Source organism: Natator depressus, chromosome 12 (genome assembly GCF_965152275.1).
Source record: "Natator depressus isolate rNatDep1 chromosome 12, rNatDep2.hap1, whole genome shotgun sequence".
Taxonomy (NCBI): Eukaryota; Metazoa; Chordata; order Testudines; family Cheloniidae; genus Natator; species Natator depressus.
The window spans coordinates 38,982,712-39,186,971 of NC_134245.1; the positions used below are offsets into that span (position 1 = coordinate 38,982,712).

At 56.7% G+C, this 204,260-nt stretch overlaps 5 protein-coding genes and 1 non-coding gene across 10 annotated transcripts; 2 read left to right on the top strand and 4 right to left on the bottom strand.

Annotated features, from left to right (window-relative positions):
• Positions 1 to 2,876: 2,876 nt before the first annotated feature.
• TRNAR-UCU (transfer RNA arginine (anticodon UCU)) lies at positions 2,877 to 2,969 on the bottom strand. Its single transcript has 2 exons — positions 2,933 to 2,969; positions 2,877 to 2,912 (listed from the first exon to the last, which is right to left on the bottom strand). It is a non-coding gene; the product is annotated as a tRNA-Arg (tRNA).
• A 16,367-nt stretch (positions 2,970 to 19,336) lies between these two features.
• SNAI3 (snail family transcriptional repressor 3) lies at positions 19,337 to 25,778 on the bottom strand. 2 transcript variants are annotated; one of them, XM_074969212.1, is made up of 3 exons: positions 25,646 to 25,778; positions 23,575 to 24,192; positions 19,337 to 20,225 (listed from the first exon to the last, which is right to left on the bottom strand). In XM_074969212.1, the coding sequence occupies exons 1-3, from the start codon at positions 25,719 to 25,721 to the stop codon at positions 20,044 to 20,046; spliced, it is 876 nt and encodes a 291-aa protein (XP_074825313.1). In that variant the 5' UTR covers positions 25,722 to 25,778; the 3' UTR covers positions 19,337 to 20,043. The 2 variants fall into 2 exon arrangements, with proteins under 2 accessions (XP_074825313.1, XP_074825314.1); XM_074969213.1 differs by lacking the exon at positions 25,646 to 25,778 and adding an exon at positions 24,657 to 24,996.
• An 8,822-nt stretch (positions 25,779 to 34,600) lies between these two features.
• RNF166 (ring finger protein 166) lies at positions 34,601 to 62,009 on the bottom strand. Its single transcript, XM_074968907.1, has 6 exons — positions 61,813 to 62,009; positions 50,023 to 50,179; positions 47,403 to 47,515; positions 45,463 to 45,577; positions 44,387 to 44,494; positions 34,601 to 42,353 (listed from the first exon to the last, which is right to left on the bottom strand). The coding sequence occupies exons 1-6, from the start codon at positions 62,007 to 62,009 to the stop codon at positions 42,288 to 42,290; spliced, it is 756 nt and encodes a 251-aa protein (XP_074825008.1). The 3' UTR covers positions 34,601 to 42,287.
• A 134-nt stretch (positions 62,010 to 62,143) lies between these two features.
• Positions 62,144 to 74,916, top strand: CTU2 (cytosolic thiouridylase subunit 2). 3 transcript variants are annotated; one of them, XM_074968903.1, is made up of 15 exons: positions 62,144 to 62,262; positions 63,158 to 63,232; positions 64,375 to 64,453; positions 64,549 to 64,608; positions 65,267 to 65,327; positions 67,489 to 67,598; positions 68,099 to 68,385; positions 69,005 to 69,140; positions 71,455 to 71,586; positions 72,047 to 72,138; positions 72,538 to 72,644; positions 73,186 to 73,327; positions 73,555 to 73,621; positions 73,968 to 74,026; positions 74,318 to 74,916. In XM_074968903.1, the coding sequence occupies exons 1-15, from the start codon at positions 62,201 to 62,203 to the stop codon at positions 74,385 to 74,387; spliced, it is 1,539 nt and encodes a 512-aa protein (XP_074825004.1). In that variant the 5' UTR covers positions 62,144 to 62,200; the 3' UTR covers positions 74,388 to 74,916. The 3 variants fall into 3 exon arrangements, with proteins under 3 accessions (XP_074825004.1, XP_074825005.1, XP_074825007.1); XM_074968904.1 differs by lacking the exon at positions 62,144 to 62,262 and adding an exon at positions 62,474 to 62,615; XM_074968906.1 differs by lacking the exons at positions 62,144 to 62,262; positions 63,158 to 63,232 and adding an exon at positions 62,481 to 62,615.
• An 808-nt stretch (positions 74,917 to 75,724) lies between these two features.
• PIEZO1 (piezo type mechanosensitive ion channel component 1 (Er blood group)) lies at positions 75,725 to 184,085 on the bottom strand. Its single transcript, XM_074968908.1, has 51 exons — positions 183,953 to 184,085; positions 137,662 to 137,757; positions 127,891 to 128,013; positions 123,028 to 123,070; positions 122,198 to 122,360; positions 110,589 to 110,757; positions 110,055 to 110,268; positions 108,030 to 108,201; positions 107,268 to 107,369; positions 106,656 to 106,728; positions 105,463 to 105,563; positions 104,677 to 104,937; positions 104,483 to 104,594; positions 103,695 to 103,873; positions 102,983 to 103,131; positions 102,048 to 102,227; positions 100,705 to 100,787; positions 100,101 to 100,261; positions 99,609 to 99,785; positions 99,227 to 99,352; positions 98,617 to 98,817; positions 98,054 to 98,258; positions 97,457 to 97,561; positions 96,729 to 96,882; positions 96,086 to 96,329; positions 95,436 to 95,532; positions 94,394 to 94,562; positions 93,810 to 93,899; positions 93,412 to 93,500; positions 92,578 to 92,649; positions 89,598 to 89,698; positions 89,021 to 89,108; positions 88,455 to 88,532; positions 87,801 to 87,973; positions 87,611 to 87,723; positions 87,100 to 87,294; positions 86,081 to 86,339; positions 85,677 to 85,865; positions 84,566 to 84,911; positions 84,172 to 84,271; positions 83,766 to 83,913; positions 83,357 to 83,571; positions 82,726 to 82,884; positions 82,250 to 82,397; positions 79,949 to 80,137; positions 79,293 to 79,385; positions 78,363 to 78,535; positions 78,149 to 78,271; positions 77,445 to 77,524; positions 76,800 to 76,998; positions 75,725 to 76,065 (listed from the first exon to the last, which is right to left on the bottom strand). Exons 1-51 carry the CDS (start codon positions 184,014 to 184,016, stop codon positions 75,816 to 75,818), a joined length of 7,593 nt encoding a protein of 2,530 aa, XP_074825009.1. The 5' UTR covers positions 184,017 to 184,085; the 3' UTR covers positions 75,725 to 75,815.
• Positions 184,086 to 194,995: 10,910 nt separating this feature from the next.
• On the top strand, positions 194,996 to 203,805 carry CDT1 (chromatin licensing and DNA replication factor 1). 2 transcript variants are annotated; one of them, XM_074969215.1, is made up of 10 exons: positions 194,996 to 195,579; positions 196,501 to 196,659; positions 197,149 to 197,369; positions 198,362 to 198,556; positions 199,428 to 199,573; positions 200,198 to 200,301; positions 200,914 to 201,102; positions 201,406 to 201,540; positions 201,636 to 201,795; positions 202,669 to 203,805. In XM_074969215.1, the coding sequence occupies exons 1-10, from the start codon at positions 195,049 to 195,051 to the stop codon at positions 202,830 to 202,832; spliced, it is 2,004 nt and encodes a 667-aa protein (XP_074825316.1). In that variant the 5' UTR covers positions 194,996 to 195,048; the 3' UTR covers positions 202,833 to 203,805. The 2 variants fall into 2 exon arrangements, with proteins under 2 accessions (XP_074825316.1, XP_074825315.1); XM_074969214.1 differs by having other exon boundaries at positions 194,999 to 195,579; positions 201,636 to 201,837; positions 202,669 to 203,802.
• The last annotated feature ends 455 nt before the right edge of the window (positions 203,806 to 204,260 follow it).

The following is a 204,260-nucleotide window of genomic DNA, read 5'->3' on the forward strand; positions in this document are numbered from 1 at the left end:
GCTCAGACACCAGCAGGCAAATAAAAAGAACCAGGCATTTGTTATTTTTATAACTCTTGTGATTTTTAAGCCAATCTTCTGATTTTGGGAAGGCCTTTTTAACATTTGAGGTTGGCAGCGCCCCATTCGTGTGTAGCCAACCAGGGTGTCACTCCTGATTTACACCAATGAAAGAGGAGATTCAGCCCTGGTTCCCTATGTTTTCCTGCAAAGTACTACACACCCCTCAGGGGCTGTGTAACTGCCTGTAATGGGGCCCTTCCAGCAATGTCAGCCAGTGGCATGACGTGGACAGTTCAAAGAGATTTGAGGAAGCAGCCTGTGTGTAAGTTGGGTCACAAGAGTTTAGACACTAGGGGACTTGTAACCAGAGTTCCTTGAAGTAACATTCAGCCTGGCTTTTTAGTTCCTCTTCTTTCTCCTGCCAAGCATGGGTCAGCCCTGGTGGCCAGGCAGATCCTGTGAACATGGCTGCCTGGCTCTGGTGCTGGTTCTGAGCCTCATACACATGGATGCATTTGTTCTACAGGCAGCTGTGGCAAGAAGGGTGGACTTGGGCAGGTCCATGTGTCATCCTCATTGTGTATTAAAGCCAGCTGATTTCCACCCCTTCTTTGGACCAGGCTCTTTAACCCTTCATTGCATTGCTGCTTGCTGACTCTGGAGACGTTAGGACACTGTCGATGGCCCTTTGCACTCTGACCCAGATCCTTTGCCTCCAGTGGGAGTTAGGCAACTTAATACCTTCGAGGATCTGGGCCTCTGCTCATGCAGCATGGGCGGCAGCAGGGTGAGCTTCCCACATAGGCCAGCGTCTCCCATTCACTTCTTGGCCGCTTTGCTGCAACTCATAGACATTAAGATCAGAAGGAACCATTATGATCATCTAGTCTGACCTCCTGCACAAAGCAGGCCACAGAATCTCACCCACCCACTCCTGCCAGCAAAGGGACAGATTGGTGCCTTGTGGAATGGTCTGTCTGCTACAGAGGCCTGTGAACTGGGCAGGGATCCAGGCCTCATTTCATTAGGGTGACCTGGTGTCCAGTTTTCGACTGGAACACCTGGTTGGAAAAGCGCAGCTGACTGGGACGTTAAAAGTCCAGTTGGCGGTGCTGCGGAGCTAAGGCAGGTTAGTCCCAAACTGTCCTGGCTCCGTGCTGCGCCCCGGAAGCGGCCAACAAGTCCAGCTCCTTGGCGGGGGACAGGGGGCCCACGGGGCACCGCGTGCTGCCCCCGCCCTGAGCACCAGCTCCGCACTCCCACTGGCAAGGAACCACGGCCAATGGGAGTTGTGGGGGTGGTGTCAGCGGGCAAGAGCAGTAAGTGGAGCCTCCTGCTACACCTCTGCCTAGGAGCTGGACCTCTGTCTGCTTCTGGGGCACAGCGCAGAGCCAGGACAGGTGGGAAGCCTGCCTTAGTAACCCCTCTGCTGACAGGGAGCCACTGGAGATAAGCCTGTGCCACAACCCCCAGCCCTGAGCACCTCCCCAACCCAAAGCCCCCTCCTGCACCTCATATCCCTCATCCCCATCCCCACTCCAGAGCCAGCACCCCCAGATGGAGCCCTTACCCACCCTGCACCCCAACCCTCTGCCCCAGCCCAGAGCCCCCTTCCACACCCTGAACTCCTCTGCCCCAACCCCTAGCTGGAGCCCTCGCCCTCACCCTCACCCACTCCCGCACCCCAACCCCCTGCCCCAGCCCACAGCCCCTTCCAGCACCGCAACCCCTGGCCCCACCCTGGAGCCCACACCCCCAGTTAGAGCCCTCCTGCACCATAACCCCCTGGCCCTAGCCCAGTGAAAGTGAGTGAGGGTGGGGGAGAGCAAGCCACTGAGGGAGGGGGAAATGTAGTGAGCAGGGGGTAGGGCCTCGGGAAGGAGCAGGGCAGGGGCATGGCCTCAGGGAAGGGGCAGGGCTAGGGTGTTCTGTTGGCAACCCTACGTTGCATAGAGGCAGCCAAATGGTCACCAGATGAAAAGGTTTTACGTTAGTACCAGCTTGGTTTGAATGGGTCATCGAGAGACAAGAGGGTCTGCAGCCCATTGCCAAGGCCCTGAACCAGCCAGTGCCCTGCTGGTTCGTTCTCATGGTTTGCAGTAATTACCTAAATTTCAGAAGGCGGCTCTTGATTCCACTGGCCAGTATCCTCCAAGCAGGCAGCCTGGAGCTGCTTTGCAGGATTCCAGCCCCAGAGCCTGGGGATCCGGCTGGGACCCTCAAATGGGGTGAGCTGAGATTTACGGCTCGCTCCTGCTCCATCAAAGTCAATTGCAAAACATTCCGTGGGCGCGTTGGAAATTAACAGGGTGTAAAACTGAGCAAAGGGAGGTTGAGGCTGGCGAGCAGGGAGTGTTCCTGCCACGCGCAATGGATTTGTCTGTCTACTGTTCCAATCTGATCATCTCCCAAGGGAAACGGGGAAAATCCGGTCACCGGCCTGTCTGCAGAGACTGATCAGCAGCCGGACAATTAGTGCCGCTGTAATTTCTGTGTGTGGAGTCTGCCAGGAACTGGACTTGATGTGCCAATCCATGGCACGGGGGCCACTGACCAACCCTCAGATGGTAACAGCTTCACTCACCTCTGACCAGTGGCCTAGGCAGGAATGAACAATGACCAGTTCCTCCCGTGAACTGTTTTTAAAGATAGAGAGAGCTCCTGATTGTTTTTGATGTTACATAGCTTCGGCTTTGAGCAAGTGACAGGCCTTATGTTTTCCTTGGCTAGAGGAATCATTCTGCCAGATACAGGAGGCCTTTCTTTTCTCTTGAATTAACGCTAGAATTGCCTTGTTGTTTTCATCAAACCAGTCTTGGTGCCGATGAGTGGAATATCCTTTGCTTTCAGCACATTCATTGTGAGGGGTAAAACAGCTCTGGTGGGACTTGAACCCACAACCTTTGAATGACTCCATCTGTCATCAATCTAGAAGTCCAATGCACTATCCATTGTGCCACAGAGCCCTTGTCACATGTAGGGAAAATCTGCAGCACATGAATTGGGCTCCTCAGGCACCTAAACCCCCTTGGCAGATATGATCTTCGCATGGAGGTACAGCCGAAGTAAAAGAAGAAAGAGATCCTGGTGGAGGTTTGGACTCTGCCAACCTTGATGTATTTCTTCAGCAGGACTCATTTGGCAGGAGGCTGAGCGAAGGAAGTCAGGGACACCCCGTTTCTTAGACGCATGCTTTGCACCTGTCTAGCACCTGCCATTGCAGGGTCTCAAAGGGCTTTACAGACATTAAGGAGCTCAGTGGGAGGCAGGTGCCCCTGGGAGGCAGGTCACTAGCATTATCCTCATTTTACAGATGGGGAAACTGAGGCACAGAGCTGTGATCCTGCTCACGCAATGAGCTGGAAATACAACCCAGATCTCCCGGCTCCTGTTAACCACAGGAAAGCTCTGAGCTGCCGGTTCCCTTCCTTACAGTCGTGGCGTAACATGCCTCAGAGGGCCCTGGTGCAAGACTAGGCTATGGGCCCCCTTCCTGATTCTGAAATGAATCTAAAATGTTGCTTACTCTCGACATCACGGCTCCCCCGGCCTACCCCACCATCCCCAACCCCTCAGCCTGCAGCCCCCGCAATACACTCCACTCACTCCATAGCCCACTAGCAACTTGCCCACAGGCCTGGGACCTTCCTGGCCAGTCCCCAGCACTGCCTCCGCTCCCCGCCCTCCCGCTCAGCGTGCCGTTCACCTCCCTGCCTATGGGGACTCCTCCCAATCCCGGCTACTCAGCAGCTCCGCTTGCTCCCATCACCCGCCCCACGCTCACACAACACAAGCCAAATCTGAGAGATGGTGCCAGGGTCGCGCCGCTGGTCAGGTTTGGCCCGCCATCCCCTCCCCCCCTTCCATCAAGACAGAGGTGCGATGGAGCCAAATGAGAGCGAGTGGCGTCGTGACCCCACGGGCCAGGAGACATGCCGGAGCATTGCTCTAGGTGGTGGGGACCCCGTAACCTCGTGGGCCCTGGTACACCTGCACCACTTGCCCCGTTGCAGCTACACCACTGCCTTACAGGTCCCCGCTGCCCTCCATTGCAGCACCTCTGGGGAGGTGGCTGCGCTCAGGAGGGCTGTTTCTGATGGCGCTTTGAATATCAAACGCTGCCTTGTATCAAATACACGGTCACCACTGGGGCCAAGGCAGCTTGGTACTGGGGGCAGCATGAAGGGGATTGCCCAGCAGGTGGCGGCGTGGGCCCGGCTTTCGCTGTGAACCAGGGATGTTTTCCCTGGGCACATGGCGACTGAGCAAGGTGCAAAGTGGAAGGGAGACGGCCGAGAGCGGGCCAAGAATCCTCCCTTCCATCCCCCAGCCTCTAATCTCCACAGCGTCACCCCTCTGGTTCCTTCCCGCCAGCCAAGTGGGCATGGCCCCTCCAGCCCCCCCGGGACACGGGGAGCGCTCATGTCGGGCAGGGGCCCGGAGGAAGAGAGGTGCTAAGCAGAATTCTCCTGGGTGGTTTGCTGGGGGATGTCCCTGCCTTGGGCTGGGCCGGCCCAGATCATGGCCTCGGGCCGGGGCTGGAAGTCAGAGCAGCGACGGGGCTGGCTCTCCGCTCCTAATGGCGATCCCAGGGAATCATAGAATATCAGGGTTGGAAGGGACCTCAGGAGGTCATCTAGTCCCACCCCCTGCTCAAAGCAGGACCAATCCCCAACTAAATCATCCCAGCCAGGGCTTGGTCAAGCCTGACCTTAAAAACCTCTAAGGATGGAGATTCCACCACCTCCCTAGGTAACCCATTCCAGCGCTTCACCACCCTCCTAGTAAAAAGAAGAGGAGGTGAAGGGGAAGAGTTGGAGAGGCCAGAACGACAGTACAGGAGGTCACAGGGTTTGCAAGGAGCAGGGCCCGACCCACTCAGTTTGCCCCTCCTTTGTGCCCTGCCCCTCCAAAAGATCAACCACCCTTCCTTGCACTGCCCGGCCTCCCTGCTGACTGTACCGGGCACAGAGGCAGGCGGGAGCTCGGCGAGGGTCTCCCAGCCTCATCAACAGCCCCCAGCAGGGCTCTAAAGAGCTGCCATTCTCCGCGCAGCCGAGCCCTGTCCACGGCCGCCCATCGCCCCTGAACAGCCCTGCTCGTCTCACCAGCACCACAAAGATCTGGGGAGGGGCATGAATGGGCACGGCAGCCAGGCCCTGTTTTCCGGGCCTCAAGCTCCTGCCAGCCAGGCCGCCTGGGGGCAGGGGCTGAGCGAGGAGCAGAGCGAATGCACAGCTGCCCCCAGAACGGACGCAATGGTCCCCCTCCAGCACCACCGTAGGGGGCCCGCTAACATCACTGGGGCTGCCCGTTGCCTGGAGAGCTTAGAGTCAGTTCCTCTCCCTTGTCTGAGGGCCCTGGTGTGGGTAACACAGTATGCAGGGGGTCCCAGCCCAGTGCTCCCGGCATTCTTGGAGCCCTGGTGCCTGCAGCCGGCCCCCCGGCTCCCTCCCCGGCAGGCTCAGCATTGCACCTACACAGCCAGGCCAGGACCTCGTTCATGTCTGCCCAGGGGCGGGTTCTGCACAGCCGAGCCCCAGCGCCCGCCGGCGAGATGCGAAGGTGGAACCCGGACCCCTGGGGATGGCGCCCAGATGAGCAATCGCTCCTGCGGGCAAAGAAACCCAGTGAAGCCCCCCAAAAAACCGTCCCTGGGCGGATGGAAACGGAGCCAGATGCAAGGGATGGCAGGGCTGGGGGAGGGACCCTCGCGAGCCAGCCCAGGGACAGACCCGCGGACAGCGGACACCCTATTCCCCACCTTTCAGGACGAAACCGACCAGGGTGATTTCGGAGATTCCCCCCTTTCCGTCTCCCGGGGAGGGGGGACTGTGTGGAACAGGCTTTCCCCAGCAGGGCCCAACAGCCGACATCTCACGTCCCCCGCAGCCCCAGCAGGGTGGAGCAAATCTGCAGCGGAAGTGGCACAGCTCGGGCCTATTGCAGCCTCCGGCCCTGGGCAGTCGGCAGCCAAGGCACTTCCAGGCAGTGTCCCCTCCTCCCTGGCCTGGCACCAGCCCCTCCATTCCCCCTTCGTGGGCAGCTTTGCGGCGGGGCATCTCCTTCCTTCATTTGCTGAACTCTGCAGGAGCCCCAAACTTACCTACCCCTTTTGCATCAGGCTACTCTGTTGCCATTTATACCCACGCACCAGAATGCACCTACTCTGTTCAGAGCCTCCCCGACCCTGCTGCTGGAAGTGCCCAGCCACAGCTAGAGAGGAGACACCAGCCATGCCGCTGGCCGCACGCCGTGCACGAGACACTGGCCATGCCGCTGGCTGCACGCCGTGCATGTGACACCAGCCATGCCGCTGGCCGCATGCCGTGCACGAGACACTGGCCATGCCGCTGGCTGCACGCCGTGCATGTGACACCAGCCATGCCGCTGGCCGCATGCTGTGCACGAGACACTGGCCATGCTGCTGGCTGCGAGCCATGCACAAGACACTGGCCATGTGGTTGCACATGGTGCATAAGACACTGGCCATGCTGCTGGCCACGAGCCGTGCATGTGACACTGGCCATGCCGCTAGCCGTGAGCCATGCAGGAGACACTGGCCATGCGGCTGCACATGGTGCACAAGACACTGGCCACGCCACTAGCTGCGAGCCGTGCACGAGCCACCGGCCATGCGGCTGCACACGGTGCACAAGACACTGGCCATGCCGCTGGCTGCAAGCCATGCACGAGACACTGGCCACGCCGCTGGCTGCGAGCTGTGCACGAGACACTGGCCATGCGGCTGGCTGCACACAGTGCACGAGACACCGGCCATGCCGCTGGCCGCACGCCGTGCACGAGACACGGGCCATGCAGCTGGCTGCACACGGTGCACGAGACACCGGCCACGCCGCTAGACGACCCAGGCATACCCAGGGAGGTGACGCCTGCTGCACTGCCAGTACCGGGCCCACCTGACATGCCATGGATGGGAGGGGAATGCTGAGAGACGCGAGCCGCCCAGGTGGGGAAGCAGCAGCAGCAAAGACGTTAAGCGTTTCTCCAACAGCATTGCAGGCAGCAATGTCCAATGGTTAGAGCGCCTCCGCTTTGCGGGGAATTGTTCTTTGCTGGGTCTGCCCACATACTCTGCTGCGCCCCTAGAAGGAGCACAGCTCGCCCCTCAGGGGGCCAGAGCAGGGCACAGGCTGCTAAGCTCTCTGGGGGGGCCGCTGCTCCTTGACAAACCAGCTGCCGTATTTATTTATGCACTTTAAATACCTACCCAGCTCTCTGGATTCCGGGCATAGTTCTCACCCGATCACGCCACCGACAAAGGGAATCACACTCCAATGGGGTGTGGAGGATGGGGGTGAGCGCTGGGGGTCCCGAGGCGCGTCCTTACCCTCACGCCCACTGCGTGCGCACGCACACACACACACACTCACAGTCACACACACACATACATACACAGTCCTCTCCTCAGCTTTGTCACCTCTCCAGGAAGCAGGTGCCTGCCCATTAGCCCCAGACACCTACTAAGTCCAGGGCTTCCTTGATAACAAATGCTCCCTCTTCTCTCAGTCCTCCAGCCCGAAAGGTCCCATCTCACTCTCCTTCCTGGGGCAGGGGGGCGGGTTCTTCCTTCCCAGCACAGAATCTTGACCCCATCAGCTCAGCTACACGAGTGAGCTTTGCCCCTCCTGAATTCCGGCCTGCTGCAGGGGTTGCCCTGGCCCCTGGGGCAAATTAGAGCAGCCCAGGGCCAGGAGCTGCTCTAACTTGTGATGGCCTCCCATAGGTGCAGCAGGGCCAAGCTGCAGACCAGAACAGAAGCAGCACAGACCCACCTTTCCTTTCCTCCACCCTCTCTCATCCCTGGCCCCATCCCTGGACTGGGAGCTGCTGGAGGGGGACAGCTTAGAACCTTTTCTGGGTAACACCGGGGACTTCCCCTGACACTGGGGTAATTCCCGGTGAGACGATCCATTGGCTTGATAGTCTCTATATGAACAGACCCAATGTTCAGAGTCCACAGCAAAGCACAGACCCGAGCCCCTGCCTCCCCTCCATCTGCTGGGGGTGCTAATAATTATCCATAAATCATTTTGGGGGCGGGGGGACGGATCCCGGCCGCTCTAGCCCTTGTTCCCTGCTGTCTGATCTCTAAGGCTCTGTCCAAGCCTGTGGGGAGAGTCCTGAGTGATGGTGAATATTACTATCATATTTTCCTTTTCTCCAATGTCCCATCACAGCCGGCTACCCGTAGGCCTGGGCTGACGTGAGTAGTGGGACACGGCACGGCCTCATTTCTTGGGAGACCGAACGAGGGAGGTCAATGGAAGTGGAACGTCTGCATGAGCTAAGAAAGGGGGGACACCCAGGGACCCCCTTACAGAGGATCCCATAAGCTTGGCATGTGAGATGAGGCGCAGAGTAAGGCGTGCGCGGCCCGCGCAGGAATGGAGCATGCCGCCCCGGGGCTGGTTCCTACAAGGGACCGCGCCAATCCCGACACGTGGGATGCAGTGTACAGCAGATGCAATGTGACGTGTACGTGCATATGAAGGAAGAGGTTTGCTGTGTAACTCTGGCTGCGTGGGGTAGCCTGTACTCACCGTACACTGAGTCTGATCAACTCAGCGTAGCATTGCTGTATGCCAGATCCAGGGACCCGAGCACGGGCGGTGGGTATCGTAGGCCGGGGAAGCTAAGACTCCCTAACCCAGGCCTGTGGCCCTGCCCACCCTCCGCCCACCCTCGCTCCCCCTCTCCCCTGAAGCTGGCACGGGCTCTGCTCCAGCTGGTGGCCTGGTACTCGGGCCGGTTGGTGTGGGCCGGCTGGGGCTCCTCTGGCTTGGGGCTCCTCCGGCTGCAGGGAGGGAGGCTCGGGGCTCCTCCAGCCATGGGGGCAGGGCCTCAGGGTTCCAGGGGGCAGGGCTCAGGTGGAAGGGGTGGGGCCAGGGGCTAGCCTCCCTAAAGCAGGGGTTCACCGCCAGCCATGGACCAGAGTGAGGAGACTGATGTCAGACTGACTTCTTGGGGAACTGATGGCTCGGAGGAATCCCCAGCAGCCTGTCCCTTAGACCAAGCTAGCCCTGCTCTGCCCCTGCAGCTCCCAGGGTTATCTCACGCCCCTCGCAGTCACCAGCTGGCCAAGCCACACAGGATCATTTGATTCTGCTTCATCTCTTCGGCATCTTTTAGTTGCTTTCTGAAGTCCCTTGACTTTTGCAACATCTTCCTGGCAGTGAGGAACACGGGATTCCAGCTGCCGTCTGATCAGAGCTAGATGGAAGATTAATAGGGGACTAGCTCCAAATTTCCCCCTCCCCGCCCCCCAGAAAGAGCAGATGCCCCATCCCCTGGGCAACAGCTGAAATTCAGTCCTTGCGCCTCCTTTAACGAAGACAGCTCCCTCGTCATGCGGGGGGGGGAGGGGGGAGATTGCCCCTGCCACCTTCTGAGGAGCCCGGCTCACTCTGCATCCTTAACGAATTTCCAAAACAAGCAGCTACAAACTTTTGCCCCTGTATTTACATGAACCTAGCAGAGAAATGCAGGTAACAAGTGCATGTAAAGCCTCATTCACCCAGCCAGCCCCCGGGGGGGGAGCGGGGGGGTATTTTTATCCTCCAGTCCTTCACAGTGGAAAGTATTCAGCAAATCCCAGCCCTAGGAGAGACACACACACATGCACCCAACCTCCAGGATAAATATATCCCAGCCTTGATTCACTGGGTCTGGCTAAAAATAGCAGCCTTGCTTAGCGCACACCTGCTTGGTGGGTTAATAGCTGGAGCACGTTAGAGTTGATCCCCCTCAGGCAGAATGGGAAACCCTGGCATAGGTGGTAAAACAACCACTGAAGAAGCAAAGCTGGTCCCAGCAGAGCCCTGCAGTTAGCTTCACATCCCTCCAGACTGATGCCCTGTTGTCCTGCAGTTTAGGCAGAGCCGGGCGTGCCAAGGAAACCTGCGGGTCTGCCCCTTGAGTGCCTCGAGGGTGACTCATTCACAGGGTTCTCCGCCGCCCTTCTTATCAGAACGTATGGAACTTAGGAACCGCCAGAGCGGATCAGAGCCAAGGTGCATCTGATCCAGTGTCTTGTCCCCAACAGCAGCCAGCACCAGAGGCAGATGACGCAGCCGCAGACGTGGGATAATCTGGTCTCTGATAGTTAGAAATCGGCTCAAGCCCTGGAACGGGAGATGTAATCTCCCTGCCAGCATTATCATCACTCATCATAACAACTCTGGCTAGTCTATTCCCGAGAGCTGTACACATGGCCAGGCTAAATTCTTGGCCTCAGCTCCCTGTGGCGGTGAGTTCCGCAGCCTAATTCCGTGTCGTGTGAAAAAGCATTCCCTGGGGCGGGTTCGGAATCTGCCACCTTGGCCGTTCATTTCCTGTCCTTGCCTGGACCCCATTACCTTTGGTCACCACAACTCCGGATTCGCAGTTAAGGGTGGACCCACCAACCTCTCACTGGCCTGGGCACAGGAGCTATGACAGTCACTGTGCGCTGAGTTACGGCTGGGCTCGGCCTCAGCTCCGTCCCGAAAGTACAAGCCCATCACCATGGCATCTGGGCACCGAAGAGTTCCAGAAAAGTGGGCTCAGTTCTGGTGCTGAACTAAGCCTTCTCCCCAGCCAGTGAGTCCAAAGCGACAGAACTGTGTGTGCTCACTAGGATTCAAGGGGCTATCAGTGTCCCATCTCAGCCTGCCCCCTTCGAGAGCCATGGGCAGATGTAAATCACCATAGCTTTCAGTGGAGCCACGCAATTTACCCCAGCTGGGGAGCTGGCCCCGTGCCTCTCTGAAAGGCTGCTCCTCCCCAAACAGGCTGGGTGGGGGCTTGAGTGGAGAACCCCCAGCCCTTGCCCTGTGCTCTCCCAGCTAACCCATCAGCTTTGCAGCAGCCTCAGTCACGCTCCAGCTGCAACCCGCCCGGCAGATGCTGCTGATCCGTGCAATGGGGGAGAGGGATTTCTATGTCTTGGGGAGGGGGTGAAGGGCTGCCTTTCCGTGCAGGCACTAGGGCTGGCCCAGCCTGACACCCCGTGGCTTTGCTGAGGGGCGTTCTAGGCTCAGCCCTGACTCACAGAATAAAAGCCACCCGTGGCACCCAGCTAGCGAGGTCAGTTTCTCTATTAGGCTCAAATTCAGCCCCAGTGTCAGCAATGTAGACACCCCCTGCCCCCGCCCCCCACACACACACGCACGCACACACACACTGAAATCAGTGACAGTTGTGGCTTGTCCCATATGCCCTTGTTGCCTTAGGCTTTCGGGGTTAGCTTTTGGAGAAGCCGCAGGTGGGCAATGGGAAGCAGGCCTGACTCAGACCTGGGCACCTGGTACCCATCCAGATTGATCCTGATGAAGAACTGCTGACAGACTGGGCCAGTCCGTGATCCAGCCCTCCCTGCCACCACGTGGGCTCTGGCCCCGGGAAGCTCCGACCCAATTGCCCCGGGAACGATCCCAGATCGAACACGCGCAACTTGCAAACCAAGAGGCTGTGCCTCTACCTGCCCCGGGCTCTGGGAATCCAGCCGGCTCCCTGCTGCCTCGCTGCCCGTCACACTAGACAGCAGCAGGAGTTGTCGATTGGGCTGACAGGGCAGGAGAGAGCCCAGATCCCTGCACCGGCTCCAGGAACAGCTGTTTGTTTGAGTCAGTAAAGCTGGCCGCACAGGGTGGATGATGCTCAGGGCTAAGCCCAGCACTGACCCTGACCACCCAGGAGAGGAGCTGGTGTTCCCAGCGGCGGGGACGCCTGCTGCCCTGCACAGAGTGGGGGTGTGGAGCCCGCCGCTGTGATCCAGCTCGAACCACCCAGCACCAGCCGGCGATTGCCTCACCAGCTCCCAGGTGCTCTCCCTGGCATCTGACCCGCTTCCACTAACGTGCTAACAGAGCCTTGGAAACTTGTGTGGTTCCAGTGGGGCCTGCCAGCTGCTTATAGATAGTAAGTGGAGGGCAGGGCCAGCCCAGGGCAGCTGGCAATAGCTAGGAACCGTGCGGCTATTTTCAGACAGGCCGTCACACTCACCAGAGGGGCCCCTCCCTCCCCCCGCCAGGCTCCACTGCAGGGGATATTGATCGAGGGGCTGGTGCTTTGGGGAGCATCGGAGCGAACCGTGCTGCATCTCCAACCGTCACAGCCCTGTGCCAGTCCCTCCCCGGCCCACACCCTGATTCGATCATTTCCAGCTTGCCCAGAGCTGGCGAGCGAGGACGTGACTTTGGCCTTCCCCTCATAGATTGGGTTTAAGGGCTGAAGGGACCATGAGCTCCACCCCGCCGCCCTCCTGGGTAACCACCGAGCTCCCCGCAGTTACCCTGGTCCTGGTCCTGATCCCGGCAACCTGGGCTTGGCTGCAGCATCTTGTCCCAGAAGGCAGCCAGGCTTAAAGCCAGCAAGTGATGGAGGAGGATCCATCCGACCCTCTGAAAGAGTTTGGCAGGTGTTTGCGGATCTGCCTCTCCCACCCCTGCTCTCACAGTCCCCATTTCACAGACCCCGCGTGCCAGAGCCAAGGAGAGCCGTGGGCTCCCAGTCCCAGGCTTTAGCCACTATCCCGCTCCCCCACCCATATGTGTATAGAGGGGCAGGAGGTACGGCCAGGGAATGGCGTGAAAGGCAAGGGGGAAGGGTCGCTGGGGTCTGGCGCCCTCAGCTAGGGCCTGGGCTGTGCTGGAGACCGAACACCCCGCTTCCCCACTGCTTTGCCCCTTCCAGCTCACCAGGGCTCTCCAGCCGGCATTTCCGCCAACCCGAGACTCTCGTCAAATAACACCAGCACCTTAGATCGCAAGGCACCTGGGAGAGGCAATTTAAACAGACACGCGCCAATCCGCTGGTGCAGAGCCAGGAGGGAGATGCTATTCTCACCTCCTAGAGCCATGAACCCTTCCCTCTAGATCCCAAACACTCAGTCTGAACCCATGGCAGTTCAGCGCCGTGCCAATGGGGCAGCGTCACCATCACTGGAACACCCAGAAAACTAGCCACCCCCTTAATGGGACAGTAATAGGATTGTTTCTCATGTGTAAATTAAATACCAGCTCCTACGGGCAGATTGACTGAACTCTGACAAGAGTGAGGCAGACAGACGGGTGCGGTTCCCCAGACACTCCCCCCCAGGAGAGAGGTTCTGCACAAGCAATTAGTGCATAATTTACAGGCAGCAGTTGTAATTGTGCACTCTGGTGCAAGACGCCAGGGGCCAGACTTCCCCTGAGACACAACGCACTCCCGTTTGGTTATTTCAAGACAAGTTGCTGCAGTTTGGGCCACACCCTCCCTGGGGAGAGTCTGCCAGAGTGGGAGAAATCTGTTTTCACCCCCTGTTGCAAGACAGCTCTGTGGATGATGAGCAGAAGCCTGATTTGCAAACACGGCCCTCAGTCTGGATGTGACGTTGTTCACTGGGCCGTAGCGAGCAACTGTACTGTGAGGACCTCGAAAGTGTCAGGGGGTCGGGTAGCAAGGCGCATTACGCTTCATTCTTCTGGTAAGAAAGTTTCACTCCTCTGCTAAGGGACCTCCTGTGCCCAAGCCCCAGAGATCCACACAGGCTGCTCCTCACGGAGCACATGGGCTGTCCGTTATTCTCAAACACCGAACATTCCTGGGTTGTTTGAATCAGAATCCTTCCCGCACCGTCAGATGTCACCGGAGGCACAAACAGGGCTCACCTTTCCTGCCTATCCCAGGCTGCTCTTTGTACGTTCTCTGTGTTAAGTCCCACAAGTTCTCCCTCTGAGCACCGTTTGGCAGCTGGATTCTTTCGGCCACCCCTTTTGCACATTCCTCCGGATGCCCCTGGCACAACTGCTCTGGCTTGATTCTTTAGAGATAAGGAGCCGTTGAACTCTGACCAATCTTGGCATTTGCTATAAAGTCATTCCATTTGATAGCGAGTGTTTTCCTAAGACGTTTGCCGCTGAAGGCATTCCGAGATTTGTCTGGATCTTTGGTGGATTTCCGGCTTTCACCTCCATAGGGTAAGGTGGAGATAAACCCTGGACTGGAAGGTTTGTAGCTTGGTCTTAAAAGTGTAGCTTGTTAACGACCAAATCTTGTTTAAGCTGGTGAGTGCAGCTGCCACCTTGCCAGTTTGTGACTTTGATTCCTTCTGGGCAGCCCCACTGGTTTGCCTGTTCCTGCCACGACGCATAAATTAACTCCCTTCTTGTATTCCTTTGCTTCCTAAAGCAGTGCGGCCGTGGGCAACTGCTTTGAGAAGCTGCAGAAATCTGTAAACGTGCTGAACATCCACCACCAGTTAAAACCCTGAGCGGGACGGGCGCCTGGTGTGTTGGGGGCGTGAAATGGGCCAGGCAGGTTGTCCGACTATAAAACGCAGAGAAATGGCTCCATGCTATCAGTGACCAGTGCTCCCAGCCCCCCGAACAATGGGCTCTGCTCCTGATTAACGTGCACATGCCAGATCCGGCTCTGACGAGTCGTGCATGCATCCATAGGTGCACCAGCTCATGGGGAGGTCACTCCTTGCACTGGACGAGCCAGCCCTGGTTCATTCCCCTTCCCTCCCGTATCATGAGACGGTCGCCGCTGTGGGGAAGGGAGAAGACCCGGGCCAGACACATGCAGCGCCCTGGAAAGCAGAACTATGTTCCTGGTGACCTCACTCAGGAAATGTCTCAGAGCTGCTGGCTTTCTGTCTGCAGGCCGCAAGCTGCTTCTCTCTCCTCTCGCGCACGCACAAGCTGCGAGCCCAGCAGCCTCCCCCTAGCAATCAGCCAGTGGCCTGTACTGAAGGGGAGATCAGCTTGGTTTGGGAGTGATGGAAAGGAGAACCCCTGCCGCGCTAGCGCCCCGGCCCAAAGACCACCCCATCCACTGGCTCCATGCAGCACAGCCACGACACTGCTAGCACATCAGTGCAAGGCATCGCTTTTCTAACGGGGATTGTGGGGCTTGGAAATGGGCTGGGCAGGGAAGGAGATTCCTGGCTCCTAGCTCCAGCCCAGCTGCTGTGCCCCTTCTGAGGCTAGGCTGTGCCTCAGTTTCCCCAGCTGTCAGATGGGGAAAGTAGGGGCCGCGTGGGCGCACCGATGAGGAAGCAGGTATAAAGTGCTGAGCGCTGGCACTACGGCTCCTGCAGCAATGGGCTCTGGTAAATTTTGGTCCATGGGCTCTGTGGCTCCCATGGGTTGGTGGTCCCAGGCTCTGCTGGGCCAGCTGGCACAGGCCCAGCATCTCCCACCCAGCCTCTGTACAAGGAGAGGGAACCCCCAGGAGGGTGGATTTTGTCCTCTCAGAGGGAAGTGCAGAGGCGCTGACCCGCATGGCCCAGCTAGGCACTGCCCTTCCAAGCCCCGAGGAAGGTAAAGGGGCCCAGCTGCCTGGGGTGGAGGGCAGTTAGCCCAGAGGGAAGAGGCAATAGAGGGGAACAGAGAAGGTGGCGTGGGGCCCTGTAGGCCCCGTGCGGAGGATGGGCTGGGGGTGCAGGAGACCCAGAGATGGTGGGGGGAGAAGGCCCCACATGCTGTTTACAGCTTCAGCCTAACCACCGCAGAGTGGAAAATCTCATTCATTCATTCCGATCCCGCTCTCCCTTGTTGCACCCAGGGCTGGCTGGCTGCCAGGGTCCCCGTCTGCTCCTCTCCCCCCAGCCCGGGGATATATTTATACGTATTTTCCATGGACCGTTAGGAGAAGGGAAAACATTCGGGTTTATTTTAGAGCCTGTAAGATTCTTTCCCCCACTGCCCCGCTTGGCGACAGGTGCAATGGACATATTTAGACATGGGGCGCTAGGAATAGAACGCAATTCACAATATAGCTTCCTTTAGGCCTCTGGGCTCTATTTATAACCCCCCACTCAAGCCGCCTGGTGCCCAAAATATACATATTAGCTCTGCTTTGCCTTTCTGCTGGGCCAGGAAAGTGACATCAGCAGCCCCCGCACCGCCGCTCACCCAAACACACTGCCATCTCCACTAAGGAAACACACGCGGGCTCTTTCATACGGAGCTATCCATAGCCGCTAAAGGGGGGGCGCGGGGTTCTGCACTGAGAAGCATCCCATGACGACATGGCCCCGAACTGAGCTGTTTCACGGCTCCCTGCGTTGCTTCCCCTCCCCGCAGCCCTGAGTTCCCTTTGTCATGGCGCTTGTTGGCTCCTCAGGGCAGGGTTTGCCCTTTGGAGAGTCCGTACAGCGCCTAGCGCACAGGCCCTGGCTGTACAACAGAAAAGGCCCCTGGAGACAAGCTGCCCGCTCTACAGCTGGTACTGGGCAGGTCTCATACCTATTCTCTGCCACCAGCAAACGGGTCAGGGAACAGCCCAGACCCATGAAAATACAGAAGCAGCTTCCCCCCTGTGCCAAAGTCTTGTCTCTCCACACATGCAGCTAGGGATGAGTAGCTGAGATCTCTGATGTGTGCAGGGTGGGGGGAAGACACCTCTCTGGCACGACATGCCCTTTGGGGCAGGGACTTCCACTGCACATTGTATGCGGTGCCCAGCCCATTGCTCTCTGTGCTGAACCAACATAACCCGGCCCCCTGTTCTTCCCAGCGCTTGGGGTGGTGGCTTGCCTGGCTCAGATCGTCCACCCACAGCATCTTGAAGGGGCTGTCCACATCACATTGCCAGGCCACCACTGGTTCACCCAGCTGCAAAATGGAGACCTGATCCCTCAGGTGAGGGCAGGCAGAGGTGGGTGGACGTGATGCCGGCCTCATGACTGGCTTGTGGGCCGTTGGCTATGAAACTGACATGCCTTAACTGCATCAGCCCCATGAGCCGTTGTCTTGGGGGAACTTTGACTAGGATCACCACGGGTCTGGAAGTTTAACCAGCTGCACAGGGCTCCGAAACCACCAGCAATCAGCACGGACACAGTCAGCTGTGTCCAACACAAGCAGAGTCCTGCCCCGCAGAGCTTAGAGCTACACCAGGGAAGAGGAGGTGCAGGCAGACAAGCTAGGAACAGGGATACAGAGAGATTCGCCCTCCCTAGCCCCCGGGGAGAAGGGGGGGAAGCTTGCCCTGACCTGCTCAAGAGGTAGATAGGTAACTTCCAGAGCCAAATGCTCGCTCATCTCTAAGACCCCAGAAGGGAAGGGGGCATTCCCACAGCCCCCCCGAAATCCGACAGGGCTGCAGCCCTGCCTCATGCTGCCCTGACTGAGCAGGATGCGAGGAGGAGCTGAAGGCCACAAAACACATGAGGCCACAAATGGGGCCGGGGCCCAATGCACACAATGTAGGGCCCCATCACTGCCCTTGCCCCACAGCCCTACCCTGACTTGGAATGGCCGTGGCAGGAGTCACCGCTCCCTTTGCTCCCAGACAGACTGGGCCAGTAGCACGTGGCCCCCTTGTCCCACAGAAGTAGCAGCAGGGGGTCCCCTGCCCATCGTCAGAGAGGCAAGAGGGACAGCAGGGGAGCCCCAGTACATCCCCCAGCAGTCAAGGTGTATCTGCTAGAGGGTGGGTGGAGCCTGCTGTAACCATCTGCTGCCACATGGAGAGGACTTGGTGTGAACACCCATCCAGATGCACAGGGCAGGCAGCAGCTCTCAGAGCTATCGGTTCAGGCTCTCGGCAGACACAGACAGACATCACTGCTTTGGTTACCCCCAGGCTTCCGTTTCAAGTGTTTCTTTGCAACCACAAGACAGAGACTCTTTAAAAAAAAAAAAAAAAATGAAATCCCAAGCTGCAATCCTGACTCCAGGAGCTGGGGCCCCGAGTAGCAATCTAGGGCCTCGGCCTTCATCCAGCCCAGGAACGTGAGCAGCAACTGTGACAGCACCCTGTTTGGGGCAGGGCAGAGGGGCACATGCAGTTTGGGAGGAAAGAAAGCCAGGCCAGGAATCTGATATGTGAGAGCCCTGCCCACTGAAGTTACATTCAGTGATCAGCAAAAATGAATTACCCCTGCTTCTATTTATACTGCCTGCGTGGAAGCAGCCTCAGGTCCAGGCCCTCTGCTTCCTGTTTAAAAAATTAAGAGATGAAGACATAACACTGAATAGGGCAAAACAAGATAATGCATTCAAATTCCACGTGCCATCCCTGGTGCAGAGCTGCAGCAAATTCCTCCCTGCCTAGGATCCATTCCCTCCTCCCCAATCGGTAAAATTTTATACCAAATTATACTCACATGATGGCTGACCCCTGACAGCCCCTCTGGAAATGCAGAGAGTTTAGCTGAAGAATTTACACCTGATCATTCATTCCCTCGCTCGCTCCTCCCTGAGGGAAGGGCTCAAGTGCTCAAGTCAGAGGGAGAGACAGGAAAATTGATCCAAAAGATAGAGCCCCAGCCCCTTTGAGGGGTTCCTCCAGCACTCCTGGCTTTAGGATTTCTTTCCAAGAAAAGATCAGAGAACACTGAAGGTTAAGGGCAGATTTTTCAAGATAGCTCTGGGTGCAGAAGCTCTCAGACAGATCTGGCTATAAAAGCATCGCAACAAGAGTGGAGCAGCATGGAAAGATAGGGCCGGTTGTGGGCACCGAGCCCTTGGAAATCTGGCCCTATAGGCACAAAAAGAGGTAAAAGGGAGCGAGCCCCTCCCTCATCATGGTAGTAGCGGCGTGGTGCCCGGTTGGCTGTGGCTGGGACCAGAGCACACCCAGATAGGCAACGAGGAGCTGTGGGGGCCTGGTCCCATAGGTCTTCCGCTACCTCCGAGCACAGCTGTGAATGCAGCACGACTGCCAGTGAAGCAACAGCAGGGGTGCATGACACACTGGCCGGAGGGCCTACGTAAACAAGGTCCTTAAAGAAAAAAGCCTACACAAACAGCAGAGATTTCAGACCTGGGAGCTGTCCTTCCAGCAGCTGCTAACAACGCAAGACACGGTATGTTTTGGGGCTGGAGGACATGTCTGTGTCCAAGTGGTGAAGGGGGGTGAAACTGTGCCACGAATGGGGAGAAGCAGATGCCTGGGAGAGAGGTAAGGGAGTGTCTGAAAGCCAAACAGCACAGAAGCAGTTCCTCTGCTATGACTACGCACAGCCCTGGAGACTTCTGCCAACCAATGTTGTCTCATTGTTTCTTCTATTCTGTCTCTATCCTCCATTGCCCCTTGTCTGATACTTAAGACTGTAAGCTCCTTGGGGCAGGGACCATTTTCTGTTCTGTGTTTGTACAGCGGCTAGCACACTGGGATCCTGGCCCATGGCTAGGGTTCTGGGTGCTACTGCATATACAAATAACCCCTGATCAGATAAGTACTGAGGCTGGAGGGGAGCACTGCATCGTGAAACAAGGCTAGGAGGGTGTGTCACCAAGATGGGGCAGGAAGCAACCTGCGCCCTTGCAGTGAGAAGTCGCTGGGCCCATCCTCTCTTGGGCAATAAGACAAGTTCACTTTGCAGACTGTCAGTTTTATTTTTTATTAGACACCAGGCAATCAAACTGAACCCATGTGCAACAACAGATCCCACACTGGCAGCCACGGAGCAGTGGCAGCATGCAGGTGGGGAACGGACAGCTCCCACTGGCTGCAGGTAACATGACGTCCCAGCCCCTACTCAGGGAGGTGGAGACTCTTGGATGCAAAGGATGGGAGAGGGGCAGAAATGACTAGAGGCTATTCCTCCAGCGCGGCTGTGCTTGAAGCACCGTTCGGGCAGCCCAGCTGAATGGGTGCAGACAAACGTACTTCCAAGGCAGGTGAGCAGAGTGGATGCAGCTTGGGGCTTTGGGGGCGATCCAGTTCACCCCTAGAGAGCCAGAGCTCAAGGCAAGGAGCTCAAAGCTAGCCTGGAACGCAGTCTCCACTCCCCTTCCTCACACGCAAACTGAAGGGCATTGCCTGCATGGAGACAGAACCAAGCCATTCCTGCAATGCGTTTGCCAGGCCTCCAGCACTGCCCTCTGCAAAGCTGGTGCCATTCAGCTGAAGACACAAAGCTGGAAGATGGGTATAGATCTCCACCACCACCAGGAACCGGAGCCTTCTCCCATGGTAGCACACATCCACCCGCACCCTCCACAGCGTGGCAGGATGCCGGAAGCTCCCACGGAGATGCCCAGGTCTATAGTGGGTTTCCTTGTTCTGACCGCTTGGTGCAGCCATGGGCGGCGGGCGTCAGGATGCAGGGCAGCAGCCAGCCTCCTCATGCCGGGAGAGCAGAGACACCCGGGAGAAGGTTTTGGAGCAGCCCCGGCACTGGTACTTCTTGACATCCGAGTGCGTCTGCAGGTGGGCGCGGAGGTTGGAGCGGTCGGCGAAGGCGCGGCTGCAGTGCGAGCAGCTGTAAGGCTTCTCACCTGGGGGGGAGCAAAGGCAACTCTGTCAGAGAGAACCGCCCCCACGCAAGCAGCTCCAGCTGGACAAGGCCCCGGGCCCGGGGCACCAGCCTGGCTTGGCCGGGTCTGGGGGAGGGACCAGTCCCCCCTCTGGTCTGGTTTGTACGGTTCTCCTTTGAGATCCGAGCAGCCTGGGGTCCCAGAAATAGCAGTAAATTCCACACAACTCTCCTATCCTGGCTCCCCCTTGCAATCAGTGGGGTGCAGCGGCCAGGCCGAATGGCAGGCAATCGCCATGGGTTGCTAGGCGCTCAGGTGGGTTAGGGGGTTTCCAGGGAGTAGGAGGGAGGGAGCGTTGTGAGCATCCCAGTGGCTGCCCAGCCCGCCACACGTTGTAACCAGGGGAATGCTCCGCTTCCCTGCCATGCGGAAGGGGGCTGTACAGCAGGAAGAAAGAGCGGAGACTGGAGCCAGGTGGACAGACAGCCCAAGACACCTGGAATCTCATTTCCAGCAGCTGACTGCACAAGTAAATGTCAGAAGCGTTCCACCATGGGGGGAGTGGGGGGAGCAGGGGGAGCGGGGGGAGCAGGGGGAGCATGGACTCGCCAGCTGGAAGCCTTTCACCTGAGCATATCGTAGCAGCAGGGGTGGGACACAGCACCCAGGGGAGTCAGGATCTTGTATTCCCTCCAAGCCAAGCCAGGTGACTCTTCCCAGCCACCCCCCTAGCCTCTGCTGCAGAAGCCAGCACAGGCCAGACAGTTTGGCTTGAAATTCACAATCTAAGGACTCCCTTTCGACGTAGAAGTTGGAGATGGAAAAGCCCCATCAGACCCTCTCCCCAGGGCGAGGCCCAGATCATTCCCCTCCCAGCACCATTTGCCAGCCATGGGGCATAAAACACTCGCCTGGGGAGAATATTCCACACCCCAAGGCAGCTCACTGCCAGGTTTGCCCTGCTTCAACCTAATCACCCCACTACCACCCTTTGTTATCCCTCTATATACCACACTGAGTAGCCCCTCACTTCCTCTGCTCCCACCCTTAGGTGCTGCTTAGCCAGGCTAGGTGCATGCAGCTTTTTCAGTCTTTCCTTGTAAATCAATCCTGCCAGGCTGCTGATCGGTCACTCTTCTCAGAACTCCCTGCAATTTGTCCATATCTTCCTGCGATCCTGGTGCCCAGAACCAGGGGCAATATTCCAGGTGCCGTGCCCAGAGCCCGTTACAAAGGAACCAGGACTGGCCCTGCTCCGGAGCCCAAGAGTCACACAGTCACACACGTTAACCTTTGCTTTGCAACCGGATCCTATTACCCGCTCATGTCCGATGGGCTGTCTGCTTAAAGGGACACTGACGAGTCAGCTTCCAGCCCGCCCCCAGCCTCTCTTGCGGGGAGACAAACATCAGCTTATTGTGTATCCTCTGCAGGAGCACTGTTGCTCGTGCACAGCTCTGGGCTAGGTTCGTACATGGGATAGGGAGGGGGATATGTGCATTGGGCACTTGTATTGTGTTTCCTGTTTACCACCTCTATTTTAGGCATGCAGGGAAGGGGGAAATCGCAAGTCTCCCACTTCGGAACAACCAGCTTTGTAACTGGATTTCTCGGCCTACATGGCATGAGCACTTCCTATTACAAGAGGAACTTTCCCACAACAGCAAATCTGGCAAGAGACTGTTTAGGCAGAAAAAATGTACTCGACCAGTGCTCCTCTGCCACTTTCTTTGCTGACAGCACTTAAATCTTCAAAGCACTTTATCAGCACTAACCAACCCTCACAACCCACCTGGAGATAGGTAAGTATTACCCATGTTTCACAATGGGGAAACTGAGGCAACATGCCCAAGGCCATAGTACATGAGCCAAGAGGGGGCAAACCAAGACTGTAAAGGCACCACAACAATCTTACAATAAACACACCATGAGTAAATAGAATTAGGGCTAATCTGGATGGATTAGAGAACATCTTTTTAAAAGGAGAGGGGAATTTCCCCTCCCTTCCCCCAATCTGTAATAGCTAAGATTATTAAAACCAGAAGAATTCTCTTTTAAATCATTTACTTCTCACTAGTTGCATTTGCTCTGGATGTTGTTCTCATCTGGCATAACGGAACAAGGCTAGTCAGTCTGATTTTTGGTTACTTCGCTGCTAGTCAATTTGACTTGAGTTATCCAATTTCTAAGGGAATAGGTAGGAAATACTGCAAATATTTCTACTAAAGGGACACAATCAAGGTAAATGGTGACAAAAATATTAGTTTTGCTAAAACAAGCTTTTATGAAACCTAAACCCAACAGGGCAAGATTTCCATACTTTAAAAAAATTCATTCCCATGAAAACAGTTGTTTTTAAACATTCATCTGCAGTGTCTGTAACCCAGACATTACAGCACCAAGAGTCATAAATTGAAACTCACAGGGGGAAAACTAAGTTCATTGAGTTTGCATTGTCCAAACAAATAGAAATGCAAAGGGCAAACAAAGAGCAAAACAGGGCCGAGCAAATGGGATTCTGAAGATCTACTCACTTACTCTAAGGGGTTAGATTCTTCTTCCAAGATCCTGGCATGATTTATGCACTTGTTTAACTTCCTGCATGCAGGTAGAGCCATTGAAGCCAATGGGATTATTTGGGTGCATACAGGTAAAGTCTCTGCAGGATGCCTTAGGGCTGGTCATCTTTGCACTGTTGGCTGGAGCTAGAACTCAAATGTTGCCCCTACCCTGACTCCCGTCCACACTTTAAACTCCACCTAGCTGGCGCACCACCAAGGGGGAGTTGAAGCTCCAGGGGGGATGCAGCTGCTCAGATTACAACAACTCATCAACTGTGGCCCCTGGAGCGAGCAGTGAGAGGAGCTCCAGTGTACTAAAACAAGCCCTTGGCCTGTGAACTCCTCAAGGCAGGGACCGCGGTATCCTGGGTCTCTGTACAGCGCCTAATGCCAAAGGCTCACCCTGATCTAAATGGAGCCTTTAGGTGCTACTGGGATATAGATACAGAGTATTAGTGTCCCAGGTACAGAGGTTGGTCTGCAGCGTTTGATCTTTTACTCTTGGGATCTGCAAAAAATCTCCATACAAAATACAAGCATTTTGAACCCAACTGGGCCTGGCAGGCTGTTTTGTGAGTGCCACATTAAAAGGCCGATCCACCAGTCAAGCCTGGGGACAACAACAGATTAGCCATTTTCTCCCAACCCGCCCTCCACTACCGCCCGCTATGCACCTGCGAGCCAACTAGACCAGCTTGCTGTGCAAAGTTACTGGCCAAGCGGAGCCCTGTAAGCACAGGAAAGGCGCTTCCCACCCTGTGCAGCCCTGCACTGTTACCCCGAGGACTCGCCCCGGCACCGCACCCCACCTGTGTGCGTTCGGATATGTCCCTGGAGCAGCCAAGGCCTGGAGAAGGCTTTGCCGCAGATCTTGCAGACGCACGGTAGCGTGTGGGTGCGGATGTGCATCTTGAGCGCTCCCAGGCTCCCGTACTCCTTGTCACAGTACTTGCAGGTGAAATACTTCCTGGCCTGCAGCACGCAGCGCTGCTGGCGGTGTTTGGCCAGCCCGGAGAAGGTGTGGTAGGACTTGTGGCAGTCAAAGCACTCAAATCTCTCCAGGGGCTCAGCTGCCCTGCCCCGTGCCCCTTGCAGTTTGTCCTGGGCTCCCCTGTGCCCCTCTGCTGGGCTCCCCGGGTCGGGTGGCCTCCTTTGGGGCAGGCTGAGGACAGGGGGCAGGTTGAGGTTGTTCTGGTTGTCTCTGAGAGGGGAGCCCTGGGCTCGGCCCGTTAACGTGTCCACCAGGCTGATCTCCAGGTTGTGGGGGCTTGTGCTGGGAGTCCTTTTGGTATCCCCATCCAGTGGGAGAGGCAAGGAGAAGCGGGCGAGGATGGAGCTGCCGGCCCAGGGCATGGAAGGGGCGCCGTCACTCGGGATGAGGATGGGGATGACCAGCCCCCCGCAGGCGTGGCACGCGCCATTGATTTCTGGGGAGAAGCAAGAGGCAGGTGAACCCGGAGCCGTGGACATTGTCTAGTGGCTCCCACCCGCATGCCCTGCGGGCGCGCCTAGCCAGGAGCTGTGCACTGGGGAGAGCAGCACGGCAGAGCTGAAGGCCAGTTCCCGTGTCTCCCGTGTGTCCATTAACCAAAGTCCGCTCAGCCTACACACTGTGTACACACCAGGCCCTGCTTCACGGTCACCCCAACTCCCCCACCCCCTGCGGGTTTGTTCTGCTCGGCCCTTACACACTGTGTGGAGAGAAGCTGGGGACCGCTTTGGGGGCAGGGGCTGCTATTGGGGAGTGCTATTTACAGTCTGGGCACCAGGATGTTGGGCTGGCCCCAGCACTCCCTGCTAGCTCCAACGTTCACCCATCTAACTCCCCCCAATGATTCCCCTTCTCTAGGGAAGGGAAGCCTCAGTGCAGAAAGTCAGAGCCTTGTTCTACCTGATGGAATTGGCCACCTTTCCTGCTGCTGCTGCCCCAGTCTCCTAGGTCCTGGACCTGTGAACGGAGCTGGCTCCAGCAGTTGCTAAGGCTCCCATCCGGTGGCATCCTGCCCCAGCCAAGGGGCCCGTGCTGGGAGGACGGCCCAGGCCATCTATCCATGGGTGAATCGGGCCGACCGTGGTGCTCAGTGGAGCGCGCTGGACTTTCCAGGAGGTCCAAGAGGGAAGTTAATCGCAACACGGCCAGTGTCAGCCCTTGTGCCTCCATCCTGGGGAGATTTCTGACCTCCCCCGCCGGAGCAGATTGGAAATATTCCCTCCCCCCCTCCTGCTGGACTCGGATGAGACGACAGCAGTGGGTCTATCGGGAGGGTCCCCCTGTCTGAAGGGGGGCCCCCCCACTGGGACCGCCTGTTTGAACGGCTTGGGAGCCCCTCTCCGCAGCTCCCCCGGCCCGAAGACCCCCCCTGCAGAAGGAAGCGAGGTTACTTTGCAGTCGCACCCCCGCGCTGCTTTGCTCCAGCCCGCCCCCAGCCGCCAGGGCAGCCCCACGGCAGGGCCGGGCCACCGCTTCCCCTGCCCGCGGGCCGCCGCGCTGCGCGGCGCGGGGCGCAGGGGGGAGCCGACCCCTGCCTGGAGTGAGGCTCGTTCCTCCCCGCGGTGCAGAGCCGGGCCGTCAGCCCCAGAGCCCGGGAAGCGGTGGGGCTGGCTCGCTGGGGCGGGGAGACCCTCGCCGTCACCCCCAGGAGGCGCCCCGCTGCCGGAGGGGAGGCACAGAGCAACCTGCCCGCCGCGGGAGCCTGAGCCCCGGGACAGCGCCCGCGGGAAGCCGGGAGACCGGGCGGGGTGGGAAGGGGAGCAGCCCGGGGGCGCAGGGAGTCGCGGTCCGGCTGCAGGGTGACCCCCGGCAGGACCCGCACCCCGCGACGGGTCCCCGAGCCGGGGGTCCCCCTGGGTGCCCTGCCCCGGGGCGCGGCGCACCCTCACCTTGCCGCGACTCCAGCTGCCCGTAGTTGGGGACGCGGGTGCTGGAGGGTTTCTTCACCAGGAAGGAGCGCGGCATGGCCGGGCGGGCAGCGGCTCTGCGCCGGGAGCCCGCCGGCAGGAGCCCTAAGACGCCCGGCTCATTAGCATGGGCCGCCCGCCGGGCCAACCGCAGGGCGAGGGGCGGGGCGGGGCCGCCCCCCCGGGGCCGCCCCCCCTACAGGTGCTGGGGGGGGGAGACGCGACGGGACGTGCTGCGCGGCCGCCCCCACACACCCCGCCCGAGCACCCCCAAACCGCCCCCCGGTATCCCCCTAACCAGCCCTAACCACCCCCACCCCCCTGCACTGCCCCCGCTCCTCCAGCACCCCTTTCCACCACTCTGCTCCCCCCAACACCCCCATAAACCGCCCCCCAGTATCCCCCTACCCAGCCCCAACCAGCCCCACCCCCTGCACTACCCCCGCTCCTCCAGCACCCCTCTCCACCACTCTGCTCCCCCCAACACCCCCATAAACCGCCCCCCAGTATCCCCCTACCCAGCCCCAACCAGCCCCACCCCCTGCACTACCCCCGCTCCTCCAGCACCCCTCTCCACCACTCTGCTCCCCCCAGCACCCCCATAAACCAGCCCTAGTATCCCCCTACCCAGCCCATACCACCCCCACCCTCCTGCACTGCCCCTGCTCCTCCCCACACCACCTCTGCTCCCCCAGTATCCACACCCACCACCCAGCATGTCCCGATTCACACACCCTATCTCCCCCAGTACCCCCATACACAGCCCTGACCCCCCCAGGGCACCCAGAGCACTCCCCAGCACTCCCTAAACTGCTCCTGCTCTCCCTCAGTGTCCTCCTACACATCCCTAACCATCCCCCACTCCCCCTCTACACTGATCCTGCTTCCCCCAGCACTCCTCTACACCACCTCTGCTCCCCCAGTATCCACACACACCCCTACTTCCCTGCAGCACCCCGACCCCCCCAGGACGCACCCTACACTACTCCTACTCCCCCCCAGCACTTCTCTACACCACCCGGCTCCCACCTACACAGCACTGACCCCCCAGGGCACCCAGAGTACCCCCCTACACTACACCTGATCCCCCATACACAGCCCTGACCCTCACCATCACCCAGAGTAACCTGCTACACAACCGCTACTCTCCCCTTGCCCCCAGACACCACCCAAAACCCCACCGTACACATCCCCTGCTCCGCTCACCATTTACCCCACACCTTCCAGCATACCCCCATACACCACCAGACTATCCCCAGCCACCACCCACAACCCCCCTGTACACAGCCCTCCCCCTTCTATGAACACATACCCAACCCCACTTGCTCCCCCAACACACTCCACCCTCCACAGTCCCTCCTCAGCACCCTCCTGCTCACCCACACCTGAGCCACAAGCCACACCCATCCTTGCCCCAGCACCCTCACCTCTTCCCATCACACAACCCCCTCCCCCTCCGCAGCCCTGCCTCAAACACACAGGCCTCCCCGGCACCCTGCCAAAGTAATCCAGCAGCTGCCCCCGCAAAATACAGCCCCCCACATAATCCTCCTGCACTTCTCCCTTGGCACTGCCAGCCCAGCAAGGTTTGCACCCACCCTACACACTGCACCACATGGGGGTGGAGGATTAGGAATAATGCAAGTGCAGACTGTCCGTGCCTCAGTTTCCCCCACTGCAAAATCGGGATCAGACTTCTCCACTTTCCCAGGGTGGTTTAGGACACACCCCTTAATGTAAGGACCCAGAGAGGGAGTTAGATGTACTGATAGGCATGCACGCCCATGCGAAGAGGGGGTGGTCTGAGCATCTTGGGAGCCAAGAACTGGAGTCTAATCCCAGCCAGCTCTGCCCCTCACTCACTTAGCGAGCCTCTCTCAATTTCCTCATCTGTCTAACCAGGATAGCCACCATTACCTCACCGGGAGATCTGAGGCTAAGGGGATGTTTGGAGAATACTTTGAAGCAACAGGGTGCTAGATAAGAGTTATTCTTCAGTGTTGTCAGAGCCCCAGACAGTATGCCCACTCACCTGGCAATTGTTTCTCAGAATTCTTACTGCCACACTTGTGAATAGCTGGAGATAATTTATGTTCTAACAGGGTCTTTGCACCTTCCTGGCCTGTCTCCTCTTACACACGATCCTCTTGTGAAATCTGAAAGCTGAATTTGACACACCCGTGATGGCTGCAGTTGCAGATCGGCATCACAGTCTCCGAGGTTATAGGACAGCAGGCAGCAAGAGAAGCCAGGGCTGGGACAGAGCTCATTGCTTTTATTCAGGCATCATTTCTATTTTATAGAGGGTCTTACACCACCTTCCTCCCCGTAGCGGCTGGGCACCTTTCGCTAATGCATTAAGCAACAGCATTCACATCTGGCTTGGGTTATGCAGGAGGTCAGACTAGATGATCACCACAGTGTCTTCTGGCCTTGGCCTCGAGGAATCTGTCACGGGTGGTTCATTCTCGGTTTGACGCTGGGTACAGCGTTTAATTAGGGCAGGGGGTTGATTTTTTGAGCAAGCACGCTGCGCTGCGTTTGTCAGAGAAGGTGGGTAGAAGCAGCATGCCTGGCACCTACGGTGGAAGGTGAGCAAGAGTCTGTCTTAGCCCTTGAGAAAATGGTTTGTTACGTTTATAGTGGCTCAGATTTTCCCTACCCCTCACTGCACCTAAGACACAGGATGAGCGCCCAAAGGAACTGCTTTGCCACCACTACAGAAGTGCCCCATCAAGCTGAAGGCAGAGACTGCCCATTGTCTCCGCCTTGGCAGTGCCCATGTTTAACCACACACAGTTAGACACACCACCCTCGGGCCTCTCCTGCCCAGCACGTCTTTGACAACCAGGACTTGCAGGTCTGGAGTGAAATCGGAGCCTGGAATTTGGAGTTGGACGAGCCCTCCTGGGTCAGCCTGCCCTTCGCTCAGGGCAGGATTTCAGAGACATTAGCCACTAACTCAAAAGCCCCGCTGCGTGTGTGAAAACCCTTGTGTCATGAATCTAGGCTAGAAACTCTTCAGCAAGCCCATGGCTGGTTCTGAACCAACAAAGACCCCCAAACCCATCGGATTAGCAGGAAATGAGTGTTTATGACAATGACACACAGCAAATATTGGCCAAGGCTGAAGGGACGGGAACTGCCCAGGCACTAATCCCTGTTCTCCGAAGGTGCATTGTCCACAGAGACAGGTGTACAGTGCGTGGGGAGGAAGGAGTCCCTCCCTCGCAGTCAGTGGAGGCAGCATCGGAGACGGGGGAGCACTGGAAGACAGGGTGGGAATCACAAGGGGGGGGGAGGGCTGGCTAGCAGAGACCAGTAAGGGCCTGGGGTTTGGGCCAAGCGGTCAGGGGCAGCAGCAAAGTGAAGAAAAAGAGGGGGAACTTCAGGCATCAGAGCACTGGCACGGGCTCAGAGCATGCTGGAGAGGAGAGCAAGGCTGGAGAAAACCGTGGTTAAGCCCAGGCAGTAACCAAGCAGTTAATAGCTTTGCTCAAGAAAGTAGTGGGTGCCGAACATGCCTAGCTCCTTTCTTAGCCCCTAGGCTCTCCAGGGGATCTGCACTTGGCCTTCCACACCTCAGGAGTGCCAGCAGAACTGTGCGCTGCAAGGCACCCAGCCAGCGGGATCAAATAGTGCTGTTCAGAGGCACCACACTGTGGTACTAAAGCAGGAGGATCCAAATGCACCAGCAGCCACTTGCTCGGTGTCAGACAGCTAGCGGACACTCCCTGATAGTTCCAGACTGGGCACGCCAATACCAGAGGAGTGTTTAGGCTAATAAGCCAATTGTCCTTCAACAGCATTTTCTATCAGACTCTCCAAGCCCTTTGCAAACACTAGTGAATAAAAGCTCACAAACCACCTGTAGGTTAGGAAATAGTCTCCCTTTTATAGTTAGGGGAAACTGAGGCAGCGCTGTTAAATGGTTTACCCAACATCTCACAGCAAGTCTGTAGCAGAACAGAGCCCCCAGATTTCAAGTTCTGGTCCTGTATTTTAAACCCCAAGAACCTTGCTCTCCACAGGATAGCCAAGCCAGGTCCTGTAATGTTCAGGAAAGAACCCCTCCTGGAGCTTTGGAAAGGCTAAAGCCAAGATAGCCCTCCAAAGACCCCATCCCACCATTAGAACTGGTTTAGTCAGTGCTACTTACCCCTCTAGAGTAGCTTGCTGCATTTAAACAACGCTGCTGGTTCTGAGACTGTAGGCTAAACTCAGTTAGTGCAAGCTAGGCTGCTTCACACACAACCCCTTGCACACAACATCTGCCCATGTGCAAGGGGTGCTGGGCTGGTACAACCCTCATGCTGAGGAACCAAGGGACAGTATAAAAGTTAAGCACAGATATCGCCTCTAAAGTGGCGCACAGCAGCACCCTGGCCAAAAAGCAGCTGGGGCTCCTGGAAACTGTGTCAGGAAATGGTGTTTACTGCTTGCACATTGCCTCCCAATGCCCCAGTTCTGTGAAGAAGGCCCTGTCAATACTCCAGAGAGAGGCTATGCTATTGTTAAAGATGGCTCAGCGGGCATGGCTTTGCCCCATAGCTGATCACAGCAGGCCACGGGAAGTATTTAAATCAAGTTATGTCCCATCCACGTAGGGGCAAAGTCATGCCTGCTGAAATAGTTCTTCCCACCACGCTCCGAAGCATAGACTGGGCCAGTCCATTGCAAAGGCATCTGCTGATTCTCTACCCAGTGGGAAGCCGTGAGACACTGAGGAAGCAGCCGCAAAGGAACTGATCATGCTTATCCTCCACTCACCAGACTGGGAAGGGGAAAACCCAGGTTCCTTGCAGCCTAGACAGTAGGTGGGGGAGGCCCCACATGACAGACTGAATTAGCCCAGGATCCATCCTAGACAAAGGAGGGGGCAGCCCGAGAACAATGACAGTACGAAGCACCTTGACACCCCTGTTTAATGCTGCTTAATATCATCAGGCATTTAAATGGGCTGAGAGATTAATGCTTCCTCAGCGCAGGGAGTATGCTCCGGGCATCCCCAGGACTCTCCATTCCCACCCCTGCAGGCAGATTTCATCCTGCTTGCGTAGTTCTTCCCCAGTTGGGGCACAGGTGCTGCTCCCACTCACCTGAGCCTGCCAGGGAAGCAGGGTCCCCCACTCTGAGAAGCAGAGAGAGTCGGGCTACAGGGGAGAATGCCGCAGAAGTCTCTCAGCACCTGCCTTGCTCAGGACAATGTTCAGAGTATCATGTTCTACAAAGGATTTTTCCAAGAAGTGGGATTTTTTAAATCCTGAGAAATTGGAATGGGAGCAAACAGAGATACCCCCCCCCCCGCCCTCTGGTGCTTACAATTAAGATGATTTATAGGTGCTTTTCAAGTCCCATCTGGTATGTGCTCCGGAGAACAGGGGCTCCGCAGTAACCTTGGAAAGAGGCTGTTACTTCCCACCCACAAGGCCTAGCAACTAAGGCAGCAAAAATCTAGCCGCTTTGTAAGTGACTCTAGAAACCCAGCCCCACGTGTGTGCATGCCCTGGAAAATGATCTGGGCATCTCATCATCCAGGCAGTAGTGCTAGATAACTCTGGTCTCCAGCAATGCTCGTCACCAAAAACCTACAAGCACTTTATAAAACGGTGAGGAGCTATTACCATCCTCATTTTATCAACTTAAGGGCTGATCTACACTTAAAACTTAGATGGACCTATCTATGTTGCTCTGGGTTGCGAGAAATTTCATGCCTCGAGTAGGTCAACTGAATCCCTGGTATAGCTGAGGCACGAATTCCTCCATCGACATAGCTACAGTCTCTTGGAGAGGTGGATTAACTATATTGATGGAAAACCCAATTCTGCTGATGTAGGAAGCATCTATGCTATGGTGCTGCAGCTGTGCCCCTGCAGTGTAGACGTGGCCTGAGACACTGAGGCCTGAGAGGTTAAGTGACTTGACTGAGGTTACACAGGAAGTCAGTGGCAGAGCAGGAAACACAACTCAACTTACCAACTCCCAATCTCATCTCTCACCCAGCGAGCATCCCCAATCGTCTGTCTCCATAGCAATTCCCCCAGTTTCAGAGCAGCATCTTAGCAGTTGACAGCGTAAGACGGCATTGGGGGCACTGATACACACACGGCCTGCATCTGGAAGGGTGCGCTAGTGTACATACAGTGCCTACCACCCTGGGGTCCAGGTCCGTGACTAGGCTCTTAGGTGTCACAGCAATATATATATAAAAAAATCAAATCAATAATGGCCAATATCAATGCCCGCATTGTGGCCTCCTTTGTGGGAGCAGCCCAGCGAGCTCACCTTGGATAACAATACAGTGCTTAGGCAAACTCACCTTTCTGGCTTGGCACCAGTTTCCTGGCTTCATACCAGACGACCCTTCGCGGGTCAGCACAAAAGCCGCTCCTGTCCTCAGTTCTGCAGCAGATTTTGGACCTGAGAGCAAGAATTATTCCACATAAGCCTGCTGAGCACCACCCTTTGGACTTGGCCCAGTCGAGAGGCCACTGGGCAACTGCTATGTGCAATTCATGCAACAAGCCACTTTGCTCTGGTAGATGGGTATTGCAAGGTGCTCTGCAGCTTCTGAACTGGATTCACGCTCAGTGACTATTCCTTAGTGCAGCTGCAAGGAGAGGGGGACAGGTGCTGGGCTCAGATTACCCATGAGCCCCAGCTTCCTTGTTGACTTGCCCCTCTGTGGCAAGATCTCCAGTGATTATAGTGAACTTAGTGTCATTTAGTGAACACTACCCAACAAAGGCTAGGGCCTTTGCGTGCGCAGAAAATTTGGTGTATTTTGTATGATTTATTATACTTATATTTCAATATAAATGCACTTTAAAAATATTCTCCCTCTGGCATCTAAAAGGCATAAACGAGCCATGAAATCATGTAACCCTTTGCAGTCAAAGGCAGACACAATCATTCATACAGGATGGGGAGGTGAGATTGGACTGTAGCCAGAGTGGGTCACAGAAATCTCCTGGCATTGCCTGGCATTTGGAACTTGTCCCATAATGCAAGGAAGGGACCAAGAGAACCATATTCTCCTTAATAACCCTTGGGGGTATGTCAGTCACACAGAAGGGTAGATGAGGGGTCCTGGAGCCGTGGGCAGCCATTGCTACTAAAGCAGCTCCCAGATCATCCATGGAGGGACCTGTGAGCTCTGCCAAGTACAACAGGGAATACAGACATGCAACCCTTGCTATGGGGTTCAGTCTTTTTATAGCTGCCCGCCTCTGGTCCTGTAGAAATAATCAAAGGCTGCTATTCAGTCTGACATTCAAATCAAGTGCCAGCCCATGGCACTTCAGCAGCCAGGGTCGTTACCTGCTGCCCAGTTAATGCAGCACGAGAGCAGTTACACACCCACGCTCCAACCTGGACCCCCACACAGGCAGGACTGGGGAGAAGTCAGCACACCGCTAAAGCACTATGGAATGTTCAACCCAGGCACGGCTGTGGGAGGGAAAAAAAATCCACATCCCCACCCCAATTTCTAGGGTTTTAGAGTACCCAGGATTCCCAAAGCTAGGAGCTTCCCTGTCCTCATCTTCCAAGGCACAGCCACACCCTTGCTTACACTATCCAGTCACAACAGCACAGAGAAGCTAATCCCAGAGTAAGAGACTTCCTAGAGCTATGGAAGAGGGATACAGAGCTCCATCAACCTATGCCATGCATTAGGCTCCTGCTCTCGAGAGCGAAGCAGTGCCGTTAACCTGTAAAAAAGCATCCCCTTTGCTTTCAGCAATGGATTGCTGAGACCAGATGGGAGCAGTCGACTCAGAAAGTGCATAGCTTTATGCAAGATTTCGGGTTGCTAGGAGTAGGGGGCACTTTTTGCCCTGACCGCCAACTGCTCAGTGTGTTTGCAGAAGATGCTGTCTGAGCTCACTGTAACTGTATTCCCTGTACAGAATTTTGTCACTGGACTTTTCCTTCAGCTCAGCAATCCTTGTGCAAGCATGAGGCATGGGGGAATTCACCGACGAAAAGTGCAGCTAAATTAGGCCACTTGAGGAGCATAAGGCAGGCTCTGAAGAAAGACAGTAGTTATGATCACCCTTCTTTGGGTTTTTGTTTTAAATCCACACTTAAATCCACTGTTGACAGAGATAAGGTTTTAACTACTCTGCGTCAGCCAGATAAGCAGCAGTCAGTGCATTGTTGGAGACTTGATACAGCCGTCTATCTAGCAGAGGGCACTGGAAATACAAGATTGAGGATGATGAAACCTAGTCTGCCAGATACTTGACAGGCACCACAGTGCTCAGCAGTAGTTAATGAGTCAGTGGACGAGGTCATAAAGATCAGCTCAGCGTCTCCCTTTCCAAACAAAGAGGCTGATTCCATTCAGCACTTGTTGCCCTATCTCAGTGAGCTTTGCCTCGGTATACCTGCTTCTGCTCTAGGCTCAGGGTGCTTCCGAGCAGAGACAGGTTAGACACCTGTAGTTATGTCTTGGAGGGGATCAGCAACGCTTGTCCAATGCAACGGGCAGGCTCAAAGCGTCTGGAATGACCATAAAAAAAAGACAAGTTAATATGCTACTAAAATTCATTCAGCACTCTACTCCCCTCCTCCTAGCTGCTAATTGCTACTCAGGAGTCCCATCACCGGGCAGAAAGGAAGAGCCAAGAATATCTCTAAAGGACCGAACTGCAGAGTTAGCAGCAAGGTATCAGAGCGAAGCATTTACATACCTTGAGATTTAGACTGGAGGGTGCTCATCTCCCTTTGACATGCACATAACCGTGTTAATAAGAGATTCAAACACGGTAAGTGGGAGTATGAGGAGTGTGGGAGGGGAAACAGACCCACCAAAGGTCTGAGTGGGATGGGGGGGGTGTTTTCTGTTCCCTTGAGCTGACACTGTCTGTTACCCCAACTTGTCCCAAGCTCTCAAGAGATTTCAGCCCGACACCAATGGATGAAACTGCGTTTATTGAGAAAAATGGTTTGCTACAAATACATCATTGATTTTTTTCTTCAAAAAACAGTATGTCTCGTTAAAAGTTCTATTCATATGCAAAATAGTCACAACACCACACTGAACAGCATGACCGTCACCAATGCCAAACCTGACAGAGAACACGCAACATGGGGGACTCCTCTGCCTACACCCAGAACCGTGGGCCCGACATTCCCAAACCTTGAGCAGAATCAGGAGTTCAAGGGGAAGAAGTCTGATGATTCGCTGTGACACGTGGAATTCTGAGTGTAAACCCCTTTAGTTTACGTTATTACACATAACTGATGCAAAGGGAGCATAGTAAATATCCACTTAGCACATATATGGGGCTTTTCATCCATAGGCCTTAAAGTGCTTTACAAAAGCACGTATCATTGCCCCTGCTACAGAGCTGGGGAAACTGAGGCACAGAGAAGTGGCTTGTTGAAGATCATACAGGAGGAGCTAGGGATGGAACTCAGGTCTCGACTCCCAGCCCCACAAGTCTATCCACAGAGCCATGCTGCCTTGCTAGCATCTGTTGCACCTTCCCCTTCCCCACCTCCAGTGCAAATCTTGGGCCAATAAATGCTGCCATTCATAATTTATACCACAGAAAGGGGTCCTCGCCAGCAACCCGCTCAGGGTGCCACCACTTGCCCCCCTTCCGGGCAAAGTCCCCTTCAGAAGGAGCTAAGAAGTGGCACAGACTTGCCCACAAAGCAGCATGAGCTCTTTATACATGGGACCCAACAGTACAGGCCAGGGGCAGTGATCCGGATACTGGACGGGCATAAACAGGAAACCCAGACGCTTCCCAGGTTGTATATCAACTCCTTTCTTCCTGGAGAGAGCATATATTGCAAGGAGGTACCATAATCTTCAGGAAATCCGGTTAGCTGTCCCCAGGGGAAAAGTGCAGACACAGGCTAGGAAGAAATCCGCAGTGAGCCAGGGGGCCTATGGTTTTATTCATGTCTCCCAAGCAGCCCCACATGGCTAACTCCCAACTCAGGAAACTCTTCAGAGCAGCCTCTGCTAAGTGTTTGCCCTTTGCTCATGTGTTGTACAGATGACTGCAGGTTCCTCCGGGTGAAAGGGTGGGGGAGGGACAGCTAGTCACTCGGGAGCAAACATGCATTGCAATATTTTCTGTTACTATTTAGACTGAGGTGGAAAAAAACCTGTATTACAAGAGTGTGAGCCTAAAACTCGGATAACAGGGTGCAGGGAAGTACCTTGGTTAAGCCCCAAAATTGCGCTCTTCAACCTAGGAATGTAGAGCAAAATTTTCAAGAGAGCCTGAGTCCCATCAAAAGCCAATGCTGAAAGTTCTCTCAGGCCCCAGTTGGACACGAAGCAATCCTGGGAGAGGATGGCTTCTGGACTAGAAGGCAGCCACCTCCTACATCAGTGTGGTTGATGAACGCTAACCCACTCCCTCCCCTGCCTGGATTTTGGGTGAGCAGGGTGAGAAGCGAAGACATTCACAACAAACCGATCAGTACGGATCAGTGTTTAAAGGTTAAGATGGACCCAGAATGGGAATGAGTGAACTTAAACATAGGCCTTTTAAGGGCTGGGCTCCTGAGCGTTGTGCTGATCCACCGAGTACGAGCTGACACACGCTGTCCTTGCACAGGGAGTTCCTCACAGTCACCCACCCTGGATATTCTCCCAAGCGGCAGCTGCTCTTTCAGCTGAACACGACATGGCGACTTGATGTGCCCCGTTAGCAACCTTTGGCTGAGACATTCCATCAAGGGCCTTTCTGCCCATATCTGACGGCTGCTCCCCATCTGCTTCAAAGAGTTTTTCCACAACACCAGAACCCTGGTCAGCATTCTCCCTCCACATTTGGGCAACTGCAGAGGGCAGAACAGCTGCTGCACCTGCCGATGTTTCACTCACTCCAGTGGAAAGAGCTTCAGGACACCTGGAGTATGAAGGTGCCACATAAACCCAAAGTCACCCATGGAGATGCTGCTAGAGCTGTATCGTATGAAAAAACTCTTTTCTCTTGCAGGCCGCGGTACGTTGCAGGTCTGAGAGCGATATGCCATTGACATTCGTGTACTCGATAGCATCTCTGTGTATTTGCACTGAAAATATAGATAGAGTATATTGCACACCAGCAATATACCAGCATGCACTGAAAGACAGCCTTGCTCCAGCACAGTTCCCTCATTTAGCAAGTCCAGATTAGCCAGCTGGAAATGAACAGCCATTTTGAGCACAGAGTGAATGATTTACAAACATCACCAAATTGCTTAGGTAAAGAGATCTGAACAATTATACAGCTGAAAAATGAACTGTGCTCACTGACACTCAGCTGATTTTGAAAGGTGACATTTCCCATTTCTATAGCACCGTTCATACGAGGATCCCCTAGCACTTTACCGAGGAGGGCATCACCCCCAAATAATCCCTAAGGTGGGTATTGCTCAGGTAGGGAAACTGAGGCACAAAGATTAAGTGACTTGCCCCAGGTCACCCAGCTAGTGAGTGGAGTAGTAGAGACAGACTCGAGTGTCTTGGCTTTCAGCTCCCTGCTCCAACCACTAATCCTTGCTGCCTCACAAGTGCAATTGAACCTATGGCAAACAAGACTTCTACGGTAGCACATGAATATTTCTTGCATGACAGCACACATTCCAGAGACATTTACACATTGCATTGTAAGATGCGCATGGCTTCACCAAAGCACAGGGCTTTTTCCAACGGCATCTCAAGGGTAATGACAAAATGCAGCACTTGAGATATACACTAGACAGGCTTCCCCTAGCAAGTGTGTAATTGTTGCTCCCCCTAGAGGATTCTGCTTGTTATAACAAGACAGCGAACAATACAAAGATAGGAACAAACTCCATGCTAGGAACAAAAGTTAAGGCAATTTGTCAGCTGGCAGGTTGGGGTGAGACAGGGCTAGAGAAAGTTAACAAGGTTTATGGGTTCTGATTCTTCCTCATCACACTGGCCAACTCATTGCCATTCCTGTTCCCAGCACGAGGTTTGCGTTTCACAGTCCTGCGCCACCACTTTGAACAGAGATCAAGCACATCCAGCCTCAAGCCATAAGTAAAAAATTCTCCTGCCAAAACTCCCATTTTCTGTTAGACACAATTTACATTAAGACAAGACTCAGACACCCTCCCCACTCCCCATGCCTTGAAAGCCAGTGCAAAACTGGACCCCATTCTATATAGTACATTAAGAGTAGAAAAGTTAGGTAGGTTTATTAAAGCTTACATACTTTAAAGGTACGTAAGCTCTGCAGCTTAATGCTGCTGGAAGAGAAATGGGAACAGATGAGATCTGACGTCTGCGAAAGGTAGAAGGCGCTCATTTGAGAAGAAAAGCCCTCTGGATTATATTTCCGCTGCCCTCTTTACGTTGCCCCTGCAGCAGTACAGATTCAAACCCAGGACAAACAGCCTGCTGGCAGATGGCTGGGTTTTAAGGCTAGATCGACAAAACCTCCTTCCCTAACCCATCCCAACTAAGTGAAGCAAAACAAGCAAGGTTAACAGCACCGTACTGGGGAGTTTCCCAGTCCGATCTCATCTTACATTCAAAGGCAGTGATTTGGGGGCAGTTTCCATCAGTCCCTGGGTTTGCAGTAGGCAGTTGCATTCAGCTATGTTGGTAGGTAACCCACTTACAAACTAAGCTTCCAGCCTGGAATGAAGTGGCTACTGAGATGTTTAAACTATCACCCCCAAGACAATTTGGCACGGCCGTGGAACTGCTCGCAGCGACAGTGTGGTGCCAGATGGCGAGTATCACGCAGCCAGAGCAATGCTGAAAGGAAGGCCTGCACAAGCCAGCTCCCAAATGCCAGGAGATTGGCTAGCTGCCATGCACACCCTGAGAGTCCACAGGCGCCAGTGCGAAGTAGTGCTTTCACTCAGCAGAGCACCCCATCCCCCAGAGGGAACGTACCAATGCTACTGCCTGCCAATTGGTCCCAGACTATCAAAGCGCAGTGCAAAGTAGGTGGTGTTCTAGCATGTTGGGAAGGTGGCAGCTGCTTTGCAACAAAAGGAAAAGGAGACAGTGGGCAAACCAGAGGCAAGCAGAGACCCTCAGCTATTCTGGAGAAAGGGTTAACTGTGTGTGCTAGGGCAAAGGTCCAAGGGTGATAAATAAGGGTTTGGAGCTGGAGATCCCACCTAAGAAAACGAGGAGATCCCTCCACAAGGTCCCACAGCACCAGGTGGCCTTCAGCCAGCGTGCTTGAGATTAGACCACCATAAGCCAAGAACTTTAGTAGCACAATGTGTCCATATTGGGAGACCAAGAGCAGGAAGGTTAGCAAGGTGCAAGGCTCCTTCCCTGGGGTGGGGTTATAGGATAGCCTCCTGCACTGCTGCAGATGGAAGGATTCAAGGTAGGTCAGGAGACAAATAACAAAGGTCACAGGATAAAAGAGCAAATAGAGAACAAAAAAGTGATCCAGTGACGAGGCTGATTTTAACTGTGATGGGAAGGGACAGGAACCAGGCACAGAGCCAGAAAACAAAACAGCTAAAGCAGGAACAGATGGATGGAGGAAAGGTCCCCTTCCAAGAGGCCAACACATGGCCACTAGCCACACAACATCTCATGCTTGGACAACTTTAATGGCCTGTGTTACATAGATCAGACTAGAGGTTCTAATGGCCTCTTCTGGCTTTAAACACCCTGAACGTGAAAGTACAGCGTCACCCAAACACCCATGGGATGAGAGAATCACAGAACCTGATGAATCCTGCCCCTTCACATTTCACAGCAGGTTGTGAGTGGACAAGTTATCTATTGCTGGGTTGTGTTCCTAACCGTGACTTCCCCTCCCGGGGCACTGGAGCAGAAAAGCTCCCAGGTCCCTGGAAGTGGCAGGTGCTGGGTTCCAGCTCGCTAAGCAGGACTGTACGTGATTTACCCGTTTTGTGTTTATAGCTAGGGAGGCTACAGTATGTCTCTTAGCAGATGGGAAATGAAATGGTCCTAGATGGACTTTGCCCTGCCTCCCACAGGGCTCTTCCCCAGAACTCATCAACAGAGGGGCTTGTGGATACCAACCAGGAACTTTGTTTTGTGCTGCAGAGTAGGATGTCCAGTCCCTATAGAAAGGAGGACCCAGCAATGGGGATCCCAGAGACCAGTTAAGGATGGGAACTGGCCAGTGACAAGCGGCCAGTTCTCCTTGGCTGGGAAGAAAGGGGCTGTGTGCAGCATTGGTCTGAGGCTTGGCATCTAAGGTGGGGAACGTCAGGCCTCAAGTCAGTACAAGGATTAAACCAGTGTTACACAGGCCCATTGAACGACAGTCAACGCAACATCACCAATGACCTTTAAGTCACAGACCTGAGCAGAAACTAGACAGGGAATGCACTGTCAAAACTCCCAGCACTTCCTTCCGAACCACGCTGGCTGGACAAGTTAAATGAATACACACGTCTCCCTGGAGCAGGGTGCCCTCTCCATGGCAGTCATTCCGTTTCCCAGCATTGCTAGCCATACTATTCCAAAATGAATTTCAACTCCCTTAAAAACAGGATCAGCCCAAACCTTTGGTCAAATCCTCCCTATTCCCAGAGAGGTGCCTGCACCCTCCGAGGAGCAAACGAGGAAGTGATCTTCACAGTGCTGGAGGACTAAGCAGGTCTGATTCTACACTACAGCAAGAGCGTGGACCTGAGCACGCCCAGACAGCCTCCTGGCCCCCAGGAAGAATGCATGCAGCTAGGCCTAAGTTTCAGCCACCCCACAGTACGTAATGGTCGGTTACAAACAGATCTCGCTCTATCTGATTTCAGGACCTGCCATGCCCTCAGACCAAGGGCCTGTTGAGTCATGTGTCCCGTCTCAGACAGGGCCAGCACCAGATGCTGGGTTTAACTCCACACCAACGGAGAGTTTTGCAGTCACCTCCTTATAAAGTTTAATGCTGTAAAATTACAGTTGTAACAGAAAAAATAATCTGGGGCATGACATTTATTATAAATTATCCTACTGGTATCACTCCAGGTGAGCTCCTGAATCTTTGCCTCGGGATCACGGAGACTCAATCTCTGGATGGCTGCTGAAGAGCATTGGTTTCCCTCTCCATAGGTGACTAGAATCTAAGTGAGTCCCTAACTACAGTTTACATGCCACAGCCCAAGGCTGGATTTGCACACTATAAGTGCCATACTCACACACATTAGAACTCATAGATTAATCAAAAGCTTTAAGAGACCTAAAGTTAGTAGTAATAGTGGAAGGCAGCCTGCTTGTCATGCTGTACTGCATGTACTTTTAAACACCAGACCACTGCTGAACTGAGCTCTGCCAAGCTAGGACCAGATCAGCCCCCTCACAATCCTAGCCAAACAGCCCATCCATGCCAACAGAAGCGAATGAACAGCCTGGAGTTGAGACACTAACTGGCCTGCACCTTGATAATGCTAATGGGACTGTTGCCCCAGAGAACACTGCCTCTGCTGAACCACTCACAGGGCTTTGCATCTTGGAGACACACAGCTTGTAGCTAATTCACAGTTTTTATTTTCTTTCAGAAGTGGATTTGATCCATTGACCAATACCCCGGTTAATGCCTGGTGAGTAACTCCGAGTACCGCCCTCCCATGCTGCACATCAGCATCATGGGGGGGGGCAGGGGGGAGGGAGAAGCAAAAGCAAAAAAACCGTAAACACAAAAAATAAATACAAAACAATGCAACCTTTCTGTTGCTCGGGCGCGAATGGAAAAGAGCCCCCTCTCAATTCCAGGTTCCAGCAGTTCCCCACCCTACCCCCCAGTTCTTGAATCCACAGCATGTGTTTAAAAAATATAATATTTTTCTTAATAAGGTTCCATAAAAATACTATTGTTCCTAGTCAAACACAAATATTGCAATATGAAGAGTAACTGTTTTGATTTTTGCTCTATAAAACGTGAAAAGGTCTCACACCGATTAATGTAGAAAAAATGCAAGAACTCTAGTATCACAAAAGCCAGTACAAAATGAGCAAGGGGAAAGAATGCCAGTGGCAGGACAGTTCAGGATTCCTTCCCATTTCTACCTAGCTCTTTTTAATAGACCTGTCATCACGGTCTCTGAGCGCAGCAGGTTCGTGCCCAGATTTAGCCCAATGCACTTCGTTGCCTCTGGCCTTCCCTGAGCAGTGGCAACAGAGCTGAGCAACAGACTGCTCATCCCTCGGGAGGGTGGAGGGCCAACATCTCAATAAATACTCTTACGAGGTTAAAAAACGCTCAATGCTTTAAAAAAACAAAAACAAAACCCCATTGCTGAGAAGAAGTGAAAACTAGGGCATTTTACATAAAATGCATCATTGTTTTACGTACCCATTAACTGCAACAAATATGAGCAACGGTGCCAAAAAGCATCTAATAATAAATAGATATAGATATATACTCCGTATATGGATATGAAATGCCCAATTGGAAAAAACAAACATTTGGTAAGGTCACCTTTGCCTCTTCCCATCCAGCAGGGGTCACTCTCACCAGATCATGCTCGCTCACCGTTTCATTGTGCAACAAAAGATTCCACCTTATTAAACAAGGTGTGATTTAAACAGAGATGGGCGGCCTAATCTCTAGGGGATGCAGCGGGATGAACAAGTGTCACACCTCTCCTAGCGGAAAGGCGACCTGTGCAAAGGATCCACACCGCTGCTCAGCAGTCGCCGTCAGTTCTCCGAGAGGGAGAGCGCCAATGCAGCCTGCAATGCAGCTTCTTCATCAATATTATAGTCCTGGAAACAAGAAGAGTGAACAGGTCAGAGGGGCTGACGAGGAGTCAACGCGTCTCTCCCTGCATCAGTGAGCTGTCTGCCCGGGTGCTCGTACCTCCTGTGACATTCCCAAGAAAGGACCAGAATGCCAAGCGGAAAGAATCTTCACATTGACCTTCCTTTCGGATCATGGACACTGTCAAAACAGCCACATGATTACAAGAAACCTCTCCTGTGCAATTACTGCCACCTCAGACAGGCCAGGCTGGGAAGAACAGGAGATTAATTTACTTTTCTAAGCTTATTTCTTGCATTTTAAAAGGACAGTGAAGATAAACTGGTCAGTTCTACCCTCAGTTTCACTCTCTGTTTTGCCTACACGCAGCAGGAAGATGCTGCCACTTGAAAAGGTTTCATTTACAAAGTCAAAAAAGGTTTCTATCACCACCACCGTTTTTTTTTTCAATACCCAAATTTGGGCACAAGCTACATGACCATGAGGATCCTTTGAAAGATGAGACGTGCAAATATTTCAAAGCTTAGTATCTGTCCTCTGAGGTTAACAGTCACTCTGGAATCTAATCTACCAAACGATAATGGCAGATACAAACAGGAGTTTATCTACAAGGTCCCTGGAGCAGAACTGCCCTGGCTGCAGCCTTCGAGGGGAGAGTACCACCCCACACCCACACAAAAGATTAACAGTGAGGGAGATCTGCCAGAGTTCTCATTTGCGCACCACACCAGAGAAGGACATGGCACACATGCACGCTGTGCATGTTCTGTATTTCTGAATGGTCTCTGGAGCTCAAATTCCAACGCCGCTGTGCAAGAGCCGGTCTCAGAGTGAGGGGCTGGACTCAGCCAGTCCAGTGTTGTACAACGCTCCTTTTGGCCACAAGCCCCATAGCTGTTTGTACAACACAGGTATTTGCTTATGGCCACATCTTGGATCTTTACTTCTGGTGAGATGCCAGGCCTGGCCAGCCTCTCACGGATGGAGATCTTCCTGAAGCTGTCTGGAACAGTGACTACTCCTACAGAATTACCACCGGCTCACTTCTCTCAAGTCCCCAGTGCAGACTGCGAAGGGAGCTCGCGCTGCGTGCCAAAAGGCAGCATGGAGCCTGCCAAATGCAGCCCAGCTCCTGAATTAGTGGCTTTACCTCTCTCAAAAACCTTCTTCATTAAAATGTGTCACGCTCAGGTGAGATTCAGCCTGCACATAGAGGCGGATATGAACTTGACAGCACATTTGGCTGGAATTTTGTAGCCCTAGCAGGTTTTCAGTGACACTTCTCTTGCTCATTTCCCAGTGTGTTTAAATGGGACACAGGAGATGATAGAAAGCTTAAATACTCTTCCTTTCCGAACTCCCCTGCTTGGCCTCACTGATCACAACCTGGCGAAGTTCACCACTCGGACTGTCAGATCTTGGGGGCAGGGATCTCTTTCATGGCATGCATCTCCAGGTCCTAGCTCCGTGGCCCCAGATCCCTCCCAACGGCCTCAAGGTACTACCGCAATGACGATAATACTAAAGTGGATGACCCGGAGATGGCAGCACAAGCAACATACAGCTGTCTCCCAGAAGTGCAGGCCACAGAAACAAAGCTCAGCCTTCAGACAGGACCCCTCCCCCCAACCCTCCTGTGTCCTGCTAGGAGGGGAACTTCCTACTATTCAGCACAGGTTCTTGCCACAGCCTATTGCAGAGTCTTGCTTCACCATTCCGACATGCTATTTTGTCTCAGTATAGATGTGATTTTATCTAAAACGGCAGAAGTTATTTCAAGGCCACTTAGCTGGTTGGGACAGATACCTGCAATACAGAAGAAAACCTTTCCCCTTCTGTTCCCCCACTAAAAGATGCCAGTAACTGATAGCTCAGCATGAAAACTGTGCAATAATTGCACACAAAAGTGGCGCTCTCATTTCTCATATGGGCCAGCCACATGTGAAGCCAACGCCAGCTGATTAAGGGCTGGAATGTCGTCAGTGGGAACAGGCCAGGGCCCTAAGCGACTTGAACTTTGATTTGCAGCAGTACCCACCACAAAGGTGTCATAGGAGAACTTGTGCCTGTGTAGGAGATGCTGCAGGAAGTTGGCGCTCTTGTAGCTGGGATCCCCCCAGGGCATCGCTGAACAGACTGGGCACACCTAGAACATACAGGGGAGGAAAGGGAAGTCATGAGACCAGCAATGTGGTGCAGTTCTTGAAACTGCTGCCTGCCACCCACAGCCCAAACACTAGCAGGACTACTTTTCCCTTTTAACTTCTATCAGTCAGAGGCAATTTCTGCAAACACCCTCTTCAGGAAACACCGTGCATCTACCCAAGCTGGAGAGCTAGGCATGTTGGTTAGTGCTGGAAGCCTCCAGACTCAAATGGCAGATTTTTGAGACTGCTTAGACATTATGCATGCTCACACATTTCCCACAACTGTGGGAATATGCAACTGTGGGAATGGTGCATGAAAGCGACAGACAGAATGCTGAGCACCCTCGGGGATGCTCTAGTGGGTTAAAGAGGTATTTTCAATCTGGAGATGGTCCCTTTTAGCATTGATGGGTGTTGAGCGCAATAGGCTCAGGACCAGAATGGGACACAGGAAATATAATCAATTAAATGCAGAGGGTTCCCTGCCAAAAAGCTGTGATCCCTCTGTGAGCTTAAAGGCACAATGCATTTAGGGACACAGAAGAAGCTCCCGTCTCAGAAGCACAAGAGGCCTTAAAAGTCACAGCCTATTGTAGTGGAAAGTGAGTGGCAAAGCAAAACCATTAGAGTTAGGGAGACAGCACTGAAATCTAGGCTTAACCCAGTTCTTGCTCTGCAATGCACCTCGAGCAAAGCTAATAGATCCAGCCCTGTGTCTGCCTGTCAAAGAGATTTAACAAAGATTAAATGAGTTAGAAATGCGGATAGTACTTTATGCCCAGAAGCAGATGTGTGCGCCTGTTGACTTTGAACAAGGGATTAATTAAAATACGCAGAGACTTCCAATTCACTGGAGGTTACCCTGCTCCCATTCTCTGCCCAGTAAGAAGTTCATGAGCAAAGAGCCAGACATGGAAATCAGAGCCACGGTGCCAAATACTCGCCAGTCTGCCCGAGGAAAGCTCACCACTTTGTTGGGGTCATTGCGGTGGTTCTCCATGCAGTGCTTGACCAGCTCTTGCTGGTCCAGGTTCCGGGCTCCACAATAAGGGCAGACAAAAGTGGAACGGTTCGGAATATTGCTAAAAAGAAACAGCAGTCAAGAATTCAACACAACAGAGGCCAACAGGGAAGAGGACAGGTGAAAACAGAACTGGCTTCACAGAGACAAGCTGACCCCAGCAGACTCCAAAGGATCTGATACACCATGAGTCACTTCCTCACCACTGGCACCAAACACCACCTTAGACTGAAGGCAAAGATTTTGATCACATGCTGATGCACCTCCAGTGGCTTCAGTGGACTTACTCCATATTTACACCACAGTCAGTGTACCCACAGGATTATTTTGCTAGCTATTATATCCTACTAATTCAGCCACCCGAATCAAATAATATGTTTCTCTTTCTGAATTAATCCATTTCATTCTTATATTTTATCAGTATTAATTCCTATGAAATTAGGATGTGTTGAGGCATATGATATGTGTTTCCTAATAATTATACATAGAATAAGTTTTGCTGAAATGCAAGAAGCCTACTGGCCTGTATCCGGTAAGATCCGCTAAAAGTATAATCAGTTAAGAGTAAGTCAGCATAAAAGCTGGCAACCTTTGGTACAGACAGCAATGGTCCATGAACTTTGGGGAACCAAAGGGAGGAACTACACACAACACTGAATGGGTTTATCCAGTGTCTGCAACCGGTTGGTAACTGCAGGGTACACCACAGGGTCGCCAAGAGAGCCTAGGTTGGCAGTTTTTGGAGTGAGATAATATGTAGAGAGTAAGTGTCTTACCCTATAGGTTAGTGGATTATGAGTACCCATTAATTTCTTAGGGTACAGAAATAAGATTTGGGTATAGTAGGTTGGGCCTGAATTGCAAAGTGTCAGGATCCTAGAAGATACCTTGTAAGGATATCATAGGGAGCTCTTTTAGGCTTTAGCTCTTTCTTTTCTTTGTTCTCCTATATTCTACAGACTATATTTTTATCTACCTTGTCATTCTATCTTTTATCATGCTATCAGCTCAGCTTGTGTAGTATAGTATACTACTCAGCACTCCTAACTATTGGGGAAGCCAGAACCATCGTGTTATCAGGCATGCCAGGAGGAAGGCTGGTCCTTCACCTCCTATTACCGGGTCCTCAAGGAAGGGTGAGATTACGTTAGGTTAAGATACATATAATAGGAATGGAGTTTTGGAATTCTTTTACTGTTTTGCAGTCATAAATTTCATAGCATTTATTATTCTTTTGTTAATCTCAATAAAGTTTTTATCAATTTGGTATTGTCCTCAGTGTAAGGGTTTGTGCCAAGCACCCGAGAGTCCTCTCCAGATATAGAACTCTCTGAGTTCTCAGACCCTGCAGTCTGAATTGGACAAGAACCTATAAATCTTCTGGTCAGATGCGATCAGTGGTGAGCCATAACAAATAACCCATAAAATTCAGGTCAACATCAGTGATAGCAGAATCAAGTTCAAAGAGTTTTTGAAGTCTAGCTTACCTATTTTACCAGCTATGCAGTTTACTTTCTGCATCTCTCCCAGCTGGCAAAACAACAGATTAGTCAATTTCCTTTTTGCTTTCAGGCAGTTTCTAGTCTTTTCCCGCAGGTTCTCATGCACTAGAGCAATGCTGCACAATGTTAGAGCTGCAAATGGTGCAGGGGAGTCTTATTTGTTTAAGAAAAAGCTTTTCCACTGGATTTTTTTTTTAAATCACGTAGACATTTGTGTTGGATCAGGTTTTGGAAAAGCCTATTTGGAAATCCCTCTAAAATTCAAGGCCAGATTTGACCTGACAGTTTCTGGTTCATCTTGTGGCACTGTTTAAATAGCAATTTGTTACAAAAACGAAATGGGAGGATTCTCATGTGAAGTAGCTGAATTTGGTATTTTAATACCTAGGAATGGGCTGAGAAGTTGGAACCACTGGAACGAACTTTGGGCAGTTGGCCATCTGCTCTTGAACCTTAGCGCAGGATGAAACGTGGGATCTCATCTTCGCTAGGGTCACCTAGAAAGACAAATAGAGGGAGGGAAAAAGAAAAAAAAAGACTATTGAAGAACCAGGAAAATCTCTGAAAACTCCATGGAGCAAGGGATGCATTTCTCTAGAAAGAAGAAATCAAGGCAGGTGCCACACTCGCAAGCAAACCAGTATGTTCGAGAAAGCAGCCTCCCCAAACCCTTTCTGACAGGCGTCGGAATACAGGAGACAACTAGGATTATTGCACATCAATCTGCACCAATGTGGAATTCTTGGGCCAAAGCATGTCTCATTATAGCCAACTAAAACAATCAGCCAACCAGCTACAGTGAGGAGATGCAGGATTTTGGGGGAGTGGGGTGGATTAGTCTAGCTGATCCCAGATACTGCTAAGAAAGCCCATTTCCTTTTCATAAGACCAAAGCAAGTCATGGTAGAGCTCTTGCCCTTCAAGGCAACCCAAACCTTAGAGTCAAGTTCTCAACAAGGAACAGAAATGCCAGGCTCAAAGGTACACAGAGAGTTATGGAGTTATTCACTTGACAGCAAGTGAGGTGTTGGAGCAGCAGAGGGAAAGGGTCTCAGTCCCCTAGGTGACAGGTATCCACATCACAAAGCCACCACAAATGAACAACTTTACTGCCAGTCTCAGAGGCACCCAGGTCTGGATTACCCCACAGGTGGTCCCTTCAAGGCAGGGCTGAGGCATGATGGCAGGACAATGCCCTAGTCAGACCTACTCTCTGCTGTGATCTTGAGGGCGGTCAATCAAACTTCTTTCACCAGCTCTAAAGGGAAGAGCATCCCACTCTGTAAGGCTGCTAATACACAAGAGATGAAACACCGGCTGTACCACTTGAGGTCTGTCCCCCTCTGTTCTTATGTCGTCCCAAGTCTCTCTGGAAGGCTCCACCGTTTTAATAATGGCACTAGTCGTCTGCCAAAGGGTGTTAGGACACAGAGATGTTTCATCTGAGCACAGCACCACCTCGCACAAGGCAGCCATGTCAGCATAGCTCAGATATCTCACAGCCCTTCCTGCAGCGGCCCTGTGGGTTCATAAGCACCAACAGCGTAGGATTTCGCAAAAGGCCACGTACCTAAGCTCTCAAGTTGAGCAGCACTGCATGTGAAACTCAGCCAGCCAACCAGGAGATCCCTCGGGTGTAACCACCAGCTGGAGCTTTACCAAGCATGGTAGCAAGTATTTTGGGTTCCAGAATTTGATCTGCTTCGTGAGGAGTGTTCTCTAGAGTCTAAACATCTATGTTAAATTCAGTGGCAAAAAACTATGGTAACACAGAGTTAAGGTTGCTTGGTACGTCGTCCCCTTGCAGAACATTGTGTTGAGCAAATCTCAAATTTAGAAAAGCAGGAAATCCACAGTCAAGGTGGCCCACGCAATCTTAACTCTGCCCTCTTTCAGCAATGGCCCAGTACACACAATGGCCCCATTACTCTGCCAACCCCAGTGTTACTGAAATGTACAAGCTCTTCACCTCCTTCTACAACCCATTCACTCTCCCCCACAGGATTCCATCGAACACCATCAAAGAACAAAAGGAAACATTGGGGTCATTCGCCACACCTGCACACTCCTGAGGCACAGCAAATTTCAAAGGCGCCCAACTGAGCATGTCCATTTCAGAGGACTTAGGAAGTTCAACCTTTAAACAGAAGTCTTGACACAACCTTAACTACAGCGGCGCAACCTTGCCACTGTAATATGCACTGGTGCTGAGGAATTAACACTCCCACGTCAGGTGTGCACCGTTGCTCAGCCAGCAGTAAACTCCCTAACAAGAACTAGGCATGGAACGGTGCTGATTCCAAATACAGGGAGTGGGGAGATGATCATTACAGGGAAAGGATGCATTTTAGTAGAAAACAGACAACGTTTGTCTTGTAGAAAGGGTTAAGTAACAGAGGGAGAAAAGGGCCCAGGTTCCCTTTTTAAAAGATGCATCCACGTAATAAAATATTGACTTTGGCCTGCAAGAGAGCATCGCTAATACTTCATAAACATTCCCAAGTTAAGCCTCAGCACCTCTGATGTAGGAAGCATTATCCCCATTGTCCAGATGGGAAACCGAGGCAGAGAGAGGGTAAGTGACTGACTCAAGGAGACACCATGACTCTGTAACAGAGCTAGGAACAGAACCCAGCTCTCCTGACTCCCACTCTCATGCTTAGAGTACAAGGCCGCCCTTCCTGCTATTTGACTGCCTCCCCAACTGGAGCAAAGGTCAGGTTTTCTTATAGTGGTCGGGCACCCCGTTTGTTGTGCTGCCCTGAGGTTCCAAGCCACATGCCTGGTAGTGGAGCATCCCACTTGCCTCCCATTCACAATCTTTGGGGACGCAGGAAGTAACTCCCGAAAGAGACACTGAGCTCAGACATAAACCAACATTCATCTGAGCACAGACAAAACCTTGACTAGCACAATGGGCCACACGGGGTGTCATCCATACCTGTCCTGCCCCCACAATACCAGTTATGGGGGAGTCACAACTGGACCCGCTCAGATGGATTACCTTCTTACTGCACCCTCTGCAGGGAGCCTTGTAGGAGGACAACTGCTTTTCCACATTGGAGGCCTTCTCCACCTTTTTGGGGTCAAAGGGCATGCGGCAGAGTGGACACAGAGGAGACGGCACTTGGAGACATGGTTGCAAACATTCCCCGCAAAATCTGGAGGAGAAACAAAACCATTAAGTTGTTCAGAGGAGAACCGTTATTTATCACAGCCCAGACAGCTGCATCAGCACAGGAGCCAGCAAACAGAGCTGTAAACAGGGGAGTTTGAGAGGGAGTTCCGTTGGAGGAGAAGATATTTTGTTGGCGGAGAAGACTAACAGGACTTAGGTGGGAAGGCGAGGACAGACACAGAGGCAGCAGTGGTAGTGACCCAGGCAGTGGAAGACACAATGAAGATGACTGGATGTGGAAGCTGTGGCATGTACATGATCCTGGAGGGGGTACCTGAAAAGAGTTTTGTCTGTGTGAAGTGCCACCTGATAGAGCTGATGGAAGAAAAGATCCGAGGATTGGAGATGCAGGTGGAAACTCTGGTCGAGTTTAGAAGGGGATTCGAGCAGATGATGGAGCAAAGAGATGAGGAGGCTGAAGAGAAAAGCTCAGACTTGCAGGTGGAAGCAAGACCAAAGAACTCTGAGGGGATACTGCTGGGTGAGGAAAGTGGACAGTGGAAGCATGTGACTAAGAGAACCAGGCAGAGGAAAAGAGACTAGTGAAGGAGAAACAGAGCTCAACAACAGGTTTGCGGAGTTAGAAAATGAAGAAGGGTCACAGCAGATGGTCACTGAAGGTGAGAGGGCAATGAAGAAGAGAAGAGCAGCTAGTCCTATAGGAAGAGGGCAAGAGTCAATGGAGATAACACCACCAAATATGAGCCCCAGGAGGATTTGGGATGGGTTGCAGAGGATTGCAAGGGACAATAGGAATCGAGAGGACTTGCAGCCAGAGGGAACAGGGGATAGACTGGAGAATCGCACCATCGCCAGGAAAAGGCAGGTCTACGTGATTGGGGACTCCTTACTGAGAAGGATAGGCAGGCCTGTAACCAGAGCTGATCCAGAGAACAGAAGGGTGTGCTGTCTGCTAAGATACGGGATGTGAACCTGAGGCTGAAGAGGATCCTAACGGGAGCAGGAAAGAATCCACTGACTGTCCTTCATGTGGGAACAAATGATATGGCTAGATTCTCGCTGGAACGTATCAGGGGAGACTATGCCAGGCTGGGGAAGACGCTTAAGGAAATCGAGGCTCAGGTGATCTTCAGTGGGATTCTGCCTGTTCCTAGAGAAGGGCAACAAAGATGTGACAAGATTATGATGCTCAACAGATGGCTCAGGCAGTGGTGCTACAAGGAGTGCTTTGGGATGTATGGCCACTGGGAGGCATTCATGGACAGAGGACTGTTCTCCTGGGACAGACTTCACCTGAGTAAGGAGGGAAATAGACTTCTAGGATGGCACAACTGATCAAGAGAGCTTTAAACTAGGAATCTAGGGGAGATGGTTGGGAGATGTCCAGGTAATCTCCACACCGGATTTTAACATCGAGAGGGAAGAAAACGAAGTAAGAAAGGATACGGTCGTGGGTAGGAGAATGGACATCAGGAGGAAGGCGTAGTGTTCATACCAGTCTAATAGGTGATACTGGTGGTAGAATGTCTGTGCCTAATTGGGTAAAGAATGTGAGGGAGGCCAAACAGCAAAAATTAAGATGTTTGTACACTAATGTGAGGAGACTAGGTAACAAAATGGAGGAACTAGAGCTACTGGTGCAGGAAGTGAAATCAGATATTCTAGGGATAACAGAAACATGGTGGAACAGTAGTCATGACTGGACTACAGGTATTGAAGGGTATGTGCTGTTTAGGGAAGACAGAAATAAAGGCAAAGGTGGTGGAGTAGCATTGTATATCAATGATGAGGTAGACTGTAAAGAAATAAGAAGCGATGGAATAGATAAGACAGAGTCTATCTGGGCAAAAATCACACTGGGGAAGAAAGCTACTAGAGCCCGCCCTGGGATAGTACTTGGGGTGTGCTATAGACCGCCGGGGTCCAATCTGGATATGGATAGAGACCTCTTTAATGTTTTTAATGAAGTAAATACTAATGGGAATTGTGTGATCATGGGAGACTAACTTCCCAGATATAGACTAGAGGACAAGTGCTAGTAATACTAATAGGGCTCAGATTTTCCTGGATGCGATAGCTGATGGATTCCTTCATTAAGTTGTTGCTGAACCAACAAGAGGGGATGCCATTTTAGATTTGGTTTTGATGAGTAGTGAGGACCTTATAGAAGAAATGGTTATAGAGGACAAGCTTGGTTCAAGCGATCATGAGCTAATTCAGTTCAAACTAAATGGAAGGATAAACAAAAATAGATCTGTGACTAGGGTTTTTGATTTCAAAAGAGCTAACTTTAAAAAATGAAAGAAATTAGTTAGGGAAGTGGATTGGACTGAAGAACTTGTGGACCTAAAGGCGGAGGAGGCCTGGAATTACTTCAAGTCAAAGTTTCAGAAACTATCAGAAGCCTGCATCCCAAGAAAGGGGAAAAAATTCATAAGCAGGAGTTGTAGACCAAGCTGGATGAGCAAGCACCTTAGAGAGGTGATAAAGCAGAAAGCCTACAAGGAGTGGAAGATGGGAGGGATCAGCAAGGAAAGCTACCTTATTGAGGACAGAACATGTAGGAATAAAGTGAGAAAGGCCAAACGCCATGTAGAGTTGGACCTTGCAAAGGGAATTAAAACCAATAGTAAAAGGTTCTATAGCCATATAAATAAGAAGAAAACAAAGAAAGAAGAAGTGGGACTGCTAAACACTGAGGATGGAGTGGAGGTTAACGATAATCTAGGCATGGCCCAATATCTAAACAAATACTTTGCCTCAGTCTTTAATGAGGCTAATGAGGAGCTTAGGGATAATGGTAGGACGACAAATGGGAAGGAGGATATGGAAGTAGCTATTACCACATCCGAGGTAGAAGCCAAACTTGAACATCTTAATGGGACTAAATCGGGGGGCCCAGATAATCTTCATCCAAGAACATTAAAGGAACTGACAGATGAAATTGCACGCCCATTAGCAAAAAATTTTAATGAATCTCAGGGGTTGTACCGTATGACTGGAGAATTGCTAACATAGTTCCTAGTCTTAAGAAAGGAAAAAAAAGTGATCCGGGTAACTACAGGCCTGTTAGTTTGACATCTGTAGCATGCAAGGTCTTGGAAAAAAATTTTGAAGGAGAAAGTAATTAAGGACATTGAGGTCAATGGTAATTGGGACAAAATACAACATGGTTTTACAAAAGGTTGATCGTGTCAAACCAACCTGATCTGTTACCTTCTCAAAGAAGGAGATTTTTTAAACAAAGGAAACGCAGTGGATCTAATTTACCTCGATTTCAGTAAGGCATCTGATACGGTTCCACATGCGGAACTCTTAGCTAAATTGGAAAAGACGGGGATCAATGTGAGAAGTGAAAGGTGGATAAGGAACTGGTTAAAGGGGAGACTACAGCGGGTCACACTGAAAGGTGAACTGTCAGGCTGGAAGGAGGTTACTAGTGGAGTTCCTAAGGGATCAGTTTTGGGACCAATCTTATTTAATCTTTTTATTACTGACCTTGGCACAAAAAGTGGGAATATGCTAATAAAGTCTGCGGATGACACGAAGCTGGGACGTATTGCCAATACAGAGACGACCGGGCTATCATACAGGAAGATCTGGATGACCTTGTAAACTGGAGTAATAGTAATAGGATGAAAGTTAATAGTGAAAAGTGTGAGGTCATGCATTTAAGGATTAATAAGAATTTTTGTTATAAACTGGGAACGCATCACTTGGAAGTAACAGAGGGGGACAAGGATCCTGGAGTATTGGTTGATCACAGGATGACTAGAAGCTGCCAATGTGATATGGCTGTGAAAAAAGCTAATGCGGTCTTGGGATGCATCAGGCGAGGTATTTCCAGTAGAGATAAGGAGGTGTTAGTTCCGTTATACAAGGCACTGGTGAGACCTCATCTGGAACACTGTGTGCAGTTCTGGTCTCCCATGTTTAAGAAAGATGAATTCAAACTGGAACAGGTACAGAGAAGGGTTACTAGGATGATCCGAGGAATGGAAAACCTGTCTCATGAAAGGAGACTCAAGGAGCTTGGCTTGTTTAGCCTAACCATAAGAAGGCTAAGGGGAGATATGATTGCTCTCTATAAATATATCAGAGGGATAAATACCACAGAGGGAGAAGAATTATTTAAGCTCAGTATCAATGTTGATACAAGAACAACTGGATATAAACTGGCCATCAGGAAGTTTAAACTTGAAATTAGATGAAGGTTTCAAACCATCAGAGGAGTGAAGTTCTGAAACAACCTTCCAAGGGAAGCAGTGGGGGCAAAAGACATATCTGGCTTCAAGACTAAGCTTGATAAGTTTATGGAAGGGATAATATGATGGGATAGCCTAATTTTGGCAATTAATTGATCTTCAACTATTAGCGGTAGATATGCCCAATGGCCTGTGATGGGATGTTAGATGGGGTGGGATCTGAGTCACTACAGAGAATTCTTTCCTGGGTGTCTGGCTGGTGAGTCTTGCCCACATGCTCATAGTTTAGCTGATCACCATATTTGGGGTCAGGAAGCAATTTTCCTCCAGGGCAGATTGGCAGAGGCCCTGGGGATTTTTCACCTTCCTCTGCAGCGTGGGGCATGAGTCACTTGCTGAAGGATTCTCTGCACCTCGAAGTCTTTAAACCACAATTTGAGGACTTCAATAGCTCAGATATAGGTTAGAGGTTTGTTACAGGAGTGGGTGGGTGAGATTCTGTGGCCTGCATTGTGCAGGTCAGACTGGACGATCATAATGGTCCCTTCTGACCTTAAAGTCTATGAAAGGGCCCCGTGGCATTTTGGTTTCCCCCCACATGCCCCCTCACATACCTACTCATAGGAAGCCCTGCCTACTGCCTGCTTGGGGGTCCCTCAGTATAGTAACGCAGGAATTGATCCCACACAGATCAACTGAACTGGTTTCTCCTCAGACTTTAGGAAGCTGGTAGGAGCTTTTTGTTAGCCACCAAGGATCTAGTAACATCTATGAGATCTAGGGGCATGGAAACGATTCCTCCAAGTAGATCCAGCACATAGGTCCAATAGGCTGAACTTCTCCCGTGCACATCAATGCACTACTAATACACAGAAATCAGCAACTCCGGACTCCTGTTTCAAAAGCAACACACTGTGCATCTGAGTTGCAGGCCTCATGTAGCCACCCCACTCTGCTTTATGGGGGCATGTGGGGGGCTCATAGGCCAGCTGGAGCAGAGACGTGAGACTTTCACCTACTTGTTCCTCCTGGCCACTACTCTCCTGTTCTAGTTTGCCACCTCCCTCCTGCACAGTCTAGACACTTTCCTGAATTCCCCAAACTAGTCACAGGGCTACTGAACCTACTGACCAATCTGCCTTCTCCAGCAGCTTCTCCCTACCATCTGAAAATGGATGCTCTATACATACAGAGACTTCTACAAGTACCTCCAGAGACAGAGCTACCAGAGCACCCAGCCAGGCTGCAATGGCTAAGGGTCCAAAGAGAAGGATCTGGATGTGTCCAGAACAGATAGCTTGCGGGCGGGGTTTCCAAGTGAGGGACTTATACAGAGCGGAACGTGCCCATTGCATGCATGACCACAACAGAACAAACACGCTCAGGTTTCCTCCCCAACAGGAAGGCAGATTTCCTCCCCAGTAGCCAGTGATCACGTGTCAGGCTGCAGCCAACGTAGCACCTACAGGGGCCAACCCAATGTGGTTAAGAAGTTCAGGCTGTGCAACAAGGTCTGGCTTTGCATTTTCCCCCCCATGGCCTCTCACAGAAAGATATCTTATGCTAGCTCTCCGGCTACAGCCTCACTGGGAAGCATCGCTGAGAATTAACGCGGTTTCAGATCACATGCACAGGCTGGTGCCGAGAGCTAGTGATGCTGTCTGGGGCAAAGTCAGCTCCTGATCCTTGGTTCCCAAGCCTGCAGGAATTAGGAGTGTGACAGTCAATGGACTTGGCCCTTGGGGAAGGGGACACCCTTCTACCATCTGGTCCTTCATTAAGGAAAACATCTCCTTCATTGACACAGTAAGTGAGGTTGGTTTGTTCCAGGCTGTTTGTACAACTGAGCTGCCAGCTGACATACTGTGGTGATACGAGCCATAGAGGTAAACAGAGGTGTTCAGCTAACCAGACAACAGAAGGCGTGCAAGTGACATTCTTGTCACACTGCTCCTTTAAACCAACAGAGTACCTGGACACTAACAGAGGCCAAAGTTAGGTCTGCTTCTGCTCATGATACTGTCCATCCAGGAATTCACCTGTGCCCCAGGGTTACACTTACAAGTGCAAGTGAGGACCTACCAATGTGACTGCCTTTCCATGGTAGCTGCAGGGTTAAATCTCCACATACCAATTTAGAAATGTCCAGACTTCAAATGCTGGAGAGGAGTGACCACTCTCTGGGGCTGAGCAACACTATTAGAACCTATCGCAGCCAGCCACACCTTGCTGGCAGGGCAGCCAGCCTGGGACAGGCCGAAGGGATGTTGGGAATATCCCCAACAACATTTCTTCAGTGAGAGTGAACGACGGTTGCACCACCTCTAATGTCAGGCCTGTCTGTAGACATGTAGTGATGAGGAAGAGCGTTCGGGGAGTACGTGCCAGAAAGCAGACAGGAGCCTGTTGCCCTTTGCAGACTCCATGCTGCACTACACAGCGTCACATGAATAAGATCTAATTGATCTCCATGCGTACCCATGCACAAAATGCAAGCTGGGAAAAAGTGCTCTGCTATGAACCCCAGATGAAGGGCAGGAAGCATTAGACCAGTGATCCAGAGACCCACGCGAGGCAGCAAGACCAAGTAATGTGCTTTCACTGTAGATGCTCATGCAATGATTTTCAAAAACAAGCCATTTAGGGCTTCATGGGAGGGAAGTAATAGGCCAGGACACATTGAGATTAGGCTGGGGATCACCGTTCAAAGTTATTATGGCTGCAGAAACAGGGACCTTAAATCAAGTGCTGGAGAGGAAATTCTAGGAAATAAACTTTTCTACTGGAAACAGGGCTATGGGTGAGTGGGGGAGACAAAAAGGGCAAACGGCAAATCTCTCTTGGTAGTGCACCAGTCTTTCCACCGTGAACTGATTTGTCCAGAGCGGAACTGCTAGTTGGCCGTAACTTTTTATCTTGAGCAAAGGGAAAAGTGTAGACATCTGTAAAGATGAGCTGGGATCCCTGCTGAAAATAAACTGGAAGCTATAGTTTCAGCATGGAAAGTTTCCAGACAGCTATATTAAGAACCCGCTCCCTCCCTCGCTCACCCAAGACATGCTCAACAGCTCTGAAATAGACAAACAGAATCCGCAATTAATCCATAATTCTTTAAGGTCAACATGCAATTGGTTCATTGTCTGCTCCCCAACAACGCAGAGTGGAGTTTACCCAACACCGTCTTGCCGCCCACGACTAACTCTTGGAGTGGTGTTGGATGTTTCAATTTAGAGCTAGGTGGGAAAATGTTTTATTGGTCCCATGAATACCTGAGAGTTGGAAATCCCCCCCCCCCCCCATCTCAAACTTCTGCACTAAAACATGGATTTTGTCGTCGTTTCAGGTCATTAGAACATCTTGTTTTGACTTTACCTTTCTTCTCTATCCTGTCCTACTTTAATTAGTTGAAATTTCTAATCAAAATGTCATATTGAACCAGACAACCAGAATTTTTCATTTTGAAAATGTCAAAACAAAATGTGGCTCCATCATGTGCTCCCTGTGCAACTCCAGGCAAGTTGCTTCATCTCCTTGTCGCAGTTCCCTATTAAGAAATACTATCGGCCCCATTTTGCATTCTCCTAGACTTTGCCTGTCTTGACTACTTCGCTAAGCTCTTCATGGCAGGGACTGTGTCTCACTACATGTTTACACAGCACACTAAGGCCTTGCCTCAGTTGAGGCCTGCAAGCATGATGGTAACACAAGCAAATGATAATGCAGAGCACTGTGGTACATGCCAGTTCCCACACCCACCTCATGCCACTTGCTTAGTTTCCTGTCACTGGCATGAGAGTCCTCAACGACACCCCCCAGCTTGGTGCAAAGATGGACTCTCTCACACATTAAAGGCAGACGGTGTCCCCAAAAGCTGCACTTCCTGCCAGTCTCTCTGGATCAGTGGCATGAGGACAGGGTAATAGATATGTACAAGCAGCTCCTGCTGGGAGGCAGAGTTCACATGGTCACTACCCTGCTCCTGAACAAAAGCAGGGAGCCACCAGCGAACCTGCCTTCCACCCAGACTCCTCTCCTCAGCAGCTTCCAATGCAGCATATTGCACAGAAGGAAGGACCACAGGATCCTCTTAGGGTCTGTTAGCACAGGCAGCTCACCAAGAGTCCAGCCTATTGGACAGGCAGGGTGAGGTATCAGGTTAAACAGTTTGGTCACCGACTCAAAGGCACTTTGGTCAAATAAACCCACAGCTTCTCCACATCCCTCCCCAACGCTGCCTTGGCCATCACTACTGACAGCTCTGTCTCTCAGGCTCAAGTTTTAGCTCCCACAACTTTTTCCTAGTGAAGACAAGATCTAAAGCCCTCCACCTCTCCTTAACTCCTGTAATCTGCTCTCAGGTCTCCCTGCTTCTCCCTCCAGATGCTGCTAGCAATCTTCATCATGTCTCCAACCACCTGTGCAGACTCTCTACCACCTTTCCTCTACCATTCCCCACCAAGTGTAAGCATAGGACCTTCAAAGCTCTGCTCACCCGCAGCCTCATTCCCGCCTACTCCTTCATGGGGACCTAGCCCCCACCCATTCCTTCCTTCCATTTTGACCCCGATGCAGGGATGACATCCCTCTCCTCTTCACAGCAAAGCTTTCCAACATTGTCCCCTGCAAGATTCCTACCTGTAGTTGGTGCATACACCACTGTGTCTACAGGAGGGATAGGCACAGTGACAGACATGGCTGCCCTCCATATCATGCTCAATCATTACCGAGACAGTACTGCAGGCAGGCCAAATCCACCCCAGTGACCCAAAGATGACCAGAACAAAAGGAGCAGGACTCCAGCAGGAGTCACCATTGCAAGGCTAGGTACCAGAACAGCTTTGTTTCCAGTAGATGGCAAGCTTGTTGGGTCCGGTGTTGTCTACTTATCCATTGGCACAGTGCTGACCACTGAAGCTCAATCAATAAAAGGAATGCTACTGGGACAGAGGGAGGCCTAAAATTGGACTGGCCAGCTTGTTTTGATGTAGGAGCATGAACTGCACGGTCCCTCCACTCTGCTCTGTTGAGAAAGCTACGTTCTGAACTGATTCTTGGAATTGCTGATCCTGTCTGGCTCATCAACAGCAAAGGTGAACAATGGCTGGAGGCCGAGGCCTGCAGACCAACCCAGAACCTGCCATGGTTGTCATTGGTCCAACACAGAAGGGGCGATTTTAAACTGCAGTCCGTGATTTGGAGAAACTGGACATTTTTCAGGCTCTGAAGGAAGTTCAAGAAGAGCTTTGGGCCCCATCAGCCTGCTGAGGAGTCTGGCACTTGGCGGCAGCGCTCCCCTCCCCCGTGGGATGCGCAGCCCCGACCCCGACTCTTGCTGTTTACTACTCCAGGGGAACATGGCTTAGATTTAAGAATTTGGAAATAGTCAAAGGTGCCTGTCTTCCCTGTTTGATTTAACAGTCTTTCACACACCACCACTATACAGAATTCTCTCTCCTATGGTGTGAGTTGTCAGCTGGTCTGGCCCTGCCATTTGCAGTCCCCCAAACAGTTAGCCTCCCATCCACCCTCAAGGGATGCTCAGTCTGAAAATGCAGCACCAGACACGGCACTCCCTGAAACTGCAGGGCAAAGCTCATCAGCTGCAAGTTTTTCCACTGCTGGTGAACTCAAACCACCAAGCTACATTCATCTACCAGCAGGAGTGTATTTTACATGAACAGAACCACCTAGTCATCTGTCTGCTACTCTGAGTGACCCTGTAACCGGGGGTTTGTACCCCATCTCCTCCAGCAGTCCTCCCTTTCCCGATGAGTGTAATGTTCTTGATCAACAAGTGAGGCTCTCTCTTAACTTGTTTTGCCAAGGAGGGACCTGTCCTTTGTGGGGTTTCCCTATTAGCCTCTTAGATTCACAGATAACTATACAAGCACAGGTTTCAGAGTAGCAGCCGTGTTCGTCTGTATCCACACACAAAAAAAAGAAGTACTTGTGGCACCTTAGAGACTAACAAATTTATCTGAGCATAAGCTTTCGAGACGGATGCAAGCACAGGGCACTACAAGACTCCACAGTTTCTGCTGGTGTTGTCATTAGCAGACATTCCTTTCACTCCAGCTGCCATTTTACTATGCAGTGCTCTGTTCTGCCCTCACACACATTGCTGAAGTGCCCATCAGTGTCACACCTGGGTGGCAGCTTATGGAATACCCATACCATCAGGGTGGGCCCCACTCCCTGGCATAGCTATTTACATCGAGGAGGTGATATGGGGAGATTGAGGTAAAGTCCAAGATGGTGAAGGAGGCAGTAAGTTTCGCTGTTTCATTCAGCATTGCCAGTATTTAAATTGGAGATCTTCAAGATATCCTGGAAACTACTTCTGGTTGTAAAGAGAAGGGAAAATCAAGGGACGGTCTACGAAATGCTTCCTTCCAGGTGCCCTTTAAACCTTGCTGCTCCACCTGTACCCTAAATCAAAACAAAACCCATGGAATAGGACATTTGCTAGCACTGAACATAAGACCAATCATACTGGGTCAGACCAAAGGTCCATCTAGCCCAGTATCCTGTCTTCCGACAGTGGCCAATGCCAGGTGCTTCAGAGGGAATGAACAGAACAGGTCATCATCAAGTGATCCTTTCCCTGTCACCTATTCCCAGCTTCTGGCAAACAGAGGCTAGGGACACCTGCCCCTCAAGCTGCCTCCTGTCACTTCCCATCCCACCTCCTTCACCTCTTGCCCAATTAGACTGTAAGCTTGTCAGGGCAGAGCTCTTCGGCAAAGCACTTTGCATGCTGCCGATACCACACAAGCAAGCCACCACCGTCGTCGGTATACGTATTGTTTGCTCCGGAGTTAAAATCAATCAAAACAAGTAGTGCATGTTCTGACATTTACAACTGCCTCTGGCTCCGGGGAGAATCTAGTCATAAGACCTGTGCACAGAAAGGCGGTTTTAGGGAACCGGGTGACTCAGCCCTTAGATGATCGGATACCACAACACAAGGAGCTGCCAATCACCCCGCGCCCAAACAGACTCCAGGCAAAGCTGAGAATTCAGTGGCTCCGCTCCAGACAAAGCGCCCCATGGCGCGCGAGCCCCTGGGGCGAACCCGGCCCCCGGGAGAGTCCCGCCCGGGCAGGGCCGGGGAGTGCGGATCACACCCCCACCCACGGCCAGGACCCGCCGACTGGAAGCCGCGCGGGGCGGGGCCGGTGGGGGCGGGGCTCCAGGCCCCGGCTTGGGGGGCTGGAAGGGGGCAGGGAGGGGATGTAGCCACAGGCCTGCGGTGCAGCACGGGGGCCTGAGGGGTCCCGGGGTACCCCAGAGACGGGGTGTGGGGGGGGCAGGCGCTGAGCCGTGGGGGGGGGCGGGTTATGGGCTCCAGGGGGGTTTCTTCCCTAACCCCCGCCCCGCTACTCGGATGCGCATGTCCGGCCCCAAGGCGCCCCCCGCCGCCGCCCCCCCGGGACCCCCCCGCGCTCACGTGTGGCCGCAGCCCCCGATGCACACGGCCCGGTGATACACCTCGAGGCAGATGGGGCAGCTGAACTGCGCCTCCAGCGCGTCGGGGGCGGGGGCGCCGGGCGGCGGCTGCTCCCGGGGGGCCCCGCCGGGGCCGGGGGCCTGAGGCCGCTGCTGGGCCGCGGAGACCAACAGGCTCCGGAACATCGCGGCCGCCATGAGCGCGGGGCGGGGGGACGCGCACGCGCGCGTGAGGGCGGCGCGGGGCGGTGACGCAGAAGGGGCGCGCCGGAAGCGCTGGGGGTAGGGCTGCGCCTCGCGCGGCGGTGACGCAGCAGGGGCGCGCCGGAAGCGCTGGGGTCGGGGATGCGCGTCGCGCGGGGGAGGGGAGCGCCGCCGCCGCCGTCGCCATGTGTCAGGCGCAGGAGCACTACGGGGGCTGCGGCCGGCCCCAAGGGCGGCCCCGCGTCGGGTGAGAGCCCGGCCCCCCGCGCGGGGAGCGACCAGGGTCCCCCGGGGATCGGCCGCAGAGACAGCGGGCGGGCGGCCGGAGCCTGGGCCAGGCCAGCTCTGGCCTCAGCGCCCGCGGCCTGCCCGGCTCGCTTGAGCCGCGGGGGGGCCGTTGCTGCGTCTGCCCTGGGGGCTCGGCCGGCCTCGCCCCGGAGCTCAGCGATGTGGAGTTCTCGCCTCCCTGAGCGAGGCAGCCGTGCCCGCCGACATCCTGCGGACAGGCCGGGCCTGGGGTGTCGATCGGTGGGCGGGCTTGTAGTGCCCCGCCCAATGGGGCCTTTGGGTGCTTCAGCACATCGGTAAAGAGCCACAAAGGTGACCGCTGCCTTGTACTGGGAGTATTCCACCCACCCCTTGGTGCTTGGGCCCTTCAGAGGCGAGAGAAGTTGCAGGGTGCCCCTGGACCTGCATCTGGCCAGATTTGCATATGGCCGCACTTGTGCATGGCACAACTGCAGCTGTGTGTGTGCAAATACCAGCTTGAAGGCGTTCCTCCGGAGTTGTGCTTTGAAAACTGGGCCTGACATAATTGACATGTGGACAGAGATTTGTATAGTTGGAGGTGGTAACTGGTCAGCTCAGGGACTAATAGTATAATGTAGCCTTTTACTGCTAGAGCACGGGCTGTGCTATCACCTCCCATGCATACCTCACCACAGCATTTCAAGCTCTATAGTTCCCACATCGACCCCAAATTCATTTCACAATTGTACTACACCCATCTTTCAACTCCGTACTTACAAAGCACCTGGTATCTTCAAAGTGTTTAAACAAGCTGATGGTGGTTTGCAATGCTCTTTGCTTGAAGGTGGTCCCTAGGGTGGTAATCGGTTCGCTCTGATTGTCTCTTTCCTCAGCTGTGTGCAGAAGTGCATGAAGTGCAAGGAGGCGTCTCCCGTGTTAGTCATTCGTGTTGGAGATGCCTTTTGCAAGTAAGAAAGAAACAGTCATAGTGATTTGCAAGAGGAAACCCTGTTCAGAAGGCCAGAACGTTCCCATCTTTAGAACCTCATTTACTGATCTTTATAAATCTGTTTGAAATAGGGCTGTTTATGATGAGGGCTGCAAGAGAGATTCAAACCAACTAGATAATAAAGAGCACAACAGTACAGCAGATTGAACTAATTCAGGAATGTGGGGAGTTGCCCTGTAAGACCCTTGCTTTGGATTTGCATCTTTTTGTTTCTGCAAAGACCCAATCACTACCATTGCATGCGAGAGATACTGTGATGCATGGCCCTAGTTATGGAGAAATGGGGTATGAGCATAGGGAAAGGCGGGGGTGGTTCACCCTTTTTTTTTAATTTGGAAAACAAACACATCTAATCTGCCCCATATTGTTTTTATATGAATCTCGGAAGTTGATTGGTTTGAGCTCTGCAGGCCAGATTTTTGAAAGCCTGGGATTGCAGTTGCGTAAGCAGTTTGTACTGGTACTGCTGTGACTGAGATACAACCCAAGCAATGGCACGCAGGCGAGTTATCAGAGCTGTAGTTGCAGTTACTAGCGTGCATGCACCTACCTGCATGCCTACGTTCTTTGCAAACATGGCCTTCTTTCGCCTTGCGCTCGTTTTTACCCTGACAGCTCTGAACTGAGGCTGGGGAACTAAATGACCTCTCCTTGTGTCTGGCTTAACTTGACCATTTAAAAAAGCAGCAAACCCTTTAAAATTGATACCTGTCATTGTACAACGGAACTTTTTCCTCTTGGGCTTTTTATTTTGTTTAAGTGTTTTGGCTCAGAGAGCTAGAGAGGGATCCAGTCCAGCAAGCCTGGTTTCTCAGACTGGCTTTAAAATGGATCTCCACAGATTTCTGGGTCCCCAAACTGGAGCTGTCTTGCTGTCAGACAGAAGCTAATTGATGAAATCTTAAGGGGGACTCATTGACTGACTTTGCTGTCGGGCAGGGTAGCAGGCAGTTCACTGTGCCTCCCAATTGTCCTGTGCTGGAATCAAAGCTTTATTAGCAGTGAGATGTGGGTGCTTGAGGTGCTGCCTGCCAAGGCTGGGATCTCGCGTAAGGTTGGGATTGTCGTTTCTAATTACTTACGTGCATGTTTGTTTCCAAGGGCCTGTTTTAGGGAGTATTTTGTTCACAAGTTCCGTGCGATGCTTGGGAAGAATCGTGCCATTTACCCAGGAGAGAAGGTAGAGTCGCTTTTTGTGTAAGGGAGGGACGGATGTGGGAAGACGAGGAGGAAGCAGAGATGGATGGTTAAGTGTCTCTCATATCTCCCTTACAGGTTCTTCTTGCGTTATCGGGCGGACCTGCATCCAGCTCAATGCTTCGACAAGTCCAAGAGGTATCCGCTCTGCAGCGCAACGTGGAAACTTGTTAGCTGTTAGGAATAGTGAGAGCAGTTAGCCAGAGGAAGGAACAGCCACCTGGACCGTAGCTGGGGTATTAGAGATGGTTAAGAGGAGGCTGATGAACTAGCAGAGAGGAAAGCATTGCTTTGTGGGGTGATGGACTGGATCTCCCAGAGGGCTGTCTGCTTCTGTATGCCCCCATGTCTAAACCCGTAGTAGTGCAGTCACTGAATGTGGCTCCTTAGAAGTTCTCACAATTCCTGTCCAGTGCACCTGCAGCTCTCTGTTCCCAAAAGGTGGGAAGCTCACAGCCCCCCAGGGAAATCCGAGCGAGGGGAGCATCTAAGCTACGCCAACAGTTACTGCGACTATGCGTGTAAGTGGCCAGGTCAATGTTTGAGCCTAATCAGGTGGCGATTACAATCACTTGGTCTAGGCTGGGGCCTTCAGCCCACGAGATCTAGGTGTGTTGTTAACTAGAAACATTCGCCATCTCTCCTGGGGCTGTGGGAATGCCTCTCTAACAGCCAAGGTCAGAAGAGTCAGACCTGCCCTCTCTGCTAGATCCAGGGGATGTTGCTAAGACACGCAACCATTCATTACCTTTCCCAGCGCTTGGGGCGAGCGGCTCATTCCCATTTCTCTTCTCAGGGGCTGAGTCGGGAGACAGCCAAGAAACTGCGCTTTATACCAGGCATCATCTACATCGACGGTAATCCAGCAACCTGTCCTGCTCCCAGCCCATTCTGTGCACGTGGTCTTGGGCCAGCCTACAGGCTGATGCTGTCCAGCATTAGGAGAGCCTGGTTTCGGATAGTGCCCCTCTCACTGTTAAGGCCTGTCTAGTTTCTCTGCTCTCCTGTTGCTGGTAGCGTCCCTTCAGGCCTGGAGTGGCAGGATCCCCAAGAGAGCAGTGAGACGGCCAGTGGACAGAGTAAACACATTGGAAATGGGGGGTTAAGCTAGTTGGTTCACTGACTGGAACCCAGGGGAGGCACACTTCAGACACACAGGGCATGCAGGTGGATGGTGTCCCCTTCCCAGGAAGGGTCCGACCACTCAAACGCTCCCACACCCCTCCAGCCAGAGCTCCTGGCAAGGCAGGCCAAGGCATGGGCTCAGGAGTAGGGCTCTTAGCCTGATCCACCACTCACAGTATCCCCTCCTCAGGCAGCAGCTTCCCCACCTGTCCTGGTTCTCTGGTCCCCCTGGGCAGGAAGCAGGGGGAGATCCCTTCCCCTGTGGGGGACTCAGAGCCTCCCACTGCCCCATCTACTTTCCTTGCCCTCATGAGTTGGGGGGAGGAGGGGAAGTTTCCTCTGTCGTTGCCCTGACAGACTATTAACCCTTACCCCACCCTCAGCTGGGCAGGGGATGTGTGGCTCCATCGCAGATAGGCTTAGGCTTATCGGCAGCTGCTAGCTGCTCTCTTTAAATCCTAAGAGACAAGAGGCTGGGTAGCTACACTAGCCCCCATTATGGGGTGGGATGGACCCGGGGGTTAGTGCACCAATTGTGCTTCCATCTCCAGAGACTGCAGAGCAATCCCAGTCTGGACCCTACCAGAGCACGAGTTAGCGGGTCTCTTCCCAGACCCCAGCGGGTGCATGGGCTGAGCCCAGCACTTTGTTGCCCGACCAGCTGGGCGCTCTCCACATGGTCGTGCCAGCAAGCTGCGTAGGAGTAGAGAGACTCTAAATAGGATGGGTGGAGCTGCTCTGCTTGTTTCAGGATGGAGGGGGGGATCCTCCTACCCCTCCCGCCGTCCCTGCGGGGTGCTGAAAGGGAGTGGGGCCTGGCTGGAGGATCAGTGTGTTTCTTCTGGGTTCTTTCGCTGGGTGCTGCTGCTGACTCAGTGGCGTAGCCTGTTGTTTGATGACACTCACACTTCAGTCTTAAAAACGTTGGAGACCAGCCAGCTGAACTTAGCCAAATGCATAGTCTAAAGAGAAACCAGCACAACACGCAGAGAGACGCGCACCTTCCGGCCGGGAAGCAAACTCGCGCGGTGGGTTCGCCACGCACGGAATGGGTGTTTCAAAGATCCGCATTTCAACTAGCGGCATTTATAGGATGATTTTACAAGTTACAAAGCTCTTTATACGTCACTGCAGTCCAATCCCTCCGCGTGTACCGGTTCCTTCACTTGTTGGCCTGTTCGTTCCTTATCTTTGTTTGGTTACTAGCACTCCAGGGATATGAAGGTACCTCCCCACTGTGCTGGGGCAGAACGTTCATGGATTTTGCCTTTGACAAGTTTCTTATTTTCTAATGCCAAAGCTGACTTCAGCTTTGCAGAGAGTGTTATGGGATATTTGACGCGGATGAACAGAATTTTGGGAAGGGCATAATTCATTCAGTTAACATAACTTCCCAACACCTAGATCTATAAACCCATGCCCAGAATACCTACTCGTATGCGGTGTACTACACCTAACGTGTATTGGCGAATAGTGTATATGGAGATGAGGAAGGGAGGGCATACGCATCTAAAGTCCTGCAGCATGGCTCCAGGCTGCCCCTGGAGAATCCAGGTCCCACCTGGAGATGGTCGGGTCTGGCTACTTGTAGGAAGATGGAGCATTGCTGGGGACTGCTCCCCAGGCTGCACTCCTGTCTTAAAGAGAAGGGTGGCTGCAGTTTGCGCCACTGCATGCAGCCCTCAAGGCCTGCAAGCCAATATCCCCCCTGCCCAAGCCTTGGAGAGCCCCATCTCCCCGCTTCCTGCCGTGTTAGTTGGTGAGGAGAATAGATGTGGCTGCATGCCTTCTGGGTTGGCTGGAGTGTCCTAGGTCACCCCCTCCCCGCAGACAGAGAAGTCTCTCCTGCAAGGCAGCTAACTCTCCTCATCTGGCATCTCGTTTGCTACTCAGAGGGAGCTGTGTGCGGACAAAGCCTGGCTGAGAGAGCGGAGACGCTGCTCCAGATGGAGACCATCCTGCAAGCCTCAGGGTTCCCATATCACCTGGCCCACCTAGAAGAGGTAGGGTGGGATCACAGCCCTGGGGAGCGCTGGGGCGGAGTCACATTGCAGGGAACTGGGGGCTCCCATGCTGGGACAGTCACTGGGCAAGAGATCAGAGCTTCGCTGCAATTCCAGGTGCTGGGAGAAGAGCCTCTGGATGAGATGTCCGAGGCCCCTGCTCAAGGTAGCCACCCAGTGCCCTAGAAATGAGGGAAACAGATCCGTCCAATAGGAGCCGACGAGGCTGGGATGGAGGAGGCCTATGGCCAGGTGTCGTTAGCCATGATAGGGCCTGAATGAGACAAGTGTATTAGAGAGGCAGCCTGGTGTGAGTGGGGAGCTGGAGCTGGGACCTGACCTCTAATCCTGTCTCTGGCACAAGCTCCCTGGGGCTCCTCCAATGTCTGGGTTTTGCCAGCTCCCGAGGCTCCGATCTCACTGCCAGCAGGTGTGGGTCTCGGAAGCACCATGCAGGCGCTCGCTGTGGCTAACAGGATCCATCTGCTTGCTCTGTGCAGGTGTTTGACTTGCCCAGCTCCATCCTGCAGCGTGTGCCGCACAATCCCGCAGGCCCCAAGAACAGCTACAAGGAGGCGGTGGAGGGCTTCATCCGCCAGCAGAGGCAGGAGGAGGGCGGAGGCCCCTCTCTGCCTGAGAGGCAGATCCAAGAGAAGCTTGCTGAGTTCTGCATGCAAGATATGCCCAGAATGGAGGGGCTGGCCACAGTCCAGACCGAGCAGCTGATCCAGCTCTTTGGGTCTGTGAAGACGTTGACGGCTAAAGAAGAGCTGCTGCAGACCCTGCGGTGAGCCCCCTCCAGAGTGCTGTGGGGGATGGACAGGGCCTTCCCCTTCCCTGTGAGCAGGGCTGCATGCTTTGCCCTCTCTGACCCTGCCACCGGGGGGCTGCCCAGGTGGGGAGGGGCTGAGGAGCTTTTTCCTCTGCCTTTCCTGTCCTCCAATCCATCCCAGCATGCACTGCTTCCCAGCCATGATGCTGCAGCTCCCGTCCACGGGAGTGTCTGTCTGTCCCATCGCCCTCGGGCCAGGCCCCCCAGCGAGCTCTGGGGATCTCAGGATAAGCTCCCTAGGCCGCTTCCCCGCGCGCGCTGGGTTTTGCAACGCACCCAGCTGCCTTTGGAATTCAGTGGGGATTGGAGGCCAGTCTCCCTTCAGGGCCTTGGGAAAGCCCAGCCCTGCTCATCTCCCCCCCTCTTGAGATCTCATCTCCCTCCTGTGAAGCCCCCATGAAGGAGTGGGCTCTGCTGCCCCACATGGCCCCTCTGCCTCGCCCTGGGTACAGCAATGGGTGGGAGGCTTGCTGTGTGAGCTGGCGTTCGTGAGGAGCTGCCCAGGGCTGATGGGCTCAGCGTCTCTGCCTGGGTCTGGGCTGCAGCCCTCACTCCCTTCTGGCTTCTTCTTCAGCAACCACCTGATCCTGCACACAGCCAGGGCCCAAGGGTACTCCAAGGTCATGATGGGAGACAGCTGCACCCGCCTGGCTGTCAAACTGTTGACCAACCTCTCTCTGGGGCGGGGAGCCTCCCTTGCCATGGACACGGTAAGTGCTGGCCGCAGTTGGGTCGGAGTCACTGGTTACCCAGACTGCACCGTTAGCCCCTTGGTCCTAGCGCTGCCAGGCTGCTGTGCTAGGGGGAAGGGTGGCTGGGGGAAGGCCCCAGGCCCAGCCTTACCTGCACTGTGGCCTCTCTGCTCTGCCCGGGCCGTGGCGGCACTAATGCGCTGTGGTTTAGTGGGACCTTGGGGAGAAGCTGGCAGTGCGGTGGCTGCTCCATTGTCTTCGTCGCTGAACGCGCCCAGGGCCCACGGCTTCATGCTGGGTGAATCTGTAGCCCTCGTGGGGGCCTGGAACAACGAGTTGCTATTTCCCTGATCTTCTCCAGCTGCCTTAGTGCCTCTGACAGGCTCCCCGCCAGTACATGGGCATCGGAGCAGAGCAGTGTGCAAGCTGCCGTACGCGTCAGCATGGGGATTCTGATCCAATCAGTTTCTGCTCCCTGCGCTCCAGGAAGGGGAAGTTTTCTTGCCCCTGAAATTGACATTTCTCAGCTGCAGTAGCGAACACTGGAGCTGGGACAGATGTCACTGCACTGACAGCTCGAGCCAGGGCTTTCAGTCAGGCAAGCCGAGCCACGTCCTTCTGCTTCCCTTCACAAGCTGGAGTGAATGCCTTGCAGCCCCGTATCCTGCCGGGTTGGGTTAACCCTTAGACTGCGGCTCCCAGGCACTTGGGGACTGATTTAACAGAGAGATACTTGGGACTGTATATCTTCACCCACGCCTCCCCATGGGGCAGGTGCCAGGACCGACAGGAAGTGACTGCTCCAAGGCCAGAGAACCCAAGAGTTCTTGGCTCCCCTGTCCGTGCTCAGAGCAGGAGACCAACCACTGAGTTATTAGTTACTGATGGGAGGCCAAGGAAGAGAAAGTTAAAGCTACAATAAAAACTAAAGTCTGATTCTCCCACCCTGAAAGTCTAAAGGGGGGAGTTGGAGTTAGGGAAACTCCCAGCCACAGGGAACGGTCTGATCTATATTCTTTAGTCCCCATTTTAAGAAGGACAGCAGCCGTAGGCACTGTGCGTCCTGAGGAAATTGCTCTTTAATCCCTTCCCAGCAGCAGAGAGCAAGGGGAATGGGCTGGCCGGGGTTCCCGCGTGTGCGCAGCGGAGGGGTTTAGTGAAATTCAGGGGGAAGCAAAGGTAGCTCCCGTAAAAAGCAGCCCCACCTCCTGTAGTGTAGGCAGCTGCTCCCAGCACTGGGAGGCCGGCCAGAGAGAACCGGGGCCTGACTTTTTCCCCGCAAGGGACCAATAACGTTACATCTGCTGACACTGCTTGTCTGGCAACTGGAGATCAGGGGACGGCATTCCCCATAGCACGGAGCAGGCTAGGTGCATTGGGGTCTCTCCCTCCCACCGAAGCCCATGCTGGAGGCCAGGTACTGGCCTTGACAGATGGTAGATCTGATCCAGGGTGGCGATCCCTATCTCCCCAGCCTCTGCTTGCCCTTCAAGGGGGATCCCAGGTGCTGCTTTGCACATACTCTGCAGACAGCAGCTGTTCCGGGGTTAGCCCTGGGTCCTGCCTCACAGCTGCTTTGAACACAGAGCCCCCTCAGCAGCGACCTGTGCCACAAGCCCCGACCTGTGCTGGAGCCCCGCAAGAGGCCTGTGAATGCCAACTCAGTGAGAGAACCTCTGTCCCTTTGCTGGAGGCCGGCTAGGTTACCAGGGAGCAGGACACACCCTCGCCCCGCTGGGATCTGCGTCTTGGACTAGGCTGCATGTCCAGCCTGAGAACTCCCCACACTCCCTCATGGGCAGCAGCTGGCAGGGAACATTGCCTAGTGGTTTGAGCAAGAGGCTGGAAATCGGGACTCCTGGGTTCTAGTCCCTGCTCCGGCACTGACTCCCTGTGTGGCCTCAGGCATGTCCCTTCCCCTTAGTGCCTCGGGTCCCCCTGTGAGATGGGGGTAGCAGCTGGGCGGAGGGGTTTGTAGAGAACCCTGACGTGGGCGCTGCCTGCCCCAGAATCATTCCTACGACTGCCCTCGGAGAGCAGCATAGCTCTGAGCACGCTGCAATCCAGCTCCATGGGGAAGCTAGTCTGGAGGGCGGGGGGCATGCTCCTGCCTGGCAGTTCACCCCCAGCACTTGGCGCTGCCACTGGTGTGCTCCTGGCGTGGGGCCGGTGCTCACCCAGCCGTGCTCAGACCCGAGTGCTCCGGGCAGACGTGCAGGACGGCTGGGTGCATCCATGGCCCCAGGGGGCTGGGCTGGGGGGCATCCCGGCTCTGCGCTGGTGTTGGGCCCTGAGGGCAGGCTGGTCCTTCACCCAGTCTCTCTCCACGCAGGGCTTCTCGGACGATCGCCATGGCGACGTGGTGGTGGTGCGGCCCATGAGGGAGTACGCGGCCAAGGAAATAGCCTTCTACAACCACCTGTTTGGCGTTCCCACGGTCTTCACTCCTGCCTTGGACACCAAGGTAGGGGGTGCGCGGATCTGAGCCTGCTGGGCACTGGGCTCTTCCGGCAGGGCAGTGGCACCCCCTCTTGGGCACCCCCGTCTCTCACATCCCAGCCCAACCCACAGGATCTGCAGCCATTCCCGGCGGTCAGTGCCACAGAGTGGCTGTGCCATGCAGGGACTCCGGTGCCCCTGGCACCAAGGGGCACTTTCTAAAGTGCCTGCCTGCAGTGATCCCTGACAGGGATGGGCAGCGAGGCCAGGGCCCCATGCCCAGGGGCCTGGCCGATGCGACTGGGGGAAGGCTCTGGCAGATTAGGCTAACGCCCTCTCCCCCGGGCATGGTGCCAATTCCATCACGCCAGGGCCCCTGAACGTCTGTGCAGGTGACCCAGCTGCTTTGCTGTCGTCACAGGGGAGTCCTGGAGTGGGCGTGGGGGTTGGAGCTACGAGACGCCCTGTGGCTTTCTCCCCCGCAGGCCCTGGAGAAGGCCAGCATCCACCGGGTGATCGAGCGCTTCCTCTACGGGCTGCAGGCAGAGTTCCCCTCGACCGTCAGCACCGTGTACCGGTAAGGGCTGGCCCCTGCGCGGGGACGGGACTGAGATCAGTCCCGTCCCTGTGACACCTCTGCAGACCTATGCTCTGCTCAGCTGGGAAATGTGGGGTTGGCTTCACCCTGGAGGCCATTCGCCCTCATCAGACCAGAGCCCTGGTGGGAATGGCTGGAAGCTTCTGCTTATGGGAGGGTCAGAACTCTGCAGCGCCCCGGAACCCTGACCCACAGTACCTCCTGCTGCGCAGGGTGCCCAGGACTGCAATGGCATGGGTGGGGCTACAGGGCACTGATTGAACTGCGTGGGGGAGCCTGGGACGGGAGTAGTGGGACCTGCGGGTCAGGACTGAGGGGCACTGGCAGATGCCGGCATCGCCTGGCACTAACCTCTGTGTGTCCCCCTCTGGGCTGCAGGACGGGCGAGAAGCTGAGTGCGACCCCTGGAGATGCCGGCCTTGCCCCTGGTGCCGCTGAGCCTGAGCGCTGCCTCCTCTGTTCGTGCGCCCTGGACACTAATGTGGGTAAGTGCGAACGCCGCCCACCCGCCTCTCCCGGCTGAGCCCAGCCAGTGCAGGCTCTTTTCGCTCGGCCCCTTTCCCTGGGGGGCAGCCTCCCTCACCCACAGGATCCCCCCTGGCTGATCTAGGGCAGGGCACCAACAGCTACCCTCCCAGGTCAGAGCCCATTGGGGTCTGGCCCCTCACCACCCCTACAGGAGCAAAGCAGGGGAACCTTGCCATGGGTGGGGTGCCAGGGGCCTAGAGATGCAGCCTGGCTAAGGGCAGGCCAGGGTGAGGATTTAACTAGCCCCTTTTCCTATCTGCCCAGCTGAACTAGGGGCCTGGATGTTCCCAGGGCGCCTCGTGCAGGGGAACCTGCCTCTGGCTGTGCCTGGCCTGGAAGGGGCCGTCTGAAGGCCAGGGCTGTGGGGTTTGCCACCCTGGCTCTGGTCACTGGCCGGCCCTGTCTGCTCCGCCAGAGAGAGGCAGATGCAGATGCCTGGCCTGCTGGACGGGGAACGAAAGCCCGAGGGGCTCTGACTACCATCTCTCTTTGGTGCAGAGGACGGCTCTGCTTTGCAAGCAGTCCTGGTCTCGGAGCAGCTCTCCCAGCAGAGGCTGCCAGCTGCGTCGCCTGCCGGGCGAGGGTGCTGCCAGAGGGCAGAGGAGCAGAGAGGGTGCTGCATGAACACGACCGCTCCAGGGTAAGGCACTCCTAGCCCAGGATCCATTGCGGGGTAGGTGCTCTGCTTGGATCGGCACTGGCCTTGTGGCCCTGCGTGTGCTTCCTGTCTGGGCCGACACTCCCCTAGCCACCGCGGCACCTCCCCGCCACATTCCTCCTTGAGCTGCCCCCAACCAGCTCCTCGCAGGGTATCCCTGGAGAGAACCGGCCCCCAGCCCTCACCTCACTTCTGCCTTCTCCCCTCAGGGCCGACGCCCGGGCCGACTTCCTGCCCCTGCTCTGCTATGGCTGCAGACTGACCATCAAGGACACGGTGAGCCCCTCTGCCCCTCCGGGGCTCTGCTGCAGCCCAAGCCGGGCTGGCGGGACCGGTCTCAGCCCTGCTTTATGCCCCCGGCAGACCTGGCTGTCTAGAGGGGTGGGTCTCCTTTGTTTGCAGGACTGTGGTCCCGGTGGAGTCTCCTTAGGATCCCAGCTTTGCCCATCAGCTCCCTGCATCCTCCCCTGCCCCCAGCCCAGGGCTGAGGCACAGTGCCAGGGGCCGGGGCGGGTGGGGGACACACCCTGGCGCTGCATGTGCTGTGCCTGCAGGGACACCAGCAGCTCAGGAATGGGGGGTGCTGGGGGCAGCCCGTCACCACCACTCTGTTCTGTTACAGACCTGCCTGGAGAGCCTCCCGCTCTACGTCCGCTCAGAGGCAGAGCGCAGGAAACGCAGGTACGGGGAGGGTGGGCGGGTCGGCGCCATCAGTCACCGCACTCCTGTGGCCTGCGTCACAGCTCGAGCCCTGGAAGGGCCGGGACTTGGCTCTTGCACGGATCCCAATCCCTTGCGGCTCTAGGCCGGGGAGGAGCCGCTGACTCAGGGGACAAGTTATAAGCAAATCAGAGGCAGACTCTCCTCCTTTACCGTAACATCCAGAACGTGACCTGAGCCAGTGGGACCAGGCCCGCGTTGGGAGCTCACAACCCGGCGTGGCGGGGGGCTGAGATGTTGGTTGTCTTCCAGGGCCGCGATGAAGCTGGAAATCCAGGAGTTCTTGCTGGAAGATGAAGCTGTGAATCCGGGTGAGAGCTGACAGGTGGGCAGGGCTCCCTCCTCTGGACCACGCTCCCAAAGAGCTCTACACTGTCCTGGCTGTCGGGGCCCCAGGAGAAGCACACCTGCCAGAGAGCAAATGGGGCTGGGCCCAGCCCCCTCCAGCCTGGGCTTGAGGTCACCAGGGCCCTGCTGCAGGGCATTGGGCCTGCCTTTGTTTCCAAGGTGCAGGGCCCAGCTCTTGTTCACTGCCTGCCCCTGGGAGGCGCCTGCTACCTGCCGCGGGGTAGAGGAGAGGAGAGAAGACACCGCCCTCCTTTTAATGACTGTTTTGAAGAGGAATATGTTATTTTGCACCCCTGGCCGCACAGCTGGATCGAGGCCCTGGGCCGACTCCCCACTCTTGAGCGGGTGAGGCCAGGCTGAGTCAGGCCCTCGGACTGTGCCAGCCCCCAGTGGAGCACCCAGCCAGGAGGAGGCAGCTTCACGCCCCGCCTGGGCAGGAAGATGGAGTCAGTCAGTCACACTAGCAGGCCTTGGCTTGGCTTTTATTAGAGATCTATATAAATAAACCATTTGAATTTTTTAAAAAAAATCTACAGTCCAGCTGGAGGGAGCCCAGCCCTCGCCCCCGGGAGTGGCTGGGGGGGGTGGGGGGCCAAACCAGTCCTAGGGCAAGCGGAGCTCCGCTGAGCTGCCTGCACGGGGCTAGCACGGGGAGCAGTGGCTGCAGTAGCACGTCCCACACCCTCTGCAGGCAGGGCAAGAGGGGCGGCAAGCCCAGCACCGCCTGCAGGGGTGTCAGGCCAGTGGGACCCTCTGCTTGCACCCATGGGTGCTGGCCAGTGCTGTGCTGGGGGAGTAAGGTATTGCTTTGGAGAGTTAGTGCAGCCGACTTCAGGAGCAGGCCAAGGGGGTGACTGGGCCAGGCTTTGCCTGCAACGGGGTTGGTTGCGGCCGGCTGGCTTGGATTCTCCTGCTGCAGGAGGGGGAGGCCCTCTCCCTCACAGGCAGGCACAGCTGCTGAATGGGCTCCAGAGTGCACCCCCCCTTCTCTCTGGGGTGCTAACAGCCTGGCAGCAGCAGGGCTGGAAGGCACTGAGGTGGGGCCAGGGCAGGAGCGTGTCCCCCACCCAGCTGATGTGGAGGGGGGTCTTCACCCAGCTACCTTCGAAGGACTCGCTAGTTGTAAAGCAGTTAAACTTCCTTTTAAAAAGCACAAGTCCAGCCTTCCCAAGGTGCCCCCTCTCCCCCATGGGTGGCGCTGGGCACAGCTCAGACCCCCAGGCAGGGTGGGACCCCCTGCAGTCACTGGGGCTGGCGTGGAGCGCTCAGGGTGCACTCGGCCCAGCCCCCCCCCCCCCCCCCAACGGGGCTCTCCAGCTGGGCTGGTTTAAGGCCTCAGTTGTGACATTCCAGGGGTCAGAGGAGGCCCGCAGCCGCAGCGCTGGTCACCGGTGGCTCCCTGCTACTCCTTCTCCCGTGTCCACTTGATCATGGTCTCAGGCGAGCGGTAGAGGAAGATGAGCTTGGCGTAAAGCTCCTCCTCCAGCTCCAGCTCGCCCGTCTCGCGCACCAGGAAGATGTCCTGGCACAGCTTGAGGATGCGGTCCACGCACGGCAGCTCCTCGAACATGATGGAGTGCGAGATCTCGCTGAAGAAGCCCCGCACGAACTTCCCGATCACCAGCACGATAGATACATAGAGGCCCATGATCCTGCAATGGGGTGAGGGCAACAGGGTCAGCCCTTCTCCCTGCCCCCCAGCAGCGCCCTTCCCTACAGCCGCTGGGTCCTGCACTGAGAGCAGGGTCAGGTCCTGCTGCCTCTCGCCTGGCTCCAAGCAATGGGACCGGCTGGGACTCCCATGGGGAAGCTAGCAAGGGACAGGAGGCCGCCCCAAGCGCGCTTGTGTGCTCCTTGGGGTGAGGAATGGGGGGCGCCGGGAGCAGGAGGCCCTGAGCTCTGCTGCTGGTATGGTCGTTTGGATGGGCTCAGGGTTTGTACCACAGCACTGCGGAGCACAGGCCAGGGAGTCCCCCCAGAAAGGCCTCCAGGCCACAGGGAGTAATGCCCCACTGAGCCTAGGGGCTTCCTCAGGCCAGATGCCCCCTGATACTGCAGGGGGGCACCCTCCCTGCCTTGTACCAGCGAGCCCAGGTGTGCCCTCACTGCAATGGGGGGGGCACCCTGCCCATCTCTTCCCCTGCCCCCCTGGTAGCCCAGAGCCCTGGGCTGGCATCCTTCCACCCCCTCGTACTAAATAGCCACTGGGCCGCCCTGGCTGATATCCCTCCATACCCCTGAATGGCCAACTCCCCCCCCCCGTGCAGCACCCCAAGGCTGCTATCTCTCCCCTCCCCACACTAGAGCCCTGGGCTGCCCCAGCCTGGTGCCTTTCCTCCAGCAATGGCCAATGGGGGGTGGTTGTGGAAGGGGCCCTGGCACTCACCCGTAGCCGGCCAGGAAGCCCAGGCTGGGCGGGCTGACCTTGTCGTTGAAGATCACCATGGGCAGGATGTTGCAGTCCTGCCGCTGGCACTTGGTCAGCCGCACCACCCACCACTCCAGGAAGCTGTCGGTGCCGCCCCCTGCGCCCACGGGCTCCCGCTTCAGCTGCACCTCCACGCCCAGGTAGCTCTCCTCCTCCTCTGCGGGGATGGGGAGAGACGGGGTCAGGGCTGGGGGCTCGCCCCCCTCCAGCCAGGCGGGACGCCTCCCCCAGCACCCCCATGGCTGGCTTCCCAGGCACTTAGCCCAGCCACCCCCCAAAGCGGCTCCTGCTGGGCCATGCCCCCGGGCAACCCCCTCCCACAGTTCCTCTGCCAACCACTACAAGGCCCAGCCCTGCAGCAGCACCCCCGTGGCCTGCCAGCTGGAGAGGCAAAGGGGGCCATCTTCCCCTCAGCTGCCCCCCCTCCAAGGAAGCAAGGCCCCGACACTGCCAGCAGCATGGAGACTGGGGACACCCGTCACCCTAGAAACCAGGGACTGAGCCCCTCCTCCCTGGCACCCTGGGGCAAGTTCCGCCCCACACCAGGCAGCCCCAGCCCCCCAGCTCAGCATGCCGGGGGCAGACCCCAGCCGGCCGGCTCACCTGGCAGCAGCTGCTTGACGGGGTTGGCCTCTGGGCCGTTGGGCGCGCGGATGTACGTGGGGAAGAGGTGGGGGACTTGCCTGCAACACAAAGGGGGGTGAGGGGAGCCAGGCCGAGCCCTCCTGCTCCTCCTGGGGCGGCCAGGCTCCGTGGGGAGCTGGGCACAGGGTGACGGCTGGGGGGCTGTCAGACTGCTTGCACCGTGCCGTTCCCCGCTCCCTGACACGCCAGCCCCTCAGCACGGCACAGGCTGGTTTCCTCCCGGCCGCGCTGTGGGGACGGGCCCCCAGGCCTCGCTGTTCACCAGCGTGCTGGACCCAGGCAGAACCCCCCGTCCCATGGTAGTCACCCTTGAGTCACCCGTGGCTCCACCCCACCCCTAGTCACTCCACTCGTAGCCCTGACCCGCGGCCATCCACCCACCCTGCCCCGCCTGCTGTAGCTGACTGACCTGCCCCCCATTATCCCCTCCTCCCAGGGCCAACTCCCCACTTCCTGTTGTGCTCTCCCCAGCGCCCTGCAGGGAGAAGCTAGTCCTCCCCCGACCCCCATGCCATGGGGCCCCGACGCCCCCGCTGGGAGGCCATGTGACGCCCTGGGAGCCGATGCTTCATTGCAGGACGGGAGGGGTTTAACTGGAGGCTTCCAGCCCCTCCTCCGCTCCCCCGGCTCCGTCCCTGGGGCGGCGCGGTGCCCGCACTCACACGGGGGCGTCCCTGGTTCCCTGCAGCAGGTTGGCGAGCTCGGTGCGGACGGGGGTGCCCGGCTGCAGGTCGGTGGTGTGCTTATCGAAGGTGTGCTCCACGGTGCCCCCCTTGCCCAGGTCCCTGCCGGGAGAGAGAGGGGAGGCAGGGTGAGTGTGGAGCAGGGCACAGGCCCTGGGGGCGGCACAGCCCCCAGCCCGGTCCCGGCCGGTACCTCTGGAAGGTCCAGGTGAGCCGCAGCGTGATGTCCGACGAGCCGTTCAGCAGCTCCCTCCGCATCTGCTCGCGGCTGGGGGGGCTGATGCTCCAGAGCGAGCCCGAGCTGCCCTCGATGCGCGCTGTCACGATGTCCTCGTAGCCGTACAGCGTGATGAACTGCATGGCCACCTGCCAGCGCGGGAGACATCAGGGCGGGAGTGTTGGGCAGGAACCCCGTCTGACAGCCCTGCCCCAGCCACGGCCCCCGCCCATCACTGACACCGGGGGCGAGGAGAGACCATCAGGGCAGGAGTGCGGGGCAGGGACCCTGCCCGTCAGCCCCACCCCAGATGGCTGCCACCCCAGCCATGGCCCCCACCCATCACTGACACCAGGGGTGGGGAGAGACCCTCAGGGCAGGAATGAGGGGCGTGGACTCTGCCCGTCAGCCCCGCCCCAGATGGCTGCCACGGCCCCCACCCATCACCGACACCAGGGGCAGGGAGAGACCGTCAGGGCGGGAATGCAGGGCAGGGACCCCCCAGTCCAGACAGGGCCCCCGACCCAAGTGAACAGGCCCCTGGGCTGGAGCAGTCGCTGCCTTTGCACACATTAGGGACAGGCAGGAGTGGGTGCGACTCCCGCTGGGTGCAAAGGCGGCAGGCTCCGGCCTGGCAGCAGTCCCGCTCCCGACTGGGAGGAGAGGGGGACGCTCAGTCCAGCCCACGCCCATGGGTGCCTCCCAGCATAGCCCCTCTGTGGGAGTGGATGGGTGAGTGTGAGCACCACCAGCCTCTCCACAGCCCCCCACGCTGACCCCCCCTTTCCCAGCCCCCCCAGCACACTCCCTGGGAGCCAGGATCTGCCCCTCCTCCTGCACCCCTCACCCGCACACCGTGGCTCCGCCCGGCCATGCCCCCCATGGCTGGGGGGGTGGGCCCCTTACCGGCTGCCTTTCAAACTGGCTGGTGAGCACCTCGTAGTCCTGGGGCGTGAAGGGCTGGATGGACTGCTGCTGGGCGCTCATGGTGAAGAGCGGCTGCGAGGCAGCAAGGAAGGGGAGCAGGTGTTAGGGCCAGGGAGCGGGCGGGGACAGCCCCAGCAATGCCCCCCAGGGCAGCAGCACCAACCTCCTCCTGCCGCGCTGCACCCGCTGGGAAGCCCTGGGGCAAGGCTGAGCAGGAGGTCGGGGCAACAGGAGCTGCAGCCCCATCCGGCCGAGGGTCTCAGCATCCTGCGGACCCTGCGTGCCCAGGGTCACGTGAGGAGGCAGGCACAGCCAGGGAACCCAAGAGTCCGGGCCCTTACCCTGCTTCTAGACCAGCCTGCCTGCCTCTCTGCAGCCAAGCGCAGGCCAGGCATCCCCAGCCAGTGGCCTGATTCCCTATTCCACCAAGGGGAAATCTGAGCCCAAAGCCAGGAAGGTCCCCAGGCCCCCTTCCTCTCCCCAGCCAGCAGCCGGGCCATTGGGCAGCCAGAGCTGAGCGTGGCTGAGCAGAACCCCGCTGAGCAGAGCCCCGGAGCTGCCCTGGTGGTGATCAGAGCCATGGGGGTCTGAGCCCCCCCCCGCAGTGGGATGCCTGGGGCCTGGCCCGGCCATACCTCGTAGCCCCCCAGCTGGAGAGTGACGGTGACGTCAATGGGGTGGTTGACCACGCCCACCACGGAGCGCACCAGCGACATGAAGAGCAGCGGGAACCAGATGATGCAGATGAGGAAGAGGATGATAAGGCCGCCCATGCCGTACTTGACAATCTTCTTCTTCTTCTGGCCCTTGGGCTGGGGGTATTTCTGCGGGGACAGGGCGGGCTCAGCTCGGGGCCAGCGGGGCTCCCTGCAGGCACCGGCCCGGCCTGGAAAAGGACAGACCCCCGCCCTGGCGAGACAGCTGTGCTAATGGCTCCCAAGGCTCATCTCAAGGCCTTTCCCACCCCACAGGGGGCAGAGGAGGAATATGGGGGGACGAGGATCACGCTCAGTTAAAACCTGAGTGACTTGGAGCACATGGTCTCCCCACACACCCCTGCGGATACCCTCAATCCCAGCCCCCGTGTTATTCTACCCTGGGCTCCTTGCAACGCAACTCAGCTGATGCCCCTGAGCCCCAACCCACGGCCTCCTGCTCTGCCAGTCCCGGGTTCCCCCGAGCAGGGTCTGCCAGCTGAATCAGACGTAGCCACATTCTGTGGCTGAAGAAATGCCAGGCACCTAGCTGAGATCCTCAAACTCGTTTCACTTGTCCTGGAACTCAGCTCTGCAGAAAGTGCCTGCTACACCACCCAGCCCCCGTCCCTACCCAGCTCACCCACCCCGCCCTGCCCCCTCGCACTCCCCACCCCACCCTGTCCCTAATGCCCTTTCAGCTTCAAGTCCCCAGGCCTGGGCATAAGAACAGCGACACTGGGTCAGAACAAAGGTCCACCTAGCCCAGTATCCTGTCTTCTGACATTGGCCAATGGCAGGTGCCCCAGAGGGAGAGGCCCAAGGACACCCAGAGCATGGGATTGTATCTCTGACCATCTTGGCTAATAGCCATAGATAGACCTATCCTCCATGAGCTTTTTTTTTTTTTTTAACCCTGTTATAGTCCTGGTCTTCACAACATCCCCTGGCAAGGAGTTCCACAGGTTGACTGTGCATTGAGTGAAGAAATACTTCCTTTTGTTTGTTTTAAACCTGCTGCCTGTAAATTTCATTGAGTGACCCCTGGTTCTTGTGTTATGAGAAGGAGTAAACAACACTTCCTGACGGACTTTCTCCACACCCGTCATGATTTTACAGACCTCTGTCATATCCCCCCCGAGTTGTCTCTTTTCCAAGCTGAACAGCCCCAGTTTTACTAATCTCTCCTCGCACGGAAGCCGTTCCATCCCCCTCATCATTTTCGTTGCCCTTCTCTGCACCTCTTCCGGTTCTAACATAGCTTGTTTGACGGTTGCAGCACATTGAGCAGATGTTTTCGGGGAACTAGCCACAGTGACTCCAAGATCCCTTCCTTGAGTAGCAACAGCTCATTTATGTACAGTTGGGATTATTTGCCCAGTGAGCATGACTTTGTCCATAACATGTGGCGACACGGTCCCAGTCAATACAGGGGTAGTTGAAATCCCCCATGATCACTGTTTTCGTAGCCTCTCCAATCCCCCTGAGCATGTCACAATCACCATGGCCATCCTGGCCAGGTGTCGGCAGCACCTTCCCATGGCCATGATCTTATCATGCAGGCATGGAATTCCTTTCCTCGGAGAGTCTAAGGGGTGCTTTCATTCATTACAGATGTTTACTGTATGGACTCTGCTTTCGCACACAGCACCACTCCCCCACGAGGGCGACTTAGTCGGTCATTCCACTATTGCTGTGCCCTATTGATTAGCACCGTTCCACCAAGTTTCCGGCATTCCTACCCTCATTTCATGTCAGCTGTTCTAGGTCACCCGTCTTCATAGTTCAACGGCCTGTATTTGTAGAGAAGCACTTGTACATTTTGTCAATATTCAGCTGCTTGCCTTCCTGTGTTAGATTTACATGAGACTCTTGTACGTTTGACTGTTCCTCACTAGCTCCTCCCTGGACTTTACCCATTTCTTTCCTGTCCTCTTTCCCAGGATATAGAGTTCTCCCTTCAATCATTTCACCCCTACGGGATGCGTCTGCCTGAACTGTGCGTTCCTCCACCCGGCTTCGTTTAGAAAACCCTCTCTGACCTTTGTAGCTACACACGCCAGCAGTTTGGCTCCACCTGGGTTCAGCGGGAGCCCATCCTTCCTGCCTAGGTTCCTTCCTTTCCAAAAGGCTGGGGGGTGAGCAAGCCAGGTCTCCATTTCCAGCGCAGCATGGCACGGGGCTGGCTGCTAGCACCGTACCCGTGGACAGTGGGGGGGCAGCAGGGATGGGGAACCCTACCTTCTCAGTCTCCCGGCTGCACTTGATGATGAAGATGTTGGCGTAGATGTCCTCTACGCACATCCAGTTGGAGAGGGACAGGGTGGTGTCAGTCCAGACCCAGTCCATCACGGCCCGCAGCTCCACCAGGAAGGGCACCAGGCGAAACCTGCCATGGGCGAGGGGAGAGCAAGCAGTCACTGGCTGCACCCTGGGGGGAGCCAGCTGTCCTCTGTCCACCCTGAGTGTCCCCCTCCCCCAGGATCCCCTGCTCAGGGGCAGCCCTGGGGCCCTGGCTAGATGCCAGACTGAGCCATCCCATTCTGCCTCCCCAGGGTCCTGGGAAGCACCGCTTGGATACAGGATCCTTCTTCACACCTGTCCCTGGTGTTGGTGCTATACAGTCCCTGCACACACTCCTGGGGAGCGAGGCTCAGAGACAAGGGGGCCAGGGTGGAGCTCACCCCCGTGAAGATCAGAGGGCAGGTCCCCGTTACCCTTGGAAGAGGAAGAGGTTGAGGTGGTTGTATTTCTTGGTCAGGAAGTTGCCCAGGATGCGAGTCGGGTAGCCACAGCGGATCTGATAGGCCGAGAGAGCAAAATAGATGCACTTCACGAAGTACCACAGCTGGGCTACTGTGTTCAGACTGAACATCCTGCAGGGGCAGAGACGGGGGGAGAGAAGTCAGAGAGACGGGGAGGCCGGCAGGCGTCTGGGCAATTTGTGCATCACTACAGTTCTCGGCTCCCACCTGGCCGGGCCAGACCCCACGCAGCCTGCGCATGAAGGGGCTGTGTAATTAACAATTCGTACCGAGCGTGCACTTCCTGTCTGCAGACGCTCACTGATCTATCTGCACCCCCAGGGGAAGCGCAAGGTTATCCCTGCAGGAAATGACCTACCCACAAAAACCAATGGCAAGATGGGAACAGAACCCAGGTGTCCTGACTCCCTAGAACCTGGACTTGGACCATAGGGCCACCCTTCCATCTGGAACGACGAGGGGCTGGGCTGGGATACTCTGGGAGCAGAGCGCTGCGCAGTGCCCTCGTCTGCCGTTCCACTGGACCTGGGCTGGAGCGAATGAGGTGCCCGACGGCGGCCCCAGCTCCCTGAGGCCGCAGTACCTTTCGGTGACCGCGGGCAGGATGAAGAACATCCAGAGGTGGATGCCGAAGACCAGGATGACCTGGAAGATGAGCTTGCCCAGCACGGTCTTGCGGAGGTAGAGGGCGCGGTCGATGACCATGGTGGAGAACTGGATGAGCAGCATGACCAGGAAGGCCTCCGGCACCTGGTCGTCCGACAGCGAGGAGGTGATGTCGGCAGCGGCCGAGTGTTTCTGGGGGAAGCCAGAGAGACAGGCCATTACGGGGCACAACGCCTGGCCCTGGGCCCGGCTAGGTAGCCCGGGCTCCAGCCCTGCAAGGAGGCTGGAGCAGGTTAGCAGGGCGGGTGTCTGGCCCGGAGCAGTGGGCGCTGCGGGTCCCCAGGGGAGTGGCCAGCCCAGCAGCCCAGCCCTGGGGCCCGGCTTACCCCAAAGGCCCAGAAGCCGAAGATGATGATGATGAAGTCGACCACGTCTGCCAGGAACATGAAGGCGTAGACATCAGTAGCAGCCTGATACTTGGTGTTCAGGATGGCGCAGAAAAAGCCCCTCAGTGGTTGATACATGTTCTGTGCCCTGAAAGTAGGCGAGGAACTCAGGCCAGGGCACCCCCGGGCAGCCAAGGGGCAGGGCCCCCCCCAGGGCCCACCAACCGCCATCAAGCAAATCAAATGTTTGGTTGATAGAAATGGGCATTTCTTCCCCTCCCGCACCTGACAAATCTGATGGGGATGGGGGGTAGCAGGGGTGGAGGGTCAGGGTGTGCGGTGGTGGTGGGCTCAGAGGCTGGCCTGACCTCGCTGACCCTCCAGGCTGAGGGTTGGGGTCACTTACACAGCTAGGAAGAAGAGCTTGACTCTGAGCCCAGCAGCCTTCAGCTTCTCCCGGGCTGGGCTCTGCTTCTTCTCTTCCTTCTCCTTCTCTTCTTCCTCCTCTGACATTCAAAGATCAAGGGTTAGCCCCCAGCATGCCCAGCCCGGGTGGGCTGGGGGCAGCGAGCACGTGGGCTTCTGCCTGTCGGATGGGTGGGGCGGGAGAGCACCCTGCTCTGCATGGCCCCAGAGTGGCACAGACGGGCACCCCCCAGCCCTCTCTGGCAGCGGGTCCCCACAGTGCCAGGGTTTCTAAGGGAGATCCCAGCAGAATGGCCCAGCAACCCTGCCAGGGTCCTTAGCGCCCCCCCAGTGGGGAATGTGTTCACACCACCAGGAATCCCCCGCCCACGTACCTGCCACTGCTGCCGTTGCCTTCCACTTCTTGGTCCACCTCCTCTTCTCCTTCTTCTTCCGGAAGCGCAGGTGGCTCCCCTTCTCCCCCTCCCCAGCCCCCTTCTCCTGGAGCTGGGGCTCCAGCTCTGCTGACACCACCTCTGCCTCTGCACCGTCCCCCGAGTCCAGCTCGCACTGCTTCTCCTCCTCCGCCCGCTCGGCCTCGCGCTTCTCCTCCTCCGCCCGCTCGGCCTCGCGCTTCTCCTCCTCCGCCCGCTCGGCCTCGCGCTTCTCCTCCTCCGCCCGCTCGGCCTCGCGCTTCCACTTGGCGAAGGCATCCTCCTTGTGATCCCACAGGCCATAACACTGCCGGGGAGAGGGGCACCCAGGATCAGTGCCAGCTGTCTGGGGATGGGTGACTGGGGGTCGGGATCAGGGCACTGCGGTGTCCAGCCTGAAGCGTGGCATGGCATGTTCGGCTGTGCTATCCCACACACCACAGCGCCTCCCAGGCTTTGAAAGCTGAGCCCCACTCCAGTGAAACAAGACCCGCTGCAACTCCTGTGTGTTGTCAGAGGCCCGGGCACCAGGATGTACACACCTTTCCCAGCTAGCGCTGGGCCCCCACTTGCCCCTATCACTCTGCAGAGCCTGACCCTCCCCCTTCCTTCCCAAATCACTAACCACTTACGGTACCACCGCTGACACCTATTGAAACCCGGGGGGGTGACACCCCCATCCAAGCAACTGTCTCCAGCACCCTGACTTCAGGCAGACTTGCTGTACTGGTTACACTGGCCAGAACCACGAGTGACTGATTTCTGTGCCGAGACGCCGGGGAGCCATTCAGTGGCTATCTGTGCCCCCAGCTGGTCCTACGCCCTCAGGGGTGTACCTCTAGCTTTGGGAAAGGCTGCCACCCCAAATTCCAGCACCCCACCTCTGCTACCATACTTCCTGGAGCTTCCAAGGTAACAGCACTGCTGGCACATGGTGGACCCAGGGCTTGGGCCATCTCCCTGCCTGGGGCAGTGAGCCCCAAGGCCTGGCTCCCAAGAATTCAGGCAGGTCGCCCCATGGCATCTCAGTCACAAGTCGCATACACAGGCTGCAACGTCCCCCGGCTCTTACCAGCAGGAGGGAGCGGTGGAAAAACAGAGCCATGAGCTGGACAAGGTCAAACTTGAGGTAGTGGTCGGTCTTCTCCAGGCCCAGGATGCGCGGCGGGAAGAAGGGCTTGGCCTCGTTCCGCACCAGTGAGGAGTAGCTGTTCCAAGGGAAGAACCCAAACTGGAAGAGGTATTTCACCACCACCACCACCTGCGGAGGGGAGAGGGAGTCAGCGGGGAGCCCAGGCAGGAGTGCTCCAACCCCAGAGCTCAGCCAAATGCCTCACCCCGCCGTGCAGCCAGGCAGGACCTGGGGCCCAGCACGCCCCACCCCAGCCCGCCGGGAGGCAGAGTGAAGGCTGGCTTCCTTGCTGGCACATGGCAGCGTTTCCGTCGCACAGGAGCCAGCCTGGAGAGGGCACCCACCTCGGTGAAGATGATGGCCGCCATCCAGAAGCGCTTGCTGGGCCGCGGGATGGAGAGCATGGCCCACAGGAAGACCAGGATGGGCAGGAAGAGGGAGATGACGGAAGCCGTCACCATGTTGTTGAGGATGATGATGAAGTAGCAGAGTAGCTCGGAATGGGCAGCCACGAAGTGGTACAAGGCCAGCAGCAGCTTGAGGAAGCGGTTCTGGGACAGGTAGAACTGCTCCGACTCCTCCAGCTCCTGGAAGGTCACCTGCCTGGGAAGCACAGAGCCAAACGTGGGCTGATCCTCCTGCCGGCGGGATCAGGGGATACGCTTGGTACGCCCAGTGTCGCCCTCTAGTGGCTGAGCCCTGGGACAGATAAGGGACCTGCTCTGCTACCAGCTAAGGGAAACCCTCTCTAGCTCCAATGGTAGAGGCCTGCGTTTGGGGTGCTGCGCTCCCCGGTTTGTGTCCTGCCTCCCTGGAGGGAGCGTCATTTACACAGGAGCTGGGTCTTCTACGTGCACAGGCCTGCTCTGCCTGCCGAGGGAAAAAGACAGGCTGGGAGCCTAGCAACGCCTTCCACAGGGATCCCCCCGCTCCCCAGCGCCTGCCGCCCTTTCTCTGCCCGTCTTTTGGCTCAGGCAAGCTGCACGGGACTCCAGGAAGCCAGAGCAGTCCAAGGGCTCCCCTTCTCCCGGGGCTGCACACACAGCCACTCGCCCGTGGCCTGGCTGAGTCACTGGGAGATCAACGCACAGATTGAACCGGGTCTCTCACCTCCGTGTGCGGAGCACCGAGCCCCAGGGCTACGGCCCGGAGCTGCTGCCCGTGGGGGCTGGCTGAGCAGCCATGGAGCAGAGATGCAGACACACATCTGTGACTAGAGGCCACCATGCACATCGTGAAACTAACGAGCACATCCCAGTGGCTGCTGCAGGCTTCAGAGGCCAGGTCCTTCCTAGCCAGAGCCATGCTAATTTGCACGGCTTTCCCACAATGCTTTGCCTCTCACTTTGCCTTTCTCCACTACCTGTTGGAGAGCAGCTCACTGGCCGTCCGGGTCCGGTTTCTGGGGTACACCAGGAGCTCCTGAGACCCCTGGATCCGCTCCACATCCTCCTGGGAGCCCATCTGCTCCTCGCTGTGGTAGCCGGTTGTCAGGGGGGAGGTGGTGTCGTTGGTGCCCTCAGCCCCACTGCTGAGAAGGTCTCTTCCTACGCACCCACTGGGAGGGCAACGAGCACAGGGTCAGGCTCTCCCTGAGCAGCCAGGGCTTACATCGGGGGAAGCACCGCTGCCCCCCGGCCTGGGCGATGCTGGGGTTCAGAGCTGGGCATGGCAGGGTTGGCATGGCGTGGCTGGGGGGAGAGCACAGGTGGCAGGAGAGGAGGAGCAACAGTCCTGGCTGCCACAGGGAGGGATCACTTGGGGGGCAGAGAGGTGGCAGAAGAGGGCACCAGACTGCAGAGAAGGAAGCAGAGTAACCCGGCTCCGGGCCGAGCTGCCCCTGCCCAGGCCCCCTAGGCCATCTATGCACCTGCCTTGAAGCCATGCTGTTGGGAGAGCCCACGGCGACGGCCGCCTGCAGGCCCGTCTCGTCGCCCAGCGCCGGCTGGTACAGGTCGTCCAGGACCCCGCTGTGCACCTCGTCTCCCTGCCAGGGGAACCGCAGCGTCACCCAGCGCCCCTCAGCCTGGCGCCTGCAGCGCTCCTCCCCCCGCCCACACCTACCTGGCACAGCTTCTGGGTGAGGACGTATCTCTCCACCCACAGGACGGTGGACATGTCCCTGTGCTCCTTGGTGAAGGTGTGGAGCCACTGGGTGAGCCCGTCCACCGTGGCCTGGCACAGCACCCACAGGAAACGCACCATGTTCAGCGCCCGCTGCACCGTGTTGCTCCTCTCTGCAGGGACGGGGAGGGGGAAGCTGCTTTCTGGAACCGCGGCACCCAGCTCGGGGAGGGGCCCCCCTCCACCCAGAGGTCAGGGAGGGTCCGGGCTGGTCTCCCCCATGGCTCACGCAGCGCCTGGCTGCTCTCACAAGGGCCTGGCAGCACCTGGTGCCTGACTGAGCCCCCTGCGCCCAGGCCAGAGTGGGGCTGGAGGCACACAGGGCCCTGGCCTTACCGCACTGCCCCCCCACCCCCCGCCTCCTGTCAACCCCCTTGGGGCGTGGCTGCACTGCCCTGCTGGCTGTGGGCATGTCCCCTCCCCGGGCCCTGCGGGGAGCAGGGCAGGTCATCCCCAGGGGGAGCGATCTCCAGCAGATCCCACGCTCGGTGTGCGGGGGAGGGAGTGGGGCCTGGCACAGGGCTGGAGGCAGTCAGGGCTATGGGGGGCCTGTACCATGGGGGACGCGAACCCCCAGATCTCCCCATCTCCCACCTGTGTCCTCTTCCTCCTCTTGGTCCTCAGGCTCTTCAGGTGCGTCGGCCTCACAGACGTCTCCGTCTCCGCCGTCCCCTGCACGGCAGGGCGAGTTACGCCCCCGAAACCAGCCGCCCTCCCAGCCTGCCGCTTCCAGACGCTCACGCGCAGCCTCTGTGGGGCTGGCTGTCATCACCCCCTCGGGCTGGCCCGCGACAAGGCTCCTATGGGGCCTGTGGGCACTGGGCGGGGAGCTGGGCCCCTCTCCAGCAAGGATAGCCACATCCCTCCTGGGGCGGGGAATGGGGCCACAGAGAGGAGGGGGAAGGGACAGGGAGGGGAATGGAGCCATTGGGATCAGGGGGAAGGACACCCCTTCTCCACATGGGGCCGGGATGCTGCTGGCCTCCCCAGGTGTGACGCCGCCTCTGTCACGCTCTCCCCTCCAAGGGACAGGACACGCCCAGCCAGGGCTCCTCCCAGCTTGGGCAGGGACATGCTGCGAGCCCAGGGGGCTCCCTGCCCCCATCTATCTCAGCCAGGGCGAGCCAGGCAAGGGGCAGAGGAAGGCAAGCCAGTCCCACCTGCTGGCAACTCGGCGTCCTCCGGGTCCTGCTGCTGCCGCTCCTTCAGCACAGACTTGGCATTGGTCACCCAGGCCTGATACGCCAGCTGGAGCCGAGAGACAAGGTGCAGAGCTCAGTGTCCGGCAGCTGCCAGCCCCACCGCGCCAGCCCTGCCCAGGACCAACCTGCCCTGCTGCCCCTCCTTGTGAGCAGAGGGCAGGCGGGCAGCTGGGGGGTGGTTCCTGCCCAGAGGTTTGTGCCAAAGTATCACCGGGCTCCACAAGCTATCCAGGGTACCCTCCTGGCACTGGAGTCTGGTCCCGTCTATCCCCTGGGATGGCACCAAGGGAGCCCAGGGGCCATCACTGCAGCCTGGCCGAGGAGGGTGAAAGAGGACGCGGGATGGAGACGGACGGGCACGGCGGGGAGAGCTGGGGGCAGGGGCAGGGGATGGGGTTGGACAGAGGAGAGACAGATGGCTAAGGACAGGGATAGGTGGCCAGAATGCGGATGGATGGACGGACAGATGGGCAGAGCAGACAGACGGACACGTAGCTGCCCGGCTTCAGCAGGGCCGGCTGGGGGCTGCCCTTACCTGGAATGCACTCTGCTTGGCTGGCTTCTGCTCCTCCAAGCTGGCCTCCTCCTCCTCCTCGCTGTCCGACTCGAAGAGGAAATACTCACCTGAGTGCAGGACTGCGGGGAGCCGGGGGGAGACAACACACAACAGCCGGTGTCATGGAGGGACCTGCAGAGGACGCAGCCCAGGAGGGAAGGTCCCTGCCCCCACCCCCCTGACTCCTGGCGGAGGGGAATGGCACTCAGGCTAGGCCCCGCAGCACTGACGGGTCTGTGGGGTTTGACCAGCACAGCTCAGGATAAGGTGAAGTCAGGCCTACAGCCCCGGGAGCAGAGCCAACCTGGAGGCTGCCCTGAGTGCGGCGAATCTCAGGGCTCCATTAGTTCAACCCAGCGAGCAGTCGCTTACCCTCCAGTCATGGTGCTCCTCCCGGCGGGCTCCCCACGGACTCCACTCTCGCTGCGCGTGTGAGACCTGCGCCTGGCCGTGGGGCCCTGCCTGCGCCCTACATGTCCTCACACCCCCACCCGAGGGCACTAAGGGAGCCCAATCCCCCAGTTCCTTCCCCGGGACCCCAGAGGAGCAGCGGGGAAAGCGGGCAGGGCGAGGAAGCCACATGGACAACCCAGCTCGAGGAACCACCCTTGCTGCAGGGTCAGGAACCGTCCTCTCTGGGTGGCTGGCCAGCCGGCTCCCACTCCTGATGGCTCCCAAGCATGGAGGTGGGTAGGAATTCACCAGCAGGACGGCCCTGCCAAAATGGGCCTCCCATCCGGACGCCTCTGCTAACGAGCAGTGTCTTGGAGGGGGGAAGCCTGAGGTCTGCGGGGCTGCCCTGCCTTTGAGAAATGGGGACATTCTTCAGGCAGGCCCCAGAGGCTGCCTCAGTTCCAGAGGAACGAGCGCTACTGTGGCATGTAGGATCCAACATGGCTAGCTCCTACCATGTCTTCACCGGTGGAGAATGCCTGGGAGGTGTCTATGGCCCCTGGTCTCTATCGGCAAAGGCCAAGCGCAGCGTGGGGGTATCCCGGAACCATTCTGTTCTGCTGGCATGACGCGCCAAGCTCCCTGTGAGGTCTCTTCCTGCTACCTCTCATGGACTCCTCTTCCACCGCGCCACCGAGGGAGGGGTGGGGGAGGGTGGGAGCTGAGCCCTGCTCTGCCCAGCACAGGAGGAGGAAGAGGACTTTACTTCCTCCTAGGGAGGGACCCGTCTATCAGGCCCTGGTGGAGGAGAGGACAGTACAAGGGACACCTCCCTTACCCTGGTGTACCGACATCTCTGACACTGACAGTTTGGATAGGCAGCCTTGGAGGGAGAGGTGACAGCTACTTGGCCCACAGATAAAGCACTCAGCATCAGCTAGGTGCCAGGAGAGCTGGTGCCATGGTGCCAGGTCCCAGAGATGGTTCCCAGGCAATCAAGACGGGGCTGGATGGCACGGTGGTCTGAGTACTGATGTCCGTGGGGCCGGGGGCTGGTAGCAAGAGTGACAGGGACTGCTGTGCTCTTGGAGGTCAGTCCTAGGCACCAGGCGCAGGGTTTCCAGCCTCTGGCCCTTTACACGCAGAGCCTGAGACGAGTCACAGGTCTGTCGTCTTGCGGCTCGACCTGCTGGCCCTGGAGATGGCTTGGCTCTGCCCTGGAGCAACGCTGCTTCCAGCCCCGGTCACACGATGTCGACCCTGGGGTGGTGGCGGGCAAACAGGGCTTTGAGCAAACGCGGCCTGGGAGCTGGGTGTGGACTCCGGGGCACTGACCGAGAGACGGTGCCCTGGATGAGCCCCTCCTGGAGCTGGGGGAGGCTGGATCCAATCTCTCGAGGAGGGACAGCTCCAGGCAGGCGTCCCTCGCGCCATGAGCACTTGGAGAAAGAGCAATGGGCGGCACGTCCCTCTGGGCCGCGTCCCTCTCGTACGTGGGCCAGGCGCTGCGCGGGGCCAGCACGAACAGGCTTGGGAGTGTGCCACAGGGCAGCAGCCTCAACCCCCCGAGATTTCGCTTGTGCCATGTGACTAGTGCCACGTTCCGAGCCTACCTGAACCTTGGCGAAGACATAAATATACACACAGCTACTCTGCCGAGAGGCGATCAACTAATGGCCTACACAGCACCGCACGGTGCGCAGAGGGACGGTGGACACTGCGCTGGTCTGTCCTGCGGCCCCGGGGGGTCAGAAGGAACTGAGGGGCGGTTGGGTCGGCTCTGTGCACTTTATGCCCTTGGGCGGAGGGTTGGGGTAGGACACCTAGGGCATAGGCACAGGCCCTGTACACACTGACGGCCAAAGAATCTGATCTCACGCACCCACGCACCAAGAGAGGAGTCCCCAAAGAGCCGCCGAGGGCTCCAACAGCTGCATCCCAATCAGCCCTGGAGCCCGCAGGTAGCCCCTGGGGCGCAGTGCTCACAGAGCACGCTGGCACCTCTACGGCCAGGCACTCGGGGATTTTCTGGGGCCATGTGTCAGCTTGCACCAGTGACTTGCCCCAGGAGGAACTGGTGCACACAAGCAGCTGAATGGCACACGCCCCTGTAGGCAGGGCCCATGTGAGTGCTCCGGGGAAGCCATTCTGCTCACGTAACTGAGCCCTGCCTCGGTTTAAGCCTGAAGCCTGGAGTTTGTCCCGGGACTTGCCTACAAACAGGCTCCAATGGGCACCGAGGATTTGTCCCTGAGCCCCTCACTGGATTAGTACCGACAAGCACAGAAACACCAGGTTAGCGCCCCAGGGTGGGGTGGGAAGCAGAGGGGAAGGGAGCCGGGCTCGGGGCCATGCAGGACAGGACAGACCGTCAGCACCGGTGCCAGCCACGAGGAAGGCACCACTGGAGCTGCTGCCCCAGGCTGCAGAGGGGACGGGCAGCCGGCTGGAGATCGGCCCTGCCCCTGCTGCAGCCCCCCACAGACGTCAGTGACTCGCCATCAGAAGGGTTAGAGCCGAGGGCAGTCGCCCGTGTTAGTGCTCCATGCTGGGGCGGGGGGAGTACCTGCGGCATGGTCTAACCAGGGCCGCCACCAACTCTTCCTCTGCCGGGAAGGGTCCTTCTCGCCACTTGGCTCTGCGGAACGGGCACATCGGAGGGTGAGGACCCCGTCAGCCGGGGCAGGACGCCGGTTGGCCACACCAGCTTGCACCCAGCCACCCTGCCCCACGGCAGCCAAGGCCGCCTCAAAGATCTCGGCCTGGGGCAGGGCACATGAGGCGAGGTGACGGGCCACACCCAAAGCACCGGGTGGAAATGAACACGCCCAGTCTGCCCGAGCCAGCCCCTGAGGCTACTTGGGGCGAGTGAGGCAGGGAGGGAGGATCCCTAGCTTGCTCACACTCTTCACAGCACAGCTGTGGCCCCAGCAGCTCCCAGGCCGGCAAAGGAACTAGTGCTGCTGTGGGGGCATGAAACCAGCCGTACCCCAGGGGTGGCACCATCTGAGGGCAAACAACCTCGCTGCACTGATAAGGGAGGGTCTGGGGGAGAACGGGGATGGATGCAAGGCTTCCCGGGGCAGGGGAATGACAGACACACATGGGAGGGAGGGACAGACAGAGGTTTCTGCTCAGCGTGGGGGATTAGGGGCCACCTGGGCTAAGGCTCTCCAGGGTACCGGGTGCGGGGCGCACAGCCCCACCACATGCACCCCGGGTCCCCAAAAGCCACTGCCAGTTCCCTCCTGCCCTACAGCCCGTCCTACCCAGCCAGGCTCCCATTGGATACCAGCCCGGTGATGGGCACCGGGTGCACAGGACTCCCTGCAGGTGGCAGCAGGAGCTAGCGCTGCCACTCCTATGGTGCCAGGCTGCGCGCCCCGCCCCTCTCTCTCACCTGGCTGGTCCTCATCCGGGGCCTCAGCAGAGTCGCTGGGGTGTTGCCCCAGGTGGTACTTCTCCTGCTTTGCCCGGATCCTCTCCATCCTGTAGCCACAAACACAGAGCAGCTGCAGGCGTTGTCGCTGTCTGTCTCCCCACTCCAGCCTTCTGTCTGATCACAGCCTGGGCGTGGAACCCCCCTTGCCCGCTGTGGAGTCCCCCAGCCTGCAGCGGCCCCAGCCACGGGTACAGGAGACCTTCTCCTTGCCCAATTCCTCCCCTGCCCCCAGCTGGAGGGTCCATCTCCCCCCACGGAGCCGGGCGGCTAGCCTCCACTCCCCAGGCCCCCGTTTCCAGAGGGCCTGCGGGCAGCGAGAACCCCCAGCCTGGGACCCGCCCTCTCTGCTGACTCACTGTCGCTTGAGCTGGGCTAGCGACTTCTCCTCGGCCTGCCGGTGGGAACTCATGCTCTTCAGGGTGCTGGCCTTGTACAGCGCGAATCCTCTGCAGAGACACCACGGGGCAGTGAGCCAGGGCAAGCCCCCCCGCACACTGCCCCCTGCCCGGGCACTCCAGGCACCTGCTCCAGAGAACAGCGAGACAACCTCCACCCCCGGGGCACTGCGCCCAGAGCTTGGGGCACAAGGGATCCAGAGGCACCTCCAGCCTCCCCTGGGGCCCCAGGGAGCCAGGCTCTCCAGCCCCTGCTGGCCTCTGGGATGGGGGCCTCCAGCACAGGGGCCCGGGGACCCACAGGAACTAGGGCCTCCAGTCCCCGGTGCTCCATGGGAGCTGGAGGCTGTGGGAAATGCGGCCTGCAGCCTCTGCAGGGGGCACAAGCAGGAAATGCCACCTCCATGCCCCGTCCGGTTCTCAGAGCACAGGCTGGGCCGGGGGCAGAAGCGCCTCACAGGGAGATCCCTCTCCCCATGCCCCTGCAGTGAGTGGGCTCCCTGCCTGCCCCACCAGCATGCATCCCCTGGCCGTGCCGCCCCCACCTGGAGGCCTGCAGGGCCGAGGCCTGGAGCTCCGTCATGACGTGCAGGAAATAGTAACTGAGGAAGACTCTGCGCTGGAGGAGGAGGAAGAAGAAGCAGATGCTGTCCCAGATGATGCCAGCCTCCTCTACGGGCAGCGAACAGTCCTGGTCCTTGCCCATCTCCTTGGCTGGCAAAGCAGAGAGACAGGAGCGTTCAGGGCACAAGGCAAAGCCCAGCAACTGCAAGGCAAACAGCAGCGCGAGGCTGGGCCGGACTAGGGCTATGGCTACACAGCACACGAACCCAGGTCCTGACTCAGGTTTGAGCCCACACCCCTCTTCCGTCCACATACAGATCTGTCTGACTTGGGTCACAAGCACTCAGGAACCCGGTCCTTGGACCCTGCTGGGGGGAGGGTCACAGCCTGAGTCCTGTTGTGATTGAGGGCCAAGCCCCGTCGCTGTGCAGTGTAGACACAGCTCAAACCGCAGACCCAGCTCAGAAGGGCTGCACAACGCAGTGTGGATGTGCTAACATGGCTGAGAGACCCAGGTTCAGCACCTGTAAGTCCAGGTTTACAGTGCAGTGTGGACACTCCAGGGCGGGCTTGAAAACCCCGAGTCTACAATGCAGTGTAGACACATCCTTGGAGATCCTGGGCCTCAACCCCCACACTGCAGGCATCAAAATCTCCGGGACTCAGCCCCCACCTTCTGGGCACTGGGAGACCCCAGGCTCCCTTCCCACAGTTCTGGGCCCCCCACTTACAACCCCACAACACCCTGAGCCTCAGCCCCTTCCAGCCTCTTGACCTTGGGGGGACCCTAGGCCCCAATGGGCCAGCCCCTCACTGCCAGTCCCCTGGTACTGGGATAGGCCCATACAGCAGTGGGGTGTGAGAGAGCAGTGGGGCTAGTATGAGGCCTCTGCTCCCCCCCAGAGATACTGTCCAAGCCGAGACAGAGGCGGAGATGTCTATGGCCGTGCCCGGGGTGCCCGCGCTAACCCTGCCAGTGCAGCCTGCCCGCGGGTGAGCTCTGCCCAGCGGAGCAATACTCACGGTCATAGTAGCCCTTGACGGTACAAACCAGGCTGAAGAGCTGGATCACCCAGCAGAAATTACTTTGCATCTGCTGCACGAAGACGCAGGAGAGGAGCTGCCGGGACAGAGTGGGGGAGGGGGTCAGCCCCCCCTCGCTGGGCAAACAGCGTGGGACCATTCCCCTCCCCACACGCTGCCCGCCTGGGCCCCTGCCACTCTGCTCCGCACCACCCTTTGTCTAAAGGAAACGCATGCCCAGCCCGGCCCCTGCCAGGGCTTCCGAAAGCACAGGGAGAAGGCCCCTATGGAGGAGGGGGCTCCCATAGGGGCGCGTGAACCATGCCCAACCCATCCAGCCCCAGGGGCACATGGGGGTCTGAATTCTGCACGGACAAGAAAGGCAGAGCCCCCTCTCGCCCACCCAGCCCTGGCTCCACGGGGCCAGCAGAGCAGCCAATGGGCAGATCGCCAAGGAGGAAAGGTGTCAGGGCAAGGCACAGAGTGGAACTGGGGCTGCATGGGGGGTGCCAAGAGGGTGCTCCCTCGGGCTCTGGCCAACCCAGCAGTGCCCCTGCCCCCAGGCCCTGCCAGGGCTCGCCCTGCCAGGGCTTGCCCAGCCGGGCCCGGTGCCCATTGCCAGCGAGGCGTCGGCGGGGGCAGGTGCTCACCGACAGCATGTTCTTGGAGATGATGACGGTGACGTTGTAGAGGATGAGGCAGTCCCAGAGCACCAGACGGGCCTTGGCCGGCTTGCGCAGCATGGCCGTGCCAAAGAGCAGCAGGTAGAAGCAGGCCAGCAGGTAGCCCAGGCCGAAGACGCTGATGCGGGTGGCACCGGTGATGAAGACCACGACCAGGACGAACCAGAAGAGGTAACGGAACACCACCACCTTCAGCATGTCCAGGTATGACCTGCAGCCGGGGCAGCCGGCTCAGAGCAGCGCTGACAGCCCTGGTCCCGCGGGGCCCTCCCACCCCATCCCTGCGGCACACGGGCAGCTCGGTCCTGGGCCGCTGGGGGTCTGGGTAGCAGGACACCCCTTCCCCAAGGAGCAGAGCAAGAGGCTCCACAGGTCGCCAGATGGTCTGCATGCCTCATCCCCGCCCGTGGGCCTCCACTGGAATCCAGTCAGAGCCATGTCCTGCTCCCCTGAGCCAGGGCCCCCCAGCCTGTGGGTCCCCAGCCCCCCTGCCCACTGCTTTCGAGGGAGCGGGCCCTGCACCATCCGGGTGCTTCCACACAGCCCCAGGTGAGCCGGGAGTTTCCCAGGCCAGGCCCCGCTCCCAGCGCGGCCCCGGGGAGCCCCCTACCTGCAGTTGATGAAGTTGGGCACCGGGTTGGGTCTGCCCCTCGCCAGCTCCAGCTGGTCCGTGTTCTCCCCGGCCGCCATCAGCCACTCCTCCGTCCGCTCGGCTGCAAAGACCTGCCACTGCTGGGAGGCGCAGAGCAGGAGCAGGAAGTCACCTGCAGGGAGAGAGAGACAAAGGGACCCCGCCATGCCACCACCATGGGCACCTTGGAGAATGAGCTGGGTGGACCCCAGCCAGGCCCCTCCTCCTCCCACCAAAGGGGGTGGACCCCAGCTGGGCCCCTCCTCCAAGGGGGCAGACCGCAGGCAGGCTCCTCCCCCTGCCTGGGAGGCACAGCTAGTTCTCACCTCCAAGGAAGCTGCTCCCCGGGACATGCCCAGAGGTGTGAAGCGCATGGTGAATACCCAGCTGGCTGGGTCATGGGGCCAGTGGGCGAGGCTGGCCGACAAGCTCCTCTGTCCAGCAGGGGGGCTATGCAGGGGGAGAGTCAGGCCTGTGGGATTCCCCTGGGGAAGGACGCTGGCAACCACGACTCTGCTCCCAAGGCCTGGGACGAGGCATTTCCAAGGGTGGGAACACGCGCCGCCCAGGAGCCAGTGCACTGCTTTGTGGCTGGCTGCTGCTGGGCAGGTGGGTGGACAGACAGACGGGAAGAAGGAGGCACCAGTCCCGTGGGGAGCAGGGAGCAGCGGTGCCGCAGGGGCCAGGGGGCGAGGACGGGTACTCACTGATGAGATTGGTGGAGTTGGGCGCCATGTAGAAGTCGGGCAGGTACATCCATTTGATGAGAGCCGAGTTCATGGGGATGGAGTGGCTCCACCTCCAGGGATAGTCTGCCAAGGAGAGGAGAGGTCACCGGGGGAGGGCGGCACACGTGCCCCCACCATGCCCATAGGTCTGCTCCCAGGCCTGCTACAGAGATGTGGGTTCGATAACACACAAGCCTCAATGTTCCCCTCAGCTACTCCCAAGACCTTGCCCATACAGAGATCTGGGGGGTTGGGGTGGGAAAAAGGGGGTTCTTAGCCATGCAGAGATCGGGGGGAGGGGGTCCCTGCCTGTGGACAGGTTGGGCGGGAGGAAGGGGGTCCCTGCCCATGCAGAGATCTGGGAGGGTGGGAAGAAAGGGGGTTCTTACCCACGCAGAGATCTGGGGGTGGGGGGATATCTCTGCCTGCGGAGAGGTGTCGGTGGGGGGGAAGGGGGTCCCTGCCTGTGCAGAGATTGGGGAGGGGGGAAGGAAGGGGTTTCCTGCCCAGGAAGAGATTTAGGGCCAGGGCTTGCAAGCATCCCCTGCTCTCCTGGTCCTGGCGCCTGGGCCTTACCTATGCAGAGGGCGGGGGGGATGCCCACGCACAGCAGGTACTGGTAGAGCAGGAAGAGGGCCAGGAAGAGGCAGTACTTGGGCCAGAGCCTGGCGATGGCGGCCCGGCGGCGCCGGGTCAGGATGACGACCAGCCAGCCGCCGTGCAGGATCACCATGAAGTTCATGCGTTGCCCGATCACGGTCACCGTCATGAGGAAGCAGATCTGGGCGGGGGAGACAAGGGGCTGAGCTGCCGGCAATCCCATGCCGGGGGGGCCCTGGCTGGCGCCGCCCGCCCCACACCGAGCCATGAGGAGCCAGCCGAGGGCGAGAAGAACCAGGGTCCCCCTGGGCCCGCAGGGTCCCCCCTCCTGAACTGCACCCTGGGCAGCAGGGCCAGGGAATCACCATCCAGGGGGAGTTCGTTCCCAACAACCGGTGCCCGCCCGTGTCCAAAGCCAAGGTCTTGGGGGGACGTTTGCCTGCCACGCTGGGGTCCCGCTCACAGGGCTGGGGAGCGCCCGCTCCCGTAGACCCGCCGCTCTCAGCGCCAGGGGACGCCCTCAGCCCTGCCCATCTCACCTCCAGGCCAAACTTGTAGTAGAAGTAGTTGATGAAGTATTTGGCGCAGCTGACGAGGCCCCGGTCCAGGTGCTCGTGCGATGCCTCCTCGAAGAGCGTCTGGGTGGCGGGCGGCGCCAGCTGGTGCTGCTTGCGGTAATAGTCCTGGCGCCGGTACACAATGGCCTCCAAGACGAGCAGCATCAGCACCAGCAGGTGGTTCTGCAGGGGAACGGCCCGGGACGAAGGTGAGTCCCAGCCGGGCGAGGTCTCGGGGCATCGCGGGCAGGATGCTAAGCCGCCATGTGCCAGCCCCCAGCTTGGGGTGGCAGAGAGGCAGGAGGGGTCACCCCGCCAGCTGTGGGCGAAGTGCTGGACTGCCCACGGCCCATATGGATTCACCGGCTCTGCTGCCAACACTGACCCCGGCGGAAGGGCAGCCGGTTCCCATTTTCACTGGGCCAGCGGCCTGCTGCCTCCAAGGGCTCAAATCCTGCCATGGGCCCCGTGGGAGGAGCTGGGGGTCTCCGCCCCATGCCCGCTTCGTGGGCATCCCCAGCGGCAGAGCGGGCAGCGAGTCCAGCAGAGAACAGGGGCAAGGGGAGAGGGGCTGTGCCCCCGAACCACCCACCTGGATGTAGCCCAGGTTGGGGAAGCCCTTGCGGATGCCGAACCAGTTGGCAGGGTCCACGGGGCCCCGGTAGAGCGTGGAGTTCTTCAGCTCCGCCCCCAGCAGGTTGGTGCCATTCAGCTGAGGCTGCAGAGCAAACACACAAACAAACGTTAGCTGCCAGGGGAGGGACCCAGCCCCCCAGCCGGGGGTCCCCACGATTCTCCATCGGAGGAGGGGCGTCAGACCCTCCGGCTGCCAATCCCTCCCACTGCCTAGCAGCTGCCGTCGTGGGGTGGCAGCACGTTGGGCTGCCCTGCAGGGACGGGCGTGCCGGGAGCCTGCAGGCTGTGGGGGAGCCCCGATCCCCTTCTGGATCCTGTCCCGCCCCTGCCCCGCGCACCTCGGTGCAGTTGCTGGAGTACTCGCGCGGGTCGACGGCCTTCAGCTGGTAGAGCATCTTGCAGACGATGATGATGCAGACCCAGACGGTGCAGAGGCAGGAGGCCATGTGGCGGAAACGGCAGTAGGGCAGGGCGAAGGCCCACAGCGCCACCAGCAGGAAGTTCATGACCGACACCTGCAGAGAGCACACGGGAGCGAGGGCAGAGCTGGGGGTGCTGGTCAGGAGGCCCCCAGCTCCAGGGGCACCTTCCAGCCTCACCGCGGATGGCCGGGGCCCCCCAATGAGTCGCAGGGCAGCCAAAGGAACCCCCGGCTAGCTAGCAGCCCCTCTCCCACCCCGACGTAGCGCTCCCTCCTGCCCCGAGGATCCCTCCCAGCCTATGGGGCCCTCCCCATGGCTGGCAGAGGCAGATTCCCCAGCAGCAGGGTGGGAGCCCTCGAGGGCATTTTCCTTTCTGGTCTCCCGAGCACGCCCGCCCATCCCCGTTACCTCCTGCAGCGCCACCCACACGGTGTAGAGCGCCACCAGCTTGAGGACGTGCAGCTCCAGGAGGCGCCGCACGAAGACCTGCCCGCGGGTGAGGATGTCGGAGAAGGTCCAGCCCAGCACCACCAGGCGCTCCAGCACCAGGCCCCACTTACTGGGCACCGCTGCAAAGCAGGGCAGCTTGTCACGGCCACACCAGTCCCCCACATGCCGTGCCGTGCCCTCCCCCGCCCAGCCCCGCCCCCCCCGCCAGGCACTTCCCCTCCCCCTTCCCCCACCAGCACCCCCCATGTACCCTGGGCTCCATGTCCCCTCCCCCACCAGCACCCACCCCATGCCCAGCACTCCCCTCCCCTGGGTGCCCTGCCCCTCCCCCAGTAGCCCCCGCCCTTGTGCTTTCCCAAACCCCTTCCCCACCAGCACCCCCCACAGGCCCTGCAACTCCCTGCCCCCTCCCACACCAGTGCCCCCCCATCCTGCAGGCTCCCTCCCCCTTCCCAACATCCCTCCCCCCAGAGAAACGGCCCCTCCCCCACAGTCCCAGCTTACCCCAGTCCCCTCTTCCCTCCCCCGCTGGGCTCTGCCCAGAGCCCTGAGCAGCGATTACCTTCCGAGGCCGAGTCGGCGTCCCCGGGGTCAGCCTCCTCCTCCGCACCGGGCAGCAGGTGGCTCCCCCGCGCCTCCTCGCACCTGCAGCGGGGAGGGAAGGGACGGGGTCTCAGGGGAGGAGCTGAGAGGGGGATCCCCGGGGTCAGGATGCCAGGAGCAGAGGGGCCAGGGGCCCTTGAAGAAGCAGAAGTCAGATCCCAAAGGTGGTGCCCCAAGTAGCTCAGCGCCCGCCAGTGCCAAAGCGGGGCCTTGGGGTCAGCGCTCCGAGGGGAGGGCGGCCCTGCTGAGCCACCTGCCCTGCTCCTGCAGCCCCTGGCATCCGACAGACCCCCCGGCAGGGCCCTCTGCTGATCCCACGCGCTGCACTGGCCAGCTGGAGCCTTCCGACAGCCCGCCGGGCACAGCCCTGCGTCCGCTCACCCGCCCCAGCTCTCTGCACGGCAGCGTGCCCAGGGCTGGATCCCGTGGCCCAGCTGCAAGAGCAGCTCAGAACAGGGCTAAGCTCGGCTCCAGCGCCCACAGCTGGCCCCTCCCTTGTTCAGGGCAGCAAGGGAGGAGGTTGGGGAGGGACGGCCCAGCCCCACAGCGCAGCCAGCAGCAGGTGCTACCCAAACGTGCAGGAGCCCAACGCTGCTCCCTGCGCGTCTGGGAACCAGGCACCACACACTCCCTTCCTGAACACGTGGGGCAAATGGACAGGGGAGAGGGCGTGGGGCTGCCCAGGGGCAGGGGAGGTTCATCAGGGAAGGGGCTGCACTGCCCCTGCACAGGGAGATACCAGGACCCCACTGCCCTCGTCTCAGACCAAGGGGAATGAACGCCAGAGGCAGGGTCCCATGCCAGCCCACCCCCCACCCCAAGCTTGTATCCAGGCCTGTCTGCAGAAGGGACCCCTGCTCCCAGCCCAGGGGTCCCAGAGGAGCACCAGGCTGGAGCAGACAGGATGCCCAGAACTGCGCCCTCTCCTCCCAGACACACCTCCTATAGCCTGCCCCAGCCCCTTTCCCGGCTCCCTGTCCCCACAGACCCTGCTTGGCGTATTTGCCCACATGCCCCACTGCTGAGCCAAACCCAAGGGCCCAGACTGCAAGCCCTGGCTCATCACGCTGTACTGGGGCACCAGGCAGGCCAGAGAGGAGGCTTGATGGGACTCTGGGTCTACTCAGCAGTCAGGGCCCACAGATGCCTGGCTTAACCCCTCTTGGGAAATCACCTGGCCAGTGTCACCAGCCCTGGGTCTGCCCAGGCTGCTGCTCCCTCCAATTTGCAGCCACCCCCCCAAGCCGTGTCCCCCCCGTGCTGCTCAGGGCACATCCAGCGCCAGGCGGGAAGGGAGCATACCTGGGGGCAGGCGGGCTCCGGGGCTCCGGGAGGGCCACGTGCTCCAGGTCGGTGATGCGCATGAAGGGGCGGTGGAAGTAGTGCAGCTGCAGAATGCAGGCCAGCAGGAAGAAGCCCGGGATGAGGATGCTGGAGAAGAGCTCGGAGACGCTGAACTGCTCCAGGCCCAGGTCGCCCAGCCTGGATGGGAGGAGAGCAGCTGAGGGCCAGGGCGACGGAGCCCCCACCCCGACTCCTGCATCCAACCCCAAACGCTGCTCCCCAGCCGCAGCGAGCAGAGCTGGAGAGCTGCAGCCGGGGCACTGCCCCAGTCCCAGCCTGGTGGGAGAGCAGCTAGTCTAACCGGCCGGAGCCGCCTGTCCCCAGGGGAGCAGAATGGGCATGAGCGCCCGGCGATGCAGGCTGTTACTGACACGGAGACGCCCTGGTCCCATCCGGTCCCAGCACATGCTCCAGACAGCAGGCTGAGCGCTGGGACCCGGGAACGTCCTCCGAGGGAATCACCTGAGCGGCCACAGAGTGAGCTGGAGTCTGTGCTAGGAGAGGAGGAGGGCTGGGAGACAGGACTCTTGGGTTCTGTCCCTGGCTCTGCCACAGACGGCCTTTGGGGAAGTCCTTGCCCCTCTCTGTGCCTCAGTTTCCCTCTCCATAGACCAGGGGGAGGTAACAATCCCGCCATTCCTCTCGGGGGGGGGGGGGGGGGGAAGGGGTCACTGGGCCAGGCTCTGGAAAGGGCCAGCTCAGCGCCGTGTGCTCCGGCCCCACTCCCAGGGAAGACCCTGCCCTGCCGAGGGGATGGGGCGACCCCGCCTGGGGGCTCTGACCCTGGGGCAGGGTTTGAGCAGCTAGGAGCTGGAGCTGGAGCAGCCACTGAGCAAGGCTTGGCCTGGAGCGCTGTGCAGGCAGTGGCAGGGCTGGAGGGGGGCGTCACTCACTGCTGGTCGGTGAGGCCGGTCAGGTTGCGCCAGTACACGGGGAAGTCCTCGAATTGGAAGGTGTAGACGGCGATGAGCACCAGCATGGTGTAGGCCACCACCAGCCACCAGAAGCCCTTCAGCAGCTTCCTCCACAGGCTGTAGTAGACCTGCGGGGGCCGGAAGCCATGAGCTCCTGGGCCCCCGCCTCCCTCCCAGCCCAGACCCCGGCCGCACCCCCAGCTCCCAGCAGGGCTGCCCAGCTTCTCTGTCCTCAGGGTAGGGTGGGCGCCGCGCTCCCGCTCCTGAGCCCATGATCAGCTTGCACCATCACCCCGCCCAGCGCAGCCCTGTCACCCCCCTCGGAGCCTGGCCTGGACCCCCAACGGCTGTGCCAGTTAATTCAATGCCCCTTGCTCTGCCCCACCTGATGGCTGCCACCCGCAGAGTGGCCCAGTCACCCCATGGGGCCTTGGAGGTTTCTTTAAGCCTCGGCACGGAGAGCTGGCCGGGAAGCACCCCACCCAGCAGCCCGGTGCACCTGCCCACCCGACACAGGAGGGTTCCCCATCACAGCTGCAGACAGCGGCCGATCACAGGGCAGGTGCCCAGGCCGCCCTGGAATCAGACAGCAAGCGGCTGCCGAGGCTAGCGCCCCGGGCAGGGAACATGCCCAGCCTAGGTGCCTCGCAGGGCTTGCCAGCCAGCCTCTCCCGCCAGGCGCAGGCCTCACCTGGAAGAGGATGAGGCAGAGGAGGAAGAGGAGCATGTAGACGATCTTATAGACCACCAGGCGCCCGGCGAAGCTGACCACGATGAACATCCCGGCACACACGTAGATCCAGTACTTGGCGTACAGATCCGTCAGCAGCTCGCCCAAGAACTTCAGCATGCTCCGTGGCTGGCCGGGCTCTGCAGGGCACAGCGGGTGAGAGCTGGGGACATGCCAGGCCTGAGCCAGGGAAGCGGCTCCGGACGACCCAGCATGTACGTTTCCCTGGTGGGCGGCAGGCTCCGGCCCCAGATACGCAGACATCACCCACAGGTGGCACCAGGCATGGTTCCTGGGATCAGAGCCCGCTGGTGCCCGAGATGCCCTGCTCCGTGCCCAGGCAGAGGGGGCCAGCTCCCCAACCCCCTCCCCTCCCCATGGCAAAGCAGCGAGCGTGCCCAGGCTGCTCCGAGCAACACCCGTGAGCCCTGCTACTGTGGGCAGGGGGGCACACAGCTGCCCAGGTCCCGCCACAGTTATATCCAGCCGGACGCAGACCAGCCCCTCATCATCCCGGCACACAGGTCTGCAGTGCCACAACGGCCCCGGCCAGGCACAGGCTCTGCCCGCTCCAGCCCAGGGCACAGCGGAGGGCGCAGCAGCATCTCCCCGGCCAGCGCGCACTCCCTGCACCTCGCCCTCCGAAGGCTGCTGTGGGCTCCCCGTGGAGGTGTGGGAGGCCGAGGCCCCGGGCAGGACCCGGGGGTGTTTCGGGGTCACCCCGCAGGCTGTGGGGGAGGGGCTCTCACCTGTGTCGGAGACAGTCACCTCCAGCAGCGGGGCGGGCGGGCGCTGGCGTTTCAGCAGCTTCTCCTTCACGAACTGCCGCAGCAGCAGCCAGAAGGGCAGGGTGTAGAGCAGCTGTGGGGAGCAGCGGGAGATCAGCCACGGGCAGAGGAACCAGCCGGCCCGAAGGCGGGGAGGGGAGCGGAGGGGGGGTTACCTTGGCCCCCAGGTCCAAGCAGGGGTATTTGGTCCTGACCAGCCCCAGCTGCTCCAGGCTCATGAAGCCGACGCGGGTGGGCAGCTCGGGCTCCAGGTCCATGCCCCAGACGTACTGCAGGCTGCAGAGTGCCAGCCCGTAGAGCAGGAGGAAGGGGGAGCAGAGCATGGCGAAGTGGTGCCGGCTGCGGACGATCCAGATGAGGCAGGCCCAGAGCAGCAGCACGAAGGTCAGCCAGCTGTGGTAGGTGATGCTCCACACCTGGCGGGGAGAGGAGACCCTGCCCTCAGGCCCTGCACCTGGCTGGTGCATCGCTCCCCATGTTCCATGTCAGCCCAGCCCCCACTGGGGCTCAGAGCCCTGATCCGGAGCTGGTGCACCCCCTCCCACACCCCATGTCAGCCCAGCCCCCACTGGGGCTCGGAGCCCCAGTACAGAGCTGGCCCCTGCCCACGTCAGCTCAGCCCCCACTGGGGTTCAGCGCTCCGGTCCGGAGCAGGCGCACCTCCTGCCCATGTCAGCCCAGCCCCCCCGGGGTTCAGCGCTCCAGTCCGGAGTAGGCGCACCCCCCTGTCCATGTCAGCCCAGCCCCCACTGGGGTTCAGCACTCCGGTCCGGAGCAGGCGCACCCCTCTGCCCATGTCAGCCCAGCCCCCTCTGGGGTTCAGCGCTCCGGTCCGGAGTAGGCGCACCCCCCTGCCCATGTCAGCCCAGCCCCCACTGGGTTCAGCGCTCCGGTCCGGCACTCCCCCTGCCCAGCCGCTCAGAGCCCTGCCCCAGGCTCACCATCATGGCGATGAGGGCACAGACATAGCTCTGCTTCATGATCACGTGGCCCAGCGCGTGCAGGGGCAGCCTTTGCTTGCGCCGCTCTGGCTTCTTACTCACTGCCCAGAGAATCGCAGGGACGGTTAGAGCAGCCCCAAAGCTGCCCAGATACCCCACCACCACCACCAGAGCACCCCACGACTCGTACCCATCACCTCCCAGAGAGAAGCCCATCCCACGGGGCATGAAGGCTTCAGCTCACCCCACAGGCACCTGACACTGCCCCAAAATCCCCCCACCAGCCCCTTCAGCCCCACCCGCCTCGAGGAGACGGAGCGAGGCTGAAAACTGGCCACGCACTTTGGGACCTATGCAGAACGAGAGCGGCACCGACAGGCCGGGGGCCGTGAGGATCCGACAGTGACGGGCGCGGTACCCGAGGCCAGGCTGGAGGCTATGGGGGGATCAGACAGTGATGGGCGCGGTGCCCAGGGTCAGCGCAGGGAGCTGTGGGGCCATGAGGGGATCAGACAGCGACAGGGGCGGTGCCCGGGGCCAGGTTGGGGGCCGTGGGGATCCAACAGTGATGGGGGCGGGGCCCGGGGCCAGGTCAGGGGCCTTGGGGATCAGACAGCGACAGGCGCAGTGCCTGGGCCAGGTCAGGGGGCGGTGGGGCCTGGGGGATCACACAGGAATAGACCCCCCATTCTGCACCCCAACACGGTGGGTATCTATGCGACTCCTGGAAGGTGCGCGTCCCTGCAATGCTGAGCTCTGACCACTAGGAGTCACCTTTGTTTCACACCCAACTGAGCAGCCGGTTCAGCCCCGGTACTACTCAGTCAGCCCCCTGGCTGCTGGGGTCCCTTTAATATGAGCAGGGCTGGGGGGCAGCCCATGCCCACCTCACTGCCCGGGGCAGAGCAGGGACGAGGGCTTGTGCCAGCCAAGCCCTAGAAACTCCCCTCTGGAGGCTGCCCCGCCCTGGGCGCAAGGAAAGGGGGTTCCTGGGGCAGGGGTTGCAGCCTTGGGGTGGGGACCAGCTAAGGGCCGAGGCGAGTGGGGCCGTGATGGAGCCCTACGCCCAGGAGAGCACCATGGCACCAGGGGCTGGCACAGCAGGGCAGTGCCCAGGGAGGGGCAGCCGCTGCAGTCACTGAGCTGAGCCGCCCCCCCAGCGTCTCTCTCCTGGGCTGGTTACGGCCACTTACCTGGCCCGATCACGTGCACGGTGCAGTTTTCAGTGTCTGCAGCTGAGGCCTCGGTGCCTGGGGACAGCATCCGCTGGGGGACAGAGACAGGAAAGGGGGTGAGCCCCTGGGCAGCCCCAGTCTGGAGAGCGTCAGGCCTGGGCATACGGGCTGCAAACGCTAGGCGGCTTCACAGCCACGGAGGGTGCAAGGGGCAGGTCCGTGTGCTCTCCTCCCCCCACAACCCCTCCTCCTGCCTCCCCCACCATTATCTGTCCAGGGTGTTCTCTCTTTCTCTCACACACACAGACACACCCGTCCTGCGCCACAAGACCCCCGACCCAGTGTCCCTTGGCCCTTGACCCTTCTTGCTGCCCCCTGCAGCTCCCACCCCATGGACTCTCTAGTATGAGGGACAAGAGCATCCCCCCTTCCATGCCACCTCTCTCCGGCCCCACTAACCCACCGAGCCCTCGAGCCCTCGTCTGGCTGGTGCCCAACAGCCCCGTCCTCTGCCCTGAGGCGCCAGCTGTCGCACTAACTCCAGAGGGAAAGCCGGGAGTCTCCAAAGGGCAAGCGCAGTACAGGGGCCCCATTCCCAAAAACCCAGGGGCCAGCGGCTCCCGTCCTAACCTCGGTTTCTTCGGCCAGGTGGCCTCCCCCACTGGGCCAGCTCTCCAGCTCCACCAGCTCATCCTGGGGGTCCGCTGCCACCGCTGATGCCTCCGCCATGTCCTTCGGGGTGGGGGGGAAAGAGCCAACCTCAGTGCCTTGCTCCCATGTGCACAGTGGGGCAGACGGTGATGGGCGCTGCAGCAGGGACCCGGGGAGGGTGGAGGGGGTCTCCCCAGAGCCAGGCAGAGAAGGACTGCGCCCTCCCTGCTTCGAGAGGGGAGCCTCTGGGACTGAGCTGCCTGGAACAGAACCGTCCCCTCCATGCTCTGGATGCCTCTGCATGTAAAGCCCCCAAATCCTACTGGCCACATGCCCCATTTCCCTCTCCAGGGCTCCCCAGCACTCGGGGAGTCGCACGCTGGGCGAGAGCGAGCTCCAGGGAACTCGCTGCAGGGCAGAGGCCTGGCCTGGCAGGGATCCCTAGCTGTGGGGTTCTGTGCTGCAGACCCATGGGGCACACACTTGGCAGGGCTGGAGGAGGATCATCTACAGTGGGGCAGCCAATGGTTTGGGGCTCTGGCCCCACTCCCTGCTGTGTAGCATGGTGAAGAGTTCCACTTTCAGCCGCTAGCTTGATTGCTCTTTGCCCACGTCCCCAGGTCGGCACCAGTGCCCTCTGGAGCGCCAGCTTCCCAGCTGCCCCTCCCCTGGCGCTGGGTGGGATACAAGGGGGCAGGATGGGCACAGCACTGTGCTGTACCCGGCCCCCGCGCCCCTCACCCGTTCCGAGGAGTCCAACCTCCTCAGCTTCAGCAGAGAGGCCACGGTGAAATACAGTAGCAGCAGGACACCGGGGTTCACGTAGACCGGCCAGGGGTGGCTGGTGTTGAGGAGGAGGGCGTTGGGGTTGGAGCAGTTCAGTGGCAGGATGAAGGCCTTCAAGCCGAATATGCTGCAGGGAGGAAGGAGGCGGCGTTACACCCCTGGGCATGGAAGCAGGGCCAGGGCCAGGGCCAGGGGGCAGAGCCAGCTGGGAGCTGGCAGGCCAGGCTGGGTACTGAGGTGCCGGCGGCTGATGGTCATTCGCAGGCTCGCACGGGGTGTCCCGGTGCTGAGCACGCCCCAGAGCCCCTCTCACTGCCCGGGACGCCAGTGGGAAAAGCGACCGCGCTTTCTTCCACAACGGCACATTGTTTCCTTTGCTCAGTTTGCCGTTCGCTGCCCCCCACCCCCCGTCTGCTGCCTCTCCTGGCCGCTCTGCAAACGGGACCACCTGAGCCTTTCCCATCCCCCCTCCTCTCGCCAGGGCTCCAGCCAGCCTCGTGGGTCATCCCTCCATTTCGGCTCTGTCCTCGGGCCGGACAGAACCCACCTGCCGGGCCAGTGGCCCAGCGATCCACCCGACCGGGGAGCTCAGGATCAGTTCTCAGCCCAGCCCTCCCACCCCATTGTCCTCGGCTTTCCTCACTGCCGCCGTGCGCTGAGCAGAGGCCATAGTTACCGCTGAACCCAGCCGAGGACTGGTGACTGCACAGACGGCTGTGCTAACCAACCGAGCTTCACAGCCCCACTGAGGCACAGAGCAGGGCCGTGCCGTGCCCACACCGCACACAGCGAACCGGTGGCAGAGCTGAGACTAGGCCCTAGGACTTGCTGGATCCTGGTCTGATCGGCACATCCAGGGTCCCTTCACTGGCAGCTGGTTCCATCAGCTCCCCCTGGCATCCCCCTCCAAACCAGCCCCTGGCTACGGGAGAGCTCCTCCTTGGCGACCCACAGGTCCCCCCTTCCTTCCCCGCTCCCTCGGGAGGGGCCTATTCAGGGGAACCTTCTGGTGCCGGAGGCAGGTTGCTAGGCAGAACGGAGGTGGGAATATCACCCGTGGGAGATGGGTCTTCCCCCCGCAAGTCAGGAAGGCGGCTGCACCTACCTGCGCTGCAGGATGAGGCCATGATGCCCACTGTCACCGGAGTTGGAGGGGCAGGCCTGCCACAGGCGAGCGACGGAACAGGGGCAGGCCAGCCCCGCTGCAGGGGATGGAGGGGCGATGGGACAGGGGCAGGCCAGCCCCGCTGCAGGGGATGGAGGAGTGACGGGACGGGGCAGGCCAGACCGGCTGGGGGAGTGATGGGACAGGAGCAGGCCAGCCCCACTGCAGGGGATGGAGGGGTGACGGGACAGGGGCAGGCTAGACCGGCTGGAGGGGTGACAGCACAGGGACAGGCCAGACAGGCTGGAGGGGATGGAGGGACAACGGGACAGGGGCAGGCCAGACCGGCTGGAGGGGATGGATGGGTGATGGGACGGGGCAGGCCAGACCGGCTGGAGGGGCGATGGGACAGGGTCAGGCCAGACCGGCTGGAGGGGATGGAGGGACGATGGGACGGGGCAGGCCAGACCGGCTGGAGGGGCGACGGGACAGGGGCAGGCCAGCCCCGCTGCAGGGGATGGAGGGACGACGGGACAGGGGCAGGCCAGACCCGCTGCAGGGGATGGAGGGGCGACGGGACAGGGGCAGGCCAGCCCCGCTGCAGGGGCGACGGGACAGGGGCAGGCCAGCCCCGCTGCAGGGGATGGAGGGACGACGGGACAGGGGCAGGCCAGACCCGCTGCAGGGGATGGAGGGGCGACGGGACAGGGGCAGGCCAGACCCGCTGCAGGGGATGGAGGGGCGACGGGACAGGGGCAGGCCAGACCGGCTGGAGGGGCGACGGGACAGGGGCGGGCCAGCCCGGCAGCAGGGGGTGGGAGGGCTCCGGATAGGGGCGTCAGAACACAGGAGGGAGGCCAGGCCCGGGGCCTTACCGTGCCCAGATGCTGGCAGGGGGGAAGAGCCCCTGGATGAGCGGCGCCTGGTAGCTGTAGATGCAGAGCAGGTGGCCGCCGGCGAAGACGCCCACCATGACGCACAGCGTGTTGAAGCCCAGGTGGCTGATGGGGAAGTGGCAGGCCCACCAGGTGCAGATGCCCACGAAGAGCAGGTAATAGACACTGGAGAAGGTGGATGGCAGAGCAATCCCTGGGGAACGAGCCGACACCGGGGCTGTTACTGGGGCTGCTGAGAGCGGCAGTAGCCGGGTCACAGCTGGGGCTCCCCCCAGGGCCCTGCTCTGAGGCCCATGGGGGCCCCCCCACTTCAGCACTGGGGACAGAGGCCTCTGCAGTGAGCAGGGGCAGTGCAGGCTGTGCTCCCCCCCGCACTCCCCGAACCCCCAGCCCCTCTGCTGCCAGCTAGGCTGAGAGCCCCAGACTCATCCCATGCCCAGGCCACGGATCCTGCAGTGACCCGGCGACCCTGGGCCAGGAGAAACTGGAGAGGACCCTCCCCCCAACACCTACCTGCCAGAGCCAGCAGCAGGATGGCCAGAAACTTCCCGACCGCCAGCAGGAGCCAGTGCGCCCTCACCCGCAGCGTAGCAGCCAGCAGCCCCCTTCGCTTCGCAGAGCCCACCTCCTCTGCAGCACCTTGCCCAGCCGGCCTCTTCAGGTCCTCCTCCTCCTCCTCCTCCTGTAAGGAACGAGAGCCAGGCTGTCACCGCGTCCCTCGGGCCCTGCAGTAAGAGCGGCCGCAGATATGGATTCCCTTGGTCGGTGCAGTTACTGCACACGTGGTAGGAAATCCAGGGACCCAGCCCTGCACGCTGGGGCGTCTCACACACACACACACACTCTCTCTCCACGCGCCCTGGCCCCACAAACCAGCACTCCTGAGGCTAGTGCGACGAAGCCCTGCGGGAGGCAGACAGAGCCAGGGGCCGAGAGGAGACAGTTCCCCTCTTCAGAAGGTGTGGCACACACCACGTGGTAAAGGCACCATTGACTAGTGGTTAGCACCGGGCGGGGCGGGAGGAGCAGGACTTCGGAGTTCTATTCCTGGCTCCGTCACACTCACTGTATGACCGTGGGTAAGTCACTGCCCCTCGTTGTGCCTCAGTTTCCCCATCTTCCAGGTGCCTTTGGTGCCCCTGACCTGCCTGGCTTATGCAAAGGGCTCCTTATCCCTACAGTACAAAGGCACTGAGCTAGTCGGAAGCCCAGGATGAGCTGAGCTCCAGCCAGGCGATGCAGAGCAGACAGAGCCATGGAATGCAGAGAAGGATGACACCGCCACGGAGCCTGCCGGGGAAAGGAGACCCTCGATTGGTCTCTGGGCAGGGCACCGGGGGCGAGGCGTCAGAGCAAGGGAGGGCAGGAGCAGAGCCCACGCTCAGGGATCAGTCACGCTGGCTGTACAGAGCACCGGACAGACATGGACCCCCAGCAATGGACGGGTCGGGAGATGCAGGCAGCATGGTCAGGCTGCGGTTTCCGCCGACGCACTGAGAAGAATAAATGGGGATGGAGGCTCCTGTTCTAGACCAGCCTGTGGCGCTGGCCCGACGGGTGGGGGAGGTTCTATGGATCTGGTTTACATGCCCAATGGCCTGGCCCTTTTACCAGCCCCACACGAGAGGGCTCTGCACCCCACACCATGGTCATTTCAGCGACCAGTGGCTAGAGCACAGGAGTCAGGGGCTGGGCCTGGCTCTGACACTGACCCCGGGTGAGTCACACCCCGGCTCCATGCCTCAGTTTCCCATCAGTAAAACAGGGATAACCAGACCTGCTTTGCAGGGATTTTTTCACTCAGCCAGCTGGTGTTTTGAGGGTCTCAGGTGGAAGGTACCAGCAAAGCCCTGGAGAGGACTGGACGTGGCACAGCAGGAGTTTGCTGCGGCTGCTGGGAAAGAGCGCCGTCTCCTGCGGTCAGAGGCGGCAGGCTCCCCACCAGGGCTTCCGTGGGAGGATAGCTGGAGAAGCCACCGGTGTTACAGGGAGTCGCAGTGGAACCAGCTGCCCATCCTGCTCAGTTCTCAAAGCACCTGCCATTTCCACAGCAAGGCGGGCGAGGGAAGAATAAATATGGAGCAACGAGGAATCTGCTGCCAGAGCAGCTCCACCGGGCCACGTACCAGGCGTGCCGGGAGCCGCTTGGCCACCTGCCTCTTCCTCCCTTCTCTGCACCCTTCAGCCCCGGGGAGGTTCAGAGATTTCAGACAACAGCAGCCCGGCTGTAGCTACATATAAATGCCACGCATGATCTGTCTGGCGAGGGCACAAGGGGGCAGCCCTATGTACAGAGCTGCCACGCCGGAGCAGGGCAGGGCCCAGCCAGCCTGGTCTCCTGTCTCTAACAGCGAGCGCCCAAGACAATGCCATAGATTCAGAGGCAGGAGCTTCTCCAGACCTTTGGGAAGGGGAAAGGGATCTGGGCTCTGCTGCTCTCACAGGGCACTTTCCAGCTGTCCATCGCAGCATCCTCACCCGCACCCCACAGCAGGGGAAACTGAGTCCCAGCAATGAGAAGCGACTCCCCCACAGTGGTAGTGAATCAGTGGCAGAGCTGGGACGAGGACCCAGGAGTCCCGGCTCCCAGCTGTGTGTCCTGCCCACTGAGCGATGCTGCCTACCAGACGAGGAGCCCGGGCCGCAATGTCCAGATCCAGATCCAGGCTCTTCCAAGCTTCTGGTGGGTCGGGTTCAGCCCGTTGCTGACAGATTCAGACCCAGACTGTTTGGGCTGCGCGGGCAAAGGTGCCTCATCACCCCATGTACAGTGGTGTGTCCCCCCCAGCCATAACCTGACCCTCCAGGTCAGAGAGTCACAACCTGGGAGTATTTCTGGGTTGGGTCATGTTACACGGGGGTGGGAGGGTGAGGCAGGCTGGGGACCTGCCCCGTCCCATGGGGGTCGCTGGAGACCAGCACATTGCACCAGGAGCTTGGTCACTGCTCACTCACACGCTGCCCGATCCTCCAGCAATCCCTGCTCTTTGCAGCTCTGGAGCAACGGCACCAGCCCTGCTGGTGTGGGAGCCAGCTGCCGCCGCTCTCCACCCCACGGCCCTGCACCTGGCCTTGTTTGTCTCATTAGCTGCTTGGAAAACACATTACAAAAAGCCTGTTTTTCTTGGCGCTGCAGCCTGGGTTCCCGGCACCGAGCAATTTTCCAGGCCGCCTTCCGCACTGATCCATTCTCGCAGCAAAGGTATTTGCAGCTGACGGGGCTCCAGCTGCAGCCTGGCACCGTCCGGGCCTGGGCTCGGGGCGCCGGGTTCAGACCCAGTTCAGATTACTTCACGCACACAAACAGACCGCAACTAAACGGCATGAGGGCTGGCTGGAACCCTCCCCTGGAGCCGGCCGTCCACTCAGCCTTTTCCACCCTCACCTCTGCACTCGCTGCCGGCCCCTGCTACGGGGGATCTGCAGCGAGAGGGGGCCCGGGCCCAGGGCCAGGGAGCGCTTCAATCCTAACTGGAGGGGGATGGGCAGCTGAGGAGAACTGGGCAGCTCCCTCCTGCACAGCTGGATGTATGGATAGGGTCCCTGCTGTGCTCCCAGGGGAGCCAGGCCTTTGCAGCTGTGTGATTTGGAGGTGGAACCCCACTGAATTATGGGGCTGAGGCCCTCGCCAGGTATTTCCATTTCTGCCAGGAGAGCTATGCCAAGGCAGACCTTGGCTCTGCTCTGGGCACCGTCCATCAGCACCAGGGCGTCTCGCCCGCCAGGCTGCCAGGCCCAGGGCTGATGGGTCACAAGCACCAGTCACAAAACAGACCCCGGGACATGTGGAGCTAAAATTCACAGCAATGGTAGAAAGCGAGGGCCCTTGGGGCACCATGCCCAGAGAGCAGGCCGGGGTACGGCGGGTTGCAGCCACACACTGGGCCCAATCAAAGGCATGAAGGAGCCATGTTCTGGGGTCACCCCAGGCGAGTCCCCTCCTTCGCTGTCTGAGCCTGGGCCCCCTTGCCCCTAAAGTGCCACTGCCGGAAGGGTGGGCAGGGAATCGTCCCCATGCATCCTGTGGTCTCCAGTGCCCAGCTAAGTGCCCTGCGCGTGGCCCCAGCCCGGGTCGGCTTGCCAAGAGCGCTGGCCGGAGGAAGCTGCTGCACCAAGTGCCACGGCCGGAGAGAAAATCCCTCCCCTTCCCCCCCACAGCTGCCAGCCTCCATCAGCTCTGCGGGGCCAGCTCTGCCAGGCGCCCTGCTGGGCACTCCCCGTGGCTGGCCCAGGCAGCCCCATCCCCGAGGCCGGGCTGGGACAAACAGCCAGTGTTAGGAACCAAGAAAGATCAGATGCTGCAGCTTGCCGGGGGACGCGGACACTTCCCACCTGCCTCCCCGTGGGGGGCTGGGGCAGCTGAGACTTAGCAGCTTCCAGCCTCCGCGGCCCCTGGCTCACCCTGGTCCGACCTGAGCACTCCGCAAACCCCCATCCCCCCCGGCACCCAAGAGCTAACGATGGCGTTTCCCCCTAGCTGAGCCAAGGGGCTCCTGGCAGCAGCGGCTGGCGCAACCCAGGGGCCGGCGCAGCTGTGCCAGCCACCTCACGGGGCAGCGTTCTCATGGGCCAGTGCCAATGGGAACCAAAAGGCCTGGCCGGCCCTGAGTTAGGCTGGGGTCTGTCTCCTGTGGGCCGGGGGCACAGAGGGTGGGGAGAAGCCCCCTGGTTTCTCCACTGCTATCGCGGCCAGAAGCAATCAGAACGGTCTATCCCCGAGCAGCTGGCTGTGGACAGGCCCATGCCAGAGCTGTCTGAGGAACTGGGGAAAGCAGCCGGGTCGTAGCAGCTGAGGAATCTCACGCTGCTTTACAATCCTTCCGGCATGAAGCCTCGTGCCACCTCTGGAAGGAGGGCACCGGGGGCACTGCCCCCATCTCAGAGACGTGGCACCGCACAGCAAGTCAGGACACAGCCAGAACCCAAACTCGGACCCACTGCTCTAACCACTAGGCCCTGCTCCCATCCAGCCACACAGCCAGCACAGGACTAGAAACAATAATCCACTCGCACCCCCCTAAAGGCCACGCCACGCAGGGTGCTGGTGACCAGGTCCCCATCATGGGACGCTAGCTCAGCTCTCTGCCAGTGAGTCTCTTCAGCCCAGGCACCAAGCAGGGACCAGGGAGCTCTACAGTGCTCAGCTCTGGACGCCGGAGCTGGAACGAGTTTGCTGGGTCTCTACCTGGCCCCTGTCTGGACCCATCCGCCAGTTGGGTAGGACTGGCAGCCTTCAGCCACGAAAGGGCTGGACTAGGCCCAAGGCACATTGGCAGAGCTCTGAGGATGAGCCAGCCGCCCCGAACCACTCTTGGGTGCAGCAATCAGCCCCCTCTCCGGCCAGCAGGCGCACGAGAACACCCCGACACACATCCCCCTCGCAACCCGGGGCGGTGCCGTGTCTGATGCTGGCGCCATAGAGCTCTGAGGCGGGCAGGGCAGGGCGTTGGGCTGGGAGGAGCTGAAGAGTTAACGTTCCCAGCAGGAGCGGGAGAGGGCCAGGTTCCGCGCCCCCGATCCCAGCCCAGGTGCGGCTGGGCCTGAGGCTGGCCAAAGCCCACATCCCCCGCGGTGCTGCCCCAGCTCCGCCTTTGCTTTCTGCCCCTACACGCACCCCAAGGCCCCCAACAGCTTGTTGTGGCAGCAGGGGGACATCTCCACTGAACACGGCACCCGGCAGCGCCCACTACCACAAAGGTCCCCAAACAAGCCAGACCCTCAGTGCAGCGGACAAGCATCTCCAAACCGCAGAGGGAAATTTCCTTCCTACTTGGCTCACTGCTCTGGCCGCTCGGCCTCCTGCCAACGTGGCCCTCTCTTCCCACACCTGCCCTCCAGCCAAGTGAGCCCAGGTACCAGCTGGGGCAGAACACGGGGGGATCTGGGCAGTGTCTGATCCAGAAGAGGCAGGAGGCCCTGCTCCCCAGGTCCAAGGCCCGGGGCTGCTTAGGCGAGCTCTCATTAAGGAATGTGAATCTTGAGGAATGTTCACAGGGGCCAGGGGCCGCGCCAATCCCAAATGCAACACAGGCACTGGTTCAGACAATTCCTGGGATGGTCCAGGCAGCTCCTGGAACCGCAGGCACCGCTAATGAGGAAAACATTGTCCGTCTTGGCAGGACGAGCGCTCCCAACCCAAGGCCCCTTCCTCTGAGGAACCAGGGGCAAGTCAGATGGAGAAGAGGAGGGTCAGGAGATGGTCGCTGACTGGTAGTCACCAGAGGCCTTTCCCATCCCATAGTCACTTGCTGCCCTGATGGCCTCAGTCCTGTGTCCCTGTCACAAAACAAACCCCACACTGGGTGCCACTTTGCTGTTGGGCTCAGCGGAGAAGCTCTCTCCATTGGGGGTGCCCCTTCCAGGGCAGGGGCACGGATCAGAGCTGGGGAAATGCAGTGCCACTATCTGCACTAGCAGTTCTAGCCTGCAGGCTCTGGAGCTGCTGGTCCAGCACCTTGCACCAGCACTACACAGAAGAGAAGAGAATTCTCTATGCCATATACAATTCACCCGTGGAACTCACTGCTGCAGGGTATTAGTGAGGCGAACAACAAGGGTTCCAGATGTCCACGGACTGCAGCATTAGAAGTCCTAGTTGCTAGGATATAGTTACTCAGGCAACTGATCCTCAGGCTTCAGGCCACAATCTGATCACCAGCTGAGGCAGTGAAGCATCCCCTCCCAGGGTGTAGCCTTAGCCAGGTGCACTGTGGGCTTTTCCCACCTTCCTCTGAAGCACGCAGCACTGGCCTCTCCTGCAGCTAGACGGACCAATGCTCATTTCCGCAGCTGCAATTCCTAGGCTCCCCCTTCAGGCTTCGAGTGACTGGTTGCTTCTAGAACGCCAACTCCTCAAACACAGCGGTGACCTCCTGGCCTCATCAGCTGGAGTGCCAGCGGCCTGCCCCCACAGGCACCTCTGGGTGCCCTGGCTGGGGATGGACCTGCCGGGCTGGTTTGTTCAGGGGGGAGGATTCGTTCCACTGGTCACCATTCAGCGAGGGTCTGAAGGGATGGGACAGGAGGGGCTTTCTGTGCTGGGAGTGGAGAGCGCTGCAGGACAGCACACCAGGGAGAAGGCTGCATGTGCCACCCCGCTGCCCCCAGACACCCCTTGCTGTGAGCCCCGGAGCCTGGGCTGCAGACCCAGCCGCACCCGGCCCCGAGGGCAGCTCGCCAGGAGCACCGCTCCAGTGATGAAGCCCAGGGGCTGCAGCAGGGGCCGGACGGGGAGGCCGCGGGACGGGGGAGGCTCCAGGAGCTGCAGGCGGCGACACTCGGCCACCAGCCCATCTGGCCCCGGCCCCAGCTGCAGCCTGGCCTCTGGCGAGCCCCACATAATATCGGCTCTGTTACTCGGGCTGTTTCCTAGGGTCCCCATGGTAACCGAGGAGCAAACACGGTCCCTCCTCCGCTCGCTGGGTGACTCACCTTGGGTTTTACAAGGCGCCCGGAACAAGGGATGGGGGTGGGGGGCAGAGGAGCAGGAGCTCCCTCCAGATGGGCATGGGGGGAACGCTGCCTGCATCACAAACACACCCCCCCGCGCCAGGCAGCACCATGCATCACCCCTCCCCCCGCGCCAGGCAGCACCAGCCCCACGCACCCGGATTCCAAACCCCAGCCTCTGGGCAACTCAGGCCCAGCTCTGCCAATCCAGCTCCTTACCCCCGGCCCAGCGTGTGGGGTCCTGGGCAGGACTCATTCTCCTCTGGCTGGAAAGGCGGATGCACACGGCTGTCACAAAGGGTGTGCTAGACTCTACGCTGCACCGGGGCAGGGCCACCTCCCCCCCGTCTCAGGGCATCAGAGGTGTCCCGCTGCCGGCAAGGCCAGGCCTGGTGATTTTGCTCATGGGCCATTTTCTTGGTGATTTTCCCAACAAACAGCCCTGAGTTTGAGGATGGGGGGTTCCAATGGGGAGCCTGGCGGGTCAGATGTTTGGGGTTTGGCCTCCAAAGGGTCCAACATCCAAACCGTTCCCAAATCAGTGGGGGCTAGAGAAGCCCTGGAGCAGCTCTCTTCTCTTCACCCGCCACGGACGTCCTGCCTGCTCCGTGCCTAGATCCTCACGCTGGCTCCATGCTTGGATCCCCCCGGCGGGATAAAAGGCTCCATGCGTCCACCTCCTTCCAAAGCCCCTGGGGTGGGAGCCGGGAAGCCGGTGACTTGCAAAGGAACGGAGACGCCAAGGTGTTACGGCCGTCAGAGAGTCCCGCCCTCCTGGAGCAGAAACGGGGGGGCTCTGGCCCTGCATGTTGGCCAGACTCGTGCTGTGGTAATTCTACTCTGCCGCCCAGAAAGCCCCACACGTGCTCAGCGGGACACAGCACTCCCTGCACATCCTGTCCTCAGCTGCTGCTCGACATCTCCATTCCAGCTCGGAAGTGGCTGCATTTCACTAGTGGGAGAAGGGATTTCTCTCTCACAGGGGCCGTGCGAAGATCTGTGAAGTGCTTTGAGATCCTCCGCAAACGGTGCTACCAGAGGGCTACATATCTGGGCTCGTAGCTGCAGCAGCCAGATCTCGGGCTGCGTGTCAGCTGACAGGCTGGACAGAACTCTGCGGGGTCCGGATACTGGAGGATGTGCAGACGCAGGAGGCCAAAGCGTCCATGTGGTTTTGGAGTAGAACCGAACCCAGTGTGCACTGGCAGCACTAAGACTCCGGTTATCTGGGCAGACTCCCTGAAACTTCCTCTGTGGAGCAGAGGGAGTGTGGGGTGAGGGCTGGGAGGAAACCGCTTGGCTGGCTCTCCCCACTGCGGAGATCACGTGTTGCTCGAGGCCAGCGGTTTATTGGCACTGCGGTCGTGCCAGGGCTTGGATCTGCCTGGGGGTGGACATGGGCAGTTTGGGCCGTGTGAACGCAGCACTGAGCCAGGCGCGCTGGGCTGGTTCCATCGGCAGAGGGGCCCAGCAGCTCCTGAAACAAGGTTTCCGAGATGCTGGGAGTCTGGAGCTGGCGACAGGCTTGCCTTGCAGCTCGTGGCTGGGTGCTAACTCAGGGACTGGGGCTGGCGGCAGGGCCCAGCGGGGAGGGCTGGCCTCCCTCTCTAAGACCAGTAGGGGTTGGATCAGATCAGTTCGCATGCTCTCTCCCCAGCGGCCTTCCAGGCTCGACGCAGACTCACTCCTGCAGCCGGTGGCTGTTACATGGGAGCTGTCTGACCAGCTAACAAAGGCTCCAGCCGGGGCTATTGCAGGGAAGCACCAGTCCGGGATGGGACTGACTGGCCTCATCCTTCCATTCGCCCCCCACTGTGCCGGGAAACACAATGGGCCAGGTTCTCTGCCATCACACCAGGGCACCCTGTGTCCGTGGCAGAAGCAGCTGGCTGCTATCAATCCATGACCCAGGCTCACGGGACACAGGCCAGGGAGGACCAGGATGGGTCGGGGGCCTGGCCTTGTGCTCCACACTCTCTGTGGGGTTCTCCCCCACCTGCCTTGGGGCCCCTCATACCCAGAGCCATGCTGAGGGGGCTTGGGTGAGTCAGGCTTGGAGCAGCTTGTGGACAATTGTGCCAGGATCAGCCTCGGGTGCTGGTCTCCTCCCTCAGGAGAGTCTTTGTGGTGCCTTGAAAGGGCAAGTCAGCTGGGGCCCTCGATGTGGTTTGCCGCAAAAGGCTGCCGGTGAATGGGCCAAGAGCCCGCCCGTTCCCATGCACAGACAGGCCCTAGGGTGACTTGCAGGCAGGACAAAGGACGGCTGCACTGAGCCGGGAGTGCAGGTGATGGGAGGAACCGAGCCCCACCCATGTTTGGGGGCTCCCTCGCCCTGCAGTTGCAGGGCGTCAGTCGTGGGGGAAGGGCCTAGGTGACCCCGGTCAGTCAGGCCAAGGGAATCAGAACCCTCTGCCCTTCTCTAGAGCTGTCCGTCTGCCTGAGGCACTTTACAAACCAATGGGAAAACTGAGGCACAGGGCAGGGGAGGGCCTGGCTCAAGGTGGCAGTACAGCAATGCCAGAGCTGGGAATGGAAGAGCTCCCCAGTTTCTAGTCCTCTGCTTTAACCCCAGCTCATGTCTCATTCCCAGAAATATGCCCCAGGGTGGCGGGGGGGATTCCCTTCCAAATCCACTGGGAACAAGGGGTGCCCGAGCCTCCTCTTCCAGAGAGGGAAACTGAGGCACAGAAATGGACCACAACTTGCCCTAGGTCAGATGACAGAGGCAGCGGTGGAGCTAGAAACAGCACCCTGCTCTCTGGACCCACAGCCCCAGGCCCTGTTCACTGGACTGGGCTGCCTCCTTTCTGGCAACCCAGCGGGCTGGTCATGCTCTTCCCCAGGCCTTTCATTAGCACACGGCCAGGCCACGGCATCCAACAGCACCGGCGGTTAGCAACCAGCACACCTGCCCTAGCCACCAGGGGGGACCCCGAGGGGAAGGGGTCAATGGGTCAGTGCAGGCAGACAACCCCGGCTCTTGGCGGAGATCCAGTGCAGTCTGGCGAGTACAAGACGTGTCCCCCGTTAGGAGGCCGTACCTTGCCCTGTCCCAGGGATGGTCCCTCCAAGGCCCCAGAGCTGAAGAGCCCTTCATTCGGACAGGGTTTGCAAGGCCAATGAATGCAAGGCCGGCATGCAGCAGGCATCTGGTGCAAGCTGGAACAGTCCAATCTCTCACTGTCAGCCCTTGAGCACCTGCAAGCTCTGGGGGCTGAGGCAGGGCGAGGCCCAGTGTGAAGCTGAAGGATCTGCCCCGTAAATTAGGCAGCAGTGCCAGATTCCACAGCCGGGAATGCGGTTCCCAGGGGGGCAGGTTCACTGGTCCTGGCTAATCCCATTAGCACATCTGTTCCATAAGTGGTCTCTGGGGCTTCCTCGGCCAGGCCAAGCTTCCCAGGCTCCCAGCTGGCTCCAGCGGCAGCAATTTGAAAAGCTAAATAATGCTCAGGAGGGAGCTCAGCTTGGCCAGCTGCTGTGCTAAGCGGCGGGCTGGCTGCAGACAGGTTGGGACACTTCTGTGCTGCAGATTAACCTGGGACCAGACAGACCTAGCCCCTTGAACTCCTCCTCGGGGCCTCTTTCCCAGGAGGTCAGTGTCAGCTAATGGGATTCCCCCTGTACGAGGGCCAGGACGGTACAATAAGTACATCATTTTCCAGCTCTCTAACACCTCCCATCCCAAGGGCTCTCCAGCTTAGTGCACACGCCAGGCCCTCTGAGCTCATGTACGCAGCCATGGCAGAAGCAAGCCTCATGTATGCACAAGGATCACTTTCCTCCTACACTGAAAAGGGAGGTCGCCCCATCGCTGAGGGGTGTGAAAAATCCACCCCTCATGGCAGCGTCGTTCAGCTGACCTAACCCCCGGTGTACATAGTGCTAGGTCGATGGAAGAAACCTTCCGTCCACCTGGCTACCGCCTCTTGGGGAGGGGGATCCCCGCACCGCTGCAGCTGTGCTGTTTCCGCGTTTCAACTGTAGACAAGCCCTAGTGCCAGGCAGCCACCTCTGGTGCCCCTGTTTAACAGGGCAGAACTGCTCCGGACAGGAAGGACAATCCTGTATCCAAGGAATCCAGCCTGTTATCTTGGCTGGGGCTCTGGAAAGAGCAGGGCCATGGCTGGCAAGGAAAGGAAACACACACCAGCTGGGGACCCAATGCTCATTATCCTGAGGCAGGTCTGGCCTGGCCTGGCCTGTGCTGGAAGTCCTTCCCCCACCGCACGGATTGAAGCTGCAGACACAAGTCAAGGCCATGGCTGGAGCCCGGAAGATCCCCGTGGCCGTGGAATGGTTCTGTTGAGGTCCAGATTCTAATGGGGGTGGGGGGTCATTCCTGAGTCCACGCCCTGCACAGGACAGCTCCCCAAAGTGTGTGTGGAGAGCTGTTTGTGTGTGTGTTTGGTCAAGAAGAAACCCCATCACCTGAGACACTGACAGCCAGTCTGGACAAGGCCCTGGGGAAGAATCCTGCCCACGGGAGGGTCTAACAGAAACCCGGGGTGGAAAAGCCTGACAGCTCTAACCCACAGCTAGAGCAATTCACCAGCTTCCTCCTGCCGCTGGGCACGGGCCATCCCACCAGGGACCGCACCCAGGCCTGGCGCCCGTCCATCAGAGACCAGCCATCTCAGCTGGTGGAGAACCCGGTGCCAGGGGCAGCGTCTCACCTGTTCGAGGGGCTCGAGTGACTCCAGCCTCTGGACACGCACCACTGCACTGCCCTTGGGCACGAGGCGGTGGCCCAGGCCGAGGCAGGTGGCAGAGACCAGCAGGATCCCCAGGTCGGGAGCCACCAGGCGCACAGAGTTGGGGATGTCGTTTAGGTCCAGCCTGCGAGGGAACGAGCCAGAGGTCGGGGGGAGGGAGAGGTAAACACTCGCCTGCCGACAGGCCAGCCCCTCGCGCTGTGTGAGACCCACGGGCAGAGGCCAGTGGGAGTGGCTGGGTGGGACCCACGTGGCTCAGCCACGGTTGTGGGAACAGACCATCAGGGAGCAACGTGCCCTGCCACGCGCTCCTGCTGGCCACCCCACAGCTCCCTCTGGCCCTGCCTTGGGTGAGCGAGTCCCTCCACCAGGGGCAAACCAGCTGGGACAAGGAGACTGCTTTAACCGGAGCATACGCCGGCTCTGCCTTCGCCCTCTGCCAGCACGGCAGCAAATGCCTTGAGTCGCTGCGGCGGCATGCTGGGGCACACAGGCAGGCTCTGGCCCTGGCCTGTCCCACCACACGGTGCTGCCGAGGAAGGCGTAAGGCCCAATTGTGAGACACTCCCCCGGGGTGGGGACCTGCCTTCTGAGCCTCCCCCCAGCGATCAGTTCATGGGCTGGAGCACGGCCCCCGATGGCCCCCGTGACCACCCAGCCAGCGCCCAATCACAGCAGGGGCTTGGCTCCCTACGTGGGGCCCGCCCCAGAGGAGCGTGCCTGGGGCCGCGTGCGAGAAAGCCATCACCGCCCAAGCTCCACGCGGCATAATGCAGAGATCTGCCCCTTACCTGGTGACCCCAATGTGACGGGCGAGCGTTTCCCACGTGCTGCCTGTAGGGAAGCAAACAAAGAGGGAGTTAGCCTGGCAAACCCCCTGGGAACGGACACAGACGCCAAGACATTGCTGAGCCCAGCAGCAGATGGACAGTGTCTGAGCAGGGGAGCTGAGGGCCAGCACAGGGCCAGCAGCGCCTGATACCACAGCAGGTGGCCGCCTGCAGTAACTCACCAGCTTGACCCTCGCGAGCCAAATGGCTCAAAACTAGAATGTTTCACCTAAAGGAACAGTGTGACTAGTGCAGGCCTAGATCACCAGACCCGTGTGTGCAAAACGGCACGCATGAATCTGTGCAAAGTTACTGCAAGGGCACGTGGGAGGGAACAGTCAGACGGCTATTTCTGCCCCCGGCTGTTTGCACACCCAATTACGGTCCTAGCGAATGCTGTACATTCCGCTTTGCCCATAGAAATGCCAGGTTCAGCCCTCTAGATCTCACATTTATACAGCATCTTCCAAAGAGCTGAAAGCTCTTTCCAGACTAGCCATGCAGGGATCGCTTTGCCCACCGCTGAAATGCGACCACCTCCGAGGTGGAACGGGCCGGCTGTCTAACAGCCTCACAGTATCCGTTGAGGGGAGGTGTCACAGAGTCCCCGGGCGATGCTCTGGAACTGCTCCCTACGAAGCCAGGCAGGACTCTGGAGGAGTCTCCTCTCTGGGAACAGACTGTCTGCAGGACACACAGCTCACACGGCTTCCACCTTCCTGGGTCTGACCTCAGAGCATTCAGCATCCTCTGCCCCCCGTGTGCTTCCCACAGCGAGTCCGCCCAGGCGGGGTCCTGGGGAAGCCAGAGGGTCCTGCCCCCCAACTCCGCAGTCAGACGGGACTCTCAGCCAGCCAGTAAAACAGAAGGTTTATTAGACGACAGGAACATGGTATAACACAGAGCTTGTAGGTGCAGAGAACAGAACCCCTCAGCCGGGTCCATTTTGGGGGGCAATGAGCCAGACAACCACGTCTGCACTTCACTCCATGTCCCCAGCCAGCCCCAAACTGACCCCCCCTCCTCTGGGCTTTGTCCCTTTCCCGGGCCAGGAGGTCACCTGACTCCTTTGTTCTCCAACCCTTTAGCTCTCACCTTGCAGGGGGGAAGGGCCCAGGCCATCAGTTGCCAGGAGACAGAGTGTCGGCCATTTATGTACACTGGCCCTTTGCTCTGCAACAATTAAACTCCCTTATCCCACCACCTAGAGACTTAAGAAATGCCTTGGGGAAACTGAGGCATCCCTACAGTATTCAGAGGAAACATTAAGAACAGTCCCACTTCGTCACAGGAGGATAAGAACAATCTTCGATCTAGCTGAAACTGCAGGGAAATTTAGGAAGCAAAATGCAGTTTGCCAGGTTGGAATTAGAGCCGGACACCGGGGTTCCCAGCCCTGCTCGGGGGGGGGGGGGGGGCGGGGGCGAAGGGGGGGCCTGCCGTAACCCCAGGTGGGTCAGGACCGTAGCATTGCCATCTCATTCTTAGCCCTGCAGCCGGAGCGGACTCCCCAGAGTGCACATGGGGAAGGGCACATGGGGTCACGGCCGCACTTGGCACAGAGGCAATGGAGACCCACCAAGGATTAACATGGACCTTTGAATCCTGCCTCATGCATTCACAACGTGCCCCTGTCATGCAGGGAATCCGTATCCCTATCACCGTGCCGTGCACTGCTGAGTGCATCCTTCCTTCCAGAGCGCCCTGGCTGGGAGCAGAGCCCGGCTGGCTGGAACACCTGACTATGGGGCCATGATATATCCGACAACACTGGGGGGGGGGCACAGATGGGTCTCCTTGAATAGCAAAGAGCCCCCCACAACCCTGGCCCCAGGCTGCTGCTGGCTCCAGCAACGTACCCAGCACACGTGGATGTGGTACTGCTCGGGGGGACGCCGCCAGCAAAGCCCTTCTCCCCGTCAAGCCCGTAAGAATGAGAAGGGCAGGGTGCCAAGAACAGGAGCAAGGGCCAGCGGGGCTGCTGAGAGCTCAGACGCCACCCGCTCTGCAGCTGGTTAGCGAGCTCGTCGAAAGGGTCAGCAGGTGTGGGGAGCTGCTCCATGGCAGAGGGGAGATTGTGTGCCACAGCCCCATCCCCCCTCCTCCACAGCATCTCCTCCCCGCAGCCCCGTGCGGCACAGCCCGGCACGTACACGCCTTCCGTGCCAGCCTTCCCCGTGCCGCCCTCTGACTGTCCGGCCACCTAACCGACCAGACTTCCACGACAGCAGCAACAGTGACATCTCCAGCGCATCTCAGCAAACTTCTCCCTTCCCAGCAGGACCTCTAAGAGCGCCCCCCAAGGGACTGGCACACCAGGGGCTCTCTCTTTCTAAAAACGCTTGCCAGCTCAAGGGCCAGGGATGTGGCGAACGTGAAAGCCATAGTTATGATGTCACATTCCCAAGGCTTGAACGGTCTCTCCCGCTTTGCTGCATCTTTCGCGAAAGGTCAGGTGGCTGTTTAATGGGGCACCTGCCCCGGGGCGACGCAGGCGGAGGTCTCTGTACACCGACCCCTCCCCTTGTTTGACACGGTTTGACGTAGGACACGGGGGTTACGGGAACACCTTCGGCCCATATTATCCATCAAAATTAATACAACAGGATGAGCCGGGACCACCGCTCAATGAGCCGGGAACACCAGACAGTCCCAGCTCAGCTGTCCCAAGTCTCCCACCCCAACCCGGGGCTGGAACAGAACAGGCCAGGGAGCAGGTTGTGACGAAGCGGGACTGTTCTTAATGTTTCCTCTGAATAGTGTGGGGGTGCCTCAGTTTCCCCTATGCAGTTCTTAAGTATCTAGGTGGTGGGATAAGGGTGTATGATCGTTGCAGAGCCCTAGAGGGCAGGTGTGTGCAGGGGTCTGGACACAGAGAATGGCCGACACCCTGTTTCCTGGCAACTGGTGGCCTGGGCCCTTCCCCCCTGCAAGGTGAGAGCTAAAGGGTTGAAGAACAAAGGAATCCGGTGACCTCCTGGCCCGGGAAAGGGACAAAGCCCAGAGGAGGAGGGGCTGGAGAGAGTTTCAGTTTGGGGCTGGCTGGGGACATGGAGTGAAGGGCAGGTGTGGTTGTCTGGCTCACTGCCCCCTAAAATGGACCCGGCTGAGGGGTCCTGTTCGCTGCACCTACAAGCTCTGTTTTAGACCATGTTCCTGTCGTCTAATAAACCTCTGTTTTCCTGGCTGGCTGAGAGTCACATCTGACTGCGGAGTTGGGGGGCAGGACCCTCTGGCTTCCCCAGGACCCCGCCTGGGCGGACTCGCTGGGGGAAGAGCACGGAGAGGCAGAGGCTGCTGAATGCTCCGAGGTCAGACCCAGGAAGGTGGAAGCCATGTGACCTTTTTGCCCTGAAGACAGGCTGCTCCCAGAGAGGAGATTCCCCTAGAGTCCTGCCTGGCTTCGTAGGGAGCAGCTCCAGAGCATCACCCGGGGACCCCGTGACACAGGTACATCTCCTTCACCTTGACAGTTCCGGGAGCCGAGCAATCGGATTGGCCAAGCACTGTCAGGTGACGCCCAGCGGACACCTATATTCTGGGTGGATTCCAAAGGAGAGACACAGAGACTAGGCCCAGGAGAAGGTGGTTTCTGGGGACAGAGGTGGCTGCACACCCTCCTCTCCCATCTTGCTCCCCTTCCTCTGCCCCCTGCCACACTGGGGAGGAAGATCTGTAGGGTCTGGGGAAGGAGGGCCCATGGGGAGCAAGACGGGGGCACTGGCTGCAGGGAGCCCCTCGCTGGGAAAGGAGGAAGTTTGGGAGTAGGGGGACATTTCTCCCACTGGCTGTCCTGGCTTGCCAGGGAGTGGTTCACTGGTGTGTACTATACGCAGCCCTGACCGGTCAGGCTGTTCCCGGGGGATGGGGGGAGAGACGGCGGGAACAAGCGGCGGAAGCCAAGCCTGGCTTTCCATACGGGAAACAATTTCCTACTGCCTCCAATTCCGCTCGGAGAAGAGGAAAGGCACTTGCCAGACCCCCCCGCCTCCAGAGACCAAACAGACTCCGTCTGCCATAGGCTGCGAGAGAATCCAGTGCAGACAGAACTGCAGGGGCTGGAGAGCAGAGGCGCACACCTGCCCCGCTCACCTCTCGGCCAGCCTGCGCCCATCTGGGGATGTTGTTTGACAAGTAAGTAAGAAACCTCTGAAAGCAAAGCGCCAGCACTTCAGGAAAGCTTGCGCTGGGCGGCAGGAGGGAGCCCGGGAGCATTTTGCAAGGAATTTAGAGAAGAGCAGAGGCTTGGGATAAAAATGGGGCTAACTGGAATCAATCCAGTAGCTACCACTGAGATGCAACAAATATTTACATTTGCCCCCAGAATGGGGAGGAAAGGGGGTGGGAGATGGGTCCTGGAAAATCATAGAGGGAATCCCCTGCCAATTCCTGACCTAGACTGGGGAAGAGTCACCCTGCCCACCAAATGCACACTTGGTCAGTCCATGCTGAGTGGATGCCTGTGCAGTGCAGCTGTGATCTAGGTTGCTCAGATATCAACTCCTGCCTGGGATATTTCACAAGTAACTACAGTGATGTGCACAAGGTGGGGCAGGTAATATCTCCTTTTGGACCAACTTCTGTCGGTGAAAGAGACACGCATTCGAGCTCTTCTTCAGGTCTGGGAAAGGTGCTGAGAACGCCCCAGCCAAACCCCAGAGGGAACAGACTGGTTCCCAGATCTGTCTAGCAGAGAGGAGTGATGGGCGAAATGGGCCCAGTAACGGGGCTGGGACTGAATACGACTGACTGGGGCCAGGGGAGGAGCTCACTGCGCTGCGCTGAAGAACCCCCAGCAGAGCCACATGGGGGCTCGGTACTCACAGTTCTGTCCCAGCAGCTGGCCCAGATCCGGCACAGTGTACAGGCATATCTGAAAGACCAAGTGGGCAGTGAGGAAGAGGATGCTGGTTCCCAGGAGAGCTTGGAGGAGACGACCTGTGTGCCCTAGAAGACAAAAATAACCCCCCGGTTATTAAATTCTCCTCCTGGCTCACCTCCCAGCCGAGGGCCCCAATGCTTTTTACACTGCGGCCAGCATCCTTGTTTTACAGATGGGGAGAGAGAGAAGCTGGGTGACTTGCCCAAGGCTCTGCACCAAGACAGTGGCAGAGTTGGGATGAGAACCCCAGTCCCCCCTGCTCTAACCACTACACCCCACAATGTGGGTGATGTTTCCAGTGCCAGCGAATGATTGCATCTCCCACAAACGCTTCGCCAGCTGCGTACAGGGGACCTGACCCACTGCTGTGCAAACGCAGGCCTCCCCCCGGCAAGCAGCTCCACCAGCTCAACCGCTGGAGGGGCTCAGCGTACGCCATGCTCCAGCTGTGTCTGACTGGGCCGGAGGTGGCTACGTTATTCCTGCATTCCAGCAGCGTGCTCGGACACCAGCATCCTAGCCAGCCCAGCTGTGGTTGGTGCACTGCTCCCCAACGCATGTTCCCTTCACAGCATCACAGACTGGGAGCAAAACGCACAAAGTTTCTGTATCAAGAGCCCCTACCTAGTCTGGGGTCTCTCAAGCCCCACCCACATGGCACTCCTCACACTGACCACCAGGGGGCACAGTCAGAGCACACTCCCCACCCTGTCCTCTGCAAGCTGGGTCGCTGTGTCTGCCCTCACACCCAAGGGGTTGGGAGAAGCAGCCTCCAAACCTTCCAGGGTTGGTTGACCCAGGAATGTGTCACCCTGCATGCTATCGGAGGAACGTCCCTTCCGCCCCTTGGCATCAGGAGGGCTATGTCCCAGGAGAGTCCAGCTGGACCCACCCGGAGAGGGCCGGGGCCCACTTCCCAACAGACACCCACGCTTGAGGGGCCTGCAGCTCCCCACCCCAGGCCTCCTGGGATTTCTCCCTGCAGAATGGCAGGGGCAGGATCGGCAGGGACCATTCCATCACCAGGAGCAGAGAGGAGGGAGAGAGTGCAGATCTGTGGGAGGCAGGGAGGGAGGCTGTCACAATCCTGGGAGATATCCACACACAGGTCAGATTGCACGGTGGGTCCATGGTGCCCAAGCAGCGGTCCCCCATTCCAGGAACAGCTGCAGCCAATCAGGACAGGGCAATCCGGGAATATGCCAGGGAGGACTTTGTTCTTAGTGGGGCCCACAGCTGAAAGGGACAGCGTGAGACTATCAGGACCGAGGCGGAAGATAGACCGAGCGTGATGTCTGGAAGCAGGATGGGAGTTGGGGAGTGGGAGGTGGGGACGGCTTATGACGTCCCATAGGGATCAGCCTAGAGTAAATTCCAAGTGCTTCTACCTGGAAACAAACAGGCAGAAGAGCGTCCACACCAGCCCTGCAAAGGTGCTAGCAGACTCAAGTTATCAGCAAAGGATTCCTTCAAGGCAACTCTAGCAAAGTCATACTCTTAGCCCAGAATCAGGAAGGCCCCCGGGGGCTCATTTAAACACAGACCCACTGAAGGAGACGGTGGGAAACAAAAGGTCCCTTCTGGGAGAGATTCCCATGGGAGCAGAGATTCCCACACGAGGCAGACGGGGGAGAACTAACCCTTCTCCTCACTAGCAAGATGGGGAACATGACTGGCGCGGTCTGCCAGGCCACGGGAAGATGTGGGTGGGGCTGTCACAGAGCCCGCCAGGCCCTCTGCTTTGGCGCAGGGTAGGCCAGACCACAGCAAGAGCAGCACCAGCGTCCAGGCCTCCCCCAGGAGTTGGGGGCTAGATGCTGTCCCCTGAAGGCCTTTGGTGGGCAGGGATCGTGCCCTCACGTGCCCATTAACCCCAGCGGAGTCTGCCCGGTGCACACTGATATTGCACCCCCAGGCAGTATCTTTGGGACCACTGAATCAAATCTCTGAATGGCTCATGTCGGGCTGTGCTCTGCCCCGGGGATGGGGACCACAGCTCCTCCAGAAACTCAGAACAGCCGGGGGTGGGGGGTGATTAAGGTGAGTCACTGACACTAGCCAGCCCTGGAGAGGAACCCCCCAGCGAGGTTTCATAGACTGGTCAGGCTGGGTTTTCCAGAGACTCAGAGACAAAGAAAGGGCTTTTGGTGTAAAAAAGATGAGCTTGAACTGACTCAGGGCCTTCTTTCTGTGCCAGCGACCAGACTGGGCCTTCTGTCCATGGGGGCCCAACCCAGGGGGAAGGGCTGGAAAGACTTGGGCCTGCTAGGGCTCCGGAAGGCTCATGGGGGACCTCGAGCCTGCGTTCAGGAATCTTTATGGTTAACAAGCTTAGAAAGAGCTGGGGGTAACTGCCGGCACTAGAGAAAGCGAAGCGCAGAGGCTGGCTGCTAGGCAGACGGGCTTGCTGGGGGTAGCAGTGCACGGCAGGAGCTGGGCAGCCTAACCCCTGGTCAGGAGGGCGTGGGACATGCCCTGCCCATAGACAAGTGACGGCCGGAGGCCTGAGACCTAATGGGTCACCCCTGGAGCTGAGGGTCTCAACACCAACCCCCATCACTACGACTGGCTGAATCCACACGAGAGGGGGATGGGATCCCCTGCCTTGGGAAACCAAGAGGGGAATGAACCCCGGATCTCGGGGGGTGTCATGCAGATCCCTACTTCCTCCCCAGGCTCCTACATTAACTGATGGGACACCATGTAACTGGCCGAGTCTCTCTCTCTCTCTCTCTCTCTCTCTCTCTCTCTCTCTCACACACACACACACACACACACACACAAACACACATGGCTGACAGTTCCCACACCCACTTCATCGGCCCAGGAAGGACTTTACTGTGTACACCCTTTCACAGCCTTTGTCCATCCCCAGCACAGCTCTACCTGTGTAAGGATCGGTCCTATTTGCACACACGCAGCCAGCCCTGTCCAGCTGCAATGCTAGAGGAGTCAGACACACTCTCACAAAGCAAACAGCTCAGAGAAACAACTCCTGCCCCCCACACACCACTAGAGAGCACCAGCCCTCGGGCAGGCTGGGAAGGGCACACCCCTGTGCAGGGCAAAGCAGCCACAGCCAGCCAGGGCAATGGGGGCTATGCAAAGTGATCAGCTTACATCTGAGATGAAACTGGACTTCCCTTTGGTTCTGCTCCAGCTTAGAGACGGGGCCAAACCCCGAGGCCCCGAGTTTTGGGCATTCAACAGCCAAACCGAGATTGTGTAATTCTCAATCAGATCCTTAGCCAGTGGCTCACAGCCACACCACTTCATACAGAGCACCAGCCGTGAGGACTCAATCCTGCATGGGGCTGAGTGCTCCGACCCAACCCAGCAAAGCTTAGACATGTGCTTGATGTCAATGGGGTGTTGTGCCCTGCGGGATCGGGGCAGAGTGCTCTGCACATAGCAGGATCAAGCCTGCAGAGAGGATGGCTTGAAGGAGAATCCCCGCACCTCCCGCAGGAACCTCGGGCTTCCCTGTGGGAACTCAGTCAGACACTTGTGCTAGGGGCCACCCCTTCCGAGGGTCTCTCCTGTAGGAGGCCACGTCACAATGCAATGCCGGCGGGGACTGTCTCGTCTTCTCCCAGCCATGCTGCAACTACGACCTCCCTTGAAGAGGGGACCTGCAAATACTTCAGACCAGCGGCAGGAGCCAGATGCCCCGAACAGCCTGGAAAGAACAAGGCACAGGGGGGACATTCTCCCGTTCCTGCCAGCCACCACCTTCTCTTCTACATGCACCGGGATGCACTGTGCCAGCTGCTGAGCACATCCCAGCTCCAGGCGGAGCTCAGAACCGGCACGCCGGGGGCGGGAGAGGGAGCTAAGAGGGGCCAGCGCTCGGTGTGTGTATGTTCAGTTTTAAAATGCATGTGCAATTGCACTTCTATATCTGTGCACCGTGACCACAGTGATGTGCACAGACCAGGCCAGCTGAGGTGTGTGTGGAGGGAGATTTCCCAATTGGCACACACCATCGCAGTCCCACACAGATAAATTAGACACCGAATCCCCAAAATAAAGCAAAAATCCAGCAGCCCATGACCAGGCTTTACGCTGAGGTGTTTGTGCTGGGGCAGGGAGAGAAGCTGGAGATTAGATGCTGGGCCCACGGATTGAGTCCCCAGTGCTGCATTTTTCCGCTCTGCTCTCAGCACAAAGGGACCTTTGGAAGTGGATGATGAACATCGCCCCGCCCATGCTGTCCCGTCTGGGGCAGCCCCATTGATTCCGTACAGCAGGCTGGGTATTAAGAGCAGGAAGGTTTAGGTAAAAATCCCCTCCCTCCCTCCCGCTGCTTCGCTGCTTTGACACCAGGATCTCACAGGGCTCAATGGACATTCATGAGTTAAACTCAGCATGACTGGTCATGCTGGGAAGAGCTATCACCCCCCCGGTACAGACGGAGAAGTGAGGCACAGGTTCAGACATGGAGTATGGGTTAGAGCCAGGACACAAAGAAGGAGAAAACGCCCCCAAACCGCCGGTGTGCTATCCGGGACAGCTGCTGGCGAAGGTGACGGGCAGCGGGATACGGAGCCTCACAGCTCTGCAGAGCCAGTGCCAACCCTGCTGGGTGCAGCAGTCACGACCCAGTAGCTGGGGTCCCACAGGAAACAAGCTGGTGGGTCCCTGGGGGGGGGGCAAATCCCTGGGGTGATACCACCCCAAATGCCCCCCAGTGGGCAGTCTCAGGGACCTCCCCTCTTGCTTAAATGAAACCCCTGGGCCCAGCTGGCCCTGACAAAGGGGAGCTGCCCAAGGATCCAGGCTCCCCTCCTCACCCCACCGCACCTTCCTCTGCCTGGGGCCTGCAGAAATGAAACCCAGCTGGGCTCCCGCGGCCAGCCAGGGGTGGCTCTTCTCCCCACCCCCGTTCACCGCAGCCTGCGGCCCTGGCTCAAGCCAGCCTGGAATTTTCCAATCGCGAGCCACAAGTTAGCCAATAACTTCAACCCCCCCACACCCTCGATAATAACCCCAGTCAAATCTTCCACCAGATGCTGCTAAGCCCCCTGTGCTCACACACGCCTCATAAATCCAAGGATGCCAGACTGGGGGGGGCTCACATTTTCCTCTCCCAGCTGGAAAGAGAGATCCCGGGAGGGGAGAGAGAACTGGCCGGGCCAAAGTCTCACTCAGTGACGATGATCCTTTACTGTAAGTCTGTTCTGCGGCTCGCCGGAGAGAGCTGGGTTCAGAGGGCATGAAAGCCATGAAATATTCAAGGGCAGAAGCTTTTAGTGGTGGCACACGAGGGAGGCCAGTCCTGATTATGGATCTTTTAATTGTTGCAGGGGGCGGGCGGTCCTGGGGCCCGATCCCGACGGGCTCCGGCAGCAGGGCGGCCCCAGTGCCAGCTGCGCCAGCTCTCGGAGGAGGGGCGGCCCGCTCGCCACACCCCAAAGCCCTGCCAGCTGCCCCAAAGCCATGGCCCTGCCAACCTCTCCCCCTGTGGGAGGCCCTGCCTGCCCACCTGTGGTGGGTCTCCCTACACCGGAGGCCCCCAGCAGCTCCCACCAGCCCAGCCATGGACGGCCCCCAGGAGATGCTGAACAGCTGAGCTCATGGGGCTCCTGCTGCAGCCAGCCCCCCCGCATGCCCCTCTGCTCCTGCAGCGAGCACGGCGAGGCAGGGGGGCTGACTCGCAGCATCTCCCTCCTCCCTGGATGGATGCAGCTCGGCTCTGAGGTTTCTGGTTAATAAGCCTGGTGTTTGGACCCAGCCATTTCAGAGCAAGAGGCCTATTCATAGCAAGGCCGGGCTATAATTAACAGCGGCACTACCGCCCGGGAACCACCAGGAGACTAGAGTCCCCAAGCTGCCCGGCCTGGGGGAAACCACAGAGGAAGGAGAGAAGGTGCCCACTTTAGAACAGTTCACGCCCCCCTCGCCCTAAAAATAACCCCCACAGACTGAGAAACCCAGGCCTCTCAGCCTAAGAGCTACCCACCCTGCTCAGTCACGGGGGCATGGCGCTCCAGCCCCCTCCCCAGGGGGCACCACACTCCCGCCACTCATGGAGTCTGGGTCTCGACTGCCCCTCCTCTCCTCTGCATGTCAAACATCTGGGGGCAGTGCCCGATGGTATCATCGGGCAAGGGAAGGCTTCTGCCCACAGCAAGGTGCTGCCAGCCTGGAGATAAAGCTCTGAGGGCCTGCCCAGTGCCCGGGAAGTGAGCCTGCTTCCCCCAGGGTGAGCCCCAGTGAGGGAGGCATTGGGGCAGCAGAGTTAATATCAGGGGCTCCAAGAGGTGAGCTCTGAACTACGAGGACGGGTCCTGGCCCAGGATGAATGGCGCCAGGGGCACCCCTGCTGCTCGCCTGAGTCCAGTCTGCCCCAGCACCCCTCCCGTCAGAGCAGACAAAGCTCCCACACCCACCCAGAGCCTCTGGCCAAGAGGCTAAATGGTCTTTGGCAGACACTGGTGCCAATGCTGCACCGTGGCACACCTCACCAGGACCCAGGCTGTTCGCACAGGCAGATCTGGATAGCCGTTCGGCTGCAGTCACGGCTCCGAGCGGGAGCACGGGAGGGGTGCAGGACAGTGAGGGCAGGCCAGGGCTGACACTAGAGAAAGAAGGACCCATAATTCCCTGGTGGTGCAGGCCAGTGCGGGCAGGAGTGGTATCCCGGGCGTGCAGATGGGGTTCAGACCCTCTTCTCTAATCCTGCTCCCGGCAGGCGGAGAACGAGGAGCCGTGGGTCAGTGCTGGGGCCGAGTGCTGCGTGAGCAAGTCGCCCCTCTCCAGCAATTCGCCAGCTTGAAGAGCCAGGACTCCTCACGGACACGCTGGTGCCCCCCATTCCCCAGGGCAGCAGCCAGTGGTGCTGGGGTCACGATGGTACAAAGAACCGTGGCTGCGTCACCTCGGCTGGCCCTGGGGCTCAGACAGGGCTCTTCCTGGCAGGGAGCCTGCAGTGATTGAACCCTCTATTTATAAGCGACTCTTCCCTTGGGCCCCACTCCACAGTCCTGTGCCGAAGGGCACGCACAGATGGACTTTTTACCCTTGTCTCCCCAGTCGAGCCTCCGTCCCTTCAGCATTCTTGTGGCTCTTCTCTGAGCTGGCTCCAGTTCACTGATATCTCTCTGGCACGGAGGGCCCCAGAGCTGGACGCCACATGCCAGGTGCACTCTCAGCAGCCACGTGGAGAGGGATTATCGCCTGGCGACTCTGGGATACCCCATCTCCACAGTGCTAACACGGCAGCGGATTCTCTCACGATCCCCTGGCTCTGCAAACCCCAAGCCAGCCGGCTGCCTGCCACTGCCCCCAAAAGCTGATTTAGTCAGGGCTGCTGTGCAGCCGTCTCCCCTGAAATGCCCATCAGGAGCTTTTCGAGCTAGCCAGCAGTGACACACGGGGCCAACATGGGGAGCAGAGCCCCCTAGGATGGGAGTGCTCGCAGCACCCTTCGTAAGGGAGGGATCCTGGCTGAGTCATCACATGCCTTCTGCTGCCTCCCTCAGCTCGGGCTGTGGTTCAAAGCCACAATCTGGCCTCCACGCAGGAGTCGGCCTGCAGAAGAAAGGACGGTGGCTCAGGCCAGGCACCGCAGCGAGAGGGGAAACAGGAAGGATTTTGCATCCAAACCATCTCCGGAGCCTTTCCCACCCCAGGGGTCCCAGTCGCTTTCAGGGAGATGGACGATGCTGGTGCACAGGCAGGCGTGGCAGGTGTCCGGCACTCACTCGCAGACTCGAATCAGCGCTCTCAGGAAGAGGCAGAACGGCCAGGACAATCGTCCCCAGCGGAACTTGGGATCTTTTACTTCCACTGGAACACAAGTTCTCCGTCATGTCTCCCCTCTAGCACCACCGCTGCCTCCCCTGGGCTGCCCGGCAGCACCAGCAAGAGGCTCAAGGCCTAGTGTGGGACTGGAACCCACAACCTTGTGGCTCAGAAGTGAGCCGCAGTGGCAGCTACCCTCAAGCGTGGCTCGTATCAGCAATCGAAGCAAAACTCAAGAAAAGCAACCACTCCTCCAGACAGGGGGTGGGGGCACCACAGGGCAGGGCCCGGGCACCGAGCTAGAGCACAAGATTATCTCGGCACTTCACTGACTCATCCCACTGTCTCCATTCCCTTTCCCTGCCACTGCTGATTCACATGCGTCTGTGCCCGAGGTCTCCTTTAGAACCAGCCCCTGCTCCAGTGAGGACCCAGTCCCACTGCATGCCAAGTCTAAACATCCACCCTGAGAGCAGTACATAAAGTAATGAATGGGAGGGGGAGCGGCACCTTCTTGTCCTTGGGCTATGGGATGGGGAGAGCAGGGGACCCGAAGAAATTAAAAGACGGAAAATTCAAAACCAACAGAGATAAATAGCTCTTCATGCAAAACTAGACTGTGGAACTCACTGCCACAGGAAGTCACTGAGGCCAAGAGTTTAGCATGATTCAAAAAGGGATAGACATTTCTATGGAGAACTAGAATATCCATTATACAAAGGATCAGAATTCTGGCAGGAATATTAAGCCTCCTGCTTCAGTGCTTAAGCCAGTCTCTAACTATTAGAGGCCAGACTGAGACATAACGTGGGGCCGGCTTATCCCACACCTGCCTACGGCTGAGTTCGTCCACCTCCCTCTGCAGCCTCTGGGGTGCACTGCTGTCAAAGACAGGTCTTTGGACCAAATGGACCTGGGGTCTGATCCAGTCTGGCAAGTCCTGTGTTCAGGCCCCAAAAGGCAAACTAGCAATGTGGGCTGTGTCCAGGAGACAGGGAGATTATCTCCAAGCCATGTCTGAGTTGCCTTGTGGCCTTTAGCCCATTCCCAGTTAGAGAGGCAGAATGAATACGGATGAATAAGGTCATAATGAATAGCATCTGTGTGTGCTACTGCCCTCTACTGCACGGAATCAGAACTGCTCAGCTGTGTGCCATAGGCTCAATACTGCTAGCAGCTAAGGGAGATTCTCCTTCAGCTCAAGAGGCGGAGCCCTGAGCTTTGGATGCAGGAGTTCCTGTGCCCTGTGCCTGCTGTCAGGAAGTTGTCATCGGGCTGCACTCCAGGCCCACTGAGAAGTGAGCAGTCCCAGGTGGGCTGACTTGCTATAATACACAGCACTGAGGATGTTTTTCATGGGTGCATCTCACAGTATTAGAGAGAGGGGGAGTTTCCTTCTCGCCCATTCTACAGCTGCGAAGGCTGAGGCACAGCGCTGGGACAGGGTGAGCCCATGGCTGCAGAACCAGGACTGCTAATATTCAGTCTCACGCTCTAGCCGCTGAGCAACGCTGCCTCCCCCAACTCCAGCCTGGCTTTCCAGGGGTGGAGAATACCACAGCAGCTGAGTGATGGGACTGTTCCTGCTAAAACCCAGGACACTCCTCAGGGTGGGGCCTGCGCTCTGGCTGCCCAGGCCAGGAAGGATTTTATGGCTTGTATCCAGGACAGGAACTTGCTCCGGCGCTAGGCCAGGAGCCCTGCCCAAGAGAGCACACCAGCTCCCAGAGCAATGCCCCTTGGAAGCACAGCAGTCTCCCCGTGACTGCAGCTGGCATCTCTCTCCAGAGACTGTCACTTGGCAGGACACTGCCCCCCAATCTCAGTCACCATCAGCCAGGACAGAGCAAGGAGAGCAGGCGTGGAGGGTGGGGAGAGGGCAAACCTTCAGGGATCGTATGGCGAAGGGAAAACTGCAGTGTCCAGAGCCTGTGGAGGCGAGAGCCGCGGCAGCCCTCGGCTCTTACCTTTGATGGTGTGTTCAGTGGGTCCCAGGAACCACGGCAGCAGCAGCAGGTAGAGCAGGTACACGAGCGAGAGGGCATTGACCCGGAACACGCAAGCTGGGGAGAGAGGCAAAGGGAGGCGGGTTAGAGATCTGGGGCGCCCCGGGGCAGGACGTCCCGTGGCCCCCGCTGCTGCAGGGTCCCCTAGGCAGCCGGGAGCGACTTGTAGAACAAGCCCACTGGCTGTGGGGAATCATTCCCCCCATCCCCACCCCAGGCAGAGCTCTTCATTACTCGGTCCAGGAACCGAGGCTTCGCTGCAGCACAAGGCCTGTGCCTTCAGGCAGCACGAACCCAGATCACCTCCTCCTGGGGGACCCACACAGCGTCAAGGCACCAACAAGCTACCAGCCACCGCCTGCCCCCCCAAGGAAGAGGGGCCCACAGGCAGACAGGCTCTGACCTCAACCCACCTCTGGCTGCTCGCCCACTCCATATAAAAGTACCAGTTCTGCCCCCAAAAGGGGGGATTCACCCCCAAATGCTTCCCGGAAAGCAGGGGCATTCCCGACACCCACCAGCATGGGGTTTCAGGACATGGGATTTGTTAAACTTTGGGTCTGCAGATTCATAATATGGGAATGTTTGGGAAGAAACTGAGGGAAGGTCCCTAGAAGAACTGAAGTTTTTGAAGTAGACTAGAAGCAGCCTGTCAAAAAACAATCCAGCCATGACCTGGTTTGGAATGTGCACCACTGCCCTCTACTGGACAGATTCAGAACTGTTCAGCCGTGTGTCATACCCCCTGTATTGGTTACAGAACTTCTCCCTTTAGCTGCAGCACTAAGGCCGGTGTGTCTGGAGCTGCAGAGCTCCAGCCCTACCATCACCCTGATGTGGCATAGCCCTGCTGTGCAGCATGGAGAGGACTGAAGCTCCCAGGCAGCCACAGGGCTAATATGATATTCAACCGTTACATGGCGTTTTACACGTTTTAACAAAGGCCAAGTCTCCCCCAGAGGCAGAGAGCATCAGGGCTGGGAGTAGAAAGCAGGAGTTTGTGGCTCCCATCTCAGGGGTCTGGCCACTAGACCATGCCTAACTCCCAGCACACCTGACCCTGCATTTCAAGGTGCGGGGGAAGAGAGACGCCGCAGGGGCCTCACACAGCCACCCCTCCGGAGAGCTCCAGCCCCGCCCCAGTCAGCGAGGGGGCTGAAGGGTGGTTTCGCCCTTCTAAGACCCTGCCCCCAGTGTGTTTCCAAGTCTGGTTCTTCACACCATTTAGTTTGCTCCACAAGACAGAATCTCTACGGGACCCCTCCTCACACACACACCCTATTCCCAGCCTTCCCTTCGGGCTTCCTGCTCATCCCCTGGGGGACCCAGCCTCCAATCGGACCTGGCACGCTGGGAAACCCTCCTGTTCGCTCATGCACCCAAAAGGGACACTCTGAAGCTGGACCATCATCAGCGGGGAGGGAGACGTGCTTCCCGTGTAGGGCAAAACCCCTGCGTGGGAGAGTCCTGCAGGAGGGAGTCAGGATCACACCCCTCGGGGGCGATGGGGGTTACCCTGACAGCCTCACCCTCCAGCCATTTGCTGAAGAGGGTTGGAGCCATCCCGTCCCATGCTAGAATGGGGGGAGAACCCTGCAGTGGATGCTACGGCCCGGCCAAACAGCCTGTGGCAGAGTTCGTGTTTTCTGTAGGACTCTTCCCTTTGGCAGTGCCAGGCGCTGCCATTCACCCCCCGCGGCACCTCAGTTCCAATACCAATTAATGCTGCCCCCAGACCTGCCTTTCTAGGCATAGCCAGGCCCAGCTGACACAGGCCCGTTCCCGGCCCTGGCTGCGTGTCACGTCGGGCGGTGCCGGCTGTAGCAGGTTTGGATGGAGCAGCGGGCGAGCCGCCCTCTGCAAGCAAAGGGGCTGGGCACATCTGCTCAGACACTGGGCCCCAGACCACCGCACCAATTCCAACCTCGCCACCTGGGGCTGAGGATTGTGGGAATATGGCTGAGGCAAAGCCCACGGGCGGGCTCACAGCAGGGAAGGGGTCCAGAACCCCCCCCGCCGCTGCCCAGGTGTCCCCGGGGTCATGAGCCACCTCGCTACTGCCTTAGCATGAGGGAGCGGCACGGAGGTCTGTTTCGAGAGAAAGCCATATGGGAACAAGCAGAAGGGCTGGAAACAAAGGGTTACAGATCAGATAAAATCGTACCACACCTACTAGAGCCTAGACTCAACTAAGGAAGCGCCCTCTTGTCCAATAAGGTTCTGCTCACCCCAAAGCCCTTCTCACAGTGTTTTTCCACCAGCATGGCGGAGACCCTTCTTCCATGGCAAGTCGTGCCCCCTTTGATGAAGGATAATTGGGGGCTCATCTGCACCCCAGACAGAGTGCCAAAAGTTCACAGCCCTGCCTCCTATACAGGATCAGCCCTGCCAGCTTTGGGTTTTCCTACAGTCCCCGCAATCTATTGATTAGCACGTTGCTCAGACTGTGAATGGGCGTCCATTTGCACATGAGCAGCCCTAGAGAGAGAAGCGTCCAGTCTCCCGGCCTGCCAGGAGGTTGGGGATCACCTGGTGACCTGCCTTCGCTGTTTGGAACATCCACATAACTCCTCGCAGCTTATCCACACATACACCTCGCAGGGATTACGAGGACCAGCGTGACGCAGGCTCTCATTAGAGACCTTACACGACATTCTTTGGTGAGCTGTGTGTGGATCCCAGACCCAGAGGACCCCCCATGCCTGCTGCCAACTGGGGCAAGAGGACCCTAGGTCACAAACTCAGAGACGAGAGCGTGAGGCTCTTGGAGTGGGAGAGAGGTCAGAATGAGTCGCTAACTGAGCAGGAGCTGGGTTGCAGAGGGGAAATCTGGAAAGAGAAGAGCCACTTCCTTTGCCCATAGCTCTGTAGCTGGGGGATAATTTCAGTGGCATCGGAGCCACCCATCCTGATACAGGACATCACCAGTGCTGCTGAATGCCGTCCCTCGCTTGGGAGCTGGGGCGCATCCCACCTGCCCAGGGCAGCGTCAGGGCCTGAGCCCCGGTCCAGCTTCCATACCGCTGGACAAGAGTCAGCGTTTTTGTGAGCCAGTTCCCAGGGTTTCCTACCTCCCCAAAAACGTAGTCCCTCCTGCCTCCCTGTCACTTCACACCAGAGGCTTAGCCTGTGCAGAGAGCTGGGGGTGGGGGGGAGACTCCCAAACGGAAGCAGGTTCCTGTGCAGGTTTTTCCACTTGCCGTCACAGTATGGATTTCCAGCCCGTGGGCAGGCTCTGGGACTTGCTGCCCTCCTCCCATTGCTGGGGCTTTGGCTGGGACAGGTCATGGTGGAGGGATTCTCAGGTGGCCACTAGGGTCCAGGCTGCAAGGGGGCAGGGGCAATGCTCTGGTGAGGAGCATCCCATTTGGCCACTAGATCAGCCGGACCTTCCCTATTGGTTCCGACCCACAGGGCGACCCCAGCGTGGAATCAGCCAGTATGTTCTGGGAGGAGGCGTGCACCATACGGGGGCAGGATAAATCTCCACTCATTCATCCAGCCAGCACCCCCTCCCCATGGCTAGCAGCCACTGCCCTCTGGAAAGGGCGGCGACTTTCCTTCCAGTGATGCAGCCACTTCAAATACATATTTAAAAAAAAAAAAAATCCTCTCAAGAAAGCGAGAGCACAAGCGTGCGAGCCAGAGCTCCGTACTGGGGAGATTGTCCCCTGAGAAATGGCTTCAGGCCAGACTCCATTCCCCCACGCCAGGCTCAGGCTGCCAGGATTTCCCCTTTTGACAAGAAAGTGGGCAGTCTGGTAACACAGGAACTCCTCACTTAACGCTGTAGTTCTGTTCCTGAAAAATGCGATTTTAAGCGCAACGATGTTAAGCGAATCCAATTTCCCCATAAGACTTAATGTAAATGAGGAGGTAAGGTTCCAGGGACATTTTTTTCACCAGACAAAAGACTATATTATATATATATACACACACATACACACACACACACACACACTATAAGTTTTAAACAAACAATGCAATACTGGTACACAGCGCTAATGGTTGTGAAGCTTGGTTGAGGTGGAGGAGTCAGAGGGTGGGATATTTCCCAGGGAATGCCTTACTGCTAAATGATGAACTAGCGATTGGCTGAGCCCTCAGGGGTTAACTCTCACACTCTACAAGGCAGCAGGAAAGGAGGGAGGGCGGACAGAGACAGAGACACACACCCTGTATGTGTTTGAGAGATGGAGATGCACATTTCCCCTTTAAGTATGAAGAGCGGGGTCAGAAGTACACTGCCTTGTTAGATCAGCAAGCTGAGACCAGACCACAGCTCCCTCCATCCGTGTGTCCCCCCGCTCTATGGAAGATGGGGTGAGCGGGGTGCAGGAGCAGTGGGGAGGGGGACACCCTGACATTAGCCCCCCTTTTCTTCCCCTCCACCTCCCCCCCACACACACAGCAAGCAGGAGTCTCGGGGAGCAGCTCCAAGGCAGAGGGCAGGAGCAGCACATGGCGGGGGCGGGGGGGGGGGGGGAAGCAGGACAGCTGAACTGCCAGCAACCGATAGCCTGCTGGGCCTAGGCGGGTGCTGCACAGGGGACTTAGGGGAGCAGGGAGCTGATTGGGGGGCTGCCGGCCCACCCTGGTTCGAAGCCCCCACAAGCTCGCTGCAACAGGCTGCTCTTCCTGCAAGCAGTGGACAAAGCAGGCGGCTGCCAAATGACGTTAGAAGGGAGCATTGCGCAACTTTAAACAAGCATGTTCCCTAATTGATCAGCGACAGAACAACGAAACAACGTTAACCTGGATGACTTTAAGTGAGGAGTTCCTGTAGCTGTGTCCGTCCGTCCAAACCAAACAAAACAAAACTCAATCTCGTCCAATGCTTGGGGGGGGGGGGGGGGGTGTACTTTGGTGCCAGCCAAGACCTTTTTATGTGACTGTTTATTTGAAAACCTCCCGCTCCCATTTCCACAATACATCTCACACACAAACGCACACCCACCCCTTCAGATCAGGGCAGCGTTCTCTAGAGACATGCCACAAGAAGCCCACTGTGTCGCTAAGGGTCCCGTCATCTTCCCTCCCCAAGGAGCTCGCACTGCAGCCCACACTGGGAATGCGCCAGAACCAGCCTTCCCTGCAAAGCGGGACCTGACAGGCACGCTTCACCCGGGAGCCAGGAACACGCCTTCCCTTCTGCTTTGACACCCAAACAAGTCACAGGCAGCAGGGCTGGCCCTGGCCTCCTGGGGGATATGCCCCACCCTACACCGTCTCTGCAAGACTCCCACCGGGGCTGGGGCCGGGGCTGGGGCACTGAGCTTGTCCTGTGCCCAGGGTTGAATTACGTCAATTGTAAGCACTCCAGAGCAGGGACTGTCTTTCTTTGCTGTTTATACAGCACCGAGCACAGTGCTGCCCTGGCCTATGGCTGGGTGTGCTACCACATTAGAGAATCATGGAAACGTAGGGCTGGAAGAGGTCACCTGGCCCAACTCCCCCATGCTGAACATGGACAGTGTGTGAACCCCCTGTTCAGGGAGGCTAGCCCCATGCCCCCCACTCCTGCTCTCACCCACCAGGGCCAGAGGATCTCCAAGGCCCCCACCACAACGGGAGGAGCTCCAGACGGCTCGACTGAGCCGCCCGAGGCCCTGGCCTGCCCGAGCCACTCCCGGCCCACCCACTGGAGGAGTCCCGAGCCCCATCACGGCCTGGCCCCGGGGCCATGGTGGGGAGCATTAGCCGAGGTTTGGGGAGTCTTAGCCTAGAAGACCATGCCCGACTAGGGTTGCCAACCCCTCAGGATTGCCCTGGAGTCTCCAGGAATTAAAGATCAATCTTTAATTAAAGATTATGTCATGTGATGAAACCTCCAGGAATATGTCCAACCGAAATTGGCAACCCTATGCCAGACAAGTGTTTGTCCAACCTGTTGGGGATTCCACAACTTCCCCAGGAAGCCTATTCCAGTCGGCCACTACCCTCATGGTTCAAAAGTTTTTCCTAATACCTAACCTAAATCCCCCTCGCTGCAGCTTACGCCCATCACTTCTTTTCCTACCTGCAGTGGATGCAGAGAACAGTTGGTCACTGTCCATTTATCTTAATATATCTGAAGGCTTCTCAGATCCCCTCTCAGCCTCCTTTCCTCTAGACTAAACACGCCGAATTCTTCCAGCCTGTGCTCATAGGCCAGGTTTTCCGATGGCGTTTCTTGCTCTCCTTTGGACTCTCTCCAGTTCATTCCCGTCTTTCCCAGAGCTGAACATGGCGATCCGGCGGAGGGCTCCCCAGTGCTGAGTACAGCAGAGCCTCACCTCCCCTGTCTCACGTGTCCGCTGCACCCGCTCACAGGGGTGGAGGGCGTACACCGGTGCTGTGCACTGTATAAGCACCTTGAAGGACCACCCCAAAGGCAAGACACTGGGAGAAATGCCACTGTGTGTGGGCCCTCTGGGCTCCACTGCAGGGGAAATTCAACACCCTAAGGAACCAGCCATTTGCCATCAGGCCTTCAGGTGGCGGGCGCTCTTTGCCCCAGCCGTCGGCACGAAGGTGGCACAGCTTGCAGAGTAGCCACAGCGTCCATGACCAGGGAGCAGGGTGGGTGTCTGGGTGAGGGCCCTTGTGTATCCCGATTATCAGTGTTTGTTTTGGCACATTCAGAGCACAAGCAGTTTAAACAACGGCTTCCCTCTGGGCTCCCTAGAGTGTGGGACCCTTTACGGCCTCTCAACCCGCTCTAAGAACAGCTGTGAGACACGCATGGGAGGCAGGAGGTGGGGGACCTTTGGGGGCACAGTGACACCAATCTGCTCTCTGTGGCGTACTCCAGGGAAGCGGATTGTAAATCCCATCCCTACGCCCCTGTACCTGAAGCCATGGCACCTGTAGGTTTATTAGAGCTATGCAGAGATTCGTTCACACCAGAACATGGGCTCCAAGCCCACTGAGCTAGGGGAACGTTCAGATTGGGGTCCAAACTGGGTAACTCTAGCCTTGTCCTGCTCTTCCCCCTTCCACCAGGGCATCCCAAACATTCACCCTTGCTGTGCACTGGGAAGGAGGCTCAGGCCCGTCCTCCCGCCTGTACTTGAGGGGCACAGAGAGGCCAAGCCACTTGCCCAAAGCCGCATGCAAGTCAGCAGCAGCGTCCGGGCTAGGAGACAGATCGCCTGACTCCCCATCCTGTGCTTTAATCACAAGATCAGCTTTCCTCTTTGCTGGGGTTTATTTTTAGGCAAATTACAGCTTGTTTTAGGAGCGAAACCATCTGACCGGTCTGGAGCTTGGAAGGATTTAGATCCAACGATGGGCACTGTGCTTCCAGCCAGCCTCTCATTTTAATCTATAGCTGGAAACCCCACATCGCCGACAGCAAAAGCGACGGAGAAGTTGCAATCCATACAGTGGGGTTACAAAAACGGCAGCTCACGGGAATACACAGAGAAAGTTTGTCTACTTCAGATGTAACTCACCAGGCTAGATGCTATCTGATCAGAAATGGGGTTGCTGAGCAACACCACACACGAGCTGCAATCAAATGCAGACACCCACATGAGCAACAGGCCGACCGGAACCACTCGCCGGCACTGAAGGAGGCTAGCCACAAAGCCGTAGGCACACCGCTTAGCGCAGCTGCTGTCAGCATTAATTTGTGCCCCAAGTTTCTAGCCACCCTCCCCACTTTCCTACTGGAATACCAGGCCAGGGTGGGACGGGTCGCCCACCATGTGCAGCAGGCTCCGCCCCTCCCCCCCAACAATAAAAGTGAAGGATTATTTGCACGTGTTGCCAGACCCGATAAGATCAGGAGCTGATGATCTGTTGGTTTTCTTAAAGCCCCAGTACCTGAGTCATGTGATTACAGGAGAATCTCTGCTTTTTTTTTTTTCAAGTCACTTTCTAGTGTACATGGCTGCGGGGAAGAACTGGCAGTGTGACCCCCAGAGGCCAGAAGGCCAAGATAAAGGTTCAAACGTTGATTTCGGTTTTAAAATCTCATGATCTTCAAGCCGATCTCCCGATTTTCAGGGGCCTGATGTGATTTTTGATACTTGGCACAGGCAATCTGGGGAGGCCGTGGGAGGGGGAGGTTCATGTACTGAGGCCTCATGGGAAAAGGGGCGTCTGAGGAGCGAAGCGGGAGGGGGGTGGCACTGGGCAAATAGCCACTGGGAGGCCCTTCCCCTAGGACAGAGGGTCTCAATCTATGGTCCATGGACCACCAGTGGTCCGCGAGCTCCATTCAGGTGGTCTGCGGATAGTTCCCTGTAAGGTGCATGCCTGGCCCGCACACGAGAGAATGAAGGGCCACTCACCTAATTAGTGGAGCCGCGCCGGCGTGACTCCACTAATTAGATGACTGGACCCTGGAGAAGACGCACATGTAAGGTGAGGTGGTGGCCTTGGGGGGAATAGGGGATAGGTGGGAGGGGGCAGTGGGGTGAGAAGAGGGGGTGGGGGGAATTTGGGAAGTGCAGGGCTGCAGCGGCCAGAGAAAGAGGCGACTTTCCCCAGCTCCAGGGCTGCGGCCGCTGGGGAGAGATGGCCCTCCTCCCCAGCCCCAGCTCAGGGGCTGCTGCGACGGGGGAGAGAGGGAGAGGCCCCCCGTCTTCCCAGCCCCAGCTCGGGGGCTGCCGCGGCGGGGGAGAGACGGAGAGACCACCCCTCCTTCCCAGCCCCAGCTCGGGGGCTGCCGCGGTGTGGGAGAGAGGGAGAGGCCCCCCGTCTTCCCAGCCCCAGCTCGGGGGCTGCCGTGGCGGGGGAGAGAGGGAGAGACCACCCCGCCTTCCCAGCCCCAGCTCGGGGGCTGCCGCGGCGGGGGAGAGACAGAGAGACCACCCCTCCTTCCCAGCCCCAGCTCGGGGGCTGCCGCGGTGTGGGAGAGAGGGCACATCCATCACATTAGAAAGGTAAGACGACTGATATTAAAATATGAGTTGTGTGCTTTTATTTGCAAAAAGAAAAGGAGGACTTGTGACACCTTAGAGACTAACCAATTTATTTGAGCATGAGCTTTCATGAGCTACAGCTCACTTCATCGGATGTAGCTCACGAAAGCTTATGCTCAAATACATTCGTTAGTCTTTAAGGTGCCACAAGTACTCCTTTTCTTTTTGCAAATACAGACTAACATGGCTGCTACTCTGAACCCTGTGCTTTTATTTGTAGAACAAAAAAAGTTCATTATTATTAAGGTTTTTTTATATAGCGCTTTTATCCAAAGCACTTTACAATAGTTAGCTAAGGGTACAAACAACATTTGGAAAGATCAGTAAGTGGTCTGCCGAGACCCTCAGCAATTTTCAAGTGGTCTGTGAAAAAAAAAAGTTTGAGAACCACGGCCCTAGGAGGCAGCTAAAGCAGCAATTGGGGAGGCTAGGAAGGGGCCAGGTGCAGAGATGGGGTGGGGTAGGGTGGGGAGGGGGCCTATAACTGGCTGATGCTCCTCTCCCGCCCTGACATGCACCCCTCAGCGTCTGATTGCTGAGCACTCGCCTGAGTCGTCACCTCCTCCCTTGCCCTCCCCAGCTCGCTCCAGGCCCGTGGCCTCTCTCAGCCTGACTCCCTGTGCCAGAGCGGCTCGCGCCCACAGGCCCAGCCAGAAGCAGAGGCTGAGGACTCCCAGGTCCCAGCTTCCCCCGGCCTTTATCTGAGCTAACAAAACCCAGCAGAGGGGGGGCCAATAAGCAAGGCCTGTCCTGCTGACACCGAGCGCCAAGGCCTCGTTTCTCAAGGGGAGGGATGGAGAAGGCCCCAGCTGCCAACGGCAATTCGGAAACAAGCGGAACAGGCCCCAGCCGGGCAGCAGCGCAGTATAAATCCTTTCCATGCAACGGGGCTGGTGGTGCCGGGCGGCGTGCGCGGCGCGCTCCGGCTCTGGCAGGAAGGGGGCACGGCTCTTCCTGTGTTTACCAGCAGGGCTCTGTGGGATCTCGCTCCCTGGGGATAGGAAGCCGCACATGCACAGAAAGGCCGAGTAGCCGGACACCGCGGGAACAAACGTGACCCCAGCCACTGCCCCGTCATGCTCCCATCAGGAGCTCAAATGCACCCAGGCGGAAAGCCCAGGAGTGGGATGCCAAGGATATAAAATTACTGCATGGACAGAGGGCCTCTCCGTGCTGCCCGACACACACGCCCAGGTGTGAGCACACCGTCCAGAGCCCTGCTGGGAGCAGGCTGGGCTGGAGCCTGTCATCCCTGCAGCCCAGCAAACCAGTCTCCCTCGAGCCTCACCAATGGGCAGGTTGGTGCTGCACCCAGAGTGCTTGGTGTGGGGCACACGGTGGGGGTCCGCCGCAGAGAATCAGAATGCAGAGAGCTGGGGTGACCCACTGGCTGCTCCCTATGTTGGGAGCGAGGTACCCGTGATACTGCCAGTCCCCGGTCCCGCTCCATGCATCCGAACGAGGCGCTGATGGAGCGGGACACGTGGCAAAAGGCGAAAGCCCTGCAGAGCGTTTCAGAGATCAAAGCCAGCTCAGCTGATTTCTCAGGAATCTTAACCATGGCAAGAGGGCATCAGTATTAGCTTGGCACTGGCACAGCCTGGGGAGCAAGAGAACAAGTGCCCCCCATCCTGCAACACAGGACGGTGGGGGGACGGGGACGACCACTGCCTCTTGCCCCGAGGCTCCATGTCCCACTCAGCCCCCTCCATCCCTGCTGAGGAGCCTGCCCCACCAGACCCCCCTTCACCAACCCCTATCGGCAGGAGACGAGGGCAGCCCGGGGGACCGGAGCCCAGTTTGAAACAGAGCATGTGGGAAGGCAAAACAGCCCATGGTCTCCAGGGAAAGCACCAGCAGGCGCCATCCGCCACCTGGGGAATGGGTAAGGCCCAGCAACCTCTCCTGTGCAAAAGAAGAGCAAGCTGTGCCCAGGCAGGCAAGGATCACTCCCCCCACCCTTCCCTCTCGCTTCCTCCTCCCCAGTGGCTCCATGCACAACATTCGGGGCACCTCCCACACCCAGAGAGGTCACCGCTTCCAAGGAAGGAGCAGCCAGTCATTGAGGATGGGGGGCAGAGGCAATTGCTGGAAGTTCCCAGGTCTCCTAAAACGCGCCCCCTCCCAAAAAGGCAGATCTTGCACTGCCCCAGGGAGACACTGGCTCTCTGTGACAAGAACCCCACCCATGCCAGCCGGGGTGAACACAGCCCATTGCGGTAAGGGTCAGACTAAGCCCAGGGGAGAGACGGGCTGGGGCATACAGGGCTCAGGAGTGAGATGCCCCCTCAGCGTGCCTCCCTCTTCCCAGCCTCCCTTCTTAGCACGCGTTAGGGTGTGGCTCCGAGGAGTGGGGACCTGCCCTTTAGCAATGGTGCTGCTCTCTCTCTCTCCGTGCAGCCACCGCCCCAAGTTTCGCTTCCCGGTTGCCCGCTCAGGAAACCAGCGCTAGAGAGGGTCGAGTGCGAGTGTCCCAGCGCAGTCGAGGCTGGAAAGCTGGAGCCAAAAGCTTGCAAGTCACGTGGCCCCAAAAGGGGTCTGGCTCCCAGAGTGCAGTGCCCACGAGCCACAGGGCCCACCCTAGAGCGCAGGTCTGGCCTCCTCTGTGTGCACCCTGGGTGCTTCCCAGCTCGGCCAGCACTGGCAGGCCCTGCCCGCTGCAGCCTGGAGGCGACAGGTGTGGGTGACGGGGCAAGCGCTGATCAGCGGCATCCCCGACTCCAGTCCCATACAACACTGGTCGCGGCGCATCCCTCGGTGCTGCCCTGGGAGGGGAGCAGTCCAGCCAGTGACCTTTGCCTGCAGCGACTTGCGCTCCCTGGCTTCACAAGTGCCAACGATTGCTAACTACAAAACGTACAAACTGCATGATCTCATGGAGCAAATATGCCTCTTCCGGTGCCAGCAACAATGAGGCAGAGAGCGCCCTTTCTTGAGAGCGAGAGACCACTGGAGCTGCTGTGGCTGACTCAGGAGGGCAGCCCCGTTTTCACCCCCTCTTCCCCAGGAGGCTCAGGACCACTCCCAGCTTCCCTGCCAGGGACCTCGGCCCCTTGAGCCCAGGGGCATTGGAGCCTCTAGGTTAAATCGCCAGGCAGTTAACCCCTTCAGCACCAAGACCTACCACACCCCAGATCCAGCTGTGACTACTCCTGAGGAAATTCTGTGCCAAAAAATTAAAAATTCTGTGCACGTTTTAAAATTCTGCAAATTTTATGTCAGATAAATGTGGAGACTCCAGCAGGGCAGTGGGGAGCACAGGCCACTGGCTGCAGAGGTGGGAGCTCACTGTGCAGCTCCCCCTGGGACACGGACTCAGTGGTGAGGCTGCACCCAACCCTGACACACCGCAAGGACCAGGCCGGCCCCAGAAACATCCCAGGGCCCTGCCCCTCCATGCCAGGTGCACCAGGCGTGGGAAGGCAGGCTCAGCAATGCAGGAGGGGCTCAGTGTGGGAGGATCCAGGTGTGGGTTGAGAGGGCTCTGCGTGAGGCAATCTGGGTGTGAGCAGGTCAGTGGGAGATCTGGGTGCAGGGGGATTTGGATACATAGAGGCTTGTTGTGGAGTTTTGGGTGCAACGGTAATGGGACTCTGCAGGGGGGTTCAGGTGAAGGTGGCTGGGGCTCAGCGGGGGGAGTGACTGGGTGTGGGGAGGATAGAGCTCATCAGGGAGCTCTGGGTGTGGGAGGCTCAGTGGGGGGGTCCAGATGTTGGGGGAGTGGGGCTCAGCGGGGTGGGGATCCAAGTGCAGCTGATTGGTGCTCGGTGGGGTTGGGATGCAGGTGCAGTTGGCTCGTCGGGGTGGTCTAGGTGCAAAGGGAGTGGGGCTCATTAGCGTTGTTCTGAGTGCGGGGGGATGAGGCTTGGTGGGAGGGTCTGGCTATAAGGGGGTCCGGATGCACAGGGGTTGGGCAGATGGGGGAGCAACTCCCTGTACAGGGGGGTGGGGGAGTTTGCAGAACTTTCTGCTCCTGGGGGAGAAGCCGCTCAGAAGGGCTGATCTAGGGAGGAGTCGGCACAGACCCAGCCACCAGAACTGACTAGCAGCTAAATGCAGCTCAGGCCAGGGTGGGGGACTGGAAGCAGCTCCATGTGTGGGACGGGATCCCAGCTCCTCAAGGCAACAGGGCATGTGAGCAGAGTCCCACACTTCCCTTCCTGCCTCTGGCCAGGACTCAGTGCAATGGTTGGTGGGCTGTAGCAACCTACCTGCCTGGTACAGGAGCACCTGGATGGCCCAGCCCCACTGTGTTAAGCACTGTGCATGCATACACGCACGCACGACAGCCCAGTGTTCATCTCCTCCCCCTCCTCAAACACTGCTCTGCAGCAATGCTGAGCCAGAGCATACGTCATGTCCCACCCCAGAGGCAGCTGCACTTCAGGGACGAGGGAGAGAGCCTTACGCACACACTAACATGCTGAGCATTCCCTGTGCAGCAGCTGGTCTTCAGAACTGCTCTTCGCTGCGGAGAATAAGCTCAGCAGCCCCTAAGCCTAGTGTCTGGGTGGCACCGGGCGGAGTGGGGAATTCTGTACCGAAAACTCAGTGAGAAAGAGGAACAGGGTGGGTGAGAGGAGCTGCCTTGAGGGTCTTGGAGACAAAACCGTCTAGCCACAGAGCAAGCGGACTGAGCAGGGGGCGCGCTCAGACCCTGCTCTGCCTCACAGGGCCTCAGACCTGAGCCACCGGGGCCTGAGCGCTGAAGGCACTGGAGAGGGCCTGGCCCTGTTAAGCTACTTGCAGGAGCCAGGGGCTGTTTCTGTCCTTAAGGCACGGGGGAAGCACCAGCCAAGCTGCAGCACTTCCCGCCTGTTGAGGCCCAGGCCTGGGCGCTCGGAGGAGTCCCACGGCTTTCAGCAACTAGCCGAACTAAGTCCAGCAAACCCCATCCCCGTGCCGTGGGCAGCTGCTTCACCCCTCGCCCTGCTCCTCCGGGGCGGACTCAGCCCTCCCCTCCGCAACCAGCCCCAGAACTGGCGGGGAAGCCGCTGCCACCCAAGAGAGGAGAACCGAGCCGCAGAGCAAGGGGGGGGTGCAGAGCTGCAGGGACAGCAGGCAACGGAGGTGACTCAGAGCTAAGACAGGTTAAACCCTGCTGCCAGGGTGGGGAAATGGAACTGGGCAGCCACGGCCATCCCGTTAGCGCGACTTCCATTTCGATCCATCCCAAGGAGGCACTCGCGTGGCCCGGTGCTCTCGCTGCTGCAGGGAAGGCGGGAGCCTCTGACAGACCTTGAGAACTATTGACCTGAGCCGGCGGCCCACTGCAGCCTCACTTTGCATTTACACCAGTGACCTAGGCTCTGTGTCCCCTTCCCAGCCTATCCCGCCTCCCCTGCAGCTGCAGCAGCTCCTCCAGGCCCGGTGAGGAGGTTTGCATTCCCAGCCAGCTGCCCTCTAGGACCATTCAGACGTGGTAAATCCAGCACAGGGAGCAGAGCCAGCCAGGTTCACACAGTCTGACCCCACCGCCGCAAAGGCTGGTAGACGGCCGGGCCGCGCATGGCCCCAGCGATGCTCGGATGCGGAGGGCCGGTAGCGCCCTGCAGGCCGCACAGGGATCCAGCTGAGAGAGAACAGGAGCTGCGGAGCAGCAGGACTGGGTGTCTGATCCCGGGGTTTGCTGGGTCCTCTGCTTGGCTGGGAACGCTGCTCAAGTGGCAGTGGGGAAGATACGCGCCGAGGGCTCTCTCCCGCTCTCTCCCAGTCAGCCGCAAAGTGCCATGAACTCTCCGCTAGCAAGCGGCACATTCCAGGGCCCCAGATCGCTCCCGGACCATTTACCCCCATTCCACACGCATGCCTGGGCAGACAGCCCTTCACGCTCACACCACCGACTGCACCTTGCCTCTTCTGCCAGGCACGTTCCCCATCCCCAGAGCGCACAACAGGGGCAAACTGTCTCCACTGGGACAGCCATGCCACCACCAAGCCAGTTTGCTGGAGCGTGAGCCGAGCTATTGCAATTCCCGTGCCACGCCATGCCACCGCAGCACGGTTAAACCCATGTCACTGTGCCTTAGAGGGAAAACACAGTCCCTGCCCAACGGCGATGGCACTCTAGGAGCTCTCTGGCCGCATGGAGGCTTTTCGCAAGAAACTGCTCCGGAGTAGCTACTTTGGTACGTTTCCAAGTGTAGACAAGTCCTAAGGGCCACTCTGTAGCTCGTCTCCCGCAGGCGCCCCAGGAGAAGGGGCCCCAGGGTATCTCTTGCACTCCCAGATACCCTTATGTCCCTACACATGGGCCAGCCCTGAAGCCAGCCCTGGTTCTGCCCAAGCACATGGCGCTGGAGAGTCTAGAGTGGCTGGGACCCCAGAGGGGCCATGGCCTCACCCCGCTCTGTGCCAGTCTGCAGAGATGAGCTAGTGAAGTGAGGAGCGCACACTGCATCCTGTTCAAGGGGGTTGCAGTGACCCCTGCTGGGTGTGTGCCCAGCGGCGTGGGGCACACCTTCAGAAGCTGCTGCCAGTGCGCTGTGCTGTTCCAGGCATTCAGCACAGCCCTGTCCTCTGTGCCCAGCTTCTCCCAACTAAGGGCAAGTCGCACACGCAGGCAGCCTCTGTCCACGTTTAACCTGATGCATGCAGCACACCGGTCCTTGGGCACAAGGGAGGAAGGTACGTTTAGCAAAGCTTTTGACACGGTCTCCCACAGTATTCTTGTCAGCAAGTTAAAGAAGTATGGGCTGGATGAATGCACTATAAGGTGGGTAGAAAGCTGGCTAGATTGTCGGGCTCAACGGGTAGTGATAAATGGCTCCATGTCTAGTTGGCAGCCGGTGTCAAGTGGAGTGCCCCAGGGGTCGGTCCTGGGGCCGGTTTTGTTCAATATCTTCATAAATGATCTGGAGGATGGTGTGGATTGCACTCTCAGCAAATTTGCAGATGATACTAAACTGGGAGGAGTGGTAGATACGCTGGAGGGGAGGGATAGGATACAGAAGGACCTAGACAAATTGGAGGATTGGGCCAAAAGAAATCTGATGAGGTTCAATAAGGATAAGTGCAGGGTCCTGCACTTAGGATGGAAGAATCCAATGCACCGCTACAGACTAGGGACCGAATGGCTAGGCAGCAGTTCTGCGGAAAAGGACCTAGGGGTGACAGTGGACGAGAAGTTGGATATGAGTCAACAGTGTGCCCTTGTTGCCAAGAAGGCCAATGGCATTTTGGGATGTATAAGTAGGGGCATTGCCAGCAGATCGAGGGATGTGATCGTTCCCCTCTATTCGACACTGGTGAGGCCTCATCTGGAGTACTGTGTCCAGTTTTGGGCCCCACACTACAAGAAGGATGTGGATAAATTGGAGAGAGTCCAGCGAAGGGCAACAAAAATGATTAGGGGTCTAGAGCACATGACTTATGAGGAGAGGCTGAGGGAGCTGGGATTGTTTAGTCTGCAGAAGAGAAGAATGAGGGGGGATTTGATAGCTGCTTTCAACTACCTGAAAGGGGGTTCCAAAGAGGATGGCTCTAGACTGTTCTCAATGGTAGCAGATGACAGAACGAGGAGTAATGGTCTCAAGTTGCAATGGGGGAGGTTTAGATTGGATATTAGGAAAAACTTTTTCACTAAGAGGGTGGTGAAACACTGGAATGCGTTACCTAGGGAGGTGGTAGAATCTCCTTCCTTAGAGGTTTTTAAGGTCAGGCTTGACAAAGCCCTGGCTGGGATGATTTAACTGGGAATTGGTCCTGCTTCGAGCAGGGGGTTGGACTAGATGACCTTCTGGGGTCCCTTCCAACCCTGATATTCTATGATTCTATGAGGGCTGGGAGCCAGGACACCTGGGTTCTATTCCCAGTCCTTCCACTGATGAGTGAGGGGACCCCAATCCTTCTCCAGCTCCTGGGCAGAGGGGGATGCGCAAAGCATCTTTGGCCTGCACAGGCAGAGTGCACCAGACAGGGAAGGCCCTGCCCTTTAGGGCTAAGCTATAACTGCGCACCCGAGAGCAATGGCACTTTGCGGGGGGTGGCATTAAGGAGACAGGGGGTTATTCTGATGCATTAGAAAGCGATTTCAAACCCAAAGGAATTCCTTCACTTTAGTCAACCGCAGCTGCTCTGCACAGGCCCAGGGTACGAGGCCTTGGTGGGGCGGAAGCCCAGGCCGCTCACCCAGCATTCCCTGGAGCGGCGCCGTGGTCAGACACCGCCAGGAATGGGGAGAGCCCTGCCCCTGCCCACAAGGCCCTCAGCTTCTAGCTCCCGCCACAAGGCCAGGCAGAGAGGAAGTAGTAGCAAGAGCAGAGCCTGCTGGCACCGGTGGCATCCCGCAGGCCTCCTGCCATCATGGGGCTCATGGGATGAAGCCACAGGCTTATCTCAGTCTCATCTCCCCCATCACGTGCTCCTGGCTGTTATCACGGGGCCAGCCAGGCGCCAGGAAGAGGAAAGCTTTGGTGTACAGAGGCATTCAGGATATCTGCTCAACCTCCCCGCCCCACCTCCAATAAACCGGAGAGGATCAGAAAACCTACTGGGGGAGAGGGGAAGAGAAATCCACATTCAGCTTCTACCTCCCAGACGTGCCTTGCCACTCAGCACAGACACAGCGGCGCTGCCCCAGAGAGAGCATTAGAACAAGCAGCACAGGGATTTGGTCCCAGAGTTTTCACACGCCTGCAATTTAACACAGTCCTGTGCAATCACAGGGGTTGGGCGGGGACAGGAGGATTCTGCAGACATTGTCAAAACTGTAGTTAAGAACCGGCTGAGCAAGTTATGGAAGCCTGAAAGCCTCCTGCTCCTCAGAAAAGGGACTAAATTAAAATACAGCTCACCACATAATTTCCTGTTTGCTGCCTCTCGCTGGCTCCAGATCCAGCCTGCTCCAGTTTACAAGGAGGAGGATGGAGGTTTGCGCGATAAGTTTTATGACTCAGCCTAGGATCTGAGAGTCAAGCTCGGCTCTTTTTGCTCCTTTCCACAGCAGTGATACAGACTGATGCCCGGGCAGCTGCAGTCTCCCAGTGGTCTCCAGCAGGGCTGCACAGGAGGCCCCAGAAGCAGGATCTGGCCTTGCTCTCAGAGCCTCACTCGCACTTCTGGCTCATGCATCCCCAAGAGGTCAGAGCGCAGCTCTCCCAGCCCCCAGCAGAGCCGGCTCGCCAGGGCCAACAGGAGTGAAAACCTGCCTGTCCCAGCCGAGCTGCGAGCGTGCACACAGCAGTGAGAAGAGACTATTTTTACATCCTAACTTTGACCACGGCTGCAGTTTAAGATGCACAATGGCCAACACAAAACATATGGAGCAGCAGCTGGAGGAGAGCAGCACCAGGGAGCTGGAGAAGGACACGACCTGGTTCTGCAGGCGCTGGCAGCTTCAGAGAGGAAGGAGCTGCTTGCCCCCGAGATGCCCCATTGCAGATGGTTTGGCGAAGGGCAGAGACGCTGCGCTGTGCATTGTGTTAGCACAGGAGTCTCAGGCCAATGGAGTGCACAGATCTGGATTGCTGCTCGCAAGGGAGAATCACCATTACCCAACTACGCCCCGGTCAGCTGTTCCACTCCTTTGATTTATGCCCTTTCCTCACTTAGCAGCCACCCTCCCACCATTCAGAAGCCAGCTGTGGGGATTAGGAGGAAACCTCTGAGCAGGTTAGACTGGTAACATCCACTTTAACCCCCTGGAGTTTAGAGTCATATGTGATTAAGAGAGTGTTGGAAAAACGAGAACAGGCTTTAAGCAAGAGCCAGAAGAATCACAGAACCCACTGCCCCCCACCTCTCCTAGCCAGCTGGCCTACAAGCGGGTCAAAGATCCAGCTGTCTGAAGCAAGGCAAACCTGCCACTTGAGAGTACTTAAGGGGCCGGCCCAGCCCAAGGGACGTTGGATTAGCCAAGCTGGGGAGATCCTGACCCAGAACGAGGAAGATCCCAGCCTCACTCCAACTAAAGCCTCCGGAATGGGCTGGTTACTAATCATACTAAGGCCCATCCCCACAACACCACCCCTGCCCTGCTTACAGCACCTGAAGCCATCGCAGTGACTATGCAGCGTCACTTTCCGCTCCGTCTCCATCGCAGCCCCTGCCAGGCTCCCCTGCTGACCTGCGGATAGCGAGTCTGGCCTCATCAGCCCCGTCCTGCCACACACCTCCTCAGCGAAATCATCCTACCATGCCACGTAGCCCTGATGCTGCAGGAGGCAGAAAAAGCCCAGCGTTGCGGTCAGATCCCTGGCCCCTCGCAAGGCAGGTGGCGAGCAGTGTGCGGGAGGGGGCGGGCATCACCTCTGAACTTGCCAAGGGAGCAAATCGGTGCTGGAGTCAGAGATGGGGAATATGGGGTGTTACTATATGGCCATGTCCCCAGCACTGTGGATTATTAGGTAAATGGGGAATGTTCTCATCGAGCTGATTTTAAGTTACCCCAGCAGGGCAGCATTGGAAGCTCCCTCTGGTACGGAGCCAGTTTAGCCAGATCCACTGAGGTACTTTACTTAGGCTCTTAATTTCCATTGATTTCACCCTTTTCACCTCTTCATTAGCATTAACGGGCAACAGCTTCAGGCTCGCAAATATCCTTCAGCCTTGCTGGCTCCTGGCATGGCTACAAAGGGCAGGGCCCGATTTTTCCAGTTCACTCTGCTCAGCAAGCTCGGGGGTGCCAATGGTCATTAGTTATTTTCCCTCTTGGTATTTCTGACTCATTCACTTGAGCCAATCTAGCCAGAAGGTGCAAATGCATGGAAGGTTTCCAGCCTTCAAGTTTTTATACGTATAAAGAAAACCTGAAAAGCTTTTCCCTGGCTCAGGTATAGCCAGCGCTGGATTACCCAACAGGCAGACTAAGCACGTGGTTGGAGCACCAGCAAAGCAGGGGGCACCAAAAAAAAAAAAAAAAAAAAAAAAGATTTTTTTTGGAAAAAATTTGATATTTGATATTTCAAAAAAGCATCGAAGTAGTCATCATGGTAAAAATCAGAACTTTGTTAGACTCCCTTACACTCCACTACACACACTTCCTCCATTTTTCTGTTCTCTTTTTATTACTTATCCCCACCTAAACCAGGGGGACATCCTACTAACGTAGATCGAAATAATGCGAGGAAATCAGATCCTGTCATGTATTGCAATAAATTTATGTTTTATTATTGATATTTTCTTGAGTTATATGTACTTGATTCAGTTTCTCTCTCTCTCTCTCTCTATATATATAGAGAGAGAGAGACACACACACACACACACAAAGTTCTTCCTCTACCTCGGTGGGTCTTGCGCTTATTGGCGCATTTGCTCGCCTTGGAGCTTCACAGCAGCCCTCAGCTTGGCCGTCTTTCTGAACCCACAGTCCAGGTCGACTCCTCCTGTGTCTGACCAGGAGTTGGGAGGATTTGGGGGGAACCCGGGCCCACCATCCACTGTGGGTTCCAGCCCAGGGCCCTGTGGGATGCAGCTGTCTAGAGTGCCTCCAGGAACAGCTGTGCGACAGCTACAACTCCCTGGGCTACTTCCCCATGGCCTCCTCCCAACACCTTTTTTATCCTCGCCAAAGGACCTTCTTCCTGATGTCTGATAATGCTTGTACACCTCTGTCCTCCAATAGTCTGCGTTCTCGCTCCCAGCTCCTCACACGCACACCACAAATTGAAGTGAGCTCCTTTTTAAAACCCAGGTGCCCTGATTAGCCTGCCTTAATTGATTCTAGCAGCTTCTTGATTGGCTGCAAGTGTTCTAATCAGTTTGTCTGTCTTAATTGTCTCCAGAAGGTTCCCGATTGTTTTGGAACCTTCCCTGTTACCTTACCCAGGGAAAAGGGACCTACTTAGCCTGGGGCTAATATATCTGCCTTCTATTACTCTCCTGTAGCCATCTGGCCTGACCCTGTCACAATATATACATAAAAATAGTGTACGTTGTGTAATTTTTTTAAGTTCAGATAACTGAGATAAGGGGCAGGATGAAACGTAACCAACTGAGTGGAGCACAGAAACAAACTGGCAGAACAAAAACAAAGAACTAGTGAAATTTTCCAAAATCTTCCAAAAAGCTGACATTTTTCAAAGCAAATCCATCAGAAGCAACATCTTCTCTCAGTAGCACAGACATCGTTCCAAAACCTGTAGGTGTTTCAGAGACTGACCCTTCTTCTATTGGTGAAACAAACACCATTCCAGAACATGTGGATGTGTCAGAGACTGTAACTGATCATCCTACTCCTGGTGGTAAAACAGACATTGTTCTAGAAGGTGTGGATGCGTCAGAGACTGAACCTGGTCATGCTGTAAATAATAGGAGAAAAGATCCTGGTATGTGGGTTGATTTCAGTACCGATGATGTAGCTTACTGGATAGATCATGACCAAATGACTGTCAGCACCACACTGGGCCATTTGAGAAATCACATCAGACTTTTACCAGTGGCAAACAAACAAGATATTGTCCACAAAAAATATTTTTCGGCATGAAAGCGAATGGTGAGAAATACACTCGAGAATGGCTACTGTATTCACCATCAACAGGGTCTGTGTACTGTTTTGTTTGCAAACTTTTTGCATATAAACCTTCAACATCCCGGTTTGCTACAGATGGATTTAGTGACTGGTGGAATACTGTTTTAATTAAACAACATGAAAATAGCACTACTCACAAAGATTCAGTGTTGACATATTTAAATCGAAGACAGGACTTTGGATTGACACAAAAATTGGAAGAACAAATTAAAGGGAGTGTGAATACTGGCAACATGTCTTGCAGCACATTATAGCTGTTATTCAAACATTAGCTGAACACGGTCTGCCTTTCCGGGGATCAGATGACACATATTTTAAAATATGGGAATGCCGGCAAAGGTAATCCATCATACTTATCCAAGAAAATATGTGACGAACTCATTGGTCTAATGAGTGACAGAGTTCGTCCAGCTATTGTGGATGAAATAAGTGCGGCTGGGTACTTCAGTTTATCTGTCGACTCTACACCTGATCTTTCACATATTGATCAATTGAGTATTGTACTAAGATACGTGTCTCCCACAGATGGAAAACCAGTGGAACGATTTATAACATTCCTCAATTAGAAAAGCCACCCTGGTGAAGAAATGGCAAATCAAGTACTGCATTATCTGTGCCAAGTTTGTAAAATAGATTTCTCAAAGTGCAGAGGTCAATCTTACGACAACACTGCCAAGATGTCAGGGCGTTATCGAGGAATTCAGAAGAAGCTTTTAGAACAGAACAAATGCGCCATATTCACATCATGTGCTGCACACTCTCTCAATCTTGCTGGCCGCGGTGCTGTTGATTGTTGTCCGGAGGCAGTAAGGTTTTTCCCAACAGTCCAGTAACTTTACACATTTTTTTCTGCCTCAACACACCGATGGGCAGTTCTTAAAACATATTTGGGCAATGACTGTGTGTTGAAATCTCTTTCTCATACTCGCTGGCAGGCTCAGGAAGCGGCAACAAGTGCCATTCTGGAGTCCTACTCAAAGATTGTGGATGCATTAGAAAGTACAGCTGAAGACCAATCACAAAAGGGAGAAACTAGACGAGAGGCAGCAAACATTGCAAACAAGATGCAAGAACTAGAGTTTGTATTCATGTTGACCATGTGGAATGAAATTTTACAACACTTTTACCACACAAGTCAAGCTCTCCAAGAAAAAGAATTGGATTTGAAAATATGTGCAGACCTCTGCCAATCATCAGCAGACCACTTACACACTTTGAGGAATGATTCTGAAAGATCTGAAGACCTATCAAGATATCTTGCCTGATACTAACTATAAAGAAGGCCAGTCCCGCAATCAAATCAGGAAAAAACAAGCAAATGATAGCAGAGCAACAGAAACAGCATGGAATTCTAAAGACAAATTTCGCCTATCTACTTACTACGCTATAATTGATACACTTGAAGCTCATATGAAGAGGAGAGGTGAAGTGTACAAAGAAGTATCAAGTAGATTTTTTTTTCCTAAACAATATGGACTTATCTGACGAACAATATTCACAAGGTTCCCAAAAGTTAGTTGACTCAGACCCTGTTGACTTGAACATGAATCTCTGTGGAGAAGTCCGGCAGTTCCACCGTTACATGCACGCAACGTTTAATGAAACGGGGAAAATGAAATTCAGTCACATTGATCTTCAGGACACAATACTGAAAGGCGGAATACAATGTGTATTTCCAAACGTAGAGATCGCACGACGGATTTTTCTAACAGTGATGATTACTAACTGCTCCACAGAATGCTCTTTTTCTCAGCTGAAAAGAATAAAAAACCCTCAGAGAACAACAACGTGTCAGGACAGACTTGATTCACTTTCCCTATTGTGTATGGAAGCAGACATGCTTCATCAAGTCAGCTTCGATGAACTTATCCAGAATTTTGCAATCAGAAAATCTAGAAAGAAACTATTTTAATTTCAGCATACATGTAAATTGTGTCATTTTGAAAAATAAAATTTTATTTTACGGTATAGTATTGTTTTTATTTTGAATTACATGGGGGGGCACCATAATCTTTAGAGGCTTAGGGCCTCTAAAGGTCTTAATCCGGCCCTGGGTATAGCCCGTGTTTTTTTAAAGTTAAAAATCTCAGTCTTGCCTTCAAAGAGCCCTCAAGCAAATGCGTGGGTGGGCAGTGGGATCGGACATCACAAAAGACTGAGATCTGACATGTGAGACCTTAAAACTTAAAACTTTGATTGTTGTGAACATCTGTGAAACACTTGGGAGAAAATCTCTCTTGGCCCACTGTGACGAAGTGAGACTGTTCTTAATGTTTCCTCTGAATACTGTAGGGGTGCCTCAGTTTCCCCAAGGCATTTCTTAAGTCTCTAGGTGGCAGGACAAGGGAGTGTGATTGTTGCAGAGCAAAGGGCCAGTGTACATAAATGGCCGACACTCTGTCTCCTGGCAACTGATGGCCTGGGCCCTTCCCCCCTGCAAGGTGAGAGCTAAAGGGCTGGAGAACAAAGGAATCCGGTGACCTCCTGGCCTGGGAAAGGGACAAAGCCCAGAGGAGGAGGGGCTGGAGGGGGGTCAGTTTGGGGCTGGCCGGGGACATGGAGTGAAGTGCAGATGTGGTTGTCTGGCTTACTGCCCCCCAAAATGGACCCGGCTGAGGGGTCCTGTTCTCTGTACCTACAAGCTCTGTTTTAGACCATGTTCCTGTCATCTAATAAACCTCTGTTTTCCTGGCTGGCTGAGAGTCCCGTCTGACTGCGGAGTTGGGGGGCAGGACCCTCTGGCTTCCCCAGGACCCCGCTTGAGCGGACTCGCTGTGGGAAGCGCACAGAGGGGCAGAGGATGCTGAATGCTCTGAGGTCAGACCCAGGAAGGTGGAAGCCTTGTGAGCTGTGTGTCCTGAAGACAGGCTGCTCCCAGAGAGGAGACTCCCACAGAGTCCTGCCTGGCTTCGTAGGGAGCAGTTCCAGGGCATCACCCGAGGACTCCGTGACACCCACCCGTTCCAGTTACTGTCTCTGGGAAAGCAGATGCCTAGTTCTCTAGCCCTCCAGAACAAACAGGGAAGAGGGAAGACGAAATGCAGTATTGCTACGCTTCTAAAGGTTAAAAACCCACCACCACAAAACAGAGTTTTCCATGTATATACATCACTTACAAGAAAGACAGATACTAATTTCCCCCTATCCTGCTCCTCCTTCGATCCTGCATCTTGACACAAACCGAGCCCTCAATAAATAAGTACATTATCCAGGTGACAATCCAAAGCAATCACTCCACATTCCAGCCCTGCCCTGTCTAGCTCAGCAGTGGCCAAGGGATACTCGTGCCAAGTTCACTCCACAGGCACAATGCGAGTGGTGCTCCATGGGATGCTGCCTTCGTAGCAGGGGTGTTTCTCTGCTCCTCCACATCCAGCTGCTACTGCCGTGTGTGGAGTCAGACCCTCCTCAGAGCTGAGCGCCGACATGCCAGAGGAATTTGGCGCAAAACTCCCTCCATGTGCAAACATGCTGCTATGCTAACTGGTACCAAAGGACACTGTCCAGGATTGCTGGATCCTCCCTCCCACAGCTCACCCTTGGAGCCATTCCAGGTACCAGAACAATTACAATTGCCACATTGTTGATTTAGGACTCGGAGTTAGCTCCAAGATGGGGCAATAGCCAAGAGGACAGTGAGAACACTCTCCTTTAGGGACACAGGACTTGCCAGACTGGATCAGACCAGAGGTCCATCTAGTCCCATACCCTGTCTCTATCAGTAGCTAATACCAGGTGTTTCACAGGAGGTGAAAGAGCCCCTTTGGGCTGCAGTTATGGAATGTCCGCCTTTAGGGAAGTTTTCCTGACCCCCATCATTTAGTGGCTTGCTTATGCTCTGAAGCATGAGGGTTTATTCCCCCCCCCCCTTTTTTTTTTTTTATTTTCTATCCCATCCAATGTAATCACACAGGCTTGGATTATCCTTATAAAGGCTAATCCTCTTTCAATTCTACCTGCTTCACTCTGGCCTCAACAATACCTCGGGTCACTGGTTAATTAGGCCTGGCATAAAAGGGGCATTTCCCTTTATCAGTTTTAGACCTGCTGCTTGCACTGACTGTCTCCCAGCGCTTGGATGAAAAGAAAGGGTAAAGAGCAGCTCCCAATCTGCCCGCTCTGTGCCAGTCATGACTGCGACCGCCTCTGGATTGGCCTTTCCTATTAATCTCCTCTCAAAACTCAACAGCACCAGTCGTTTCAGATTCTCATTCCGAGCCCTCTCCCGAAGCCTCAGACCGGGATCTATAAGACAGTCGAGAGTCTATTCAAAATGTTGAGAGTTAATAAAAAGTCTCTGATCCAATCCTCCCCACTGTTTTTGTAGGAACCAGAGAAACTCTGTGGGGAAGGAACCTGATGGATTCACCCCGCTGGCCTGTGGCTGGCAAGGCCTTGCCCTTGGTGGGCGGGCAGGGCAGTAAAGAGGTGCTGTCCAAGCCCCCCAGTTGAAGCCACCGGGGTTTGCAGAGTGGGCCCTCTTTCTTGCGAAGGCTCCCTTGCCCACCTCGCTGGTCTCACTAACCTGCCCAGAGCACTCAGTCTCACCCGCTACACACACAGCTGAGGAGCGGGGCTGAGGGGCAGCCAGGCCTAGCCAGAGCGCCGGGAAGGTGCAGGAGAGAGGAGAGAAGCAGCAATCTTTTTGCATGGGCTAAAGTTCGCCAAGCTTGAATCCCGCCTCCTCCTCCCTCACTGGGGCTTTGGGACGGTTGTTTTCTGGGCAGACAGCTGCTCCCGCTGAGCCACGTGCATCTTCCCGATTTGGCCAAAGTGCTGGGTTTTATGGACTTTCCCAAGGAGACGGGTTGATTATTTTATGCCTCTCTGGAGTACGCTGCTTCCCCTCCCCGGGGCAGGGCTACTTGGGAAACAGTGAACTGATGTGCCCGTGAAATCCTTTCCAATGTGCTGACGTAAGCAGACAACCACCCCGGAGCCAGCACCTTTCTGAAAGCGGCTGCAGAGCCACTTCTCCTGCACAAACACCATCCATCAGCTGAGGGCAGCAAGCAGGCTCCTGGCACAGAGCCCGGGGACTCACCAGCAGCTCAGCCAGGGCTTGATGCATCTCAGAGCATCTGTCACCATTGGGGTCCCTCGGGGGCTCTCCCAGCTTGAAGCACCAGGAGAAGCAGGGCAGCCACCTAGGGACTTTTTACACTCACAAGGGGGTTTATGCTGCAGCTGCATGGCTGGGGCATTGCATGGTTGCGGAGGGAACAGCACCTCCTGTCGAATCATCAGCTTCCTGCAGCTCCCCAGAACAACTCCGCGGTCTCCCCTCCAGAGGCTGAATTGGTCTGACCCTGCTTAGCTTACAGGGGAGACTGTCACAGCTGGGGTGGGGTTGGCTGCATGGCAAAAACTCCCTAGGGATTCACAGCACAAGGGGCTCGGATCCAGCATGTGATGGATCCTCCTTTCACACCTCCGAGATGCTCAGTGTTTCAACGGGGCTAGAACGGCCCTGGGCTAGTAAAGGCAGCGTGGGCACAGTGCAGGACTGGGGCCAGGCTTACAGACTCCCAGCAAGGGAGGGCCCTCAGAGATGGGGAAAATGGAGAAGCGTGGCAAGCTGGGCCATTAGAGATGGGGAGTCCCTTTCTGAAGCAGCTCTGAGAATCGGGGACAAAGCGCGTGGGGCAAGGGGAAGCGCCGGCGAGAGGGGTGGTAGAACTGGTCACAGCGCAGGAGTTAGGAGAGGGTTAATGCGTTACTCAGGGCTGGAGTTTTTCAAATACTTTTATGTGAGGAGAGGAGAATAAATCATAGCTCCGAAAGAGCTCAGCTCTGACTTTACTGGGTTGTTTAAACGCTGACCTTTAACCTCGCCTTGAAATCTTCCCAGATGAATCGGTGCTGTACATTAGGGTTAGGAGCAACCCTGACTGCGAGGCTGAGAAGCAAAATCAGAAGAGCTCAGTGCAAGAGACTTGCCCACGGCTACACACTGATTGCCAAGAAAATGAAACCTCACCGACTCCTTCACTCAGCCGCTTAGCGCCCCATGCAGTCGCCAACCCCCGCTGGCGGGGCGTGGGGAGGAGACGGCTAGTGCAATGGCAGGCACAACTCAGCAGGGAGAGGTGAAGGCACAGCAAGACAAAGCCACAAAACGGAGCGAGTGACTCTTCCCCTTGCACGACAGGATTTACTAGCTGTATTACGGGAGAGTTAGAGGCCCCAGCCAAGACCAGGGCCCTGCATTGAGCCAGGCACAGCACTGACACCGATCGAGACCAGGGCCCTCCATTGTGCCAGGCACACCACCGCCCCCGACCAGCACCCCTCATTATGCCAGGGGCTGCACACTGGCTGACCAGGCTGCAAGCAAGAGCCAAAGCCAGTGGCTCTCTAGCTTTGCCATTCTATGGCCCAGTCTGTAGAAGCAAGGGCCACTGCACCACCCTCTGGCTCTCAGAACAGTAACTGGCTCCCTAAGGATATTAGACTGTGTGGTATTGGGTCCCAGAGGGGCAGTGCATCGGCCTACGTACCCAACACCTATACTCCATCGATGGTGGCAGACTTGGGACTTTCTGTGGGATGAAGTGGGTATGTCTGTAGGTTGGCCTTCTTGGGGAAGGGAACCCGACTCATCCATTGCTTTGTGCCATGCTCACCAGTTCTCTAGTGGGCCAGTGCCCCTGGAGTGGCTCCACACAAGTCTCACTTTAAATCTGAGCAGATGCAGGTCAATTGGGCAACCAGCGGCAGCTGGGAGTCTGCAAGTCTGCACATGAGCTGTGGGACACTGGAGTTGGAAGCAGCAGGAGTGGATGCCTTGGCTGGCTGGGCAGGCCTGTTTAGGATCCCACTGCTCATCCTATGTAGTGCAGGGGCTCGCCGGGGTACCCTGTGAATTGTCCACTTCCTTCTGCCAGAGCAGTAAGCCATGGCTGGTAGCTCATCACACCCCAGTGGATACAGAGAAGGGAGGGTCTCACTCATCTTGGGCACTTCAGGAGAATAACAATTCACTCTGCTGAGAGCGAAAAGCAGCCCAGATTTCGAGAGAACTGACGCGCTACCTCCTAATGCCCTTCTGTGCAGAAGACGGTGCGCTCAGGAAACAGGCTTCCGCTGGCATGGCGAGACAGGTGAAGGGCCCAGATGTGCCGGTGTCAGATTTACAGCCTGGAACGTGATCATTAAGGATCTGGAGAGCTTGTCAGAGGGAATAAGTCAGTTCACAGCTTAGCACAAAGGAAGAGGCGTTCATCTCTCAGCGTGCTGTGCATGGCCGCAGCATGACTAACAGCAGCTCTAGAGAGACTCAGAGGAAGCCATCAGCTCACTCCAAGGGCTGGCGTGACTCATGCCTGAGGAAGAGCTGACTGGGCCGTCTGGCGAGCCATGATGGGTAAGCAGGCTGCAGGTTAGCCACCCTTTCAGTGACACAAGGAGAGAGAGGAGGGTTTTCCCTGGTTTTTCAGGGGACAGATTTCCCCACCCTTGAGCACGGGCTGAGCAACACTTTGCTCTCCGAGTTGTGCCCCTGGTTAGAGCGACATGTGGGGAGGAGAGCGATGCTCAGGGTGAGAAGGGAAGCAGCATCCGGCCCGCTGAGCGCTCCCTGGCATGTTGTGGTGAGAGTGATCAAAACCAAAAGAGCCCCAAGTCCTGACATAAACAGCCCCGGAAGCCTGTGCACCTGGCAGCACTGTATTTACCAACCCTCTGTGCGCCTGCTTTGGAACAACACGGCAGAGGGACTAGTCCCACAAGGTCCTCACTGCCCCTTACACTTGGGAGCAGCTCCCCATCCGAGTGTCCAAAGCTACCTCCTCCTCCTTCAAAGCCTCCAGAAAAACTTGGCCACGGTTCAGCTGCTGGGGTGCTGAGAGCACAACCTGTCATGTTGAGCAGCACCATTTCCTTGTGCTCCCCCAACAGTCTGCCTGTCTCCATCTGCTGTCTCATCTGTATATCGTCAGCTCTTTGGGGCAGGGACAGTTGTTTTGTTCAGTCTCTGTACAGCGCCTAGCACACTGGGGTCCTACACGATACTACAAATAATAAATATGAAGATCAAGGAACTATCAATATCATCTATTGAATCACGAAGGGGGGCAAGGGAAGAGAGGGCAAGTACTCTCAAAGGGATGGGTCCCCTCTCTTTGGAGTGCTCCCCGACGATAACAACTGACTGAGTCCTTCCAGAGTTATCACTGTTTACACCACACCCAAGCGGGGTACTAGATTCACTAGACACACTCTCTAGGTCACCTTCAGTAGGGAAGTAGGAGTGATTTTCTCCACTAAGGAGGGCTTACGCTGCAGCATAGTGGGACTGTAGACATGTTCTACCACTTGGCAGATTGCAGCATCAGGTCTGTAACAGCACAGGGTCATGCGTGAGAACAAAGTCCCCCTTTCCCATTGTGTAGTGTTTCCACTTTACTCCACAGCACTAGAATACGGATGAATTATCCCAGGCATATCCAGGGGGTGGAAAGGGTCTCCAAGCTAGCATTCATTTCAGGTAGCCGGATAAAGTCATGACTCTAGAGAGGTTCTCCAGTGATGTTGCACAAACAGTGCTGAAGACATGCCTATGAAAGCTTAGTTTTGCTTGACTGGACATGCCCTCTGCAGGGAAGGAAAAATCTACAGTGAACTTTAATATGGGCAGTAGGTGACGAGGCAAAGAGAGGAAGAGACCCAAATACGTCCGCCCCTACTGCAACAGAAATATCCATGATTGGGAAGCCAAAGTGGCCAACCAGCTGGCTTAATGAGCCAGAGTAACAGCTGGTGCAGAAAATATCAAAGCAAGACATATTGGCCAATGACAGGAGAGGGTATTTCACAAGCAGAGAAAGAAGGAGCTAGACAATAAAAAAAAATTAAAAAAGGAAGATGACGACAATGGCTGCTTTGCTTTTCCCTGGTCCCAGAAAAGTCTGCGAGTCAAGAACCAGACTCTAGAGACACCTTCAGCTCTGTGGAAGCGCTCCCTAACTTGGTCACCTTCAATACCCAGGATAACAAAGACCCGTGACCCTGGAGAGGAGATATCACCAGTAGAATCGCTACTGTACCCTGATGGCAAAGCGGGGTCATCTATGGATTTAGGGGCCCCAGCTCACCAGGTCAGAGCTTCAGGGAGCATCCCCTGGCCTTTCTATGGGAATCAATCGCATTTCTGTGGAAAGGGTGCTCAGCCCCATTTGTTTTATTTGTAAGGAGTAATCTCTCCACTCAACCCCTTCCCACCCAGTGGGATCTCATGGGCGTAGCCAGGAAGCTGGTACAGAAACTCACCTAGAGGGCAGAAATCCTGAACTACTGACCCAAGGAGGACAGGTTCTTGGAACGGATGGCAGGTGCATCCCCTAGAGCAGGAATTCCAGCAAGGAGCTGAAGATAGTCAAGGAACAGCATGTGCCCCATCTCCCATTTCACTATTGCCAGCTGATAGCAAGCCATCTCCATAACAACATACCTGGTATCCTGGCAAGAGTAAGTTACTGTGTTTTCTATGTGGGGGGCTACTGCAGGGGACCCAACTGGTCTGGATCATCAGCCCCAGAGTAAATCCACAGCCAGACTTGATTCATTTAGCTTCCATGTTCGAAACAGTGCTGCATTCTGAATAACGGTGCAGATCCCAAGTCCACCCAGCCCTCGTACCGGGGCACGTAAAGGGAAGCTACCCCAAGCTCACATTCTCGCAGGTTAGCCTTGGGATGAAACCCAGCTCCGGCTCACAAACTGCTGGCTGCAGCAGCTAGTGCTGGAAGAGAGGGAGGTTCTGAAGCAAACAGTGGGGGACAGAACGTCATGTGAAAGCCCCAGCTCACGACCCAGAATAGCTGGTCGTGCATTAACTACAGGGGCTAGGATCTACTTCCTAGTCAGTGGCTAGCACCTCCACCAAGCTGAGCTGCTCTGGGACTCAGGCTCTCTAGCTGGGTCACGAACAGAAGGGAAGGGATTTGGCAGAATAGGGGCAAGCCACCTGCCGGTTCGAGGCAGGTGGTTTCTTAATGCAACATGAAGCAGCTTCCAGGCCTCTTGGCCCAAGCCCATTCAAGTAGCCAGCCAGCCTCAGAGCCCCTGACAAAGCAGCCGGCTCTCCGTGCTGGGACGGCTGCTCAGTGCTGCGCTTGAAACAGTCACTGCAGCGTCGCACACACGAAGCGTCCCCCTCGTACGATCGGCTGGACTCCGCTGCTGCCTTTGGCAGCTGTGAATCTCCACAGTGGCTGTTTCGCTGGAAAGAGCAAGTGGAGAGGTTTCAGGAGCTCTTTGTGCTAAGTAGCTGGCCTCATTAATTACTGCTGCCCTCCCAGGGACCCGCTGGCGCTCAGCAGTAATTAACACAGCGCTATTTAATCCACGGCTTGCAGCGCTATTTGTACACGCCCACAAGGGGGGCAGCGACGGAGGGCGCCACAGCCCCGGTTACGAGGACAGGAACAAGGGACCTAGCCTAGGGACTCCCCATTAATGGGATGCTTTGAGCATTTAACCCTCCAATGTCCCCATCACAGTCATAGCTGAGGGAGATTATCCACAGTGAATTGCTCCTACAAACCCCATTAGGGTCATTCCCCGGCTCCCCCGTTCCTTAGAGCACTCACCCCATGCCCATTTAGAGCATCCCTGATTCCCACACCTGAGCCGCAGCCCCCTGGCAGGAGGGCAGCAAAGCTGGGTGAGACGGACGCAGACAGAGGGCAGCTCTCCTGGTTCTCCCATGGCATGGCAGTGACATGAAGCCGCACTCCAGCTCCCCAGCTGGGAGGGCGGGGGGCAGTTCCCGACAGCTAGAAGGTGCAGGCAAATGTCCCCATGATGTTCCTTCACACCCAGGCCTCGCATTCATCCCAAACAAGCCACAGAGAGGCGTCGAGCCAGACCAGCGACCCAAGGCCGAGACCCGTGTGACCACAGGCTGCAGAGGCGTCGCTCTTCCTGCACTTGGGGGGTTATTTTCATGCCATGGAAGACAGGACAGATTTGTGTCTCTACACGTTACACAGCAAACTGAACAACGAGATCACATCACACTCCCAGCGCCGGAAATCTCTGGGCCCAGGAGAATGGGCAGCTGTGACTCAAATGACTAGAAGGCAGCATGCTGTCTGACACCCATCTGGTAGGGAAGGGGGGGTGGCATGTTAATTAGAGCTGGGGACTGGGAGATAGGACTCTGCAGCTCTGCTTCCAGTTCTGCCACTGCCTCGCTGTGAGACCTTGGGCAAGTCACTTAACCCTTCTGCGCCTCCATTACCCCACTTCACAGAGGGGGAAGTGACCTATCAGGAGGCTACGAGAACATCTTCGACATTTCTAAAGCACCTAGCATCCCCCTGCTACCATGGCGATAAGAGGATGTAAAGTGCTTGGAGATCCTCAGCCAAAAGGAGTTTGCCCTTCTCTAAGTGCTATTTCTTCAGGAGTTCCAGTCACCTTCGTACTCCAGCTCCAGGGCTTCCCTTCCCCATGCTAATGGGACCAGGCTTAGAAACCCTTTAGCTCTGGCACCAGAACAGACTCCCTAAGCCAACTGCCCTCCTGCTCCCCCCCTCAGTGAATCACAGGGAAATCAATCCTGACTGCGTTTCTGTCCCACCTGAGCTGCCCACCTCATCACACTCTCCAGCCTCCCTGGGACGCGCACACCCATGCTGCCTTGCACTTGACGCTCAGATGAAAAACCCACTTGCCCACTAATTCAGAGGACAGACAGATTGCTCTGAGCTGCCAGGGACATATCGAACACGCTCCCAGCCAGCAAGATTCCTAGCAAATCAGTCGAGATTTTCTGTTACTGGAAGAGGCGATCAGAAATGCCATTTCACCCACTACATCCTGTTTCTATGGGAAATTAATCCAACTCCTAACTGCACAGTGAGATGCAGACATCCGCTAACGATCCCCGGGGCCTTTGCTGGGGGAGGGGCTGCGGTCAGGGTCACCATATTCCGAGGGGGTGGCCATTTGGACCCAGGAATCCCAAGCAGGCTGCATGGGGAGCGGCTGGGCAGTGCTCATCTCCCTTGCCAGTGGCCACGGAAATCATGACAGGCTGCGGCCATGCTCTGAAGGGGCAGCTCCCACCCCAGGGCACTATTGTGGCAGCCCCCTGGGTCTGGATGCCAACTATGGTGAAGGGTGGGGTAGGGGGTGCAGAGGGGTCCAGGCATTAGAGGAGCAGCCCAGCTCTCCGACAGGGGCACAAGGCATGCCCCACAAGGGAGCCAGCTTCTTTGCTCTGCTAAAAATAGATCTTAACGGGGAGGTGGCAGAAAGGCCCTGGCAGGCAGGACCATACACCACAAACCCAGGAGGCCAGCAGGGAGGCTGGGCTGGGAGGGGCAGGAAGGGCAGAGGGCTCAGCCCGGGTTTTACTTCCCAGCGGCGGAGGCCGGAGAAGCCCCTGGCCTGGACTCCGCTGCTCTCGTCCCCACAGGAAGCCTGTGCCCACCCTCGGCTCAGCAGTGGCACAAAGGGGATGTCTAGGCAGCAGGAACCAGCGTGGCAGGCAGGCTCCGGGCACAGACAGACACCCAGAAGGAGAGCAGGCCACCGATGCGGCTCAGGCAGCAGGGAAGGGGGAGCGTGGCTATTAGGGATGGATACGTGGCCCTGGCTCCTTCCTGCGTCACCAGCCCTTCCGGTTAGGGTGGGAGCCTGCTGCTGCAGCAATGGGGAGAGGGCGCCAGGTGCACAGAAGGGTACAGGAGAGAGCCCAGCTTCTGACTCTGTGCAACGCACCGTCTGGCGCTCTGTACTGGCAGGCGCAGCCGCCCCTAGGAATCATTTGCATTTGCACAGCCCCTGACACCCAAGGATCCCAAAGCTGTCTGCAGACATTAAGGGTCACAACCCCCCAGCAGCAGTTCCTAAGTCCTGTGCTCCAATCACTAGGCCACACAGCCCCCAGGCATTCAGCTGCAACGGGGGGGCGGGGCGCCCTGGAGCATGCCCTAGCCCTCAGCTCGTTGGGATGTGGAGCCAGGATGCATGGACATTGTGCCAGCCCAGAGCTGCGGAAGGGGACAGAGAAATGCTAGTGTCCTGACAGCCTGGCCAGTCTGCGTCCGACACACCTTTAGGCCGCAGCACCGGCAGAATCAAGTAAAACAATGTGGGAAGACACTCTGCTTTAGCCCCCAGGATGGCATTCCTGCAGCCAGAGCCTGCACGGGACCATGGCTCCTTCTCCAGCCTCCAGCATCATTGCCGGCTCCCTAGCCCGCTCCAGAGCCAACCGAGAGCTCCAGGGGCTCGCTCAGACCAGCCGCCCCAATTCTCATCCCCTGGCTGCTCTGCTGTTCCCCAGTGGTCTCCCTCTCCCCCTCCATCTGGGATGCTTCCCCACCACGTCCCTCCCTGCCCCACAGCCCCTGCCCATTGGAAGTCCCCTCTGCACAGTGGGTGGCTGACCCCCGTGAGGAGTTTGGGGCTGGGTGGTTTATGTACCAGTGCAGCCCACAAGCACCTCATGATCACTGAAATACAACAGCGTGCAGTCACCCAGCTCCACAGATCCAGAACAGAGCCCCCGGCACGCTGGGAAAGGGATGCAAACCCCTCCCCCATCGGCCAGGCTCCTGAGGCTAGGCCAGTCCAGGAGCTGGGGTGCCCAGACAGCGAGGGGTCTGGACAAGCCCCTGCCCCCAAACCAGCCAGCAGAAGGGACCCCACTGGCCTGGCGATGGGATGCAGGGAGAAGTGACTTAGGAGCTAGCTGAGCACTGATGTGGGCACTGGGGGCTCAGAGGTTTGCCCCTCTTAAGAGACGGGCTCATAAATTCTGCACTAGCTGAGCCTGCTGGGTGCTTTTCAGGGATAAGCCCAAGGAGTATGCTTGGCTGGGAAGTCTGGGCTCACCAGGGCCAGGCACGGGGAATGGCAACAGTCTGTGCTAAGCGCAAATGATCCCCCATCGGAGGGGAGATGGTGCTGGGAGCAACATGGTCTGCGCCAACCTGGGGGGCTGGAATCTGCCTGCAAACTTCAATTTTCACAGGCAGGCAGAAAACTCAGTGGGACCTGTGTGTGGTACAGGGCAGCTGCCATCTCAGTCCCTGCTGTGCCCACCCAGCTACCAGACTGAGCAGGGCTGAATGGCAGAGGAACCCTGAGAATGCAGCTTCACAGTGAAGGGCTGAAGCAGCTGCTGTCCTGGGTGTGAACCCGCAACTCTTTGTAACAGCCCCTGCGATCCCAAAACAGCCCCTGCGATCCCAGCGGGGCAGAGCTTTGCTGTGTAGGTGTCGGGGCCCAGCTGGCCTGCACAGCCCCATACCATCTCAGAGCATTACCTGCACCCTGGGGTTTCAGGGTCTGAGGCCCTGGAAGGACTGGAAAGGAAAGCGTTCCAGACGTTGGATCTCTCTCCTCTTGCACCTTGGCATTTCTGCCCTGGCCTGGCAGGACCATATTCACTCACGTTGGCCGGCTCAACATTCTCAGAGATTTGTGGGAGTTCCATGCCCTTTGCAGAAGCTTCCCAGCCCACAGGCTAGCCCGCTCCTGAGCCGAGAGAAGCTTAGCACCACCCAAAACACTGGGCTCAGTGAGAGGAGAAAGATACAAAGACTCAAGAGAGAGGCATGGGCTGAAGACAGGAGTGGGAACCAAGAACTCGGTTCTAATCCCAGCGCTGACACCAACCCCGCTGTGGCCTGGGGGCAAGTCACTCTCTCTGCTTCAGCTTCCGTAGCCAAGTTCCCATGGGGTGTCATTAAAGCAGAGTGCTAAGCAATGGTTACTTATCTGCAAGTCTCACTCAAACTTCAGATCCCAGCAGGGGCATTTTACAATGGCCAAGAATAGCGGGGCTGCAGTCACCAGCCTAGACTCCTTTCTGGACACTGCCCGTGGAGAGGTGAGGCCCATGCTAGATAACAAGCTACCCGATTCCTGCTTTCGACCTACTGCCCAGTTCTCTCCCCTCCCCCCCAACAGCTACATTCCCCAAGCTGCCATCATATTTTCCATTGGCTGTCCAGGTCTCAACAGTTTACGCCACTGCAGTGAAGTTAAACACCCGTTGTTTAAACAACCTCCCCACCCCACCACACGCCACAGAGTAAACTTGCAAACCGAACACAGTGCAGCTGCCCTCCCCGGGTCACACTTCCCCTGCCGGCTGGGACACACAGTCAGCAGCATGGACCGTTTGGAAATAAACAATGTAAATTAATCAGTGGAACAGCCCCCTTCCCTCCCCTGCAAAAGAGATCAATGCTTCCGTGGTTTTAACCACCCAACAGAGCCAGGATACAGCCAGGTGACTGTATACAGAGGCCCCCTGGTCTAAGTTGGATCTCTAATACCCTAACGGCATTGCAGAGGACTCAGTCAGAGAGCCATGCAGGGGGCCGAACACGTGCAGAGCCAGCTCATTGCCCTACAAGCGATTACCACGGCAGCCCTCAGACGCGTGCGGCGTTTGATCGCGCCGTGTCTGACGGGAGCAGAGTGCTAAACAGCACGCGTGTGCACAGTCCTAGAGCGAATCAATAACCCTAGAGCGGGGCTGAGAGCGGCTCCGGCTCTCCCAGTCCCCCCAGCGCTCCGGACCAGTTCGAAACCCCAGCCAGGATTGCAAGCCAAGGCAGCGATGAGGAAAGCAGGCCAAAGGAAGAGGAGACTGGCCCACACAGCATGGCAGCAGGGTGCGTTTACATTCCACCCTGGAATTTGTTTACACGGCAGCTTTTTCACAAGGCTGATCCTAGGCAGGTTTGTATAGCAGCTGCCAAACAATGCGACTGGCAGGGTGGGACAGTGAGGGGGATGGACTGGACAGCAGGGGCTGGGAAGAGGTGGGAGGGGAACAAAGTGAAACCAAAACTCGAGGGGCAGGGCAGGACTGAAGCAAGTGTTGCAAGGGTTGGGGGTGGGGGGAGATGTTGCACAGAGATAGGGTTTATGAGAGGGCGGTGCAGGGTGCAAGGCTGAGGGCCTACAAGTGGGCTCATGCATATGCCCTTAAGCAAGGCCCAGAGGGGAGAAATTTGTGCTGGTTTAGGACCCTGCACACAGGACATATTTGTACATGCCCATGTGCTATACACACACCCCCACACCGCCCACCACACATTGTGCAGACTGCCACCACACACACACGCACACACACACACACACACACACAGAGCACACCGTGCAGACTGGGACCGCGCACACACACACACACACACACCGTGCAGACTGGGACCGCACACACACACACGCACACACACACACACACCGTGCAGACTGGGACCGCACACACACACACACACACACACCGTGCAGACTGGGACCGCGCACACACACACACACACACACACACACACACACACACCGTGCAGACTGGGACCGCGCGCACACACACGCGCACACACACACACCGTGCAGACTGGGACCGCGCGCACACACACGCGCACACACACACACACACACACACCCCGTGCAGACTGGGACCGCACGCACACACACACACACACACCCCGTGCAGACTGGGACCGCACACACACACACACACACACCCCGTGCAGACTGGGACCGCACACACACACACACACACACACACACACCGTGCAGACTGGGACCGCACACACACACACACACACACACACACACACCGTGCAGACTGGGACCGCACACACACACACACACACACACACCGTGCAGACTGGGACCGCACACACACACACACACACACACACCGTGCAGACTGGGACCGCACACACACACACACACACACACACACCGTGCAGACTGGGACCGCACACACACACACACACACACACACACACACCGTGCAGACTGGGACCGCACACACACACACACACACACACACACACACAGTGCAGACTGGGACCGCACACACACACACACACACACACACACACACAGTGCAGACTGGGACCGCACACACACACACACACACACACACACACACAGTGCAGACTGGGACCGCACACACACACACACACACACACACACACACAGTGCAGACTGGGACCGCACACACACACACACACACACACACACACACACACACCGTGCAGACTGGGACCGCACACACACACACAGAGCACACCGTGCAGACTGGGACCACGCACGCATACACACACACACACACACACACACACGCACGCACACACCCCCACTGTGCAGACCAGCACTTTGCTGGAAGCACCAGTTATTTTTCCTTTGAGGCCCTGCCCGTAAGACGCAGCCACTGATGCTGGTTTACTTCTCTTCTATTGGGCCCAGCCACAGAAGGGGACGGACCGTGCAGCCCACTCTCCCGGACAAGCAGCAGCGGAGTCATCGGCTGGAGCCGACTTCGTGGAGCCTTTATTTCAGGAGGAAAAAACATAAAAGCTAAAATAGGGAGGCTGGTAAACAGCAGCCAGCACCCAACGCCTGGGCTTGTCCAGGAGAGAAACCCCTCAACATACTCCCTATCGTTACATTATTAAACAGGTGGGGTTAGGGGGACTCCTTATTACACAGAACACTTGAGAGAGGCTGAAACCCAGGGAAATAAGGCCTCTCAAGAGCAGGTCACATTGGCGCGGGGTCCTTATCCCAGTCTTAGTGCAGTCCTGGTGTGGACAGAGGGCAGTTTCCGCGCCAGTTCCTCACGGTCAGGAGCCTGCTCGGGTCCCGGTACTCCGGGCTGTGCAGTTCTATTTCCATCACTTTAAAGTTATGATGTTAAACAGAACTCTAGTACAGACAAGGAACCTCCACCAGCGAACACCTGCTAACGCTACACACGGCCTGGTCTACAAAGAGCTTTAACTCACGGCACACTGATCCCCACACGTCCGTCTTCCCTGTTGCGGGCATGAGATTGGGTCCGAGTGCACACGCCTGCCCCGGCCACAGGCCCCAGCCATGCCAAGCCTTGCCCTGGGAGTGGGGTGTGCGCCAAGGAGCTTCCATTCACAATTACTGCCTATGACCAACTGGAGAACCTCTGGCACAATGGAGACAGCTGGGTGGGACCAGGGAGGGAAATAGCTCTGAGGAAGCAGCCCCGGAGGGGGTAGCGTGGTAGCACTGTAAATGGGCCAGGTGTTTCCCACATACACAAGTTCCCTGCCCGAAGCTGCTTAGAAGAGGAACAGTCTACAGGCAAAGGGCAGGAGGAGGAAGGGACTGAGGCATCCGAGCAAAGGGACTAGGAGGCGAGGCAAGGTCTGGGCAGGCTACATGCGCACGGAGTTCTTGAGGAGCAGTACTGAGGTTATGGCCCTGGACCAGTGCCTGGAGCTACGCCACGTACTCTGGGCTGGCAGTGAAGATGCCCGCTTCTTTTCGCATGTGGTGCTTCCAGAGAGGGGCTTCAGGAGTAGCTGAAGTGAGGTGGGGGAGGAAGAGGACAAGATTTGGGAAGGTTGTTGGCAGCAGAGACAATAGTGAGAAGAGACTGAAGGGGAACGGAGGCTGGCAGCAATGACAGAGATGGGGATGGGACCCCTAATAAAACCAGGGTAGACACATGAGCAGTGTCATGGGGAGCCTGGAAAGACAACATGGGGCTTACACTTCACATGCACCCCAAAAGGGAGGCAGCAAAGTGACACTACAGGCAGGGGAGAGGATTCAGCCACGGATGGATGGACTGGAGAGAGGAATATCAAAGACCTGAGAGGTGATGATTACGGGGTCAAGACAGGCGAAGACTAGGGCAGGGAGAAGCAGCTGGGATGGGGAGGGAGGGAGAGTTATGTTTTAGAGATGTTGTACAGAAAGAAGCTGCAGGACTTGGGTTATGTTCTGGATTTTGGAAGGAAGGGAGTAAGGCCGTCTGGTTTTATTGATGGTTCTTCCACTGACTCACTGTGTGAATCTGGATAAGTGATGTCCCTGCTCTGTGCCTCAGTTTCCCCATCCATAGAATGCACAGTTCTCCCCAAGCTCACAGAGCGACGTTTGCGAAGTGCTCAGGCACAGTGGGGCGCAGGACCACAGAAGTGCCCAATAGCCCTTTTCAGAAGGGAATAACTCGGCAGGTGTTTCACAATATTCTTCCCCACATCATACTGGGAGCTGGTCACCTGAACATTCCACTTCAGAAAAATAGTTTTCAGCACACCCAGGAGTCTTCTAACTAAAAGGGACAGTGGCTACTTAACTCAGTTCCCAGTACAGTACAAAGAAACAACTACAGAACCTAACGTGCAGGGGGAAGTCATGCAATTTTACAGGATTTCGAAGAACACAGGGTTTGCGGCTTTAAACATTTGCCTGCAGTGCTGTGAATGTAAATGCTGCCAGCAGTAGGCCAAGGCAGAAGGTGAAACTGACAAGGTTCGTGGCGCTGTCAAAACTCACCGAACAGCAAAAAATGTACTTTCAGTCCAAATCTCAGCTGTTGTTCTACTACGGGGACATGCAGAGGAAGTCTCTTTTAGAAAGAGATTATATCCATTAAAAAGAAAAAAGAAAAGGAGGACTTGTGGCACCTTAGAGACTAACCAATTTATTTGAGCATGAGCTTTCGTGAGCTACAGCTCACTTCATCGGATGCATAGCATATCGTGGAAACTGCAGAAGACATTATATACACACAGAGACCATGAAACAAAACTTCCTCCCACCCCACTCTCCTGCTGGTAACAGCTTATCTAAAGTGATCATCAAGGAGGGCCATTTCCAGCACAAATCCAGGTTTTCTCACCCTTCCCCCCCCCCCACCCACAGACACACATACAAACTCACTATCCTGCTGGTAAAATGGCCCTCCTTGATGATCACTTTAGATAAGCTGTTACCAGCAGGAGAGTGGGGTGGGAGGAAGTTTTGTTTCATGGTCTCTGTGTGTATATAATGTCTTCTGCAGTTTCCACGATATGCTATGCATCCGATGAAGTGAGCTGTAGCTCACGAAAGCTCATGCTCAAATAAATTGGTTAGTCTCTAAGGTGCCACAAGTCCTCCTTTTCTTTTTTCTTTTTACGAATACAGACTAACACGGCTGTTACTCTGAAACCTGTCATTATATCCATTGTGAACACACACTTAACCAGCCAAAACCTCAACTGGTGTAAATGACAGTAGGCCTCACCAGGAGTCAACAGTGCCACACCAATTTACACCAGCTGAGGATATGCCCCTGTATATTTTATAACCATGTGTGTCTCCAAGATGCCCAAACCAACATGAAGCAAATTTGGGAAACAAATCCTTGCTCCCAGCCTGAAATGCTCCACATCAACTTCTTGCGGCTGTGGTTAACACCCAGAAAAGTGGGTTTGTAACAGACAGATGGGCACACTGTCGTAGCGGTGTTTGCAGGCAGAGTTATAATTATCTTCTCACATCCTGCACACTCTGTCACCGTGAGTCACTGCTTGAGAGACACACACAGACTAGAACAAATAGGAAGTCAGCAACTTTTAAAAACGCCTCTGCCACCCAAAGTAAAAAGGCCAGCTAAAGAGCTAGTCAGATTTTCTCTAACCGCCAAGAAAGCCCACTTTGCCACCCGAATCCCTGTAAATCACATCCTGACCTGCTGTGATCCCAAATGCAGCCTGACAGCTCATGGCAAAGCAGTTTCAGTTTATTAATCGGAGGAGGTGGCATTGCTGATGGCAGAAGCAGTCAAGCAATTTTGACCTACTGGAGAAGAGTCACACTATAGCTTTTCACAGCGGCAGATTTCCCCCTCAACCGCTCTCTTTTCCCCTCCAAGCAGCAGCTTGCCACAGAATTTAGGTTGGAAAGCCACACGCCACCTTCCCTCCCCTTCCCTCTCCCCCCAGTTTCTAACTAGAATCTGAGGAGGTCTTTGGCTGTGGCTCATCTCCCTGGGGAAATGGTGGAAGCCCCATAGCTTGGGACTTTTTCAAAACTTGGCCAGACAAAACACAAGGAAGCTGTTGAGGGCAATCCTTCATTTGCAGAGCAATGGGCTGGATGACCCAACAGGGCTTTTCATTAGTGTCTGTTTAAAGGGAAACGGACAGTCCACTGTCAACTAACGTACTTCACAGAGTAGTACAGATCGAAAAGGTTGATTCTGTTTTTTAAGTCTCAGAACACTGATATTTTCCAGACTACTAGCCAAACGACTGCTCAGGCTGGTGGTGCATCGGTCTCCAAAGAATAACATTGCTTAAAACAGTCTGAGAGCAGCTTTTTATCATTGATTTGACCTCTCTGAAAACCAGTTGCTACAGCCTAGGTGGGTTTTCCCCAAGCATACAAATTACCCAGAATGTCCTATTAACAGATTGAGACTTTCTCTGGGCTGAGTGAATGGATTAGGGGGAAAAGCCAAAATTAATCAAAACTGCACCCTGAAGGCTATTAGCACAGCTCCTGGAAACGCTGCCGAGATTTTCTAACAGCCGCCTGCGTCACTGTACACCAGTCAGTCCCCCTCTCACAAGTTTCTGGAAATGAGATCGCAAAAGTAAACTCTGGATTAACAGAAACAGCTCAGGGATGACCAGAAGTTTGCTTTTTAAATATTTCTGAAATACTCGCTGACTTGATGCATGCAGAGACTTCAGACAGAGGCCGGGGAGGAAGAGTAAGAAGAAACAGACTCCAGCATCACAACTTTTTCCTACTTCACATATCACGCCTTGGTAGGACTCACTGTTTTATCATTCTGAATAACAACTCCTGCAAAAATGACACTCACTTCAAAAAAACCAACAAACACCTGTTACTACCACCTGATATGATTAAAACCACCTGTCTTAGGGTTTTGTACTGCCACTCACCAGCATAGTAGCCGAGTGCCTTCCCCTTACGATAGATTGACGACACATGAAGAACATTAGGGACTTTATTATCTCTGGATATTCTCTGTTTCCAAGTTATGCTGGGAGGAGAAGAGGGAGGTTACGCCGAGGGGTGGCTGATGTGGAATAGATCATTCTACTAAAGAAAAGCTTTATCAAAGAGGAAGGATTTGCAGCATTTCCAAGAGTGCTCAGTTGCTTGATTCTAATCTCCGGAAGTTCCTTCCCCAGCTGGGTTGCCCTCATCTGAGGACAGTGTGGCCCTGGCTCTTGCACCACTGTGCTTTGTGAAGCGGACATTCTACCACATACGCTGCTTGTTTGTTCTGAGACATTTCCACTCCTCTTGCACAGTGTTATCTGATGGGTAACGAGTAAAAAAACCTCTAATAAACACTAGTCTTTACCCCCCCGCTCTCAGAACACTTCACAGACAAGCATCACTGTCCCCACTCCATAGTTAAGGAATCGGAGGCCCAGAGGCTGAGTTCTCACAGTGGTTCCAGGACAGACTCAGGAGCCAGTCCTGACTCCCAGTCCTGTACTCCATCCACTGGACCACAGCAGACTCCTTTTACAAACCTAACCCTCTTGACAAGGTCCTGTTAACAGGTGTGGTCCCATTCACCTAGCTAAAGGCAAGCCAAGCAAAGCGAATGTTTGTTAACAGCTGGCCTGCACTGATTTGATACATTTCCCTGCTGCCTGGGGAAAATTTGAAAGAGCTACTCCCCCAGCAGCACTAGGCAGAAGTTGCTTGTTTTTCTACCCCCTAACCCTGTGTCTTGGGACAACAGAACATAAGAACGGCCATAGTGGATCAGACCAATGGTTCATCTAGCCCAGTATCGTGTCTTCCAACACTGGCCAGAACCAGATGCATCAGAGGGAGTGAACAGGTCAATTATCAAGTGATCCATCCCCTGTCATCCAGTCCCAGCATCTGGCAGTCAGAGCTTTTGGGACACCCAGAGCATGAGGTTGTGTCCTTGATCATCTTGATTAACGGCCACTGCTGGACCTGTCCTCCATGAACTTATCTGATTCTTTTCTGAACCCAGTTACATTTTTGGCCTCCACAACATTCCCTGGCAATGAGTTCCAAAGGTGCCTAAGAGCAGAAAGCCATGTTCACCCGGGCCATGAACACAAAGCATCTTGGAAAGTATGACACCTGATTTCATTCCACACTAAGCATTCAGGGCTTTGATACAAATTTGTTCTTCAAACATGCTGTTTAGGGTAGGGACCATGGTTTCTTACATGTCTCAAATGTGCCATGCACATCAGTGGTGATAGACAAGCCAGTTACTCTTCAAAAGATGACATACTATTGTGAGTGTTTGCATGCCACTGATTGCCATAGTACATAGGTGCCCGGTAGGCAGCTTTAGAGAGACCATACATAGGAATATAAATACACACAACCTAGCCAGCACTGCCCTGTGGACACCCATGTTCCATCCTCTATGCCAGTGGCTCTCAACTTTTCCAGACTACTGTACCCCTTTCAGGAATCAGAGTTGTCTTGTGCATCCCAACTTTCACCTCACTTAAAAAATGCTTGCTTGCAGAATCAGACACAAAAATACAAAAAGGTCATAGAACACGGTTACTGAAAAATTGCTGACTTTTACCACATAATTAGAAGCTAAATCAATTGGAATATAAACGTACTCACATTTCAGCGTATAGCATCTAGAGCAGTGTATACAAGTCATTGCATGAAATTTAAGTTAGTACTGACTCCGCTAGTGCATTTTATGTAGCCTGTTGTAAAACCAGGCAAATATCTCGATGAGTCGCTGAATCTGCTGGAAGACTCTCTGCGTACCCCCGGGTGGGTACACGGACCCCTGGCTGAGAACCACTGATCTATGCTAACCTCTCACCCCTGAGAGCACCTCAGATCACTAAACAAGAGCCCTTCAGGCTAAGACAGGAGCATGACTGGGTTCCTGCCCAGTGCCGTCCAACTAGAGGGGTGGGGGTGCAGCCAGAAGGGTGGGGACGGGACGGGGGGGATCTTTTCTTAAGATCTCATCTGGCAGGAAGAAAGATGGTTGAACTGAAGAGGAAAGCTGGAGAGGTGGTGCCCCGTATGGCTAGGTGGTGCCCCCTATGGGCAGGGACATTAAATCTGTCATTATACAAGGCACTGCATTTAGCCCTATGGAGTGGAAATCGATCCACTTCATGAAAAAACTTGTACAGATACAGACAGACATCATCTTCCTTTCCAAATGATATTTTTTCATGGGCTGTATGTATATATAAAATCTCCTCACTGTACTTTCCACTGAATGCATCTCATGAAGTGAGCTGTAGCTCAGGAAAGCTTATGCTCAAATAAATTGGTTAGTCTCTAAGGTGCCACAAGTCCTCCTTTTCTTCTTGCTGCTGGGGATGTACCTAGAGTCAAAATTAAGCAATTCAGGGACTGCTGGGTGGGGAAAAGAAAAGCTGAGACTGATCTGTGGTTTTTATATAGAGTGACCTCCCCCCTCCTTCCCCCCATGGGTCGGCCTTGCCCCCTGTTTCTCTCCCGCTCCTCCGTTCCCGCATGGACATGCCCGCGCTGCTCAGAGAGCGGACCCAGCCGTGGCAGAACACGTGCTGCGTGCAGTGACTGCACAGTTCATCCTACAGGTCGAGTGCCCAGGGGGCTCTCCCCCAGTCTGGTCTCCTTCTCGAGCTCGCTCCCCCACGCCTGCAGGTGAGCCGCAGCGAGCTTCCCACGCGGGATCGCCCACCGGCAGCGCGGAACGCGTAGCTCTGCGCTCTGCAAAGGGACGGGAAGCACAAGAGCCCGGAGCGGACACAAAGTTTCTCCACGCTACGCTGGCGATTCCTCCCGTCCCAGCGCGACATACACGGGGGCTGGAAGGGTCGCCAGCCACGTCTTTAAAAAAAAACAACCCCACCGCAACATCACACCTCCAACCCCCCCCAAATCCAGCCTCCGCGCGCGGCAGCAGGGGGCTCGGACTTTCCCTAGGCTCTCCACTACGCGAGCCTCCCGAGGGAACTCCTGACCCACCCGGCCTCGCCTGGACCCCCAGCGTGCTCCCCCTCCCCCAGCGTGCGCCCCCTCCCCCAGCGGGCTCTGACAAACCGGGAGGGGGGGGCAGTTCCTTACTCACCGGCCAGGAGCGAGAGAGGCAGCAGCAGCCAGTACAGCGCCCCACACAGCGCCCGCGGCTCCATCCCGCCCCGCGACTTCGGGGGGGTGGGGGGGAGAAAGAGCCCAGACTCCCCGTGGGTGCCCGCAGCCAGCCCCGCGGTCAGGCTGAGCCCAGGGGCCGCCCGCAGCGCATGGCGCTGGGCAAGCCCCGGCGGGCTCCGCGCGCAATCGTCCCTTGGTGCCGGGCAGCTCCCGCCGGGAAAGTCTCGGGCCCGGGCGCGGCGGGCTGCCCCGCTCCTGCGGGAACTCCGCTCCGGGCAGATCAGCGGGGCCCGCTCCGAGCCCGCTCCCAGCTGCGGGGGGCGGAACAGCGCGGCATCGCGGAGCCCCCTTCCCGCCCCAGCCGCGCTGCCCCGCGCAGGCTCGTGTGTAACCCGAGCAGCCTGGCCCCGGCGCTCCAGTGGAAAGTCTGATGCGGGGGAAGGAAGAAGGTGGATTTATCCGGGGGCCGAGCTCGGCGGGCTGGGCCCGGCTGCTCTCCCACGGGTCTTTATAGGCGCGGTCTCCTCCCTGCCCAGCCCCGGGCCGCTTCCCTTCAGCCCCCATGGGCTGGGCTGGGCCGGGCTGGCCTGGCCGGGCTCACAGCCTGCCCGGGGGAGGCGCTGCGCGGGCGGGAGGCCCCCCTGTCCTGGCGCGGAGGGCTTATGGGGAAGCGACAGCTGCCCCCGGGGCCGGGCTTCTGCTCGTAGTGCCCACGAGCCCGGAGCAAGGGGCTCCCCCCACGCGTGGGTCCGGCCCGCTGGCAGCTCTGCCGCCCGGGGCGGGTCAGGGGCAGGCTGCTCGCTCTCGCTCTCGCCCTCCCGAGGCGCAGCCCTCCTTGCCCCGGGCCTGGCTCCGGGGGTCCTGGCTGGTCTCGGGGCTCGGATCCTGACCCCATCCCCGCAGCACGTGTGCAAGCCGCGGCCACAAGGCGCTTTGCGTCCAACTTGCGCTTTGCTGTGGCCTCCCCGGCCTGCGCCAGCGGGTCCCACTCCCTGCCCGTCCCCGGGCAGCCGCCGCGCTCAGCCGGGGAGCCAGCACCACCTAGCGCCGGTACCACGCTTGCTCCTCTTAGCGCCGGGCAGCCCCCAGACACTCCGCGGCGCTGGGGGGGCACCCAGCACCCACCCTGTGGCGTCCTTCCTGCCTGGGGTGGCCCCTGTCCTGTCGGAAAAGAGACGGGGCTGGCAGGGCTCTGCCAGGAGAGTGCGCGCCCGCTGCTGTATTTGGGGCTGCCCTGCGCAAGGAGGAGACTGCGGGCTGGGGGGCTCAGGGGGGTTGGGGGAGGGGAAGCTCTGGGAGACTCCTCTTATTCGTGAAGTGCGATCGGATCACAGCCTTGGTCTCTGCTGCCCTTTAGAAAAGGAGAAACCAACCTGAGAGGTGGCCTTGTGCAAATTAACAGCAAATCACCTCTTCCCCCTGCCAGACGAATCAGAGCCATATGCCAGGAGCCAGAAGCCTTAGCCAGAGCTCACCTGCCTTCCACCCTTTCCACCACCACTTCAACAATCAGCCCCCATCCATCAAGCTCCCCCTCCCGCACCACCACCAACTTCCTGGGCACCCTGATCAGCTCCAGCAATCAGGAACCCTAGAGACAACCGGCCACCACACCAACCTTTGCAGATCCAGTAACCACCCCAAACACACCAAGAAATCGGTTATCTCCAGCCAACCCTCAGATACCACAGAATATGCTCCCAGGAGAAAGTCCGAGATACACAACTTACAATGCTTAAAAACCACCTTCACCAAACAGAGACACTTCACCAGAGATGTAGATTGCAGCGTGGAATGGGCCACCCAAATACTCCAAAAGAACCTTCAATGGGGGGGACGGGGGGAACAACCACCTTTGGCTGCATATCCCTAGTTGTCACCTACCACACCACACTGGAACCCATCTGGGGTATTATTAAACAATTATAACTCATAACTCAATGGAGACCACATCCTGAAAGAAATCTTTCCCATACCCCCTCTTCTGGCCTTCGAACAACCCCTAACCACACTAAGCTCATCCTCAAAAGCAAGATCCATACAGACCAGGGCACACCAACTCAGTGCACTACCAGACCCTGCCAGACGAACAGGGCAGTATCATAGATGAAGTTCAGACCAAGGCGTGATTATTGCTAGTTGAAAACTTTTCTGTGGACGGGGTTTTCAGGACCTGGTAAGAAGCAGGGATAAGCCTAGGGGACCAATTCCAGTATTGTATCCAACTTATAACAGATGCAAAACCTGCAGACATATCTCCTCCACTGCAGTGATCAAACCCCCCCACAACACATCTTTCAAAATGCATGGGTCCTACCCATGCCGATCACAACATGCGGTGTACCTCATCCAGTGCACTAAATGCCCCTACGAGGGTGAAACCAGACAATCACTACACTGTCAAATGAACTCACATGGGAAAATGATAAAAGACAAAAACACCATATGGGCAAACCCTTTTTACAGAATGATCACTCCATATCTGACCTCTCAGTTCTCATCCTCAAAGGAAACCTGTGCAAACACCTTCAAAAGATGAGCCTGGAAGCTTTTAAATTAATAACTCTGCTAGATAGCAAAAACCATGGTCTTAATAAAGACACTGGATTTATGGCTTATTACAACAATCTGTAACCCACTAACCCCCCCCCTTTTTTTTTAATTTCTCCTGTGACTGCAGGGGTGTTAATGAGCCATTTCACCTTGAATGGTCCCTTTAAATATGTCGCTAACCAATCTGTTCCACCTTGTATTTAGCTGTGATGCTCTGAGAACCTTTGGCAGAGCTGAAGAAGAGTTCTGGGTAAGCTTGAAAGCTTGTCTCTTTCACCAACAGAAGTTGGTCCAATAAAAAATATTACCTCACCCACCTTGTCTCTCTAATATCGTGGCACCAACCGTCCTGGATCCACAAAAAGGAAGTTCTTCTTCACTCAGCGCACAGTCAACCTGTGGAACTCCTTGCCTGAGGAGGTTGTGAAGGCTAGGACTATAAAAGGGTTTTAAAGAGAACCGGATAAGTTCATGGAGGTTAAGTCCATTAATGGCTATTAGCCAGGATGGGTAAGGAATGGTGTCCCTCGCCTCTGTTTGATGGAGGGTGGAGATGGATGGCAGGGGAGAGATCACTAGATCATTGCCTGTTAGGTTCACTCCCTCTGGCATTGGCCACTGTGGGTAGACAGGATACTGGGCTGGATGGACCTTTGCTCTGACCCAGTATGGCCGTTCTTATGTTCACAGTATCAGTGCTACGGCTCCAGCTTTGGAACACCCTCTAGGAGGAAACTCTTCAGTGCGCCAGACCCCCTGGGTGTCTCACTCTTCCTCTGGGGAAAGACAAACATCCTCACCAGCTCCTTAGACTGGACCTCTGAGCCTTCAGCATGCCTGCTTCACGTTGTGAGCTCCGTGCACATTTGCAGTGACACTCACACAGCGAACATTGGTGGGTTCGAACTTCCCCAGGTCACTGGCTAAAGTGACCCCGCTCAGTTCGGTCTTGAAGGGGGGAGAGATGTGACGAAGCGGGACTGTTCTTAATGTTTCCTCTGAATAGTGTGGGGGTGCCTCAGTTTCCCCTAGGCAGTTCTTAAGTATCTAGGGGGTGGGATAAGGGTGTATGATCGTTGCAGAGCCCTAGAGGGCAGGTGTGTGCAGGGGTCTGGACACAGAGAATGGCCAACACCCTGTTTCCTGGCAACTGATGGCCTGGGCCCTTCCCCCTGCAAGGTGAGAGCTAAAGGGTTGGAGAACAAAGGAATCAGGTGACCTCCTGGCTAGGAAAGGGACAAAGCCCAGAGGAGGAGGGGCTGGAGAGAGTTTCAGTTTGGGGCTGGCTGGGGACATGGAGTGAAGTGCAGACGTTGTTGTCTGGCTCACTGCCCCCCAAAGTGGACCCAGCTGAGGGGTCCTGTTCTCTGCACCTACAAGCTCTGTTTTAGACCATGTTCCTGTTGTCTAATAAACCTTCAGTTTTACTGGCTGGCTGAGAGTCATGTCTGACTGCGGAGTTGGGGGGCAGGACCCTCTGGCTTCCCCAGGACCCCACCTGGGTGGATTCACTGTGGGAAGCGCACGGAGGGGCAGAGGATGCTGAATGCTCTGAGGTCAGACCCAGGAAGGTGGAAGCCGTGTGAGCTTCTTGCCCTGCAGACAGTCTGCTCCCAGAAAGGAGACTTCCCCAGAGTCCTGCCTGGCTTTGTAGGGAGCAGCTCCAGAGCATCACCCGGGGACTCCGTGACAACTGGTGACAGCGGTCAAAACAGTAGTGTTTATTCATTAACTGATAGACAGCATAGGAAGTCCTTAGGGTAGCATACACAAATGAAGGTTAAAGCATAGTCCATTCTGGTTAGCCCAGAGTCCAGCCAACCTGTAGTGAACCCCTTGGTTCAAGCTTTGTCTCTCCCTCTCACCACCTCCTTCTTTTCCTTCCAGCAGCCAACTCTCACACCTCTCCAGTCCTTTGATCTGGAGCTAGAGACTGTTCAGCTTCCCCCAGGAGAGGCAGGGAAGTCCAGATCCCTCTGGGTCATTGGTTGCCAGGTGTCAATGTCCTGATGATTGGATTTGCCATTGTCTTCTGAGATCCTCCATTCATATGGGAACTAAGGCCCAGACAGCTAGGTAGGTGACACCCACACCTGTTCCCTGAGAGCAAACAATTGTTCCCTGAGAGCAAACAATTCCCCTTCCACCACTGGGCAACAATGCAGCACATTGGGGGGGGGGGGGGGGGGGAACTGAGGCACAAACAAGACTCATAATATTACAGAAAATTCCCACTCTGTCACACCAGACCCTGGTTGTCAGTCTCAGCATGGAGACCATGTATTTAGTGGGCGGTGGGCCTGAGCTCTCAGGCCATCCTCAGCTGTTTGGGACAGCCATCAAATAACCCAGCCAGTACACAAAGCCTGCAGTGAAATTCTGGCCCTACTGGAATCAATAGCAAAACTCCCCAGTCGGCCAGGATTTCACCCTGGTGTATAGGATGTTTAGGCCGGGTATAATACTAGCCTTTGGAGACCTTCCCCCTGAAATGACTTCCCTACCCCTCCCTGAGGACACAGCCCTGCTCTTTCTTGAGCATCTAACTGTTGAAGGAGGCCCAGCTGCCCTGGCTTTGATGCATCTCTGCCTGGGTCCACCTGCATGCATCCCATTGCAGGATCAGGGCTGAACTGAAGTGCTCAGATGCCAACTTCTCATTTTACAGCAGGCAGGCAGAGGGTAAGGACATCTGTGGTCAAAATGATAATGTGGTTTCTGTTTGCCTATCATAACCAAGATAGTAAATTCAATTGAGGTTGAGTGCTTCATTTAGTGCCATGTAGTTAGCAATGTCTGTAAACAGCTTTGATGACGAAAAGCTGTGTATAAACGTTAAGTATTATTATAATATAAAAAGAAAAGGAGGACTTGTGGCACCTTAGAGACTAACCAATTTATTTGAGCATAAGTTTTCGTGAGCTACAGCTCACTTCATCAGATGCATTGGTTAGTCTCTAAGGTGCCACAAGTACTCCTTTTCTTTTTGTGAATACAGACTAACACGGCTGCTACTCTGAAACCAATTATAATATACTGTCCTCAGCTGACATGCAGAGCTCCCACTAACCTCCCTGGGACTTGAGCATGCAGACTGCGGCCAGTATATGATGCTTAACATTTGCGTGCTGAGACAAGTCCACATTGATGTATACATGCAAATAAATGCTCCAGTTTAAAGTAGAACACACTTTCCTGTCCCCCTTCCAGACGGGACAGAATGGATCTGTTTTATTAATTTCAAATTACAGTAATGGTAAATGGTGTTCCAGACACTGTAACAGGAAATAACAGGCATGAAATTCTTTACATTACTTGGTTCGCAGTACATTTGTCCATGTTAAATAAAACAGCATCCAATTGTCATTCCAGATAGCTTGTTTCCCACGGTTTCCTGCAAGTTGATTACACTCTTTTAAATTTTATTTTTAAAGGTACCTGGGTTGTAACTAGCTTTTTGCATGGTTTCTCTAGCTAACTTCCAACTCTGCACCAAGCAATTAACTAACCAAACTCTACTGAGCCCCAGTGTCTGATGTTTCAGTTGAGGGCATGGACAGGAGTAGATAAGAGAGAAAAAAAGAACACAAAAACCTCCCAATAAAAATCCAAAGCTGCCACTTACTCAATTCTGGGGGCAACCTTGCCTTGACCGTGGCTGTCTCAGCCAGATCCTCCCATTCAATTGTGGTAAACTCTAACCTGCAGTGAGGCTCGAGCTGCTATTGAAATAATGTGGTTTGGAACATCCCAGCTCCACTGCAAATTAGAACATGCATAACTTATGATGGGGGAGGGAGGAGCAAATGCTGCTCTACTAGGGCCCAATCATACACCCATGAGAGTGAACTGGAGTTTTGCCAGTGAATGCAATAGCAGCAGGATTGTGCCCTAAGGGAAGGTAAGGGAGCCTAACTTACTAGCCACACAGGCTTGAAATACCTGTGCTGTGCACGGATCTAATCAAACAAACCCAGCCCCCCGTCAGAGTGTTCCTAGAGAATCCGGAGATGGCTTCAGTTGGCCTAAGTGCTGTCAGATGTCATTAGAGCGGAACAAAGATTCCAATTCTAGTCACACATCAAAGCTCATTTCCCTTACACCCTGGGCACTGCAGGTTTTCTATTGATTCTGGTAAGGCTGGTCTCAACGTATTCACTGAAGGTAAAGCATTCTTCAGTATTCAGCCACAGAGCCCTGCATTAACTAAATGTCCAGAGCCTGAAACAAACCCACAAAAACCAGACACGGCAGGACTTCAGCGGCAAATGAATCCAGCCTGACACACTGTGTACTGAGCCGATGCAGGTGTTCCAGGAAAAGGTGGTACTCCCCTTGTTTTTAGCACCTTCCATCCAAAGATCTGTGTGCTTTTCACACACTTCAACTTCCCATCCTCCTGGAGAACTCGGAAAGCATCGTCTCCATTTTACAGTGAGGGAATCAGAGAATAATACAAGGAGTAAGTGGAAGGATCAGGAATAGAACCCAGGAGTCCTAACCCCTAGAGAATATACCCGCATGCCAAGTTCATTTGGGGCCTGATCCAAAGCCAACTGAAGTAATTGAAAGTGAGATCAGATCCATACAGCCTTAACTCAGCCTTTCCTGGCTTGCATTCGTTTAAGGGGCATATCCTCCACACAAGTACACAGCATATCCATTATTAGCTGGGGCTATAGTATTTTGATTGACAATAACCTTTAGAACATAAGCTCTTCAGGACAGGGATTGTACACCACCTAGCTAAATTAGGGCACTAGCATAATCAAACTAATCCCCTAGGTGGTGGGTCAGTAACATTATTCCCATTTGCCAGATGAGCAGTGACTGCCCATGGCTGCAGTAAGAGATGATGTCAGAGCCAGGATTAGGACCAGGAGCCCCAGGAGCTGCTGGCTCCTAGTCCTGGACTAAGAACCCATAAACTCTGCCTCAGTGTCGTCAACCTCAAACTTTCCCTTCCCCTGTGGCTGTGCAGTGAGCTGGCTGGTTGCCATCTTGTATCCCAGAGGCGTTTATATTTCCATGTTTGTGAAGTGCTTTGGGATCCCTTGGGAGGAAGGGTGTTCTCCAAAGGGTTGCCGTGACTTGTATGTGTTTGCAGAACACTAAACTGCCCACTGCATCAGGGGCTTCTTTCATAGAATCATAGAATATCAGGGTTGGAAGGGACCTCAGGAGGCATCTAGTCCAACCCCCTGCTCACAGCAGGACTTTCCTGAAGGCTCAAGCTCAGCTGGACGTGGAAGCAGCTGCGTCCCAGATTTGGCTTCACTTTGACACAAACCTGGAAGCAGATCAAAGCTATGTGGATGTGGAAACAACTGTGCCCCAGATGTGTCCACCTTCTGTCTCTGAAGTCTGCAAGGTGTTACCCACACACAGGGCTCTCAGCCCCTTGCGCTGGTTGCCAGTTGTCCGTGCAGAATTCTGGACTGAACTGTAAGGTAACTGCCCATGAGCTCTCCGAGGGGCGTTAATAGTTACATTAGATTCCGACAGGTTTCAGAGTAGCAGCCGTGTTGTGGCACCTTAGAGACTAGTGAGCTATAGCTCATGAAAGCTTATGCTCAAATAAATTTATTAGATTCTGAAACCATGGTAAGGTCTTTAGCCATCTTGGCCCTTGCATCTTTGGACTCATAGTTAGGTCCAACAGGTAGTCAGACCTTCACCAGAGATTTGACAGACATTGCTCTAGCTAGGGAATTTGAATGGATTAATTAACCTTAAAGATGATTGACAAAGGAAAACGTGCCAGTATCTTTTTTGTGTTCTGCATGATTATAAATCAAAACAAAAGAGTTTTGTTGTTAATATAGGGATTTGTTCTTGGATTTTGTTGTTTTGCATTAGAAATCACAGGACTTGACTTCTGTTATTTACTCGAGGACCCCTTGGAGGATTGTTAATTAAGGCTAAGATTTTGTCACGGTTATTTTTAGTAAAAGTCACAGACAGGTCATAGGCAATAAACAAAAATTCACAGAAGCCGTGACCTGTGTGTGACTTTTGCCATTGTGGCTCCATGATTTCCGAGCTGCGGGGTTCCCCCTCCGCCCCCGGTGGCTAGGAGCTGCAGGTGAAAATGGGACACCCCCAGGTGCTCACCTGAGGTGCCCCCCCAAGTGAGGCTGTCGCCCGTTGCTGGAACCTTGCAGAGGGCCTCCTGTCTCTGCTGTCGCCTGTCCTTGGAACCCTGCCAGGGCCCTGCTGGCTGCCAGCTCCAGAGTCCTGCAGCTCCTGGGGCTGATGCAGAGAATGTCACAGAGGTCTCTGGAAGTCACACACACCCTGTGACCTCCATGACATAAACGTGGCCTTCTTGTTAATTGAAATTAATGGAGTTGTGAGAGCTCAGTGCTTTTGAAAACCAGGTTGCTTATTTAGGTGCATAAATATGAATTTAGGTTCTTCAACAAAAAAACTTCAAAACCAGACTCCAATGAGAAACTGCTGAATTGGAATTAATTTGCAAACTGGATACAATTAACTTAGGCTTGAATAGAGACTGGGAGTGGATGGGTCATTACACAAAGTAAAACTATTTCCCCATGTTTATTCCCCCCCTTCCTCCCCCCACCACTGTTCCTTATCAACTGCTGAAAATGGCCCACCTTGATTATCACTACAAAAGGTCGTGTCCCCACCCCTCCATCTGTCATCACCCCCCTCCCCCCGCTCTCCTGCTGGTAATAGCTCACCTTACCTGATCACTCTCCTTACAGTGTGTATGGTAACACCCATTGTTTCATGTTCTCTGTGTATATAAATCTCCCCACTGTATTTTCCACTGAATGCATCCAATGAAGTGAGCTGTAGCTCACGAAAGCTCATGCTCACATAAATTGGTTAGTCCCTAAGGTGCCACAAGTCCTCCTTTTCTTTTTGCGGATACAGACTAACACGGCTGCTACTCTGAAACCTAACTTTAGACAGAAAATGTTGGCCTTTAATGCCTCTGTGCCTGTTTCCCAGTCTGTAAAAAAGAAAAAAAATATCACAAGGATATTGTGAGGTTTATTAATGGATATTGTTAAATTGCTTTGGGATATTTGGGCAAAACAGCAAAATGTGAATAGGTCAGGGCTGTTATGACATGTCAAATCATGGAGGGGGAATCAAGTTTTAAGTCAACAACTTTAACTCAGGGTTGGAGTAGGAAGCAAAAAGAACTAGTAATGCTGACAAGCCATTAAAAAGCCAAGTCTAAAGTGTATCCGTGTGTTGACTGGAAACCCACATCTGTTTGCTAACAGACATGCTGGAAACTCTGATAAGCTTGGAGGGAAGCACTGGGCTGGAGGGATATATGCTGGTGGAGGGGGAAGAAGCCGAAGCGGTGTGTGTCAGAAGCCTCTCTGGGCATTTTTTCCCCAGTGCCTGAAGGTCTCACAGCTTCAGGATCACCCCCAACCTTATGATGAACTTGTAACGGGCCCATCGACAAACAGCCTTTTATGCTTAATTATACAATTCATTAATTGATCTCTATTACTAATTATGATTATTTTTACTTGTATTCTAGTAGTCCCAGAAACCCCGGCCATGTGCCAGCATCCCACTGTGTGAGGTACAAACCCACGCCCTGGAGGCCACTGAAGATATTAGCCTTTGAAAGAGCCTGAATCTCCCTGGCACCTGGCAGCAGAAGACACCCAGCTTTTTAAGACGGACAGCGACTGGATGCACGGTCCCTGGTCTGTTCCCCCAGCGTACCATGCCCAGAGGGGACCCGATGCCCTTGGAAGAGGTCTCAGACACCGAAGCCCAGCACCATCTCCTCTAGAACCCACAGCAGCCTGCCCCTCCGCAGGGTGTGGGGAGCTGGGGCTGGAGGCTGGGTGGCCTCTGGGGCAGGAATGCCTGATCTCTTCACAATCTCCAACGCGCCTCGTGTCATTATCCCCAGCGCCCCGCCGGGGAACCAAGGCCCAGAGGGGCTAAGTGACCTGCCCAAGGTCCCAGGGGAGCTCTGTGCCAGAGCAAGACTCGACTCCAGACCTCCCCTCGCCCCAGCCGGGCGCCGGACCACGGCACCATCCTTCCGCCCCGAAGGGCGGCGGCGTCCGCGCGAGCCCGACAGGGCGGCACCGCACGGGCGAAGGACCCCGCGCGCCCCGCCTCTGCCCGAGCCGCCCGCAAGGGCCCCCGCGGCCGCGGGCGCAGAGGGGCGGGGGCGGCGCCTTCCCGAGAAAACTGGCGCCAAATTTCCCGCGCGGCACCCAGTGCGCAGCCAGGGGGGCGGGGCTCCCGCGGAAAGTGGCTACATTCGGCGCGCGGTGGAACGCGGGGCCGCGCCAACGTTCCAGCGAGCCGGGCTCGGCCAGCACCGTCCGACCGCGCGGGGCCACCCAGCGAGCCGGGCTCGGCCAGCACCGTCCGAGCGCCCCCGCCGGCCACCCAGCGAGCCGGGCTCGGCGAGCACCGTCCGACCGCGCGGGGCCACCCAGCGAGCCGGGCTCGGCCAGCACCGTCCGACCGCGCCGGGCTCCCCCCGGAACCGGCCCCGCCGGGATGGCTCAGCGCAGGGTGACCGATTTCTTCCCGCACAGCAAAAACCCCGCCCGGGACGGGCCGCTGGGCAGCAAGCGGCGGAAAACCCAGCCTGTGGGTGGCGTGGCGGGCGAGAAGCGCCAGGCCGCCGGCTCCAGAAGCCGGCCCAACGCGGCCCCGCTAGCGATCCCGGCGGGGAGCCTCCGGGAAGCCAGCCCCGGAGCCACGCTGGGCGGATTGGGAAACGACGATCGGGCGGCGGTGAGCGCCGCAGCCGGGCTGCCTCCCCTGAGCCCCCGGCAGCAGCAGCTGCTGGCCTCCCCCCGCACCCCAGGGCGCCCCGATCCCGGCTGCCCACAACCCCCGGCACGGACACCCACGGGCAGAAAGCGGTGTAGACAGGAACCGGATCCTGGAGCGGAAGCGGAGCGAAACGCCGACCCGCCAGCCGGCCTCCAGCCCCGGGAGCCCCGCAAGAGAGCGGCCAGGAAGAAGCTCGTACTGCCCGCAGATGAAGATCCCCAGGGTACGGAGCAGGAGGCGGCAGTCACGGTAGGTACCTCCCTGAAGGCCCTTGGCCAGCCCAGACCCACGCGAGGCCCCTGGACGGGGGCAGTTTTGGCCCCGCAGATCTGGGTTCCCTTTGTCCTGGGGGCCTCTGGGCAGCGCTGGGTCCGAGGCCTGTTGGGACCTTCCGTACCGCTTGTGCTGGCAAGCAAGTAGGGACAGGGCCCTAGCTGCTCCCCTGGCCCCCTCCGGCCTGCGCTGAAGATCCAGTGCCCAAAATATCAGCAGGGAAACCATTAACAGCGTGTCTTTTAACCTTGCCGTTGTGCTTCCCACTTCACACCCCATTGAAGCAAACAGGGCCCATCCCTGCGGGCAACAAACCTGAGAAATAGCGTTTGTAATAAACCCAAATTGCTGGGCTCTCCGGGGTCCTGCTTACAGGAAGGAAGGAAGGAATCGTCCCTTGTTGCTCATCCTGGTGTTAAGCACACTGGGAGCTCTAGTGTAGACAGGCTGCTGGTATTTTGTGCACTCTGGAGATTAGATCTGCTTTGATAAGGGCAGTGACTCAGTATTAACAGCCTGCAGCAGCTGGTGGCCCATCTCTGCTAGAGTTTCGGATGTTGCAAAACTTGGTGGAGTAGAACTAGTGTAGAAAACGTTTTGGGCCAGGGATGGAATCCCTAATCCCAGTCTGTAATAGCTGGTGCAGGGCTGCTGGTGCAGTGTGTGTGTGTTTGGGGAGTGGGGAAGTCAAAGAACAGATGCTGTCTGTTAGTTGCACCGCACTGCTCAGACCTGGATTCACTGTGTATTAGAAAATCTGACTTTGACTCGAGCTCTAGCGACGTGCTGACTCGGAGCCATATGAAGGTTTATCTTCCACTAACGCAGGGAGACTCCTTGGTGAGTAACAGCCAGGCAGTGAACGCAAAACATTCTAACAACAAATTCCTGTTGCAGGTTTCCAGCCCCTGCTCCAGTGCTGCCCTCAGACCCCCAACCCCGTCATCCCTTGACAAGAATGTGAAGAACCTGGTGAATGTGACCCTCTCACCAGGTCCAGAGAGTGGGCTGCAGTCTGGCCTGGCTACACTGGGGGGAAACATAAGCTTTAAGCAGGTATGGAAAGTTTGTGAGTTTTCTCTCCCTGAGACTGGGAAGGGGCTCCACTGAGTGAGCTCTGCTAATAACTCTGCGCTCTTCTGCGCGCTCACCCTCAAAGTGGCTTGATGGGGATACAAACCCCATCACTCTTAGCTCTGCAGCGGCATCTAAATGCATGTTAACACCAAGGGGGGATGTAACAGCTCCCTCTGCTCACAAGCTGGGTCGGGGTAGAATTCCTGCAGAATCCCTTATGAATTCTCTTCTCACTAACCCACTTCTGGCGTCCTTGAGATACCAGCACGTGCCTGGTCTGTTCAGCAAGTGTGCTGTACCTAGATTGGCCCCCTGCATGCTAAATACATGATTCTGTAGGAGTATAAGTGACCACTGGAGCTATGCTAACTCTCCAGCCCCCTCCAGAATAAGAACTGAGTATTACTTGTAAACAATCTTCCCATTCTGAGAGTCCTATATCTGTTCCCTTCCCACTCCACATCTCAGGTCTCATCCAAGGAGCTGAAACACCGCCTGCAGAGACTCCAGGAGCTGACTCGGAAAGCCAAACTGCCAGCTTGCCCCTCTGAGACCTGCAGTGACTTGAAGAGCCGCTTGAAACAAGTGCAGGAGCTAGAATCCAAAATCCGCAACAGGAAGGCAGAGGAGGGGAAGGGATCTGGACTGCAACCATCCAAAGAGACCTGTGAGCCAACCGTGGAAGCCAGGTGAGAAGCCAACTTTGGGGATAGCTGGAACAGGAACTTCACCTTCAGTGTGTGTTTAACCTGGTGCTGAAACAAAGTCTGGGACAATAGATCTGGGGTTCCAGTTAATTGGCGTAGTCAGCGATGGTAAAACTAATGCTGCTCTGGGTTTCCTGAAGGGCTAATTACCATCTACAAGGCAGAGGTAGAATGTAGCCCAAGGCACTTGAGTAGCAAAATGCTGCAGCTCTCCAGTGGTCTCTCAAACATCTGTTTCTGATGTTTAATATCCAGTAGCTGGGGTTCAGCATAGATGGGATCATTCTATTCGGAGACCAAACATCTCCGCTCCAGAAATGAGAGCCTGCTTGCCTCGTTCACACAAGTATGTGCGCCAGCACTAAATGGCTGAAACCGAGAGGCTACTTCTGAGCATGTCCACTCTTGGGCACTAACATGGCATTGCGCGGGGGATCCCTGAGGGGTGACCTGCTGCTGCTTACGCTCTGGACAGCAAAAGTGGGCGGGCTTCTCCACTGAAGCAGAGTCAGGGTGGGGGAAGACTTCAGCAGAGTCACTTGACGAAAGCACTACACAGATGCTGTCGTGAACTTGGGATGCAACTCGCACGTATCTTCTTGCTATTCTGACGGCTAAGAAAAGGGACTCTCTGCCTCTGGAATGTGTAGCACAGCCTCAGAATCTGAGCTGGACCTTTTCAGCTCCTCTAATCCATCCCCATCCTGCCAGCACAGGATTGTCCCTTGGAGAACATAGAGGCAAAAGATTGCAGAGGTTGGGGATTGTATGAACATCAAATCGCCATGTCAGCACGGACTCAACAGAGATTTCTACCACACCTGAAACTAGCAGGCTTTCCTACTGACCTCCTTTCTGAGTAGCAAACCAAGAGCCAGTCTGTTCACACACGTGCTCACAGACACCTGGTGTTAATCTCATGTTGAAGCTACTTGTTGTGAGTCTAATTCCTGGTCACTTTTCCCTTCTATCAGTGAAAGGGCACCTGCCTATCAGCGATTCCACACCCTTGCTCAGGATATCCCCCCAGGTCTCACGCTGCCCTATAAATACAAGGTCCTGGCAGAGATGTTCCGCAGCATGGACACCATTGTGGGGATGCTCTTCAATCGCTCCGAGACGGTAACCTTTGCCAAAGTCAAGCAGGGTGTCCAAGATATAATGCACAAGTAAGTTCCTCCTCCTGATGGTGGGTAGCTCTAGGTACGAGGAATTGCTATAGAGCTGTAGGACTCCGCATTCAGCATTCCCTGTAATTGTGCCAGCAGCATAACAGCTGTGAACTTTCCCAGTTTTGTGCCTAGTACAAAGCAGATGCACGATGAGCAGCATCTAAGAAGGTCAGGATTCAAGTGCACTGGAAGGGCTTGTGCTTTCTCATGCAGACTTCCCAAGCCTGCAAAGAGGGACCTATAGAAGCATACATGGAAGGGTTGAGGGGGAGGGGGTTTCCACCTGGTCTGGCTACCTGTGATAAATTCTGGTTGTAACGTTTTCCTCTAAATGAGGAAGGGCTCAGCATAACTGAGGACTGTGGCATTGCTGGATGTGTCCATGTGGGTGGGGGGGGAGACTTGGCTAGAGCATGTGGAGTGACTCACCCCTCGCTGCTGTACCTGCAGCACCGCTTACAAATCTATTTCCCATCACAGGGGAAAATCCTGACTGTCTCCACGTTACAGAGAGCAGACCTGAGGCACAGACATTAAATGACTTGCCTAAAGCCACAGAGGAAGCCTATGTCAAGACTGGGATTAGACCAGGAGAGCCCTTGGCTCCCGGACCTGTACTCAGACCACTTCCCAGGACAGGATTTGCTCTTTAACTTGCAGCTCCTCTGTCCTTTGCTGTTCACTCCCATACGTATTGCAGGCAGGGACTCTGACTGCTAGGACCCTGCGTGTCGCGTGGGAGTCTGATTCCCGGGGCCCCCCCATTGCTCTGGGTTCCATCGGGGCTGCTGAATTTAAGCACTTGTTGCTGATGCTCATTTGTGTCCGTGCTGCTACCTAATTTCCGACTCTTCCTGCAATGCCGCAGGCAGTTTGAAGAGAGGAATGTGGGTCAGATCAAAGCCGTGTACCCCACTTCGTACAAGTTCCGCCAGGAGAGGAACATCCCAACCTTCAGCAATTTCTGGAAGAAATCCAGCTACCAGCTCACCATAGAGCCAGTGCTGGGAGAAGGTACGTGCTGCAGCATACTGTCTGACCGAGCCCTTGTGGAGGAGACCTTGCTGGCAGGCTGGGCTCTAAGCTCTCTCTCTGACCTGATCCCTAATGGTGCTTGCTGGGAAAGGATGTTTGGGTCTCTGGAAACCTTTTCCCCCCAGACGAGTTCACTGTGTCTGACGGAACTGAGACCATCTGATTAGCTGGTTCCCTGAACGTGGGCAGAGTGGGGAGCAGCTCTGACCTATTCCAGCAGTGGGCCAGGCATGTAAAACTATTGGCCTGGCAATGGATCTCGAAGCCTGTCGTCTTTCCCAGGGGTTCCTTTGAAACTCGGCTCAGAACATAACCTGTCGATGGCATTCCCAGTTCTGGCTACACTGGTGCTCTGCATTCATCCAGGTGCTGTTCTGTTTATTTCCCTGGGATGCAGCAGGAGGGCTGGCTCTGAAGCCGATGATCCAGTCTGGTGTCCTTGAGGCCGTGTTGCTTCACGCTCCTGTACTTACAGCTGCAGCAGTGTGATGGCATGTGTCAGCCCTGGGGTACTGCAGCCAGCTCTGTCTGCCAGTCCTTCCCCCCCGTAGCTTCCCCAGTTGCAGGACCTGGGGATAATGAGGGAACCTCTCTTGTCTCCAGAGGAGAAGGTAGATGGCTGCCCGCACCTGTCAGCGTCGCGCTTGCTGGAACGCAGGAGGGTATTCAGCAGGAACTTGGTGAACGTTGTCAAACAGCACCACAAGGTGAATGGCTCGGTGTTTTTGGTATCCTGGGGAGACTGGTATAGACCAGGGGCCATGCCGACTGAGTGAATCTGCCATCTGTGCATGCAGCCAGCTGGAACCTTACTACCGTTCGGGGGTGCTGCGTTCTCCTGTACTTGTGAAGCTAAGCCATCGCCTCCTTAACAATCTCTCCAATTCAGAAGCTCCCCATCATGCAATGATGAGACCTGCTCTGTCTTAGGTCACTTGCTGGCTTTCACTTTCAGGGATCTGGGATTCCCCAAGACACTTTTTTGATATCTAGAGGCAGAGATAAGAATCCACTTAACTGAGGGGCCTGGGATTCAAAATAAAAGTACATAGTTGGACCACCAAACCATTCATGTCTGTGGAATCCTAGGCAGGGAGGGGAGAAAATCTGAAACATTGAGACAAGGATCAGGATTCTCCTAGGGAGAGAGACTTGTCCTGGACTCTCCTGGCTCTGGTTTCTCATAGACACATGACACTAAACTATGCTAAAAGCACAACACTGGGGTGAGGTAATGGATCTAGCTCAAGGGTAACAAAACCAAACTCTTATTGGGTATCTGACTTGCAGTGTCTGACACACAACTCTTTTCACTCCAGATGTTCATGGCTTCCCTCAACCCCGCAATGGTCATACCTGATGACAAGTTGACCAGATGGCACCCTCGCTTCAATGTAGACGAGGTGCCAGACATCATACCAGCTGAGCTGCCCCAGCCCCCTCAGGTGGACAAGCTGACCACGGCACAGGAGGTGTTGACCAAGGCCCAGAGCATGATGACTCCAAAGGTAAGGGACAGAGGTGCTTAGGCTGGAGTACACAGCACCAATACTGGATGGTTGTGATGAACTTGTTACCCCCTCTCACATCTACGGGATCACTGGTACTCCTGTGACCCAATTGCAGTAATACTCAAGCACCCACTCCTCCCTGGGGAGGAAACTCCATCTTAGACTCTTCCCTGCTATTGATCAAAGACCCTGAACTATTAACCTGCAGTTGGGAACCGTGCCCCTAGCTTCAAGCATAGGCTCCCTGGGTACACCTTGCAGCTCCCACATGAGACTTCTGACTCTCCTTTGTGTGAACAGATGGAAAAGGCTCTTGCCAACCTGGCTCTAAGAACAGCTGAAACCAGCCCAGGAGAGCATGAGGCCCCCAAAGCAACACGCACGGCCAACACCTCCAGTGCCCTGAAAGGGGTGTCCCAGGCCCTGCTAGAAAGGGTGAGTAACCTGGTTGTGACTGCAGAGGGAGTGTTCCCGACAAGGGGGGTCTGGAGGGTGTCTGACCCAACCCCCACTAACTTCTGTTCCCTTAGATCAGAGCAAAGGAGGCTCAGAAACTGCAGGCTCTGATGACCCGGAACCCACAACAGGAGGACCGGCTCGTCATGATCTCACGGCTGCCAGAGATGGCACGCTTCCTGCGCAATGTGTTCGTGGCTGAAAAGAAGCAGGCGCTGACTACAGAGGTGGCATGTACGCGGATGCTCGACAGCTACTGTACCACAATGACCTCTGGTAATAGAGGGGGATTGGAAAGGGGTTTTTGCCTCTGGCATGTGAGGTTCTGAGTCTCAAAATCCAACATCTCCTGCCACCCCTGGAGCGAAGGTAGAGCTGAATGCTAGGAAGCAGTGAATGGGTACCGTAATACCCACTTACCACTAGAGGTTGCTATGGCTACCATGTTAAACAATACATTTTTGGGAGCTGCAAAGCTGTCCTGGAGTTAGCTGTAGTTGGAGGATCCCTATGGACAGAACCCTTACTTTCTAGCCTCACTTCTAACTCATGCTCCTCGTGCTGGTCTTGATGGAATCCTGGAACAATAGTAAATAACATTCATTTTCCCTCAGTGGTCTCCCTAAGACCCTACCTTGGTGGAAGCTAAGGGTCTAGTCTTTATCTGGCATCTCTATGCTTCCCCAGAATGCCTAGCTGTTGCACCCCTCCCCCAGAGACTAGTTTGCCTGCCAATGTAGAAGCTGACACTACTTCATCGGCTTGGTAATGTGAGTTCTGTAGCCTCTTCCCCCAGACATGGGGAAACTCTGGGGTAGTCTGAACTCCTAAAATAACGGCTGTAATCTGATGGAGAGAGGAGTGGGAATATTTTTATAGGGCTTTCCTGCCCTGTATTGTTTCCATTCCTGTGTACCAGCAGTGCCAAGCACAGCTGTGTAATTGATGGCTAAGCTCAAAGCCTGGAAGCAATGGCTGGGAGGAATTTCACCTGCGTGGTTCTGTGATTTGGGTAGGGAGCAGAAGCCAGAACTGCTGCTCATTGTGTACACTGGCTGGGAGAAGCTGTTTGAAACTAACTTGCTGATCACTTCTGGTTCTCTGCAGGTGAAATGGAGAAACACCTACACCTCTTCTCAGAGTTGCTGCCTGACTGGGTCGTCATCCATCCGATCAGGAAAGACACCTACATCAAGCTGGACAAGAGCATGGACCTCAATGTCATTATGGAGAGACTGATGAGGATAATTAAGGAGGAAGAGAAGCTCTGATTCCTGGGGTGGGGAATGGCTGGGGGCGAGATCCTGATCTTAATTAGATGTGCCTCTGAATGTAGCAGAGATGCGGTCCTCTTAAGGTCTTGCAGAAAACTCCCCTTTGGGCTGCTTGTGACCTCTCTCGTTCCTACCTATGCACAGGAAACCAAGAAGGTAGACAAGCCTCTTGGATCTGAAGTTGTTCCTTTGGCACAGTTCTGGGCAACTTCCCTGGCCCTCAAATATGAGGGCTAATATGTTATGTTCACTACTACATGCCTTCCATCAGTAGGAGGTTGCATTTGGCTTTCCTACCTAAATTGCTCCCTTTTTTTAGCACTGACTGCTTAGTTACTATGGGCAACTTCATACAACAAATAAAACTCCTCGGGCCACAGTGGGAGCAGGGGTGTTTGAGCATCTCTGGCTGGCATGGCCTTAGTTACATAAGCCAGACCCCCCTCTCTGAGCAATGTTGTAATGTTTAATTCCCTTGAACAAGTTTCCAATATGACAACTTGCATCCATTTCTTCCATTAGCTGAAGGTGCTGTGGGGGTGGATGGGATCATACGCCATTTCTAGAAAGTGAGAAATAAGAAAAATGGAATTTCCTTTGGAAAGGAAAAATCCCAGGGGCTCTTTTAATCTGTTCTGTTTTACAGAGAGAGAGAGAGTGCATCTCAAACCACTCCAGTTCTCTGACATTGTTGAAATGTGTTGGTATTAAACTTTTAAATGATTGGCAGTAGCAGTGCTCCCTGCTTTAAAGAAAGAGCTCTTGCCTTAAACAGTGGGCTGCTTGAGGCACCCTTAACTCCAGCTGTAGGTGCTGAGGCTTCTCGGCAGCAGAACATTGTGAATTACCAGTAGGGGAAGGGTTGAGTTGGCCAATTTATGCAGAGACTTCTTGGGAAAAATGAGCAGGGATTTGCAGAGAAATGACTGCAACTTTTGTACGTACAGGCATGGCTGAGAGCAGAGTTTAGCATGTGAGGGTTGGTACCTAATCAAAGGTTAGGCCTTCAAGGAAAGGGAACTGCTGACAGCTTTTGGCAACTGCAGCATAATCTAATTAGCACAAATGTTGGGGTACAGAGCATTCTTAACTGTTGGTTCATGTACCACTTTAAAAATGTGTTGTGAATTGATAGGACATCAAGCCCCTGTTGATGGATCCCTGCTCTAGATGGTCCATGCTGTAAGTCTGAGGGTGGACCCTAAACCCCTGCGCTTACGAATCACTGAGGTGCCATCCAGGTCTGTGCTAGCAAAGGCTTTGTCAGCTAAACAGGCTTCAGGATATACAAATACTGCGTGGGGGAGTTACCTCAGAGTGCAGGTAAGGAACAAGTCTTCCTTGTCTCAAGTACTAGGACATGAATGTGAGTTACTGCTTGGTTATACCAGAAGTACAAACAGTGAGCAGCTCTGTTCTTTACCA

Bases quoted from the DNA above. Each gene is read 5' to 3' on its own strand.
- PIEZO1 (XM_074968908.1), bottom strand. From the start codon at position 184,016: ATGGAGCCGCGGGCGCTGTGTGGGGCGCTGTACTGGCTGCTGCTGCCT. The intron at 122,361-123,027 runs GTAAGGGGCAGA...GTTCCCTCGCAG, and splicing joins CGTCACATTGGGGTCACCAG to GCTGGACCTAAACGACATCC. The intron at 102,228-102,982 runs GTGAGTGACGCC...CCTCCCATCCAG, and splicing joins ACCGGCCTCACCGACCAGCA to GCTGGGCGACCTGGGCCTGG.
- CDT1 (XM_074969214.1), top strand. From the start codon at position 195,049: ATGGCTCAGCGCAGGGTGACCGATTTCTTCCCGCACAGCAAAAACCCC. The intron at 198,557-199,427 runs GTAAGTTCCTCC...GCAATGCCGCAG, and splicing joins GTCCAAGATATAATGCACAA to GCAGTTTGAAGAGAGGAATG. The intron at 201,103-201,405 runs GTAAGGGACAGA...TTGTGTGAACAG, and splicing joins AGAGCATGATGACTCCAAAG to ATGGAAAAGGCTCTTGCCAA.
- SNAI3 (XM_074969212.1), bottom strand. From the start codon at position 25,721: ATGCCGCGCTCCTTCCTGGTGAAGAAACCCTCCAGCACCCGCGTCCCC. The intron at 24,193-25,645 runs GTGAGGGTGCGC...GCTTCTCCCCAG, and splicing joins GCAGCTGGAGTCGCGGCAAG to AAATCAATGGCGCGTGCCAC. The intron at 20,226-23,574 runs GTGGGGTGCGGT...GCTCCCCCCCAG, and splicing joins ACATATCCGAACGCACACAG to GTGAGAAGCCTTACAGCTGC.
- RNF166 (XM_074968907.1), bottom strand. From the start codon at position 62,009: ATGGCGGCCGCGATGTTCCGGAGCCTGTTGGTCTCCGCGGCCCAGCAG. The intron at 47,516-50,022 runs GTAATCCATCTG...TTGTCTTTCTAG, and splicing joins GCAGAGGGTGCAGTAAGAAG to GTGACCCTAGCGAAGATGAG. The intron at 42,354-44,386 runs GTGGGTACTGCT...TCTTGTTTCCAG, and splicing joins TCTCCTATGACACCTTTGTG to GACTATAATATTGATGAAGA.
- CTU2 (XM_074968903.1), top strand. From the start codon at position 62,201: ATGTGTCAGGCGCAGGAGCACTACGGGGGCTGCGGCCGGCCCCAAGGG. The intron at 65,328-67,488 runs GTAATCCAGCAA...TTTGCTACTCAG, and splicing joins AGGCATCATCTACATCGACG to AGGGAGCTGTGTGCGGACAA. The intron at 73,328-73,554 runs GTAAGGCACTCC...TTCTCCCCTCAG, and splicing joins ATGAACACGACCGCTCCAGG to GGCCGACGCCCGGGCCGACT.